Below are 267835 nucleotides of genomic sequence, written 5' to 3'. Positions count from 1 at the left end.
GTGGTTTCTCTCCAGTCTCGGCCCGCAAGGTGGTCACCAACCAGCCTGGAGCTGCAGCGCCACCCCCCACAATGGCCCCAATGGGGGCACTGAGGAATACAGCAGCAGTGTGGGCACCGGGAAGGGAGGGGGCTGTATTTGAATTCAAATTCTCATTGGATTTCTGACTTGACTTTTCAACCTGTGTCCCAGTTTCCCCGGCCCTGCAGCACCCGTCTCTGTCCTTGCCATTCATTCGAGGGAAATTGGGGAGGTCAGAATGATGATATCTAGAGAGTTCCTACTATTCGGGAGACAGTTGCTGGGCCCAAGGGCTATTATCAGAACCCCTAGCTTGCAAGCCTGGCCCGTGTTCCCCCAGGTGGGGGTCGGGGTGGGGGGTACTGCAGTTAATCTGCAGGCTGTGAAAATCCTTGTCCCAAGAACACCTGGAGTGTTCTGGAGAACACACGGGCTCAGGAAACCCCTCAAATGACTCCAGAGGGAAACATACACTCTCTCAAGGGTCCCTTCACTCACACACACCCTACAAACACGGAAGCATCCTATTTGTAAAGGGGAAACTCATAGGTACCCAGGCACAGAGAGGGACAGGAAATGTCCCTTCCAGACAGTCCAGGAAAACATTCCTCCTAGCACTTCCCTCCCCAGATGAAGGCCTCCAGGATGAGAAGTTCAGACACCTCCTAGAACATGCAGTGCACGTATGTCCAGGCTTCAATTAATGGAACAGAGCTGAGAGGGACAGGCTGCTTCTGCAACCCCAGGAGAGGACCTTGGCTCCCCCAGCCTTGGGAAACGCTCCATACAGAGACTATGATGGACGTATTTATCCCCACAACGGTTAGGGAAAGCTCTGCCCAGTGGCACGACTGAGATTCACTTATTCATCCGTCAGTGTTTCCTGAGCAGCTTCTGGGTGCCAGCTGCTGCGCCAGGCACGAGTCCTCACTCCTGAGTTCTCAGTCTAACTGACATTCTAGCGAGGACACAGGCAAGCGAGCGCTTACAACGAGGCACAATAAAGGCTACGACTGGGGACTGTCAGGGCTCATGGAGGGCACCTGTGGCGACCTGCAACCAGACTTGGGGGATGGGAGCAATCTGAGGAGGCTTCCTGGAGAAGCTGACAGGATGAGCAGGATTTTGCTAAGAGAAGAAGAGGGAGGGAGAGTGTTTCAGGTAGAGAGAACAGCATACATGGAGGCTTCGGGGACAGAAGAGGGAGAGGTGCCTCAGAGGAAATGACGTGACTCTGCTACATCTGAGCTGATTCCTTGAGGCACCCCCCCATCAGGACTTCCTGGAAGCTGTTGAGCATCGGGCCCCAGACAACCTGCTGAGGACTGGCTTTGGGCTTCTTCTTGGTGTATCTGCCTGGAGCTGCTGCAGCTCCAGCAGAGACGGTCAGGGTGGCAGTCTCTGACCAGGCTTGTGGGGCCCCCTCAGGGAGAGAGCTGTCTGCAGGTCGGAAGGACTGACCACCACGTCAGAAGATCTACTTACTCTTGAAACAGCACCCCAGGGCCCATTCTAGGCTGCTTCCTGGACAGCCATCCGGACCCTTGTTCAGAGCTCCCCAAAGGCTCTGTCCACTCGTGACCCCGGGTGGGTGGGTGCCATAGGTGCTGCCTGCTCCTGCAGGTCCAGGCTGCACCTTAGCCAGCCAGCAGTGTTACACAGAAGCAGCCTACTGCTTCCTGCCAGCGTGCCTCCACCCAGTTCCACATCCTAAACTGCCTTCTCTCAGAGGTCAGCAAACTATGGCCCGCAGGCAAATCTGGCCTGCAGCATATTTGTGTAAATAAAGTTTTATTGGAAAGGGCCATGCCCTGTCATTTGCATACCATCAACGGCTGCTTTTGTGTTGCAACAGCAGAACCAAGGAGTTGCAACAGAACTTGTATGGCTACATAAAATATTCACTATCTGGCCTTTTGCAGACCACTGGGCTAGAGGAACTGAATACTTTAAATCCTTGTCTGTCCCGGCAACAAACTCCTGGAAGTGTGCCTTCAGAAATTCCATCTCACAAAATGCCCGGCCTCATCACTGAGACATGTTGACAAGAAACATGAAGAACCTCCCCCTAAGGAGATTTTGTGTTTGTGTGTGAGCAAGATTAGCCCTGAGCTGACAACTGTTGCCAATCCTCCTCTTTTTGCTGAGGAAGACTGGCCCTGGGCTAACATCCGTGCCCATCTTCCTCTATTTTATATGTGGGACGCCACCACAGAGTGGCTTGATAAGCTGTGCGTAGGTCCACGCCCGGGATCCGAACCTGCGAACCCCAGGCCGCCAAAGTGGAGCACGCGAACTTAACCACTACACCACTGGGCCAGCCTCAGACCTAAGGAGATTTTTAAGAAGAGCTCTCAGTGGGAGCGGAGGAGGGAATGTCCTGCAGAGAAGCCGGCTGGGGACTTCTTAACCTTCTAGCCCTCTGAGCTGAGACCAACAACAGAGGCGTAACTTTGAGGGTCTGACAAAAATTCTGAAAACAGCAGCTGAGAGAGGACAGTCGGTGGGAAACAGGGCTGGGTCATGCAGAGGCCAGGGCGGCGGCTGCAGGAGCAGGAAGCGGGCGCCATACTCTACCCTCGTGACAGCTGAAATGGAGAGCCTGTCAAGTGATGCTGCTTCCTGATGGCTGCCTCGTCAGCACCCTGATCCTGCAGGGGTTTGCACACTCCTCTGCTGGTCCCACGACGACAGCTGAGCTCCATCAGGAGGCCCAGACCCGCCTGTTGGATGGTCCAGAAAGCAAAGCAAGTAAAGTCCGAGAAGAGGAAGTCCCCAGGGAGAGTTTGAGGATTGCTCGTTTGCAAGGACCTCCAGAGGTCATCTCTCTGTCCCCTTCTCCAGAGAAGGCTGCACACACCCGCCTGGAGGTGGGTGACGGAGTCTGACAACCACACTCCTGGAAGGTTCTTCCCCGGCCCCTCCTTTCTAGGTGGTCAGGAGCACACACTCTGGAGTCTGACGGCCTGGGTTTGAAATCTTGCGGAGTTCTGAGATAGTATTTGAATAAGAGGTGCAAGAGTGGCTGGCACAGGGTCAGTTCCGTACACATGGCAGCCTCTGGACTCAAGTGATTAAATCCTTTCCCAGAACTTATATTCATTTGCTCTCATTCTGGGCTCAAGCCTTAAAGTAAGCAGTTGGCAAAAGACGACAGGTACTCCCTCTGATTCAGACCTTAAGGGGCCCGACAGTATGTTGGGTCCTGATGGCTCAGTGTTGGACTCTAGGACACAATCTAACTGGGATAGAACTTTCTGGAACATGAGGGATGGCCTTCCTACCTCCTTAGCACTGAGCTCTCTAGGACTCTGTTGGGAGGCCCCGAGGCTAGCCCACCAGGTCCTGGTCTTGACCCTAAGTAGATCCAAGAGGGTCCAAGTCTCCAGTTAGAGACATTATGGATGTCCAAGACTCACAGCAGCGTGGACCCCGTCGGAGGCCACGGGAAAAAAAGTAAGCTCTGAGACATGAAGCTAACATCTCAAGCCCAATGCCCCCTCGCCAGGGAAAATCTGCCTCTGAGCTACCTGCCCAGTGGCAGCCTCTATTGTCTTGGGAACCAATCACAGCAGATTTCTGCCATCCAGCTGGCAGTTGAAACCACCAAGACCTCTCCCTCCCTCTCCCCTGATGTTTGGTGGCAAGGCTTCCCAAATCCCGTATTTTTTTTTTTAATTGATGTTTTAATAGTTTATAACGTGAAATTTTGGGTTGTACATTTTTGTTTGTCCATCACCATATATATGTCTCCCTTCACCCCTTGTGCCCACCCCCTACCCCCATTGCCCCTGGTAACCACAATACAATTTTCTCTGTCCGTGTGTTGGTTTATATTCCACATATGAGTGCGATCATACAGTATTTGTCTTTCTCTTTCTGGCTTATTTCGCTTAACATAATACCCTCCAGGCCCATCCACGTTGTTGCAAATGGGATGATTTTGTCTTTTTTTATGGCTGAGTAGTATTCCATTGTATATATATACCACATCTTCTTAATCCAATCATCAGTCGAGGGACACTTAGGTTGCTTCCACTTCTTGGCTATAGTGAATAATGCTGCAGTGAACATAGGTGTGCATAAGCCTCTTTGGATTGTTGATTTCAGGTTCATTAGATAGATTCCCAGTAATGGGATAACTGGATTATAAGGTATTTCTATTTTTAATTCTTTGAGGAATCTCCAAACCATTTTCCATAGAGGCTGAGCCAGTTTGCATTCCCACCAGCTGTGTATGAGGGTACTTGTTTCTCCACATCCCCTCCAACATTTGTTGTTTTTTGTCTTGGTGATTATAGCCATTCTAACGGGTGTGAGGTGATATCTTAGTGTTGTTTTGATTTGCATTTCCCTGATGATTAGTGATGTTGAACATCTTTTCATGTGCCTGTTGGCCATCTGTATATCTTCTTTGGAGAAGTGTCTGTTCATTTCCTCTGGCCATTTTTTGATCGGGTTGTTTGTTTTTTTGTTGTTCAGTTGTGTGAGTTCTTTATATATTATGGAGATTAACCCCTTGTCAGATATATGTTTTGCAAATATTTTCTCCCAGCTGGTGGGTTGCCAGACTCTTTTTTAAAGTATTCATTAACCACCTAACGTGTGCCAGGCACCATGTGAGGCGTTTTACTCAGGTTGGGACGTTTGTGGCACTCAGCTGGAAAGAGCAAAGCACCAATTCTACACGCCGGTGTCATCACGTCGAGAGCACAGCTCCGCCGCCTCCTTCCCGGGACTGATTTTCAGCCTCCGGTGGTAACCGAAGGAGGCTCTCCCCTGTGTACCCGGCCTGCCCCACCCGAAGGTGGCAGGCGTCCCTGTCCCAGACTGTGACGAATGGCCTCTATTAACAGCAAGTTGTAAACTGATCAAGTGCATGGTGCCCAGGAAGACCTCATCCCTGCTGAATCCACACCAGGGAATATCTTTAACCCCTGAAACCTCCTGCCTCCTGCAGTTAGAGAGATGTAGGATCAGAGAATGGCTCTACTGGAGGAGTTCAAAATGCTGTGGATGCAGGATGCAGCCCCATGAACTCTTTGGGAGGAAAGTCCAGTCCTACAACCCGACTTCACACGGGGTGGAGGCTGGGGCAGGTGCACAAGACTGAGGTCCTGGGCAGGGCAGCTGGTTTCAATACACCTCAAAGAATTCCCAGCCGACTCTGGCCAACACCTGTGTGCCCTCGGGCAAGTCACGTCCCCCTGTCTGGGCCTCAGTTTCCTCATCTGTTAATGAGAGGCTTGGCTTAAAACAATCCCCAGCCTCCTACCCTAATCAGCAAACTCACCAATGGCCTGATCACAGGAATCTTCACAGTTGCGCTCCAGGCCTTGCTCCCCTCACTCCACCCTGAGCGAAGCCCTGCAAACAAGAAGCCCCGCCCACACGTCACCCCATGCCCCTCCCGCCCTCATCAGACCAAGCAGTGAGGCTGGTTTCCTTCAAGTCAACTATAGACTTTTAAAAAAATGGAGTTAGCATTTCTTGGTGAGCAATAGTGCATGTCAGAGAGGGATGTGAGATTCACAGACAAAAGACACTCTTCTACTTCTGACGTGTTTTCACTTTCCAAACACTTTTTTGGAATCTCTCTTTTACCCTTAAAAGGCAGCAAGATGCCCCGCGCTTAGTCTAACCCATTGGGACAGGCGAGAACACCGAGGTCCAGAGACATGCTGTGACCCACAGTGAGTGGCAGCCCCGAGATGAAGCTGGGGCCTCTGGTCCCTCCCAGGAGGCTCAGCTCCCAAGGCCCCTGAGGACATGAGCCGAAAGCCTCTAAAACCACCTCCAGCTATGAGTGCGATTTGAGGTACAAGTGATTATGCGTAAAAATGTCGGACTAGTGTCTCTGTGCTGCTATGTCTCCCGGGATCAGCAGGACCGAGCCCCCGCACCTTACTGCTGGGCGGCCGCCACGACTGAGCAGTGACCTCAGGGCTCCATAAATCGGCTGGCGCCTGCAGCCCAGTGACCAGCGCACCCCCGCTGTGGTACCGGCTCACTTTCTGCGACCTTAGCCTTTTGCTTCTAGCCTGCCGCCCGCCAGGGCAGAAGAACCAGGGTCTGGAGCCTGGGGCGTCCCCTACCCGCACCCCGGGAGAGGGAGGAGACACCCCCCACCAGATTTCTTCCCGGAAACTCTTCCAGGCTCAGGCCCCATCTGGGAAAGGCCAGAATGAGTGGGTGGCTAGCTGGAAGGCGGATGCCCCAGGGATTTGTCACATTTCTCCCAGGTTAATTACTTCGGGGAGGGAATCCGAGCTGCGTCTGTTTCAGGGACAACAAGCCTGTCGCCTGGTAGGGGAATCTCAATCATTCTCAGGTGACAGCTGCTGGCCAGGGACAGAAATGTCCTCATTCTGGGGGCGCCACCTCCCCCAGGGGGCTGCAAACACCCGGGGCTGTCTAGATGCAGAGTGGGGTGACGGGGGATTGGATAGCTGGATTGTGAGGCCACTTTGGATAGGGCTCCGGTGGGCCACGTTGAGGTCTGAAAGGTCTCCCACCCTGTTTGGTCTCAAGGCTCTGCATATGCCCTTTGCGTCCCCACGGGGCGTATATTTAACCTTTCCATTTTTGCACCGGCTTAATGAATTGCGGTGTCTAGTGCAAAGCTTGACCCGTAGTGGGCATCCGATACCTGCTTGTTGATGCACCAGTCCGTCAGCTCGTCTGTCTCCCAGGGGAGTCGTGTTCTCGGGCTTGTTGGCATTTTCACCCCCCAGTTAAGCCACGTGTCACATGTGCTACTAGTGAAAACTTAAGCATCCAACTGGATGGGTTTTTCATTTTTAAAGATGTTAGAACAGATTGAAGATTGCTCCTATCATAATATATCCAATACCCATCCCCCTGTGCTATGATTTGTCATCCTGAGTGAAGAGTGAAGAGTAGATGTGTTGTTTCTTGTTTGTCTCTTCTTCTGGCGACAGCTTCTGATCCATCTTGGGGGATGACCTTGGGCTGAAGATGAATGTGTCCTGACCTTTCTTGCCAAGGGGCAGGTGTGAGACCTGGCTGGTCCATGAGGCTGACTCCCTCTTCTGGACTTTGAATACTGAATACGCAGGGATGAGGGGAACCCCCCACTGCCAGCTCACCCCTGTGGCATGCCAGGTGAGGATGCACTGCCTCTGCCCTCTTCATGTCTCGTCTTCAGCAATTTCTTAGATTATAGGGATTTTGCACTTCTTTCCAACAAACTCCCTTTTCCTAGGTTAGCAGTCGGTTTCTATCGCTTACGACCAAAGCACCCTAACCGCCCACGTCACAGCCAAGGATCGGGAATGCACGTAACTCCTCGCCTAGCTCACAGCGAATGGTGTTTGGTGTTGAAGAATCCTTCATCCATCTTCTGTTTTGAGAAGAAGACCTGAGGTTCCAAGAAGTCCAAGCCCAGACAGCCAGACTCACAGCATCTCAGAGTCAAAAGGGAACTTAGAGTCATTCATCAAACTTCTCATCTGATGCTTAAATTCCCTCTGAAATAGCTTTAGTAAGTGGCTGTCAGAAAGACGTGTGACGCCCTCAATGATGCAAACTAGTCCTCCAGGCAACTCGTTCCTTCTTTAGACAACCTCGTGAAACAGTCTTCCTGACACTGACCGGGAAACTTTCTCTGTGAGTGTCTAGCTTTCGGAGTCGTGCACTACGAATTCTATTCCTCTTCCGCACGCCCTCCCCTCGGATGGCAGAAGACAGCTGTCACACCTGAGATTTCTTTTTGCCAGGACGACGTCCGGTTTCCTACAGCTGTTCCTCACGAGGCAGTGTTCGAGGCCTTCAACGCTGTGCTCCGAGTGCACTCCTGTCCGTGCTCCTCACAGCGTGTCCCTAAGATGGAGCAGAGCACCCCAGCAGTGGCTTCTGGTACAGAGCAGAGCAGATCACCACGGCCCTCGTTCGAGATAAAATGACTTCTTAGGTCCTGACTTCTGCCAATTCAGCCTGGGGTCACACCAGTTTGTCAGTCACATAATGCCGCATTATCCACGAACATATGCTCAGTACGTTACTTATCTCTCCCATCCGATATCTGTGTCTGTGGAAAGCTTAGATCCAGCCTTCATTACAGTCTTACAAGGTCTTTCGGACACTGACTCTCTCCTCTAAAATATTCCCTTTTCCTGCACCTTGCTCTCCACCCCACCCCTGTCCATACACACAGCTTTGTGGTCTCTGCAATTTGCCGAGCATGTGCTCTCTCTTCATCTAAGTTCTTTACTCAGATGCATCCCCTCTAAAACACTCTTCTAGTGTTGTGTCTACTAGGACTCTAAAAAACCCTTTTTTAGTCAGAAAATCCCTACAAGAATCTGAAAAAGTTTTTGATCTTCTCTATTCCTCTCCCCTCAGATGCACCTCCACATTGTCCAAACAAGATTTTATGTGATAACACTGAGTGTTGGCAAGGATGTGGGTCACCTGGAATTCTCAACACTGATGGAGTGTACATTGGTACATCCAGTTTGGAAGACTGTAGTATTTACTGCAGTTGAATATGTGAGTTCTCTGTCACTTAGCAATTCTACTCCTAGTTGTGTACCCAAGAGAGATGAGTGCATACGTCCACCAAAGACACTCGTGGTAATAGCAGCTTCGTTCACCATAGCCCAAAACTGGGAACAACCCAATGTCCACCTGCAGTGGAACAGACGGGTGAATTGTGGTATATCCATACCATGAACACTATTTGTCAATGCGAATGGATGAACCACTGCTACAGGCAACAACATGAATAATTCTCCCAGACATAATGATGAGCAAAACAAGCCACACCCTGATGAAGAGCAGGTCCTCTATGGTTTAATTGCGTGATATTCGAGAACAGGCAAAAACCAACTGAGATAGACAGAACTCGGAATAATGGTCACCTTGGGAGCAAGAGGCTGCATGCTGGCTGGGAGAGGGCACAACGAGCTTTCTGGGGAACTAGAAATGGTTTACATCCATAGTTACACAAGTGTATACCTAGGTAAACATTCACTGGCTTTGTCAATTCAGATTTGTGCACTTTATCAGTGTAAATTATAACTCAACATGAAAGTTTAAAAAATAAAATAATACATACCTATCAAGAAAAAATGTTCTTCCATGTACACGTAGAATCATATACACACGACACGTTGTGAAATAACAATCTAGTTTCACGCTCTTGCCTTACAGTTGAGGAAACTGAGATTCAGAGGGAGAGCCACGCCCTGCTCAGTCACGCAGAGACTAAACGGCAGAGCTGGGGACAATCCTTAACCCATCCTGAGTCCTCTTGAGTCTTACACATGTGACATTCATCGAGCTGTACACTTGTGGCTTATACACTTTACTACAGATTTGTTATACCTCCATTAAAAAAAGTTAAAGGAAAAACAAATATGTGGCAGGACTGGGTTTTCTTTTCTCCCTTTTGAGTGCTGGTGGGAACAGAATCCTTAATAAGACAGTGAAGAGTCAGAGTCCTTATGAAAGCATAATAAATGTAGGAGTTATTATTCATCTGACAATACAAATTGTACTTTTAAAACTCGTGCTATTATCCTGCAGGTGTCTAAACAACCAAATAACTCCCTATATGCTGGGTGTAAGTAATAAATCATACATTGGGAGTAGAGCTCTGCTGGGCCTGTGCTGTAGGACTCCCCTATAGCACAGACCCATTAGAGGTCAAGGCAACCAGCACCCCACGGCTAAGTTCAAAAGAATCAAGTAAGCTGATTTAAATCCAGTCAGGATAAATATGGAGTATTAGATGGACACAGAACAAATTGTGACTTGGACCCCTGATTCGGGGAAGGCTGGCTGAGGGCAAGCTGTTGCAATCACTGAACCCGCCTTGGGCTGCATCTAACTAATCAAAGTCCTGCCCTTTGAAGTGAAAACATGGTTCCCTTTGGCAGAAACTCCAGACATAAAACATCACCTGAAGTCCTGCCCCCTCTTTTCCGGCCTGCCATGAGCATTACACGCTTTGCCCCAGGCAGCTGGCCTATCCCTTCTTCCATCTCTAAGTTATAAACATAACTTTATAAAAGAGCCCTTCTGAATATTCTTAGAATTTTTGGCAGGCTTCAGCTCATCCTGGACTTTAGTCTTTCATAAATATTACCCTGGTAGTAAATATTTTCTCTCAAAAAGTGATAAAATGTGACCCATGTTTATTAAAGAAAAAATTTTAAACAGAGAAATTTACTTTGGAAGTAAAATAAGTTACTTATAGTTCTTTCCTTACCTGCTTGTGAAGAAAAATAAGATAGCTATAAACAAAAACATTCGTGAATTTGTTATTTCTTTCCTATCCATCCATTCATCCATGCATCCATCTATCCATCCATCTATCCACACATCCATCCATCATCCATGCATCCATCCACGCATTCAGGTATCCATGCATCCATCCATCCATCCACACATCCATCCATGCATCCATCTATCCACACATCCATCTATCTATGGATTCATGTATCCATGCATCCATCCATCCATCCATCCACACATCCATCCATGCATCCATCTATCCACACATCCATCCATCATCCATGCATCCATCCATGGATTCATGTATCCATGCATCCATCCATCCATCCACACATCCATCCATGCATCCATCTATCCACACATCCATCCATCATCAATGCATCCATCCACGGATTCATGTATCCATACATCCATACATCCATCTACACATCCATCCATGCATCCATGCATCAATGCATCCATCTATCCATCCATCCATCCACACATCCATCCATCCATCCATCCATGCATGAACCCATCCATGCATCTACCCATCCACGAATCCATCCAGCCATCCATCCATCCATCCATCCATGCATGAACCCATCCACGCATCTACCCATCCATGAATCCATCCATCCATCCATCCATCCATCCATCCATCCATCCATGCATCCATCCATCCATCCATCCATCCATCCATCCATCCATCCATGCATGCATAAACCCATCCACGCATCTACCCATCCACGAATCCATGCATGCATGCATCCATCCATCCATCCATCCATGCATCCATCCATGCATGCATGCATGCATGCATGCATCCATCCATCCATGCATCCATGCATCCATCCATCCATCCATCCATCCATGCATGAACCCATCCACGCATCTACCCATCCACGAATCCATCCATCCATCCATGCATCCATGCATCCATGCATCCATCCATCCATCCATCCATCCATCCATGCATCCATCCATCCATCCATGCATGCATGAACCCATCCACGCATCTACCCATCCACGAATCCATCCATCCACGCATCCATGCATCCACTTCGGTGGAACAGCAGACACCTGTCATTTTGCTTACTTAGCATCCCATTGGTCCTGATAGGAGTTAATCACGAGGTCTCACCTTCCCCATGGAGGTGCACACATGAACTAGGCTGGCCAATCAGAGTTATTCACCACCCTGGCCACAGTGACTGGTTGATGGATCAACTTGTCACTTAAGCAAAGCCAATTAGAGTCTTCCTTGAGGTTTGCCGCATGCATGCTATGATAGAGAGGGTCACTTTTTCTTTGGTGTCCACGAGCTGTGATGATGTAGGCCTAAGGTCATTAGCAGCATCTTTCCAACTATGTGAAATGATCCTATCTGAGAATAGAGCCAGTTCACAGAGGAAAGCAGAGCAAGAGATGGAGAAAGTTACAGAGCCCTGAGGATGTCATTTGATCTATTGGATCCAACTGTGCCTGAAGCTGGTTCTACACATGAACTTCCCAGGTATGTGAACAAATATATTCATATTGTATTAGGTTGAACCCTATGAAATCATCATTTTTGTAAATCAAAACCGGTCAAATATTGGCAACTTTATATGGTTTAGCCTAATAATTTAAGCAAATTTGAGTTAGATTTCTAATGCAGTTAACATCTTGACTAATTCAGGTAGGCTTTTTTTTTTTTTTTTGGTGAGGAAGATCAGCCCTGAGCTAACATCCATGCTAATCCTCCTCTTTTTGCTGAGGAAGACAGGCTCTGAGCTAACATCTATTGCCAATCCTCCTCCTTTTTTTTTCCCCAAAGCCCCAGTAGATAGTTGTATGTCATAGTTGCACATCCTTCTAGTTGCTATATGTGGGACACGGCCTCAGCATGGCTGGAGAAGCAGTGCGTCGGTGCACGCCCGGGATCTGAACCCCGGGCCGCCAGCAGCAGAGCGCGCGCGCTTAACTGCTAAGCCACGGGGCCAGCCCCAGGTAGGCTTTTCTTAAACTAAACTTTTTATTTTAAGGTACGTGTAGATTCATGTGTAGTTATAAGAAATAATGCACAAAGATGACCTATACACATTACCGAGCTTCCCCCATTCGTAGCATCTTACAAAACAATAATACAATATCACAACCAGCTTATTAACATCGACACAATCAAGACACAGGACATTTTCATCACTACAAGGATCCCTCATGTTTCCCTTTTATAGTCATAGCTACCTGTCTCCCCCCAACACCCATTCCTTTATACCTGGAAACCACTAATTGCTCTCTACTTCTATAATTTTACCATTTCAAGAATGGTATATAAACGGAATTATACAGTATGCAACCTTTTGGAGACTGGCTTTTTAAACTCAACATAATTCCTTGGAGATTCATCCAGATTGTTGCATGTATCAATAGTTCATTCCTTTTGATTGTTGAGTAGTATTCCATGGTATGGATATACCACAGGCAGTTTAACCTTTCACCCATTGAAGGACATGTGAGTTGTTTCCAGTTATTGGTTATTTTTAATAAAGCTGCTATAAATATTTGTGTACAGGTTTTTGTAAATGTCTTCATTTCTCTAGGTTAAATGCCCAGGGGTGCAATAGCCTAGGGTCAAAGACCCTAGTTTCAAAGAAACTGCCACACTGTTTTTGAGAGTGCTGTACCATTTTACGGTCCCACCAACAATGTGTGAGTGATCCAGTTTCTTCACATCCTCGTTATTTTTTACAAAATTTTAGCCATTCTAATAGGTATGTAGTGGTATCTCATTGTGGTTTTAATTTACATTTGCTAATGGCTAGTGACGCTGCATCTCTCTCCATATGCTTATCTGCCATCTGTCCATCCTCTTTGGGGAAACGTCTCTCCAAGTCTTTTGCCCATCTTCTAATTGGATTTTGTTTTTACTACTGAATTTTGAAAGTTCTTTATATATTCTAGACACTAGTCCTTTGTCAGATATGTGGTTTGCAAATAGTTTCTTTTCATTCTTTTAACAGAGTCTTTAGCAGAGCAAAGTTTTTAAGTTTGATAAACTCCAATTTATCATTTTTTTTCTTTTATGGATTGTGCTTTTTGTGACAAGTATAAGAACTCTTTTCTAGCCCTAGAATCTAATAATTCTCTCTTACGACTTTTTCTAAAAATTTTATAGTTTTAGGTCTTACATTGAAGTCCATGATCCATTTTGAGTTAATTTTTTTATGAGGTGTGAGACCTCAGTCAGGGTTCACTGTTTTGCTGATGGGTGTTCCCTTGCTCCAGCATCATCTGCTGACAAGGCTGCCTTTCCCCCATGGAATGACTTTTGCACTTTTGTCAGATATCAGCTGGGCACATTTGTGTGGGGCCGTCCCTGGTTCTCTGTTCTGTCCCATTGAGCTCTGAGTCTATCCCTCCACCAGCACCACACAGCCTTGATGATGGCGTTTTTTGGAAAAGTTCCTAGCATGGAGTAGATGCTCAAGAAATGGTAATTATTATTCGTTCATTCAACCAATATACATAAATGCTACTATTAACATAATTGCTAATATTCTTTCTATGTAATTTTCAGCAAAATGCAACTCATCCAGAGGCCAAAATTTCAGCCACCTGAGGTTCTCTTAGCCCTAGAAATGACCGCCAAAATGTCTCTACATTAAAAGAACAAAAATGGATCCCAAAAGATAGACTCCAATCTGTTGACAGGAAAAGCATCCTGGAGTCACCGGAGCAGCGTCTCCCAAAGTATGCTCATTGGTACCCTAGACTTTAAAGACGCTTCTCAAAAGAGAGTTTATGGTCAAAACTATAGGAAACACTATACACAATAGTATTTTTTTAAGGGATTCACAATATATATTATCACATGCAAGCATCTAGAAAGTCCCGCAGTCAAATACATCCGTGTAATATATTTTAAACTAAAGCTTCCCAAACTACTTTATTCATAGAAACCCCATTTCCCCCACACAGTGTGCCTCCCACACAGTCACATCATGTGAAGCTATTCCCGGGACCATATTCCCTGAAGTGTATTTGGAAAAACACCACCATGGAGTCTTTTTAGAAAGACTGCAGAATGTCAGATCCGGGGGAAATGTTAGGGTCTTCTAAACCAGCAGTTTTCAAAATGTGGTCTGAGGGTGCTTGTGGATCCCAAGACTCTTCCAGGGAGAGCACGAGGGCAAACTGCTTTCCTAGCGATCCCATGATGTTATTCCCCTGTTCACTCTCCTTCTCCTACAGGCACACAGTGGAGTGTTCCAGAGGCTAGGTCATGTGTGATGTCACCACTGACCAAGTGCAGGAGCAGGCCTGAGAACCTAGCTGCCTTGTATTAAACCAGACATTTACCTATAAATGTGAAACCATACCACTCTTCTCACTAAATTTTTTTCTTTTGGAAAATATAGGGGTTTTTGCATCAAAAGATGTTTACGCATGCAATGGGTTTATTATTGTTATTTTAAAACAAATAAATGTTTTTAAAATTTCTCAGTTTTAATTTTAATACTGTAAATATTGATAGATATGACCATGCAAACAAGCTCTTTGGGGTTGTGGGAGATCAAAATTGGCCACCCTGAAATATATCTCTTTACCATGATTATTTTCTCTGATGGACATTTAACCTCCCCCACTAACTGCCTAAAGGAATTTAACTCTGGGTATGGACAGACTGGCAGGGTCCTCGCTAAGCCTATTCTTTTCAAAGTTCTGTTTACCAAATATGGACATTGGTAAAGGTATCTCCCTCTCTGTATTGGGGGTGGGGGGGGTGGGAATGGCCTTATCTGTGAAAACTCTTATCAGTACGGAAGGAGAGGACTTAAATCTACATACTTTTGATTACTGTGATTTCTGTCTCTCCTCCGGCCACCTTCTCTTTAGGTGGCCCTGTAAAGAACTGTCTGACAAACATTTACATTTCCCTCTCCATGTGAATTGTCTTCTTCCCCTCTGAAATCCCAAACCCCCACCCCCAACATCCTCCTTTGTCTTTAACTGATAGTATTTAAGATGAGAATCTCTGCCATTTTGTTGAGAAACTCAGTTTCCCTGGTTTCTCCCATGTATACATGTTATTAAACTTGGTATTATTTTCTCCTGCTAACCTGTCTTTTTAATTATTTGGCCAGCCATAAGAACCTTAAGGGAAAGGGCAGAGGGGGATTCTCCCTCTTCCCCAACAGGGTCCTGAATAATTTTTAAGGGTGTAAAGGGGACATGAAAATGGGGGAAAAACTCCTGTTTCCCCTGCTCTGCTCACACATTGACGCTTCTGACACCAGACATGTGGGTTTCCCACACACCAAGCAATTCTTCCATATCAGCTGGGCGTCCTACAATTCAATGCAGTTCTGACACTAACTGGAATGATGCAGACACCACAGGTTAAGGACTCAGTCCCACAAGACTGTCCCCTTCCCCTACTTGCAGGTCCTGGTTGTCACCTGTGCTGCTGACCCACCAGCTATAAATCAGCATTCCCACAACCCCCTCCTAAGGGTCAATAATTTGCTAGTATGGCTCTCAGAACTCAGGAAAGCACTTTACTTACTAGACTACCAGTTTCTTACAAAAGGGTACAACTCAGGAACAGCCAGATGGAAGAGACGCACAGGGCAAGACATGGGGGAGGGGCACAGAGGTCCCATGTCCTCTGCGGCTGTGCCACCCTCTCAGCACCTCCACGTGTTCAGGAACTCAGAAGTCTCCGAACCCCATACTTTGGGGATTTTTATGGAGGTTTCATCACGTAGCCATGATAGATTATTAACTCTCTGGAGGTAGGGCTGAAATCTCCAAGCTTCTAATCATGGCTTGGTCTTTCTAGTGACCAGCCCTCACCTAGGGCCCACCAAAAGTCGCCTCATTAGAACAAAAGAGGCTCCTGTCACCCAGGAAGTCCCAAGGGTGTAGGAGCTTCATGTCAGGAACCAAGGTGTTTTATAAGTGCTATTCTAAATACATCCCTTTGGGGGAAAATGAGGCTGCAGAGGGCGAGTGCTCTGACAGGAGTGAGTACCAACTAGAACCCAGATCTCGTGATTTCTGGTCCCAGTTCTAACCATAACCCCATCCTGCCTGACATTCCTCTGTGAGCTGAACAAACAAACAAATGAAACCCAGGATACTCCATGTGGTGAAGATGGAAACCCAGACGGGGCCTGCCACCCTACGCTGACGCAGCACTGAGCCCATACCCAGAAGAGCACATGCAGTGCTGGAGCTGAGCCAGGAAGGACACAGCAGAGGGACAGGGACACAGTGCAAAACACACCTGGAAAGGTGCCCAGTGAACGACTGCTGCTGGAAGGACCGCACAGAGCGGGTCTCGAACTTAAAGGTACATGTGTGTGCGTATATTGTCAGACTGGGCAGAGTTTATGTCACATGTTAAACTGTAGGTAGAATCATGCTTTCATGCAAAGTCTTCTTCAGTTAAATACAACCGTCCTTTGAGTAAGCGTTGCCGTAGGCAGTTGGCGTTGGGAGAGCAGCCTGTCTGTGAAAAGGCAAGTCTGGGGCCCCTGGCAGAAAGGAGTGCCCGTGCCCAGCGGACACCCAGCCAGGAGAGTGCTGTCCACCCACACCCTCTGCCTTCAGCTCCGTGCCGCCGTGTCCCTGACGCCTGGGGAGTCCTGCTGTGGTCAGAGAGAGGAGACGTCCTCAGGGTGTCTGCGGATGGTGCCCACCCCATCACGAGGATATCCCGCGGCCCCTGACCCGCCATCTGTGAGCAGAGTGGCAACTTCGTATAAGAAGTGGGTCCAGGGCTCCTCTGTACCCCAAATTCTTGCCACTTAGAGCGTGTTACAAGAGTCTGAATCCCATCACTGAGCTTTATTCTCTGCTGCAGACGGAGGATCCCTTCATGTAGCTACTTCCTGATGGGGCTAAGTCACGGCTGCCCATGCAAAAACTAGGTGGGTAATCATCTCATAGGACCTTGAGGCTCTGAGACCCTGGACAGACAAGCTTTGCTGGGGATTAGAGGAGAAACGGAAGCATGGAGTTGATGCCAGGGAGAGCAGGCACAGTTTGGGGGTGAAGACAGCAGCCCAGACTCTCTCCAGGAGGACAAAGAGTGGGGACGGAGTGAGGAGGAACCCAGACCCTCCACTCGGGTACAGACACCAAGACCTGGCTTCTCAGGCCAGACTGACATCAGGGTTGTTGGGGTAAAGCAGGTACCAGAGAGGAAACCAGGCATCTGGCTTTTGGCCTCGGTCTCAGAGCTCTAACATGGGAGCAGGCAGCAATGGGCAGGTGGAAGAGAGCAGGAAGCTCCCAGGGCTTCCCTGGGCCTCCTCTGCTAGAGAGAGGGCATCCCAAGGTGCCTGATCTCACCCTGTCGTGACCCCAAGCCAGGGCCCACTCACTCCCTGGCTCATGCCCACCCTGCTGTCACGAAGGCCTGGTCCTGGCTCGTCTCTCTGTCCTCTTCCGGTTCACTGGGAACTCTCTGCTCTTTCCCTCCATGCCTTTTCCCGGTCCATGTCTCTGCTCTTCCTACACCCCCTACATGGTGGGGACTGCCCTCCCCACCATCACCCTGTTCCTGAATTCTGTTCCAAATCTTCCCCACTCTTCCTGGCTGTATTAGTTTTCAACGGCTGCCATAACAAGTTACCAGGAACTTAGCAGCTTAAAACAACACAAATGTTGTATCCCACAGCTCTTAGGTCAGTCATCCCACACAGGCATCACTGAACTAAAACCAAGGTGTCAGCAGGGCTGTGTCCCCCTGGAGGCTCTAGAAGAGAATCTGTTTCTTTGCTTTACCAGCTTCTAGAGGGCCCCACATTCCTCGGCTCTTGACCCCTTCCTCCACCTTCAGTCTCTCCGACCCTGCTTCCGCCATCACATCTCCTTCTCTGACCACAACCAGAGAAGGTTCTCATCTTTGAAGGACTCGTCTGATTAGATTGGGCCCACTTGGATAATCCAGGATCCTCTGCCCAGCCCAAGGCCCTCCATTTAATCACATATGCAAAGTCCCTTTCGCAGTGTAATGTCACTTATTCACAGGTTCCAGGGAATAGGATATGGACATCTAGGGGGGCCGTTAGTCTGCCTACCACACTGGCTAGCTCCAGCAGCCCCCTACCCTCCAAGCCTCGTCTCTACCATTCAGGGCTGCCCCAGCCCTTGGCCTAGGTTTCCCTCAGGTTTGCGGGCCTTCCTCCTGCACAGCTCTTACCACCCTGAGTTGTCTGCTTGTTGATTTGTCATTTTCCTGCAATAAACTTCCAGTTCCGTGAGAGTGGGGACAGGTTTGCCCTGTTTCCTGATAAGCCCACAGCAATTAGCAAGGGTCCAGCACACAGTGCTCAAGAACTATTTTAGTGGGGAAAATCTTCTTCGACACATCACTTTCTACACTAAATTACATCCTGGCCGAATGATTTCTCCTCTACAACACCATCTGCTTCTTAAAAGCAGGGTTCACCTGTGGCTTGTCTGTTGTGTCCCCTGGGGCATCTGGGAACATGCTCGGCACATGTCGTGGAATTGAATTGAATGCATAGGTTCAGACTCATCTCGATAGCCTGGCTCTTACATGCAGGGCACACGGGGGACACGTGGGAGCAAGGTGCCCTGGGTCGGGCAGGGCTACTTGGGAAAAGTTTCTGTAAGGGAAGTGTGTGGGGCAGAGGTTTGAACGAGATGAAGGATAAGGATTGGCAGGGCAGTGGTGTGATGACATCCTCTGGAGGACTGGTGTGAGCAGAGTCAGATGTGGGAGACAGCTGGTGGGAAGTGAGCAGGGACCAGACGGGGTGCGGGAGGGCAGACGTGGCCAAAAGGCTTGGACGAGGGGTCTGGATTGGATGCGACAGGGTGCTATGAGGGATTACTGGGCAATGAGCCGGGTGCTGACAACAGGACTAGGGGAAGGTGGGAGGGAAGCAGGGGGCCAGAGGAAGGGAGTGCCTTTCAGGGAGTGGAGTGCTGGCGAGGCAGGATGCAAGCAGGGCGTGAAAGCGGTCCCTGAGGGACACTGAGACAGACTAGATGTGGAGACAGGAGAGAGCAAAGATAACTTGACACCACAGTCTGCGGCCTGAGAAACCCAGGATGCTGGCACAGTGAGGAAAGCAGGAGCCTCACTTCCATCTGACGGGAAGACGGTGAGCTCAGCATTGGGTACCTTTAGTGCTGGGGTCAGAGGGTCAGGCATTGGAGGGGACCAGACTCAGCCCCAGACTATTGTCCCCATGAAGGTCTCCACTGCCACATAGGAGGTGTTTTTCCAGTGCCTGAACTGTCCCTCGGCCCCCACGTGGCAGGCATCCTGTCTCTGCCCCAGCCTGCTCACCAAAGCCCTCATTCTAGAACCAACCCCCACCCCGCCGTGCCAGCCACTGTTCCAGGTGCTTTGTCCACACAGACTCACATAGACCCCCACGACAACGCTAAAGGTAGGTAATATTACCCCCATTGTATGGATGTGGAAACCGAGGCTCCAGAAGGATAAGCCGACCACCCAAATTCTCACCACCAGGAAGGATTCATGCCCCAGTCATTCCCGCCCCAAAGCCCAGGAGCTCTGTGTCACCCCTCCTGCCTGGCCTCCCACCAGGTTTGATTTAATTCCTCCCAACCCAGTTTAGCAAACACTTCCTGAGACCCACCAAGTGTAGGGCGCCCTGCCAGACGGTGAGGACGTGAAGAGGAGTAAGACAGAAGTAGGGGCGACAAGCACACACCTGACGACCTCCACACCCAGTGGCTGCCACAGTCCACAGATTCTGCCTGGACCCAGCCCATACGCTGGTTCCAGCACCAACCTCAAGGGTGGACCACATCAAGCCACCAACTTTCCAATCAACTCCTTTCACAGATAAAGACACTGAGGCCAGAGAGGGGCTGTGTCATCTCCAGGGTAACACAGCTGCTTATGCCTGAGCCAGGACAGAAACCCAGGTGTCCTCACCCTGGGTCTGCTCCCCTAGACTCGGATGGCTCCTCGTTCCTTCACAGCTGGCGAGAAGCCCTCGTCTGCCCCTCAGCAGCCTGGACCGACCTCCTTCCCTCCCCGGGGCTGGCCCTGCACACCTAGCCTCCGTCCATCTGCCAGGTCCAGAACCAGCACCTGCGCGGGGAGACGGCTGAGGGGCTGCTGTCCACGCTCCAGAGCCAGCAACCCCCAACATGCCGGCCCCCTCCCTCCTGCTCCTCAGGGTGGGGAGATGGCGAGTAGAGGTGGTGCCGCGGGGTAAGGCCCCCTGCAGCAAAGACGCTAAAATGACATTTCCAGATTGTGAATGAGGACAAAGCCTCTTAATCTCTTTTTACCGTTATTGTTGTTGTTCCCAGCGTATTGTTGATAAAGTGCTTTCTCTTTAAAACAGCAAGATGGAACAAGCGTTGCCCGGCTCAGAAACCGCTCAGGTTTTACGATAAGAGGAGGGGCTCAGCGCGCCAAAGGGAGTTTTACAAGCCACACGAAGGCGACGCTCCCTTTTCTGGTTTGGTCGGGTTTGAGAAATGCCTGCCTCTCCCTTGCGCGGAAGACTCAAGCCCAGGCGAAGGCGGGTCTTGTTGCCTTGGCGACAGCGAGTTGGGCTGAGCGGTTGCCCCGGCAGCCAATAGCAGCCGGGAGGGGCGCGGCCAGCTGTGTCCTGCGCAGCAGCGGCGGGGCTCGCAGGTTAGGGACGCGGCGTGGGGGAGGGGCGCGGGGGTCTCGTGGGCCCAGGGGGTCGCAGACCGGCCCGAGACGCCGGGGGCGGTGGGCACTGTCCCCGGCTGTCGAGTCGGGGCATCCGGACCCCGCACCCGGGGTTCCCGTCGGCCCTGCGGAGGGAGGAGCTGCGGGGCGGCACGGGCGGCGATGGCGGAGGACAGGGGGACGGGCCGGGGCCGGGGGCACCCGAGGTCCTCAGGAGGTCCCGTCTGCCGGGCGCACCAGGTGGGCGGCGGAGAGCCGAGACTGGGGGAGAAGGCAAGCAGCATTGGGCCCCCGGGTTTAGAAGGCCCTGGAGCCTGGAGCCCAGCCCCCAACCCCATTCCCACGTCCGGCTGGACGGCGAGGGTGCCCAGAGTGCTGGCCGAGGCCGCCCCGCCCTCTTCCGACTCCATGTTTCTTTTCCAGGTGTCGGGTCTGGCCGGCCCCCGCAGCCTGAGAAGCATGAAGCTGCTGTGTTTGGTGGTCGTGGTCGGCTGTTTGCTGGTGTCCCCGGCTCAAGGCAACAAGGTGAGAGGGGAGAGCCAGCAGCGCCTCGGGCACGACCACCCTGCCCACGGACAGGGCTGCCCCAGAGGTAGCTGCTGCCCAACTGTGCCCCTCACTCCCCTGGGGGCCATACGTCTGGGGGTGTTTTCCCAGGCGCAAGACTCCAAGGGGTGAGTGGTGGGGCACAGAGGTTCTGGATCAGATACCCTCGAGGTGGAATCCACAAGGGATTTTGTGTTTGGGGAAGTTGTGTAAGTTCTGCACACCTTCCTCTGCTGGGTAGAGGAGAAGTGTTGGTCTACATTGTCTTAGGGAGAATCCGGTGATGTGGTGAGTAGACATGCTCTGAGTGTGAAGTCCTGCACAGAGGAAGCTTCTGTGGTTGAGGGGCCCAGCCTGAGTGCTGGGGCTCCTGATGAACTGCCTGTCTTGCCGAGTAGATGACCGGAGGTTTATTGGGTAGGTCTGTGGAATTTGAGATTCGGAAGATCAGGAGACCGCGAAGTAAGATCGAGTCTGAGTCTGCGACTTGCTTCCACTCTCTCCGGGGAAATCCGACTTGGAATGAAGATGTGTGCGGCATCTCCTCCCCATTCGGAGAGGAGGGACGTGCAGAGGGGTGCTTGAGTATTCCCTGGAAACATCCCCTTTTTCTCTTCACCCTGCCCTTTCCTTCCTCAGTCCCAACCTGGGAAGTTGGAGATGGAACGGAAGGAAGAGGCTGGCCACCAAGACGGATGGGCAGAGGTGCACACGCAGCTGTGGGCCCAGGGTAGAGGACTGCCACTTCTCCTGCTGTGCCCCGCCCCCCCAGCACCCCACTGGGGACTGGCAGCCCTCGGCAGCTCTCTGTTAGTCTCATTTGCCACCTGGACAGTTTCTGTCTTGAGGACCCTGTGCTGTAGCATTCTTCCTACAGAAGTCATTCCTGCTGACCTTGGGGATGGGGCAAGGTCGAGAGCATTCATATGGTCACCTTATGGACCAGGGAACTGAATGTTGAGCGTCTTGTTAGACCCCGAACTCTGGGACCCTGCCTCCCTGATATGTACTTTCTCTTCTAGAGTTCTCAAGATATCCGGTGCAAATGCATCTGTCCGCCATACAGGAACATCAGTGGACATATTTACAACCAGAATGTGTCGCAGAAGGACTGGTAAGGCACTGCACAGGCTGGCCCTTGGCTGCTGCACCTAGTGGAAGTTATGGGTGTTTACGAGGGTTCTTGGACCCCTGGAGGACCCTGCTCTCCCATTCCTATGGAGAACCTTACAAAGGAATGTTTTGTCCGTGGTCCGACAACTAACTGGAAATGGGATCCAGATGTCTTGAATTCCAGCTGAGGGATTCCTGGTCAGAGGAGTGGATTTTGTTATTTTGCTTTGATTTGGGCATTTATTAACGTATGCCAAATGGTAGTGGAGAAGTTGGGAGAGGTAGGTACTATGGCCACATACTGTGGGATCTTTTGCATACTTGCACACTTTTGCAACACTCTGTTATGTGTGCTATTCAGTGCCAGTCTCATGGCAGCCTTGTAAGATGGGTAGGTTATGTTCCCATTTTATAATTGCAGAGGCTGAGGCCCAAAGAGAGAACTTAAATTATACTCCTGGAGTCTTGAATTCGTTTCTGCATGCCTCACTTCTAAAAGGAGAGAAATAACCACAAATTCATTCAGGGAAAGAAGACCAGCTTTTGAAGGGAAGTTCCAACATATTGTCCTAGAAGGGACGGTTTGAGGAACTGGAGAGAGTCTGAAGAGGAGAGATCTTGGGCCACATGGTGGCTCACAAGGAGAAGGGCTGGCATGCTCTGGGAGGTGGGCATGTGAAGTCAGGGGCTTGTGAGTCTCAGTTATGTTCATTGTGGTCTTTAGTGTAGAATTGGAGCCAATGGATGGAAGCTTCAGGGACCCAGATTGAACTGTGAGTGGAGGGAGCATTTCTAATCCGGGCTGTTTCAGGAGCTGGAAAGCCCTGTGCTAGGAGGGATCTGAGCACAGATGGGTGATTCCTTGATAAGGTCTCTGTAGATGGGATCAGCATCTCATGGGGGGCCAGGTCAGTGTTGCCTACACTTGGTTGTGCATTAGGATTGTCAGGTGGGCTTTGAGGAAGTACAGATTCCCAGCACTCCCTCTCCCTGAGATTTGGTTTAAGGTGTACCACATGATGACATGATACAGGTATATATTGTGAAACAGCTACCACAGTAAGGTTAGTTAACAGCTCCATCGCCTCACGTAATTACCTTGTGTATGTGTGTGCGTGTGTGTGTGTGGTGAGGACATTGAGATCCACTCTCTTAGCCCCTTTCACTATATAATCTAGTATTAACTACAGTCATCATGCTGTACGTTCCATGCATACTTGATTCAGTAAATATGGGGGGACAATAACCTTTTCTTAAAGGTCCTCGAGTGATTAGGATGCAGATGTTGGTCCAGAGCAGCATTTGGGAATTTTGAAGCCGTCCCACCCCGAGAGAGTCTGGTTTCCTGAGAGGCAGTCCAGGTAGGTGCACAGACTCTGGGTCTGGCCTGCCTGGCTTCAAATGTAGCTTGGCCACTTGTTCATTGTAGGATAAGTGACTTAACCTCCAGTGCACTTCCATTACCTCATCCGTAAAATGGTGGCGGTATTTTGAGTATTAAATAAGCGTGCGTGTGTGCATGTACGTAGAAGTCAGTACAGTCATGAGCCACATAACGACGTTCTGGTCAATGACGGATCACATATACGATGGTGGTCCCATAAGATGAGTACCATACAGCCCAGCTGTGTAATAGGCTACACCATCTAGGCGTGTGTAAGTACACTATATGACGTTCACACAACGAGATCGCTTAACGACGCATTTCTCAGAACACATCCCCGCCATTAAGCGACGCATGACTATATAGCACTTAGAAGAGTACCTGGCACGTAGTAAGTGCCGTATAAGTGTTAGCTGATATTATTACGAACATATATTACCAAGCCTTACCAGAGGCCCCGTAGATAATCGTCATAAGATGTACACCACGGCCCCAGACAGCCTGGGCTCCTTCCCACACTGGACTGTTCCCTCTGTTCTTGCCCATCCTGATGGGTACACAAGGCCCCTAAGACCTGAAGTCCTGGGAGGAGCCCCTGCGACCTCCTTGTGTCTGTGATTATAGTTCAGATGACATCAGTAAATAAACTGATAGACTGTCTCCGCCCCTCACCAGATCATAAGGCTGCATCCCACAGGCCCTGGCAGATTTTAGGAGCTGGGTCTCTGCCCTGGGATTGCAGCATGGCCTGAAAACCCAGGCTCGGCTGCCCACAGAGGCAGGAGTCCTGCGTGGACCTCTCAGCTGTTGTTTACGTCCTTCCACTTACAAGTCAGAATTAGGGGGCTGCTGATGAACAGTCTTAAATCTAGACCCTCAAGACTGTCCCATGAAGGGTGGTGGGTGGAAGTGAGGCTGGGAAAGAAGATCCAGGATTCTAGAACCCAGCGACATTGGCGTTGGCCTTGTCCCGGGCTGCCTGGAGCCCCTTAGGGGTGGGGCAGGACCTTGACCTGTGACCTCAGCTGCTCACTGCTAGGCCAGCGGAGACCAGTGTGTCTCCAGGTCTCTGCCACATTGACACCCTGGTGTCACATTGGTCCCCTGCTAGGAGGACAGCTATGCCCTCCCCTGGCTGTGCAGAGCGAGGCCAGGACAGCCTGAGCTGCAGGCCCCTGGGTGGCTGGTTTTCTGCTGTCTAGTGTTGGGCGTTGTTAAGCACACGCCTACAGAGGGGCAGAAAGCCAACAACTTTGCCCCCCTGGTGGGTCCCCCGAGGAGACATGGTCTAGAGACAGTCCCAGAGCAGGCAAGAAGCTGATACGTTGGCTCATTCAGTGTCTTCATATGTCTACAGATACAATTCCTCCAACAAACCTGTTTCAGAGCACAATGTGTAAAACAAAGTCAGAAGTGCTCTGGCCCAGAGGGAAGTGTCCCTCAGCCCTTTCTCACACCCTCCTGCACCGTGGGGCCTGGGGTACCCACAAGAGCGCAGTGTGAAAGCCTGCTCGAGTTCAGCCTTTGTTCATAAATGAGGAAACCCAGGGAGGTTAAATCAGTTACCTACAATCCCAGAGTGCATAGAAGAGCAGAGAGCTAAAGCCAGCTCGTCGTCCTCTGTCACCCTCTCCCCTAATGTGCTCGGACCAGTCCATGGAGTCTCGATAGCACGGACCCCCAAAAGGTAAACGAGATCCTTCAGAGAGCAAGAACGTGTTTAGGGTTTCACTGATTCTCTGAAGAGCCAGACACGGCAGAAATATGTCAACTCCTCCTTTACGTTCCCCTACCCCTTACAGCCTATTCCTGAGTAACAAGACCCAACCTGAAGAGCTCGCGTTGGGCCCTTCCAGCTGCCCTGACACCGCTCCTTGGCCTTGTGGGGAATCCACTCATCCCGCGGAAGTGCCAGGACCCCACGTGGCTTGGCAAGGGAGGAATCTGGTCCTCAGGAGAATTGTAGCAACTCCCTGGAGAAGGGAGGTCCCAGGAGTGATGACCAGGCCAGGTGTGACCCTGGCCTCGTCCATCACTGCTCCCCGCAGCGGCAGCGTGCAGGATCTGAGAGCGTGCGTTTAGTTATGGCAGAGAAGGACTGTTCACCCAGCAGGGATTGCTGTGTTGGAAGCTGCTACCCAGATACGGAACTGGGATCACTGGAGGTTTAAATAAAATTGTATACACCTTACACTGGGTGGGGGGGGGGGGGGGGCGTGTTTTTTTGTGTTTTTTTTTTTTTTTTTTTTGGTGAGGAAGATTAGCCATGAGCTAACATCTGTTGCCAATCCCCCTCTTTTTTGCTGAGGAAGATTGGCCCTGGGCTGACATCCGTGCCCATCTTCCTCTACTTTATATGTGGGACGCTGCCACAGCATGGGGTGACAAGCGGTATCACGCAGGGTTTTTAGGGGGAACAGAGGCTTTTAGAGGACATCCTGTTTGTATTTCAACACCTGATCTTCACATCACACACTCTCGATGCTTCTGCAGGAAACCCAGCCTGCATCTAGCAGGACCCTGGGATAGCTCAGAACAAGCCTGGTTGCTTTCAGGGGTCTGTGCTCGGCTCTTGCAGGATGCCCGTCAGAGCTGGAAGGGCCTTACAGGTCCTGTGGTAGGACCCCTGCCACTCACAGAGGAGAGGACAGGCCCCCGCGGCAGAGAGGACAGCCCAGGTCTGGCTGTCCACTGCAGCATGACGCCTGGTGTGCCTCTGCCAGCCTCTGAGGGTGTTTGCTTTTTCCTAGTGCTGAGTTCTTTAGGGTCCTGGGCTCGCTCAGTGTGGTCTGCGAGGCAGACAAGGTGGACACACCATGCTCTGAGGACCGCTGGCATTGAGACCAGCTCAGGCCCCTACAGCCGAGCGTCGGTGCAGCAACGGTGAGGCCAGGGGTCTGTTGTGGGTCCTGGCCTCACCATCGTGACGCAGTCGCTCGTTTACCGAGCCGTGCTCTGGCCAGCATGGTGCCAGGCGCTGGGGATGTGGAGCGGACCCCTGTCCTCAAGGCACGTAACATCCCCCCGGGGGAGACAGTCCACGTAAAGGTCTGATTCCAGTGCAGCGCGATCAGTGGTAGGAGAGAGACGAGCACGGGGAGCTGTTGTTGGGAGAGCTCAGAGCTTTGAGCCGAATCTTGGAGGCTGCGTAGGATTCAGAGAGGGGACAGGGAGGTGGCAAAGCCGGATATTCCTGGCACAGGTATGAGACGTGTCAGGGAGGGGAGCATAGTCATTCAGAGAACAGTCCAGAAGGTCAGCGTGGCTGGAGTATGGGGAGTGGGGTGAGGACCTGGATAGACGGGCAGCCCTGGAGTGAGGTGGATGGGTGCCCGGGGGAGCAGAGGCCCTGCTCGGGTGTCCGAGGAAGACATGAGGAGGGCCTTGGCTAAGGCACAGCGTGGGGAGAGTAAAGAAGCAGGGTCTAGGGTGCTGGAGGAGGGGAGTTCTTGGTGTGTGGCAGTTCATGGGTGCGAGTAAAGAGCGTCAGGGGTGACGCCAGGTTTCAGCTGGGTCAGTGGAGTGGGTGGTGGACATGCTCTCTGCCATCGGGAGCACAGCCACGGAGCCAGTTGGGGGACTGGGGAGTTGGGGCCGAGGCTGTGGGCTGTGTAGTCCCTGTGGGGCACTCACAAGCAGCGGGACGTGAGAGTCGAGGACGGTGGCCCAACTAGAGAGTCTAATTGGCGAGCCACCAGCCTCCAGGCTGAAATCTCTGGAACAGACGAGCCCGTCCAGGGAGGGCGCAGCTCAAGATAGGAGGGCAGCCGAGAGTGGAACTTTGGGGAGCACTGACTGTAGGTGCAGTTTGGGGAGCTGGTGCCGATGGGCAGGGGCAGCGCTGTCACTACCCCCTAGAGCCCCCCCATCCCTGGGAGCCCTCTTGGCCCCACCGCCTGCCCCCTCAGCCCGTCTCTTTCTGCTGCAGCACCTGCCTGCACGTGGTGGAGCCCATGCCCGTGCCCGGCCACGACGTGGAGGCCTACTGCCTGCTGTGCGAGTGCAGGTACGAGGAGCGCAGCACCACCACCATCAAGGTAACGGGAGGCCTGGGAGCCGCTTGGCCCTGCCCTCCTGCCCAGCCTTGCCCCGAACCGCAGCCTCTGCCCTGTTCTGCAGCGCCCGGGGTGGCCATGGGGCTGGCTTCTAGGCTGCTTAGTCGTGGGTACAGGGACTACGCCCCACCCCCTCTGACCGGCGTCGGGTGGCCCGTCACACCTGGAGCTGAGAGCCTGGAGAGGCGCTCGCCGCCCTCCTTCCTCCCTTCTCTCTGGGTTTTCCCTTCCTCTCTCTGCTCCGCTCATTCAGCAGACGTCTCTCAGCGCCTGCTGTCTGGGCACCATGCAGGGTGCTGGGACCAGAGGTCAGCCTGCCTGAGCGGACCTTACAGTCCAGTGAAGCTTCCGGAGTGACGTCAGACTGCTCGGAAAGGCTCTGAGAGCTGTGGGCCAGGCCTGGTGTCGGGGGCTGGGCCCTGGGCGGGAGGGCTTAGGCTGCTTCCCTGGCTTTTCCTGAACTTTGTTCTCGGGGGTCACTGGTGGGTTCAGGAGCGAAGTGGTGGACGTGGCCACCACAGGAAGTGAGGCCAGGAGGGGCCTGGTCCCTTCCTCTGCCTCCAGGTGGGACTTGACTGGACCACGGCTCGCTCTGGCAGAGCCTGGTCCCCCCAGACCCCCCCAGGTCTCCCGGTCCAGGTTCTCACGATCATGAGCCAGCTGTGCTCTCTGGGTTCAAGCGTAAGCCCTTTCTGCTCCAGTTTTTAAGCTCGTTTCTGCTTGTCCTGTGAAGAGTCTAGAAATAGCATCGGGAAAGAACTCAGGAACTTCACGACACCACTGAGTCCTCCGTCAGGTTCCCCTTTGGGGGCACATCAGAGAGGAGGTGGTCCTCACCGCTGTCCTCCCTGCCTGCCCAGGGAGCCGGCAGCTCCTTGCCCGCCCTGTGGTCCTGTGTCCTCCCCTTTCCGATGGAGGGCGGCTGCCTGTCCCCCACCCCTGTCACCACCCTGTTGAGCAGTGCAGACTCAGCTCCTTTCATCCTCCGCCCGGTCCTCCCCTCCTGGAGCCGGCTCTCTCCTTCTCTGAACTTGCTCCAGGGCCCCCACCCTCTGACACCTCAAATTCTGAGCCAGATGTCGCCTCTCCCTATTTGGTGGGGAAGGGACTTCCCGACATGGGGACCTCATCAGATGCACTTCCTAATCCCTCAGATTTCCCTCTAGCCCTTCTCCCCAGGGGACCCCCCACCTTCAGCCTCTCAGAGACTCAGACTCCATTCCCCTCCCCGCTCCCCGGGGCACAGGCGACAGGTCTGGTCATCTACCCTGTTTATAGAGGTCTGAACGCTGATACCCCCGCCGCAGAGGAAGTTGGTCCAGGTGGACTTGGCTGTTGACTGAGTGGGGCCCCAAACCAAAAACCCAAGGTTCCTTTTATCCCTCCTCACAGTCAGTTTAGGGCCAAGGCTGGGACTGAAGCCAGTGACGGCCCCACATTTGAAAGTAGAAAAAGCATTTGGGATGGAGTCAGTAGACTTGGGCTCACATTACATCTCTGCCATTTACTAGCCTTGGGACCTGGTGGTTCTCAAGCGGGGTTCCTGTCCCCCAGGACATTGAGAGTTGAGTGAAGGTGCTTCTGTGGCCCCAATACCTACACCGTTGCAGGGACCGTGGATGCTGAATGCCTTGGAGAGTCCTGTCTTAAATGCCTGGCGTACCCACGTGGGGAAGCATTGAATTGGCCTTGTTGAATATGTCTTTTCTGTAAAACAGAGATGATTCCGGCATGAGGGGCTCTCCGTGTATGTGAGAGATCCGTGGAGTTGTCCTCCTGCCCCGGCTGTCTCCTCCTTGCAGGGTGGCCGATGGGGGTGGACGTGGTCTGCAGCCATCAGTGCCCCCTTGTCAGCCTGTCCCGCTGGCGGGCCCTCGGCACTGAAGCGTCCCTCCATTCTTCCCGCAGGGCAGTGGGGTGGGCCCCCGCGCCCAGGCTCCTTCTCCTTGGCCTCTGCGCCCGCCGGTCCTCCCTACTCTCACTTAGTGGCCCATTGCTTTCCACTCTTTGTAATAGACTCCTCCGTAGCAGGAGGGCCCTGTTTCTCCACTCCCTGGCCCTGGGAGCATCTTGGGGTGTCTGGATGTAGACTCCTTTATTATCTGTCGTCTGTGCCTGCCAGGGAAGTGAGTGTTCTTGTGGGACCCCTCAGTTTGGGGCAGAGTTAGTAAATGTGCAGAGCAGGCACGCTGCCCCTTCCTGGCCTCTCTCCCTCCAGGCCCACGTGGACTCAGCCCTTCCCAGCGCAGCACTTGGGGCAGTCACAGCCGTGGAACGCAGATGCTAGTGTGCTGCTCATACGTCTGATCTCCTCCCCAGGTCATCATTGTCATCTACCTGTCAGTGGTGGGGGCCCTCCTGCTCTACATGGCCTTCCTGATGCTGGTGGATCCTCTGATTCGAAAGCCAGATGCATACACGGAACAGCTGCACAATGAGGAGGAGAACGAGGTAACGGGGCTCTGGGGCCAGGCCCAGGGCAGAAGCAGAACGGCACCGCCGGGGCCTGCTTGGGGATCCGTGTCCCCCACCATGCTCCAGTTTGCTCTTCTGCCCGGTGTCCCACACGTCCCCCAGACCCAGTTGTTTCTCCCGCAGGGACAGCTCTTTGCACTTACAGGTGGAACAGGCGGCAGCCCTGAATTTCTTCTGACGTCTGGCTCCGGGCGGCCTCGGTGCACAAGCCGGGGGAGCCGCACCTGCCTGTGCGACCACATTTCTAGCACAGGAGACGTGAACCCACCAGGCCGGTCACACGTAGAGACGCCTAGTATCCCGGTTGCTCACACGTTGTGTCGGGTTCTGGTGGACTTGATGGTGCCGGGCTTATCCTTCAGATTCTGCAGAACTCTGTTGAGCACCTGCTCAGTGCAGACGTGGCCCTGGGGCCCTGATGAGAGCCAGCGAGGATGCAGTGGTACGAGGTGGGAAACCGCGTACGCCCGAGGAACCCTGAGTGTTTCAGGGGTAAGGCAGGAGGGAGGACTAGAGGCACATGGAGCTGGCCGGGAGACTTCGGCCAGATTACTAAAGGCCTCAAAAGTCAAGCTGAGGAGTTTCAGCTTCACGAGATAAGGAAGATGGGAACCGCTGATACCAGGCAGCCCACAGGCCCATCGAGCACTCACACTGTGGTGGGCTGGCCAGGCTAGTGCAGGTCAGTCACAGCTAACAGTCACCCTCTCTTTCCCCCAGCCCCATCCTGAGGAGTTTGAGGTCTGGGGAACAGCTCTTGGTGGGAGCGGGAAGTGGTGTACACTGTGCAGCCTGCCGGGCAGAGTGGTGAGGGGCCGCGCTCCCCAGGGAGTCTGGGGGAGTCTCCTGACCCGCGTGCCCCCAGCTCTCCCTGCAGGCCCATACAGCCGCCAGTTGTGTGAACCAGACAGCGGTGAGTCAGGAGGGTCGCCGAGTAGAGCAGGCAGTCTCAGAGCGGTGGGATCTGCAGGCAGGCAGGGCTGTACTGCTGTCTGCCCTGTGGACGGCTCCGGGAAGCTGTGGAGGGCACGGGCGGCTGCCAGCTCTATGCCGAGGGCCTCCTGCTGCTGGGAGGGCCTCCGGTGGTTTATCCCCAGAGTGAGGGAGGGAGAGCGAGCCGGCGGGGGTATAGGGGCTGAAGCCCCGCCGTGTCCCGGGGGAGTTAGTTGAAGAAACTGGGAGATGTTTAGCTTGAAGAAAAAACAAGAACCAAACTCATAGAGGCAGCAGCCTTCAGAGGCATGCAGAGGAGAGCTTGACCTCTTTCTGGGCGAAGCCAGGGTCTGAGGACCCAGAACTGGGAGTGAGAAGGAGATTTAACACTGTGAGGAGGAGTCTTCCTGCAGACGATGCGCGGGGTGGGTGGGCTCCCTTATAAGGCAGTGAGTCCAAGGTCACTAGAGGTCACCAGATGTAGGCTGAACTGTCCTCAGCAGTCACAGGTTGGAGGATTTCAGGCACTGGACTGGAGGCGGGAAAGGGCAGTTCCCCCGAGAAGAGGGTCCAGGCCTCAGATCCCTCTATGAAGCTGCAAGCCGAGTGGGTCTGGGCCTGCATGAGGTGAGGGAGGGCGAGAGGCCTGGCCGCACCACGGCCCATACTTTTCCTGGGTACGTGCCTGGACCGTTCCCAGTCTGCCCCCAGCCTCCTGCTGACATGAGCTTGGCCAGAGGTGGAGCAGAGAGGATGGGCCTCGCCCCGCTGGAACTGGGGCCTGGGAGGCAGTGGCATTGGCAGTTGGGTGGTCTGTGTTCATGAGGAAACCTTGTGTGCCTACCTGGTTATTAATGTACAGTAATAGCAGCTCTGATGGGGGCGCATCGCTAATGAACACTCTGCGATCAGGGTAACATGGTAATTGCAGTCCTGGCTGCGGAGTAATTGAGAGATGCGGCCGCTGATTACACAGCTTGAGCTGCCACGTCCCTGGAATGTATGGCCCTGGGGCACGGCCTTGTTGTGTCTCCTGCCGTCCTGAATACGGAGCCAGAGGGCTGGGCAGTTTGCCGCCTTTGGGTCTGAGCCCAGGCCCCTCTCCCCTGAGAGACCTGAGGGCTCCCCACTTTGAGTCTTAAGTCATGGCTGCCTCTGTTTGTGGGAGGGAGGCCTTGGGGCGGGGGGAGTGGGTAGAGTTGGTCAGTGTAGTCCTGGGAGCGGAGCCTGCATCACAGGGTGGACATTTCCTGGGGGCAGATGCAGGCTGAGTAGGAAGCATTGTCCATCAAGGGGCACTGTCCGGCCATGTGTTGGGGGTCCCTGGGAGGACAGTGGGCCCCGCGGGCAGCTCTCAGGCTAAAGCTGGCAAGCCCGTGCTCCGTGCTGTGGAGGAGATTCCTGTTCTGGGAGGGTAGAGGGGGAATGGATGACACCTCCACCCGAGGTTCTAGAAGTAGTAGAAAGTGTGTTCAGTCTCTGACACCCCAGCCTGAGGTGCAGCCAGCTCTGCACAGATGTGCGGGCGGGCAGTGCCCTGGGGGTGGTTAAGGGACATCCTCAGGGCAGCCGCGAGTGTGGTCTGCGCTGCTCCCCTCGTGACTCTGGTATCCCCGTCTCAGGTGCCCCTGGCTCATCCCTTCCTGGAGTCCAGTGGTTCCATTCCTCTCCCGTGCACGTGGCTTCCCTTCCTCTCGCTGGTCTCAAAAGTTGTGCAGGTGGCACGTGTGCATTCACAGACCCCTGTCTGTCCTTGGGGGTTTAAGCCCCAGGACAGAGCCCAAACCAGGTGAATGAGCAGGGAACCTAGGGGCAGTCGGTGGACCAGGAGTTAGGAGATGGGCCACCATGGAGAGAGCTGGCCGCTTTGGGAGGCCATTTACCAGACAAGGGTTGGAGGACTTCTCCTTCTCTTTGTACTGTCTGGGAAGGAAGGCTTCCTGGCAGAGGGGGGTCTTCAGAGCCAGCTCAAAGGATGGATGAGACTCAGTCACCGCTATGGTGGCTGTGTCCTGCATGGTAAGGGGTCCTTGCTGACCCTCTGCTCTCGTTGCACGTGCGGGTGGGGTAGGGGGAGGTGCCACCTGGCTGAGCAGCGGCAGAGCTGGGGCTGAGGCTGTCTCTGGGTTTATTAGTGATCTGGAGAGTGTTTCCCTTAAGAAGGCCGGGGCCTCCCTGGGGTAGGGGGACTTGGCTTTCACCCCAAGAGGAAGAAAGCCTTGGGTTCTCTGAAGGTCACCTCAGCCCGTACAACTCAGTGACCTTGAGGGGGAAACTCGCTAGGCTCCAGGGCTCTCCCCAGTAGTCTGGGACCTGGTCCGAGGTGAGATCTGGAGGTGGGCTCTCTTCCTGGGACGGGCTGCATCCTCCCGATTCTCCTGCCCTGGTCTGGAGGCCGGGAGGAGGGAGAGAGGGCTCCCCCACAGCACCAGCCCCAGTCCCAGCCCCAGGAGGAGATGAAAGCCCGTGGTGGCCCTTTGAAAGCGCTGGCAGGCCTCAGGGGCCCTGATTGCCGGGCGGGCGCTGCCTCCCGGGATGCCAGCAGCATTAGGATAATCCCCGGCTCAGACGCCCTTTGAAAGGAGGAAGTGAGCGTGTTTGCTGGGACGAGCTGCCTTAGATGTGCAGGTTGGGCTCTTTGAAGAGAGAGAAGTGAGGGTTTCTAGGAGGCTCCGGGTGTCTCTGCTGCTCCCAGCACGGCCCCTCTGCGCTCTGAAGGGGTCCTCAAAGATCTCTCCTGTGGGGCGTGGCTGCCATCCTGGGCCCCTTGTGGGAGAGGGGTGCAGAGGGTCAAGCGAAGATGACAGCGATGGTGATGGAGGTGGCGCCTAGGCACAGGGGGGCTGTGGAGAAGAGAAGGCTTGGGGCACCGAGCGCCCCGCTTCCTTCCAGGGACGGTTGGGCAGCACCGTGTGCTCAGGGCCTGGCCCTGGGACTGACACAGACACTTCTCTCCTCTCCTCTGGGGACAGACGGGAGGGGTGCGAGTCGGTAGACATTTCTGGAGCAGCCATCAGGCCTCACAGCGCTGTCATCAGGAGCAGGGCTTCAGCTCGTAGTTCTAGGGGGGAGTCCAGCTCTGCCACTTGCTGTCCGCGGTGTCAACTGCCAGGTTCAGTTTTGTGAGTCTGGAATGGGCGCGATGGTCCCCGTCAGCATATTGTCGTGACCTTGTGTGTGCCAGAGTTACCGTGTGTGTTCCTCCTTCAGAAGGAGGTATCTCAGGCAGAGCTTAACACTTGGGTAGCATGATCTCATTGGAGGGAAAGCTGGGGGGCACAGCAGAGGCCTGGCAGCGAGGCGGCCACGGCGCAGAGAAAGGCCACGTGGAACAGTGTGACCAGAGGACAGGAGGCAGGGGAGGCGAGGCCAGGCTGCAGGGGAGACCAGCTCGGAAGGCGCAGATGCCGAGCTTGGGGCGTTTTATCCGTGAGCAGCTGGGGCACCAGGCCAGGCTTCTGAGCAAGGACGGCTGTGTGGTATGTGACAGCGTCAGAAGGTGACGGACAGCAGCGTGGGGGCGACAGGAGAGCCTCACGGCCTGAGGCCATGGGGCTGGCTGCCGCAGGAGGATTCAGGTTATACTTGAGGATTGAGCTAGGCTGTAGGGCTCTGCACTCGGCCCTTCTTAGCTGTGTGGGTCCTGCCTCCCCTAGGACTGGGGCTGAGGGCTGGCCGCCTGAAGTGGGGGTTCTCTTTCCTCATCTCCTTGTCGCCCCAGAGCCTCAGGTCCAGTCCAGAGCTGACTCAGAACCAGCACTTCCCAGCGGGCTGAGGAGGGTTCACCCGGGACGGTTTGAGGGGCTCATAGCTAGTTTATCAGCTCAGTCTCATCCATATGAATATTTGGGGTCTCCCAGGGCTGGGGACGGGGCCTAGCCGGCAGTGCCTGCTCCCTGGTGCCTTTCCTGCTCTCACCTTCGGGGAAGATATCAGTCTGCTTCTTGGGTTTTCCATGTTGGCCAAAGAGGGACGAGCCACGTCCTGGGGTAACAGATGCGCGGACATGGGTTCAGGTCCTGGTTCAGCCGCTGAACCGCTGTGAGACCTTGGGCAGTGAGATGATTCGTCTTCCGAAGCCGTAGTTTCCTCATCCCCAGCTGGGAATAACGTCACCCACGTGCCAGTCTTGTGGGCCTGGGCGTGATCCGTGTGGAGTTCCCCGCACGGCGCCTGGTACACAGTGGCGTCATCACTATCACACTCGTCTGGTTCCTCTGGGTGGCCCCTGGGAGCCCGTCGGCATCCAAGCGCCCCCTCCTGATTGGCCTCCCCCCCCTTCACTGCCCCTCCGCCTCCCCAAGTGGCCCGAAGACCTGGCCTTAGAGGTGGGAAATGGTGGCCTTTCTCCTGCCGCCAGCCGCCATCCTGCTGCAGAGCAGGCGAGGATGAGCCCGCTCTGGGTCTCTAGAGCAGATGTGGAGTCTTTAATACCTTTTAATCAGACTATTAGCTTTGGGAACACGGAGCTCTCAGCAGCAGCTTCCCTCAGTTAGGAGCTGTTTGTTAAGACTTTACATGAGAGGAGAACAAATGATGCCGTGGTACTGCGGTGAATTCCAGCGTGTTCCCTTAATGCTCTGCCTGGCGCCCCTGGCGTCCCTGCTCAAGACGCTCTCCCGAGATGCGAGCCGCGCAGGCAGAAGCAGGGCTGAAGCCTTCCCACCCGCCCCACCTGCCTCCCAGTGCCCGCTCCTCAGGGTCACACCCCTCCCTCCTCGCTGGTCTCAGAAGGGACAAGATGGGGACTGGGGGGAGAAGCCCCTCTGGCCCCGAAGCCAGGAGAGCTAGGTGCTGATGGGCCAGCAGCGTCCCGAGTGGGTCTTCATGCCCATCCCACCTAGATGGCCTTGCGGAGCTTGTTCCAGCCCCGGGGAGCGCTCGGTTGGCGCAGCTGAAGTGGGAAGGAATGGACTTGAAAGGAGGTGCGATACCACAGTCATTATTCCAAGGCCACAGGCTGCCAGCTTCCCCCTCCCCCCCAGGAGACCCCAGAGCTGGGGTGCGATATTAGTAATTGCTGCTGATCTTCGAGTGCTCACTATCTGCCAGGTGCTGCCAGAGGCTTCACGTTCGTTGTCTCACTGAAAAGAGAACTAGGAAGGGAAATAGGCTCAGAGGACGAGGTGACTGGCCCAAGGTCGTAACCAGTAGGTGCAGAGCCGGATGCACAGCCAGGCTTGTTTGATTCCAGAGAGTTCTCCAGCGCTGTGCTAAGCTGCAGAGCAAAAGGAAACGGGACACTCTGGAGCTCCTGTCTGTGACCACCAGCCTCCTTAGGATTTTGCGTTTACGATCTTGTGTAACCTGCTGTGCCCGTCTCCTCATCGTGAACCAGGGTTTTTCAAACTGTAGGTTACGACCCGTGAGGTCATGAAGTCGGTTTGGGAATCACGACCAGCATTTCAAAACATGAAATGGAGCAGAGCAGAGAGTGTCAGAATGCATCAGACTAAGTGTCTCATGGAACTTTTTGATTTGTGTGTGTATGTGTGTGTGTGCACACGCGCACGTGCACACGTGCTTGTTAGCTCATCAGGTAACGTAATTCCTGCTGACAGTATGGTCAAAGTCTGAACAGACTGGCGTTAAATCGAGGCTTGGAGAAATAAAGTTGCTTGTCAGGGACACACAGTTGCCTAGTGTGGGGGCTTCGCTCTGCCCCAGCTCCCACGGTAGACCTGTGGGATGGGCTGGGGAGCCTGGGGCTGGAGGAGAGGGTGGCCCCTCAGCCCAGGCATGGAGCCCGGGGTCCTGACTCCACGCGCGGGGTGCCCCTGCTGATGCTGCCGGCACCTGCCTCCCAGGTGTGATTCTCACCTGGCCTGGCAGAGGGAGGGTCCTCGGGTCCTGGACATGGGGCTCCTGGGGGCCGTGTCCATCTCTAACTCACTGTGGGCTCTGCTCACAAGATGAGTGACTGGGCTCTGCGGCGACAGTGAACCACCTCCCAGCCTCACCTCCAGCCACCTCGCGCCCCCACCCACGCTCGCCTAACCCCACCTCCCTCCCCGCCTGGCAGCTGCATGGCGACAGAAGCCGTGCCAGCTCTGGGTGTTAGAAGCAAAGTTGCATTCACTGGGCGGCCCCGGGCTTAGAGAGGTGCGCTAATCCCTTAAGAGACATGTGGCAGGAGATGAGAGGCAGGCAGAGCCAGGGAGGAAATCCCCGCGGGGGTGTGGGCCTGGCCCTGGGCTCTAATTCCCCCAAAGATCAGGCTCGGGTCCTGCAGGAAATGCGCGGGCTCCGGCGTCAGGGGCAGAGAAGTGCTAATTAGCGGAGGATGCGGCCTTTGACGACAGAAACAGTTCTGAAAGCAAAGGGGAGGGGGCTGTGCAGGCGGGTGGGGAAGGAGCCAGCTCTCTCAACTGTCACAGCAGAGAGTGGGCCAGAGCCGGCACTGGAATGGGATGCTGGGGTCCAGCTCCGAATTTCCATCCCTGCCAGACTCCCTGATGAAGGTCACATCCCTTCTTTCCCAGGAGAATGAGCTGGGTGTCCCAGCCCGTGAGCAGATCCTGTGGGTCACCCTCTGTGCAGGCCCTTCGTGGCCCTCCTCCCACCCAGAGTGGATGGGCAGACATCTCTGGGCAGCCAGGCCCTACCCCTGGGCCCTCCTGTGTCCCTGGGCGGTGGTGGCAGGGCAAGGGAGTTCTGCAGCCCAGTGCCAGCCTCGGGACACAAGGATGCACTTCCTCACATAAGTGTCACAAGTCCCCAGCACTGACAAGTGAGGTCCTGAGGCCAGCACTCAGTATTCTCTCAAGGGTTAGAAACAGCTTGGGGGGCGCAGCTGGGCACCTGACGAGGTGGCTGTGCCGCAGCTGGGGCCCCAGATCACAGTCCTCCTGGGGTCCCCCCTTCCCAGGCCCCATCCTCCAAATTCTACAAGCAAGGGGCCTCCGGCTGGCCAGGCGTGCTGTGCTGGGCCCTGCGTGCGACTAGGCAAGGCCCTCAAGAGCCCGCGGCCCTTGGGGAGCGCCCACCTCCCAGCTGGGGGTAGTTCAGACTTGGGGTTGTTCTCAGGGCGTGGGTACCGTATCAGCTTTCTAGACCCCTCTGGCTCACAGTGCCATATCTTCCCGTTTTTGTCCCACTGCAGGACGCTCGCTCTGCGGCCGTCGCCGCTGCCTCCTTCGGGGGCCCCCGAGCAAACACGGTCCTGGAGCGCGTGGAGGGCGCGCAGCAGCGGTGGAAGCTGCAGGTGCAGGAGCAGCGGAAGACGGTCTTCGATCGGCACAAGATGCTCAGCTAGAGGGGCCGGCGCAGTCGGGTCAAGGACCAGAGGCCACGGCTGCCACGTCCACGGCTCGCGGAGCCAGGGGCCACTCTTCTGTCCCTCACTGCCACCTTCCTGGGCCTTCCCTTTGAAAGCATTTTCCCCCCTTCTCTCTCTCTTTAGGAATGTCGTTCCCAGCTGATTTAATTCGGGAAGACATGGGGTCCCTGATCTCCAGTTTGCCTGCTCAGGTCCTCGGGCTTGAGGGGTGGGGAGGGCCGGCCAAGAGGGAATGGGCACGTCTTGGGTGGCCTCGGGGTGGAAGGAGCCTGTCCTTGTTCCACCCTTGCCGCCCTGCAGCTGCAGATCCCGGGAAGGTCACTACACTCTGGGAGGTCGAGCTGGGTCATCAGGACTCAGCGTGTGGGAGGAAAGCCTGGCCCCACATCAGCATGTGCTGCTTGCTGCTGTGTTCAGCGGCACCTTCCTCCCACCCCGATGCCTGCCTTCTACCCCACGTGGCCTGGCTCAGCTCTCAGGATGGCGCTGATGGGGGAGCTGGTGACACGGAGCCCCACTCTGGTCTCCAGGCGCCTGGCCGCTCGCCCCAGCTTCCTCCTGCCCTGTGCTCTCCCATCCACGCGTGGCGGTGTCCGTGCACCTCGCTTCCGCTGCTGCCCAGTCCCTCATGCCCACTCAGGAGGCTGGGCAGCCCCCCACCTCCCCGAGTCTGCAGTCGCTGAGCTAGACGGTTGGTGGGAGCACACAGCACGAGGCCGGGCGGTGGCTCTGGATACCGGAGGCCCCGTCCTCGGATGGCCACTCGTCCCTGAATGTCATTGCACCAGTGCATGGAGAGACGTGCTCGTTCTGCCGTTGTCTGTAGATCAAGGAAGCCATCATTAAATTGTCTTATTTCTCTCACGTTCTGGATTTCAGGAGATTAATTAGAGAACTGAGTGTTCCACGTGTGACTTGGTGAGCACTGCGTCCCAGAGAGAGGACAGAGCGTTGTTCTTGACAGGTCCAGGAGGGAGGCGGACCTGGCCGTCTGGTGGCTGTGGCAGAGTCCAGGTGGAGGTCCAGGGCTGGCCGGGAGGCCTGCTCACTGACTGGGAGGGGCTGGCAGGCGGGGTGCTGCCCCTCACGGCTGCTGTCACTGCAAGGAGCGGGCGTGGAGTGACCTGGGAGTGACCTGAGCTGTGGTTTGGGTTTCATCTTTGTGGGAGGTTCCCTGAAACTCTGAGTGGTGTCCACTGTCAGGCTCCTGCAGACACAGGAAGTGATGCTCACTGCGAAGCTCCTGAGGCTTCCCAGGTGACACCAGCAGGTGTTCAGAGGGGGCAGCCGGGGAAACAGCTGCCCAGCAGGAAGTGGGAGCAGCTTTGGGCCATGCGGAGGAGCCCAGCGCCGGGTCCGCTCCCTCCTACCAGGAAGCACGGTGCGGGCACCGGAGCCCAGGCAGAGACACGGGGCCTGGAGGGGCCAGTGGGATCTGATGGAAGTTTCTGTCCTCGGGGGTGATCTGACTAAGCGTGTGTTGAGGACCTCGTGTAGGCGCCCGGTTGGGTTCTTGGTGACGGGTGGGGGCCGAGAGGACAACGTGCGGGGGCACCTCGGATTGCAGAGATTTGCCCAAGTTCAGAGCCGAGTACAAGTACTAAAGGGGTGGGGCTGACCTGCAGATGGGCCCCAGAGGAGCGGAGCCTTTGGAGTTGGCGTTGGAAGCCCACAGGGGCACAGCCGAGAGAGGACCAAGTGATAGTGGGGTCCTGACTGTGCTCAGCCAGTGTGAAGTTTGTGGGGGCCAGACGGGAGGTCCACGAGCTGCAAATGCAGGGCCGGGGCAGAGGAGCCAGCACTGGTGACACTTCTGCCCTCTCCATCTGCCTGGCACACACCTGGCGCCTGCTTGAGCAATGCGCTACTTTGGAAGCTTCAGGCCATCGAATTCTTTCAAGAGGCAGGCGAAATCAGGGCTTTCCAAAGTTGAGCAGATGGGTGTGTGAACTTGCCAAGAATAACCAATCCAAAAATGGGCGTCTGACACATCCTCCCTCTAAAGCCTCACGGCCTGGGAACCTCAAGTGCTGCATTGCTCTGAATCTTTGTAAGTCCTGCAGATGATCCAACCAGTCTTAGGTAGATGTAAGGATTTAGTCTGAAGCAAGCAGCTGTTACTAACTATAAATAAGCTCAGTGTAGGAAAGTAAATTAATATAAAAGATTAGGAATAACTGTTCACTTTATGTAAAGAGTCAACTAGTAACCCAGTGTCTAAATACGCTTCACCTTACACGCAGACAGCTATACCGGGGTGTGCTCACCATCTTTCTATGAACAATGAAGGAGAGAGCCCCTCAGAGGGAGAGTTGACTGCTTTGCTGATCATCTGAACAGAGATTAGAGTCCCACACCAAATTACGGAAACGATCAGAAGTTCCACTCTTCATCCCGTCTCGTGTGGTGGGAAATGAACGTTGGTGTCACTGCGCTCAGAATCCTGCTTGTCTCTCGTTGAGCCCGCCCGCCGTGCTGGCCTGCAGTGGATTGTCTCACCTGGGAAACCTGGTGGGGTTTGGCCCTGGGGACCAGAGCCTCAGAGCTGGTCTCCACAGTTTGAGGCTGGCACTCGTCCTTCACGTGGCTCGGAGGGCAGTGACCCATGTAGGGAATGGAGAGGTGAGGCCGCTTCCTCGAGGCCTCTTCCTTCCTCACTCGCCAACTCCATCTCCCCTGCACTCTTGTTTCCTCGCATCCATCCTGCATCTGCCGGCAGAACCCCAACCGTGGGTATGTCACCCAGCCTGACTCCTGCTCCTCCCTGGGCAGCTCAGCTCTGCTTACAAGAGGCCGAGTAGGGCCCTGCGGGTTTGTGGTTTCCAGCTCCATCTCCCGCCCCCACCCCCCGCGGCGACCATTAATCCTTGCTTGAGGATCTCCCTCTCGAGGTCACTAGGCAACCTTCCTGTATTTCCCCTGTCCCTTCCCCTAGAAAATCTTGCCTTCCTACTTCAAGAAAACCAAGGCTATTAGATGTGATCTCTCATCTTCCTTACCCCCACCTGCACATTTTTCTTTGTGCCTATCTTACCTCCTCTGCTATGGTCTTGGACAGAGCTTGTCCCTCCTGCTCAAAGCCGACCCGCCCATCCCCTCTCCCTGCTGCCTCCATCATCTCTCCACCCTGTTTCCTGGTGCTTCTCAGCCCAGCAACATGCTCAACTCTCCTGCCCTACGAAGAACCTTCCACAGGCTCCAGGCCCCCCTCTGGCTGCGGTGGAGTCTCCTTGCTGTCTCCACGTCCTCCACCTTCCACTTGGTCCTTCACCCGAGCCCTCTGCAGGCAAGGTCCCTGATGACTGTAATTGCCAGACCCAGAGCGTGGCCTTGGTTCTGGTCTCTCTGGCCTTCACTGCGACATTGATGTCGTGGTCCTCCTCCTGTCATGAAATTCTTGGCTCCGGGACCTTGTGTCTGGTTCTCCTTGCCCTTTCTGACTATCTGTCACTTCTCCCTAAATCTTGCTATTTCCCAGGCTTCTGTTCTCAGCTTACTCAGCTCAATCTAGAACTTACCGTCTAAGTCCCCTCTCTGAAAGTCTTTTCTCTTCTCTGGTTTCCTGGTGTTAATTCTGGAATCTCTCTCTCCAGCCCAGACCTGACCCCAGTTCCAGCCTTGTCTCCCTGGCTCTCAGCTGGACTCCCCCCACCGGGGGCCACAGAGCCTGTCACAGTCGGATGTCCAAGAATAAGCTCATCTTTGCCCAGAAATTGGCTTATCTATTTTCTTTATCTATTTGCTTTATCTGAATTGGTGATACCACCACCCGCCAAGTCGTTCAAGCCAGAAACCCGGAGATCGTTCAATTCTTGACTCTCCCCTGCTCTGCGGCCCCCACGTCCGGTCAGTCACAAAGTCCCGCCGACTTCACCTCCAGATATTTGGGGAATCCTCCAGTCCCCTCCGCCCCTACACCCACTGCCCAGGTCGTGCCCTCATCGTTTCTCGTGGGACTACTGCGGTTCTCGTCAGGAGCTGCCCGAGTTCTTGCTTTTCATCTGATCTCGTCACTTTCCTCCTTCAAAACTATCAAGGGCTCCCTATTTCCTAAGGCTTGGGTTCTTTATTGAGGCCTGCAAGGCCTCGAGGCCATGATATGTGCTCCCCTCTGGCCTTTAGCCCCAGAACCAGTTGGCAGGAGTTACTGGGGGCCCTGCTGGCCCTTGGAAGGGGGGAGTTGGTGGGCCCTACGGGTACCTTCTCGCCAGGGTGGGTGCCGCTCTCGGGGGCCAGGGATGCAGCTGATTGCAAGCTGCCCGGAGGTCTGCGGCTTAGGTGGGGGGCACGGGCAGAAGCTGACTCAGGCTTGCCACCAGCTCCCACCATTCACCGCCCTGCCGGGGTCTGAGGAGTGAGCAGAGCTTGAAGAAGTGATGAGGGGAGGAAGAAGATGCCAGACCTGTGCTTCTCTGTTCCTGGGCATTTGCTCCCATGCACAGGCGACACCCACAGGCTGCAGGGAGCCCTTGGGGTGGGGTGGACAGAGGGCCGGCCTGAAAGCCAAACGGACCGGGCTTCTCGACCCCGCTGGCCCTCTGGCCATCCCTCAGCCCTCTGAGCTGGTCTCCTCATCTGTAATATATCCCGGCCCAGGGCCAGCCCGTAGCCGTGCTCATCAAGTGAGGCCTGCAATTCCAGGGGCTGCACGGAAACCTCCCCAGAAGTCCAGACCTCCTGTCAGTGGAGCAGGTTTCAGAGCACGAACCCTGAGCCAGCAGCCCGGGTGCAGATGCCCCCCTGCTCCTTACCAGCCGGGCAACCTCGAGTGCGTTTTAAAGCCTCGCATGCCTCCCTTTCCTTGCTGCGAGGTGGGATGCCTCCCACTGCACGGGGTTGCTGTGAGGAGTAGATTGTTAACGTGCGTGAAAGGCTCAGAGCGACCCAACACAGCGGTCAGCACTCACCGCAGCTGCTGTTGTTGACACGCTTATTACCCACATGGTACGGCCTCCCCCCACCCCCCACCCCAGCAGGCCGAGGTTCTGTAGAGTCAGCAGGGACGCCCTGCTCAGTGTGGTCAGTCAGGGGCCCTCAGGACTCCGGAAAACCCGACGGCTCAGCTCAGTCCCAGTCCTGGTGAAGTTCTGCTCCAAACTTCCAGGGGGCGAGTCTCCTGTGACCCCACCCCCAACACGATGCTGAGCGCCGGCCAAGGCGGAGGCAGGCTGACCCCGAGGCCTTGGGCTCCTCTGATGAGCCCATCTGGGCGGACGTGGAGGGGGCCAAGGGCTGGGGGTCAGGAGCCGGGTCCTGCCCGCCCTGCTGCTCCGCAGTGTGTGACGTTGAGCGACCTTGAGCAGCTGGCCTCCTCTCTGAGTCTCGGTTTCTCCAGCGGGAGAGGAGGGTGTTAAAACGGCCCACTGCTTCCCAAAGCACAGTCCCTGCCGGCCACGCGATTTCAGGTGGCATGGGAAGAGCGCTTTCTATTCTAGTCTGTCCTTGACTATCTTAATGTGTATCAGAAACAATGTAACTAGCACGTAAACATCATGATTTCATGGGTATTAACACGAAGCACAAGTAAAAGGGGGAGGTGAGTATATGTAAAGAGAAATATGAGGGAAACTCGAAGACAAGTGGGGCTCAGAAACGGCAGACATGTGGGAGGAGCCGTGCGCAGTGATGCAGGGCGGGACCCTGAGCCCGGTGACGTCCAGGGCACTTTCAGATCTCCCAAGACCTCATCTCCCCCGTGGCCCACGGTGCTGAGGTCTGAGAGAGGCTCCGCTGGGGCTGCTGTGCAGTTGCAGCTCAGACCAGGCGCCAGAGGGAGCACACCTGGAAACCCTGAACCGTTCCCCGGCTGGAGGGACGCTGGAGTGTAGTGGCCAGGTGTGGGGACACCAGGGCCAGACGATCTGGTCCAGATCCCAGCACTGACTCTTCCAAACTGTGTAACCTCGGGCAAATTGATCTTGAACTGAAAAATGGGAACAGTAACTAATCTCACAGGGTGTGGGAGGAGTCAGTGTACGTGTGTGCATGTATGTGTGTAACAGAGCCTGGCGCACGGCAAATGCTGTGGGTGTAGCTTGTGTCTATGTGACGGGAAGGAGGGTCTCCCCACAGCTGCTGAGAGGGGTCCCCACCTCTGTCTGCAAGGAAACAGTGTGAATTCAACATGGGCAGAGGGAGGTGAGGTGGAGGCCGGAACCCCGGCTTCGAGCTCGAGTCTCCTCCCCAGGTCAGCAGGCTTGGCCTGCAGAAGGCTAAGCTAGTGGCTGCGTGTCCTTGGGCAAACCCTTCCCTCTCTGAGCGCCTGACTCCTCAGCTGCCCATGAGGAGGGTGGCCTGGATGACCTCCTAGCTGTGACATTAGGCGGTTCTGCAGACGTGCCACTCTGCAGCCCACTAATCCCTGGTGGGCACATGGCCGCCCCCAGGCTGGCAGTGCTGGCTGTGCAAGCGCCCCCCAATCCTGGCCCTGGAACTGTGTCCCTGGAGAGCCACCGCCCTCCTGGCCCCCAGCTGAGCCCCCGGAGGGCCCAGTGATCCCCTAAGAGCCCCAACACCAGAGCTGGTACCATCCAAGTCGTTCCTAAGAGAGGGTCATCTTCCCCAGCCGTGAGGATCCCCGCAGATAGACTCCCGGGGTCTCCCGGGGCTGGCACCCTGCTCGCTCAGGAGGACTCTCCTGAGCCCTCACTCAGGTCCTCCCGCTGCGCACGCGGCAGCTTCACAGGCTCTCAGCCCCCCTGCCGGCCGGGCCAGGTGTGTGGCCCGCCCCCGACCCTCAGCCAGGCAGCCCCGGACGACAGCATCTCCACGGCCTTGGCTCCAGCCAGGCCGCATGTGTCCTGCCTGGACCCCAGGCAGCCAATCACAGGAGGCCAGGAATGGCCCTGTCTCCTCCTTGGGAGTGGATGCCAGAGCAGAGGAGCCCCTCCGCCCTCCCCTTCTGGGTGTGTCGCGTTTGAAGCTTAATCAGGTAAAGTGTACCTGGCTCCTGGTGCTGTGGCGGGAAGTTGGGCAGGAGGCTGCCGCAGGCGCCGCAGGGCGGGCAGGCAGCACTGGCGGTCCCGCCGTCCCCAGGGCCCACGAGCCGCCGGTTGCCGTGAGCAGGAGCAGTGGTGCTGGAGGAGCCGACCCCAGAGAGGTAACTGTGCGGAGGTGGGGGCTGAGGGACGTGACCTAGCTCCTCCTGAAACAGTGACGGCCCCGCCCGGCCCGGAGGAGTGCCGCCAGGGCACTGTCTCCTCAGGGCTTAGTCAACCCGCCGGCTTTCCTACCCAAAGACAGGGAAAGCAGAGCCGGGCCACCTGCCGGCTGGGGTGAGGGCAGCCACCTCGGAGGGCAGAAGGCAGATTAGCTGTGCTGCCAAGGGCATTGCCACCACCCAGGCATCTTTCCTGGACTTGCCCTCTGCAGAGCCCACTGCCACTGGGTTAGCCCGATGCCTGGTGCCTGCCAGGCTCCAGAGACTAAAGCATGGATTTCCTGGGTGGAAATCAGCTGCAGGAGGCTTTCCTGGAAAGGAGCTAAAATGTGAAGGGTGTGGTAGGGGAGAGCCTGCTCCTGGGTCTGAACGTGGGGGCAGGCTGGAGGTGGTGCAGGGCAGTGGTTAGGGGCATGGCCTCTGCAGCACATGACCCGGGTCAAACCCCAGCTCCATCACTTCGGAGCTGTGTGACCACAGGCCATTTGCTTATCTGGGTCTCTGTCCCGTCACCTGTTAAATGGGTCAATAATAGCATCTGCGTCACGACGCTGCTGTAAGAATCAAATGAGTAAGGCACGTAGACTGGTGCCCAGCTCAGATTAAGTGCTAGACAGATATTTTTGTTGTTTTTTTAATCCTACTATTTACTAGAGACATGATCTCACTTAAGCTCACTGAAGCTCTCCAAGCCTCAGTTTCCCCATCTGTAAAGCGGGGATGGAAAGTATCTTGAGAGGATTAAACAAGTTGCTAGCACATGGTAGGTTCCCGATAAACAGCAGTCTCCTTCCCTGTACAGTGAGCCGAGATTCTGTCCCTATGAAAACACCACATTACCCCCATTTCGAGTGTGTGCTTTTCATCCTGTGCCCAGAGGAAGCAGTTTGGACAGAAAAGCTTTGTGTGTCTGGCCCAGACCCGCGGTGTGGCTGCTCTACCACAGACAGACAAAGCAGACGCAGCCTATGAGAGCGCCCGCTTCACCATAACATCCTGTGGTCAGATTGGCGACACCCACACAGGACCACAGGCTAGGCCACTGCATCCCCTCCACCTGTGGGCCACTTCCTGGGCACCTCCTGTGTGCCAGGGCAGAACCGGCCCTGCGGGATGCTGAGATGCGTAAGGGGCCATCTGCCCTTCTCCTCAAGAGAGCAGGATGCAAGCCTGTGGCCAGGAGAGGGGACACCCCGAGAGAGCGTCCCCAAACCAACTAAGATTGATGAGCGACCAACACGCAGAGGTTCTAGATTCAGAGGAGAAAGAGAAAGAATAGATCTGCAGAGGGCAGGGCAGGCGTCGGGGACAGGGAGAGACCCAAACTGCTTTCCAAGGAGAAGGACACCCGTGGGTGGAGAGGAAGGCTGATGCCCCAGCAGGGGAGAGCCTGGCATGGAGGGCAGAGGGAGGGGGAGGAGAGGGGAGACGGGCCGTGGTGGAGCGGGGGCTGATGTCGGGGAGGAGAGGACAGCAGGCCGCTGAGGACATCCGGCGCCAGGCAGCAGAGTGTGGGCCTCAGGGAGCTACACATTGTCTATGGGGGGCAACATGGCCAAAGTCACGTTTGGGAAGATGAGTCTGGTTGTGTGCATCCAGAGAAGGTGTGTGGGGCAAGCTAGAGCCGGGAGGCCGGTCCCGTCCACAGCAGCCGCTGGTGCTCACCGGGCCAGTCATGCAGCGCGCAGAGACGTTTTCACAGTGATGTCCTTGACCGGGCAGCATCCCCGGGAAGCGAGTGCCGTGCTCTCCCAACCCACAGGAGAGAAAATAGGCTTGCTCATGGTCCTGTGTCTGGGACGCAGCAAAGCCAGGATCCTAAGCCACATTGGGCCAGCCCCCGCGTCCTTGGTCGTAAGCCAAGTTTCCCCAAGATGCAGAGAGCACCGATTCTCTCTAAAATGTGGGTAAAACGGCCTGATTGAGGGACAGATCAGAGAATCCTGGCGACAGCCTGTGTGCAGGGAGCCACGCAGACCTCAACCACACAGAGAGGGACTTGCAGCGTGGGGGAGGCCCTCCCAGCCCTGCTTCCTCCCTGTGGAGGGGGCTGAAGACGCCGTCCTTGCAGGGATGCCTGGAGATCGGATGAAATTCAGCGCCTGGAGCATCCCGAGGGCTAAGAAACAGTTCAGTCCCTTCCCTCCTTACGGACCAAGGAGGCGCCATCCTCCCGAGCACCTAAAATTCTCTGAATCTATCATCAGGACGGGCCTCGGGAAACCTCAGACTTCTTCTGTGGCCCCAAGGGTTTTTCCCACGAGATACCCGTCACCTACAAGGGTGCAGAGAGGGAGGGTCTCTTTCCTCCGTCCTGAGTCGGCAACGAGCTGGGCCCCAGGCATGGTTCTCTGTGAGGTGGAGGCCGGCGGGCAGGAGGCCCAGCGAGCTTGGGCTCTGGAGGGCGGAGGCAGGCGGCAGCCCCGAGGGGCAGCTTCGTGGTGGACCCCGGCTGTGAACCCAGCTCGAGCCGGCTGTTCCATAGGAAGGGAAGCGCGGGCACAGCTCAAATTTCCCCCTCGAAGCTGCTTTCTTCCGCTGGACTGCCTGCTTTCTGCTGGCCGTGCCTAAGATGACCTTCCCCTTCTTCTCTGAGATGAGCCCTGATTCATCACAAGAACTCAAGCACTCTCTGTCCGCACCGGCTCTGCGCCTCCCGCAGGGAGGCCGGCCAACACTGGCTCCTGTCGAAATTTCAGCCCAAGTCCCTGCCCACGGCCTTCCGCCCCCAGCCCTCCTGCGGCCCCAGCCCCCCGTCTGAGGGTGCTGGCTCCTTGGACTGCTTCTGCTCACAGCCTCCCTGACGCCGGTGAGGAGCAGCTTTATGTCACGGCAAGATCTGTCCACCGAGTCCCGTCAGCATCTACTGGCGGCTTTGGGGCAAGAGCCCAGATGTCCTGGCTCCTGAGCAGTAGAGTCTTTCCTCCTCCTTGTGGGTGTGACTGACAGCAGGGGGCAAGGGTCTGGTAGAAGGAGCAGGGTCTGGCCTGGCCTTTCTCTCTCAGAACCTGAGTTTTACTCGTTCTCGTGGGCTGTTAGGAAAGACTCGTCCCTGGACGGGAGGTGATGCCTGGCCAGTCCCAGGGTGCACCCCAGTTTCACCTGAATCCCAAGTTTAGAATGTATCAGCTGTGTGACCTTGGGAAAGGGACTGGACCTCTCTGTGCCTCCGTTTTCCTGTCTGCAACATAAGGGAATCACAGCACCCACCTTGCGGGGAGGCTTAGATGACTGTGCGTGTGTGCGAGTGTGCACACGCACACAGGTGCTTTAGCAGAGTGCCTGACATGGAGGGAGTCTTATACACACGCAGCCCTTGTCCCCTGGTCCAGGCAGCTGGCAGTGCCAAGCCCTCCATGGCTCTGAGCCAGCGGGTCGGTTTCTGACGGTAAATCCAGCGGCTCCCTTGGTGATAAAGGCAAGAATGAGTTTTCCCCAGAGTCTGCTGCAGGCTTGAAAGGGTGTTTGAGAAATCTTCCCGACCCGCCGGCCCCCACCCTTCAAACACCAGAGAGGACGGCACTGAGGGAGACGGCACCCGGTCTTCTAAAATGGCATCACAGGAGCTAGTAATTACGCCCCGTTATATTCGTCTGGAACCTCACAGTTCACAGGGAGATTTTACAGATTTTCTTGTTTGATCATCAAACTGACTCGAGTAGACTGGCGTCTGTATTTTCCACACGTCCAGCTCCGGGAAGTCAGAGGCAGAGCCGAGGGGGGAGCACGGACATTTTCCTTTATTGTACTGGGTGTCTTTACTTTTCATCTCAACTCCTTCTGCTTTCTGTCTCTGGTGGGATTGCTGCCTCCCTCTCGTATGTATAGTGAGTAGGGCCTACTCAGGAGCCTGAATGCCTGGCTACGAATCTCAACTCTGCCCTGGACCTGCTGTGCTACCTTGGGCAAGTTGCTTAACCTCTCTGCGCCTTCATCTCCTCGTCTGTAGTATGGGGACACTATCAGTGCTGGCATTCCAGGGCCATCGTGAGAGTTCTGTAGCACACGTAGAGCAGTGTCCAGCACGTGGGGAAGGGCTAGGAGTGTGGTGGACACTGTGACTAATGTGCAGCCCTTTTCTCCTCCACCACACTGGGAACGGCGCCGGGGTGGTTGTCTGCTGAGCCCCAGCCCCAGCAGGGCTCTGGAAAGAGTTCTGGAGACGTCAGGGGCTGACTGACAGGCAGTAGGATGCATGCTGAATACATTCCACTTATTTGGGGAATTGTGTGGATTCGGTTGCCCTGCTCTTTCAGAGACCTGAGGAAGAAATCAAGCCTGTATGCACGGAACTTTCCTCCTGGACTTTATCGGGACCATGTGACTATGGGAAGCTGCTAGTGTGGGCGGTGCTACTGTGTCCAGTTGCGATGTTGGAGGTGGCCCATGCCATCTTGGGCCTTCCATAGTCACATCCAAGGATCTGGGAGCTTCTAGGAGCTCTTCCGGGGTGCCCCTGCCTTACTGACAATACCGCTACCAGGAACTCTGTGCCTATTCGTGCCACGTGACTCATACCCAGAACCCTATAGCATCAGAAACTGCCATGGGGCCACTCAACCAGTGAGGGCAGAGCCAGGCTTCCGTCCAGGAGAGTGTGACCTGGAGCCCGGCTCTTCCGCTCATCAGGCTGCCTCTCGCACGGGGACTCCCGAGCAGGTGAGGCTCTGGGGGTTCCTCCCAGCCGGATGCTGGGGGGCCTGATGCTCTTCCTGGGGAGTCGGGGCAGCCGCTCCGTGAACATCCTCCTGTGACTCCCCAGCATCGCACGTGTGGGCTGCAGTCAAGGGAAGTAGGAAGGACCCAGCCCCTCCCCCGATGCTGGCGCCCAGGAGATCCTGTAATGATCGTGACTCCTACCGAGAAGCTGGGGACCCCTGCCCAGCCAAGAAGGTCCTCACGAATCCACCCCACCAGACCCCGCTAAATGGCACCCAAGCTATGTGACCCTGAGCAGCCCTCTGAGCCTCTCTGAGCCTCAGTTTCCTCTTCTGTAAACAGAAACGATGATCCCCACCTCCTCTCAGGTGTGAGGATTCCACAAGACAAGCACAGAGCACCAGACCTCAGGAGGCGCCTGATCCACGCTGGCCTCCCTGCTCCGCCCCTTTCCTCTTCTTGGAGACGCTCAGCAAAGTGAGGCCGTGTCTGAGGGCCTGGCTCAGTCACCATGGAGAGCTCTGCGATGCTCTTCTCCTGGGGAAGTGGTGGCAGACGTGCTGCTTTAGAGCACCTGGAGCCTTCCACACCCGGAGGCAGGCAGGATGGAGTGAAGGGTGGTGTGAGGGGCTGCGGGGCTCCGGCTGAGGCGCTGGGAGCACTCCTCGGTCAGTGCAGGCCCAGGGCCGCGAGGCTGGAGCCAGCCCACGCGGGCCTCGCCTCCACGCGAGGATGCGGCACCAGTGCTGACCCCCAAAGGCACCCTGAGGGCTCGCGGTCCCGGCTGGGCTGCCCTTCTCCTCAGTCATGTCTGGTGTGGCATCACTGAGATCCTGAAAGGATGGTTTATGTTGGACATGTGTTGGGGGTACTGAATGTGTATACGGCGGGAGCATGGGTGATCTTTCTAGAAATAGTTACAGGCTAGAAGACAGACTCTCCGGGGAGACTGTGACATTTCTTATTAAAAAAGAAAAAGTGCTTATTTATCCTGGAGATTTTAAGGTAGAATTCCCTGAAATGTGGTCTATTTGATGTTAGTAGGCTTGAGAAAAAAAAGAAAAGCGTTCCGGGGGCGGGCCCAGTGGCGTGGCAGTTAGTTCCCACGTTCTGCTTCTGCGGCCCGGGGTTTGCTGGGTCGGATCCTGGGTGCGGACCTACTTACCGCTCATCAAGCCATGCTAAGGTGGCGTTACACATAGAAGAACTAGAAGGACCTACAACTAGGATATACAACTGTGTACTGGGGCTTTGAGGAGAAAAGACAAAAAGAGGAAGATTGGCAACAGATGTTAGCTCAGGGCCAATCTTCCTCACCAAAAAAAAAAGTGTTTTAAGGTCCGTTTGGGAATTTCTGGGTTAAACCAATCAGCTCTCTTCACTGCAGGACTTTCCCTGAGATGCTGATGCGTCCTGTCCCATGGGCTCCAAGGAAGGGAAGAAAGGGGCCGCATCCTCAGAGTGTTGACCTTAGAGCCTTTGGGGAAAGTTCTAGACCACCTTGCCTGGAGGCGGGGGGATGGGTGAGGTGACCCCACAAGGCTGATCAGTTCCGTCATTTTGAGTCCTGGTATCCTGACAAACTCTCCCAGTTTTCGGTGGCAGGGGAGGGAGGCTCTGGCAGAAGTCTGATTCAGGAGCCGGAAGGCACCACCATGGATGGATCCACTGTGGCATCTCTCAGCGTGGGAGGAGAGGCAGCGGCCCAGGACTCACTTCCCCGAAGCTGCTCCTGGAGCCGTGGGCTCCGTGTTCAGCCCAATTCTGACCTCAGAACACCTCCTCCAGCCCCAGTCCCCGTGAAGACAGTGAGAGAAGCTGCAGAGGTAGAATTATGGTGTCTGCTCTTTACATGGTCCAGCCTGTTCGAAGTTCACATCTCCCTTTGCTTGACAGATGATGGTCCAGCCCTGCCCAGGGCTTCCCAACGTCAATCAACAGACACTTATTGAGCAGGCACTGTGTGTCTCAAAGATGTGGTATAGGAGAGGAGTTCTTGCGACTACAGTTTACCACCTGGGTCGGGAGGCCGTGTCAGGAAGAACTCTGAGGAGAGGGCTCTCTGGCCACCTGTCGGCCACCGTGAAGAGAGTAGGGCTGGTGAAGAGGGGATGGGGCTGGGTGACCACTGGCCTCCTGTTGGGCTGGGACAGGGGTTGACAGGCGATGCTCATGAAGCCACCCACAGGCAGTTATAATGACGTGCCCTGCTGGGGGACGTGGACAGCTAGAGCCTCTGGCAGGATGTGACAGCGAGCAGCTGACGCTGGTGGACTCACAGTCCGTGCCACCCGATTAGATGCGGCAGGGCTTTGGGAAGGAGGCCCAGGAGACCCCCGCTGGCAGCTCGCTTACCCTCCCTGTTGCAGGTTGGATTTGGGGATTATCAAGTTCTTTGTACAGTGTCTTGATGCTAGTGAGCACTCAGTAGACTCACTGTGCGGGGCGTGACTGTGAACCGATCATGCTCACAAAGGGAAGCTCAGTGTAGCCGCATCCTGAAGGAAGCTTCGCGGGAGAGCGTCAGGTCCCTCCCGCCGGGCACACTTGCTCGGCCACTCCTGGGGCAAAGTAAGTGGAGGGGGGCAGGCTGGTGAGGAATAGGGGTGCCGGGGGCAAGGAGTGCCCCAGCCCCAGAGAGGAACCAGGCTCCCTTAGAAAGGAGCACAGTGTCGGCCACAACTGATCCTCTGTGGCTCCTTAAAGCAATCCAGGTTGACCCAACTCCACTCATTCCACAGTGGCCATCAGGTCACCATCCCGTCCACTATTTCAGAAGCACACTTTCATCTGGTGAGTTGCCAAATACTGATACAATGTGCAATTTTTTGTTCAAAACGAATAACAAAACACGTTGAATTATACATATTTTATGGGTCTGTATATAATGAAAGTTTAAGTGATGTGAATTGATCCAGAAACTCAGGAAGAAAATTAGTAGCTGTTAACAGAAAACCGAATGGCTCTTCGTTAGGGGTCCTCCCTTGCCTGAATTTTCTAAAAGACCCGGGGACTCACAGAGTCCCCACGAGAGTTAGGGCGTCCACGCCCCGGAGGTCGGGACCTGGAATTTCATCAACCTACTGCTGCTGTTGCTCCTCACCGCCACACAGTGGCGCTGCTGACAGCAGATTCTGCCCTTTCCCGAGTTGAGTGGACGGGCGGTTCTCGGCGGCTAACGGGATTCTGCCCAGGCTTCCGAGCATCCTTGAGAGGAGAGGGTCCCAGTACTCAAGTTTTCTAAGCTCAGGCAAGGGGGCTCCTCATCAGGTTCCCAGGGGAACAGCTCCCGGTGCTCGACTCAGTCTGATTACACCCCAGTGTCGCTTTCCCAACAAGAGGACTCCACAGCCATCCTCCTAAGAACATTCTCAGGGGACGTGTCCCCCCCCCCCCAAGGCGACCACGGCGACCTGCGTACCTGTCTCACCAGCATGAGAATGTGACTCTGCACTGGGACTTCCCCTCCCACAGAGATCATAACTGAATAAGACACTTCTGTCAGGTCAGAGCAAGCCCCTCTGATCTTTTGATCCAAATGTGAAACCAGGGGGAGAAATACTGGGGGGAGCGGGGTGTGGTCAATTGGCATTTATCGGTTCATGGAATTACTGACTCTGGGGCCTTGGGCAGGTAATGCGACCTTCGTGAGCCTCTTTTCTCACCTGTAAAACTGGCAGATATCCGGTCCGACCTTGTGAGAACGGTGCAGGAATTGAGTGGGATGGTTCACAAAAAGTACATGGAACAGTGCCCTGTGCATCATGAACAATAAATGAAGCTACAGTTGTCATTATTGTTATTATTTCACTACAGTGCTCTGCTTACCGCTATGTCCCACTGCCTAGAGCAGTCCCGAGCATACAGAGACGCTCAGTGAGTGTCTACTGAATGACGCAGTCCCTTGGCTCCCGTAGGGGGCAGAAGGCTCACTGGGGAAGGAGCAGAACACAGTCCCTGTGGGGCGTCCCACCTATGCTCCCTGGCAAGTGGCTGGCTCTTTGCTAACAGTCAAGAGAGAACGAGCTCAAGAATTATGTGGTCAAGCTGTGAGGTGTCTTGTCTGAGTCACTTTTCTGAATAATTTAAGGAAAAATATAAATAGTATGTGAGGAAAATAAGTTGAATATTGACTCAACACAAATAGATATTAAGTAGTATCTATTAAAATTGTCATCAGATATAAATAAATTTCTGAACTCTATCAACTTATATTTAAATAATTAAGTCAAATATGAACAGACAGGGGCCACGTGGGAGAGAAAGCCCGGCTCCCACATTTTTGCAAACCAACTGCGCTGCTCACAGCTCATGCTGAGCGCCCAGTATGTGCCCTCAGGCGCTGGGCAGGCCTGAGGGCCGTCACCCAGGCGTGAAAGGCCGGCTCTGCCCTCTGCCGTCGCGCAGTCCGGCTGAATGTGCAGCCTGGAGAGCCCATGTGGGAGCTGCAGGGCTAGCTGCCTCTGGGGACGGCAGGGCTGGGGAGAGCAGGGAGGGGCAGAGAGGGCCCCCAACCAGTGAGTGTCAGCCAAGGTGCAGGAGGAGACTGGTCCCCACAGAGCTGACAGTCTATTTGGAAGAGGTTTTCTAGAACCTTCCCTGGAAAGCAGCAGGGAGCCCCCAAGGCTGTTGAGCAGGGGAGGGACTGGTGAATTTGTCCTGATGCAGGTCTCCGTGATGCTTACAATCACTGTTGAGTTGTCCTAGTTTCCTTCAGCATGGAGGGCAGAGCTCACTGGGAATGGACTAGGGACCTGAAAAGAGGACAAAGACGAGAAGGCGCAGAAGAGACTCTGGGGAATCTGAGTTTGTGACCGACGTCCCCCCATCGGAAGAGACCTAGTCCCCTTCTGTCCCATAGGAAGGCCCTGCCCAGTGTTCAAGGCCTCAGGCTGCCCCTCAGTCTCCCCGTGGACGCACCACAAGCTCACTCATTCAGGGCACCCTGAGATCTGCCATGACGAGGAGGACACTAGTAGACAGACGGCACTTACAGGACACGGTGGACACACACGAGAGAGGGGAGTGGGCTCTGGGAGAATTCCTGGAGAAAATGACACCTGAGTTGATTCCGATAACCGCATGTGATGAGGGTTGGTGGCACTTAAATTCACAGGCCAATTGTTTCTACAACAACAGCTTCCTAGAGTCTGGGAAAGGCTGTGTGTAATTCAGTCCTGCCCTGACAGCCCAGCTTCCTGCCTGACCCTCCCTCTCGGTTACTCAGCAAGTATTCGTGCAGCATCTGTGACACGCCGGAAGCCGGGCCGGGCTCTGGGCACACAGAGGTCAAAGAATAGGCTCTTCTGTTAAGTGCCACCAAGGAGAAACCCAGGATGGTGTGAGAGGGTGCATCCTGGACCCTCGTGGACTAGAGCGTGGCAGGCTTGGTGACTGCCTCTCCACCAGCAGAGGGCTTTGAAAGTCCCCAAAGCCTGAGTTTCTCAGAGTCAAAGATGCACTTCCTTCAACAAAAAGCTGGATGCCTCTGTGGATTCATGGTTGCCACCGGTATTTGTACGGCTCATTCAACACGCAGTCTTTGAGCCCCCCAGATGCTAGGCCCTGGCAGGTATCAGCCATGAGACTTGATTCCCACTCAGAGGAAATGGTATCACGCGGCACTTTTTATAAGCCAGGCCCCGGAGGTGTTTTATGGTATATTTTTGTCTCATTTGATTCTCACAGATTATTAATCTCCTGTGAGGGATGTTTTAATTATCTCCATATATGAAAACCATGACCCAAGCTTTAAGGGGTGAGCCCAGGATTTGAGCCCCACTCTGAGTATCCTCTTCAGCAGCCGCACCACCTCCCCTCACGGTGCTTACATCCCCTTTGCGGGGGGGGGGGGGGGGGGGGGGACGGGGGGGCACAAAGGAGCCCGCAACACAAGGCCTTTCCTAATCATATATTCACTCTCCTCTTCTTCAGAAACGTTTCCCGAGACCCCTCTGCGGAGCTGGCACACTCCTAACAGCGGCCGTCAGTTCCCGGCCCCCCGGCCGCCTGGGGATCCCCAAGGCCGCGAGGAACGAGAACCGGGCGGGGGGCCGGGCATGGAGCCCCAGGGTTAGCGCCCGTGGGAGGCGCCCGCGCTGGGCCGCCGGAGGAGGCAGGTGCGGAGGAGCGCGAGGGCCCCGGAGTTCTGGGCGCCACGGGCTGGTTTGGAGGGTCCCCGCTGAGCCTCACGAGATGGGAGCGATGGCTCGCGTTAGGGAGACCGCGGAAGCCACCCCAAAGGGCGAAAAGGAGCCCTAGCAAGTCCGGTCCCCCAGAGCTGCTGCTGGCCATGTGACTCGTGCCCGCGGGCAGGACCGCGCAGACCCCAAGCAGCGGCGATCGGGGAGGGCACGCGGCACCATGAGCAATAACTTCTGCCGGGCCCTGGTGGACCGGCGGCCCATGGCGCCCCCCGGCTGCATGCAGCTGGGCGTCGCGCCCCCTCGGCGGCAGGCGCCCCTGCCACCCGCCGATCCCCTGGGCGGCGTGCCCCTCCTGCTGTACCCGGGGGCGGCCGAGCCGCCCTTCTACGAGGCCTACGCGGGCGTGTTCCCCTACGCGCCGTTCCCCGGCGCCTTCGGGGTCTACGACTGCCCCTTCGAGCCCGCCTTCATCCAGAAGCGCAACGAGCGCGAGCGGCAGCGGGTCAAGTGTGTGAACGAGGGCTACGCGCGCCTCCGCGGCCACCTGCCGGGCGCGCTGGCTGAGAAGCGGCTCAGCAAGGTGGAGACGCTGCGCGCCGCCATCCGCTACATCAAGCACCTGCAGGAGCTGCTGAGCGCGGCCCCCGACGGCGCGCCCCCCGCCGGCGCCCGGCCCCACGGCCCCGACGGCGCGCCCCCCGCCCTGGCGCCTGAGACTCCCGACGCCTCCCGCTTCGCCTCCGCGCCGCTCTTTGAGTCGGAGGAATCGGGCCACTGACCGCGCCGTGGCCGCCCGGGGCTCGGGGGTCCCCCGCAGTGCGGCGGGACCCTGACATTTGGAGATCCGCGGCGACACCCTCCCTCCCCCACCGCCACCACCGGCCTCCTCCCTTCCCGCTTGGGGCAGGGGTGCAGGGCAGGAGTACGAGGGGCGCTATAGAGACCCGGGAGCCCGGGGCTGCGGTGAGCGCGCAAGACCGGGGAAGCTCCGGATGGGCGCCGCGCCCCCCCCCCCCCAGGCCGCAGGAGGACAACCCGGGACGGTTGTCCCTGGGTCTGGCTCCGGCTCTGCTTCAGCCCCGCGCTGGGAAAGTGGGAACCCAGCTCCTGGTTGTGCACACCCAACCATGGTGGCCCTGCTCCGTCCTCCGTGGCCCCAGGCCCGGTGTCTGCCATCGCCGGGAGGCGAGCCGCGCTTTGGTTCGGATGTGCTATGCCCCGCTCTCCACCAGATGGCCTCCAAGGCTAGTGTCCTCTCGGGAGCTTGCGTGCCCCACCCCCGGAGAGGAGCCCAGAGCTGGAGGTGGGAGGCGGGACTGCTGCTTGCGCTCCGCCCAGGTGGAACCGACTGAGGGAGGAAGAGGACATCCGTGTACACGGGTGGCGCTCTCTGGCTGCCTCGATGGAGGGCGATCACCACCACCACCACCCCCAGGGTGCCCGTTTCCTCCTTTTTCCCTTGGGCCTGTAGTCTCTGTGGGCTGGGGAGGCATATGGATACATTGGCGCTGTGTTTGCTCCAAGGGGCTGAATAAAAGATTGCTGACTTTTGTGATTCCTAGGTGGTTGTGGACCCTCGTCTACCCCGCACCCCTACTCCTTCCTGCTCCCATCTCAGAGCACTTGCTGTGCGTGTGGGGGGTGTTCCCTTAGCTCACACGTGTGTGCCAGGGACAGTGCCTGGAGGGCCAGCGTCCCCGAGACACACACCACCCTGCACAGTTAGGCACAAAGTACAGTCACTACCCAGTGTGGCCGGTGCTGCTGGAGGTGTGCAGGTTCCAGGGTCTTCCGGAGCCTCCACCCCAGTGGGGAGAGGTGAGCTTCCCCTGCCATGCGTGTGCATGGGGGTGGCGGTGGGCAGGAGGCTTGGCCTGGGAGCTGCAGGTCCTGAGATGCGGGGCCGTGGAGCTGTGCTGAGCTGGGCCACCAGCACCTCGCCTGGCTGGTGCCACGGGGCAGGGGGCAGAAAGCTCAGCTGGGCCCGAGGGAGCCAGCCTGAAGTTTGAGGCTCCATATCCTAAGCTCCCCCTTCCCAAACTCTCTATCTCCCCTGCCTTGAACCCCTCCATCCTGTCTCTAGCTGCCCCATCAGTGCCCCATCCCAGGCCCGTGTGGAAGTTCCCTCCCCCTCGGGGACATATTGGGATGTCACTGGCTGGGCTGGGCAGGAATGACAGCTGCCTGGCCTCGGGTGTTTGGGCTGGCCAGAGAGAGCCGAGCGGAGGGTAATTTTACTCGCTGGGAGCAGGGAAAGTAATCCTCCAGCCCCCGCCCCGCTGGCTCAGCAGGGCAGGCTTGGCTGGCAGGCTTAGCCCGCCAGTCCCCAAGGCGGGGGCGCTGGGGACACAGGGAGGAGAGGGCAGTGGGGTGGGGGAGCCAGGAGAGCAAGGCTGCCAGGAGAGCCATGGAGCCGTCCTCGCCCCAGGATGAGGGCCTGAGGAAGAAGCAGCCCAAGAAGCCTGTTCCTGAGATTCTGCCCAGGCCGCCCCGGGCCTTGTTCTGCTTGACACTCCAGAACCCCTTGAGGAAGGCCTGCATCAGCATTGTGGAATGGAAGTATCCTTTAGGGCCAGGGCAGCAGGGAGGACATGGGTCGCGTGGGAGAGGGAGGCAGGGGGTGGTCACAGACTGCAAACTTTGGGAGCCAGGGGGACTGGGGACTTAGAGACGGGGTGGACTGCCCCAGACGGTGTGAGGAGCCTTTGGGAAGGAAGCCCTAACCGAGGGGGACCAGAGGAGGAGGAGGAGGAACTGATGGGCTTCTGGGGCCTGCGTGTGCAGCCCAAGTCCTGGGGGCAGCCTGAGATGCCCACTGACCGCTACGAAAGGGGCTGGGATGTTCCTCAGGGCTGTTCCCAGCTGATCCCAAATCCACGTTATTGTGGGGCACTTCTCTGGTTTTTGAAGCAGCAGCGCCCTTTTGATATAGGATGCGGAAGAAGAAAGCAGTGGCCTCTGCAAAAAAATCCCCCATCTCGATGGGAGGGGATAAAAGTGAAGAGGGAGGTGAGGGCCGAGGAAGGCTTCCACTCTTCCCCCAGGGAAAATCCCAGCCAGGATGGAGGAGAAATGGGCTGGAACGAGGCCGGCTGTGGAGGGCGCCCAGGAGCAGGCCTGGCTATTTTAGCTCAGACGCACCAGCCTGGGGTTGGGGGTTTGAAATCACTCTGTTTGCGTTAGCTATGGGAGGAAGAATGATGAAAATATCTGGGCTATTTGGGGAAGGGAGGAAGGAGCTAGAGAGAGGTGGGGAGGCCCATGTCCAGTGGGTCCTAAGAGAGAGGCTCAGAAACATTTGAAATATGTGGGAAGCGTTCTGGAAGAACAGGCTCCCGGCAGCTGTTCCCTGGAAGAAAGCAGAGCATGAGATAAGCAAGGGAAGAGTATAGGAAGGGAAAGAAGCACATAGGACCAGATTGGAATAGTTTGGGTCAGAGTCCGCCCTGCTCCCCAAGCTGCGCTCAGCCCGTTGGACCTCCCGCTGCCTCCCCTCCTGCCTGTCTTCTGGGGCTCCGTTCACCCAGCGGGCTCTCTCTCTCCTCCATCTCTGCTCCTCTGTGCCTTCTCCTCTCGCAGGCCTCTGTCCAGTGGCCACCTCTCTTCTCAAACACTGGAGGTTGCTGGGAAGGGAATGGGGTTTCCAATCAAGCCCATCGACACAGTGTGCTTCTCCCCACCCATCCACACACACACATACACACACACACCCGCACACTCTCCTCCGTTCCTTCCCTCCCCTCCTTCCACACCAGCTTCCCAGTGGTCAGCCTCTCTGATTGGCCCCTGCTGCTCACCAGCAGATCAAGAAAGGACTGGGCCGGGGCACCCTCTGGACATCGCTGTGTGGGGTGGGAGCGTCTGGGAGGGGCTGCGTGAGTGGGTTCGAGGTGTGCACACCAGCGTGCGGCACTGATCGGGTGGGTCATCCAGTCCCTCCTCGGGCTCTGAGATGCAGGCTCCATCTCTCTCTCTTCCCTTTCCCAGGCCTGCTCTGTGGGTACCTAGCCCAAACCTGCACCAGCCCACAGCCTCTCCTGCCATTTCTCTGAGTGAGCCCGCAGGTTGTCTGGCCGGAGCCTCAGAAAGTCCTGGCTCCTCTGGAGGACGCAGGTGGGAGCAGGGTTAGGGGCAGGCCTTAGAACAGAGGGTTAAGACTTCCCTGGACCTTAAAGCTGAGTAGCCCCCAGCCGGGGACCAGAGCTTCCTGGTCCCAAAGCATCTAAGTGGAAGTTAGCTGTTTCTGAGGAGAGGGAGACAAGATCCCCCCGGTGGGAGCCTGGCACTTTCTATACCCTGCAAGACTGTAGGGACAGAGCCCGTCAGCCCGGCATCACAGTCACAGTCCAGACTGACCCCCAGCACTCTCTTCCTCTTAACCCTGCAAACCCCACACTCTCCTTAACCCTAGAACCAGGCCCTTCGAGACAATCATCTTACTCACCATCTTTGCCAACTGCGTGGCCCTGGCCGTGTACCTGCCCATGCCGGAGGATGACAACAACGCTCTGAACCTCGGCCTGGTAAGATGGGGCCCCCCGGCCCCCCCTGCAGGCCTGCAGCCCAGGCGCGGGGAGACCCCCTTGGGGGACCGTGTGCTGGTGGGTGATGCTGGAGCTCCCACCCCCAGGATACAGGCCCCGCCCTCCCGCCCACCTGCAGGGCTGGCCAAGCGGCTCGACAGCTTTGCAGAGTGAACTCACTTCTTCTGGATCCCATGGTATTACCAGCCGGCACTGGACGAGCCCTCGCTGTGCCTGGGCACCGCGCTGAGCACCTTACAAGAGCCAGCTCACGTACTCCTCGAAACAGCCCCTTGGAGTAGGCCCATTTGACAGATGCGGAGGCTGAGGCTTAGCAAGGCCGGCTAGCAAGCGGTGGCAGCTGAGGGCTGACTCCCTTCCCTGGATATAATCCAGAGGAGCGGTGCTTCCACTAAGCTTCCTTCCTGGGAGGGTCTGGTCTCCAAATCCCGGGAGGACGTGTTTAGAGTCCTATACCTCCTCCTAGGCTCCGTCACCATAACACAGCGCAGAACCACAACCGCCAGAGCTAGGAGGGCTTTCCCAGAGTCAGGCCGTCCTGCCTCCTCCCCACCTCTCTCTTTTATGGGTGAGAAACCGGTGACTTGGTGGTTGAAGGGCTTCCTTACCCAAGAGCTGGATAATAACAGAAATGCTTCACACTTAGGAAGAGGCGTTAGGTGCGGGGCTCTGTGATAAGTGTTTTACCGAGCTGCCTTTTCTAATCCCCGGAATTACCCCTGCGGAGTCAGTGACAGTGTTAGACCCATCATGAGACAAGGACACAGGGTCAGAGAGGTGGGGACCTTGCCCGGGGTCACCCACACAGGTCTTCTCTTGGTCTCACACTTGGCCTCCCTGACTGTCAGACCTGCCGTGTCCTCGCTGTGTTGGCAGTGTGGTGACAGCACAAGACTTCTGGGGGAGCCCTTGTGGACAGTGGTCTCAGGCATTTGCTGCACAGGCTCCCGAGGGGACAGGACGAGGGACCCGCCGTGCTAACAGGCTCTTTCCTGCGCTTTCACCGCAGGCGTGGGAGGGAGGAGCCGATGAGCTGGCGTCCGGGGCCTGAGAGGAAGGTGTTTATCTCTGTCTCTCCTTTATCCTGGTTTCCATGGTAATCTATCTCGGGTTGGTGAGAGGGTGGGATTCCAAGTGTGAGCTTGGCTGTAAATGTAATGTAAAAAAATCTCTGAGCTCCCGAGTGTGGAAGGGGAGGGATCAGACGCGGCAGGGCCTGTGTACCGAGGCTGGCGGGGGAGGCGTCTCCTTGAGCCCGGGCCCCCACCAGGCAGGCTTGGTCCTCTGTGCTCCCGAATCTCAGTGGGCTCGGGCCCAGCCCACCCTTCAGCATTTCATATTTTGGGGCCCCGGTTCCACTCCAACCCCAAGAAAAGGCCACTACTTTCAAAAGAATCTCTGCTCCTGGAGGGTATTGAATTCCACCTTGGTGGGCACGTCGTCTCCCTCTTGAAACAAAACAGCTGCCCTAAGGGTTTCAAATGGTCCTGTGGGTCTTCCTTCAGCCTGTGGGCTGGAGTCAGAGCCTCGGGCAAGATCTGGAGCTCACAGAGACAGGAGGATGAGTTCCCTGGAGGAGGAAGACTGCCAGACACCTTCCCAAAGCAGCAAAGATAACCCCGAATGTCAGAGCTGGGTGGGCCATTACTAGTCAGTGAGGGGCCCTTTACTGTGAAGGCCAGAGAGGGTAGGCGATACTCGAGGTCACACAGCCAGCTGAGGCCTCCTCACTCCCGCTAGTCAGCTACTGTTCATGTCCACAAAGCCAGCAGGAGACATGAGAGGAGTTAGAGCAAGAGGAGGGGGACCAAATATTTCTCTCTCGCTTGCCCGACTGGCTGCTTTGTAGGAATCCGAGAAAGGCTGGGGGCTTCCCAGTCGTCCAAAATAACCCGCAGTTTTTAAGAAGGGACCAAGGACCAATTCTTCACTAATTTTCTCATTCATTCAACAAATATTTGTTGAGTGCCTGTGACATCCCTGGCACATACTGGGGATATAATTGGGAACCATAGAGACATAGTTCCCGTCTTCACAGAGCTTAATTAATTAAACCAATTAAACAAGTAGTTACGATTAACTAGGTATTTGGAATGGAATGGGGAACGTGCAGAGCGGGGCACTAGGATGTTGTCCTGGAGGAGAACCTGGCTAGGCTTGAGGTCGGGGAGCTTCCCAGGGATGGGAGGGGTGCCCTGAGCCCCGAAGGATGAGGATGGGGTACCGTCCCACAGGGGCCCGCGGGCTCAGGGTCTAATGCGCTGTGGTCATAGCACCGACATTTTGAGTAATTTCATCTTGGAATCCATGTTTTGTGAGTGAAGTCTAATGGGACAATGGCGCAGGCCCCAGGAGCTCGGAGCCGTGGCCACAACCGGTCCCGCCTTCTGCCACCTCCCCGCCTCAGAGGACAGAGTCAGCTCATTCCCTTGCCCCCTAGTGCACTGGGCCTCCTGGAGGGGCCTGGGCCCGGGTGTGGGGAGGGTCAGGGTTGGGTACATGAGTTCTCTGGTGTCTGAGGACAGGGCATGGTGGTGGCTGTGCCCACACTGGGCTAACAGTGCCACAGCCCATTCAGTGGGTGACCGCAGGGCAGAGCCTCTGGCCCATCCCCATCCAGGTACCTGGTGTCTCCTGGCCCAGGGCTGCAGTACCCCTGGGTGTTGTCTGTCCTCCTTGGGTCGAGGCAGCAGGCCTGTGAGAAGGGAGATGTTGGCTCCACATCCCCTGCTCCAGCCAGGGCACAGGAGGTCTGGCTGCGGGATGGGACCTGGCAGCTGGTGGGTGGCGCGTGCCCTGGGGCACAGAGGGAGGTGCCTGTGAGGGTCTGCCCTTGCCCTATACAATACAACATAGGCAATAAAAAACACCATGGTAGGTTGGTGACCTACCTAAAAAAGAGACCATGGAGGGAGGGCAAACACTTTTATTTCACTTCCTTTAACTACATTTATCTCCTACTTCTAGAACAGGGCACCCCGCATTTTCATTTTGCGCTGGGCCTGCCAGTTATGCAGCGGTCCTGGGTGAGGCGTTCGGTATGAAAGAGAGGTCGTAGGAGCCAGGCAGGAGGAGGGGTCCAGGCTGAGGGAGCACGTGAGCGAAGGGCTGGTGCCAGAGACAGAGAGATGGGTTTGGGATTTAGAAGTCTCAGGCCACCGTGCAGAGCATGGATTGGGTGGGGTGGGGTGAGGCGGGAAGCAGGGCAAGGGGTGAGGAAGCCACTGAAGCTGTCCCAGCAGGACATGGGGGAGACGAGCCCAGCGCTGGTGATGGTGGACATGGATAGGAGGACGACGGATAGGAGGCGGGAGATATTTAGGATAAGGATCAATGGGACTCTGTGGCAGACAGATGCAGGGATGGAGGCATGGGGGAGGGGATAAGGAAGGATGGTGCTGGGGTTTCAGGGGAGTGACAGAGCAGATGGTGGTGTCACTTACCAAGACAGGCAGCACCAGGGGAGGAGCAGGCTGGGGGAGGAGGGACATCAGGCATGTCGGGATCCAGGTGCGGTGTGCACTGGGCAGGTGGATCTGCAGGTCTGAGCATTCGATGACAGCACTTTCCTCACATGGGGTGACAGCAGCTTAGCTGGGGTGGGGTGGTCGAGGGCCATCTCTTCTTCCCTGTGGAGTGGTACGGGAGGGAGGGAGGGAGCCCCGGAGAGCAGGTCCCCGGCCCCTCGCTGCCACCTCACTTTCTCCTGACTGTGGAGATGCTGCCTGCCCAGGCCAGGAGGGACACGCAGAGCGTCCAGCCCCAGTATCCAGGCAGGGCTCCACTTGTCCAAGAGAGAAGCCCGCCTAACAGCCCATCCCGGAATTCCACCCCCAGAGTGGAGGCTGGGGGACGCAGTTCACCAAGGGGCAGCATCTGTCAGAGAAGAAGGAGGATGGAATAGACACCGAGCTGCTACTGGGGCCAGCAGAAGGGCAGTGAGAGGTCCAGGGGCAGCTGGAAGCCGAGACTGGAAGCCAGAGCCCTGGCTCCCAGCCCAGACCAAGACCCCCCAAGCTGGCCCTGCCCCGGGAGTCCCAGTGCTCCCTGAGGTCTGGAGGAACCTGCTCCCAGTGGGTACCCCTGACTGAGCTAAAGGAGACCATTCCAGCCATGGCCAGCCTGAGGTGACCCAGGTGGATAAACAACAGCAACGATCAGAGTTACTAATTACTGGGCACAGGCTAGACATTGATGGCTTTTGCTACATTATCTCACTTCATCTTCAAAGCAATCTTGTGTCCGAGTATGATTTTCAAGAAGTGAAAACATGACTCTGATATAATATAGAAAGAACACGTGTCGAAGATTAATTCAACTCGCAGGAGGACAAGCAGGAGGATAAAGGTGATTCAAAGAGGTTGGAAGAACAGAGCAGAGACTGTTGGAGGAAGCCACGGGGGAACAGTGTGCGGGGTGGCCACCAGGCTAGTGACGTCCTACAGGCCGAAAAACCGTAACCGCCGGGGTCACCGTTCCTGTCTTGCATCTCTACAGAACAGCCAGAGGTAGACGAAGGCACATCCTCTAGGTCAGTGGATTTTAGGGGAGGGGGGCAAACTTGACAACGTCTAGAAATTGGCAAGGAGCTTGCACGTGCTACTGGCATCTTGGGGTGGAGGCGAGGGATGCTGCTACACATCCTACGTTGCATGGGACAGCCCCCTCCCCAACAAAGAATTGTCCTGAAACATGAATAGGGCTGTGGTTGAGAAACTCCGCCCCAGATAATGAAACAATCCTCAGCCAGGCCTGCTATAAAATGCTCCAACAAGACATTACAAGGACACCGCGTCTCCCTTTGCCTACTTCCAAGTTCTGGATGGTTTTTGGTAACCCCTCTCAAGTAGGCCCTGTGTGCAGCCCAGAGTGGGGCAGGTGGCCTTTCGGCCCCTCCTCGGCTGGAGCCGCACCGCCTCCCCCAGAGTCAGCAGACCCGGTCCGGCCCCCAGTACATTCCTGGGGTTCAGGTTGCTGTGCAGTCCTCCATGAGGCTGCAACCCAAGCCTCTGGCATCCAGGGCGGTTGTCTTTTTATAGGGTCTGGAATGTGCCCGCAGACCTCTGCAGCCAGCAGCTCGCTCCACCTCACTATCTGGAGAGGCGTGGGCCTACGAACCCCAGCTCTGGCCTTGCCCTCCGGAGATCCTGGACCTGCAGGCAAAATGAAAAGAAAGCCTGGCTTTTGGCCCCCTGGGAGCCTGACCTCTCCCACCCCGGGGACTCGGCTCCCCTTCGGGGGACTCAGCATTCCCCACCCTGGTCCACGCCCCTCACACCGGGGCCAGGGCCTGCGGACACTGATACAGTGAACGACCGAGGCTGCGAAGGAGCTGGGCCCCTCACTCACGCGGTGCAGTCTTGGGGGAGCCATGGGAAAACACCGGGCTTTCAAGTCAGACGACCCTGCCTCCTGGCTGGGACGTTGCTGGTAGCCTCCTGGAGTCTCTGAGCCTCTGTTACCCCATCTGCCCACAAGGGACCTCAATATCTACCCTTTCGGGTCTGTGACACCGATGACGGCAACCACCGCATGTCCTGCCTGGCACGCGGGCGTTGCTCAAAAAACATTCATTCCTCTCCTTCTCTGCCCTCCCAGCACTCACAGCCCACAGCTGACGGTGCACTGAGTCCAGGCCTGGGGTAGGGGAGTGTGGACAAGATCTGACAGACCCAACCAGATTCCCAGGTCTGCCCTTTCTCATGGCGTGGATGGTGGTTGAGACCACAGAGCCTGAAATCAAACTGTCTGGATTCGCATGACGGCTCTGCCGCTTAGCAACTGTGTGATCCTGGAGAAATTACTTAACCTCTCTGGGCTTCAGTTTCCTCCTCTGTAAAATGAGGGTGAGAGTAGCTTCTCAGAGTATTTCTTGAGGATTAAATGCACGGATGTGGCTAGAATAGGGCCTGGCACTTAAGTGGGTGCTTAAGAAAACTCAGTATTATTATCATGATCACTCAAGACAGTGCTGGCCCCCCACCCTCTCCCAGGCTGGGCACCTGCCTTCTCTCACCCATCCTAGCACCACCCCATGTGCACAGACCCCTCCTGTGCTCTCAGGAGGGGTCTGGAAAGCCCTGGCAGTTCTGGCCCACCTGGACCTAGGGGAGCCTGGTTCTCGGGGTGGGGAAGGAAGAGCACTGGGGGCCCCTGTGGGGCAGGAGAGCCCACTCAGCTCTCGTCTATTGGATGAGATCTCACCAGGCTGAATACAGCCCTTCCCTCACTCCTCACGGTCGTTCTCCAAACCTGGAGGCCGAGGGAGTCACGGAAGTGGGTGCCGGGCCCCAGACACTGGGGGTGGCACAGCCACAGGATGTCAGGCTGGCTTACAGAAGGCTGTCAACTCAGTCAGCTGGTGGGGCAGGCTGCAGAGCCTCTGGCACCTCGCTTCCCCTCTGAGCCCCACTTTCCTCCTCCGTGAAAAATAAGGTGCCAAGGTGAACCTCAGTCCACCACGGAGGTGCTCCAGGAGCATCATCTTTTTTCCTAGGAACCAACCTGATTTGGATCCTGAGCCCATACACCTCTGGGACAGAGAGAGTCTTGGTGCTCTCGGTCACCGTGCCTGCCCTGGCGTGTGCCCGGCCCTGGGGCTCAGACAGGCCAGGGATCAGGCCATAGGTCCTTTGTCCACCCTGGTCGAGGCCACATTGTTCCTGTCACGTGGGTCCTTTGGGCCCACCCTCCACTGTCTCCATTGAAGTTTAGGATGCAAGGATCCTGGGCAAGGCAGGACCCTGCTTTCTTGGGGGTCCCCGGGGCTTCCTCCCAGACCCCGCGCATCTTCAGGGCATTGTGAGGAAGCAGGCTCCAGGTCGGATTGACCGTGGGACCTCCCAACCCTGGGGTGAATGTCTAGGTCGCTGTGAGCCAGCCCTCTCGCTCCAGCCCCTTTTCCCACATGGTGGGTTGAGGCTTCCGCAAACAGAGGTCTGGGGCCCGAGCATAAGCCTCTCCTGAGGCAGGAGGCCCAGCACCGCCGTCTGCTCCAGGGAGGGGGAAGGGCTGAATCCAGGAGCAACACGACGTTCACACTGTGACATCTTGTGACAGCCGTCCCAGCCAGCTCGCCTGGAGCACCTGCTATGAGGCGCCGGAGGAGCAGGAAGGGGTGTGAGGAGGCCCACGCGGAACCCCGCCCCACCCGGCCGGGGTTCCCTCTCCCTCGGCTCCTTGAAGCAAACGTGCCTTAAAGAGCAAATGCCCCCTACCAGCAAGATTTGTGTCCGACAGGTCAAATGCCTTGACCCTCAGGAAGGAGATGGAGGCCCAGGGGATGTGCAGGGTGCTGTGAGCCCACCTCCCCAGGGAGCCCACCTTTCCAGGGAGCCCACCTCCTCAGGGAGCCCACCTTCCCAGGGAGCCCACCTTCCCCAGGGAGCCCACCTTCCCAGGGAGCCCACCTTCCCAGGGAGCTCACCTCCTCAGGGAGCCCACCTTCCCAGGAAGCCCTTCCACTGCAGCTGGGGGCTCCCCTGTCGGCGCCGCCCTGGACTGGCCTGTTGAGGTTCTTTCTGCGGCCTCTGTAGATCCCAGAGCCCTCCAAGGGGGCTGCTGGCACCGGAAGACTGGAGTCCAGCCCTCCTGCAGGCGGTGTTGGGGCAGCGCTGGAGAAAGAGGGTGTGATGACAGCCCCTCTGCGGTCCCAGACAGCGAGATGAGGCGGGGCACGTCTCTTTGGGGCGGCCCAGCGAGCTCCCACCACCTTCCCACAAAGCCCAGGGCGTCCCTGGCAGGAGGAGCAGCCCCGGGTCAGGACCCACTGACCCTTGGAGATAGAAGACTCGGTCTGAAAACAGCGGCAGAGGCAGGGTGAGGGGACTGCAGTCTGAGCCCCACTGTTTCAGCCCAGGACTGTGGGTGGGTCTGGCTCCAACGACCCCAGGAGCAAGCGCCAGGCCTGTGGCTCAGGGCCACACACCAAGCCCCTCAGCCAAGCGTGGCCCCGGGGAACCCATTGGAGGCCTGACTGTGGAGAGTGAGGACCCCCTTGAAGGGGACGTTGGTAACGAAGGCCTTTGTGGGGAGCTGGAAACCGAGCTCTCACCTCACAGAGTCGGACGGGCTCACAGTCCTCCCTGAGGTCAGAGGGTCGGGGAGTCAGAGCTGTCTCCCCCTCTGGTGTGGGAACCTGGGGTCCAGGGTCCCCTCTCAGGGAGAGAGATCCCGAGGCTGCACCCGGTTCCACCGTGTACATGGGGGGTTTCCCCACACTAGCAAGCAATGCTCTGACACCAGCCCAGGGTCCTACAGTTCAACTGAGTCCTGACACCATCTACCTGGAGTTGGCATCAGATCCCACAGGTCATGGAAAGATTTTAGGAGCTCTGTGCCAGGAATGGGGATGAAGACCAAATGTATATTTCTTACTATAAATCACGATATCACAGCTCCCTTTGAATTATGCTGCGTGCAGCAGAGATGACAGTTTCCCGCTGTTTAGTCATTCAACAAACACTTCTTGAGCACCGACTGTGTACCAGGCAGTGTGATGTGATCTAGAGCAGAGGTTCTCAGATGATCTCTGGGGAAAGACCAGTTTGTTGCTTTTAATTTCAACCCGCCGTGGACTGATGTGTGGCCCTGCTTCGTGGGACCACGCCACAGCTTGTGCCCCCTGGGACTTGCCATGCGACTTGGACACCCCAGACTGGTCTACAGTCCCCCCGCCTGGAGGCTGTGCACATCGCCACAACAGTCTCCAAATGCTTGTTCTCAGTGCCTACACTAATCCGGGGACCAGCGCGGGCCCCAGCCCGAACCTTGAGTGGTAGCGCGCTGAGGACACCGGTTCATCCATCCACTCGCGAACACTGATGTGGCGGGCACTGTAGATACGGGTGACACAGCAGGGGACAGGGCCAAGGCCTTGCACTCGGGGACCTTACCCTCAGGTCAGCAGAGAGAACTCAAAGAAAGAAAGAGACCTACAGCATGCCACGTGGTAGCAACCACTGAAAAGGAAAGTAAAGCCAGTGAGAAGAGAGATGGGGGGGCTCAGTGACGAGGGGACATTCGCCTTGAGATCCAAAAGAAAGAGGACAGCAAGCCACGTGGATGTCTGGGAAGAACATTCCAGCAGAGGGAACAGCAAGGGAAAAGCCTGGAGCTGAAATGCCCTCAGGAGCAGGAGGCCGCGTCGCCGGTGTGGGAGGGTTCCAACCACAAAACATGCCCCTCACCACCAGCAGACCCAGAGCCTTCCACGGAGGGCGACCCTGGCTCCACACCCCAATGCCATTGCTGCTGGGGTAATGTCTCCCCCGCCTGTCTTGTGGCAGAAAACCCCGGGGGACCCACCATCAGGGACACGCGGGGTCTCAGGAGGCCGTGGTTTGGCGGAAGGCAGTAAAGAGCTGCACAGTGTCGCAGGACAGCGAGGACAGAGGATTAACTCTCCCCGTGGGTCAGAAGGGTCCTCACAGATGAGGGTCTGCGAGGTGACAGCCTCGGGGACACTCCGGGCAGAGGGCCACCAGGAGCAGAGGCACGGAGGCTGGGGCAGGGGAGAGCCAGGGGAGCTGGGTCATTCCACATGACTGGCAGGGATGCCAGCGGGCCAGTGAGGAGGCCAGTGGGGTCAGCAGGAGTCATGTCACGGAGGGCCTCGCCTGCTGAGAGGAGGCGTTTGGATTTTGTGTGGTAAACAGTGCAGCCATTGAAGAGTTGCAGACAAAGAAGGGGTCAGATCTACACAGGGGAGCACCCGGGGCCGCCGAGGGCACAGACGATGCCAACACGGGGCAGCAAGCAAGGGCAGTGCGGCTCCCCAGATGGGGAGATGGACTCGGGGCGCGAGCCGGTAGAGAGGCCTGGACTTGGTGGGGGAGGACCCAAGGGACAGCAATGGAGGAGACCAGAGAGACCCTGGGTGGCTGGCTTGGGGACCTCGGTGCCACTGCTGAGGCAGGGACACGTGAGGAAGATTCAGATTTGGACATGTTGAGCTCAAGGCCCCGGTGAGTCTTCCACAGATGTGACCTCACACAGCAGCTCTGTGCAAACCAGTGGAACCCAACAGAAGCCAACAGAACGCAGTGCAGGCGGGAAACAGACCTTCACAGACGGCCCAGCTTTCTCATAAGAAGAGCTGGGATTTATCAGACATGTGGGCCGTGCTGGGCAGCGGTGGACACTTCCCCACAGGATGCCATCTAACCCTCGAGACACCTCTTCCAGGTGGCTGTCGTTATCTGTTTTACAGATGAGGAGACTGAGGGTCCCAGAGGCTCAGGAACTTGTCCTAAGAAACAGTGCTGGTGAGATCATCACACCATGTGCCTGCCGCCTCCACCTGCCGGCTCTAAGGGGGTGCTGAAGGAAACTGGGGTATTTAGGGAAGGTTGATAACCTTGGTCTTGGAGAGACAATGGGGCCTTGCCCAGCGCATCCAGTCCAGCACTTAGTAAATACCTAGGGAATGAATGTCCCTCATTCCTCTGTGACAGCCTGAGCCCAGGCTGGAGGGGCCATGGGGCAACCCAATGTGACACTGATGACACTGTTCCTATGACCGAGCAGGGACGTAGCTCTCCTCCATCCCCCCTGGGCAGGGGCCCGTGCCGTGTGCACACAGGGTTCCTATGGCAAGGTGCTGTTATTCCAGCGCTCAGAATGGGGCTGGGGGAGCATGGTGGGGAGAGCTGGGCCTTGGAGCTGATGGATTGTGGAGACTGAGCGACCCCATCCGAGGCCCACGGCCCTCGCCTAGCTGGCTCTGGGCCAAGTGGCAGGACAGACAGTGGCAGGTGCTGGCGCCTGTCCTGTGTCCGTGGCTGGCTGCCCGGCCTGTGAGCACTGCCACTATTTTGAGCCCTGTTGTCCCTCCCTCAACCCCACCTGTGCTGTCCGACCCCGGCACTGCAGCCCTCCGAGAGCTAAATGCTGCCTTGACTTCACTCTGCTCCCTACTCTTCCCCTGGCTGCTCTGCCCACTCCCAGGAAGCCTGCCCTACAGGGGGTGGGACCACTGCCCCCTTCCAAGAGCCCTGCTCCTCTCAGCAGGGAGGGCGCCCAGCCACCTTCTGTGGCTACTTTCCAGGTGCGGGCTTCCCGTGATCCCCACCCGGTGTCTAGCTGAGCACGGTCCCTGTCAACAGGCCCGGTGGTGGGATGTGTGGTTTTGCATCTTAATCACACGTCGTCTATTTTCTGGAGGAAAGAGAAAACTTTGGGGTTACAAATTGCAGCAGGAACCAGGGATGAGGTTAAGGAGAGCAGGCTTTGTTCACACGTGCCTCAGGAACCCCCTCTATACAGACGGGGAATTGTGCTTTCAGGAAAATTCTCTGAATAGCAAGTTGGGAGGCTTCGGGGGCCATATCCACATGAATGAGCCATTTGGAGACCCCTTCCCTTCCCCCCCACACCTACCCAGTTGGAAGTTAAAATAAATTCTCTTCCAAATCGCTAACGGGGTGACCAGTGCCCCGATCTGGCTCCACCCAGATTAAAGGGACCCTGAGTGCACAACATGAATTCTGTCTCCATGGCGTGTAGACGGAGAGGCCTAGGGCCAGGGAGGCCTTTCCTGGGGATGGGCGTACAGATGGTAACAGGGCAGGGGGTGGTTGGGGAGGGTGGGGGGGACTGGACTGTGGGGCACAGACCCCTCGTGGGTCACCTCTGGAGCGAGCCCATCGAGGTCCCTGTGTGTGCCTCCTGGGGCTGTGCCGCGCGGCAGCCTGGTCCGGGCGGCGGGCTGGGGTGACGCCCCTCTGGAGCCTGGGCCTGTCTGGGGAGGCTGGGGGAGGGGAGCAGAGCTCCTGGAAGCCGCAGGCCTGGGTTCAGATGGCTGCAGGGAGAGCAGTTTCAGCCAGGAGTCCTGACAGAAGGGACCTGCTTCAGTTAGAAATAGCTCTCCTCGGCCCAGAGGAGCGGGAGGGGACTGGCCAAGGATGGGGTAACGGAGAGGATCGGGCTCCAGGGGAAGGACCGGCAGGAGTCAGCACAGCTTCTGCGGGGGGCTGCAGCCCTCCGCTCTTCCCTTGGGGCCTGCTCCTCTCATGGTGCTCCGGATCCCTCCCCTGCAGCACAGGGACGCGTCCTGTCAGTGGCAGCTGGGTGGGGCCGTGGGATGGGCAGCGGGGCTACAGCAAAACCAATCAGAGGGGAGACCCTGAGCAGCCAGGGAGGGCGGTCGGACTTCTGAGAAATGCCCTCCTCCTGCCATCATTCCACGGGGGGTGGGAGAAGAAAGATGCCCAAACCAGACACCACCTGCCCAGGCCACTCATTTATTCACCCAGTTCCGGCCCTGGAAGGAGACAAACGAAAAAAATGAACAAAATCCCCAACACTTCATGGAGTTTATGTTCTAGTGGGTGAGACAGAAAGTGAACAAGATAAAAATATACGTGGTATTTTTAGCTAGGGATAAGTGCTAAGGAGACAAAATCCAGCAGGGAGGAGGAACAGAAAGTGCCAGAAGTGGCTACAATTGTATTTGTGTGGCCAAGGACGGCCTGGGAGAGGGTGACTTTGAGTAAAGACCTGTGGGAAGTGAGGGAGCTGGCCATGTGGGGGGTGGAGGAGTCCAGGCAGAGGAAATAGCAAGTGCAAATGTCCTGCAGCCTGCAGTCCTGGAGGGGAGGGCAGGTGTGGAGCCAGGGTGCACCGGGGATGCACAGGGGGGTGGCCTGACCACGCTTGCTCCCACAGGAGAAACTGGAGTATTTCTTCCTCATCATCTTCTCCATCGAAGCTGCCATGAAGATCATCGCCTACGGCTTCCTGTTCCACCAGGATGCCTACCTGCGCAGCGGCTGGAACGTGCTGGACTTCATCATCGTCTTCCTGGGGTGAGGCCAAGTGGGGGGTTGAGGGCAGAGGGGCTCTCTGAGCACCCAGGCGCACCACCACCAGAAGCAGCACCCCAGAGGCAGGATGGACCCATGTGTGTGCCGACCCTTGCCCTGGAGCGGCCTGTGTCAGGGGCCAGCCCGGCAGGGCCGCGGCCGGTGCTGTGGAGAGTGGAACATCGTCCCGGCAAGTTGACCCCCTTGCCCAGCTGGGCGCTATGGGTCCCTTTATTCCTTCCACGTCACACAAGTTGGAAATGACGTGGGTGGCTCCTGTGGCCAGTTTCTGGATGTTCATAACTGTCTCAACCTTTGTCATCTGTTCATCTACTCCACGCACCTGTGTGGAGCACCTGTTGCTCGGGTTCACACAAACGGACGTTTAGTAACCTGTGGAGTCTGTTAGGGCTGGCGTCACAAAACACCACACTCTGCGGCCTTACACAGCAGAAATTGCTTGTCTCCCAGTTCTGGAGCTGGAGTCCAAGATCAGGGCGTCACCAGGTCTGGTTTCTCCTGAGGCCTCCCTCCTTGGCGTGTAGACGGCCGTCTTCCCCCAGGTCCTCACACCTGCTGTCCTCCGGGCACACCCGCCCCAGTGTCTCTGTGTGTCCAAATTTCCTCTTCTCCTAAGGGCCCCGGTCCAGCTAGATGAGGGCCACCCGAATAGACTCATTCAACTTCATCACCTCTGTATGGCCCTGTCTCCAGATACAGGCACATTCTGATGTACTGAGGTTAGGGCTTCAACGTGTGAATTTGTGGGGCACACAATTCAGCCCACAACATAACTTCTAATAACCACCACCTAATTGTAACAGCAGCATTTGTCAAGTACTTTCTATGTGCTTTACATGTAACACCTCATTTAATTCTCCCAACAATCCTCTTGTTTTCTCCATGTAAGGAAGCTAAGGCTCAGAGAAGTCAAGCGACTTCCCCAAGGTCACACAGCTAGCCAGTGGCAGTGCCAGGATTCAAACCAAAGCAATCTTGGCTCCAGAGGCTGTCATGTAACTACAATGCAGTCCTCCAATTCAAGAAACATTATGTTGATTATTTACTAACTTGGGTTTACCAAATCGTCAGTCAGCGGTTGGTGAACCGTATTTCCATCTCTCCCAAGGCCTTTCCACAGGTCCCCTCAGTGTGGATGGGACACAGGGTCCTCCCACTGGAACAGTGGCTTATCTGCCCGCTGGCCTCTTCTCTCCCTCTGCTCTCCAGGGTCTTCACCGTGGTTCTGGAGCAGGTCAACATCATCCAAAGCAACACAGCCCCCATGAGCAGCAAAGGAGCCGGCCTGGACGTCAAGGCGCTGAGAGCCTTCCGCGTGCTCAGACCCCTCCGGCTGGTGTCGGGGGTGCCCAGTGGGTGGCAGACCCTCCTCCTCTCCTGACCTGTTCCCTTGCGGGTTCTGGGTCCCCTCCTGCCTTGTGTCCCAGAGGCTTCTCAGATGTGTAGAGAGGGAGGGCTGGAGACCAAGACGGGAGATGACGCCTCTGTTCTCCCCCCGCCCCTCCACTGCAGGCCTGCAGGTGGTCCTCAACTCCATCTTCAAGGCCATGCTCCCCCTCTTCCACATCGCTCTGCTCGTCCTCTTCATGGTCATCATCTACGCCATCATCGGGCTGGAGCTCTTCAAGGGCAAGATGCACAAGACCTGCTACTTCATCGGGACAGGTGAGCCCTGGGCACTGGGGAGGGGGACGTGTCCTAGGACGACTCAACAGGGGAGCCACCTGGCCATGACGAACCCCAGGGCTAGGGCAGTGCTTCTCACACCTGCCGACCTGGGGAATGGTTTCTCCTGGACAAGGGCTCTGCCAGGGTCAGGGGTCAAGGGCAGGGGCAGGAGGCTGGGCCACGGCTTGTTCTGAAGTGCCTGCCCCTGATAGCTGTGGTGCCCTGGGCTTCCGGGGCCGGGCGTGAGCAGAGACGCAGGCTCAGGACTAGCCTGAGTTTCTGCTGGTGCTTTCTCTGCCGCAGAGTCTTAGCTTCAGTCTAAGCAGCCCCTCGGGGCAGGGCCTGCAGAGTGGGATTTGAAGGGGACCTCAAGGAAGAACCCAAGAGCCAAAGGATCATCTGCAGGGTTGTCGGAGACTGCCCACCTCGAGGCTCTGTGGACTCAAGTGAGGCCTCCTACACCAGACTGTTCACCATCAGGACCCCTTTACACTTTTCTAGGTTGTCAAGGACCCCAGACAGCTTTGTTGATATGGATTTTATCCATTGAAATCTATGGTATTCGAAATGAAAACTGAGAAAAAGATCCTAATATTAATTAACCAATTTGTTTTAGAGGAAGAGTAATAAATTCACTACTTGTGAACATAAATATTTTTATGAAAAATAACTATATTTTCCCAAACCAAAAATATTTAATGAGGAGAATGGTACCATTTTACATTTTCTCTAAATCTCTTTAATGTCTGGCCTCACAGCAGTGTGCCGGGTGCTCACATCTCCTGCACTCGGTGCGTTGTGACATCACAAGTCACATAGGCTCTGGAAAACTCTACTCGGCATTCGGTACAAGATTGGGAGATGAAAGGGCAAATGGCGTCTTGGGCTTATTGTGAAAATAACTTGACCCGGCAGATACCCGGAAAGGTCTCGGGTCCCACACTCTCGGCTCGCTGCTCTAAACTGGCAGCAGCTCCCCGGTGCTCAGCCTGTCTCAGTCCGAGATTTCCTTACAGCGGGGTCTGCAGGGAACTGCACACGGCACAGGAAAGAGGTGACCTCTGTTAGGACAGGGCTCCTGCCGAAGCCCCCGCATCTAGCTCACCAGAATAACACCAGCTGGCCGAGACCACCTTGTCCTGCAGGGCCTCAGGAGATGGTGTCACCACTGACAGGGGCAGGCACACAAGGTGCAAACCCACTCACAACAGAAAACTGTGATAAAGCTTTCCGTGGTTCAGCCCCACTTCTGCCTCTTCCTGTCCCCATGACAATCTTCGTCCTATAACAAGCATGATCAAGACAGACAGAAGTGGGCTTTCCATCACAACCTTCAAACCAAATCTGGAGGTCTCACCCGGAGCTCCCCTGAGTCCTTGACCAGTGCTGACCAGCCGTGCTCAAAAGCCCCTCCGGGATGAGGGCTGCCCAACACCTTGGCCCGGGACCCACTCAGAGCCCAGGGCGGTCGACGTCCTCCCTCCCATCTCCAGGGTGCTGAGCCTACAACGGTAAATGTGGTAAGGAAGGGCGCTCTGGCTCTGAGCCAACCTACATTCTGAACACAGTGGAGGTTACTTGTCCTAAGATGAAGGGGGTCTGGGATGTCATCCAAATTGCGGGACTGTAGAGCCAGCAGGAGCCCCATCCAGGGGCACAAAGGGGCCGGCAGCTCAGGCCTGCCGGGAGCTCCCCCGAGAGCAGCCCCTCGCCTGGAGCTGGTGACTGGTATACCCCGTCTCCGTGCCGCTGGGGCCGCTCCATTTCAGTCTCAGACAGAGCTCTCAAGGCGGAACATGTGCCCCCACCCCACACCTCTGGCCAGCCGGCAGCTGCCTCCTTTACGAAGCTCTGGGGACAAAGGACACTCGCATTACATCTGCTTCATAGGCTGCACTTCCGAGGACCAGTAATCAGGCCTGGGCCCAGGAACTAATCCCTGCTGCCCGCAGCTGCCCATCACCATCACTGAGCCCTCGGCCCCAAGCATCCCTCCCCATCCCTCCCCACGTGCCCCGTGCTCCCCATCCTTTGTGTTTCAGCTGCGTGTCTTAGACCCGCTACTCAATGATTTGAGCCTTCTCTCCCATCCTGTCCACCTGCTCCTGCGTCTGACGCTCATGCCCCTTCTGCCTCCAGACATCGTGGCCACGGTGGAGAACGAGAAGCCCTCACCCTGCGCCAGGACGGGTTCGGGGCGCCCGTGCACCATCAACGGCAGCGAGTGCCGGGCCGGCTGGCCGGGGCCCAACCACGGCATCACCCACTTCGACAACTTCGGCTTCTCCATGCTCACCGTGTACCAGTGCATCACCATGGAGGGGTGGACCGACGTCCTCTACTGGGTGGGTGTGGGCCCGCGCCTGCCGGACCACCTCCCTGCATCCACGGGGGCCGGGGGGCGGGAGGGGCCGGCCAGTCACTGACTCCAGGGCCCCCGCTCCTTCTTGCCCCTCCCTGGGGAACCCACACAGGGCACATGGTCCCCTTCTCGTCCCCAGGAGTGTGTCCCAGCATCCTTTGGGCAGTCCCCAAGGCACAGCCTGTCTGTGCAGGACCCAAGCTGGGGGTGAGGAATGGGAACCAGGAGCTCCATGGGTGCTGGTCTCCGTTCCTAACTCTTCCCTGAGCCTGGCTATGAGCGACTCGTTCCCGATGGCCTCGAATCTCAGATTTCCTGAGGGACGAAGGGCCCTCTGAGTCTCTCTCTTTGCCACTGGGCAAGGCTGCTTTCCCATATAAATATTGTTAGATATCAGTTTCCTCGCCTGTAAAATAAAAGTACTGCCTGCATCATAGGTTAGGTATGACGGTTAGAGGGGGATTAACTGAGTTACAACAGTGCCGGCACAGAGTTAATGCTATATCAGAGTTTTCTTGTTGGAGTGTATTATTTATTAGGTTAGGTTGCATTTCTTATTTCATCCTCCAACAATGGAAACACAGTTCCCACTTTACAGATAAGGCACTGAGGCTCAGAGAGGTTCAGTAATGTGCCCAGGGTTGCAGAGCTCTGCATAGTGAGCAATAGAGCCAAGAATTGGATGCTGATCCATCCAGCTCCAATTCCGGGACTTAACCACGGTGTGACACCGCCCACGGGGGAAAAAGGGGTAAAACTGTCAAATGGTTTGCCAATATAAAGGATTAGCATGAACAGTTCTTGTAAGCTCGTATTATGGGAGCAGATTATTACACATTTCAGGACTGTCACATGTTATCCCACGTCTGTAACGAGACTGTGAGGAGCAAGCACACCATCACCCCCGCGGGACAGATGGGTGCTGTTCGGAGACGTTAGGGGCTCGGCTGGGGCCCCAGAGGTTGTCCGTGAAGGAGCTGGCCAAGCTCGGGCCACGGAAATAGCGTCCACGAGAGTCAGGCCAGGAGGTGGATGGTTGCAGGGAGAAATGGTTGGTCTCGCTGGGCCAGGCAGACAGTCACCAAGGCCCCTTGGGAGGCCTAGCTCCGGGTCCTAGGTCCTCAGGTGAGAAAAGGTCCCCTCTCTGGGCTCCGATGGCCTCCCTTCTTGTCCCCCAGGCTCAGGGAGAGTGTGAGTGGGCCAACTCGGGAAGGGGACCTAGGTCCTCAAGTCAGGGGCTGGGACTCACACCTCTATTGGGACCAGGTCAATGATGCCATCGGGAATGAGTGGCCCTGGATCTACTTTGTCACCCTCATTCTGCTGGGATCCTTCTTCATCCTCAACCTGGTGCTGGGTGTCCTGAGTGGGTAAGGCTGCCGGGAGGTGAGAGGAGAAGGGGAGGAGGGGGAGGAAGGGGAGGAGGAGGAGGAAGAGGAGGAGGGAGAAGAGAAGGAGGATAGAGGGTGCAAGGGAGGAGAATGGGCGGATGGGGGGAGGAGGAAAAGATAGAGAGGGTGAAGGAGAGATGGGGGGGAGGAGGAGGAAGGGGAGGACCAGGGCAGGGAGACGTGGGTTAGAACCTCCGCTCATCCCAGGGTCCCCTTTAGCTAAGAGCATGCTCCCTGGTTAGCAAGGAAGAGATAGAAGATGCAGGCAGGAGCCCCTCAATTTGTCGTCTCCCTTCTCCTCAAGCCTTCTCCCATACTCGCTTCCTTCTGTCCCTCTGCATCTACACTCCCTCTGAGTGAAGCCCCTGAGACCCCAGCCTCCTGGCCCCGGATGTGCATGAGATGCTCAGCACTAAGGGTCAGGATAGCCTTCAGGTTAAGCACACAGACTGGAGCTACACTGTCCAAGTTGAAATCCTTGTACGACTGCTTGGTGGCTGTGTGACCTTTGCCTAATTACCTAACGTCTCTGTCCCTCAGGCTTCACATCTGTCAAAGAGGAATAATTTTGGTACCCATTCTATAGGGTTGTTGGGAGGATTAGATGAGTTAATACATATAGGGTACTTAGAGCAGAGTCTAGCACATGATAAGTGCTTAGTACTTACGGTCATTCTTCATGAGATCTATCCTCTCTGTGACAGCCCCACCCTGGCCACAGTGGAGAGCCTGGAAGTGACCATCAGCCCCTTCCCCACGGCCGTCACCCCACCTAGAAGCTTCCCTCCAGGCAGTCTGTGTCAGAATTCAGGGGTCTGTGAACTTGGACAGGAAAAACTTATCTTTATTTTTTATTAAGTCTAAGGTTAAATTTAGTGTTTTCTTTCATTATGAACGTGGGCGACAAGCCACCGTGGTATTCGCTCCTCCTGTGACTTGTCCCAACAGCAATCACATGGCACATGTCACGTTACAGTTGTCACCGACATTACTTACACCCATTACTGCCTTGACATTATGGTGGTCATTCAACCTGCACCGAGATCTCGTAATGAGTTATAAAAGCATTTATATTACTTTATCACAATTTCTTTATATGTCAATAACTATTTTTTAATATATTTGGTTCCTTTGTGATGCTATGGTTTTACTTTGTGCATTTTACGTTATGCTGAGGAGAGATCCATAGGTTTCACGGGACGACCCAGGGTGCACGGCCGCAGTGCTCAAGAGGCCCTGCCTGGCCCTGCCCCCTGGGGCTGCGGCAGGGAAGGGGCAGGCCCCAACTCGCAGCCCATCTCCTTGGACCCACGACTGTGCTGGAGTCTCCCTCTGTCTCCACCTGCCTGGTGGCCGAGGGCTGCCCTGCTGGTCTGAGGACCCCTCGCTGACCTCGGGTCCTTCCTCCGGGGCTGCCACCTGGTTTGTTCTCAGCCCAGGAAAATTTCCTCCTGGCCTCAGGTCTTTTAGCAGAACCAGATTTCTGAGGTAGCTTAGAGGTCAGGGCAGCATGGAAATTGAGGCTCCGGGCTAATTCCACTGGGGCAAGCGACTGTCATGTCACTAACCCGAGACAAGGTAGGAGAAGATGATGAGGGGTGAGAAGAAAGAAGGGAGAAGGAGGCGAGTGCCCCCCGGTGCTCCTGGAGGGGGACTGGAGGGGCAGCAGAGGGGCTGGAAGGGCACCTGGACCCCAGGCGACACCAGCCAGAGGAGGGTCATGTACACCCAGAGACCGTGGTGCCTCGTCCTTGGGGAGCTCAGTCCTCTCCTCCTCCCGTCCCCTTGTTGCCCGTCAGGGAGTTCACCAAGGAGCGGGAGAAGGCCAAGTCCAGGGGGACCTTCCAGAAGCTCCGGGAGAAGCAGCAGTTGGAGGAGGACCTGCGGGGCTACATGAGCTGGATCACACAGGGCGAGGTCATGGACGTCGAGGACTTGCGAGAAGGTTCGGGCCCAAGGCGTGGTCAGCGCCCCTGCCACCCCCGAGCTGCCCCTCCCGGGCGGCTCTGGCAGAAAGCACTGCTTCTTGTCTCCTCCTGCCAGCTGGAGGCCCATCCGCGGGATAGCTTTGCATTTAGTAGATAAAACTCAGGCCCTTGGAGGGGGAGGAACTTACCTAAAACCTCATACCTCAAAACGGTGGCATCCAGCTGTGCCCAGGGCTCTTCCAGAGGCACAAAGCACGGGGCTGCCCCTTTGTGACCGCCCCTCCCCAGGGGATGTGCGCTCTTGGGCTCCTGAGGATCTGGGTCTCAGAAAGGCACAGAGGGATCCAGGCTGTCCCAGGTGTCTCCAGTCGATGGGCCCTTTCCAGGTGTACCCAGCCCAGCGGGGCCCAGAAGACTGGCCCACCGTGTCTCTCCCATCCCCAGGGAAGCTGTCTTTGGATGAAGGTGGCTCTGACACGGAAAGCCTGTATGAAATCGAGGGCTTGAACAAAATCATCCAGTTCGTGTGAGTATCTCCCGTCTCCCCAGGCCCTCCCAGCCCCGAGCAACCTGAGACATGGAGATGGAACCCAGTTTCCTTCCCCCTCAGTGGCTTTAGAGTCACTTTCCAATCCTTAGTGCAGTCAGAGGGCACTCGGCAGGTGACCTATTGACATGCCACGTAAGGAAGAAACTGGGATCCTGGAGGAGGGGAGCAGTTCAGATTAGACCAGAGTGGAGCTGGTCGGGTGGTCAGTCCTGGAAACCTCTGCCCAGGAGAGGGAAGGTGCGCGCCACCAGGAGGCAATACGCAGAGCTTTGCAGAAAGGAGGCTGAGAAAAGGGACGCGGCAAGCTCACTCCTTTTGTCTCAAGAGGGTGGTGTGTCTGCTTGGTTGGCTGCTCCCTTTTACAAATTCATACAGGATGGCGATTTTGAAAGATCAAACAATAGAGAAATACATCAAAGAAAAGATGAAGGTCCCCAGTGCCCTGCAAAGAGGTAACCATAGTAACAGATTTGCATCCCTCTCAGACCTTTTCTGGGCTTTCATCTCTCTGACACATACACATGTACACGCGCACACACACACACACCAGGTTTTTTGTTTTTGTCTTGGCTTTTTACATGATGGGGTTATGTTAACTCATGTCACTTCGGAGCCTAGAACAGCACCCAACACCAGGAGGTGCTGCCATGTATTTGATGAATACCTGAGTATGATCTACACGTTGTCTAGTAACTTACACGTTTAACTTAAAGTTATCAATTGAGGGCAACTTTATACACACACACACACATTTTTTTTTAAGACTGTTTTTTTAGAGCAGTTTCACAGCAAAATTGAGCAGAAGGTACAGAGACTCCCATGTACACCCCCATCCCCACACATGCACAGCCTCCCCCATATCAACAGCCCCCACCAGAGTGGTGCATTTGTTATGACTGATGAGCCTACATAGACACGTCATCACCACCCAGAGCCCATAGTTTACATTAGGGTTCACTCTTGGTGTTGTACATTCTATGGGTTTGGACATACGTGTAAGTGACGTGTAGCCATCGTTATAATATCATACAGAGTATTTTCACTGCCCTAAAAATCCTCTGTGCTCTGCCTACTCATCCCTCCTACTGCCCAATCCATGGCCACCACTGATCTTTTTACTGTCTCTGTGGTTTTGCCTTTTCCAGAATGTCATAGAGTTGGAATCACACAGCGTGTAGCCTTCTCAGACTGGCTTCTTCCACTTAGTGATATTCATTTAAGGTTCCTCTTTTCATGCCTTGATAGCACACACACCTTCTATGGCATATCTTTGGATATAAATATTCCACAATATGGATATGCCATCGTATATTTAAAGGATCTTTCCAGTTTGTGGATACAAAAAAAATTCCCAGTCTGCTGCAGGGACCAGCTGTGCGTCAGTGTGAATGTCTCTGCTGGGCAGATTCCCAGAAATGGAATTGCTGGTCAAAGGCTCTATCGGTTTCAAACTTTGCCCAACGCTGCCAAATTGCTCTCCAGAGAGGTTGCACTGACCGGGAAAGTGCCCTTTCCACACACGCTCCTCATCACCAGAGGTGATGAATTGTCAAAGAACTGCTCTTTAAGAGGCAAAATGCTGCATCTCCGTGTTGCTTTAACTAAAATTAACATGTCCGGAGCCCCCACTGTCTGCGGGGCCCTAGGCTAAGCATTTTGCTGGCATTCTCTCTAATGCCCTCTGAGGTTGGCGGCGTCATTATTCTTCTCTGAAAGATGGAGAACTTTGCTAGTTAGAGGCAAGATTTTAAACCAGTCTGCTCTACAGCCCATGTCCTTTGTCTCTCTTGTGTGGCTGGAGGGGCGAGTGGGTGATCAGACTGGGGATGGCGAGTCTGTGCGAAAGGAACCGCAGAAAGGTGGGGCCTAGAGTGAAGCTGCTCCTTGCCTCCATCCTCCTGTCTCCTCCCTCAGCCGACACTGGCGGCAATGGAACCGCATCTTTCGCTGGAAGTGCCACGACGTGGTCAAGTCCAGGGTCTTCTACTGGCTGGTCATCCTGATCGTGGCCCTCAACACCCTGTCCATCGCCTCAGAGCACCACCACCAGCCTCTCTGGTTGACCCACTTGCAAGGTGAGACAGTGCGGAGTGAGGCCAGGGAGAGTACGGATGTGGCTGATGCCCAAAGCCAGCCATTGGCACCTCAGGTTTTGCAGAAGAGGTCAATTCGTTATTGCCATTGTTTTCTAGAATTTAGGGGCTGGTGGTACTTTTCTCCTCAAGGCGTTACCAGGGACAATAACAGAACACATTGGGAAAACTCCAGGTGCTTGCCCAGGTGTCTGGGCAAATTATTACAATTCCAGATCCCGAACGTAAAGATTACCAGTAATTTAGAACTCCCAGGATCCAAGTTCAAATGCTACTACAAAAACAGCACTCCTTCACCATTTATTGAGTACACACTGCACGCAAGGCACAGAAGAAGAACTGAAGACACTGAGAGAACTAACACGCTGCTCTTGCCTTCAAGGAGCTTCCTTAGCTGAGGAGGAGACAGACGTTAATAAACAATGTCAAGTGAACACAGGGAGGGCGGTGATAGAGGCGAATGCAAGGTGGCCAGAGGAGATGCTGGAGCTCCGTGGGTCTGAAAGAAAAAGAGACAAGGCCCAGGCAGACAAAGGGAGGGGGGATTCCTGCAGAAGGAACAGCAGGTGCAAAGATGTGAAGAGATGCAACAGCCTGGTGAATTCGGGGGGCTATCGGAACTTCCGATGCGACTGAGAGTGGCAACAGGTGTCTTTGCTCATCGAGGGCCTTATACACTCTAATAAAGCATTGGGACTTTATATTGAGGCAATGGGAAGCTAATGAAATTAATACAAAACAATATAATATAATATAATGTAATATAATATAATATAATATAATATAATATAATATAATATAATGTAACATAATACAAATATAAGCAGGAATACAGCATGATGAGGCCTGAGTTCGTGGAGGATCAGTCTGGTGGAAAGTTACCCATCAGCCCACCCACGTGGTGGAGGATCCCCTGTGTGTGGCGCTCTGGACAGTGACAAGGACCAGAAAGAGGAAAGGGGGCCAATTCCAACTACATCGAGGACCAACTAAATGTCCTCCCCACCACATAGACATAGCGATGCTGCCTAAGTCATGATGACAATACTGCAAAGAAGGAAAAGGAAATCTCTGGGTACAGAAACAAAGAAGCAACTGAAAGCTCATGAGCTGACTTCTGGGAACATTTTAGACACAGACCTAAACCCTATGGGGTGGCAGCTGGGTTCTCAAAGCCTATCAGGGACAGGAGGCAGGGCCGGGGTCTTCATGAGGTAGAGACTGGGGCTGACCACTTGCCTAGAGCCAGGGCCCCAAGAGAGCTCCCCCATGTAAGGGAAGCAAAAACCTTAACCACCCATTGGGCCAAGGAAGGGGCTGGGGAGTTTATCCCTGCTAGAGGCTCACAGGGGAGGAAAAATCTCTCCAGTGACAAATCGAAATCCAATCTCTGCCCAGTATAGGTAGGGGGCCCAATGTGTACTATCCTTCATGGTGTAGGGATCCTAATCTAAGACAGTAACCTAAAAACTAGTCACAGACCAGAGCAACCCCGGGGGTACCCAGCAGAAGCAAACCCAAGCCACTCTGTAAGGGTGCTTCTCAACCCAAGGTAGACAGAATTTCTGCTGGGAAAGGTGTTTCCTGAAGATGAGCTCACAATCAAACAATTGCAAACCAAAAAGGAACAGGGCCACCCTGAGGAAGAGTTATCAGGCACACCACCAGGAGCCTGAGAGAATAGAGCAGCACCAAACAGACAATGTTTTAAATGATGAAAGAGATAAAAGAAGGAAAACAAATAGAAAAAAAGACTGTCTTTTTTTATGGGAAGGAGATAGGAAACAAAGCTACAGATAAAATGTATCCGTCCATCCATTCATTCATTGCAACCAATCTTCTTGAGAGCCCCTTGAATGTGCCAAGCATTGGCAAAGACCAAATGTGGTCAAGATGTCAACACTGCCCACCAAGAGGAGTCAGAGACGAATTTGAGGTTCCTGGCCTATGCAGATAAATGGATGGTAACATCACTTACTGAGATAGGGAAGACGGTCATTGACCAGGTATTTTTGGAGGGTGGGTGAGGATGGGCAGTACCCATCAGCTTAGTCTTGGCCATGTTGAGTTTGAGGTGCCTTGGAGACATCTCAATGGAGATGTCAAGGAGACAGATGGAAAAATAGGTCTGGAACTCATCAGACAGGTCTGAGTTGAAGAATTAAGATCCAGGAGTCCTCGGCAGGGATGGCAGCTGAAGCTGTGGTCTTAAATGGCATCACCAGATCACTGGGGCACAGTGTATACTCCAGGGTACAGCTCAAGTCCAGCATCAACGATTAGATAAGGAATGCATCTTCAGAGGAGGCTTAAGAGGAGCTGGAGACATAGAGAAATCCAGAAGGAGTGGAATCACAGAAGCCAAGGAAAGAGAATGTTTGAAAAAGCAAGAGGTTGGTCAACAGTACCTACTGCTTCCGGGAGGTCAGGAAAATGAGGGTTAAAATGCCCCCTGGATTTGGTGACAGGGAAGTGACTGACGACCCTGAGGGAGCTGTTGGTGGAGTGGTGAGGGGGCCCAGTTGAGTGTGAGGTGAAGAGTGGAGGGGGCAGGAAGTGAAGAAGTAAAGAGGTCAAAGTAGATAACTCTTCCTGGAAGTTTGGCTGTGACAGGGAGGAGAAGGCCAGGGCGAGAGCACGGGGAAGTGGGAGAGACCAGCCATTTTACAGTGACAGTGGGAGGATCCATTTGAAAGGAAGAATTAAATACATAGGAAGAAGAGGGTCATCGACAGTGGGTTTCCTGAGGTGGGGGTGGGGGAGGCCAAAGCACAGGTGGACAGACCGGCTTTTGAGGGTGGAGGGACCCCTCGCTAGCAGGAGCGGGGAGGGGTGCAGTCATGACAGAGTGGCAGAGCTTAATGAAGTTAAGTGGCATTAGTAGTGGAACTCTCTTCTTGTTAAATACAGCGTGGTTTAGCTTTGTAGAAATCTAGATTAGCGTTCCTTCAATGCGGAAAAATTCACCAGGTTTTACTGGATTTTGAGAGTAGAAAAAGGATGACGCCCTGGAAAGGTGGGGAGGGTGTCCTGGGTTGAGGGCTGAGTGCGGCAAAGGCTGGGCGCCAGGAACGGGGCAGGAGAGCGCGGCTGAGGTTGCAGTGCCGATCCTGCAGAGGTGGCCAACCGGGTGCTGCTGTGCCTCTTCACCGTCGAGATGCTGATGAAGATGTACGGGCTGGGCCTGCGCCAGTACTTCATGTCCATCTTCAACCGCTTCGACTGCTTCGTGGTGTGCAGCGGCCTCCTGGAGATCCTGCTGGTGGAGTCGGGCGCCATGACCCCGCTGGGCATCTCCGTGCTGCGCTGCATCCGCCTCCTCAGGATCTTCAAGATCACCAAGTGAGTGCCGGGTGGCTGGGCCCTGGGCCCCACGCGCACAGCACTGGTCTGGTCTACCCCTGTCTCAGTTCCCATGGTCGGGGTCTCTGCAAGTCCACCTGTGGCCCCTTGTCCAGGCCGTCCCTCCCTCCGTGAAATAACCTCCCTCTCTGCAGAGAAATGACCTCAGTCTTCTCTTCTTTTCTTCTCTTACGTTGCCTTAGGGCAGGGCAGGGATGGGGGAGTGTGGAAATGAGGGAGGAAGGAGAAAAAGAAAGGACTGGGAGAGGGAAGAAGGAGGGGAGGGTGAGAGGGAAGGAGAGCAGTGGAGAAAGGGAGCAGGAAGTAGGAAGGAGGCTACAGAACAGAGGGGTGACGGAGGGCAGTGAGGGGAAGGACTTGATTGGGCCCCGCCGCAGCTGGCACCGCGCTGGGCACGGGGGGGGGACTGGTGCGTGAGGGAGAAGCGGGTCCTTACTCTCGGGGCGGCTGTACTGGTGGTGGGGCCAGAGTTACACAGCAGTCCCACGAACGAGTATGAAACGGCAATCTGAGATCCCACCCTGAAGGAAGGAGCGAGGGGGTGGCCACCATGTGTCCAGGGCCTTCCTGCCCGGGCAGCCCTGTCCCCTGTGTTCCATCCCTCCTGAGCCTTTGCCCCGGGCCCGCCCAGACCCCACGGCCACAGGCGCGAGGGGGCGCCCCTCCCCACCCTGTGGCCTCTTCCTTCAGGTACTGGACGTCGCTGAGCAACCTGGTGGCGTCCCTGCTCAACTCCATCCGCTCCATCGCCTCCCTGCTGCTGCTGCTCTTCCTCTTCGTCGTCATCTTCGCCCTGCTGGGCATGCAGCTCTTCGGGGGCAGGTACGACTTCGAGGACACGGAGGTGCGGCGCAGCAACTTCGACAACTTCCCACAGGCCCTCATCAGCGTCTTCCAGGTGGGCTGGGCGCAGGTGCTGAGTCCTGCTTCCCGTCTTTCAAGGTCAGGGTGGGCCTCTCCCCCTCCAAGAAGCCCTCTCTGATCTGCTGGTGTGAGTTCCGCGTCCCTCTCCAGGCTGCCTCAGCCCCTGTGCTTCTCTCCCTTGTGAGGGCTGCTCCTCTGTCTCCTCCACACCCCTGTGGCTAGGAGCTGTGCCCAGCTTGTCCTATTGGCTTCGCCCCTGGTGCCAGCAGAGTGCTGGCCCACAGCAGGGTAGCACTTAGTGAGTGAATGGAGCTGGGCGGGCTGGCGGTCCAGGTGCCTGCTTTCACCGCACGGGCTCCCCATATCGCTGAGCACAGAGTCAGACAAGGTGGCCTCTCCCCCAAGGCGGCGGAAGCCCCCAAGAAACGCAGACCATCGCTCACTGTGGAGGCACGGCTCAGCCAGTGCTCTCTAAGGCCACCCAGGGAGCGCGGCTGTGGCTCCCCCACAGGCCGTCGGAGCCTCAGGCCTCCGGGAGGAGCTGCCTCATGTGGAGCAGAGGGACACTCCTCTCATGGGAGCCAGTGCTCATGAGGAATGCCACCGCCTTGGTGCCAGTGGGAAGGGCAGTGTGACAGTGGATTGGTCCTATAGACGGCTTCACCCTCTCTCTCCTCATTCACCCCACTGGCCGGCCAGGCACCGTGCCTGACACTTTACGCTGTTTCTGGAGGTTGCAATGACAGGAGGCCGGGTGGGTGCAGTGCGGTTGAGCCTGGGCAGTAGGAGCAGGGTGCGGGGAAGAGGTGACCCCACAGTCCAACTGCTTGGCCCTGGAGAGCCAGCAACAATATTTTCGATCAGTGGAAGAGGTGGAAGGAGGAGAGCGGGGGCCTCTCATCCTGGGCCGTGGATGAGGGGGGAAGGTCTGGGGGATTGGCAGAGTCGGAGGGAACTTTGGACAGTGCAGTTCCCGCAGAAGACTCTCAAGTCCCTCCATGTCCCCCCACCACTGCCTCCTCTCCCCCCAGGTCCTGACAGGTGAGGACTGGAACTCTGTGATGTACAACGGCATCATGGCCTACGGCGGGCCGTCCTACCCCGGCATGTTCGTGTGCATTTACTTCATCATCCTTTTTGTCTGTGGCAACTGTATCCTCTCGGGAGCACGGTACAGAAAAGAACTCAGGGAGCAGGGTTGGGTGAGGGGCTTAAAACGGGGGTCAGAGTGCCCACTTGCCAGGCCCCAGGCCCTATGGCTGGAGGGGAGCTCCCGGGCTCATGGCGGGGGGGGGGGGGGGGGGGGGGGGATAGGACACAGCAAATAGCAAGAGCAGGTATAGCCGTAGGGTAGTTCCTTCCACCAGGAGGTTAGAGAACCACAGAGTGACCAGTTACAGGTCGGAGGAGTAATCCCAGAAATGTCGGTGAGCCTGGAGCAGGCAGGAGGAAGGACAAGGCTTTGAGGAGCAGTGAAGATGGTGGGACCGACTGTCCAAAGGCACCAGGCAGTTGGAGCTTGGGCACTGAGAGGTGAGACAGGCAGATGGGAGGGTGAGGTGGACGGGGCAGAGAAAGCCGACAGTGCCCCCCTGCACCGTGGAATCTGATATTATAGTGGGGAGGGAGGGGACCCTTGTTCCTCGAGCTCCTGTGTGCAGAGCATGATTCTCACTGCAGTGCCTCCCCGGCTCCCCACACCATCCGGAGCGGGGGCTGCAACCAGTCCCGGGCAGGACGAGGATGGTATTCAAGGCCTCAGTGGATTCAGGCCCCATTGTGGGCGCCCTCTGCAGGCAGGCTCCTCTGAGGACGCTTGTCCACGTCCCTGGGCCCGTGCCCTCCCGTGGGGTAACCCTGGCAAGATGGACTCCAACGACCCCACTAAGAAAGCAGGTTAGGTCTTGCCAACACGCAGGCAGGACAGGACTCCAGCACCCCTTTCCCACAAGCCAAGGCTCCTTAGCTGCCGCCCCAGACATCCTGCTCAACGTCTTCCTGGCCATTGCTGTGGACAACCTGGCCGAGGCGGAGAGCCTGACTTCTGCCCAGAAGGCCAAGGCAGAGGAGAAAAAGCGCAGGAAGATGTCCAAGTGAGTGCCGCACCCCTCAGGGAGGGCCTGGAGGTCAGCCAGGTGTTGGCCTCCCAGCTCTGGACAGACGGCTCCTTGGAGCCTGAGGAGCAGGGGCCAGGCCACCCAGAGGCACGTCCAGGGGGGCTGAAGACCTGTGAGGCGTCCCTAGGGGCAGGGCTAGAGGCAAGTCGGCCTCCAGACAGGCCTCAGGACATATGAGGGCAGAGCCAGGCAGGGTGGGCAGGGGCTGGGTACCTGGTAAGGGGCCTAGGAGCTCTCCCAGCCCTGACGCTGAGTCACTGTGCTTCTTGGAGGGAGGCCTTTCCCTTTGCAGAGCCTCAGACGTCCTGTCTGTGAAGTGGCCTTTACAATTCTCACCATCCATGAGTTTGTTGTCTGGCTCTCTGTAGCCTGGGCCCCTCTTCCGGGAGGAGAAGCAGGGCTGGTCTTCAGATGGTGTTTTTCCAACTCTGACTATAAATGAATCCCCTGGGGACCTTGTTAAAATGCCGATTCTGATTCTGGAAGTCTGGGGTGGTGTGGAGGTCCTGCATTTCTAACCAGCTCCCAGGAGGCGCCAATGCCACTGGTTGGAGAACCACACTGAGTGGTTCTGGACAGAGGCCTGCTTCCTACAATGCTCCTGCCTACAGGAACAGTACGCCCATTCCTGGTGGAAGCAGGACGGGAAGAGAAAGGGGGAGAGGACGGCAACGGAGTCCAGACATTTCCAAAGAGTTGAGCCCCATCTTGGACCAAACCATGCTCCCACATGTGGAGTCTTCACGACCCAGGAGCAGAGCCCCTTTCCACCCACTCACCAGTTGAGAGACAGTGAGTGTGGCTGACCATGGAGCCACGGCCCCGAGCTGGGCCTCATGCCCTCTCATCACGGAGAAAGGTCTTGCCCAGGCCTACGGCCCTCCCCACTCGGTGGCCTACACTGCTCCCTCCCCCAGAGAGCCCCCTGAGCCCTTGGTGCAGGATCCCCCTGAGGGTTTCGTCAGGCTGAGCAGATCCCCGAGAACTTTCTAGCTGAGCCTCCACTTTGGGTTTTCTTGGTTTTTCAACCCAGGGGTCTCCCAGACAAGTCAGACGAAGAGAGGTCGGTGATGGCCAAGAAGCTGGAGCAGAAACCCAAGGGTGAGGGCATCCCCACCACCGCCAAGGTGAGCATTTCACGGAGGTATTTGCAGAGGCCTGATGGGGAGGGGACTCTGGTCCCCTGGTTCTCCCCTGTGCCTTAGGGTGCTGGTGGACTGGGCTGGGAGCCAGGAGAGTGGCCATCTGCCTGGCTATCAGCACGTGCAGGCGTCTCCTCCACTCTCCTGGGGGAGTCGGTGGCTGCAGCTCCTGCAGGGAATCCTTTGTACTGAGAATCTGGGAACCAGACTTGCTCAGAGTCCCAGCTTCCCGCCCCGTCAAGGTGTCCCCCTCCCCATGCGACACCCCCATTCCACTGAGAGGCCCAGACTGGCTTCCCACCATTTCTAGCCCGGCTTGTTCCAGCCTGCCTCTGCTCAGCCTTCCTGGAGGCTGAGGGAGTGGAGCTCTAAGGATCAGGGAATTGGGCCTGGGGCTCCTGGCCCGGGGGCCTCAGCTCTTCTGGAGAACTAAGAAGGGAGGGGTACAGGCCGAGGTCCTGGCTTTGCCCGTGGTAACCTGGGCAACTGGTCTGACCTTTCTGAGCCTGGCTTCCCATCTGTAAAATGGGAATGATCGTATTACCTTTCCCTCAGGCGTAGGGAGGAGTAAGTGAGCTGAAACTCACACTGGCCTCCAGTAAGCGTTCAGCAAGTGGAAACTACAGCTTTTCTTTTCATCCTCATCTTCTCTGTGTTCCTTCCTACAGCTGAAAATCGATGAGTTCGAATCTAACGTCAATGAGGTGAAGGATCCCTACCCCTCGGCTGACTTCCCAGGTGAGAGTCCTGGGACTGTGGGGGGCTGCTGGGGTGATTCCTCCCCGAGGACCATGTTCTGTGTGTCCCCTACCTGGACCCCTCCATGAGGAGATCCCCTCTGCACCTCGTCATGCAAGTAAGCCACCTGCTAGCCTGCTTCTCCCTACAACACACACAATAGAAACATCCACACATTTTATTTTCATTTAATTCAGCAAGCGTTTGTTGAGTGCCAGCTGTGTGCTTCAGTGCTGAGGATTGTTTACAAGGAGCACAGAGACTCGTAGGTCCACAAGACTTCCATTCCAGCTACACAGAGCAGATCATAGTTGAGGGCACCTCCATCCACATGGTGCAGAAGATGGGCAGGGTCCTCACCATCCAGTGTCCAGCAGGGCTGGGGGCCGGACTGAGACAGGGATAAATAGAACCCTGACTTGCATTGTGGGAAAATCTGGATGAAGGAGACAAGGGTAGGGTGGGAGGGCGGATGGATAAGACACAGCCGTGGATAAACTACAGACATCCCGTAAATGCAAATGACCAGTGGCTGCTGGAGAACTCCTGTTCGTTGGTACCCAGGAGACAACACATGGAGGGAGCAGAACTGGCTGGGCTCATGTTCAATGGCCCCCTGAAGGGCCCTGGTGCCCAGGAGCTCTTGGGTCTCTCTTAGCTCACCAGGAGTCCTTCGGAGCACTGGGTCCCTAGCGCAATGTCCTGTCTATCTGTGGAATCAGCCAATTAGCATCTGTTTGCCCCAGTGACTCTCAACCCCAGGACTTTCTGTGCTCCAAATGGCACAGTGTTTGCACAGAATAGGGACTCAGTAGATAGAAGGAATGAATGAACACATGAAAGGATTTTGACAATTGAGGTGTGGGGAGAATGGAGCAGGTATAGATAAGACTAATAATATTTCTTCAAATACCTGCAGAGATGGGTATTTGGGTTTTAGAATAATTCATCTTGAGCAGTTTCCTTTAACAACCACCACCTAGTAGATGGGGTGGCTGGTGCATGGGTGCGAGGGTGGCTGACCCAGGAAGTCCACGATGAGGGGAAGGGGAAGGGGCTGGAAGAAGTGGGGGGTAGAGGGTAGAGGGGATGTGGGATGGGCAATTGGAAGAGATTTCTTACCAAGGGGGTTGAGTACGTTTATCTGGCTTCTTTCCAAAAATAATGTGAAATGGCTTACAACACAAGATATGTACAATGAAATTAACAAAATGGACACAGACAAAGGAAATCAGAATTACAGGGTAAAAAGAAAGCAAATATGCTAAGTTTAAGAATTAACAGTCTCTACAATTAAGACTCAGATGTGTCTCTGGGGTCTTTGGCAGCGGGGCAAGATGAGAAGTGTCGTGTTAGGACACTCACCGTGAGGAAGAAGAAACAGGGTCTCTGGTGGAGCTGAGAACGTGGGCAGGCTGCCATCACGGAGAGAGCAGAATCCAGTGTCTCTAGGCTTCCCTGAGGGTCTCTGCCCGGGGCCGGCTGGGGTAGGGAGGATGCGGCTGAGGGGTGAGGGAACCAAGGGACTGGGCAAGAGCTGCAAGACAAAGGGCACCCCAGCTTTTGACAGTGCCCCCCAGTCTAATCACTGGATCCTCCCCCCTGGATCTGAGGACCTCAAGTAGTCCGCTCCCTCTATGAGGCCGTGAGACCCAGCAAATGACCCCGGAGTGTCCCTCTCTTGCTGCTAGGCCCGCTCCCACCCCAGGATCTGCCTCGGGACTGGGGGCTGGCTGGAGCTCAAGGAATATTGATTATTTTTTTCATGCTGGCAGTTCCTCCCTGCAATGATTATTTTCAGACTCCTAGCCTGGGAGAGGACCTCAGAGTCCATTTATTTCAACGAGCCCCCTGCCCCTCGTCAATTTCACAAATTGGGGAGCTGAAGCCCAGGAAGGACAGAGGCCTGCCTGGCGTACACAGCAAGTCAGGGGCAAAGCCTGGACCAGAGCTCATCCGAAGCGGGGTCTCCCCTCCAGCCTGTGAGCATTGGAGACGGAGACAGCCCAGCCCTGAGACAGAAGATGCAACAGCAAGGCTTCTTGGCCTTGCTCCTGGCCCCACTTCTGGAAGGTTCTAGCTCAACACTTATCCCTGACAGTTTAAATCTATCCACTGTGGGTAAAGGGAGATGCCTGGCTGGACTCTGCTGACATCCTCATGTCCTGCCCTGGCCTAGTACCACCTTTGTTTGTTGGCTGCCAGGGTTCATGGTTGGGTTCAGAGCACAGAAGCCAGGGGAGCAGTAAAGTATGGAAAGATGCCCCCAATTTCTCTCTCTCCCCTCCACACAGGGGATGATGAAGAAGAAGAGCCTGAGATCCCAGTGAGCCCCCGACCACGCCCCCTGGCTGAGCTGCAGCTGAAAGAGAAGGCAGTGCCCATTCCAGATGCCAGCTCCTTCTTCATCTTTAGCCCCACCAACAAGTGGGTGGTCCCTTGGCTGCTGTGCAGGGTGATTGATGGGGATCTCAGAGAGGGCCGCCTCCTTCTCCTGGTTCCCTGTGCCTACAATTACACTATGAGAAACTCCTTCCTTTAGCTTAAAATCTTGTGCCCTGGTAAAATGCTAGTACCTCTGGGAGAAGCAATGCTTTAAACCTTGTTAGTTACTTATACCTAAGAGGGATTATACATACTGGTTCCTTTCTGAAAGCAATTTTAGGCAGGACAGGGGGGTGAGAGTCGGGGGCAGCTATAGTTCTCACTGGCTTCACAATTTTACGCTTTTAAATATACACAGACTGCAGTCTTCCTGGAGTTTCATCTCTCTGCCTCACGGATGGAGATCAGCCTGTCCCATTCTCTTGGTGGGGAAACAGTAGGGTGGTGGTGGAGTACTGGGGGAGAGGGCAGGTGGTGGGAGGGGCCTTGTTGGGATATGGGACTAAGGCTGCCAGAACAGAATGAGAGGAAGGGCCCCTGCGTGTCCAGCCAGAGGACCATCCAGAAGCAGGCTGTCCTTCTCTACTGCCCTGGGAGGAAGGGATCCAGTGTCCCTCTGCCCGACAGAGGCTGGTGAGGCCTGAGCACCCAGTAGCTCACAGCTCCCTGACCCCCTCCTTCCCCACAGGATCCGTGTCCTGTGTCATCGCATCGTCAATGCCACCTGGTTCACCAACTTCATCCTGCTCTTCATTCTGCTCAGCAGTGCCGCACTGGCTGCCGAGGACCCCATTCGGGCTGAGTCTGTGAGGAATCAGGTGATGGCAGACCCGTGCCCTCTGCCAGCTCGGCACTCATCTCTACTCCGGGCCTCAGCCACCTACACACCTCACTCTGGTGCTGAGTTCAGCTATGTCCTCTATGTGGCTGTAGGCATCAGAGTTTCTCAGAGCTCAAATCCCTGGAGACTGCCCAATCCACTCCTCTGAACAGTGTCGTCACAACATGTGGCACAGACAGGCTCTCATTGCCTGGTTTTAATGATGATGGTGGTGGTGGTGGTGGTGATGGTGGTGATGGTGATAGTGGTGGTGGTGATGGTGACAGTGAGGATGCTGGTGATGGTGGTGATGACGGTGGTGATGTGATGGTGATAGTGATCATGATGGTGGTGGTGATGGTGATGATGATGGCGGTGGTGATGGCGATGGTGATGGTGATGGTGATGGTGGTGGTGGTGGTGGTGATGGTGGTGGTGGTGGTGGTGATGGTGGTGGTGGTGGTGGTGGTGGTGGTGGTGGTGGTGGTGATGCTGGTGGTGGTGGTGATGGTGATGGTGATGGTGATGGTGATGGTGGTGGTGGTGGTGATGATGGTGGTGGTGACGGTGATGGTGGTGGTGGCGATGGTGATAGTGGTGGTGGTGGTGGTGATAATGATGGTGGTGGTGATGGTGATGGTGATAGCAATGATGATTGTGATGATAGTGATGGTGGTGGTAGGGATGGTGATGAAGATGATGATGATGTCGTTGCTCCTCCGTTCCTCTCACTGACCTCTCTCTCCCCTGCCCTGTCACTAGATCCTTGGGTATTTTGACATCGCGTTCACCTCTGTCTTCACTGTGGAGATTGTCCTCAAGGTGAGTGAAGGCCGTGGGACAGCCTGTGCGAGGGGCATCTCCAGGCCGGGGAACCAGACCTGATGTGCCTCTAAATTACACATGCTGCACTCACTCAGGGACTGGGTTGCAGGGATGAGGAAAAAGCAAGAAGAGGCAGAGAGCAGCGGGGAAAGGCTCGCAGGACCCAGAAGACCAGACAGGGTGTCAGCTCGTAGCTGGGGCGAGGGGGTGAGCAGGTGGATGGGTGGAGACGTGAAGTACAACCAACCTGCCATCTGCATGCCTCTCGGCAGAGCACAGTCCATGTCTGTGAAGCCTTAGGCATTTTCTTCCACATCAAAGGCACAGTTAGACCAAGAGTAAACCCAGGGAGCTGTGATTTGCTCCTAGACCTTTGTTACCAATGGCTGAAAGGCCTCTCCCTCCAGGGCCCCCAGAGAAGTGACTGTTGTCCTGGTTGGGTTTCTGGCAGCTCTGCCCTGTCGCTAGCCTCCCACTCCCTGTCCATAGCACATCGCTGCTCTCCTATTCTTGAGGTGGACACACTGGGTTCACACCATCGCCGTGGAGGGTCTGGGGGACAGAGGGAGGGCCTATCTATGACTGAGACCCAGTAGCCCCAACCTTCACCTCCCCAAACGAGGAGCGGGAAGGGGAGCCATGCAGGAGGAGCAGGCTCAGAGCAAGCTGTAGTACAAAATCAAGATAGTCTCTTATTTCAGAGCCCAACTATTACTGGAGTTGCGCAGGAGGAGATGGTAGCTTCCCTGAGTCCAGGAGGACTTCCTGGAGGTGGTGGCAATTCAAGTTAGACCTTGAAATTGGACAGGACTTCATTAGGGAGAGATAGCGGGGGCAATGCAGGACGACAGAACAGTGGCGGCTGCATTGTAAGGAGATGTTTGGGACATGCTCCAAGAGGAGAAAGTGGCTCCCCTGGGTTGGGATACAGCACACATACAGGGGAGGCCTGGGTTCGGATGCTAGGAGGGTGGGTTGGGATGAAATCACTTTGAATACCAGACGAAATCACCTTGAAAGAATTCAACCCTATCAGACTTTAAGGGTATAATGTGTTTGTGCAAAGGGCCTGGGAGACTGTGAGAGACCATAGGAAAGAAGCTGAGAGGAGAGGGAAGGGGTAGCAGAGGGCAGAGAGGGGCGGGGCCTGCTGAAGTTCTTCAACTCCTTGAGGGGGTGCCCAGCCCTGGCTCAGCAATCCTTAGGGCAGAGGTGACTTCTGAAGAAGCTTTCCAGGGAGGACGAGGAGGGTGTTATCAGGTCCTGTGGGAGAGAGGAGGGCCGGGGCTTCCGCACCATGTGGCTCCGTGGGGAAGAGGCCCTGGGGCTCCCTATGGCCTCGGATAGAAGAGGAGGTCAGAGAGCAACGTCTGACATCACTGCCCAGGAGGGGCCTCCATGCTTCCAGAACTGGGGGCAGAGAGTGGGGTGCCCTAGGACACCGCCAGGAGGGGAGTGAAGGATAGAGACCCCCTGGCCGCTGTTGGCCTCAGCACGTGCTCTCCCGGGGCAGACTGAGGCCAATTTTGCCCCCAGAAGCCCTTCTCTGTGGGACAGGCTTGTCCCCCAGCCCTCCCCCAGGATGCATCTCTCTTCCCAGATGACCACCTATGGCGCCTTCCTGCACAAGGGCTCCTTCTGCCGAAACTACTTCAACATCCTGGACCTGGTGGTGGTGGCCGTGTCCCTCATCTCCATGGGACTTGAGTGAGCAGCAGCAGGGGCCGCCTGGGCGGGGACCCACCTCTGCTCCAAGCCAGGGCCTCAAAGCAGGAGGCCCACCTGCTGTTGGTTGGTGGGCACCAAGCCGGACAGGGAGGGCCTCTCAGGGCCACTGATGGGGGTTGGGGGTCCCTGGGGTCATCACCTACTGGAATGAAGTGACAGTGCTAAGTGGGCAGAGCCACGTGCTGGGGACAAGGAGGGGAGGCAGACAGAAAGCAGAGAGTCCGCCAACTTCCCCGCGGGCAGCACAGCCCTTGCCTTGGGATCGCTCCCCACCCCGCTGTGTGATGGGAGAGACAGAGCCTGTAGTTGCCGTCAAGGAGCCCTTATTGTGCTGATGGCGCACCAGGGAGAGAACTGGTCCCGTTGGCAGGGACAGCTTTATCCTGGGGTAGGACAACCGGATTCAGGAAGGGTGGGGGAAGATGGGCGTGTTCTCAGGCAGAAAGCCCGCGGGTGTGGAGCTGAGCAGCTGCCCTCAGCCCCCTGCCCCTCCCCAGGTCCAGCACCATCTCCGTGGTGAAGATCCTCAGGGTGCTGAGGGTGCTGCGACCCCTCCGAGCCATCAACCGAGCCAAAGGGCTGAAGGTGAGAGGGCCCTGGGCAGGACCCCGTCCTTGGGGCAAGGGCCCCAAGAAGGGCAGCAAGGGCCGGACCCCAGAAACCTGACCCCTCCATCGCTGGGGCTCCCGTCCGTCCCCTTTGCCAGATGGGGGTGAGGATGAGGCTGGGCATCGGTGCTTCCCCCAGAGCCTCTCTCCCTCGGGCGAGCTGGGAGGCAGCAAGGCTTGCACCCTCGGGGCCCCCTCAGTGGGGTAGCGAGAGGGGATGGTGCCAACCGGCCTCCCCCCCCAGCACGTGGTGCAGTGCGTGTTCGTGGCCATTCGCACCATTGGGAACATCGTCCTGGTCACCACCCTGCTGCAGTTCATGTTCGCCTGCATCGGCGTCCAGCTCTTCAAGGTGAGCCCTGCTGCCTGCAGCCTCCCCTCCATCCCCAGTGCTGCGGCCAGCGCTCAGGCCAGGGCAAGAGCCAGTCCTCTCCCCCTCTAAGCAAAGGGAGTCCCAAGCTGTGAAATCAGACGTTAGGGACCCCACAGGGTTTTGAGGCTAAGCTCTCTCGAGTCTGGATGCGGTCCCCCCAGGTTCCCTCCCTGGACCCCGTGGCACTGCTGGCCACCATCGCCATTATAGCTGCTGTCTTCCTGGCCCCGCCCGCCAGGTCCTGCAATCATCCTCCCGGCTTTCATCCTTTGTCACCCCTTCCATCCTGCTGGCCTGTCTAGACCATGCTCCCCACCCAGCCCCATCGTCAGCTGGGCCTCTGCACCCCCACTCCCGGCCGGTATGTCTGGCATCGTTCATATCCGCCAGGAGCTTCTGAGGGTGGGAGCCCATCATCTCACGTCTGGGAGCCCACCTCACTCTGCTCTCACTTTCCTGGGAGAACATGGCCATTCGCTCCCGCTCTGGGAACCGGCCCTCCAACGGGGCACCTCCCACTGAGCTGCTTCCTGGCTGCCTCTGGCTTTCAGATCATGTGCAGGACACAGAAATTGATACCTGAGTACACCCCGCCACCACTGATACTCCCTTTCAGGACCCAACCTGCTCCCGCCCCCAAAGCGTGATCTTTTAAAATCACGGTTATGTAACCTCAGTGGGACCTAGACATGCAATGACATCATCTTACAATCATTCATTCATTCTTTCGACAAACATTTATGGCCAGGGCCTCTGCTGGGGCTGAGGTGTCATGAAGCAAATGGAACAAATCCCTCCCTGCGGGCAGGGAGCAGGTTCTGGGGAGAGCAGTCAGCGTGGAGCTCCCAGAGGGCCTTCACGGGGTGGCTCCTGTTTGTCACCATCCTGGGGGGCGGGAGGGCCACGACTTAGAAAACGGTATCTAGACTCCAGATAGCTCAGCCTCAAAGCATAGTGCTCAGCGATCTGCAGGCGCCGCCTCCTCCTCCTCCAGCAGAGGGCTGCCCCCACCTCCGCCCCCAGCCTCCTCCTCTGCCCGCAGCCCTGCGACCCCTGAGGGCAGTCTGCGTCTAACTAACTCGTCCCTCACCCTGGCCCTGCCCAGGACCTAGCCCACCCGTAGGAGGCCTGCAAGACCGGCCCGGGAGGAGATGAGCAGCCTGCGGCTCCGTGTCCCTTCCTTGCAAGAGCAGTTGACCTTCAACCCCCAACTCCCCTGTGCTTTATCAAAAGATCCCCAGTTCCCGCCTCCCAGACCAGAGTCAAACATCAGCTGCAAGTGGCATCGTACGTCATATCTCACTCTGTGGACACTTGTCACCTGCATTCCATGTTACGTCGTGACTTTGACGTTGCTTTCCACCTGAAATCAGTCTCAAGGGCCCAGAAACCTGCCCAGTGGCAGCTGTGTCCTCTCTCTGTTTGTCTCCCCATGTCACCTGCCTCCTGTCTCCACTCTGCTCCAGCCACCACAAAGGGGGGTGTGGCAGGAATGGCAAAACCCCGCAGTGTGCCCTCAGCTCATCCTCTGTCCCTGGCTGAGGCAGTTTCCCCCCTGGGCCTTTGAGGGAACCTGACCCAAATCCATGGATTTCAAACTCAATTTAGCTACGTTAAGACCCAGCAATCAACTCCTTTTGTTCAGACAAAATCTGTGGGTGTCCAATATGGGATGAAGATACAAGAGAAAGTGCTCTGGCTGGAATCAGTAGACAGCAGACAGAGCCCACCTACTCAGGCCTTGGGGTGGGGTGTGCAGGGACCCCTGCTCAGTTACGAGACAAGTTGTATCATCAGGGCCCAGCTGGGCTCCGTCCCTGTGGCTCCTGTTCCCACGGCAGCCCCGTGGCCACCCCACTGGCAGAAGGAAGGTGAGAGTAGGGGCAACCCTTCTTCTTGCTCTGTAATGGGGAGACCCCAAGAGGGCTTCCTGCAGCAGTGGGAGCAGGGGGCTCCCTGAGGGAGGAGCGAGGGCCAAGCTGCATTCATATTTCCATCCCCCCAGGCCCAGCTGGGGGCCTCAACAAGTGCTCCATCTGAGGAACTAGCTTCTCAGCCTTGGCAGCATCTGGTGGGGAAGCCTGTGGGGCAGCTGAGGGAATGGATGATGGTGAAGGAGAAAGACCCGTCTGGGGCCTGCCCCCAGGGTTAGGCCACCCCTCTGAGAGGAGGAGACGGACTCCTGCTTCCTTCTCCCTTCCACCATTCACTTCCATAGCCCATTTTTCAATCCTGTTTCCATGACAACGCATCTCCCTCCCTCTCTCCTTCTCTGGGACACAGGGGAAGTTCTTCAGCTGCAATGACTTATCCAAGATGACAGAAGAGGAGTGCAGGTACGCTGTGCTCTGCTGGCCAAGGGTCACTGGCTGGGGGACCATGTGTGAGGGGCAGGGTGGCCCTTCAGCCTGGGGGATCAGAGGAGCCTGAGCCCCCAGGCCCAGAAGAGGTATTCATGGAAGCTCCTCTCCCTGGGTAACTGCAGGGAGGGACTGCCCAGCGGTGTCTCCTCTGGTCCCTGGCCTGGACCTTCATTTCTCCTGCCCACTCACTGCCCAGGGCCCAGAGGACGTGGGTGGGAGGTGGCAGCCCAGCCACGCACAGTGGAGTGACGGGGCCTCCCGCCGCAGGGGCTATTACTACGTGTACAAGGACGGGGACCCCACGCAGATGGAGCTGCGTCCCCGCGAGTGGATACACAACGACTTCCACTTCGACAACGTGCTCTCGGCCATGATGTCACTCTTCACGGTCTCCACCTTTGAGGGATGGCCTCAGTGAGTGAGAACTGGGGCCTGCGTCCAATGCGGGCACCATAGGGGCAGTGCCAAGGGGACAGCTTGTCCCTCCACAGCCCCCGCTGCACTCTGCAGGTGCTCTACAAACCCCATCAGCTCTGATGGTTTGTAGGACTGGTGAGCCTGACCAGGGGGCTCTGACAAAATGTACCCAGTCCCCCCATAGGCGTGGGCCTCTCTGCCCACAGGAGACCCCTACTGGTTGATTAGGGACAGATGGGGCATCCCGTGGGAAGGCAGGCCCATCCCAGGATCTGTTCCAGCTTTCCTGGCTCAATCCTAACTTCTCTCCCATCACTTGACTGTTCACAAAGCTCCCTTGGCTCCCCACGGCAGGGGGGATAAAACCCACCCTTCCTGGCCTGGCTCTCTGCCTCATCACCCCAGCCCAGCCCATTCTCCCTTCTCTGCCCACACCAAGGCTGCTGTACAAGGCCATAGACTCAGACAAGGAGGACATGGGCCCCATCTACAACAACAGAGTGGAGATGGCTATCTTCTTCATCATCTACATCATCCTCATTGCCTTCTTCATGATGAACATCTTTGTGGGTTTCGTCATCGTCACCTTTCAGGAGCAGGGGGAGACTGAGTACAAGAACTGCGAGCTGAACAAGAACCAGGTGCCTGGGCTGCCTGCCGCAGGTGGAGAGCAGAGCCCCAGCAGGCCTCCTGCCAGCCTGAGCCCTAGGCTCTGGCCAGGGAAGAGTCCTTGGGTTGGCGGTGGCCCCAGACCTCCATTTGATGCCCAGACTCAGCCTCCACGCACTCTACCCTGTCTCCAACCCATCTCTAATCTGAAGCAGTACAACTTGGTGGGGTGGCACTTCTCATGGACCCTCATGATGCCCAGAGAAACATGCCCTTCAGAGCCCTTGGGCTGGGCTACATCCCTGTTAGAGATGGGCTGTGATGACTCAAGGGGAACCCACAGGCCCAATGGGACTCTTCCCTAAATAGTCCAGGAGGGTCCCTCAGCCTCAAGTTCCAACCCACAGCTGCTCCTGGCTTGCCAGAATGAGGGTACCCCAAGTCCATGGATGTGGGAGGAGAGGGAGGGACGGGCCCCTCGGTGCTGACCTGCCCTGTCGTGTTGTGTCTCAGCGCCAGTGTGTGCAGTACGCCCTGAAGGCCCGCCCTCTGAGGTGCTACATCCCCAAAAACCCATGCCAGTACCAGGTGTGGTACGTGGTCACCTCCTCCTACTTTGAATACCTGATGTTTGCCCTCATCATGCTCAACACTATCTGCCTGGGCATGCAGGTAAGGGCCAGGGCACAAGGGCCTGGTGCACGAGGGCTGGGCATGCACCTAACAGACAGGGGACAAGGGTTTGATGCACGGGGGCTCAGCATGCAAGTAACAGACAGGGGACAAGGGCCTGATGGACTGGGGCTGGGCATGCATGTAAGGGCCAAGGGACAAGGGCCTGATGCGTGGGGGCTGGGCATGCAGGTAAGGCCCAGGGGACAAAGGCCTGCTGCACGGGGGCTGGGCATGCAAGTAACAGGCAGAGGAAAAAGACCTGATGGACTGGGGCTGGGCACGGAGGTAAGGGCCAGGAGATAAGGGCCTAATGCACTGGGGCTGGGCATGCAGGTAAGCCCTAGGGGACAGGGCCTGAGGGATCAGGGCTGGGCATGCAGGTAAGGCCCAGGAGACAAGGGCCTGAGGGATCAGGGCTGGGCATGCAGGTAAGGACCAGGGGACAGGGCCTGAGGGATCAGGGCTGGGCATGCAGGTAAGGGCCAGGGGACAAGGGCCTGATGCACTGGGGCCTTGGCAGTGCAGGTGGACAATACAGGGTTCCAGTCTGGTTTTCCCAAGGTGCTTTTCCCAGCGCCTGCTGTGTGCCAGGCCCTGTGTGGTGAGGTGCTATGTGGGATACAGCAGTGACCTGTCCCCAGGCCTTGTTGTTTACTAAGAAGGTAGTCCGAGCACGCACACAGCTGTGGTGATTCTGTCAACAGGAGGTGGCTGTGCAGGAGGACGAGGCAGTGTAGGAAGTAGCAAGTGCTTTCCCTGTTTTCCTTCTGCTGTTGCAAATCTGGCCAGTTGAGTTGGTTGGAATTTTGGCTTCAGTCCCAAGAAAGATGGCTTTACTATCCCCAGAACAGGTGTCTCTTAGGAGTCGAGCACGCTGTATAGACATGTCATAACCAGCAGCATCGTTATCAAGCCTTAATTAAGCATCTGATCCCTTAAGTCCTGTATAAATAGAATCATACTGCTAGGCTCCCCGAACCTAGGAGCCCAAGACACCCCCGACGACAGACCACACATTGCCAGGTGGTGAGGATGTGGGAAGGGAATCGCCGAGTCGACAGGTCCAGATCAGAGGGGATCATGAGCAGCAGCTGGAGCTTGGGTCCGAGCTGGGCAGCAGAACGGGGCAGTCCTGCCAAGACGGGGTAGAGTGGGAGCAGCCAGCAGGTCCTTCTGAACTACCTGGGAAGGGTTTGTGGAAGAAGTGGGATTTCATCAACTTTCTACAAAAAAAAGGGGGTAAGAGGTTCCTGGGAAATTCTAGAAGGAAACAGATGTAAGGAAGGTCACAGTGGTGGGTCATGGGGGCTAAGGTCACTGCTTTGAGCTGCCTCACTGTCATGGGGGCAGCATGCGGACACAGTAAGCTTGGTGAGCCCACGTCCCACCTGTGGTTGGTGGTAATACCAGCTCTGGAACCCAGGGGCTTCTCTTCTAGTCCTGTGCCCAGACGAGGGGACAGAACTCATCACAGAGCCCTGCTAGGGGCACCCCCCGGTCATCCCAGGACAGACGTGTAACTGAGCTCTGGCCTAGCAGCCCCGTGTATAGATGAACACGCACAGCAGGACCCGGCATCGGGGACCTCTCCTCCTCTTCTCGTCATCTCTTTGCAGGGAGGGGGGCACCCATTAGACTTGGTAGAATTCAGGGATTGCTAATGCAGGTGCCTAGTTTTCTGAGATTAGAAAAAAGGTGGGCAGGGGGCCAAGGAAGAGGGTTGGGGGCAGCTCAGGAAGAGCATGGGGCTCTGGGAATGCAGCCTGCAGGGTGGGAAGGCGAGCGCTCCCAGCGCCCCTGTGCCCCTCCACAGCACTACAACCAGTCAGAGGAGATGAACCACATATCAGACATCCTCAACGTGGCCTTCACCATCATCTTCACCCTAGAGATGATCCTCAAACTCATGGCATTCAAGGCCAGGGTGAGTGCGGGGGCCTCAGGGCAAGATGAGCCAGAGGGCCTTCCCGTGGAGCACCCCCTAGCCTCATTCTGCTCAAGGCCCTTCATACAGAACTTCTGCTCTCAACCTGCTCACCCCTTTGCCCATTTCTGCCTTCAGAGCCCGGGCAGGAAAGATAGTCAGGCTGCCGAAACTGGGCAATAACAGAATAGACGCTGGTTCCTCTTCCCGCCCTTCCTTGAGCCTGTCTTACATTTCCCGCCTTCCCTTTAGCTTCTGAAGAATGAGCCCGGGGCTGGGGGAGTATCTTGCTGGGTCTCTGGTTCACAAGTCCACTCCCACAGTGCCCAGCCCAGCCACACCAGCACCATCAAGCCCCAGACACGGCTCCAGCGGGGAGCAGGGGGATGAGAGAGTTCCCCATCCACCCAAGTCCTGAGTCCCAACCATTCTTGAGTCCCCGGCCCCTCCAACCACCTCATGCTCTGGAGGGAGGGAAAAAAAGAGCCAGAGGGAGAGGGGCATCAGCGGGTGGGCACCCTGGAGCAGCAGTGGAGAATGGAGCTATGTGCACTCCCCGGCCTGGCACAGTGGTTCTGCATCACCTCAGAGGGCGACCTCTGCCCTCTGCTGGTTGCCCGAGCTCCCTCCTCCCAAAGCTCAGCCCTTGCTTCTCCCATCTCTTTCCCTCCCAGGGCTATTTTGGAGACCCCTGGAATGTGTTTGACTTCTTGATCGTCATCGGCAGCATCATCGATGTCATCCTCAGCGAGATTGATGTGAGTACCAGGCGGGCGGAGCCATCACTGGGGTGGGGCTGAAGCGCTTGTTCAGTCCACTGATATTTGTAGGGTACCCACTGTGTGTGCGGCACGGCACCTCGGGGGTTACAAAGATGAGAGTGACAGGAGCCACACTCCTACAGGGCAGACAGAGAACTCAGATTCCAGGTGGACATGAGTCTGCCAGGCTGTCCAAGGCCAGAGCTGTGGTGGAAGGAGAGGTCATCTCTGGGTGGGGTGGTCTGGGAAGGCTTCATGGAGGTGGTACAATGGGAAGTGGGTCCTGAAGGAAAGGGAGTGGGGACTAGAGGTGGCGAGGAGAGCAAGCACCACATGCGGGGCTGCTGCAGGAGAGGCACAGAGCAGGAAGTGAATGAAAAGAAGGTTGTGGCCATGCTGAGAGGTCCGGTTAGCAGAAGGGCGTGAGCATGCAGAGGGGAGGAGGGGGAAGTAAGTGGTGGAAGGAGCTAGAACTTTATGACACAAGCAATGGGGAGTCACGAAGTTTTCTGACCAGGGCCCTGGAGGGATTGGAGCTCTACCTCTAAAACATTAATCTGGAGGTGAGGGGCAGGAGGTAAGAGGGGCTGCAAATAGGGGCCCCGTAGGGGAGTCAGCCATTCCTTTACTCCTCAGGTGCTGAGTGGGTCCCTCCCACATGTGCTAGACATACAGCAATGGGGGAAAAGACAGTAAAACAAAACCCTAACAGGGCAGGTGCACCCAGGAGGTAGCAGGAAGAAAAATAGAGCAGGTTAGAGGCTTCCCGTGGAGGGAATGAGAGTTTGTTATTGTGACGATATTGAGCAAAGACCTGAATAGAGCCAGGGAGGGAGCCATGCAGGTACTGGGGCCAGCACGCTGTTGTGGGGGACACAAAGGCCCTGTGGTAGGGGCCTGTGCTGAGCTTGAGGAAGAGCAGGAGCTGAGAGTGGAGATCAGCAGTGACCTTGACAAGGGCAATTTCATTGGAATCCTGGGGAAGAACGCCTGGGTGGAACGGGCTGACAGGAAGTGAGAACAGGAGTGTGGACGGTTCCTTCAAGGTGTTTTGCTACAAAGAGAAATAGGATAGAAGTTGAGGAGAATGTGGAGCCAAGGAGTTTTCTTGAAAACGGGAGAAATTCCAGCATATCCTCGGGCTGGCGCAGACATCTGGGAGGGAGGGTGACCACGGGGGCAGAGTCCTTGCTTAAGACCTGGTGTCCAAGGGGAGGGGCTGGGCTTAAGAAAACGGTGGTTCTCTTCTGGTAGCCAGAGGGGCTACAAAGCAAAGGAGCACAAAGCAATGAGAGTTGGGACTCATACGGTGAGGGAGGAGCCCACAGGACTTGGTGAGGGCTGGGCCCAGGGCCACCGGGCAGGAAGGAGTCCAGGGTGACGCGGTATTTGCAGAAGGGAAGAAGTGGGGCGCACGCTCACCGCCGTTCCGCTCTGGTCCTGCGGGTCTGGGTGCAGGGACAGGTGGGAAGCGGGAGCAAGGAGGTGGAGACGCAGGAGAGGAGCCAGCGTCACTCTGCATCCAGCACGCGGCAGCAGCTCCGTAAACACGCTGGTCTCTGAGATATGGAGGTGATGGTCGAGGCCTTGGGTGGGACGACATGACCTCGAAGGAGGTGAGATTCCCACAGAGTTCAAGCCAGCAAGGCCTGTGGGTTTGCGATTAGGAAGCTACCAGTGAGCAGGGTGACGTATTAGCAGACAATCACGAGGGACGGAGCAGCAACTGGAGGGTGAGAAAAACAAGGCAGCGAGTGCAGTGAACAGCTCTCACGAGGAGTTGGGTAGAAGGTAGTTATTGGAAAGTGGCAGACGCCAGTGAATCTCAGGAAAGGGAGACTACAGATGGAGCCAGAGCAGAGAGGAGTTCAAACGTGTGAGAAGAGACGGTTGAGGAGGCAGAAGGGGACACGATTCAGAAGAGCAGACGAAGGAAGAGTGCAAGTCAGAAGTGGCGAGAAACGGGAAGCGTGGAAGGGAGCAGCATGGGGTGGGGAGGACAGTGCGCCTGAGGGTCTGAACCGACTCTTGAGGAAGGGCTGATGCGATGAACCCACCTGCAGGGAGAAGGATGGTTACCATGCAGCCATGAGCAGGGGCCGGAGGCCGGGGTGGGCCGCCAGCTCAGTTTCACCCTGGAGTCATGCTCAGCAGCCCTGGAGCCTGGGACAAGGGGTTAGACACCAGGAACCATGTGGTCTTGAGGGCCAGCACGTTGGGTGGAGCGTCTCAGTACAAGCAGGAGCATTGTTGAAATGCCAGGCCCTGGGGCCCAGGCTGAGCGGGGAGGCAAATGGCCCCAGGAGCTGGACCAAGAGATATGGGATGAAGGGGATAAGGCCCTGGGGGTGGGATGAGAAACAGCAGCAGGGGCAAGGAGGAGGTTTCTGCCAGAGAGGTCCATGCTCAAGATCTTAGAAGTCAAGCCCTCGAGGAGTGGCCTCCCTGATGATCTGAAGCCGAGGGTCACTGCAGGGTGAAGGAGGGGAGCAGAGGACGGGGAGGAGCAGACCCAAGAGTCAGAAGCTGAAGTCAAAAGACAGCTTCCCTCTGGGCGAGTGCCTGCGAGCTGCATCCTGGGAGGAACGTGGAGAGGACCATTAACCCTCCCAGCCACCCAACCATGGCCATGGTGGGATTCTACTCAAGGGGTGACTGTATGGCCTTGAGGGGCCCAGCAGGGGACTAGCCCCAAAGGCAGGGGGCTCATCTGTGCGTGGGGCTTCTCACTGCCTAACGATGAGCCCTTTAGACACTGCGAGTCCCGGGGTGAGCCTCATGGTGGGTGGGGAGGTGGGGGAAGGATGGACACTAGAGACACCTGAGGGGGCGGAGTGAGGGAGCAGCTGAGGGAAAGTCTGGAGTCTGGGAGGAAGGAGACTTCAGCCTGAGACTCCTCGAGGCTGAGCCCCAGCAGGGCACAGCCCCTTCTGGGGACTCAGCTGCCACGCTGGCTGTCCATGGGAGGGCCTGGCCTGGGAATCCTATTCCCTCCACGTGCATGCGTGTTGTGTATTTCCATCCACGCTCGGTTTTTGCTGGGAAATAACATCCTGAAGGCCCCAGGGTTTGAGAGCAGCTCTTCTCACCAGCACAGGAGAGAGAACTCTAAACTGCCCAAACTGAGGATAGTTACTTCTCGAAGTTCACGGTCTGTGTAGGGGAGGCCTGGATAAATCAGAACAGTTTCCTTGGTGGTGGAGGACCGAAGGGGGTCCTTGGTCGTCATCTGATTCTTAGCAGCAACAGATGTCCCTTACCTGTAATGTTTGCTTGAAGTCGTGTTAAGACTTTAAGTATTGATTTATATCCCTGACATACAAACCAGGGAACAGACGAGGGCAGCACCATCTGTTAGAACCTTCTGCGATGATAGAAATGTCCTGCTCTGTCCAGTACAGTAGCCACTAGCCATACGTGTCTCGAATTATGACTTGTGCAACTGAGAAGATGAATTTCTAGTTTTATCTAGTTTTCACTGTGATTCAAATAGCCACGTGGGCCTGGTGGCTGCCGTATTGGCAGCACAGGTCTGGGACACTGGTTGTCATCCGTGTCTGTGGATTAGAATCACCCGGGTGCGTTGAAACCCCTGAAGCCAGGCCTGTTCCCTGGGAGCTGATTTAATTGGCCTGGTGGGGACCAAGCAAAGGTATATCTTTTTAAGTTCTCCATGTGATTCTGATGTGCAGCCAGGGTTGAGAGCCAGTGGTCCGGGGGAAAGCTGCCCGAGAGATTGTTACTTGGTGGGGAGGTCAGTGTACTGGGAACCAGTCCCCCTACAAATAATTGGAAGAGAACACAGTGGCTTCCCTGTCCCAGGACTCCAGAACAAGGGCTTCTCCTGAGGGCCTAGGGGAGAAGCTCCGAGTAAGCAGAAAAACATAGCTCCCACCCCCTGGCACCTGCTCTGTAAGAGCCTGGCCACTGAGACAGAAGCCTTCGTCCGGGTCCCAGGCTGGCGGCAGAGAGGCATCAGCTGTGGGGTCTTAGACCCACGAGAGGGCCTTTGCCCCTGGATGAAGGGCCTCAGTGGCACCCGAGAGCTGGCCAGCATCCCTGGACTCAGGCAGATAGGGGTGTGAATCCTCTCCTAATGACGAGCAGTTGCCTTCCACATGCCCCGTCAGGGATGTCCCCAGCGTCACACAGCCCAGACATAGAGAAGAGCCTGAGCCCCGGCCAGCTGGAGAGGCATCCTGGAGATGAGAAGGGACCTGTCTGTGTCCAGTCTTCCCTCCTCTTCTTGCTCCCTTGTCCCCAGCCTGTTGCCTCCCTGTTCCTACAGCTTCGTCCTCACACCCGCCCACCCCCTGCCCCTGACTGGCAGCCACTTGGGGTCTTCTGTCCCAGCCTCCTTGTCTTTTTCTCTCTTTAACTCTTCTGTGTGTCTGTCCTTTCTGACACCTCTCCTCACCTCCCTCCCACTGTGTCCCTCCTCCTCTCTCCCCTCCCTCCCCTCCCCTCGTCTCTTCTCTCCACAGACTTTCCTGGCCTCCAGCGGGGGACTGTATTGCCTGGGTGGAGGCTGCGGGAACGTTGTAATTCCAGGCTGCATGAGCCTGCCCAGCTGGCGCACGCCCGCCAGCTCTCTGCCCTGCAGCTTGCATGCTCAGGCCTGGCCGCACGGGTTGCATGGGGCAGATCCTGCACTCAAGGCTCCCTTCACCAGAGCAGGCCCCCCGAAGGATCCGGGTTAGAGTGGGAGCAGGGGCTGTGCGGTAGAATGTGCATGGACGTAGTGGCTTTCTCAGAGCCCTGGGCATGGGGTGAGGGGTCTCTCTGGCAGCCTCTATGCAGATGGGAACATCCAGAGAGAACTGACTGCTGGCTGGCATAGGACCTTAGTGACAGCTCACTGACACAAGGCCTTTGGGGACACAAGAAACCGGGCAGGGGGGCTCTGCCCTTCCAGAGTCATTGGAGTATCTAAGGCTAGTGCAAGGGCAGAGGCTTGCCCAGCATAGGACAGTCGTGTGCCGGATGGGGTGCTGGGGAGTGGCCATGTTGAATTGATGGCACAGAGCAGCCAAGCTTTAGAGAAGTTTTGCCCTGGGAGGACATAGGAGAGGGGCCCCAGGAGAGCTGCCAGGGTCCTCGGCTTGATGGCAGCTTGGGGAGAAGGTGAGACGAGGTAGGAGGCCCCAGAAGGGCGGGCAGTGGGCCTGGCCGCAGCCTCAGCCTCAGCCCAGGGCGGAACCCCTGTCACCTGTCCTGAGAATGGGCTCCGCACAGCTTGGCGCTCCACGCCCACCTCCCTCCTCCCAGCTGACCAAGCCCAGAGCTGAGCCTGACAGTGCAGCCTAGCGCACAGCAGGGGCCATGAGCTGGGGCTGGCACCCCTCCCCGCCACGGACACCTCCGCAGCACACACACACCGCCCCTCCCGCCCCGCCTGCCCCTTCCCCCACGAGGGGCCGCCCCCAGACTGACCACTGGGGCTGCTGCCCCGCAGGACCCAGACGAGAGCGCCCGCATCTCCAGCGCCTTCTTCCGCCTGTTCCGTGTCATGAGGCTGATCAAGCTGCTGAGCCGGGCAGAGGGAGTGCGCACACTGCTGTGGACCTTCATCAAGTCCTTCCAGGTGCGCGTGCCCAGCCCACTCGACCAGGGGCCCGGCCAGGTCTGCACGGGGACCCCGGTCACTGCACTTACCTGGAGATGCTGCTGGGGACATCTGCCCAGCCTAGGCTGGAGCCCGGGGGGACTTGGGGTCCCTGGTGAGCTAAGGGATGGCAGGGCTGCAGAGCACGTGGGGTAGCCCTGGGCGCCGACCCTTCCTCCTCGCCCGCAGGCCCTGCCCTATGTGGCTCTGCTGATCGTCATGCTCTTCTTCATCTACGCTGTCATTGGCATGCAGGTGAGAGGCAGGTGGGCCCAGACCAAAGGAGGGATCGTGGCCGGTAGGGGAGGCATCATGGACCCTGGAAAGGCCTAATCAGCATGCTGGCTGGGCCATTCCTCCTCCCTGCCCTGTTCATCCAGGCAGCCCAGGGGTCAGCCACATGAAAAAGGAGGCTGCGCCCCTCAAGCCCGGGGCGGGGGGGCGCTGCAGGCTGGTCAGGTGGAAGCAGTCCAGGAGGAACCTTGGCATGCAGGTGGACAGCAAGGCCAGGTGGCATCTCGAAGGCCCCACTAGAGGCCCAGGTGGTCTCAGTCCACCCTCCCCGAGAGCCCTCTCCCCTATCCCTACGCTGAGTCCCTAAGTTGGCTTGCCATTAGGAAGACCTGCCCACTCTACTACTTTTCTTTGCCCTGATGGGAAGAGCTTCACCGACCTCGAAAATAATCCAGTTTGTTTGGCTCCAGGTCTGGTGTGGCCTGAAGGGAAGAGGGTTTGGGGGAGGGAAGGGTGAAGCGGGGAGAGGTCAGGTGAGAGAGGTGGGGAGACGAGCTGAGGGGAGACTTCCATCTCGGTTCCCGGGTCAGAGTCCTTTGTGCTTTGCAGATGTTCGGCAAGATTGCCATGGTGGACGGCACCCAAATAAACCGGAACAACAACTTCCAGACCTTCCCGCAGGCCGTGCTGCTGCTCTTCAGGCACAAGCCCACCCCCCACCCCCCCGACCCTGCTCCAGTGGCCCCAGAGACAGGGCTGGCTTCATGGTGTGTCACCTGCACAGCCGGCCAGGCCCTGCGCTCAGAGGGCTAAGATGTCCCTCTGTCCTTGTCTTGAAGTGTCTAATCGATTCTGGAAGGCAACCATGCTCGCCACTCTCAACCAAAGCCACTTATTAAATCATTTTTGAACAAGTGGCCCCACACCCCACACGTGACGCAGCTGGTCCTGAGCAGAGCCTGCATATTCCCCTAGTCTCACCCCACTGAGTTAGGAGCCAGAGGTCAAATGTCCCTTGAAGGGTGCGGTGAGGCCTCCATGACCTCTGACCCTGCGTCACCCTGGTCAGCACGGTGCTCTCCCTTGCTGTCCGCCACCATGACCTGAATCATGGATTGATTTTGCCCCTCCATCCAAGAAGCCCCTTCTCTTTAGTGTACTCCTGCTGTAGCGCCCCAGGAGGGGCAGAGCAGTGGGCTGCAGCACAGAGGGTAAACTGAGGCCCAGCTCACACCGAGCCACCCGGGGAACCTGGGGGTCTGACCTCCCTGCTTCCACCAGGCTGCTGGCCTGAGGGGCCGCCAAGAGTGGACAAGCCAGCAGGAGCCTCTCTCCTGCAGGTGTGCGACGGGCGAGGCGTGGCAGGAGATCTTGCTGGCCTGCAGCTACGGCAAGCTGTGCGACCCCGAGTCAGACTACGCCCCGGGCGAGGAGTACACCTGCGGGACCAACTTCGCCTACTACTACTTCATCAGCTTCTACATGCTCTGCGCCTTCCTGGTGAGACGGCGGTGGGGGCGGAGGGGGCCTGGAGGAGCCGAGGCCTGAGGGAGTGGCCCCCTCCCTCCTTGTCGGCTCTGTCTCTCGTCTCAGGGACACAGGGGACAGGAGGCTCTGCTAGGCTGTCCCTTGTTCCAGTCATCCTGGCTGTGGCTTGGTTTTCTGAGCACTGGTTCATGCTCAGAGGGGCTGCTCAGAGGTTTTACCTTTTTTGGGTTATCGCTCAGTAGTCAAAAGAATGTAACGAGGCTCTGCTCAGGGAGAGGGAGGGCTCCCCATAAAGCCCTCTGCCCCTCCCTCTTCCTCGGAAGAGAAAGTTGGCCTGCTCCGAGGAGGCTGAGACTGGAAGCAAGTGCCCCGGGAGGCCCCGGTGGGGTTAGGAACGGCACCAGATTGTCCTGAGCGTCTGTTCGTGTGGATGGCAAAAAGCCAGCAGCGTCCACTAGGCCCTTGCTCCTTCCCTCTTTTCTTTCCTGTATTCACTCAAAACAGTTGTTCGAGAGTCTGATGTGTGCAGGCCTGGGCTCAGTGCAGGGCACGACTGAGACCCAGCCCCGGCCCCAAAGGCGCTCATGGGGTTCAGGGGAGTCCACGTGTAAGCAAACCCCGCAATTCAAAGGGACACCCAAGATAGACAGAAAAGGCAAGAGCCGTAGCAGAGGCGCGGTCCTGGGGCACAAAGAGGGGAGATCGTGTCTCAGGCGGGGCGAGGGGCAGAGATGGGAGCAGCTCAAGCTGGGTTTTAAAGACGGCACCCAGCAGCATGGCAGAGGACAGGGTCTGTGCAAGAGCATGGAGGCGTGGCACAGGTTGCTTGTGAGGGGTGTAGGTCATTCAGAAGGGCCCAGGTGGGGAGAAGCTGTGGACCCCATACCCAGGGGACACCTCCCAGCCCCCACCCGATCCTGTCACTTGCCTTTCCATGTTGGGAGCCCTCCATTCTCCTCTTGCAGATCATCAACCTCTTCGTGGCCGTCATCATGGACAACTTTGACTACCTCACGCGGGACTGGTCCATCCTGGGCCCTCACCACCTGGATGAGTTCAAGGCCATCTGGGCAGAATACGACCCGGAGGCGAAGTGAGTCCAGGCTGTGGGCTCTGTGCTGGGCCCTCCCTCACCTGTCCACCCTCCGTCCTAGACCCCATCCTCATGTCCTAGCAGGAGTCACTCTCCAGGTTAATAAGGAGTGGGCTGGCTCTCCCTTCATTGTCCAAGGCCCCAGATCAGAGAACTGGAGTTTCTTAAGGTTGGAAGGGATCCCCCAGCCTCTAAGGGCAGAGAGCCCCTCGACTTTATTGGGAAATGGTCATCCGGCTTCCGCTTAGACACTTCCAGGAGCAGGGAAGTCAATACCTCACAGGCTCTCTAGGACCTGGCTACTCAGAGTGTGATCCACAGACCAACAGCATCCGAGCTGGATAAAAAGCCAGAGCCTCCGGCCCACCCCAGACTGACTGCATCAGAATCTGCATTGCTATTAACCCGGTCCTTGGGGCATCCACATGCACAGTTAAGCCTGGGAAGCACCTCTGCCTTACATTCTTTCTCAGAAGGGAGTAAGCTCATGTTTGATGAATATTTCCCTGGTGGCAGGCACTGTGCTAGCCATACATGCATTATCTCATTTAATCCTGACAACAACCTATGACACAGGTGTCCAGCTCTCTACCATCTCTGGAAGTGGGCTTCCACCTCCCTTGATCCATACCCTCTACTTCTATTAATACAGCCCAAGAGCTCCCAATCAGCTTGACCCAATCTCATGGAAGGCTCTGCCATGGGGAAGATGAGGTCCAGATTCCAGGCCTAGAGATCCCATATCTGAAGGAATTCTGGCCTCTATCTGCCAAAAAAAAACAGGGCACATTTGTGGTGGTGGGTAACTGGGTCCCAACATGGTTTCTTTTTTAGAAAGGGAGCTCGGCTTCTGCTTCCTAAACACGGCTGGAAAATGAGGAAACATTCCCTGCCTCCCGGCTCCCTGCCCTTGGCCCATTCTCTGAGCAGGAGGGAGGTTCTGGATGGGGCTGCCGGGTGTGCAAGTCTGTGTCCTCCTGCAGGGGCAGAATCAAACACCTGGACGTGGTGACCCTGCTGAGGAGGATCCAGCCCCCTCTGGGCTTCGGGAAGTTCTGCCCGCACCGGGTGGCCTGTAAGGTAACAGAGCTGCGCGGAGGGGTGCCATCCAGGTGAGGAAGAGGCACCTTCCTTCCTCCCTTCCTGGGAGAGGAAGGGGCAGGGTGATGGCGAGGGCCTGACTGGAGGAGCCACTTCAGAGCACTGTCTCCTGGGTCCCCAAGTCCCTCCCTGAGGACCTAAAGCCTTGACAGTGGCCCACAGCTCATCTTTCCATCCCCTCACGAAGGGCTCCTGGCCGGCCTGCCCCCCGGCCTTCATGTCCCACCCCGTCCCGGCCCACAGACGGGGGGAGGATGACCTCCAGGCTTGGCCTGGTCCAGCTCAGCAGCAAGCCCCCGCCTCTCCCCGCACAGCGGCTGGTGGGCATGAACATGCCCCTGAACAGCGACGGCACTGTCACCTTCAATGCCACCCTCTTCGCGCTGGTCCGCACGGCACTCAAGATCAAGACGGAGGGTGAGGGCCTCCCCCCTCTCTCGGAAGATGAGTCCTCCTGGCCCAGATTCTGCCAGATTCTCAGAGCTAGACGCTGGAACCCAGAGCCATGGGGAAAAGCAGAGGGAGACCCCAGACCATGGTCCCCAAATCCTTACGCCCCTCAGGGCTCAGAGGCAGCCCAAAAATTCTCTACAGGGCAAAGGTCACACAGCTGTGTCTGAACAGGGCGGAGAAGTGGCAGTGTCAGTGCAGGGGTGGGGCACCCGCGGTTCGGCTCGGGGCAGGAGCGAGGGCAGGCTCCACTAAACCAGCAGGTCCCCCCTTGCGGGGACGACAGACGTGGTGGGAGCAGGGAGAGGGGGTCAGGGGCCTCAGTATTGTCCCTGAGCCCTCACTCAGGGCTCTGCTGTATCAGAGCCATCCCCACAGGCATCAGGACCACTGCAGGCTCTGAGACAGCTTCAGGGCAGGTTTCCTTGGGAGAACAAGGAGAAGAAGACCAAGAGTCAGGGGGGCGTCAAGTTAGAGCAGCAGAAGGCCGCCAGGGGGACCTTGAAACAGACCATAAGGCATGAGGATGTGAAGGCTTTTGGGGGGAAAGGAGCTGAGATCCTTCACTCTGGGCACTGGAAGCCAAGGCCTGTGGGGAGTGAGTCCATGACCCCAGGTTGGGCTGCCCCCGGGGACGAGGATGTCCTCCCCATTGCCAGTGTCCAGCACAGCCACTGCCACAAAAGAACACCCAGCCAACGTTTGTTGAGTGAGACCAGAGAGTACTAGATGGCTTTGCCAAGTGCAGTTGGCTTGGCCTGGATGACTTTAGGGCCGCCCTTGCCTGTCCCTTGCCCCCAGGCAACTTTGAGCAGGCCAACGAGGAGCTGAGGACCATCATCAAAAAGATCTGGAAGAGAACCAGCATGAAGCTCCTGGACCAGGTCATTCCTCCGATAGGAGGTGGGTGCTGCTTTGGGAGACCAGAGTCCAGAGGCAGCTGAGGAAAGGGGACGAGGGACTTCTCCAGGAAGCCCTGCGGGAATCTGAGAACGGCCCAGACCCTCTGTAAATACCTTGGATAGACCCCATGTTGGCCATTGGTGCAGGCATCAGCCTCAGGGTGGAAATCGCCCACCGGCCAAGTCAGCAAGAGGAGGGGTGGCCTGAAGCGCCCAGTCTTGGCTACCCCCAGCACCCACTCTGACCCAGTGTCAGTTTCCCACCAGCCTTCAGGACACCCCTTGTTGGCTTCTCCACAGATGACGAAGTGACCGTAGGGAAGTTCTACGCCACGTTCCTCATCCAGGAGCACTTCCGGAAGTTCATGAAGCGTCAGGAGGAGTATTACGGGTACCGGCCCAAGAAGGACATCGTACAGATCCAGGTAAGCCCAACCTGAGCTCCCAGGGACTCCATTCAGCTCCCTCTCCGCAGCCTTAAGGGCCAGTGATGGAGGCGCAGAGGGAAGGAGGGAGCCGGGAGAAGTGAGGGAATGAGATGACCGCTCTGGATGGTGCGTGATGGAGGACGTTTCACCCTCAGGAGAATAGCCAGCAGCTCTTCCATCTCTGGGTGATAGGACCAAAGGAAAGGGGACTTGTTCAAAGGAGAGATCTGAGTTAGACAAGAGCAGTGTCTCCAAAAGAGGCAGATCTCCCAGGGGGCGCGTCAAATGACCCATCGCAAAAGAAGTTTAGAACTTTGTTTTATCTCAACTGTTTTTTATTTCTATTTCTTGGTTTTATTTATAATATATATAATTTATAAATTCAAAAAATATACATGCATTTGGGCTGTGTGCTCAAAATTTATTTCAGTTGCAGTATTTACTTTGAAACAATCTCACACAATTTTAAAAGTTGCATGTATAATGCAAAAACCTGTTTTTCTGAATCATTTGAGAGGAATTCCCAAAATGATGATATTCCATCAACTCAGAACACTTTAATGTGTATTTCCTGCAAACGAAGGCATTCACCTACATAATTCTCCTAAGTAACCACAATGCAACCACCAAAATCAGGAAATTAACATTGATACATTACTACATCAAATCCGCAGGCTGCATGCAAGTTTCACCAATTGTCCTAATAATGTCCTTCATAGCAAAAGGATCCAATCCAGAATCACACATTGCATTTAGTTGTCACATCTCTTGAGTCTCTTCCATCTGGAACAGTTCCTCCGTCTTTCCTTGACATGACCTTGACGCTTTTGAAGATTACAGGCCAGGCTGTCCCTCAGTTTGTGTTTGCGTGATGTTTTCTCATGATAGATTTAGGATACGCGTCTGGGACAGGAATGCCAGAGAAGTGATGCTGCATTCTCATTGCAAACTGTCAGGTGACACCAATCTTGATTTGTCCCGTTGCTGGTGATATGAACTTTGACCAGCTCAAAAATTATATTAATGACATGTGCAATCAAAAGAGATGACTTGTCTAGAAGACTGTACTGAGTAAAAAGATTTCTCTGCCTGGAGGCCTGTGAGGGCATGGAATCACCCATGAGGAGCCATTAGGGTTTGGACTATCCCAGAGGCCAGAGCAGCACCAGGTGGCCTCATGGAGCCCTGGGACATCAAATGAGCCAGAAGAGAGGTTGGGCCCCCAGTCTCAGGGATTAGAAATGAGTGGGGCCATCAGAAGCAGTCTGGTCTTCCCCCCTGGACTGGAGGATCACCAAGACTCTTCTCTGTCCCCAGGCTGGACTGCGGACCATTGAGGAGGAGGTGGCCCCCGAGATCCACCGCACCATCTCAGGAGACCTGACGGCTGAAGAGGAGCTGGAGAGAGCTATGGTGGAGGCTGCGATGGAGGAAGGGATATTCCGGGTACGTGAAGGCCGTGACCACCTCGCGTGTTCCAGGCACAGGGAATAGCAGTGTCCCACAGAAGGGAACGCCAGGAGCACAGCCATACAGGAGGGAACATGGGAGCTGAAGACACCTACCACCCACATCCCTTGGGACTCAGAATCTACAACCCACCCTAGTTGAGATGTCAAATATAGCACATCCTTTCCCACCTTCCTCTGCCAAGCCTCACCATCTTCCTCCCCTCCCCACAAACCCTAGTCAACCTTCACCTCTCAGAAGCCCTGCCTTATCAAATGCCCCACCTGCTGCCAGTTATACCTGTTCTCAACCCTTAGCTCTGTCTAGTTGCTTATGACACTGTAGGGCTGGAAGGTCCTTGAACGGAATGGTCCTGGAATGACCACCTAGTTAAACCTTCCTAGGTTATTCACAAGGAAATGGTGGCCCAAAGAGATGACATGAGATGTCCAGTGTCACTTAGTTATTCAGAGGTGGCACTAGAAGTGTCCTCCAGACTCCGCTGCCCCATATTTCCCTCTCTGGGTATCCGTGTCTCCTACAGCTCCTCAGGTTCATCCTGTCTACCCCAGCACACCAAGAACTCTCTGAGGGGGACACGTTCTCTTCTCAAGTTCTCTGGCCTCACAGCCAGGGCCATTCTCCTCTGGCCTTATAGGATTTGTCTCCCAATAGCATCGCTTGTTCCCAGCACTGTCGTCCCCAGGCAGCAGCCCCTGGGCACTCCCAGCCCTCATTCCCCAGTCGCTGGTCTCATCCTTCCTCTCTCCTCCTTGCCGCTAGAGGACTGGAGGCCTGTTTGGCCAGGTGGACAACTTCCTGGAAAGGACCAACTCCCTGCCCCACATCATGGCCAACCAGAGACCCCTCCAGGTTACCGAGATAGAGATGGAGGAGCTGGAATCACCCGTCTTCTTAGAGGACTTTCCTCAGGATCCAAGCACCCACCCTCTGGCTCGTGCCAACACCAACAATGCCAACGCCAACATTGCCCCTGGCAACAGCAGCCATAGCAATGGCCAGGTGTTTTCCAGGTAGTGGCAGCCGCTGCCAGCCCTGGATGGAGGGGCCCTGCGGTAGGACTGGGAAGACATGGTTGGTGGGCTCCACGCTTTTTTAGAGGGGGGCACACCAAAATGGGTAGGGTGTGGTTTGCTTGCCTCTGTGCCCTTTGGGATCCATCCTCCTCAATGCAAGAGGCAGCGTGGGCTGCAGAGACCCCTCTGGCCAGCAGGGGACGGCCTCGTGTCAGCGTTGGCGCCAGTGCTGGTTGTTTTCTTCCATCATCTACAGAGCACCTGGGAGCTGAGACCTATTGAATGCATTAGGTTAGAAGGAGAGGGCCTTCAGGGCAGCACTACTACAAAAACCTGAACAATTCAGGTTCAGTCGTGTGATCTGGGCTCCGGGGAGACCCCACAGTGCTGGTGGTTCCCATCTCACCAACGCCCAGCTGTGGGCTAAATTTAATCTGTGACTAAGTGAGTGTCATGCAGAGTGGGATGAGTGGAGGTTTCTCAGTGATCATAACCCAGGGGCTGGGCTCCCAGCAGAGCTGTGTTCCCGACGGAAGGCAGGTGACTGCAGGTCTCTTTGGCCTGGAAAGGCTGCATCTCATGCCCTCAGGAATGGGCAGGATGGGGCAGGAGCCAGGAGAGCAGCTGCTACCCACGGCCAGGGCTGCCTGCACCCCCTGCCAGCCAGAGACCTTAGGAATCCAGCCCACAGCCCTGCAGGGTGCCTGTGCCTTCGGGTGCGGTGGAAACACAGAAGCACAGGCCTGGGCCTGCCCTGGAAGGATCGCAGTCTTGTTGGGGGATGCGTCACATGAGACGATTGTGACGAAATAATTGCAAAGAGTAGGTGTCCTGAGAATGCAGAGGCGTATTGATCACAATGGGCTGGAAGGGCCTAGAACTGAGCCAAGCAACGGTGTCCCAGGCTCCACTGCACGTGAGGCTTCCAAATCACAGACTCTGGGGGTAGGACACGGCTGCTACTAGTTTTCAAAGCTCCGCGGCTGATCTGACGTGCAGCCAGGGTTGAGAACAGCATCCTGAAGGCATGAGGCTGGAGCCCGGCCTCGACAGATGAAGCGCATGTGGACAGGTGGAGGGAAGGGCATGTCCGACAGGAGGACCCCCCGAGCAGAGGAGTGGAGGAGGCGGGAGAGTAGTCGGCTTGTCCTCTTAGGAGTGAGGCTGATGGGCAGAGAGTGGTGGGAGCGCCAGCCCTGGAGTCAAGGCCACTGCACAGTGATGGGTCCAGACGCGGAGGGAGAAGGATGTCAGGCGCCACAGAGGTGCGGGGATGGCAGGGGACCCAGCAGCGGCTCTGTTCACCGGCCTTGCTTGCATTTCAGCATCCACTATGAAAGGGAGTTCCCCGGAGAGACAGAGACGCCTGCTGCCAGAGGAGGAGCCTTCGGCCGACCACAAAGGACGCCGGGTCAGTCTCTCCTGTGCACCCGGGAAGCTGAGCCTTCTCCGAGAGGCCTGGGGCGCCCACTCTTTCCTTACCGTTGGGGAACCTGGCTGGCAAGGCTGGCTTGGGAGCCTGTTGCCATGGGAACCAGCTGGCTCAGGAATGGGAGAGCCGTCAGGGCCAGCTCCTCATTTCAGCAGAGGAGAAAGGTGCCAGCTAGGCGACCGACTAAGGAGGGAGAGGGAGAGTGTGTACCCCATAAAACGGCCCTCAGCAGGCATGCCAGGAAACTCCCACCCCCACCGAAGGGCAGCCGCTGGACACACCGACACCTTGGCTCCAGGGCCCTTCAGCACATGATCTGGTATCTCCCAGTAGGTCCTAGACCACTGCATGTGACAGTAGGAGCCCTGCGGGTGCCGAAGTTCAGTGGAAATGAGGGTACTTGCCCTGCTGCCCAACACACACACGGACACACACACAGACACACACACACAGACAGACACACTGAAGAACAGCATGGCCAGAGCTGGCCAGACTCTCGCCCTGACCCCACCCCTAAACCCGCAAGGACAGAGACCAGGGCAAGTGGAGTGGCGGGGTGGAGTGCGGCATGGAGTCCTGCCCAGCCCAGAGTTGGTGGGGCCCCAGCACACGCCCACCCTGCGGGATGCCCTCCACAACCCCGAGGCTCTCCGCGAGCCCTCAGAGTGCGGCTGGCTGGCCAGGCGGAGCTCCGCTGACCAGGGGCCCCTGGCGGGAGTCAGCAGCCCCTCTTGCCCCACCCCTTCTTGCCCACAGGACCCCACAGCAAACCCTGTGAGGAGGCGCTGAAAGGACAGCTGCCCCCGAGAGCAATGGCCGGAGCCCAGGCCCCTGCCGCCCAGGTAACAGGCCGAGCCCAGGAGGAAACTCCATAGGGGGGGAGGGCAGTTGCCCATCTCTAACAGAAGGGCCGGGACTCTGGGATCCGCCCCTCTCCATGGGTCTTGGCAGAGGGTCCCTCTGAAGAGCTGTGGTTTCCCTGGATCCCAGTGGGCTCCAGCACTCCTGTGGGGTCTCTTGTGCATTTGGAACAGTGCACCAGAGCGGAGCCTGCCCTGCCTGCAGAGAGGAGGCGCACCCCGGGGGCTCGGCCTGAGCAGATGCCCCGCGGCAGTGGGGCTGAGGAGAGTCCTCCCAGGTGCCCGGCTCCAGCCACGGCCCTGCTGATCCAAGAGGTGAGCAGGGCTGGGACAGAACAGTGGGCAGCACTCAGGGGGGCCCTGTGATGGCCTGGGGTGGAGAGAGGGTAGGGCTAGTAGAGGCAGGCCCCGAGGCCACTCCCCAGACAGACCCCACTCAGCCTCCTCTCCCCCCACAGGCTCTGGTTCGAGGGGGCCTGGACACCTTGGCGGCTGATGCTCACTTCATCATGGCGACAGGCCGGGCCCTGGCAGATGCCTGCCAGATGGAACCGGAGGAAGTGGAGGTGGCAGCTACAGAGCTACTGAAAGGACGAGAGTCCCCAGAGGGCATGGCCGGTGCCCTGGGACGCTGGAGCCGGAGGTCCTCCCAGGGCAGCCTTGACCAGTGTCAGGGCTCCCAGGAGACCCTTATTCCCCCCCAGCTGTGAAGGCTGGCACAGCTTCAGCATGGGCTTAGAGCTAGCATGACCAACGGGGGAGTGGTTGATGGAGCAGAGAAGGGTCCGCCCACCACGCCACCTCCCCTCTCAGCAGCGAATGGAGGGGCTGAGCGGGGGCAGTCAGGAACCCTGAAAAGTCAGGAAGAAGTCGATTGGCAGGCCCTTCTCCTCGCCAGCAAGAGGCTTGATTGGATGGAGCTTCTACTGTCATTCGAATGGCCTGGCCAGTGCCAGCGTCTGTCCGGTGTAAGGCCACTCCCACCAGCAGGACATTAAAGTCTCCAGGCCTATGACAATGACACGTGGTCTCTGCTTGTCTCCTTTCCGGGACGCTTCTCCTATACTCACTGCCCCTTCCTGTTCCCTTCCTCAGGAGCCTGCCTATGGGCTCGGGAGCCCGGGCCTGGGAGGACGGGGGGCCATCTGGATTGTCATTCTGCATGAGGCAGAAAGGGGCCTGCCGTGGAGAGTGTGGGTCCTCCTGGAAACCCGTGGCCAGTTCCACAGGAAGGACCGGTGGCCTCTGAAGCAGCCCCGCATCCCAGGTGACGCCACAGCCAACCTCCTGTGAAGCTGTGACCGTGTCTCATTGGCCAGAGTCCACACCAACACAGGCCCCAGAGCCCTCAGTGGTGCTCTCTGTGTGGCCTTGGTATCAAAGATGTGCAGTGTCCACGGCTCCTCTGATCGACACCAAGTTCTGAGTAACAGTGGCTACTAGGTACCAAGTACCTCCTGTGTGCCCGCCGCAGAGGTTATCCTATGCCAGGAGTCTGAGTACATTCTGTTTACAAGCACTTTCACACATGCTACCACTCCATTCTCCCCACAGCCTCGTGAGGTAGGCGTGGATTCCATTCTTTGACGTGGTAGTGGAGGTGCAGAGAGGGAGTGGGGCACACTGTGGTTGCACAGCCAGCACCAAGTAGTTAGGACTCTGCGGGGTCCCAGTCCCCAGTGGGGTGGATGGTCTTCCCTCCCTGCCCTTCCTTCACTAAGCCTTCACCCAGCACCTGCTTTCCGGCCGTTGCTATGGTAACTGCAGGCTTCCCAGCAGCTCCTGGCAGACCGCCCCCCCAGCAGCTCCTCAGGCCACCACAGCCTTGAGTGTGAGGGCAGGGAGACTCACTCGCTGCACACTGCTGATCCATGGTCCGGCCTTGACAGGGCCCCAAACCTCCCTGGTTCCAGTCAGTGCAGCTAGTCCAACTCCCCTCTCTCCTCAAACCTCAGCAGCAGTATCTTGTCCTACCCCACCCTCAGCAAGAACCTGCTTTCCTCCTCCACAGAGAAATAAAGGCTACCCTCAGCTCCCATCACCAAACTGATGAACTTACCTGCTCTACTCCTGCTCTCCTCCTCTCCTCGGTGGAAGCCAGGATCTCCTCCAGCCAGCCGCTCAGATTCTACCGCAGGCCTTATCCCCTCTCCCGCCCTCTCCCCCACCTCCATCTGTGTAACACATTCAAGGTGTTTCCATCTCTACAACGTGACTTTGCAGCAGTCCTAACTATCTTCCTGTCATCTATCCACCTATCTATCTATCTAATCTATCATCTATCATTTATCATCTATCTATCATCTATCTAATCTATCATTTATCATCTGTCATCCATCTAATCCATCATCTATCTATCCATCTATCATCTATCATTTATCATCTTTCTATCATCTCTATCTATCATCTATCATCGGTCTATCATCTATCATCTATCATCTATGTATCTAATTTATCATCTATCAATCTAATCTATTATATAATCTATCTGTCAGTCTATCTGTCGTCTATCTAATCTACCTATCATCTACCTAACTACCTATCATCTACCTAACATCTGTCTATCTATCATCTATGTATCGTCCATCATCTATCTAGTCCATCATTTTTTGTGTGTGTGTGAGGAATATCAGCCCTCAGCTAACATCTGCCAATTGGTTCTGGGCTAACATCCATGCCCATCTTCCTCTACTTTTATATGGGACGCTGCACAGCACGGCTTGACAAGCGGTGCGTCGGTGTGCGCCCGGGATCCAAACCCGGGCCACCAGCAGCAGAGCGCATGCCCTTAACCACTACACCACGGGGCTGGCCCCTCTAGTCCATTATTGAGGAGGAAACTTCTTGCCTGGGTTGCCTCCTTGTGGTACGTTTCTATTTCTACTTCCCATTTCTCATCCCCTACACTCGCCCACATCTCTAACAACCTTGTTGCTAATCCAGGGGACTCCTTTAAATCCTCATCTTACTTGATTTCCAGGCAGCATTAGATACGATTTACTCCTCCCTCCTTCCTGAAATGCCTGCCCCTTTGGCTCTCCTGAATTTCCCCCTACCTTTCAACTGCTCCAACTTGAAGCTTCCGCATGAGCTCTCCCCTGGCCCACCTACCTGTCAGGTGAGAGACTTCTCAGGCTCTGTGTGCTTGATCCTTTCTTCTCACTTGGAAAGTCTCCCTGGATGCTCTCGTCCACTGTCACATCTTAGTTGCATCTATGTGTTGATAATTCCCAAATCCATATTGCTGGTCCGTGTCTCTTCTAAACTCCAGATCTCTGCCTCCTACCCCCCTAAACAACTCCACATGATGACCCACTTGCGCCGGAAGCACACCGTGTCCAACTTTGACCTCCTTGTACTCTCCCCATAGCCTGCTACTCCTCTGGTGTTGCTGATCCCAGGGACACCAACTCCTTGTTCTAACCAGAAGTCTGGGCGTTGTCCTGGCTCCCACCCTCCCTCCACCTTGCCCCATAGATCGCCCTCCTAAGCATTTCTCAAAGCTGTCTTCCTCCCCCAGTTACTTTCCTGATATGTTCCATCATCATTTCACGCCTCATCTATTGCAACAGCCCCTGAACTGGCCTCGCAGCCTCCTCTCTTCTCTTCCTCCCAGCCTGTCTCTGATCTTTCTAAAGGAGACAACTATTGTCTTATTCTCCTGCTTAAAATCCCCAAAGCACTCAAAGCCTTCAGAATACTGTGCAAAGCCCCCCTCTGCTTACAAGCCTCTGCTAGGTCCACCCTTACCAGAGTCTCCTGCCCGCCCTCCCACTCCCCTGCGGCCCTAGCCAGAGGGAACGCTCTCACCTCTGAGCTGGAACGTGCTGTTCTCACTGGAAAACTGCCTGGACCCTCAACCCGACTGGTCCCTGGTCATCTTTCAGATCTCGGCTTAGCTATTGCTTCCTGCGGGAAGCTCTCCCTGAACACCCCAGCCCTCTGCAGCCGGCCCAGAGCGTGGCTCGCCTCTTCCCCCTTACAGCAGGGTCCTAACTGTGCTGTAACTGGTGGTTTATTTTTACCCCAGCCAGAGGCTGAGCGCCACAAAAGAGGAGCGAGTTCGCCCTGTTCACGGTCACCCCCAGAGCAGCACACTTTGCAACACAGACTCCGTTACTGTTAAATAAACGCACAAAAGTGCTAGTGGGGGCCCTGCCCTCAGCAGGCTCGCCCCCGACGGCGACTGATGTGGCAGGCTCAGCTCTGCAGCCTCAGCCCCTCCGCTGTCTGGGCCCGGGGAGGCAGGGCGGGGGGCCTCTGCCTCCGGAGGCCACCACCTGGACTCCAGGAGCTCTGTCCCCACTGTCTCTGGCTCAACTGACTCATCTCTAAGGGAAGATGAAATAATCCAGCCCGCAGGACAGTTGAAAAGCTAAATAATGTAATACATGAAAGTGCTTCATACGCCATAAAATTCTATTTTTATTTACAAGCAGGACCCGAGCATCTTACATTAATACCTAACACACACAGAATACTAACTGGACAGCAGGCCCTGTCCCAAGTGCTCAGCATACAGTCAGGGATGTCACCCTCTCAACAAGGAGGAGGTATCATCCTCACCTTGCACATATGACAGGAGAGGGCAGGTAACCTGCCAGTAGGAGGGCAGAGGAGGGATGGAACCCAGGCCACTCAGCATCCAGTCCCACGTCCTCCCCACTGCGCGATATGTCAGCTCTGCCGTCCCTCCAGCCCGACAAGTACACATGCACACACAGGCTCTGAGAAACTTTCCTATCTACCAGCTCTCACCCTTTTGAAAAGTTCAGGCTGTTTCCTTTGCAACATGCAAGATGCTCTGACGTATGAGAATGTATAAAATCTTGCCTCTACCCTAGCTTCGCTTGAAGTGATGGATGGGTTTCTCCATAGAGGGCAGCCTGACTGCTCAAATAAATCCTACAAGGAACAAGTTGTGGAAGGACGAGGGCAAGGGAGGAGCGAGGGGGGCAGACTGGGGGTGAAACAGATCCCTCCTCTCAGCAGGACCATCTGACAGCCACTGTACCCATAGGAGCTGGTGGGGCCACCTTCCGTCGCCTGGAGGCACTGGCCAGGGGCACTGTCTGCTGGACCCCAGACTGCTCTCTGCCAGTTCCCTGAAAACCTGGGGCCTAGCTGCCGAGTAGGGGATCTGCCAGAAGGGGCGGAGGTGCAGGTGGTGGGAGGGGATGGACACAAAGCTGCATGCTGGCCGTGGGGACTAGGAGAGTCCTCCTATCTGGAAGGTGTGGAGCTCAGATGGAGGATCTCTGGAAAACCAAGGAAGGCGAGCCCCTGTTCCCCCCGGTCTTCCGAGTGGGGAGGAGTTCCCTGGCTCTGGTGCTGGTGCATTTCCAGGCCCTGCTCTAGAAGGGGCAGAGAGGTTCTTAAAGGAGGATATGGCTCTCCTCTGCAATGTATTTAAGAGCGTAGCCTTGGCAGCCAGAGCCTTCTGGATCAGAATCCCATTCCCTTACCTCCATGCTGTGACGTGGGGCAGTTCACAAAGCCCCCTTAAGCTTCCGCTCCTCCTTCTGTAAAATGGGGGAATAATTCCCACTTCTAGGGTGTTGGAAGGTACGAATGTGACAGTATAAGGACCTGACCCTGGTTAAGAAGCTGTAGTTTTTATTTTGTCAGATGCTGCCTAGTATGAGAGCCAGATATTTAAGACAGGAGGAGGCCAACCTTAGGGGGGTACTGGGCCTCTTCTGGGAAGGTGCTCAGCCCAGAGTCTCAGCATCAGGCATGGTCCTCCCACTGACAGCCCATGGATGGACAGCCAGCTCCTGCCCCACCTCATAGCGAAGGCACTGCCAATTCAGAGCTGAACTTGACCCCCATTCTCCTGGAATCTGATCCAAGTAACATGTCCCTCCTACTTTGGGGCTGACAGCTTATGGTGCCAGGTGACTGTCCCACCCCATAGTCCCACTCTTATTTCACTGATGAGGCAGCTGAGGGGCAAGGTCTCATTGCCGGTAAGTGGCAGAGCTAGGACTTGTCCCTGGGCTTTGTAACTCCATCACTTCTTTCTCCTGACATACAACTGTGCCCCCAAATGGAACTTAAAATCCAGTTTAGGAAGCCAAGGCACAGAAGCATTTTAAAAAGAAATTTGCCATAAATACATGGGGTCAGACAACAATGCTGGCATTGAACACCAGTTAAGAATGCTAGACGTCAGAGCAGCAACTTGCGGGGACAGAGGCTGGGGTTCGCAGGGCTCAGAGGTGGGGCTCTGACTATGTTGCTTAAGTAAAATGGACAGAAGAGGAGATTCCGTGGTAGTGAGAAAGGAAACCAAGACCCCAAGAAGGAAAGAGCCGTGTACACCTGATGTCACCGAGTCAGTGAGCAGAGCCAGGAGGAGAGCCCGAGTCCCTCAGCCATGCTCCAGACAGGAGCCCACGAAGTGTGCAGGTCCGGGAGGGGCAGCCCTGGACTCAGAGAAAACACGTGCCCGCTTCCAGTTGTGTCTTCTATTTTAAATGTCTCTGCCTTCAGTCTCCTCATCTACAGAACAGTAAATGATAGCGAATGCTCGTCAGGCCCAGTTCACTCAGTGTCTTGACTGCGGTACCTCACTCAGCCTCTGCAACACCACCTGTACAGTAGGTATCACCATCAATCCCCTCCTGTGATCAGAACACTGGGGTTCAGAAAGGCTGTGTGAATCTCCAAGAAGTAGGGAAGCCAGGGGTCTACCAGGAGCCTGGACGCTATTTTTGGGCTGCTGGCTCTTGTATTATTGTGAGGATCGCACTCTAATCCCCCTGACCCTCAATACCCCCCTCATCCCGTACTAATCTGGCCCAAGACCCTTCCCACACCCTGCCAAGCACCAGCCAACCCCACTCCACCCAGCTCCCTCCTGCCTCCACTGAGCGCCTTTCTGCACAGCCGGGCAGCCCCCTGGGAGCCTCTTCTGATGCTGCCTCCTCCTCAGTGCTCCTTCCTCCTTAGAATACCTTCTGTGATGGCGTTTGTCACACTGTAGCATAATCCAGGGTTTACACTTCCTTTTTTCCAGGTGTATGTGAGTTTCTCAAGGGCCGTGATTTCTTCAACTTCATGTCCCCGCAAGGGAAAAGAGAAGAAAGGGAGGAGAGAGGGAAAGAGAGAGAGCCAACGCAGGAGATCGCACCAAGTAAACTGCTGGACAGCACGGTGCACTAGATTAGATCACTCGAGATCTCCGTTACTCTATCCCTTTTGTCAATTTTATAATATTTGACCTACGATAATGAGGGTAGCTTTCCCGTCTGTCCAGCACCTCCCAGTACCACCACAGCCCTTCTGGGGAGCAGGGCCCCTGACTTTCGTTTGGGGGCAGTCTATACACATCCTGATTGCAGGAATTGGTCTGGGTGGGGCTCACCAAGGTGGGCATCCTGTCCCGGGTGTCCTCAGGCAGTGAGCAGCCCCAGTGGACGTGGGTTCTCAGCACCTGTCATCACTGAGATGTCCCTCAGGGAGGAGAGGCGGTGGCCCACCCGTGTGACTGTGAGGAGTGGTCTGCAGATGAGTGCCAGCATCTGAGGCTGACTGTCTCTCTAGGGGACCCCTTCCTCTCTCCAGGGCACCCTATGTCTGGTCTTCTAGTCTCGGGGTTTGACATCCTCCGAGGCCTGGGCCCCCATCTCCTCTCTCTCTGCCATCGCAAGGGAGCGGGGAGGGGAGACCGATGACGGTCCTCTCCCTCAGGGTTCCCTCTAATTTGGGGTATGACTTAAATCTCTGCTCCACGAAGTCCTGGCCTTCCCTTTGGGTCCTCCAGCCTAGTTGGAGTTAAAAAGAAAAACAAGCTCCATTCAGGCTCCTCTGCATCCTCACTAGCCCCGTCCTAACGCTCCTCAAGGCAGTGTCTCTCTGTCGACTGGGACAAGTGTCACATATACGGGCCTTGGGGAGACGACACGCATTAATTTTTCAGGAGATTATATCACCTCAGCCAGTGCAGGCTGTCATGGTCAGCGGGCCTTTGAGATTCCCCTAAAATTGCCCCATGCCATTCAGCACACACGCTGCCCTGGCTGCTGGCATTCATTACTGGCCCATAAAATCCTCAATCCGGTTGCATTTTTGGATAGCTGGCACTTTAGAGGTTAATCTTGTGTGATCTCCCCCAACCCCCTCCTTCTCAGTTTCCAACACCCTCCCTCCCCATCTCCTCCTATTTTTAAAGTGTTAAATGCTCATTTGCTGGCACTTTGCTCTGCAGGGTCTGGCAGAGGAAAATATCTATTAAAATCCAAGGAAATGATGCATCCCTGGGGACTGTAAATCAATAGCTCCCAGGCAGGGCAGGGCTTCTTTGTTAAGTCAACCAGAGGGAAGGTCTTACCCAGGTGGCATCTGAAGCTAAAGGGGGCTGGCTTCTCTGGGGACCTGGCTAGGACTGCCCTCGGAGGCCCCCTCCTCCCTGGGTCTGGGGAGCGTCTCTGCCCCCTTCCCTGCTCTCTCCTTGTCCCCAGGCCTCTGGCTTCATCTCTTTTCCCCCTCTCTTCTCTGGTTTCCCAGCCTGCCCCCTGCTCACCCCTCTCGTGTCCTCCCTCTCCTTTGAATGCCCACTTTTCCCTCTGTCCCTCTTCAGCGGGAGGGGGGACCCTCAATGAGCCCACAGGCCACATGGGGCGGGGGAGAGGGCTCAGCTGCCCTTCGGCTGGCCAGGACTCCAGTCAATGGTCCCAGGGACCCAAGATAAGTCACCAGCTGCTCTGCACCTCTGTCTGAGCAGAGAAGTTAGAGCAAGTTACCTTTTTTAAAACCAGTTTATTGTCATAATTAACTTATAATAAACTGCACATATTCAAAGTGCACAATTTGATTATTTTCAAAAGATGTATACATCCATGGAACCACCACCACCATCAAGATAATAGATATGTCTACCACCCAAAAAATGTTCTTGGTGCCTGTTAGTAATCCCTCCTCTGTTCCTCCTAGGTCTGTTCCCTGCCCCTGCCCCCACCCCGCCCCAGCCTTCCCACCTCCCCTCGCCCCGTAACCACTGATCTGCTTTCTGACACCATAGGTCGGTTTGCATTTTCTAGACTTTTACATCAGTGGGATTCCACAGCACATGCTCTTATTGGTCTGGCTTCCATCACTCAGCATAACCATTCTGCGGTTCATCCACACTGTATCGTGTGTCGATAGATCATTCCTTTTTATCGCTGAGTAGTATTCTGTTGTGCGACACACCACAGTCTGTGCCTTCAGCTGTGGAGACATTCGGGTGGGGCTGTGGCGAAGCTGCCATGAACACTAGTGTGCACGGCTGTGTGTGGACCTTGAAGCAGCTGCCGCTCAGGGCGCTCTGCTCACGTTCTCAGCTCAGCAGCTGCCAAGGCCCAGGTCCATCCTCTCCTTCCAATACAGGATGAAACAGGAAACCAGCTTGCTTGGGTTTCAACCCTGCTCCACTGCCCATGGTGTGAGCTTGGGCAACTCCTGGTGTCCTTGGTTTTATGGGGATGATAATTGTTCCCGCCTCCTGGGGGGTGAGCGTCCCACGACAGTGTGGGCCTGAAGCATGAGCACAATGGTCAGAAATGGTGGCTGTTATTACTCTGCATGTGCCTCTGAGAAGATCTCTACAATCCAAAATCGGCTTCCCCTAGGATCACGGAGCAATTACCCCACCCATTTGTAGTGGCTCTGCTTCACAGAGGAGGAGCTAAGTCCCAAGGGAAAGGGTGACTTGAAGAGGGTCAATCTGAGTTGGGGGTTAACACTGGTGTGTCCTGATACACCGCTAGGCGATAGGCAGTGCCACCAGAAGGCCCATGGAATTTTCTAATGACTTCTCAGAGGGGCCCCTGAGGACCCCTGAGGGTCACAGCCGACCAGAAGACTCTGAGCCCCCAAAGGGTTCATACAAAACCATGCTAGTTTAGCCAATCCCTAGGACCCAGCAATCTGGAAACACAGCAAAATGGTAGTCAAATCACAGGGGTGGAGTTGGTAGAGGCAAAGAGGCTGCCCACCCCCTTCTACCCGCCCCACAGGGCTCTATGTAGCCCCCACAGGGGTCCAGTATAGGAGACAATGGATGGACAGGTAGAGTCCTGGAAGGCCCTTGGGCCCTTGGGCATCTTTATGGACCAAGGCTCCAAATTCTAGCTCTGCCCCTTACCAACTACAGCAGTTAGGGGAGGGCTGGCAATGCCAAGGTCACGTAAAGCCTGTAACGTCAGTGGCTTCACACAATAAAAGTTTATTTCTCACACTCTTTCGACAGCATGAAATTGTGTGAGGAGCTTCCACTAGCAGTGACACGTGTCAGTTTTGCCACATTTCAGTGGTCAGCTAAGTCAGGCAGCCACGGCTGCCATCAGAGCAAGGACACACGGTCCCACCGTGTCAGAAGGCAGAGAACCGGAAACGTCTGGTGAGCGGCACAAACGACTCCCGCACCAGCCAAGTGACCTCTGAGCCCATTTCCTCTTCTGCAAAATGGGGACAATGACAGTGCTTACCTCACAGATCACTGTGAGGATTAAATGAGAAAACTGCGTAACACCCTTGGCACAGCGTAGCACGTGGGGTGGGTAAAACAGAACCCAGATGCCCCTCCAGACAGCCCCCACAAGTCTAGGAGCAGGGGCACTACGTACAGCGGGGACCAGGCACGCCTCAGCTCCTTCCTGCTCTGCAAACACTGACCCTGCTCCCGAGGCCCCACCACTGAGGGGCCAGCAGAGGCTGGAAAACCGGCGTCCTCCCTCCCTGGATCAACAGTGACCACTCAGGCCGGCAAACGTCATTGCCATATCTCCTCCACCCTAGCCTCTGAGACTTCCCACCCCTCAAGGGACGTCCTGACGACAAATCCACCCTTCTGTCCAGCTGGAGGACAGGGGCCTGTTGAAGAAGGACAGGAGGTCCACAGGAACTGTGAAGGAAATTGTATCTATTTTGTGCAGAGCATGGCGCTGGGGGCCTAACCCCGGTGACCTCATTCCCACCTCATAACAAGCCCTGCCATGAGGTCAGGTGATTACCTCATTCTGAGGGGGAATTTGCCTTGGAGGGTGACACGACGTGCCCAGGGTGACGCGGCTACTAGGCGGCAGAGCTGGGATTTGAATCCAGAGCCCGTGACTCAGAACACCGCCCTGCGGCTTCCGGGTTGTGTTTGTTATTTTGCACAGACTTCACTTTTCTCCAGACCATAAGCTCACACGCAGCCCAGTCTCGGATGGTTAGCCTCCGGGTCCTGCCATGCCGCTGTGGAAACCCCCCTGCTCTGGGATGGCGGGAGCGTGCTCTAGGCCCTGCTCAGCCCTAGTTTACTGTGCTGCTGAGGACACACCTCCTTACCTCTCTGGGCCTCAGCTCCTTCAGCTGAAGATGACGCGGTTGACCTGGATGATCTTGGGCTGCTTCCAGCTCCAGGATTCTGCGACACCACCCAACCTGCTCCTGCCTTGGGCCCCAGGACTGTCAGAAGGCAGTGCAAAGCAGCAAGGTGGTGAAGAGGCCATGTCTGAGGTTATATGGAGTATTAGTTAAATCCTCAATAACACTGAAACCAAAAATAGCTTGTTTGTTTTTTTGAAGACTGATGGGGTGTTTGTAATCCATAGCAGTTCTCTCTCTTCCTGGCTATTTATAACAAATTCTGGTTTCCTCTATGGCTAAGTCTGTCTCTCTCTGGAACAGAGGAAGTCAGGCTGAGCCTGTGTTGGAGCTCATATCTCCAAGACTGCACCCCAATAGACCCTCTGTGGGGTCCGGAGCTCCTGCTGCCAGGTGGAGCTGGGCTCTGTCCAGGTGGGCACTGGAGCATGTGGCTGACCGTCTCCCGCAGGACGGGCGAATGCCTGTTCTCCCGGGGGACCAAGCATGGCTGCTGGGTGGGCCGGGGGCTAGGGCTGGCAGTCCAGAACTCTATGCTCTCCACCCCAGAGCTTCCAGCAAATGCAATGGCTGGTGCTAACCCTGAAGGAGATGAAAGGGAAGCGCACTCAAGTCCGGGCCCCTCTGGAGCCCCCTCTAGGCCTGAGGGTGTCTCCTGGGTGTTTGGATTTGTTACTATAGGGTTGCCGTTGAGAGCTAGGCCGTGCCTGAGAGATCTGGGCCAGATGGCTGCCCCAAGCCGCGGCTGGAGTATTTTAACTACAGTAGCGTGGGAGCTTCCTGCCTCGGAGAGACCCCTGCAACTCCTCCAGGTTCCCATCTGCCCAGACGCCCACAGCTCCTGTCCGAGACATGATGGAGGCCCCAAGATGCCGGGTGGAAGGGCCTCAGCTCAGGACAAGGGCTGGGGCTCAAACTCCAGTCCAGTCAGGGGGCTCAGGGCCAAACACGGGGTAGTGTGTGTGCCTGCGTGTGTCTCTGTGTGCATATGCATGTGTGCGTGCATGTGTGTGTGTGCTATGTGTGCATGCGTGTCTCTGTGTGCTGTGTGCGTGCACACGTGTGCGTGTATGTGTGCATGTGCGTGTGTGTCTCTGTGTGCATGTGCATGTGTGCATGCATGTGTCTCTGTGTGTGGATGTGTGTGCGCACAGGTGTGTGTCTCTGTCATGTGTGCATGTGCATGTGTGCGTGTGGATGTGTGTGCTGTGTGTGTGTGCATGTGTCTCTGTGTGCATGTGCATGTGTGCGTGCATGTGTCTGTGTGTGCTGTGTGTGCGCACGTGTGTGTCTCTGTGTGCATGTGCATGAGTGTGTGCCTGTGTGTATGTGTGCGTGCATGTGTCTGTGTGCGCACGTGCATCTGTGTGCTGTGAGTGCACATGTGTGTGTCTTTGTGCATGTGCATGTGTGTACTGTGCGTGTTCGCATGTGTGTGTGCATGTGTGTGTCTCTGTGTGCACGTGTGAGTGCATGTGTCTGTGTGTGTGGGTGTGTGTGTGCACATGCATGTCTGTGTGCATGTGTGCATGCATGTGTGTGCTGTGTGTGCACACGTGCATGTGTGTGTGCGAGTTCACGCGTGTGTGTGCATGTGTGTGGGTGTGTGTGCTGTGTGTGTGCATGCATGTGTGTGGATGTGTGTGCTGTGTGTGTGCAACGTGTGTGTGTGTGTGTGTGTTTGCCTGTTCCTGTCAGGCAGAGAGGAGAGCATCAGAGTCAGGGAGATGTGCACGTAGGCAGCTGATCTGGAGACACCGCAGGTTTGGGAAGGAGGGGAGGAAAGGAGAAGAGCAGCTGGGAGGAGAGGGGGGTGGCAGAGAGAACAAACCAGAGAAAGGAAGCAGTGGCCTGTTGGAGCTGGAACAGAAACTGAAGAGGCAGGGATTGTCCTGGGCTTCCTCTGACCAGCTAACCTAAATCTCCCAAGCTGCGGTTTAAGCCTCTTTCCTCCCACGTGGATCCCCATCTAACCTCCACGCCCATTACTGCCTCTCCTCTGGACAGCAGTGTCCAGGAGTCAGGGTCTGGACGCCCAGCGCCCTGCTGCTCCCTGCTGGCCCAGGAGGGAGCTGTCCTACGGCCCTGACCTCTAGGAGGCCTGAGCTGCCAGCCCAGGGGCCTCCCTGCTTCTCCTGGCTTGACCCCCTGTGGCCTGGAGGGGGACGGGCAGCAGCTCTGGCGCCATTTCCCAGCAGTGAAGCTGTGAGTCAGAAGGGTCACCTACTCTCGGAAGTCGGGGGGGACCTCCTGAAGGCAGGAAACCAGAGTCAGGCCCCAGAGAAGTCCAGAGTCCTGCGGGAGGGAGAGCAGCTTTGCAAAATGCAGCATTATCAGGCGGAAGGGCTGAACCTGGAGCAGAAGCCTGCACCAGCCCAGCTCCCTGCCCCTTGGGCAGCAGCTTGGACGTGATCTGGGGAGTCTGGAACCAGACACAGGAGTTCAAATCCTAGGTCTGTTGCTTATATGCTGGGTGAGACTCAGTTTCCCTATCTGCAAAACCATAAAAGAATACTAAAGCCTGGCTCACTAGGTTATGAGAATATGCATATAAAGTGCCTTGTTCATGCAGAGGGTCCATAAATGTTAGTCTCCTCCCCACCTCTTATTTTGCTTGGAAGACGGGGAGAGAATATCCAGCATCTGACTCCTCAACACTCTGCTGGCCTCCTGCTCTGGGAGGGGTGACCTACTGGCCCCAGAGAGAGCTTCCTCTAGGTTCCAACGCTAATAATCCGTGCAGGATCCCACCAGGACCTCCTTTCTCCCTTCCTTCACCCTGGGGGCACCTGTTTCCCATCAGGATGGCGGGAGGGTGTTCATTTGCCCCTGAAATTATCTTTATTTTTGGTTTGACCTTAATAGGTCAAACCAAACAGGGATCTGAGTTACCGGATGGAGCAGTTATCTGTGAGGCTGGGTTGGGGAGGGAAGGGGAGGAGGATGGCATGGACAGATGCATCCTCAGACCCTAACGCACGCCCTTGCCAAAATCTCTGACAGGGTTTCATCATCTGAGGGTGATGCAAGACACTTGGAGTCAGACTCCCCTTCCTCCCCTCCCCCAGAGAGCTCCCTCCACATCTGGAGCTGCAGCTGGGTCCTCCTCTTGGGCTGCTTCCAGGGGATGGAGCTGGTCCAAGCAAGGGAAGGGAGGGCAGCTGTTGAGGGGCCCTGTGAATGGCCCCAATGTTAAGAGTTGGGGGGCAGGGAGAAGACGTCTGGGCTCAGAGAGAGGAGATGGAGTGGAAGGAGAATTGACTTCCCCCGCTGGGGCCTACTCCATCACTGCCTGGGGTTCAAGTCTCCAGGGCTCCCATCTCCTTTATGTCCACATAAAGGCACTGTGCTCCTGCTCCCCTGCCCTGCCCACCTCGCCCCCAGCCTCTACCCAGGTGCCTGAGATGAGTGCCCCATTTGTCCCCTCATCTCCCTCGGCGCTCAGGCCCCCCACATTGACCCTCTGCTCCCGCGGCCACAACAAGCAGAGTGCGAGCCAGGCCCAGCGGGGTCACCCACGGGTCACAAAGGTCAAGGGAGCCCCCATGATGGAGCAGAAGGGAGGGGCCGTCTGGGCTGGGAGCCTGGCCGGAATCCACGAGAGGATGGACTTTAAACCGCCGCAGGGTGGAGGTGGGGGGAATGTCAGTTAGACACCAGCAAGAGTCTCCTTCCATTAGGGTTGTTGGTAAATTCGCCGGAATAAACGCAGAAGGCGAGCGTCCCCGGTGCTTTCAAAACATAAACCGCCAGTGGCTGTGGGATGCTCGGAGGCGAAGCACTGGGCGCGGGACCTGGGTTCTTCCCCACGCTGGCCGGCCGCGAACTCCCCGTGTGACCTTGGGTAGTTCCCCTTTCTGCGTCCCAGTTTCCGCATTGACGGGTCGGGGTCACATCGAGCCTGAGCCTTTGTACTCTGGGCCGAGACCCCGGCGTGGCCAGCCCGGCGGCCCGCACCCCCTTCCCCCCTCTGCGGTCCCGCCGGCCCCCCAGCCCGCGGGTGGACGCGAGCCAGGAGGTCCCTTTAAAGGCTCAGGTCCCGCCCCGCCGCCGGTTCGGGCCTGGGATTGGCGACCCGGGGGGCGGGTCCAGCGAGGAGCCGGCCCCCGCCCCTTTGTTGGCGCGGCGGCGGGAGGTGGCGGGAGGCTGGGCGCGTGCCGCGCCGTGGGGAGCGCCGGGGGCTCCGCGCGCGCTCTGCTGGCTCCGCGCCGCGCGATGGAGCGAGGAGGCGCGCGCGCCCGGCCCCGAGGACCCCGGCCCGGCCGCCGGTGAGCTCCTCCGCCTGCGCCCGAGCATGTCCCCTCCGGCCGCCGCCGCCGCCGCCGCCGCCGCCTCCGCCTGCAGCGCCCGCGCCTCCTGCAGCCGCAGCCGCAGCCGCTCCCCCGGGTACTGGCCCCGGGACCCCCGCCCCTGATCCGCGTCCGCACCCAGCCCAGAGGACCATGGCCGGCCAGGGGGACTGCTGCGTCAAGGTGGCCGTCAGGTAGGACCGCGGCGGCGTGCGCGCGGGGGCTCGGCTTTGTCTGGCGGGGCCGGGGCCCGGGCCGGGGCCGCCCCATCCCCAGCCCGCGCCCGAGAGGCGGGGAGCGGCGACCGGCTGCTGGAGCGGGGCTTGCTTTGGGTGGTAATTTCGGGCCCCTCTTGGGAGCCCTTAGTGATGAGAAAATCGAATAAACAAGGAAATCCGGTATTTCACACCCAGCCCTGGCCCAGGCCGGAGCGTCTGTGCGTTTCCTCTTCGCCTCCCCACGGGGCTGCTGTCTCGGACGGGGATCCTGGAGGGGGAAGAATTTCCCCTCATCCACCCTCTGGATGGTTCTGCGCTCTGGGTCCAGCTAGGAAGGCAGCGCACCCGCCCCCGGAGAGGGTTCCGCAGACAAAGATCCAGACGGGGACAGCGAGAGAACTGGGAGGGGGCCTTGGCCTTTGGGGGGGGGGGGTGGCCAACAGGCTTTTGGAGAGGACCCTGCTGGCCCCGTCCCAGGAGGAGATGGGGCTGGGGGAGGCAGGAGGAGGTGCGTCTGAGGTTCTGCCTCTCTGAGAGGGCCGGAGGGTGTGCCGCCGCCGCCCCAGCCTCAGGCGCTCAGATGCTGGCTGCATGGACTTAGCTGGACTTGAAGTGATGTCCTGACAGAACTGGGGTGGGGAGAGGACACGGCTGGGGTGTTGTCCTGGGAGGGGCAGAGAGGTGTTAGCAGGAAACACTGCAAAGTTGAGCGGTTGGTGTCCTTTGTGTTGGGTGGGGACGCTTCACCCCACACCACCTCTCCCTGTTGTTGTTTTGGGGTTTCTCTTTGAGAGGGGTCTGCTGGTGGGAGAACGCCACTCTGGGGCTGGTCACCAAGGCAGGGATGGTGGAGAGGAACAGCCATCTCTGCCCGCCCTGGGTGATGGGGGTGGGGTATGGGGTCCGGGTCTGGGGTGGGTCTCTGAGACAGGTCTTTAGATTCCCTGGGTCGTAGGGGCCCCAGATGCCAGGAGTCCAGGGAAGTCACTCTTGACAGGGTCAGAGATGACTATGGAACAGCTTCCCCCGTCCTGCCCCAGGGCAGATGCCCCCCACCCCCCACCCAGCCTCCTGGCCAGCCCTCTGCAGCCTGGAGAGGAGTGGGCTGCAGATTACAGCTCTGGTGTCAAGGAGGGAGACTGAGGTGCCTCCCACCCGTGCACCCCAGGCTGCACTGAGCATCACTCTAGCACAGCCTTGCTGGCCTGTGAGACCACAGCCTGAGAGACAAAGAGGAGCCGGCAGGTGCCTGGTGGGCTGGCTGGGGTGGGGCCAGGCTGCCGCTGGGCTGACAGTGCAGCGGGATGCTGTGGAGGTTGGGGGAGGCAGGTGCAGGGGTGGAGGGTGGGAGTGAGAAATGTAAATATGACATCTGCAGCGGTGGGGAGAGGGGAGAGTCTTGGTGCACCGTAAAGGGAACCAAAGCCCTGGCCCCCACCCACTGTGAGCCAGGCCCGGGAAGGAAGGGGCTCAGGGGGCCCCTCCCATGGGGGCTTTCCTGTAGACTCCATCTTGCAGGAAAGAGCCAAGCAAAACCAGCCACTTTCCTGCCAGGGTCCCCAGGCTGAACTGGGCCTGGTGAGGTGTGGGAACAGCCCATGGGAGTGGCACTCTGCAGAAGAGTGAGGAAAAGCTGGTGTAACCGTCCCACCACCACCACCACCAGAAGGTTCTGGGGACCCTTCCCACAGAGGGGGTACTGTGCCAGCCCAGTGCACCCAGTTCTTCGGGTGACAGGCATTGCTGCTTCCCACTCAGATTGCCCTGTGAGATCAGGAGTCCTCCCCACTTGCCTGGAGTTGCTGATCTGCATGGAGGGGTGGGGAGATTTGAGCATCAGAAAAGCCAGGTTTTCGGAGTGTCCTGGAAGGTGAGGGCCCCGCCCACTCCTCCCCTCCTAGCCCAGCGGAGCCCCAGCCCAGCACACGCCAGACCTCAATGGGCAGCCAGCCGTGGAAGGCAGACAATGCCTGGACAGAACCCAGCTTCTAATCAGAGAGCTGAGGATAGGACTGCGCTGGAGCTGGGATGGGAGCAGACGGTGCCACCGAAGGGCTGTAGGGGAGAGTTCGCACTTTTGGATCCCCTCCACTCCCACCCCCACCCTAGAAATCACTTGCGCCACTAAAGGGCTGGGTGGTGGGCCGGAGTGGAGCACTGATGGGAAGAGCCGAAGATTTGGGATTGCCGAGGGCCTGGCCTAGCGCCAGGTTCAGCTGTCTTTCTGACTTCCTGGAAGTCCTTTCTTGTGTCTAACTGAAGTGTTCCCTAGTGCCCTTGAGAATAGCTTGTGGCAAGCCCTGGGTCCAGCTCTTGGGACAGGGAGGCCAGGAGGGAGACGGACTTGGTCTGCGGGTGCGTATGTGTGTCAGTGTGTGTGTGAGGGAGGAGGTCCGGCCCCTGTGAGACTAGGGGAGAAGTGCTGGGCCTGGGGCTCTTGGCGCTGTGATTTCCTTGGGATGAGGATCAAAGCTGGCTGTCTGCAGATGCTGGGGGGAAGCCGGTGGCGGGGGGGGGACCGCTCAGGACCTGGGGCCTGGGATGAGGGAGAAGGTCTAGGTGTGACCAGACCCCAAAGGCCCACCCCCAGGCCTCCCTGGAGTCTGGCCTGGTGGCCCCTGAACCCTTTGCACCGTGAGCTCCTCAGGCCCCTCCTGCCTGCCCTGTGATCCCTTTATCCGTTAATCCCCTCCTCCGATGATAAAGACTCTGGGCTCCTGGGCCTGGAGCAGCCTCTACCTGGGGGCAGAGGTGGGGCTGAGCCGAGACCTGCCCCAGCTGCAGAAGCACAGGCCTGGCTGTGGGGGGAGAAGGGGAAGGGGGTGGCTGTTCAGAAATGCAAATTGGTGAAGTTGAAATTGAGGAAGGAAGCCAAGTCCCATGGTGCATTTATTTAAGACCCTTTCAAGCCCCCAGCTCTGAGCCCCCACCATGAGGGGAGCCCTCATTGTGGCCCGCCTCCCCCTTATCTCTGCCCGGCTTCTTCAGGCTTCCTTCCTTTAGTCTGATGGGGAGGGGAGGGGCCTGGGCCAGTCCCACATCCATCCTGGACACTGAGGGGTTGAGCAGGGGTGAAAGGGGTTGGGGTCACAGGCCAGGGCCCCGGGGACCGTGTTAGATGGCACCCTGCCCTCTCCCATCTGGTTCCTCGCTGCAATGGTTGCCCTAGTTCCAGGCTACTCTGAAATCTTGGCCAATGTTTGTCTGAATTTTGAATCAAGAGAATTGGTGGCTTGGGACAGAGACTGAAGAAATCAGAAAAGGCTGTGTGAGGGTGGGGCTGTGGGTGCCTTCAGAGCCCCACCCTCGGCCCTGCCGGAGCCCAAGGCCAGTCAGTGCCATTCAACGCCAGCAGTGTCCCGTGCTGTCCGGTTCACAGATCTGGGAAACCGAGGCCCAGACTGCACCTTCATGGGCTGTGTGCAGTCCTGTGGTGGTGGCCTCCTGCTCAGAAATAGGGCTTATGTCATCACACGGAAGTGGACTGTAGTAACCACAGGCCCCGGAAGCCAGCCCCTCCACCCCAGCCAGCCTGCCTGATTGGATCTCCGCTTTTGAAAACCTCGGATGGAGGTGGGGTGGGGCAGGGCTGGGGAAGCGGAGGCTGACACGTGCCCGGCACCCTGGCTCTCACAGCTCTGGGGGCACAGGCAGGGTGGGGCTGACGAGGTTCTTCCGCTGGCTGGGTCGTGGGCCCCTTTCCTGTTTGTCCTTCTGGGCCTCCATTTTACCCACTGCAGAGTGGGAACAGCTGGTGTGTTCCTTTTGCAGAGCAGCGGTTTGGGTGAAGCAGACGGCATGCAGTTCTAAAGATCGACTCCTAGGAGTGGAGTGTGAATAAAATGTTTTAAAAATAAGCCCTAACTTACAGTGTACCTGTGAGGTGTCTCTGGTTTAAGCTCTAGTGGCTGTGCGGTAACATCAAGAATTCACCTCCAGTCCATTGAGTAACTGATTGATTGATTGGAGAAAGCACGTTGTGATGGTAAGGAGACTGAACCAGGAGGTGGCTAAGCGTGATTGTTGATTGAATACATAATCTGTGCCGGGCATTGTGCCTGCATTATCTCACTGTACGCTGCTGGAGCCCCGAGAGATGACAGTGTCGTTCCCACTGTGTACACAGCCGGTGAATGGATGAGCTGAATTTGAACCCAGGGTGGGCTCACCTCCAAGCACCAGCTCCTCCTGCTGCTCTAAACGGCCTCCTAATTCAGCTGCTAAGTAGCCCTTTGCTGGGAGTCTCTGTGCCTCGGTTTCTCGGTTTCTCAAATGCTTTCCGGCAGCACCACTGCCGTGACCGTGCGCGTGGAAATGTGCTCAGGAGGGCATTCAGAGCTGTGCACACATGTGGCAAGGTGAGGCGTCCGGACTTTCCTTTATGGGGTTGCTTAGCAGGGGGCTGCCTGTCCCCGCCATGGTCCTAGCTCCTGCATCCGTGCTGCTCCCTCTTGTGTTTGGGGAGCTTCCCCGTCTAATCTCCGCTGGGTATGAGTCTCCATCCTCCTGTCCCTGGATCCCTGCAGCTGTCCTGGAATTTGGTTTCTGGCTGAGTCCCTACCCCTCTGCCTTCCTCGGTGGAAGTCCAGCATCAGAGCTGTGGTGGAGGCCGACTGTCCTTTCTCTAGGCTGGCTGGTCCTGCCTGAGGCTGCAGTTCAGGTGCACAGAGGAGAGCCTGGCCTCGGGGACTGGGGACCAGGGCCAGTGTGGTGGGAGAGGCTCGCTGCCCTCCACAGCCAGCTGCTCTCAGGCCAGGCGCCTGTTGCTCTGCATTCCTCAGCAGGGGAGGTCCCCAGGGCCCAGTCCCACTGAGCTGTCCCCCACCAGTTGCAGATGTGATCACAGCCCTGGGCTCTGGGCGCTCCCGGCTCAGCCCTGCTCTGCGACGTCTCCCGGGAGGTCATGGGAAACCCCTGCCAGATGCCCCGCGATGGGGGTGGGAGGCGAGAGTGATGCTGGAGCACAGCTGAGCAGTGCTTCCCTGAGCTGGGCTCGCCTCTCTGCCCAGGCCCCAGCGACAGTCAGACCCGTGGCTCGGGAAGCTCCTGTCTGCTGCCCGCAGCCAGGCCTGGGTCCTGGCCCCTGGTCTGCGACTGAGCTGGCCCTTCTCTCAGCTCCTACTCGCATCCCCACCCCCACTTCTGACGTGTCACCCTACTCTGCTTGCCGCTTCCTCCCCGAGCCTGGTTTCAGCCTTTGGGGGCTGCCCTGGGGTGCAACTGAGATCCTGATGCCGGGGGGCCTGCCCCTGCTGCAACGCCTGTCCCTGGGCATTACTCAGGGGTCAGTGGCCAGGACTGAGATGAACTGAAAGAGAAAGGTCGAGGCCATGCCCCGAGGGGGGAGTGGGCTCAGATTCCTGAACCCCAGACACCCTGAGTTGTCACCCCAAGGCTTCCTGTAGGTTTTTTTGGAGTGTCTGCACCCCTCCCTTTGCTCTTGGGGATGTGTTCCAGGACAGAAGTCAGGCAGAGACAGTTGACAGATCCTTTTCACCAGGCCCACTGGGGCCTCATAAACCCATGCCCTTTGACTCCATGGCACAAAGCCGTGTTTTGGGGTTCAGAGCTAGCCCAGGTCTTTTCCCTGAGGGCTGGCCTAGGGGAGGATCTGAGGGGCCAGGAGAAGGTCCAGTGGGAGGGCAGCAAGACCCTCTGGCTGTCCCAGGGCTCTGAGGGCTCTCGCCGTGCTGTACCCCTGCAGCTAAAGGGCCAGCACCCCAAATGGGGTCTCCCCACCCTGTTTCAGCGAGGACTGGCCTTTGTGGGAAGATGCCCTCTCTGGGCTAAGTCAGCTGAAAGCCCCCGGGTGTCTGGGAGCCAGCCTCCCCTGAGAGAGCGGGCGTCCTGCTTCCAGCCGTCTGCTCCAGCGCTGGCAGGCTGCCACCAGGGGAGGAGGAGACGATGCTCATTAAACTGGGGGTGTGGACGTCCTCTTTCTGCCGCCGGCAGGCAGCGAGGCAGCCTCCTGGGTTCCGCGCTCCGTGCTTCACGCTGCAGCCCTCAGCTTTCTTAACTACAAAATAGGAAGGATGCTCTTCCGGCAGGCGGCTCGTGGCTGTGCTGGCAGCTGTTCGTGGGATCAGTCGGGAGGTTCTCCGAGGGCTCGTTTTTCTCCAGTCCAGCCGGGTTGCTTAGCGGATGCAGTGGGACTGGGCACAGGCGGGTCGGGTCTGAATTTCATCTCCACCATTATGAATCATGGGATCTGGGCTTGTTGAATTTCACCTTTCTCAGGCTCAGGAAAATTGGGGAAATACCTTTCACAGGGTTGTCATAACACATTACAGGTGTTCATGTATATAATAGAGCCGGACACTCAGATTCTCAGAAAATATTAGGTATTGTCCTTATCAGATGAGGCGTGAGTATGGAGAACGCACAGAAGAGACGGGAGTGACATCGGAGGCTGTGATTTCTGAGGAAGAAGGTTCCCTAGACGCCCGGCTTTCCTTCCGGGGCTTAACAGTCTTTGCAGGCAGGAAGTTCTTTTTGCTGGCTTATCTACATCCCTTGTGCTGTAGCTGAGCTCCTGTTTGATCTGGCTCTGTCACTGATGAGGAAGAGCTGGTCCCTGGCAGGTCCTAGCATGGCTAAGTGACTCAGTGTGCCAGGCAGACCAGGGGTCATGCGGCTCCTCTCTGTGTCCCTGGCCACACACACACACACACACACACACACACACACACACACTTCCACGATGGAGGCTACACAGCTGAGCTCTGGTCTACCCCTGCTGCCTGTGGTTGAGGCCAGGTGTGGCGACGTGGGCTGGAGGCCAGGAGGGGAGGTCGTGGACTCTGCCTTTGCTTCATCCTTCAGGCTCGGGTGCTGGCGAGACAGGACCATGGGCTTCCTTACTTCTCCATCCCTCCCTGGGCTGTCCCACTAGCCTCTGGGGGCTCCTTTTCAGGATTTCACACAGGCATTCGGGGTCCCATGGGAGAAGAGAGCAGGGATGCTTTCAGCCCACCTGGGGCTTTTTCCAAAGGAACCAGTTCTGATGGTCGTTTTGACCATCTGAAGGGTGACTCTTGTACAGGTGTCTGGGTTTTCTCAAAGCCTATGAGGTCGGGCCTGGAGAGAGGGCGTCCCCCAGCCTGGAAGTCCCCACGTGCAAATTACTCGCAGGGGGGCAGCTGCGTGCATGCTGGTCCTCCCAGCTCTCCTGGGCTGATGGCTGTAAAGGTGGCCTTCCTAGAAGACCTTGTAACTTATTAGCTATGTGACCTTGAGCTGAGCTATTTAATTTCTCTCTGAGCCCTAATTTGTGAATTAGGGGCAAAAACACCCACCTTAGCACTGAATGATTTGTGTAATGACTAACGTGTGCCCAGCTTCCTGGACAGAGTCCAGTGAAGAGGTAGCCTTGCTCCTGGGTGCAGTGGTGTTACTAACTGGAAGTTGAGTGAACAGAGGTGTAGTAGGGTTCCAGGGTCCAGTAAAGACAGGATCAGGAATCACAGACCATACACCATTGTAAGAATTCTCTAGATTCTGGAACGGTTCTTGGTTAGTTATGTGAATATCACGGCCTGTTACCTCTCAGTGAGAAGGAAGACTCTTCAGATGGAGAGAGCCTGGGGCTGCATTTTACGAGCTCAGGGTAAAGATTTGGGGGGCAGGTCAGTTAGGAACCAAAGGAGGGGCCCTCGCCAGCTGATGGGGTGGGACTAATTTCACCTGAGAAGCTGAGCCAGGCCCCCGCAGGAGCCCGAGGTCACTGGGCGGAGCCCCTGGGGATTGATTGGCTGTCTTTGTGTGATGTCACTGAGGATGGGGTAGGGATGAGGCCGAGCTTGCTCTGTCCTCTCCTCCTGAGCCATGGGGTAGGGTGTGGGGCTCTGGGCATGTTACCCTTTGCAGAGGGAATTTTTCTCCTTGGCAGTCTCGCAGCGTCCCCGGGGCCTGCTTCCTCCCTGTCTCCCCTGCCCTCCCCTTCCGCTCTGTCCTCCTGGCTCCCCGAAGAGCCGAGGAACCGCTGAGCTCAGCTCTTCCCGCAGCCCCGGGCTCGGGTTCGCGGCCTTTGTCTCCTCCCTGGCCATGCGCGCACTTCTCTGGCGGTGGGGACGGATGTTAGAAGAACTAACCACATCACAGGAGCCCCCGCTCAGTGTGAACAGAGGAAGCTCAGCGCCGCGCTGTGCCAGATCCTGCCCTGAAAGGCTCTGGGCGCTTTCTCTGCACCCTCACGCCTGCTCCCACCGCCACTCAGTCCTGCCGTTGCCAAGTGGCAGATAGACCAGGCTCTGTTCTGGGAGATGCCGGGGCCTTTCTGAGTGGGGCTGACTGGCCCGCCCCCCTCCCTCCCTCCTGCAGGACCTGGAGAAGAGATGGAGGGGGGCTTTGGAGGAGTGGGGCTGGGGTGAGATGCCCGTGGATGAGATTCAGGAGGTTCCTGCACAGAAATGACACTGGGTGTTTGGACCACTAAGCTTTATTGACAAAAACAGGCAGCTGGCCTGCCGGCCGTAGTCTGCAACTTGAGTTTTTCAAATATTGCATTAAATTGTAATTTATCCAGATTACTGAGTTTTTTCATGCCCCCTTAAATTTTGTACTTGAGGTGAATGCCTCACACACGTCTGGTCCACAGCTCCTAGGGTCTACTTGGACTACTCCCTCCCCTGCCCTCAGGAGGAACGGGGCAAGGAGTGGCTCCGTCCTTGTCACCCTGGTGTAACGGCAGCTTCTTCCTTCCCCTAATATGGGGCGGGGCAGGGTGGCTGAGGGCGTGCACAGAAGTGACCTCACCCACGGTGGGGCCAGGAGAGGAGGCTGCTGGAGGGGAGGGCGATGGAGTTCTTAGAAAGTTAAAACAGAAGAGACCATCTAGATGACACAGGAGGAAGCAGTGGCTCATGAGACGCAGGAGGGTGGGGCAGAGGCTTGTCAGGGACCTAGTCTTTATCGCCTGACCCTCTTGTCTCCTGCCTGTGGGGCATGGGTTCAGATACTCCGCTGGGCAGGGTGTGGTGAGGAATGGGCCCCAGGACCACTGAGACACCATGTCTGCCCGGCTGGACTGTGAGCTCTGGGAGGCAGGGCCAGCCCGGTGCCCAGCCTGGCGCAGGCATGACCGGATGTGGCGGGTCTCCTCCTGGCTCTAATGGTGGTGCTGGAGGAAGTTTATTGATTTGGGGCTTGAGAGATTCCTGGGTGAGAGGCAGCTGGAGAAGTGGAAGAGCCTGCGAGCCATAGTCAGCCAGAGCAGGAACTGATGCCCAACCTCACTGTACTTACTGTGTGTGCAACTGAACCACTTTGAGCCTCGGCTTTCCCCTCTGGAAAATGAAAATTGACATCTCTTGCTCATCGTGGTGGGTGCCTGGCCCAGCGCTGGTGCATGGGAAGCATCCATGAAATCTTAATTCTCCTTTGCTTCCATCACCAGTTACTCACTCAAGCCCCATTCCTGGGACCAGTACTCACTCCCTCCTCCTCTGAGGTCAGTTGCTTTGGGAATTAGTGACCCATCCCGGGCCCACATCCCGTCTCCCAGCTGGTGACCCTTTTCTCTGGGCAACATTGCTCGCCATCTGCACCCTGCGAAGCACCCTGGTGCGTGGGGCTGGCTGGCTCTCTGACCACGGAGGACCCGACGTCAGAATGTGCTGGGCCAATGGAGGGCCCAGGGTGAAATGCCTGACTGACCCCACAACTCCTGGACCCCAAAACCCTGGAGTCCCCTCCTCTACCTCCTCTCCCCTAGACTGCTCCCTGCTCGCTCACTTGTTCCTGGCAAGTGGGCCCTGGTGGTCTGGGGCTGGTTGTTGAAGGACAAGCTGCCCCTCTTGCCAACGGGCTCTGACAGACAGGGTGCCGCTCCCCCACCCCTGCGCCCGCTGTCTCCAGGGATCCTGATTCGATTGCCTCCAATCACCGGCATTGCCATCTGCCTGGGGTAATTAAATGGTATTTGAATTGGATCCAGAAATCCCGTGGCAAGCAGCCCACGTGGGAGGGAGGGCGTCTTCCGGAGCTGGTCCTGCCAGCCAAGCTGGAGGGGCCTCAGAGGTTGCCCACCTGGGAGCACCTGGACGCCCTGGGCCACAGTGTTTGGTCCCAGGTCCTGCAGGCCCAGGGGCAGAGCCGCATCTGAGAGCTCAAGCTCTGGATTCCTGCCTAGTGCCTTGTGCACGGTGCCGTGCCCTCCTCTGAGGTTGCTGCCTGCTCTCTCCTGCGCATGTGAGCCATCCTGTCCCCTTGGCACGCTGAGCCCTGCCCCTAGCGACACGGTGGTACAGGATCATTGAAGAGAGAGTGCACACACGCAGGCTGGGTTCAAACCCTACTCTGCCCCTCACTGTCTGTGACTAGCTGGGCGCCATCTCATTCCTCCTCTACAAACAGCAGGTGGCGTCATGAGGATGGAAAGTTAGTCCACGCCAGTGCTCAGACACTGCCTGCATGTAGCGAACGTGAGTTTGTGTCAGCAGCCGCTGCTAGGGGCCGAGGCAGCAGCATTGCTGGCCCTGACGTCCTGCTGACTGGTCAAGTGTCTGGTCTGCAGGTCCAGTGAGGATGAGCAAGAGTCAGCTGCTCCATTCCCCATCAGAAACCAGTTCAGCAGGGAGACCGAGGAGCTGGCCCAGAACAGCTGGGTGGGATGGACAAGGGTGGTGACCTCCTCCGGCTTCCGTTGCTGTCAGCCTTCAGGAGGGGACAGTGACCTGTGAGGCCCCGTTCCTGCCCAAAGGAGACACTCTGAAGAAAACCCCGGCAACCGTCTGTGGGCGTGAAGGGGGCCTGGTGTAGCTGACCCCCCACCACTGGGACTCACCCCTCCCCCGTCCCTCTAACCCCTACAGCAAAGTGCGAGGAACAGGCCCGGGTGAGCAGCTTACTGACCTGAGCTCTGAGTGGGCCTTGGGGCCAGGGCAGCTGGGACAGGGAAGGGACGGCGACTTGGAGGCCCTGGCTCTGCGGCTGGGCGCCCCTCTCATCTTTTCTTCTCTTGGTAAATGTTGGCCGAGGGAGAGGGAGCTTGACAAGCAGCTCATTGTGAGTGCCCGGTGAGGGGCTAGCTGTGGGAGCCCTGAGCGTTCATGCCTCACCCCTCCTTTAGGCGTTAGGGGGGTGTTCTCTGCCAATCCCAACAACGCACATGCTCGCTGACTCACACTTGGTTGTCATGGGGACATCGTCATGGGGACATCGTCATGGCAATGGCTGCTTGGAAGAGGGAGAAGGGGTGGTTGGATGGAGACAGCCCCGTCCATGGCTAGATGGAGACCACCCTGTCCGTGGTGCCCTGATGCCACTTTTCTCCCTCTGTATAAGGGAGCCCACGAGGATCTGGGACGTGGGCCCCTCCTACGGCTGGCCTGTGTCCCTTCCACAGGTCCCTGCCTTTCTCAGCAAACGTTTGACTTGACCTGGTCCGAACCCCTCAGCTCCTGGGGAGGAACCAGAGCTTGTGCCTGAGAATGTTCCTCCAGGCTCTGGCATCTGGGAGGGGGCTCCTGAGCTGGAGGGCCCTTGCAGCCCCCACAGGCCTTCTGGTCTCCTCCACAACTTAGCCCTGGCGGGAGCAGCCAGGCCCATCCCTCCCTTCCCTACCCTGGTCCTGGGCTTCGCCTCCCCTGGTCCTAGAAGGGGGTAAGCTGTCTTCTCTCCCCTGCCCTGTGGGAGGCTGGTTTCTGGGGCTCCCCGTTCAATCTGGAATGTGTGCTCTGATGTCAGACAGACCTGGGATGGCTCTGTCATGTTTCATGTACAACCTTGGGCAAGTCATTTAAACTCTCAGCCTCCGTTTTCTCATCTGTAAACTCAGGCAAATAATTCGCACTGTACAGGTTTACAGTGAAGAATACATGAATTCATTTATGTAAATACTTGCTCAATAAATGTTAGCAACTGCTGTCTTGGATGGTGTTGGTATTATTATTACTGTTATTGTGTTATTACAGCAGCTGCCGTTGTCCTCTTGGGGCTCCTAAGCGTCCTTCTTTCTCCAGCTCGTGGGGGCTGGAAGGGCCCAGGAGAGGTGGAAGCTTGGCCGGCAGAGGGAGGGAGGGGCTGCGGCGGTCCCCCCAGCTGGGGCTGACCCGGGACTCTCCCATCTCGGACAGGATCCGGCCCCAGCTGTCAAAGGAGAAGATTGAGGGCTGTCACATCTGTACCTCGGTCACCCCAGGGGAGCCCCAGGTCCTTCTGGGGAAGGACAAGGCCTTCACCTATGACTTTGTCTTCGACTTGGACACCTGGCAGGAGCAGATCTACTCGACCTGTGTGAACAAGCTCATCGAGGGCTGCTTTGAGGGCTACAATGCCACGGTGCTGGCCTATGGACAGGTGAGCCACCTCCACCCCCCACAATGGCCCCTCCGACCCTGGGCTCCCCCATCTGATGGGAGAGATAATGCATGCTGGATAACACCCTCCTTCCACCTTTGCCAATGCAGACAGGGGCCGGGAAGACATACACCATGGGCACTGGCTTCGACATGGCAACATCGGAGGAGGAGCAGGGCATCATTCCGAGGGCCATCGCCCACCTCTTTGGGGGCATTGCTGAGCGCAAGCGGCGGGCACAGGAGCAGGGCATGGCTGGGCCTGAGTTCAAAGTCAGCGCTCAGTTCCTGGAGGTACTGTGGCCTCGTAGGGTGGGCAGCAGGGAGACTTGGGGGACAGCAAGACTATGGAAGCTGGGCTCTCCTCTAGGGTGGCGGAATGAGCCTAGGGAGCCATGGAGGCCTCTATAGGTGATGAGTTCCCTGCTGCTGGAAATATCCAAGCAAGAGCTGGAAGACCACTTGGTAGGACACTCTGAAGGGGTTTCCTGCATCAGGAGGGGCCTGAGTCAATGAGAACCTGTAGGCGCTCCTCAAACCCTAACTGATTCTCAGCTCTGACACTTATTCACTGTGTCACATTGGGCATGTCATTTCACCACTCTGCAGAACGGGGGAATAACGTCTCTTTCCTTAGGGGTTGTGAGGATGACACGGAAGCACATGCCTGGCACATAGTGAGAACTCTGGTTCTCGCCTGTCCTTCTGCCTCCCCTGGTCCCCCCCAGCCTCAGAGCAGCCTGCCCTGTCTCTTCCTGGCTGATGTCCTTCCTGACCCTCTGAGTCTTCTCTGACCCCAGGACAGGAAAGTCCTCCAGAAGGGGCCTTTCTTTGCGTCTGGCCCTGCCACTCTCTGGGAGCATGTCAGTGTGCCGAGGCTGCGGATTGTGGCAGCTAGGGGCTCTGGGGGTGGCAGAGGGGACCTGTAGCCTGTAAAGGGGCCTTTCAGAAGGGTCTCCAGGAAGGCGGTGGACCTGGATACGTCTCCTGAGCACCCTGACTCGACTGGCCTCCTCCTCTAGGACACTTGAACCAAGCGGCTCCAGTTCTCAGCATCTGAATCCCCAACCCAGAGACCCTCTAGACCTGGGACATGTGCTGGGCATGGAGCCACCCTGGGCTCTCACCCCACACGCCCTGTGCTCTGACTGTACCAGCTTATATTCTGAGGGAGGGAAGTGGGCCCAGCCCCCTTAGGGCTTCCAGGCCCCGTCCTGCCCACTGCCCCATAGGCGTTCCCTCCTGGGCACACAGGGCGGCTGACCTCCCCTTAGGGGACCCTGTATACACTGAGAGTTTTTCTTTGTCCTTCTGGACTTTTGTTTCTGATGAAGTGACCACCTCTGTGTGTGTGTCCCACTGCTGTGTACTTCTGTAAGCTTTCTCATCTCGTTGTTTTCCCTTCTCCATCCTGTTGCCATGGAGATCCCCAAAGCGCAGGCCAGTTCCTAGAAAACACATGCCAAAGGGTGGACCTCCAGGGTTAAATGATGCTATGTGTCTGTCCCAGCAGACAGACAGGTGGCACCCAGGTCTGCACCAGTCCCTTCCATCTCCTCTTCCCCTTCCTGTGGGGTATTTCTGTCTCTTTAAGGCCATCAAAGCCTCAGATGACCAGGGCTGCAGCCTCCCCTTCCCCCCCACAGGATTCCTTGGCCGCTGACCCACCTGCCCTATCCCTATTCCTGCTCCCAGCCCCAGCTCCCTGCCTGGGGAACCTCCTAGCCCTCCAGCAGGTGACACTTTCCCTGCCAGTGATTCCAACACAGGGATCTGCAAGGCCAAGACCATCTGAAATGGGGGCCACCTCCCCACGGTGGGACGTCCTCCGTGCCCTCATGCCCCCGCATGGGGGGTTGTTGTCACCTTGACCCCCAGGGACCATCGGGATCAGGACGTGGCTCCCATGGTCTCCACTGAGCCCTGCTCGTTCCCACCCTCATCTGGAACTGCGTCCACCTGCCTCTTTCCCAGCCCGGTAACATAATCGGAGCGGCCCAAATTATGGTCATATCTTCCTCATCTACATCTAGGACCCGAGCCCCTGTCACCCTTAGGTCCTTAGCCCCCTGCCAGCATGAGAGTTTCTGAATGCTGGTTCCGTGGCGAGCAGCACCTCAGAACAGTTCTGCCCAGGCCCAGCTGCCCCCACCTGTCCAGGAGAAAGATCATGGAATCCAGAACCCAGAGGGGACAGGGTTGGCAAGTCGACCCCCCGGAGCCTCAGTGTCACATCTGCAGATGGAGCAGGTTTATAAACAGGAGAAAGCCCTCTGGGGCCCTGCGCCATGTGCCGCGCAAACCCAGCACTGTCCCCTCCCGCACAGCTCTACAACGAGGAGATCCTGGACCTGTTCGACAGCACCCGCGACCCTGACGCCCGCCACCGTAGGTCCAACATCAAGATCCACGAGGACGCCAACGGGGGCATCTACACCACAGGTGTCACCTCCCGCCTCATCAGCTCCCAGGAGGAGGTGCGTGTCCATGGGACTCCAGGGCGGGCAGGGCCGGCCCACGCCACCCAGTCCTCACTCCTGCTTCCCCCCCAGCTGATCCAGTGCCTGAAGCAGGGGGCCCTGTCGCGCACCACGGCCAGCACCCAGATGAACGTGCAGAGCTCCCGTTCCCACGCCATCTTCACCATCCACGTGTGCCAGATGCGCCTGTGCACCCAGCCCGACCTGGTGAGGCACCACGGGCCAGGAGCCGGGTGTTATGGGGGCACCTCGGAGGGCAGGCAGAGAAAGGAGCCATGGGGCTGCCTCTGCCACTCGCTGATCCTTCTCTTTCTGTTCTCTTGAGCCTCAGTTACCTCCTCTGTGCGATAGGGTGACCATACCTCTGTCGTTGGGAGGATTAAATGAGGATCAGGCATGTGCAAGCACTGTGTGAGCTGGCAGATGCTCTGCGTGTGCAGGGGCACGGTGTCTGTAGACAGCGTTACTGCGGGGCAGGGCTGAGAGCAGAGGAGCAGCAAGGGGGGGGCGGGGGCTGGCGACTCAGGTACCAACTTCTGCTGCAGGTGAATGAGGCGGTGGCCGGGATGCCCGAGGGCACAGCTCCTACGAGTGAGTATGAGACGCTCACTGCCAAGTTTCACTTTGTGGACCTGGCCGGCTCCGAGCGGCTGAAGCGGACAGGGGCCACCGGCGAGCGGGCCAAGGAGGGCATCTCCATCAACTGTGGCCTGGTAGGCACATGGCAGGGCCCACCTCAGCAGCCAGCACAGCTCAGACCCTTCCAAGGCCCATGACCCACGGCTGCCCAGTCCTCCTTGGTCTCTTGCCAGCTGCCGGCCCAAGCACCTGTGTGTCACTACTGTTAGGCCATTGGTCCTTCACCCTCCCCCCATCCCTGACTTCCCCAATTTATCACATCTACCTATAAACCCTCCCTGGGAGCCCGAGGGCTGCTGAGGTCAGCAAGGCAGACTCGGACGGCTGGGGATCATCTTGTCCCCACCCTCCCTCCCTGAGTGCCTCTCAAGTGCCGGGGTCTGTCTCCCACAGCTGGCCTTGGGCAACGTGATCAGCGCCTTGGGAGACCAGAGCAAGAAGGTGGTGCACGTGCCGTACAGAGACTCCAAGCTCACCCGGCTCCTCCAGGACTCGCTGGGGGGCAACAGGTACCCGGCAGCCAGCGTCCAGCGAGGGCGGGAGGCAGGCTTCCCGGAGAATCTGACGTGAGGGTTTGGAGCATGAGGGCCAGGTGGACGAGGTAGGCCCCCCACCCCAGGCTGTGGGCTTGGGAGACAGGAACCTGGAGGTGACCTTTGGCCGATAACGGTCGGACTCAGTCTCCTTGTCTGCACAACAGAGAGAGAGAGTCCTGAAGGAAGGGATAGAGCCCAGTGGGGTGATAGGTGGGAAGAGCTAAGGTGATGCGGGGCGTGGCTCTGGCGATGACACGTCACGACCTCCTGACCCCGCAGCCGCCTTCACTGTGGGAAGGAACCCCGCAGCCAGGTGGTTGGGATCCCCATGTCCTGGTTCTTCCCTGGTGAATGCCAGGTCCTTGGGGCGTCAGGCAGTGGGGAAGGGGTGGGAGCCGGAGCTCTGCTCTGAGGCGATGCTTCTGGGGCTGGCGGTGGCCCGGGTCCCTCACTCACCCGGCCGCACCCCTAGCCAGACCATCATGATCGCCTGCGTGAGCCCCTCGGACCGCGACTTCATGGAGACGCTCAACACACTCAAATACGCCAATCGGGCCCGCAACATCAAGAACAAGGTGGTGGTGAACCAGGACAAGACCAGCCAGCAGATCAGCGCGCTGCGGGCCGAGATCGCGCGCCTGCAGATGGAGCTGATGGAGTACAAGGCGGTGAGCACGCCCCAAGCCCCACGGCCCCGTTCCTCAGCACTCTCCCCTTCTCCCATTTCCTGAGCGTCACTGTGTGCCAGCCGTGACGCTCAGTATCAGGGGCTCTCGCCGGTGAATCGGGCAGGTGGAGCCCTCGGGGTTGTGGAGTACTAGGAGAAAGAAGGGCACGTGGCTTGCGTTGCATAGATCTGACGTGCAGGACAGACTCTGCTGGGTGTTTTCATGTCTGCTGAACACGCTGTGTTGGACCAGATGAGCCTCCTAGACTGTAGTACAGACTAAGAACAGTTGATGGGGACTGCCCGAGTGGTCCAGTGTGCTGGGGGGAGGGCAGAGGAGAGAGTTGGCCCTACTCACTCAGGTGGTCAGGGATGGCCTCATGGAGGAGGGGCCTTTTGTATGCATCTTGACCAATGAATGAGATTTCAGCAAAAGGAAGGAGAACAGTGTTCCAGGATGCGAACAAGCCAAGCACAAAGGAACAGAGATAGGAAAAATGGGTGCTGTGGGGGAAGTGTCTGATTCCGTGTGACTCAGGTGTTGGCCCATGGCCTGAAATCTGGCACACAAGTGGGTTTTGGTTTGACTTACTCTATTTTAAAAGAGTGCAACTTAGTTGTCAACCTTTCTCAAAATTAGGAAGTTCCAGGTTTTTCTTTAAAAATTTGAAGATCTAACAACATATGGCACTAGGTTGGCTGGACTAGCACAGTGGCTGCCCCTTTTAGACGGAGTCTGGGACTCTGTTTGCTCCCATCCCCACCGCTCCCTGTTGTCTCACACTCAGGCTGACTTACTCGTTTGTTTCAATGGCCTGACCCCCACAGGGTTTTGGGTTAGCATTTACAGAGATATGAAGGTGAGCAGTGGAAAGATGGGTGGAGGTGAGGTTGTGGGAGGCCTGGAGTGGCTGGTTAAAAATTTTGGACTTTTATGTTGTCATGCGGAACCATGTAAGGTTTCTGAGCATTGGGAGACAGGAGCTGTGTTTTGAGACGCAAACACAGTGTTGTGTGTTGTGTGTGTGTGTGTCTGGGGCAGGGGGAGACCACATGCTGCCATGCCGAGGGAAAGGCCAGGGCAGTGGCGGTGGCGGCATTGTCCGTCACTCCCTCCCCTCCCCAGGAGCTCCATCTCCTGACTGCCCCCGCCCTCCCCTTCCAGGGCAAGCGGGTGATTGGGGAGGATGGTGCCGAGGGCTACAGTGACCTGTTCCGGGAGAACGCCATGCTGCAGAAGGAAAACGGGGCGCTGCGTCTGCGGGTGAAGGCCATGCAGGAGGCCATTGACGCCATCAATAACCGCGTCACCCATCTCATGAGCCAGGAGGCCAGCCTGCTCCTGGCCAAGGCTGGTGAGTGGGGTGCAGCAGGCCGGCTCGGAGCACCGCCCGGCTGGGGCCCCTCTCCGCACACCCACCCCAGGGTATGGGGCTGGCTGGGCCAGCCAGTCAATTCACAGATCAATTCATTTATGCATTTTTTAAATTAATTATAAAACTTCTTTTTTAATGACCCAAGTAATACAAGAATCCATCCTCCTTGATTAACAGGCGTATATAAAGTGAAAGGTCAAAATCCTATGTCCCTGACTGTCCACCCCATGTCCTCTCTTTCTTAGAAGTAGCCGCGGGCACGTTGTCCCGCTCCTTTCTCAGTACGTTTGCTCCACGTAGGGATGCAGATTCCCACATACGCGTCTATATGTGCGTGTGAATGTGAGCTACTTTTCTTTTTCTGTTACGAGGTCATATGAATTATCCTATGACGTCTCTTCTTCACTCAGATTATGCTTTAGAGATCTTTACGTATTAAAACATACAAACCTACTTAATTCTTTTAAACTGCACGATGTTCCACACGTGATAATGAAGGATAATTTATTATAATGACCCTCTATTGAAGGACATTTAGGTTATTTCCAATTTCCTGCTGTTACCAACAGCGCTTGTGTATCTCTGTGCACACATACAAGTCTTTCTCTGACATAGATTCCTTTCTGGAAAAGGCCCATGTGTGCCACCCTATTGGAGGCACAGATACAAGACCACCAGTTTAGAGCAGGAGGTCTTCACTGTTATTTATCTTCTCTGTTGCCCCCTTCTCCCTCCAGGTGATGGCAATGAGGCCATCGGCGCTCTGATCCAGAACTACATCCGGGAGATTGAGGAGCTCCGGTGAGTGAGCCCGGTGGCCTTGGGAACGCCCCAGTGTCTTTGGGAACACTGAGGCCTTGGCCAGGCCAGGCCAGGGCACTGCAGCTCACCCGGCCCCACCCTCGCTCCCCCATGCAGGACGAAGCTCTTGGAGAGCGAGGCCATGAACGAGTCCCTCCGCCGCAGCCTCTCTCGGGCCTCGGCTCGGAGCCCTTACTCCCTGGGTGCGTCTCCGGCTGCTCCAGCTTTTGGGGGCAGCCCTGCCAGCTGCATGGAGGACGCCTCCGAGGTGATCCGCAGGGCCAAGCAGGACCTGGAGCGGCTCAAGAAGAAGGAGGTCAGGCAGCGGAGAAAGAGGTGAGTGAGTGGAGTGCCAGCCACCTCCCCGGAGAGCCCTCCCCCCGGGCTCTCACGGGGCGGCCCCCAGGAGGGGGGCCTGCTGCCTGTGTTCTGGAGGGGCCGCCCCGGGTCACCTGGGAACTCACTGAGCAAACTTGCTCAGCCTTTGGGTCAGAAGCCCCCAGCTCTCCCTAATGCTGTGCTTTCCCCGAGGAGAGGGAGCGTGGAGGCTACCCAGGGTTAGTTCTGGGCTGGGGGCTCAAGCAGAGACCCATTCTCTGCAGAGCAGGAGCCCAGCCCCGTCCCCGTGCACTCTGGATGAGACATTCCCTCCCACCCCCACCCACAAGCTCAAGGCAGCTCAGCCCCCTAACCTGGCCCACCCTTCGCTCCTGGGCAGCCCAGAGAAAGAAGCCTTCAAAAAGAGGGCAAAACTCCAGCAGGAAAACAGTGAGGAGACCGACGAGGCCGAGGCCGAGGCCGAGGAGGTGGGCCTGCCCGCCGCTTATGCCTGTCCTATGTCCCTGCTGGGGCGGGGGCCCCTCAACGTCCCCGTGCAGGGAGGGGAGGGGCCCCGTCTGCCTCCAGGTGAGCCTGGGCCTCCTAGTGTCTCTGACTGGTTGCCATGGTGATCTCCATCCCAAGTGGGTGATGCAGAGAGGGAGCCGTCCCCGAGGGGCTCTGCCCAGGCTGTGTGGGAGGTGGGGGTGGGCACAAGGGGCCCCGATGGCAGCCCACCCCATTCCCCACCCTCCCGACACACACAAGGCCTCTGCTTCTGGGCTCCCCCCTCCTGAAGCCAGGCCCAGCCTGAGTGCGGAGGGGCCGCCGGCCCACCCCTAATGGTGCTCTGTGCCCAGGAGGAAGAAGAGCGAGACGAGAGTGGCTGTGAGGAGGAGGAGGGGCGTGAGGATGAAGATGAGGACTCGGGCAGCGAGGAGAGCCTAGTGGACTCGGACTCAGACCCCGAGGAGAAGGGTGGGTGCGCCAGGCTGGGGGCCGGGGCTGGGGCAGGTAAGACGCCAGGTGGCCGGTGCCCGGGTACGAGGCTGCCGGTCAGCGCTGGGCCCAGAGAAACTGCTCGGGGCAGATCTTCTGGATGCGAGACCCTGAGCCGGATGCTCCGGGGGTGGGGTTGGCCCCTGCTTGAGTTCACAGAGATAGAGGTTGTCCAGAGCCCAGAACTCCCAGATGTGAAGCCAGTAACAACAACAGCAGCAGTAATGATAATGATGGCAGCAAACCCAACTGAGTGCTCCTTGCATGCCGGGCCTGTGCTGAGCTTTCCCCTTTCCGTGGCCTGGTTCTGTCAGCCGTCGCAGCAGCCCTGTGCGCGGAGCCCTGTGTTAGGAGCTCGCCCTGGGTCACCGCTGCAGAAGCCCAGAGGGGTGTAGTGACTCCTCCTAGTGTGGTGGATCAGAGCTGGCCTTCAGTGGAGACCGGGCTGCTGCCGAAGCCCACTCCTCAAATAGGACCCCTGCCCCATCAGCTCCGCCCTGCGCCGTCTCTGACCCAGAGCCCTATGAGGTGCTCTCTATCCTTGCCCCCTCCCTCCTCCACCCAAGTAGTCCTGTGTCAACTACGACAGGTGCACGTTGGCCTCTGGGGCCCAGCAGGGGATGCCTTGACCCCACAGGCTCCCGGCCCAGCCTGATGTTTCTGGGCTGCTCTTTCAACGTGTCGCCCCATCTGACGGCACTTACCTGCTGTGGGATTTATCATTTCCCCTAACCTCTGGTCACTGGTCCTGGCTGACCAAAGGAAGGCCCCTGGCCCTGCGCCTCCCCCCTCGCCCCTAGTGCTGGGTCAAGCCTGTCTCTGCCCCCAGAGGTGAACTACCAGGCTGACCTGGCCGACCTGACGTGCGAGATCGAGATCAAGCAGAAGCTGATCGACGAGCTGGAGAACAGCCAGCGGCGGCTGCAGACCCTGAAGCACCAGTATGAGGAGAAGCTGATTCTGCTGCAGAACAAGATCCGGGACACGCAGCTGGAGCGCGACCGCGTGCTGCAGAACCTCAGTGAGCTGGCGCCCGCGCCCCAGCCCCCCGGACCCTCGCTTCCCTGGGGCCCCTCCCCTGCGGCTGGCACCTCTGGGACTTACCTGGTCTTCTGGGCAGGGCTTCTGACCCCTGAACTGTGGCCCTTTGACCTACAATCGGAAAGTTATGTCTCACCCTCGTTCCTATGCTACATTTTAAATTATTATTTTTTACCATCGTCTTAAGTATTAGAATCGTTTCTATCCCCAGTCATGTGCACATGACACTCCTCAGCCTTTTTCCGCATTCAGCTCCTTGAGTATTTTCCTTTGAACCTACTGACAAACCTCCTTCTCACATTCCATCTCCTTACACTGCTCTTCAGCCTGTTCATGCAATTACTCATTCGTTCATTCATCACTTACTCAGCAAACATCTGTGGGCTACGTCTTACAGCACAGACATTATTCGAGGTGCTGGAGATACTGGAGTGAGCAGACCCTGCCATCACGGCGTGTACATTCTGGTGGAGAGACAGACATTAATAAGATAAACAAGCAGGATCTGTAGCATGAGATGGTGATAAGTGTTATGGAAAAAATACAGCTGGGGAGGAGGCAGGGCATGCCGGGGTTGGGTTGGCGTTTTAAAAGACGGTCATGGAAGACTCCACTGAGAAGGTGGCATCTGAGCAGACTTGAAGGAGGTGACATAGTGCTCGAGCAGAATGAGCACCCAGAAGAACAGTCCAGGCAGAGGGAACAGAAGGTGCCAATCCCTGAGGCGGGTGTGTGCCTGGCCTGTGGGCAGAGTGACCAGGAGGCCAGACGGCTAGAGCACAGTAAGAGGGGACAGCGGCCAGAGATGAGATCAGGCCATGTCAGTTATTTTAAGCACATTGCTTATTTGCAGAGGGAGGTGGGAAGATGCGGAGTTTTGAGAGAGGGACATGGTGCAAATTTTAAAAGCATTTTCAAAAGGCCCCTTTGACTGCTGTGTGGGGGTGGAAGTGGAGGCTTCAGACCTGTTAGGAAGTTGTTAGGAAGAGCCAGGTGGAAGATGACGGAGGGGGGTGGTGGGAGGTGTCGCCAGGTGGATGGATGTATCTTGGAGGTAGAGACAAAAGGCCTGGCTGGTTGATTGGGTGGGAGCATCAGGAGAGGGGAGCCAAGGCTGTCTCCAGAGCTTCTGGAAGGATGGTAATGATACTCTCTGGGACGAGGAGGACTGTTGGGTGGGGAGATTGGGAGTTGGGTTCGTAGCTGTCCAGTCTGAGATGTCTGGGAAACTTCCATGTGGAGATCTCTGTTGGCAGTTCAGGTGGGAAAGGTCAAGGTGGAGAAGAATGCGTTCTTCTGCCTGGTCCTCATCGCTCTGTCTTCTGCTAACTCTCCCCCTTCCCACCGGCCCCAGCCCTTTCTTTCAATCGTGGGTCAGAACTGCGCCAGCATGAGTGGCCCTCAGGACCCTCACAGAAAGCTGGTGACCAGAGGTCAGAGACCTCAAGGGGAAACACCCCCTCAGGACCGAGAGAATGTCGGGGCGGGGAGGGGCCTTGAGCGTCTCCTAGTCTGATGCCCTCGTTGTTTAGAGGAAGAGACGGGCACACGGAGGGGTGTGACCCCCAAGGTCACGCAATGAGGCTGGAGCCCCGGCCTCCCCGTCCCAGCCCGCAGCTGACGGGGACATGCGAGGACGGCGCTGACAGCCCCTCCTGTGCTCTCAGGCACCATGGAGTGCTACACGGAGGAGAAGGCCAACAAGATCAGGGCGGACTACGAGAAGAGGCTGCGGGACATGAACCGGGACCTGCAGAAGCTGCAGGCCGCGCAGAAGGAGCACGCCCGGCTGCTCAAGAACCAGTCGCGCTACGAGAGGGAGCTGAAGAAGCTGCAGGCCGAGGTGGCCGAGATGAAGAGGGCCAAGGTAGGGCAGGGCGGCCTCGGGGGCCAAGGGCCGGCATCTTAGAACCCACTCACCGTGTTAGAAATGATCATTACTGTCTGTGTGGACAATCCTCTGGACACACAGTGTTGTCCTGGACACTGTCCTCTTAGCCAGGTGTGGGGAGGCAGGCGAGGGGCTCCAGGGACCCCGCTTCACGCTGTCCCTGTGGTGGGCGTCTCCACTGCCCTTGCCTCCAGGCTGCACGGAGTCTATGTGAGGCCTCTCACTGGGGCAGGCTGCCAGTGATGATAACAACAGTGACACTGTCGGAGTGCTCGCTGTGGCCAGGCTCCAGGCTGGTCGCCTAACATGTGCGACCACATTCAGCCCTGAGGAGAACCTCAAGGGAGAAGTCCTGTTGTTATTCCCGTTTGGGCCTGGGTGAGTGGGGCTCGGAGAAGTTAATTCCAGCACCGAGGGCTAGTGCTGGGACGCGGGCTCAGTTCTCTGCCTCCCACGCTGGTATGTGTTCCGTGTGGCACGTGCCTCCCTCTCCTACTTTGCCATCCTCAGGGTACTCTCGTCTCTGGGGCCTGGGGCCGGCCCCCGAGGTTCTGCCTTCTGGGCTGGGCTCTTCTGCCTCCGTGTCTGGGTGTGTTCTCGTTGCTGCCTGGGGCCGGGCAGATCCCTGCTCCCTTTATGTCCTCCCTCCCCCAGGCCTTCCTGGTCCTGCTCTCCTGCCCTGGCCCTCAGCCCCTGGGGAACCCCAGCTCGCCAGCCCTGGGCCAGGCCCAGCAAGCTGTGGAGGGCTGGTCTCGGAAACGGGCACCAGAGGGGAGCACCCGGTGCTTGAGGCAGGTGGGACAGGGGTGTGGACCTGGCAGCCATCAGTCACTGCATCCACGCCGGCTGGCTGACCAGTGTGCAGAGGAGAGAGGCAAGGCAGTGATGGTGGTGCAGTCTCTGAGAGGAAGGGACGCTCAGCCGTCAGTTAGGCTCAGTCTCCATTCCTGGGCTGGCTCTGTCTCCAGCCGAGCCCGGGCCACACGTCCAAGGGCCCTGTCGGCCTGACCAGGGTGCTGTACTCAGACCAGCCTATTCTGGGCTGGCCCCAGGGAGCCCCATTTTCTCCTACTTCAGTGCTTCCACCCTGTGGGGTGTTGAGACGGAGGCTCCAAGATGAAGTTGGAGGAGCTTGGATCCCAGTGCCCCCTGGTCAGGTGGGGGGAGGGCCCGGGGTCTTGGTTTCCTGGTGGAGCAGCACACTCATGGGGCTGCGATCCTGCAGCAGCTCCGGGAGCAGTTCTGGGGGGTCTTGTCTGCGTCCTCACTCCGTCTCCCTGAGGTTCCCTGCTGGTGCCTCTGCAGGCAGCCCCAGCCTGTCCTGGCTGGCTCCCGTCTCAGCGGGGCGGCCCTGCTGTAGAGCCTTGTGACGGAGGACCCCCTCCCACGGCTCTGAAGCCTGGAAAAATGACATAATGCCCCAGATATATTTGAAGGACAGAGGATCCGTGCATGTTCCTGGGTTTCCAGCTCAGGATGGCTGGGCCCTCAGCCAGGTGCCAGCTCTGCCCTCTAACAGCACTTTGTGAGCCCAGGCCAGAGGTTGGAAAGAGCAGCCCAGGCCATCCTGGGGGTACCCAGCAGGGGCCCCCGGCTTCTGTTGGGAGGACAGAGGGTGCAGCAGCGAGGGATTCTAACCAGACACCGTGAGAGCCATTGCCCGAGGACCCTCCCCTGCAGGTCAGCTGCCGGGCCCAACGATTACAGAATGAAACTGGGGTGGGGCCCTCCGTCACCAGGGTCTCCTCAGGAGATGGGCCACTGCCTACTACGTCACACCTGCAGAATAATGCTGGTCTTGGCTGCTGTGTCCATTTCAGCACTGTCCTGTGCCTGGAATGTGCCACCCATTCTGAGGCCCTCACCCCTGCAATGACCTCCACGGGGCTCGGCCACACATGCAGAGCTGGGCAGATGGGGCTTTGTCCAGGAAGGCACAGGAGGCCTCGACCCCTGACCCCAGAAGACACTGACCTCTGGGGTTTGCACACAGCTTCTGGTTCAGGGTCTTCAGGTCCACTTCAGTCAGGGCGTGGGGTGGCCAGTCCCAGGCCTTGGGGAGAAGGCTCACTCTGGCCCCCAGAGACCCGGCCGCAGCAGTGAGCCCTCCTCCTCCCTGTGGACCCACCCCGCAGAGCCTGCCTCCCGCCCTGCCGTTTCCTCTTCCAACTGTCTCAGGACAGGGCAGTCTGGTGACATTCCTCGTGCTGTCTGAGGCCTCAGTGGCAGAGGAAGGATGAACCCGCACCTCACTCTCAGGCCCCAGCCCCTCGGAAGGCACCTGAAGCCCCATGTGCATTGCCCTCGTGCTTTGGGCACCGGAGCTGTGGGGTGGCGGCAGATGCCTCAAGGCCTGAGGGCGTGGCTGTCCTTCATGCTGGGTCATCTCTGGCCACACTCACGATGCTCTGTGCCTTTGGCCAGGCCTCCGAGCACTCTGGGGTCCAGGCTCTCTCTCTGGTTGCTGGCTTTGCTCTGAGCTGCCATGGGGCCATCCTGGGGCTGTAGTGAGAGCTGGATTTTGGAGGCAAAATGACCCAGGCCAGAAGTCTGGCCATTCCTGACTGGTTTTGTGACTTTAGGTCACTTTTGTCTCTCTGAGGCTCGTTTCCTTGTTTATGAAATGGGAGTGATAACGCCTCTCACGTGACAGTCACAAGAACTGGGCCTGGCTTACAGCGTGGTTTCCGTAAATGACACTGGGCTTTATTGTTGTCACTGTGAGCCTGGCCCTGAAATCGGCCCCCAACCCTCTCAGCCCTGCGGGCAGCACAGCTGAGGGCGGGAGAGAGGAAAGTGCCCCATCCAGGTGGGACTACTTGCCTTCGGCAACCCAGGCTGCTCCTGGAATGGCCAGGCCCGGGACAGTGGCTCTGGCTGAGGGCCACCAGGGGCGGTGACGTTGGGAGCAGTGGGGGCCAGCTGGACCTTGCAGAGTGGTTACACTTGCACGGCTGGGCTGGCCATGCCTTTCAGCAGGTTGCCAGATGGTGGGGCAGTTGCAACTCCTACAGAGGAGTGCGGGATGGGCCCCTCGTTCCGAACCCCGTGCCCCGAGCCAGTGCTGCCTGGCAGGCGACCAGCCTGCCCAGTGTCCTGAGAGCTGGCCTCTCCCTGGAGGGCGTGGGCCGCCTCGTGTCCGGCCTGCCTCACGCCGCCTCTCCCCGTCCCAGGTGGCCCTGATGAAGCAGATGCGGGAGGAGCAGCAGCGACGCCGGCTGGTGGAGACCAAGAGGAACCGGGAGATCGCCCAGCTCAGGAAGGAGCAGCGGCGGCAGGAGGTGAGGGCAGCCTTTGGGGATCTCCCAGCCTCCCCGGGTGCCGGCCGCCCCTCCCACCACGTGGCCTCAGCTCTTGCCACCATGAGTGGGAAAGGTCATGCTTGGAGCAGAGCACCGCGTGTCACAGAGGGCTGGCCCTGCAGGCTTCTGGTCCAGCCCCTGTGTTGTCCAGGGGAGGGACTCAAGCCCCAGAGAGGGGCAGGAACTGGCCCAAGTTCACCCACAAGCCGGAGCCAGAAATGTGCAGCCTCCAGCCCAGCAGGAAAGCCCCAGCAGGGCCAAGCCAGCTAGTCCAGGATCCCTCGCCCACGGTGGGGAGGAGAGGCCGGGGACTTGCCTTTGCAGACCAGGGGCCTGCACGGTGACCTCCGGGAAAGGGAGATAAACTCCAGATCCCGTTTTATCAGCAAGTTTTGGCTGCACAAGAATCACCCCGAAACCCAGCTTCGCCTACAGAGCTGGGCAGACCTTCCCGGTCCCAGCCCAGGCAGACCAGACGTGGTGCCTAAGTGTGGTCCCTGCCCCGCTTCTCTCAGTTTCAGATCCGAGCTCTGGAGTCGCAGAAGCGACAGCAGGAGATGGTCCTGAGAAGGAAAACCCAGGAGGTGAGCGAGGCCCCTTCCCCTGCGTTTGCATTGCTGCGTTCTCCAGAGTTCTGCCAGGGCTAGAGGGCAGGAAGGGACAGGGGAGGGGGACGGTTCCCCCGTGGCTCCCCTTTCTTCCACTCACCAAACACGATCTTGCAGACCTTGTGTGAGGCCTGTTAGCAGGGCCTTTCTCAGCAAGCGAGCTGAGGCTAGAGGGCGGGTTACAGGTTCCGCTCCTAAATGCCTGAGATGTTAGTTTTAAAAAAAGTGGCAGTCTCTTTTGTGTTCATTTTGCATCAGACAGACGCCCTTGGCCCTTTCTCTGTCCTAAGCCCAGGCCAGGACAAAGCAGCCCCTGATTTCTCCCTGCGTGTACCCCCCAGTCTGGGCCTTTTCGTGGGCTTCAGGGTACCCTGCTCACCAGGTCCCTCTTTTCTCGGCCCCCAGGTTTCTGCCCTGAGGCGCCTGGCCAAGCCCATGTCCGAGCGGGTGGCGGGGCGTGTAGGACTGAAGCCACCCATGCTGGACTCGGGGGCTGAGGTGTCGGCCAGTACCACCTCGTCTGAGGCTGAATCAGGGGCCCGCTCCGTCTCCAGCATCGTGCGCCAGTGGAACCGCAAAATCAACCACTTCTTGGGGGACCACCCCGCACCTACTGTCAGTGGCACCCGCCCGGCCAGGTAAGGTGGATGGGTGGTACCCTGGCCTATGCAGGCAGAGGGGGTAGAAATGTAGGGGCAGGACCAGGAAGAGGCAAGCTCTGGGGAGGTGGCCCTGTGATAGGTCCCCATAGCTGTCAGCTCTGGGTAGGGGCTCCACAGGGGTGCAGAGGTTGAGAGCGGTCCTTTCCAATCCCCTTTGCCTGTGACTCCCAGAAAGAAGTTCCAGAAGAAGGGGGCCGGCCAGAGCTTCAGTCAGGCTGCGAGGCTCAAGTGGCAGTCCCTGGAGCGGCGGATCGTCGACATCGTCATGCAGAGGATGACCATTGTCAACCTGGAGGCCGACATGGAGCGGCTCATCAAGGTGGGGCCTGGTCCTGGAGGAGCTGGCCGCTGCCTTCCCTCCCGCCCATCTGCTCTCCTCCGCCTGCCCGCTGTCGCTGCTGACTTCTCTCGCTCTCGGGGCCTCTGCTCGTCCCCTGTCCCCCTGCTCCTTGTGCCTGCTCTGGGATCCAGAGGTGCTGGGGGAGCTGCGGGCAGGGCTGGCCAGCAGCCTGAGGCCTCACCTCCGTCTCCCCCCCCAGAAAAGGGAGGAGCTGTTCCTCCTGCAGGAGGCCCTTCGGAGGAAGCGGGAGCGGCTGCAGGCCGAGAGCCCGGAGGAGGAGAAGGGGCTGCAGGAGCTGGCGGAGGAGATGGAGGTGCTGGCGGCCAACATCGACTACATCAACGACAGCATCACCGACTGCCAGGCCACCATCGTGCAGCTGGAGGAGACCAAGGTGCCAGCCAGGTGGAGGCAGGGGGGATGCATGGGTCGTGGCAGCAGCAGTCCTGGGTGACGAGGGGTATCTGCCTCCCGGTCCTAGGAGGAGCTGGACTCCACGGACACGTCAGTGGTCATCAGCTCCTGCTCCCTGGCTGAGGCCCGCCTCCTGCTGGACAACTTCCTCAAGGCGTCCATTGACAAGGTGGGCCAGCAGCTCACCTCTTGGCCAGGCCCTGGGCTCCGGTGTCTCTCTGATCTGCCGTCGCGGTGATGCCCGCAGGCCTGGCTCCTCGTGACCTGCCTCCCTTCCCAGCCTCTGGTTCCAAGGCTGTAAAGCAAGGGTGGTGACCACACCAAGCTCATGGCTTTAACGAGATGACACATGCAAGGGGTGTGGCGTGGCCTCGTTAGAGGTGACCTCTGTGCTGGCGCAGGCCCGTCCACAGCAGGGCTGGGCTTGAGTCTGCTGGAGGTGGAGGGAGAAGTGTGCGTGTGTTTGGGGTGGGGCAGCAGGAGACAGACAAACAGACGGCCCGCATTCCACCCAGGAGGGTTTGCGCTAGAACATCAGGTGTCCCTTGGTGTGTCCTGTGCTCCTCTCCTCCCTCCCTGACAGAGAGCTGGCCAGAGGACCAGAGGAGGACATGCCTCCTTCGTCCTAGAGCCTGTGGCCTTGGGGACAGAAGCTGCATTGCGTGCATGCAGTGACTCTGGAGGAGGGCAGAGAGACAGCCCTCCTTGTCTCCTCGCCGGGTCCCCAGTGAGCTCTCAGCTCTGCTTTGTGTCTTCGGGGAAAGTGTCAGTCTGCCAGCGCTGCCATAGCAAAGTGCCACAGGCTGGTGGCCTAAACAACAGAGATTTATTCTCTCGCGGCTCTGGAGGCTGGGTCTGAGATCAAGGTGTCCGCAGGGTTGGTTTCTCCTGAGGCCTCTCTCCTTGGCTTGTCGACGGTGCCTTCTCCCTTCCTGTGGTCTTCCTGCTGTGTCTGTGTCCTAATCTCCTCTTCTTATAGGGACACCAGTCATACAGATTAGGGCCTGCCCTAAAGACCCCATTTTAGCTTAATTACCCCTCTAAAGGCCTTGTCTCCAAATACAGTCACATTCTGAGGTCCTGGGTGTTACAGTGTCAACATATAAATTTGGGGAGAACACAATTCAATCCATAACTGAGTGTGTCCTAAGGTGACTCCCCTGACATGTATATATGAGGCTGGGGTGCATCTCAAGTCGGGGACAGGCACAGGGGTGATGTCTGGAGTTAGCGGTTGCCCTCTCAGGTGGCTTGTTGGGAGCAGGTGTCAGAGCAGTGATGGGAGTGCCCGCAGCCCCAGGCTGGAGAGGGTAACCCAGGCTCACTCCCTGCCCCCAGGGGCTGCAGGTGGCACAGAAGGAGGCCCAGATCCGGCTGCTGGAGGGACGGCTGAGGCAGAGCGACATAGCGGGCTCCTCCCAGAACCACCTGCTCCTGGATGCCCTGCGCGAGAAGGCCGAGGCACACCCTGAGCTGCAGGCCCTCCTCTACAACGTGCAGCAGGGTACGGCGGGTGCGGGCAGAGGCCCCGCAGCACCTAGGAACTCCAGGCTCCCTGGTTCCAGCCCCCAGGGAGCCCCTCGCTTCCCCAGAACTGCCCCAGAAGCCCGGTCTGATCCCACTGGGTAAGATGCGGGAGGGAGGCCGTCCCCTCTCACCCTCGTGCCCTCCCTCCCTCCCTCCTACAGAGAATGGCTATGCCAGCACAGATGAGGAGATCTCAGAGTTCTCGGAGGGGAGGTGAGTTTCCAAGTTGGCAGTGGGAGCGGGTCCCTGGGGCTGGGGTTGAGGGGTGGCTGTAGGGCCCCAGGGCTGAGCCTGGACTTGGGGGCTGTTTGGGACCCATAGCTCTAAGTCCCAGAGAGCCAGAGCACAGGCTATCAGGATCCTGAACACCCTCTGCTTCTTCCTTAGCTTCTCCCAGTCATTCACCATGAAAGGCTCCACGAGCCACGATGATTTCAAGTTCAAGGTGAGCCCCCGTCAGAAGGCAGACCGCAGGCTGCGGCAGGACCAGCCTCCCCAGGCCTGGTCCCCGCCTTCCTGCGGCTCTGCCCTCACCCCCAGCCCCAACTCAGTGTTGCCTCCAGCTGGGATGGAGGTCCAGAAAGGATCTAGCCTGGAATTGGGAGGTGCCCGGTGTGTAACCGGTCGCAGCCCATTCCTTCTGAGGTGGGCGGAGGGTGGGAGAAACGGCTGGAGCCGTAGCCACAGGCCCTGCTTTCAACAGTGTCCCCTTCCCCGCCCAAGACTCTACCTCCTGCTCTGAGTCAAAGACGGAGTCTAGACCTCTAGTCACTCTGCGGACAGATGATTGGTTCCACAGGATGGGAGCAGCAAGGAGCGAGTTTTCCTGCCAGCCAGGGATCAGTTATTAGGCTGAACCAAGAAACAGGATTTATTCAAGAGAGAAGAAAGGAAACTGCAGACCAGGCCCAGCAAATTGTGCATAGTTTTGGGGTAAACTGGTGATTGGCTGGTGAGGCAAAGAGCTCAGTCTGCACATTCTGTTTGCATGGTTCCAACAGGGCAGAAAAAACATTTCTGTTTTTTCAGATTCTCCAGAAGCCTTGAGAGACGGTCTCTGGGTGATGTCTGGTTCCTCTATCTTAGGCCAAGGCAGCAGCCTTCCCCTGGTTAGAACTGCTGGCTCCCCCTTTCTGTGCCATGCCGTTTGGGCAACTGGTCCACCCCAGTCCTCCCTTCCCCAGGGTGAGCCCAAGCTGTCTGCCCAGATGAAGGCCGTGTCAGCTGAGTGCCTGGGTCCCCCACTGGACATCTCCACCAAGAACATCACCAAGTCCCTGGCCTCCCTCGTCGAGATCAAGGAGGACGGGGCGGGCCTCTCCATCCGAGACCACTTCTACCGGGACAAGGTCTCACGCACCATCAGCCTGCCCACCAGAGGGAGCACCTTGTAAGGAGGGAGCCAGGCGTGGGGGGCAGGGCGGGCGGGGAGCTGGGTCTGGGCCTCACTGGACCCTTCTCTCCCAGCCCCCGGCAGTCCCGAGGCACGGAGACATCCCCTCTGACCCGAAGGAAGTCGTATGACCGAGGACAGCCCGTTAGGTAAGAGCACATTCTGGAACCTGCCCCAGAATCGCCATGGTCTGGTCCTGGGGAGCCTGAATCGCTGTGATGTTCCACTCTCTAGATCATCATGGGCGCTGTTTGATCTGGGCCAGTCTGACTAGGTCGTTCAGCTTCCCCCGTGGTCCCTTCCCCACCCAGTCAGGTGTGGGCTCAGGAAACGCAGTCTCCACGGCACCTTGAACTGGGTGGCCACACCTACTGCTAAAAAACGTGATGTGTGCTCGATGTTGGTGGGCTCGTAGCCGCTTGGACTGGTCATTGTACTCACGTGCTTCACCCTTTCCACAACCATGGGGCCTTGGGAGGCTGCAGCCCTTTTGAAGGTCTTGTCATGTGAGAGGAATGGAGATGTTTAAAGAAAAACCGGAGAGCTGGTTGCAGAAGGGTGGGCAACTCCAGCTGGCCAGCCGGTCCCAGGGCCAGGCCCCACAGAGCTGCGGCCGATCGCCGGATGCCTCTTTGGTCATCTGGTCCGTGGACTTAATTTTCAAAGAGATTTGGTGGCCTCCCCCAGGTCACACAGCTAAATAGTGGAAGAACAGGGACTCAAGGGGACCTCTTGCCACCTGCCTGGTGGGAGGGAGGACTTGCTCGGGCTCCCAGCCCCTCCTCCTCCCTGAAGCCTGGGCAGATGCCGGGGCTTGCTGAGGGGTCTTCGTTGGGGGGAGGTTGCAAGGATACATATACACTTGGGGCCTCACAGGCGTCACCTCACCCCGGCACTGAGAGAACATGCCGAAAATGCAGTGAACTCGTGATGGCTCTCCAAAGTCATCATGACAACTACTGACAGCTTCCCAAAGAGGGGGACCTTGGGGTGTTGGAATGGGGCAGTACAGCGGGGATGTAGGCTCTTCCCTGCGGATGCTGTTGATCCTCATTATCCAAGGTAGTTACATTCTGTCGTCATCGTGATCTCTGACCTGCTGCTCTTAGAGGAATATAGTGCTCATTTCCCGCGAGCCTCTGGTCACAACATTGTCACCAACCCATCAGTATAGAACCTTGTCTCACGTGTGTTTCCGCTTAAAGACTCCTTATTTAATATATGTCATTGACTCATTCACGTTGAACTCATGGCCAGCAGCCCTATAACTCACTCCTGAACGAAGCTCACCTCACCCCCATATCTTCCCTATAAGGCACGTCACGGCCTTCCTACCCGCAGGAACACCACACAGCACCTCAGCTCTAGGCTTAGGGCCGTTTTAAACAGTGAGGTCACCAACAAAAAGTACAGATATGCAAAAAACGTGACACTAAATAGACCACGAAAGTCACCTGTTTACGCTGTGAGAGCTGAAGCAGGAAGGCAAGTGAAACCTCCTTTGACTCCAGCGGGGATCGTGTGCTTTTGGGGACTCAGCTTTTTTGCTGCTCTGTTTGTGTCTGCAAAGAATCACGGGAGCACTGCGAGCATTGATTTTGGGGTTACAAATGCACTTTGACGAGTAGGTGAATCCCCAAATATGGAATCCACAAATGAGGAGGATGAGCTGTTTAAGGGCCTTGTCTGGGAGCTGATGGGGGGTTTGGCTCTGGGATCCCTGCCCCGCGGGCCTTACAGCCGAGCCAGAAGTGGTGCTGCAAGCATGGCAAGTGTGAGCCTGTGGGCACTAACAGTGCTGCCCTCTGACCCTGCACACCAGGTCCGTGGACGTGGGATTCACGCCCCCCTCGTCCCCTCCCACGCGGCCCCGCAGTGACCGTAACGTCTTCTCTCGTCTCACCAGCAATCAGAGCCAGGGCTCAGCACTGGACAAGTAAGAGACAGGCCTGCCTGGGTGGGCACGATGAGGGGAAGGGGCCTGCGGGTGGTGCCACAGGCAGGGCTGGGACAGCGGGCAGACCGAGCCTTGCTGTTTGGGCCCCTCTGAGAGAGGAGGCCCCAACACCCCTCTCCTGGCCTCTCTGCCCTTTCTGTCCTGACCGTGGGCGCTTCCTGTCCCCCAAGTATGCTGGAACCTCAGGAGAGGGCAGGAGGGAAGCCACAGGGTAGGGGGCCGGGGCAGTCAGGCTCCCAGGGGGCCCCCCAGGACTGCCCCCTGAATCCTCCCTTGCTGATGTTGGATTCTTTGATTCTTCTCTGAAGCCCCTTCCTTCAGCTACAGCCATGCCCCCTCCCACCACAGTTGCTCAGACAGGTCCCCGGGGCCCTTGCACACTATCCTAGCAGAAAGAGACCCCCGCTTACCTCCGCCTGCAGGGTCAGCTCACCCTGTATTCACAGCTCCTCTTGGACTGCTGTAACTACCACTAGTATGATGGGTGTAGACAGCAAGGCCGTGCGTTCAGAAGGCACCCTCACGCTGCACCCTGCCTCCACATCTGTGATTCATTTGAACATTATCAGCCATGAGAGTTGTCTCCCCATTTTACAGATGAGAAAGTGAGGCTCCAAGAGGGGCCCAAGGACACTCACCTAGACAGTGGCGGAGCTGGGCCAGAACCCGGGGCTCTGACGCGTGCCGGCACGTGTTCCTAACGGGGGGATGCTGCCTCGAGAAAGGGGCGCCCGTCCTCCATGTGTTCCTCTCTTGGCTCCCGAAAGCTTCTCGACCCTGAGCGGGGACAGTGCTATCCTTCAGGGGAGCCCGGGCCAGAAGGTGCTAGTCCTCGTGCCTGGCGCCTGACGTCAGCGCCTCCCCACAGAAACGCCCGTCCTGGGCTCCCCAAACCTACCTTGGCTCAGCTCCCGTGGGGGGAATGTACCAAGCCCGGCCCATGCCAACCAGGGCACCCCCTCCATGTCTTTACAATCGGCAGGTCGCTTTTCTGGAAGGATTGGGGTGGGACTCCAGCCCTCCCAGCCTGCTGGTCTTCCAGGCCTTGTCCTGTCCAGTGGTCCAGGCCTTGGGGCCCATACATGGTGCAGAGCCAGCTCCTAGGCACGGTCCCAGTGGGCTCCCTGGGGACAGTGGGCTTTGTAAATAAGTCAGTCCCTGAGGAATTGCCGGAAGAAGCCAGCTCCCAGGGAGGGGCAGGAGTGGCCTGGCGTCCTCTGGCTGCAGGCAGGTGCGAGCATTGCTGGGGTAGGCAGGTGCCCCCAGCTTCTGCGATGGGGCAGCTGGAGAGCTTGGAACCTGCAAACGGCCCACGAACCGTCCCCCAGAGTGTGGGCTGGCCCTCCCACGCCTCCCCCGGCCCCCTCCTCGCTCCTACCGTGTTAGCTGAGGGACCCCGGTGGCCCGGTCCTGTGGGCGTCCGCAGCTCCCAGGCCAGCCTATCCCCCTCCTCTCCTTCTGTCCACTAGCGCCCTCATTGCTCTGCCTCGCTCCGCTCCCTTGAAGAGAATAACCCGCCCTCTGACCTCCCGCTGCTGCCGCCTCTGCATCCCTGTGTGTTTTCCTCTCTTCCCCTAATCCAGCTAATTTTCTGCCCCCCCCAGGTCTGATGACAGCGACTCCTCTTTGTCGGAGGTCCTGAGGTACACAAGGTCTCGTGTTTGCTTCCCAGCTCTCACTCTCTCCTCTCTCCTCCGCCTCCGCTGCACAGCCCGTCCCGCCTGCACACCCCTGTCCTCCGCATGCGACCCCCTCCCCTCGCCTGCCCCTCCTCCCCCATGGCTCTCCTGAGACCCCCTCCTGCCCCGTGGTTCCTCCTCTCAGGACGGCTGCGTAGCCTCTGACCGCTCCGGGCCGGCTGGAGCTGGGGGCTTGGGGAGGGGTGCGTGGTTGCTGGTGGCAGGCCCTGTTCTCTTCTCCTGGTCACCTGGGCGGGAGTGCGGAGCATGGGAGCCTGGGGTCGGCTGGGGCTGAGGTCTGCCGAGGGGGATGGAGAACCTGTGAAAGGCCTGGGAGCTGCAGGGACCAGCTGAGCAGCTGCTCCTTGGAGGGTGTCGGTGGCTATGCTCAGGGTCCTGGTGACTTGCTCAGCTCGTGCCAGTGGGTGTGTGCTTCAGACCTTGGCTCCAAGAGGGGAAGTGCCCCCTGCCCACATCTCCTGGCACATGGACCAGGAGCGCCAGGAGACCTCCCCTCCCCCCAGATATGACCAGAGGCCAGCCCCCCCAGCCAGCCCAGCCCAGCACCCCTCAGCAAGGAACACATCCTAGGGTTTGGTGGGGCTGAGCCCCCAACAGCTCTCGCCCTGGGTGTTGACGGTTCTGTGACCCCTCCCGCAGGTGGCAAAGCTTTGCCTCCACAAGATGCTGCCAGCCCACGGCCTCTTTCAAGAGGAGGGTTATCTTTCTGATGTTCTTCCCACAGCAGTCTTGGGCTTCTCCTCTGGCTACACAGCAGGGCCCAAATTAGTGTCAGAGCGGGGAGCTGGGGCAGCGGGGCGGGGGACTGTTCATGTGTGTGCCACACCTGGCTGGCAGCTGCACCTGTCTGATGGCCATCCTCGAGGGGGGCCTGGCTGAGTCCGTGGGGCTATGAGATGCACTGCAGGGGGCGGGGGGGGGCGTTGGTCATTTCGGCTCTCTCTCAGCTACGGTGTTGCTGTCAGGAGCAGCATTCTCTTTGGAAAAGAGCTAGGACGTATTTTCAGCCCTGCATGTAACTTGGCCAGGACCTTGTTCCAAAAGACCCTCACTGAGCAAAAGATCTTCACCCTCAGGCCTCCAGGAGGCTGGTGTGGCAGAATCCTCACTCTGCTCGCTCTGGATAAGCCTCCTTCCCTCTCCCAGAGTGTTTACTTGGAGCAGGAGGCGTTCCTCCAGGGCCACGCAGCCTCATCCCCAGAGGGGCCCAGACATCTCTACCCAGAGCTGAGCTGGGGCCCGGAAGTGATGTAGCCCTTTGGAAGTGACCACGCTGGTCCGAGGGCCCGTGGGTAGGGGCGTGCGCATGTGCACACGTGCATGTAGGAGTCTCTCTGCTGGGGAGGTGCCAGCCGCAAGAGGCAGCCACTGGCAGATGGATATAGTGGGACCAGGGTGCCTGGGGAGTGACAGCCTGATCGTCCTCCCTCTCTGCACCCCTGCCTCACCCTGGGCTAACCGAAGCAGCATGGGGGAGTCGTGGTTGCTGCAGGAGCCGTTCCAGCCCTGGGGCCTCTGCCCTGCCCAGCTGGGGCCTGGGTGCTCGTGTGTCTCAGGATCTGGTCAGGCAGGCATCAGATGGGACTCCCCATGGGCAGAGCCTGTGTTCCCCGCTCCTTCCAGCTGTGCCTAGCACGGGCTTGCTCCCCTGAATGTGTGCAGGATGGCGGCTGACAGGCTGCTGACAGATAGACCCTCCCTGCCCGCCCAGACTGTTCCCGGCTCTCAGACCTTGGTGGCGTTTGACTGGAGTCTCCTTCATCAGGCCCTGTCCCCTCTCCACCCTGTCCCCCTCTCACCGTGCGCCTCGTTCAGCCTGGCCGGGTCTCCCTGGCTGACGGGCACGCCCTCTCTCCCTCTCTCCCTCTCTCCCGGGAAGGGGCATCATCACCCCCGTTGGAGGAGCCAAGGGTGCACGGACAGCTCCGCTGCAGTGCGTCTCCATGGCCGAGGGCCACACCAAGCCCATCCTCTGCCTGGACGCCACGGACGAGCTGCTCTTCACAGGATCCAAAGGTGTGTGGAACCCAGACCGGCCAGGTAGGGTTAGGGTCTCCCACCCGTCCTGGCTTCCTTTGCAGAGTGGGCTATGAAGGAGATGTGAACCCAATGGCGCAGGAGTTGAGGATGTGGGGTCGGCTTGCTCACGACCTTGTCTTGTGTCTCTCTCCTTGTCTCGAGGCTCCCCATCCCAGGCACCCCGGCTGACCAAGCCTTCCCTCGTGCCTGATCTGGTGGCTCCAGGCACTTCCTTCCAAACCTCCCGCAGAAACTCCAGGAAGCTTCTGAGGGGCCCCACCTTGTCTGCTCCTCCCAGACCCCCAAAGCCACCCCCGACATCCACCCCAGCACTTGCTTCTCAGCAGCAGGACCCCACCAAGTCACAATTATTTAGTCACAACAACCAAGTCACAGAAACTCCACAGGCAGAGAGAACAGCTCTGCAGTAGACATGCTAATAGAAGAAAGAGAATGTATACATGCACCTGCCTGGGGGGAAGGGGTTGGTTGTCAATCTGAGTGTGGTTGATTGATTCCAAGTTTTCCCCATAAGATTTGCTCGCCTTCTGTTCATCAATTTTGTCAGCTATTAGCAGTTGTAGGAACAGGCACCAGAGGCTTAAGAATTTTATTTTGGCGCAGGACCCCTTGGCAGTGCTCACAGAACTCTGGTGTTTATGGGGAGTTTGCTGGAGAAACTCTGGTCTAAAGTGCGGACCAGCCTCTCTCCTGAGTTTTCACGTGCACACGCACGCCACGTGAGCACGCCTTTCTCTCCGTCAGACCTGAGCTCCTTCCTCTAGACGTCTCTGGACCACGTCCCCCAACCTTGGCAGCCCCTGTATAGGGAGCGTGCATTTCCTGGCCCCTGGTAACTGACCTCTCCCCCTCTCCACGGCTCTCCCCGTCCCTCCCAGACCGCAGCTGTAAGATGTGGAACTTGGTTACGGGGCAAGAGATCGCAGCCCTCAAGGGCCACCCCAACAACGTGGTCTCCGTCAAGTACTGTAGCCACTCGGGACTGGTGTTCTCTGTGTCCACCTCCTACATCAAGGTGTGGGACGTCCGGGACTCGGCCAAGTGCATCCGGACGCTCACGTGAGTACTCTGGTGTTGGCTCACAGTGGTGGGTTGGGTGCCAGTGCCCAGCCCAGGTGGGCCACTAAGTAGAGCCCAGCCCGGCCATGTGGGCACAGAGGCCCTTACAGGCCTGTGGATTTGGCCTGACTCGGAGGGACCAGGTGGGATCCCTGGGTTGGGGCACAGTGTCCATGGTAGCAGCGTGGTTGAGCCTCGGCCTGCCTGCCCCTGCCTTCATCCCCGTCCCCCAGCCCTGCCCCTGAGGTGTGCAGGTATCGCCCTGTGAGTCTGACAGAGGAGCTGGGCAGACAGGGTGAGACCGGCAGGCGGCCACAGCCTCCAGCGCCGTGCTGGCCATGTGCCTGCAGAAGTGAGCCCCCAGTGTGGTCTGAGCCCTGACCCTGAGAGTCTCAGACAGACAGACCCAGGAGACAGCCCAGCCGAGGGCTCCTGCAGAGGGAAACCGTTTCTGAGCAGAAGTATTGCTTCTTCCTTATGTTTACATTGTCAGCTACAATCTGCTAGTTAATTTGATCCTTAAAAAACAGTAAGCAGAGGATTTCTAGGGCAGTGAAACTAATAATTCTGTACGACACCAACCTCGTTACACGTTTGTCCAAACCCATAGAACGCACAACCCCAAGAGGAAGCCCCAGTGTCAGCTGTGGTGTCTGGGTGGTCAGGACGTGTCAGTATAGCTTCATCAGTTTTAACCAGTGTACCATCGGGGGGGAAGCGTATGGTGGGGGAGGCTGGGGGGACAGGAGGTATAGTCACATGTCACTTAACGACAGGGACACATTCTGAGAAACACATTGTTAGGCAATCTCGTTGTTGTGCGAATGTCACAGGGTGTGCTGACACACACCTAGACGGTATAGCCTACCGCACACCCGGGCCCCCGGTACCGGTCCTCTGGGACCACCGTCATACGTGTGGTCTGTCGTTGATGTGTCAAGCGTCTGATGCAGTGCATGACCGTGTGTGGGAACTCTGTGCCTTCCCCTCAATTTTGCCGTGAACCTAAAACGGCCCTAAAAAAATTGTCTTTAAAAAAACAAAATAGAGGGCCGGCCCAGTGGCTTAGCGGTTAAGTGCGCGCGCTCCGCTACTGGCAGCCCGGGTTCGGATCCCGGGCGCGCACCGACGCACCGCTTCTCCGGCCATGCTGAGGACGCGTCCCACACACAGCAACTAGAAGGATGTGCAACTATGACATACAACTGTCTACTGGGGCTTTGGGGAAGAAAAAAAGGAGGAGGATTGGCAATAGATGTTAGCTCAGAGCCACTCTTCCTCAGCAAAAAGAGGAGGATTAGCATGGATGTTAGCTCAGGGCTGATCTCCCTCACAAAAAAAAAAAAAAAAAAAATAGAGTAAACAGAACGGGTATTATCACCTCTATGTACAGAGGAGGAAACGGAGACTCAGAAAGGTTAAACAATTTCCACAAGACCCAGGCTCAAACTCAGTCTCATGACTGAGTCTTCCGGTCTTTCCCAGCCCCTGCTCAGGCGGGCCGCAGGGCAGGCACAGGGACCCGTCTTCTGCTGGGGGGTGGAGTGGAGCTCGCCCCTCATTCCCGCCCTTGTCAGACCGGAAACTTCCAGGAGAGGCAGTTGGTCCTGTCCAGCAGTCAGGGAAGGCTTCCTGGAAGAAGTGGGTTACTGGCCTGGCCTGAGTGCGATTTGACTGGTTTCCTGGCCTGTGCGGATGGACCACTTTGATCTCTGACCTTGCGTCTTCTCCTCGTGGGCAGGTCCTCAGGCCAGGTGACCTCAGGTGACGCCTGTGCCGCCACATCCACCCGCGCCATCACCAGCGCTCAGGGAGAGCACCAGATCAACCAGATCGCCCTCAGCCCTTCGGGCACCATGCTGTACGCAGCCTCAGGCAACGCCGTCCGCATCTGGGAGCTCAGCAGGTCAGGGGGTGCCTGGGCAGGGGCAGGGGGTTGGCATGGCTGAGGGCGCGCACGCGGGTCTCAGCTTGGGGCAACCTCCCCAGGGCTGCGGGACCTCCGCTGCTCCTCTGCCCAAGACCCCTGGGATGCGCAGCTTATGTCTAGGTTCTCGCTCTTGCTCCAGGGGAGGAAGGACCCCACCGGACATATTTATTCCAGGGCAGACCCCACCCCGACCAGGCTTCCCTCTGACCCACCTGCCCCGGCTGCGCCTCTCCCTCCGCAGGTTCCAGCCTGTTGGCAAGCTGACCGGCCACATCGGCCCCGTGATGTGCCTGACAGTCACCCAGACCGCCAGCCAGCACGACTTGGTGGTGACCGGCTCGAAGGACCACTACGTTAAGGTACCAGGGAAGCCGCAGCCCCGAAGCCTCAGGGGACCGTTCCCAGGGTGTCCCCCACTCCCCCACCTCCCTGCTCTGTGGCCTTGGAGGCACTCATGGAAATAATGAGACTTCTGGGCATTTATACTGAAGAAATCCCTCCACAGAGCGAGAATGTGTGTGCAGACTGTAGGATTGCAGAGTTATCTTGTAAATGGTGAAAATTAGAAAGAACCTGAATGTCTTGGGTAGAATAACGGTCTGTAAATGAGGGAAAAACCACTGAACGGGACGCAGTGTGACTGTTAACAGGCTGAATAAGAAAATAAAACATGAAGGTACAAACAGCACTGATCTTGTTTGCTCCTGATTACATGACTGAAAACCCTACTACACAACTGGAAACGCAGGGTATAAAAGGGGCAGAGAGGGCAATGGGTCATGATGAATGTTTTTCTTTAAAGTACAAGTGATGTTATATTTATTTATTAAGAAATAAAAGAATTTTGGGCCAGCCCCGTGGCCGAGTGGTTAAAGTTCTGCACCCTCCGCTTTGGTGGCCTGGGTCTGTGGGCTCAAATCCCAGGCGCAGACCCCCTCCACTCGCCAGCCACACTGCGGAAGCATCCCACATACAAAGTAGAGGAAGATGGGCACAGATGTTAGCTCAGCACGAATCTTCCTCACCAAAAAAAAAAAAAGAAAGAAAGAATTTTAAAGGGAGGGTCACACCCCACACCCACCTTTCTCTAAGCAGCCACATGCTGAGCTGTGGGGTCCCCCTGCGTTAACTGAAGGTGGTCTCCCTGTCCCCATGGGAAGGTAGAGACCTGAGCTTTCAGCGTCCTCAGTCCTCGGGAGAAGCGCACCCCTCCAGGCGGTGCTGTATCCAGGGCGGGTGGCTGGCCCTGGCCTCTCCATGCTCCCTCCAGCCCTTCCACCCGCAGATGTTCAAGCTGGGGGAGTGCGTGACGGGCACCATCGGCCCCACCCACAACTTCGAGCCCCCCCACTACGATGGCATCGAGTGTCTTGCCATCCAAGGAGACATCCTGTTCAGTGGCTCCCGGGATAACGGCATCAAGAAGTGGGACCTGGAGCAGCAGGAGCTCATCCAGGTGTGGTGGCAAGAGAGGGAGGGTGGGCCGGGGCGACATGGCTCCCCCAGCCCAGGCAGGGCCGTGGGGACCCTGGGTCTCGGGTCAGAGCTCCCCAGCCCGCCTGTTCTGCACCCCATATTCCCTCTGTGTCTACCCACCCTTGCCTGCAGCCTCTCCTGATTCCACCTCCCTCTCTAATGGGCCTGCTCTCAGCCCCTGGGTTTGGTGTGAAGCTGTCACTGTGTTCCCTTTCCCAGAGCACTTGCGTGTCCCTCTGACCCCTCAGAAGGCTGCAGAGTTCCCCACCAGTGCAGTATCTTAGGTTTGAGGCGGGGAGGGGGCCGAAGAACCTGTCTCTGAGCCCCTGCTGTCCCCAGCACAGGCCTGGCTCCTGGGACCTGTGATGCCTGCCTGCCCAGGGACTCTAGAGGCAGAGGGGAGCCTGGTCACGGTCCTCCGTGTGTGCGTGCAGGGTCCCCTCCCAGCTTCTCGCTCCTCAGCACCTCCCCCAGCCCTCACCAGCCCCGCTCCTCCCACAGCAAATCCCCAATGCACACAAGGACTGGGTGTGCGCCCTGGCCTTCGTCCCGGGCCGCCCCATGCTGCTGAGCGCCTGCCGGGCGGGCGTCATCAAGGTCTGGAACGTGGACAACTTCACGCCCATCGGGGAGATCAAGGGCCACGACAGCCCCATCAACGCCATCTGCACCAATGCCAAGCACATCTTCACTGCCTCCAGGTGGGTGCCGCGGCAGTCTGCTCATGTTCCCCACCCTCCCCTGGCATGGGCGGGGCAGGCCGGGGAGCCTCCAGGCCCCTGCCACTGTCCCCACGGTGCCCGCCAGCCCGTGCAGCCTTCATGGAGTGCCCACCAGGGGCAGGGGAGCAGGAAGGTGCTGGGCCCCAGGCCGGGACTCACCCCCTTATCTCCAAGCCTCTCCTGCCCCCCATACAGCAGTCCCCTGTCCAGGTGTCTCAGACCGCAGAGCAGCCCTGCCGCCCCTGGACCCCTCCCTCCAGCCCCAGCCCTGGCCCTGTCCAGGGGCTGCACAGGCCCTCTGTCCCCCGGGAGCTACTCAGAGGGCCGTCTTCTTTTTCCTTCCTGTTCCGACCGTGTCCCTTCTCTCCCCTCCCCGTCTCCTCCTGCCTCTCCTCTCTGCCTGTCCCTCTCTCCCGCACAGTGACTGCCGGGTAAAGTTGTGGAATTACGTCCCTGGACTCACCCCCTGCCTTCCTCGCCGGGTCCTGGCCATAAAGGGCCGCGCCACCACCCTGCCCTGACCCTCCCCCCGCCCCTCACTCTCCTCTCTCTTCTCCCTCTTTCTCCACTTCGGTCTGAGCTGCTTCTCGACGGTAGGAGACGATTTTACTCCTCCCTGCTCTCCCTTCCTGTCTGCCTGGCCCAGAGAGACTGCCCTGCCCGCCTCACCCTCCCCTTCCAAGCATGCGCAGTGGGACAGGCCCCCAGGAGAGGGGTGCCAGGTAGCAGAAAGCAGAAGGGACGAAACAAAACATCAACAACCAAGAAAACCCACAACAAGAATCCTTTGGGCCTTTGAGACGCGGGCCTCTCCCTCTGCCCCGGATGCCTGCCCCTGCGCTCCACCCTGGTCCTGAGCAAGGCCTGCCCCTGGTCCCCCGCTGCTTTTGGGCGGTTGGGGAATCTGGCCCATCCCTTACTCTCGGGGGGTAGCCAGCTGGGCCTGCTTCAGGAGCTGACCAGCCCCTCTCTGTCCTCCACCCCAGCGACCTGACAGTGAAGTTCTGGAGTATACGGCGGTTACCCAGTGGCCCACCCTGAGCGTGAGGTCAGAGGATGGCCCCTGGACCCTCGGCCCCTGGCAGCCTGGACAGCACGGAAGGGAAGCCGTGGCCGATGGGGCCAGCTGCCCTGGGGACAGAGGGTGTGGGCAATGGGTGTGGCCCCTCCTGCTCTCCTTCCTCCCCCTTGACCTTCCCACAGGGTACTGTCCCCAGTCCCTCCCCTGCCTCGTGGGAAGAGAGCGAGCTTGGGGAGGAAATTAAGCTGTGAAGCCAAAGGGCATTTCCCCCTCATTTCTCTCCCTGCGGCCCCTTGGTCTCCCCACGATGGCCACCTTTCTCCTGCTGAGTTGGCCATGCCCTTCCTTGAGCCTTTGGCCTCGGGGTAGGGGCCCTGTGGGGGCGGTGAAGCAGCCCCAGACCTGCCTCTGAGCCCAGATAGTCCTCAGGTAACCATGGAGACCAGGTGGAGGCAGCTGGGCCCTGCAGTGACCCTCAGCCCTGTGGCCACCAACAACCATTCCCAGGTGACCCCGGCAATCCCTCGGGGTCCCTTTCCTATGGAGCCCACGGCAGAGCTGCTGGAAAGATTCCCTCGGGGAGGTGTTCAGAAATCCTTCAGTTATTTATTTTATTTTTTATTTTTATTTTTTGCTGTTGCCTCCTGGAAACTGACTTGAAGTTTCTTCCCATGTGTTCTTTCCCTCAGCTCTTAGGGGGAGGGGAACCCCAAAGGGGACCCGCTCTGCCAGCCATCTAGGGCCGCTCCTCGCCTGCTCTGCAGGGGAGGGAAGCGCCCCTTCCCTCTGCAGCTCGGCCTGCCCGCTGTCACCCCGGGTACCATTCTAGCGCACCCCTGACTCCAGGCTGTGATGCTCAGTGCCTTCCTCCCCAGGGCCTGGTGCCCGTGCCGGGCAGCCTTACACCAGCCATGGCCGTGGCGCCACACGTGTCTTCACTCATAGGGTCTTGTGCCCGCTGCCCCCGGAAGGCGGGGGAGCTCCACCCCATGGTCTAGCCCAGGGGCCCCATTCCCAGGGTCCTGGCGGGCCGCGTAGGAAGCAGCTCGGAGGCCTGTGTCCACGAGGCCTCAGCTGGACGGTGAGGACGGCTGGTCCCCTCCCCAGCCCGCTGGATTTTCACCCTGAGTGGGCAGGGCATCCCTCCAGCTTCTCTCTCTCTGGCTATTCAGGAGACACGATTTTAAGCCTTAAAAGTGGCACGGGCCCCAGGCGCTCCCTCTTAGGAGGTCAGCGGTGAGGAGGGAGCTCACTGAGTGTGTCTTTTCGAGGGGCTGTGGACTCAATTGCAGGGGTGTTGTGGAATCCTTGTCCCAGCGCCCCCTCAATTTACAGGCCAGGGCCTTGCAGGTTGTTGTGCCCCTCCCTCTGCCCAATCCCACCCGTCCACACTGGTTTTCAGTTGCTGAACTAGTCTTGTGCTTCCTGACCTCAGTCTGGGGGCCAGGACCCCAGCTCCGTTCAGAAGATGCGGTGACCTCTGGACCTTCCAGAGGCAGCTCTGTGTCTGCCCTGGACACCTCTCCCTGTGGCCCGGGTTGGAGCCTGCTCCAGGTGGCCGTGGTGTGGGCCTGCGCGGCACACAGCACACAGGGCAGAGGAGCCGTCTTAGCTGTGAAAGGGAAGACCCCCGCTGGGGCCCGGGTGTGGCTCTCCCCCCTGCCCGGAGCTGCCCCCGAGGCTAAGTCCTGCTGTGGGGGGCCCCTACTGGACGTGGCTGTGAGGACTGGCCGAGCTGACGAACAGGAAGGGCACACCCTTGTAGGCTGGTCTCCTGGGGCCTGGACAGTCTGTCCAGTCTGAAAGTTCCCCCTCCTCCGACCATCCAGGGTGCCGGGCCGCTCCTTTCACCACTGAGAAGCGAGCACAGGTCTGTCCCCTCCCCGACCCTCTCCCCACCCAACAGAAAGTTTCAACCTTGCAACCTGTAAGAAAGACTCCGTCTGCATGACTGTTTACAATTGTAGAAACACACAGACTGCGCTCCCCCAGGGCCAGGGGCGCCCCAGCCCTGGCTGACTATCTCGTGCTGCCAGGCCTGTCCCTGCCCGAACTGTGACCTACGGCCTGCGAGAGGTGCTCAGTGTGTCAGCGCCCGTCTCCTGCTGTTCCTGGTGGGTCAGCTACCTCACGGCGGGCTGGCCCTGCTGTCCTGGCGATTGTGGTTGGCTCTAAACTTGAAGCCCCTCGGGAGCCCTGAGCCGTCCCGAGCTGTGCTCCGGGATCTTCGGAGTCTGCCCGCTCCTTCAGGGGTGTCCCAGGCACATAGGGGGCAAGCCCCCAGTCCACTTGTTGCACAAGCGTCATAAGTGTTGCAAGCACAAAATGGTTGTGATTTGAGCACAGGGGCAGGGCTCATGGCAGGCACCCTGGGCAAACCCGGGCCCAGAAGTCTCCTCCCAGGTCAGCTCTGTCCATGGTTAGACGAGGATGCCCACATCTGGGGAGCTTGCCCTCACTCAGACCAGGGCTTGGCCCAATTCTGGGACTCGTCATACTATTTATTTTTCTCTGCCCCTCTGAAGATGTGGGGCTAAGCCACTGCAGGCCAGGCCACGTTGGAATGCCGTGGGCCCAGGAGTAGTGCCCTCTCTCGACCCCACACCCCAGATCTTTGGATGCCTGAGCCCAGGTTGGGTCCCAGCCCTACTGAGCCTGACGAGCAGGGACCCACATTCCCTGTCTCCTCGGCTGAGCCCCGTGGATGCTTTGGAAGCTGTCTGGCGAGCTCCCTAGATGGAGGGTTCTTCCATCCCCACTGCCCGTGGGCCTCCTCAGTGCAGTCCTGTGCCAGGCTCTGTCCCCAGTATTAACCAGGGCAATGTTTGCTTTCATCTGAGTGACTGACTCCTCCACGGCAGCCCAAATTCCCCAAGGCAGCAGCTGGAGTTGTCTTTGGAGGCTGCCAAGATGGAAGGAAAGGCGACGAGTCAGAGACTGGCACACCTATGCCTTTGAGGTGGTTAAGTGCCACCGTCAGCCCCTCGGGAAGGAACATCTGTGGATCTGGGAGTGGTCTCCCTGCCCACCCACCCTCGCCGCAGCCTCAACCTAGAACCTTCCACCCTCGCTTATGTGGCCCTGCTGCCCGCCTGGGGCGGTGTGGCTTGGGCAGAGGGCAGTTTAAAGCACAAAACCACTGCAAGGAGACTGTGTTGCTGGGACCTTCTCACGCTACCCAACGTGGTGGAGACACAGGCAGGCGGGGCCGCTGTGAAGTCCAAGATGCTCCGCTCCTGCATCACGGAGACCGTCCCAACTCTCGGGCATCCTCTGACACAGCCTGGGCTGGGTGCAGGCACTCCCCCTGGCTTGTCTGCCCTGCCTGTGCCCGCCATGTTCACCGTCGTGTTTGTGAGAGCCGAGGGTTACCTCCCACACCTGTGGCGTCTGTCCCTTTGCCATCCCCAACAGGAAACTGCTCACCGCTCCCTTAGCTTGGCACAGCCTCCTGGTCCAGGCTCAGGAGCCAGGGCTTGGCCAGTGCCCCCCACAGGCCTTCCTGGGCCTGGCCCTCCTCTCCTGGCTCCCAGATCCTTCACTGCCCTCTTATGTGCAAGGACAGACTCTACAGGTAAAGTTCTGTTTCTTCTATGTCATCTTTGTTCTATCCCTCCTGCCATCCCCAGCACTCAGATGAGCCCCCAACCCCCCACCACACCCCAGCCCAGTCCTTTGAACCCATGTCCCGAGGGCCTTGCAGGGAAGCGAGAACTGCTCATGAAGAGCCAAGGGTCAGAGAAGACCCCTGAAGTGAATCAGGGCCCTGCCCTGCCCACCAGCTCTTTTCTAGTGATCACCTCCTGCCCAGGCTGCAGGGTTCATCTGGCCCGTACCCTCTGCTGTGTGGCTAGCACAAGGTGTATATATGTTTTGTACCTCTGTGGATGACTGTACATAGTGTATGAAAGTTATTTAAGCCTCATGCTGTAGATTTCTGTTCCTAGACTGGATGTGTGTGTGTGTTCTAAGAAATTGTCATAAATAAAACCCGAATGACCATTGTCTCTGGTGGTGTGGCCCCTGCAGGCAGCTGACTTGTGGCTAGTGGCCCTTTTTGGGGCGGGAGGTGGGTGGGTGGGGTGGCCTCCAGGGCTGATGAGAGTTTCCTGGGCTGAGAGTCTGGGGCTCGTTCAATTAGGAAGCAGTGTTGAGAGTGTTCCTCCTCTCCAGACTCCATACGCTGCTCCTGGGACAGGCACGCTAGCTGGAGGGCAGGGCCCCAGCATCTGTTGGGTACCTACTTATTCTGCTTAATCGAGGCCGGGTAAGGCACCCTTTGCTGGATCTTCACTGCCATGTGTGAGAGGTGGTGTTCTCATCTTCTGAAATGAGAAACGTCTCCGAGAGGAAGCGCCTTGTCCAGGACCACAGCTGGTAAGGATGGACAGAGCCAGGACTGACCCAGACCTGCCCGCGCCCAGCACCATCTCCTCCCGCTAACATATGAGCGCCTTCCTCGGGGCCTGGAAGACACCGGGCGTGGTGCAGACCAGGCCTGCTTCCTTCTCTGGCCCCTTATGAAGAGAAGACAGATACAAAACGTTCGCAGGAGAACACAGCTCCACAATGTGTTGATCTTGGTTTCTAGATCCACTGCCCTAAAACTCCTCTGCGCTCGGCCTATCCATCCCATTGTCTTCAACGTAAACAGTTGACATCTCTAAGTCTATGAGATGCCAAACAGACCTACAACGTGCTCTTCACCAGGAAGACAGGATCAGCACTCGAACACCGAGCTACCCTCATGCTTGTCACTCGGTAGATTTTGTTGCCACCATTTTTCGGAATTGACGACCCTCTTGTTGTCGATCGCGCTTCAGACTTCCCTGTGTTCCTGAAGTGTGCAGGGTGCCAGGGCCCTACAGCGCCCTGTGTGCAGCTGCCCCGTTTGTGGGTTTAGCTCTCAAGAACACGTTTTTCATAACAGTTTTATTGAGATATAATTCCCATACCATGAAATTCACCCTCTTTTTTTTAGGCTAATGATTTTATTTTGTTTATTTCTGTATCCCCTGTCATGCCTTGTGGCAGTAGATGCCGAGCGAATGTTGGATGGTGCCTGCGTGAGCGGGTGAAGGGAAGGGAGAACAGGCCATTGGGAGGCTTGGGTTATGAAGTGTCACTAAATACCTATACCTGGCTTTTCCTTCTGCATCAGCCCTAGACCCCTTTGATATCCACAAACCAGTCCCCCAACCCCGGAGATTCCGGCCCACCCCTGGGCGTAGAGGCCTCGGCTCGGGGGAGCAATCTGCATCGTCGTCAGCAGCCAAGACCATCGTGAAAACTTTACTTTCTGATTTCTGTGTCATGAAAACAAGAGCTTCTCCCTTTGCTTTGTTTTCCAAATGTGAAACCAATTGCCTTGTCCACCCCCACAGTCCCCGCTGCTTGTCTAGACCTGCGGCCGTTGACAGCAGGCCCAGCCAGCGGGCTCCCTGAGTCTGTGGTTGGAGGGGCAGGCTTCCTGAGGGCGGTTCCTCCCAAGAGGCTGCTGGTCCTCAAACAAGGGCCTTAGCAAGTGCCAGGGAACCCTGAGCCACCGAGGGAGACGCAGCCCTCGGGCGGGCACAGGAGCCTCCCTGCCCTGGGAAGCAGGGCTGGCTTCTGAGAACGGTTGTTGTTGGCTGGCTGACAAGCCCCACCCGTGTCACTCTCCCGCCCCACCCATGCTCCCCACAGGCCCACCTTATACAGGGTCCTGCCCTGCAGGACAGAGCTCACTGTTGGCTGCGGGAGGTGAGAGCTGGACGTGGTCGGCTGCAGGCCAGGTGGAGTGTGGGGGTGAGACTGGAAGACAGAGCCCGGGAGCTGCCGCATGTGTCAGGAGGGGGCCCTGGAGCTCCTCCAGCCACCTGGTTCCTCCTGCCACTGTGCCTCTCCCCTCCCCCCCAGAGGGTTTGCCACAAAAGGTGGATTTTCCAGACTCATCACCCTGTATCTTGCAGATGCCCAGGCACTGAGGGGTGGGAGGCAGAAACACGGGGTCAAGGAACATTGGTTTTTACTCTTTTAATGTGGCATGTTGGGGTTTTTTCCCCCAGATTATAAGGGTAATATATGCTTATTATAGAAAATTTGGAAGACAAAAGAGTGTGACAACAATAAATCTGTTCAGGACATGAGTTATGAGGTAGCTTCCCAGATGGAGGAAATGGAGTCTCAAATTTGATAGGCACCATTTGTTGTCAGGGCCGGGTGGCATCTTAAAAGATAGTTTTTTCCAATCCTCCCAATTCACAGATGAGAACTGAGGCTCAGAGTTGGCCAAGATTACAGGTGACAGAGATGGCCCTAGAATCCGTGACCTCCCCGTCTGGTCTCTTCCGTTGTGCCCGTTACCCTGGCTTGACCAAAGTGACTCTGAAGTGGGTCCCATGCCAGTGCACTTGACCTGCTGATAGCTTATTGATAAGATCTATCTTCTGTCATTGCCTGTAACACAGCCAGATTGCATTTTGGAGGACAAGGAAGGGCATGTGTGTGTACAGCCGAGTCCTGTGACATCCCCTTCACCTCCATCTACAACAGGGGCCACTGAAAAGGCCCCTGGTGACAGCTGGGACCGCTGATGTGGGACCCAGGGGCCAGGCCAAGGTGGGGGGGCGGTGAGAAGGGGCTTCTGGCCAGTGCAGACATCAGTGTGGCTTTAACGCTGGCTCTAGGGTTTGTTCACAAGCACCACCAAGTGACTCCAGCTCTGCGCCCAGGCCGAGAGAATGCTGCGAGCGGTGTGGCCACCGCTGAGAGGGATGAGTGGGTGGAGAGGGCGAGTACAGGGGCTCCGCATGTTCCCGGGGGCTTGGGTGCAGTGACAGAGGCCGGGCGCTGCAGGGCGAGAGCTGGAGCAAGCCCGGGCGTCAGTCTGCAGTAGCCAGAGCTCCATCTGAGTGAGAGCAGGTTTGGCCAGGGAGAGTGTACTTTTTAGGACCTCGGGTTATTGTCCCCAGGCCCAGGTTTTGCCAAGGGCCCAGCTGACTATAGGTCAGAGGTCACAGGTGACACCCTGGCTCAGAGGTGGGGGGTTGGTGGCAGTGGAAACAGCAAATGACCCTGCATAGACCCTGAGAGTCCTCCAGGGACTGTCAGACGGACCTGGGTAAGACTGATTCCAGCAGGAGGCACGGAGATCGTAGGTGCTCGCCCAGCTCTCCCCTCAGCATGCGGAGGAAAATTCTGGCTCTTCAGAGGAACAGCAGCCAAGCTTCTGGTTTCCAGACCCGAGTGTTGTCACTTGGGCTGTGGTTTGGGCTGTGCCAAGTGCTGGCCACAGCGGTGTTTTCATAGAGCAGCCCATTCCCAGCTGGTATATCCCAACTCTGTGATCTCCTGGGATGTTCTGAGTCACTAATGCCCTTTAGTAAATACTTTCCTGCTTAAACTAGCCAGAGTGGACTTTGTGCCCTCCACCAGGATCCCTCCCAGTACAAATGGACTGCTGAACACCTCGTGGGTCCCAACAGCACATTCCTCCCAGTTGTAGTTCAAGTCGATGTTCAAAAGAACCTCCACGCCCTGGCCTCAGAGCACTTGGCAGAGTGGGAGAAAGACGAGGGGCAGAGCTGGGAGGGGCCAGCCAGGAACCAGATGTTCTCTGCAGAGAAGGCAGCTCCCCACAGATGGCTCTACCCCAGATGGCCAAGAATTGACTCTGGAAAGACAAGGAAACACCCACTCCACAAGTCCGTGCTTTTTCCTTTTATTAGAAAGGTTTTGCAGGGACACATTCCACTTCCAGCGGGGGCCCAGGAGCCTGGGCCCGCTGTCACAGTTGTCACAGTCTCGTTTGCCCTGGCTGGGACCCAAGGATGCAGACTCAGAACCAGCTCTTTCGCGGCCTCCTGATGCAGAAGCAGGAGGTGGGGGTGTTCACCAGCCGCTTCTCCTTGGCTTCCAGGATGTAGAAGGTCTGCGTGGTGAGGCAGCTGACCGTGGGGTCAGGGTCTTCCTGCATGTGCTTTAGGGCTGTGACACAGAAACGGGTGGCTTTGAACAGAGTAACGCTGCTGGGCTGGGCAGGAGGGCCTGGGCCCTGCCAGGAGGGGACACAGCCATGGGAGGGGGACTGGCAGCTTTGAAAATATGAGCAAGAATTCCTCCTGGGAGTCCACACTGCTCGGTCACAAGCAAGATGCTGTACCTGCCACGGGCTCAGGGAAAGCCTGTCTCCTCTTTCGCCTCCCTGCTCTGCCCTCCTTTCCCAGAGAACAGCTATGAGTGAGGTCCTCTGACTCAGAGAGCTCCCAGCCAACCCGTGGGGACTCAGCAGGGCAGGGACGTGGAGCTGGAGAGGGCAGGACAGAGGACGAAGAAGGAGCGTGGGGGCCGAGTCCCGGGGGCGGGTGGAGAATGCGAGGCCTACAATACCAGCAGATCCCCAGGCTCCAGCAGGGAGGGCTGGGAAGCCCCGTGCCCCCTCAAGTGAGAAAACGTTGGATGTCCCTCCTCGAAAGAGTTCAAGGAACTGTCCTGGCTGATGACCAGACTGGAGCTCCCCGGGAGTGAGTGAACATAAGGGGCAGGAGGGCTCCAACCAACACCCCAAACCTGAATGCCTTGGAGATGAGCACACCTCTCCCCTCCTCCGGATGATGATTTTTGTGAGCCCCTCTGCCCATTTCTCATTTCTGAGCCTCCCCACCAACACCAGTACCTCTAAAAGATGCAGGGAGTGGGCGGCCAGGTTGCCACTCACCTGAACATGCCTCCTCAAGTTCATCGGCCTCTTCCACGCCTAGGGTCTGCATGATCTGGCCTACGGGGCACACAGAGCACCTCGGTGGCACCACGTGGGACCCCGGCTGCACTTGCTCTTGTGCCTCTTCCCAAAACGCCCGCCTTTCCCTCCTTTTGTCTGCCTGTCATTCCTCCCACACGTGGCCTTGGCCACCAGCCTCTGGGCTCGACCTTTCCCATGAAGTTGATACACTGCCCCTGCTCCTCTGAAGGGTCATAAGCAAATTTGGGCTGAGGGAGGGGGCGGGTACCCCTCTGGTCCAAAGCTGCTTTCTCTGGGGTGACACGAGGCAGTCCCCACCAGTCTTTGAGCTTCCCGCCCTCCAGGAGCTTTGCTGGCTGGCATCCCTGGATCCAGCCCATTCTGCTCTAGGAAGGCCGCCCAACCCAACCAGGAGCTTCCTGCAGGGGAGGGGGGCAGGTGGAAAGAGTTTTCCTCCCACCCTCCAACATGATCACCACGGGCCCTGTGTGCCCTCATGTCCCAGGTCCTCAGGCTGCTTGAAGGACCCTAGGACAGTGACACAGTGGCTCTGACAAGAGGGAAAGCCATACCTGCAAACCACACTGCTGCCTGGCGGATGGGGACCTGTGGGCTCTTGAAGAGGGTCTCGCACTGCTTCAGGAACCAGAGGGCCTTGTCTGCCTCCTGCTTCAGCTGTAAGAGGAGAAGCCGGATCAGGTAGGGCGCCCACTGCCCGTTCTTCTGCCCACAGACAGTCTGCAGACTAAACTGGAGGCATCCGCTCAGTGCAGAAAGCTATCCAAACACCCTACATCTCCATCCCCTCCCCCCCGGCTCCTGGAGTCCTGTTTCCTCCATGAAGCCTTCCTGGATTGTCCAAGCCATAGGGATCACTTTCCCTGTGGGAGGCATGGAACTGGATAGAGTCACCCCAGTCTTTGGCTCACACAATTTCCCCCTACTTCCCACAGCAGAGGAGTGAATCCCATTGTTTAAATATTGTTTGTTTACATCTTGGCTTAAAGTCTCCAATCTCATGGTCATCCACTTTAGGCTGCAAGAGAACCAATCACATCTACACCATTCTGTTTAAACAGAGCCTCACGGTGAGTGCCACGTGTAAGTCGTGTTACCCAGGAGTGATCCAGTCCTGCGTCCCTGCAGACCTCCCTGCTTGAAGCTTCAGAGGGTAATGCCTTCTGCAGAGAGCACCACCCTCCCCCGTCTCCTGCCTCTCCTCCTAGCTAATCTCCCACTCTCCTTTTTCACTCTGGATCTAAGTTCTTAAACCAAGAGGCTACATCCTTGGTTTGTTTTTTCAAACTTGTTGGCAGCAGAATCTTTTCTTCAAATAAAAATCCTAACTGGAAACCCAATATCCCCAATGAACAGCTGTGGGACCGCTCTGGTTGATGGTGGTGGTGAGGCCGAGCCCAGCCCCCTGCTCCTCTCCCCATCTTTTGAAGTTACCCTGTGAAGCCCTGGTTCTCGCGCCCAGGTCTCCTCTTTCCGCCAGCCCACTGACCCTGATCTGGCGAAGGTCCAGTGTCTCCCACGGTCCAAACCCAACAGGCACGTCCTGTCTTGATCGTCCCCGACTAGGCTACGGTCACTGTACGCTGTGGGCCACTCCCGGGGTGACCGCGAGCCACCTCTCTTCTTGTTCCTCTTCTACGTCTCTGCCCGACTTTCTTGCCAAGTCTCCTCCGTGGGAACTGGTGTTTCCTGGGATCCCAGTGTGGACTCACGTGCGGCTGCCTCCGCGCGGCTGCCTCAGGGAGCTCACCCCGGCTCACGACGGCAACTTCCAGCCACCACTCAGCTGTGTGCCTGGCGTTCCCAAATCCGAATCTCCAGCACAGCCCTGTTCTCCAGCTTCAGTGACGTCCCCCAGCGTCCAGTGGGATAGAGCCCACAAACTGTACAGACCCGACCTGGACCGCATCGCGCCCCTGTCTCGCCTCCACACCTGCTGCTCCCTCTCCACTCCCGACCTCAGTCCACGCCGTGACGCCAGTGTTCACCCACGTCAGATATGTGCGAGTCGACCTTAACTTCACACTCCAAATCAATCTCCAAGTCTGGCTAATCCCCCCATGTCTTCGTCTTCATGACCTCATCATCTCTCCCTGGCCCCTCTCAAGCAGAGGCCCCAGTCCTAACCCTTTCAACTTGTCCTCCGATCTGCAGCCAGGTGACCTGTCTAAAACGCACAGCTATCTAACCTTGTAACCCCCTGTGTAGAACTCTTCAATGGCTCCCCGTGGCCTACAGCATACGTCCTGCTTCTTACTGGGCCCAAACCTCCACCACACAGTGCGACTCCAGCCTCCTGCTTCCTGCTTTGTGCTCCTGTGCCAACACTAGCAGTCCATGAGCCAATACCAGCCTGCAGATGTTTTGTTTGCTCCACGTGATGTTTTAAACATTGTAAATTATTTGCCCATATCGATGTGGGAAATTTCACCTAAAATCAGGATTTCCTGCTTCTCTTAACAAAGTGAAAGATCTAGCAACACTGAGCCCAATTTCTCTCACAGAATCAATGGGTTGGTTCTCGACCTTCTCCACTGGGGACTATACTGTCCCCAGGGGGAATGATGGAACTACAGGGTGTTCTTGTCAAAATGACGAGAGTGGGTACACCAATTTCTAACGCCCCATCGCATACTGTGTCAATCAAAAACCCGTTTCTCATCCTCTGTGCCCAGAACTTGACCCTGTGCTTTACATAAACACAGAGTGCTTCCACAGTTTGGATACACACTGGGTTCCCTAAGGAGGCATCTGCAACATAAATCAAAGAAACACCGTACTTTATTTTGTTTAGAACTTCACCAAAAGTTGTCCATCACTCCTGCAGTCACATCACCAATGGTAACACTTCCTGGTCTTTGAGTGCCCAGCACGACAGTCCTGTGCTGTTCTGCACTTGTCGCAGGTCCATTCACAGACAGTCCACGTAGAGGGGCCCTTTATCATGTCCTCCAGCGGGGCTGGGCCCAGGCACTGACACCTTTATTTATGTTGTGTTATGTTATGTTACGTATGTCATGTTGTCACGTCATGATATAACATGTTACACACATATTTATACATATTATTAAAAATTACTTATTCCTCCTTTGGGGTTAGGGTGTTATATTTATTTTGGAAGTCTATATGGGTAGACAATATTGTCCACGCATTTCATTTGAGGATAGAGAGGGATGTTCATAAATACGAGCTCTAACAAGGGTGCACTGCGTCCAGCGGCGCTGAGAAGCACGGCCTTGACCGGCCCATGGGGTCTGCAGTTCTCCCCGGGCTGTGCAGTCTGCTCCTCTGGTGAATGTCCCCTGCGTGGCCTTGTAGGCACTGACTTTTCTGCCCCTGCCCTGATGATTCCAAGCCACCCGGAGCTCCCACACACCAGGGTCTTCCGCCCTTACTTCTCAGGATCAAATTATACGAGATGATGAGTGCAAAGTTCCTGGAATGGAGAGGGCTTTGCTCCACAGCCCTGGGTATGGCGGCACCTCAGCTGCAATCCCGATCCCTTCTCTTTGCCTAAGCGTTAGCCTGCCTTCCATTCCCCCCTCCCCCCAGATGACACCTCCTCCAGGAAGCCTTTCTTCAACTCCCAGACTGGGCTGAGCGTCCTCCTTTGTACTACAAAGTACATTCCTCTCTTTTAGCCCTTACCGAAGTATTCCGAAATTATCTACTTGTGTGCCTGGCTCCCACCCTAGACAGGAAGCAGTGGGAGGGCAGGAACCATGTCTGGGAGCTGGACACAAGTAGACACTTAGTGAGCATCTCATTATTGAACTGCTGCTGCTGCTGCAAACCCCAGAGGCCGCAGGAAAGTGACCCAGACCACTGGGTACGCAGCCCTCCCTGCACAGAGCAGAGCAGTGAGTAGGCTGCTGGCTTACCAGGGCTCTGAGGATGGTCCATACATCCTTCTCGGCAAATATGGCTTTGAGCTTTGACCAGCCGAGGATGGTGGCTGTGCGGCAGAGGGTGGGCCGGCAAATCTGGAGAGACAGGAAGGCTCGGCATGAGGAGGTATGGGAGCAGAGTAGGGAAGGGACACGAAGGGGCACAAAGCAGGGAAACAGATGGCAGCCAGCCCAGCCCGGCGGGATGGAAGACTCCAGTGAACCTAGAGGGACCCAGGGTTAGGAGCTGGGCAGGGCTGTCCTAAGCAGTGTGGCTGTACCTATGCCCCCTTTCTCCACTAACGAGCTTAAAACTCTGGTCGTAATGACTTTCCCAGTGGGTATGGTACTGCCCGAGACCCAGAGCACTGAAATTGCCCATCTCCTAGCCTCATCCACCCACCCCCATGGCTTCCCAACCCCAAAACAGTCTCTGAAAACAGATTTCCCTAAAGTCTTGATCCTCCAACTGGGATGGTCACTCCTCTAAGTCAGGGTTGGTTCTCCAGGAATATCAACACTGAGTTCCTGGGAAGGACGCCCCCCACAAAGATAATACTCCATTCAACCCGCTGTGCAGCAGCATCTTCACATGTGTCTCCCCGAGGCCTCATCAGGGCAAAGGATCTGATCTGTGGGTTCCCGGCGCCCTGTTACAAACCGAGTCAGCCCCCTTTTCAAGTGCAACTTTCCTCAGCCACAGCTCACGGCCCTGGGCTCCTGGGCTCCGAGCTGGCCCACCCATCCAAGAACGCAGGCCAGCTCCAGGCCCTCTCTCCTCTGCCCACCACGCTGCCTCCAGTGGGAGCCCCTCACCTGAGCCACACTGACGTTCACATCCTCCAGGTGGAGCACAAGGAGCACGACCAAGTTGAGGACCTGGTGCTTCAAGGAAAAGACAAGAACTCTCCTCCTGACCTTGGTCAAGAGGGCCCCATAGATCTCGAAGGCTGCCAAGCGTAGATGCTCTGACTCCTGGGTGAGAAGACACACACACACGTGGGGAAGACACTTCTACCTCTGTCCACTCAGTCCCCCAGGACAGGTGGCCCCGAGCTCCACCCCACCCCCCGCATGCTCCCCAGTGCACACTCCCTCCTGCCACGTGACCCGCTGGGAGTCCACTGCGTCTCCATTCCTCCTGCCGTGGCTGCTCCCGCTCCATTTCACCCCTGCCACATCCTGTAGGCAAGAGGCCAGGAGCAACCAGCTCCCGCAGAACGGTGTCACGGTCAAGCTGGAGGGGCCTTTCGAGATAGCTCTGTCCAGCTCCCTTCTTGTACAGACGTCTAGAGAAGGAAAATGCCCCTCAGAGGCCCTCACCTCCTCAAAGAAGGGTGCCAGCGTGAACGCGAGCTGCACCAGGAACGAGGAGGAGCTCTTCCAGGCGAGGTGCTCGACGAGACACCTCAGCACCAGGAAGGCCTCCATCACGACGTCGGCGTCCGAGGAGTAGCAGCAGTTCAGCACGTAGGGCTCGAGGATGCGGAGCTGTTGCACCTGTGGAGCCAGAGCTGCTCAGGACAGGAGGACTCCTGCTCGTCAGCGACTCTCCTTTCACCTCAATCTGATCCCACGGATGAGAGCGGTGGTCACACACTCTCCCACGTCCCCATCCCAGAACTGGGACTGGGCCACGAAACAGGAGGCAGGCAGAGTGAGCTGCCCAAGAGGGCGTTGAGGCAGGTGCCTTCTGTCCTCGTGGGAAAAAGGGAGGAGACTCCTCCTTCCACTGCCCCCATAAATTCCCGTCTCCATGGCCTTCATCATCCCTGGTGATGATCCCAATCTCCAGGAGACCTGGCTGGTCTGGGATCCTGGCATTGGCTTGGCCTGTTCTCTGAAATGGCCCTCCTCTTTCCTTCCCTGGGAGGGAAAAAGCACTAATGGCTCCAGCCCCTCATCCCTGGCTTCACGAGGATGTGCTGTCTAATCCTGAGAGTGTGTCCCACCCTGTCTTTAACTGGACACATGGGCATCCAGATCTCTCTATTCCTTCCCCGAGTGACGACATCTCTTGAGAGCACGCCCTCGGCCCCTGCCCCATTTCACCATGTTCCCGTGCTTTGCGAAGATCTCCACCACACGCAGCAACAGCTTCACCGTGGCTGGCTCCTCAAACTGGAACCAGTTTGCCAGGACGTGGACAGTGACTTCATCCACTGTGGCTGCCACATTGGGGCACCGGAGCAGCTGGTGAAAGGAGACCAAGAAAGACTGAAACGATGAGCAAGGAGAAAAACATCCTCAATGACTTCGAATCTAGGTTCCTACTCATGAGTAAAGAAATGTTCTTAAAGATTTGGAAGAACCAGCCAAGGAGCCAAAGCTTAGTTGAAGTGTAACTTCACCCCCTGTCATTCCAGAAGTCATTCATTCACTCTGCAAGTCTTCCTCAGGCATCTTTGATATGGGGAGTCGTGGGGGATAAAAGTAAGAAATGCACCCAGCTATACAGATACAGCGATAGACCTGTGTATGATTATTTGAGCATGGAGAAAATATGGAAGTGCACACATTTGGCTGCTTGCTTATGATAGCTGGGAGATGAAGAGGTAGGGTGTAAGCCTGATTTAATAGGAGGGAGAAGGCAAAACGGGAAAGGAAAAAAAAGGCTATAATAGAAAAAAATAGCATGCATAACTTCATTTGTATATTTATGTAAAATTATGTATATATATGTCATGTAAAAAGACAAAAGCTAATCAGACACATTTAAACTAGAGGAACTTGGTTTTGTGTGTATGCATGCATGCACGCACGATGGATGTGTATCTGCGTTTATTTGTGAGGCCCTAATGGCAAGGAAGTCTTCACGGACTGTCCAGCAGATTCCGCCTGCCTTTGATTGACAGCCAGGCAGACCTACCTAATTTACTGACTAGCTGAGCAAGTTTCTTAAATTTTCTGAGCTTCAATTTCCTCCTCTACAAAACAGAGGTAACACCACCTTTTTCTCAGAGTTACAATGAGAATTAAAATAACTGAGCTCCCCTGTTCCTTGAGGACCCTAAAGAAAAGCACACAGCCCTGTCTGTTTTAAATATTTGTTTCTACTTGTGATCGGGAAATGGATGAGGACAGCACAACAACACACAGAGATGCTGCACTGGGCTGGGAGATACCCGAGAGCTTTCCCGGTCGCGGTTTCTTGTTCACAGATCTTGATCCACTTTCTCAGCTGGCACCTAAAGCCCCATTGGTTTTCCACTTTATAACTGACTGGGTCTCCTTTTAGTTGCTGAGGGTGAGGTTCGCCCATCTCCCTACGAGGTGGGGGTCCCAGCCTTCTCCAAGCACGCCCACCTCTCCCTTTGCCGGAAAATCCAATCAGGGTGGCAGGTGAATGAACATCCATGCACATGTCCACATGTCTCCATTGGGTATTATGTATTTGGAGGGACTTCTAGAGTGGTTCCCAATATTCTCAGTATTTCTAGAATACTACAGCTCTAAACATGGGAACTTCTAAAACAAACCAATGCCTGGACTCCATCTGAGACCAACTCAACAGACTATCTAGGCAGGGAGAGGGGAGAGGGAGTGAGGCGGTGGGTTGGCATTAGCATTTGTAAAAGCTCCCCAGAGGGTCCTAACATGCAGCCAGAGTCCAGAACTGCTGCTCTAAGGAGAGTGACATCCACCTCACAGTGTCCTTGCCCACCCAGGCTTGTACCTCTACTGTTTCTCAAAGCTGGGTCCAGGGACTACCCTTACTACAACCACCACAGGAGTATTTATAGAAAATGAAGACTTTTGGGCCTGACCCCAGAGTCACTGAATCCAAGTCTCTGGATTCAGGGCCCAGGAATCTGCATTGAAGCCACTTCCCCAGTGATACGAGGTACACTAATGCCTGGGCACCCACTGAGCCAGGGCATCCCCTCCATTCAGGGCTCTGCATTCTACGTGTCCACGTCCCCACATCCTTAGCAGGGGATCTGCCGACACGACACACAGCCTTGAATGCATGTGCCAGCACCCACAGGCCAACATGCACGTATCAGCGCACGGCAGTGGGCCCCTTCCACCCGGACACCAATGCCCTGTCACCTACATAAGGGCACACTGTGACATGCTAGGATAACATCTGCTTATAGTCTAGCGCTAGCACCATATTCACTCCTATCTCTGTTATGTTCAAAAGTAATCCAGCTTTGGTAAAAAAAAAAAATCAGGAGGCTTGAATTTTGGAAGGAGCCCATGCAAAGCTGTGGCGAGCCCAGAACCCCAACCCTCCACACATGGCGGCAGACGCACAAATCGGTGCCACTGTACTGGAAGCAATTTGACCTTAGGATCAAAAGGCATAGAAGACATTCATATTTTTTGAACCAATACTTCCACGTATATTCAATATTTAAGAAAATAATCTGGAATATGGGCAAAGTCTTCTGCACAGAGATGTTCATTACCGTGTTATCTATCATAGTGTAAAATTAGAAACAAAATGTCCAATAAATGATAGAACATCTTTGCAATGAAATATTACATTGCCATTAAAACTTAAGTTTACAAAAAAACATGTAATGACATAAGAAGATGCTTGAAGAGAGCAGGATACAGAAAATTAGAGATTGATTTTAACTACGATAAACACACACGCACACACATGTCCAGTCAGGCCAAACCTAAAAGTGATTCCCTCTGGGTATCACAATGATTAATGGTTTTATAATTTTTAATTAATTTCATTAAATTTAAATATATACAATTTAATTTATTAAACTTCCATTTAAATTAATTTAATTTTTAATTTTTAGAATTTTTTAAATTCTTTTCCATATTTTCTAAGTTTTCTACACCTTTTTTCTGGCAGGTGGCTGAAATATGTTGAGTCAATCAGTGGTACTGAGCAAAGAGTAATTGTAAAAGGTAGCTGAAGGCTGAGGCTGAAGGAAAGAGCTGTGTGGTTCCATGAGGTCAGGGCAGAGTCGGACTGCCTGGAGATTCCCGGAGGAATCACATCAGGTAACATAACCAAGTGTCATTAGCAATGTCCCCCAGCTCTTCTGGGAGGCAGCAAGTGACGGTCGCTCAGGCCACCCCTCCCCAGCGGCCTTCCCTGGAGCTGTCCGTTGGGTACGGCTGCCTTCCTTCCAGAGGGACCACCGCACCCACCCTCCTCCCACCAAGAACCACTCACCTCGGTCAGGACCCCCAGGGCTGTCAAGTGATTCGTGTGGTCCAGCTCCTGGAGAATCCTGACAGTAAGGCTGAAGACGGGGCAGTTGTGCCAACAGTTCTTGACGACCATGGCCCTGCCGAGGAGAGCACAGCTCAGGGTCAGGCCTGGGCTGCAGGGGAGGACTACCAGGATGGGGGGGCTCCGGCCAGGGACAGGGCACAGGCTCACCTGGCCAGCAGAGTGACTCCTTCGTAGTATGTTTCAGGACTGGTGAGCAGCTCCCAGCCCCCAAGTTTCTGGACATAAGACACGTGATCCCCATACCCAGTACTTCTCATCAAGGTCTTCAGGGCCTCCACAGTGGAACTGGGAAAAGGCAGAGAGCAGACAGGAAGTCATCCCCTCTCCCTCACCTGAGACCTGACTATCCACCCAAACCTCTCTCAGAGTCATGAACTCCTGGTGGTGGGACAGCCCTTAGAGACCCAGGCTGACATTTGACAAATGAGGCCAAGAGAGATGTGGCGTCCCTGAGGTGACGCAGGAAGCCGCAGAAGGATGGGGGATGGAATCCAGGTGAGTGGACTCAGGTATTGTTTTATCTACTCTACTGATTTCTCTTTAGTACAGAATCTTGCATCAGCCTAGGAAGCGAGAATTACAGAAAGAGTCTTGTCTAAAATGTCCAGGAAGACTTGTTGAAATGACGGCGGGCAACACACTCACTGCTCCAGCAGGAGGTTGAGAAGGGTGTTCGGAACCCACAGGCTAGGACTCGGTCCAGCAGGTGGCAGGGAATAACTAGATATGGGTGCAGAGTGGGTGGGCCTGGAGCACAGTCACTACCAGAGGCCAAAGTACCTTACAGGGTCCACCGATTCCATCACGTGCTGCTGATCCGGGATCATCTCAGCATCCCCCTCAACCACGAGAAAGGAGACCTGGAACAGCAGGGCCATCAACAGGGAGGGGAAGAAGGTCTGTACCTCTATCCGCCGACTGGGTTCCAGCAGGAGCTGGTGGATGGCCCTGGTGGCCTGCGGGCGGGGAGGAGAAGGGGGCATCACCATCTTCATCTTCAACTCGCGGGTCCCGTCACCAGGAAATCTCTGCCCACAGCCAATCACCATGGCGGGCTGGCCCAGAAAAACCCATGCTGCTCGAGCAAGTGAAGACTAAATTAGGGTGAGCCAGGAGAAAAAAGGGCAATTTCTAGAACATTATTATTTGAAAATGCTCTTATCATCGTGGTGGTTGTTTTATTCTCTCACATCCTTGAGAGCTGAGGAGGAACTGGGGGTGTTTGTCTTACTTCTAAGCTCACCCAGGGAGAACCAGAAGCCCATTCTTCTGTCTCCCTCCAAGACAGAGTCAACTGGAAAACCCTCCTTGCAACCCCACCCCAAGACTCTGCCATCAGAATGTTCAACCCAACACTGATGTGTAAAAGGCAGAGGCCCCAAGAGCTCAGGACAGCCCAGGACAGGTGCCAGGGGGTCCCCCGCCCAGCCCCAGCCCCAGCCCCCTCCATACAATCAACGGAGAGATCTCTGTCCTGCGGCTGGGCTCCCGGCCCCTCGATTTCTGGTGTGGAGCCAGCCTGTGCAGCAGATAGTCCATGATCACCTCGTAGCCTTTGGGGAACGAGGCCAGGATTTCCCAGGGCTTGCGGATCCCTCTGCAGAGAAAGAACCCCACAGCAGGGTCACGCTCCACGGGCCCCCCCCCCCGTGCTGCCAGGGGGAGGGGCTCTGGGCTCCTCTGCCCAGTGCTCCGGCTCCCTCTCCTCTTTCTATTCCTTGTCTCTCTCTTTCTCGCTTTTGATCCCTCTCATGGTTTCATCACCTCCAGACGTCCCTGTCCTCTGTCATCTCACACATAGTGACCCTGAAAACCCTGGCCCATGGACCTGAGAGGAGAAAGTATCTGAGGCCAAAGGTTTTTGGCCAGACCTCAATGATTCAGTTCAGTCAGAAGAGCCTCCTTGTGGTTCCCCTCTGTGGTGCTGTCCAGGCTCCTGTTACCTCCCAGCCCCCGACCTCTGCTTGGTGCCCCCACCGGCCCCCGCCGGCCCAGAGACACAGGGTGAGCTCACAGCTCTCTAGCCCAGGTCTGACGACTCCCGAATGCCTCCCAGCTTTGCCCACACGCGGGGCCCTTTCTCCTCTGTCCGTTTACTAACGACTCTCCCTTTGCCTGGAACACCCCCTACTCATCTTTATCCGATAAAACCACACTCAGGAAAAAGTATACTTCTGAAAGTTATTTTCTACAAATAACATAATACGATTTTAGGAAAATCCACTTAGTGTCCTCAACAAATCATGGCCTTTTTGAAACAGGAAGCAAGAGAGTGGTAGGGGAATGAAGGAGAGATAAAAGGTGCGGAGGAAGACTTTCCCTGCTGGCAACACTGACCCGGGTGCTCCAGAGACAAACACAAAGAGAAGCATTTAAAAGAATCCAAAGAGGAAAAGAGCGGGTATTCAGCAAAACAACGGCAATTAGACTGCTGGCCAACTTCTCAACAGCAACAGTGGGAAGCAGAAGATAAGAGGATAAACTCTCCAAAGGTCGAACAAAGATAAAGGTCACCCTATGAGTTTCCCAACAAATCTATATTTTAACAGAGATTTGCTTTATTTACAGATAAATAAAAAGAGAGAGTTTAATCAACAGATTCTCACTAAAGGATAAACTCCTAAAGGACATACTTCAAGAAAAAAGAAAAATAATTTCAGAAGGAAAGTTTGAGATGTAAGAAGGGATGGTGAGCAAATAAGATGGTAAATATTCCTGTAAATCTAAACACAATGTTGGCGCAAGACTGCTCATAACATTCCTGATAATAGCAAAAACTGCAAACAAGTAGCCATTGACAAAAGAATGGAAGAGACAAACTATGGGATGATCACACAATGGAATATTATAAAATAATTAAAATGGTTGATTTCCAGCTAGAATTACAAGATGGATGAAACTTAGCAACATAATATGAAGAATTTGACAGATTAAATAAATACAACATAAATTCAGCTAGGGAGGACTTACTAACACAATTAACAAGCCTGATTTAACAGATAATTTTGCAAGTAACAAACAGAGAATACAAATGTATTTCAAATATCCATTTAACACATAGTAAAATTGATAACTGTAATCTTCCAAGGCCGTACACACTCACACACATACACGTAAATCTCCATGCATTCTAGAAAGGAGAAGACTTTTAGGTCATATTCTCCAATTACCACTGAATAAAACTAGAAAAAGATGACCAAACTATCTAACCACTTGGAAATTAAAAGGTTAAAGAAAGAAAACTGTATAAATCTATATAAATATATTGTTCGGAGCTGTAAAGGCATTTGGTAAAATTCAAAGTCTATTTCTAATTTTTTAAAAAAACTCAGCAAATATAGAAAGAAACTTCCTTACCAGGATAAAGTGTATTTATTAGAAATTAACAGCAGGCAATCTCAATTTCCCTATTAAGAAATGATGCACTGTCAGTGCTGTGCTGGCCAAGACAGAGCAAGCCCACTCCAGTCTGTGTCTTCCACTAATTAACACTAAAAACACTGGTCAAGTACAAAAAGCAACTATTTGAAGATTCTGAAAATTAATAATAGGAGGTGGAATGGGGGAGGGAAGCCAAAATTTGAACTCACCTTAACTAGGTGAGTTTCTCAGATTTCTTTCTCTTTTTATCTCCCAATTTTGACCTGAAGGCGGCCCAGTGCTGAATTAGGCAGCAAGCACAGGTAACAAAATCTGAGTAAAACCCTGTCATTTTGGCACCCTATTACCTGTGACCCTATGAGAGTTGGGGTGGAATCTTTGTTTCTTTTCTTTCCTTGTCTTTCTTCTCTCCCAACCCTGTCCTGAGGATAGCTCCAGTTGCAAAGCCGCATGGGGAATTCGAGGTGGCAGCAGCAATAACACAGGGGACTGATGACCCAAAGAGTGCATTTGGAGGAGGGGAAATCCCTCTTTTTTTTCTCTCTCTTTCTTTTTTCTCACTTCACTGCCCTAAAGGCAGACCCAGTTGTGCAGTTGTATTGGCACCAGCAGTAAAACTCTGAGAGAAAGCCCAGCTTTCCAGACAGAGGACCTGGAAAAGGGGTCCCTGGGAGCCAGAAAGTAGGGAAAATCTCAAAGAGAAGAGAGCTAGAGAAAGGAATCCCCCAATTCTGTATAGGAGCCAACACATAAGTCCTGGGATCACTCCAGCACTGCACGTACACAAGATAGACCCAAATAACCCCTGAGAAGCACAGGTGCAGGAGAGACTGAAAGCAGCATAGCAAAAACTTAAAAAACCAACAGACACTGAAATTACATCCAACAGAAGCTGAGACAGACTTGCAGTCTGAGCCATACACCAGGTTGATTTTCTGCTTAAAAAAAAATCAATATTGTCTGGAAGAATTTAACAGGATGAAGAGTCTCACAGTTTCATATTCAAAATGTCCAGACTACAATCCAAATTTACTCAACATACAAAGAACCAAGAAAATGTGATCAGTTCTCGAGGGAAAAGATAATCAACAGATGCCAATCCGGAGATGGCCCAGATGTTGGAATGAGCAGTCGTAGACCTGTTTTTCCAGATAAAGACTTTATGTAGACATTTTAAACACACTCCATGAGGTAAAGATGAACACTCTTGAGATGAAAGAGAAGATAGATGTTCTCAGCAAAGAAATAAAAGTTAAAAAAAAGAAAGCCAAATGGAAATTTTAGAATTAAAAAAAAACAATATCTGAAACAAAAATTCACTGGCTGGGATCAACAGAAAAATGGAGATGATAGAGGCAAGAGTTTGTGAACTTGTAGATATATCAATAAAAATTATACAATCTGAAAACAAAGAAATTAGAAAAAAATTAACACAGCTTCAGAGACTTGTGAGACACCATCAAAAAGTCTAACATTCATGTCATTGGAATCTCATAAGGTGAGGAGGATATTGGTGAAGAAAAAGTAAATGAAGAAGTAATGGCCTAAAACTATCCATATTTGGTGAGAGACATACATTAACAGATTCAAGAAGTTTGGTGAAGCTCAAACAGGATAAACTTGAAGAAACCATGACACATCATAATCAAACTTCTGAAAACCAAGATAAAGAAAATAATCTTGAAAGCAGCCAGGAAAAAACAACACATTGCATATAGGAAATAATGTCTGAATTACTGCAGATTCTCATCAGAAACCATACAGTCCAGAAGACAATGGAATAACATATTTAAAGTGATAAAAGAAAAGAACCACCAACCTAGAATTCTATACCCAGTGTAAAGATTCTTTAGAAATGAAGGTAACATAAAGACATTCTCAGATGAAAGAAAACTAAAAGAATTTGTCACCTGCAGACCTGCTATAAGTGAAACACTAAAGGATGTTTTCCAAACTGAAGAGAAATTTTATCAGAGAGAAACTTGGAACTTCAATAGTGAATAAAAAGCAACAGGAATGGTAAATAATTGAGTAAATGTAACAGACTTTTTCTCTCTTCTTAAGTTTAAAAATTATAACATTTTCTGGAGGCATTTCTTCTATGTGTGTAGATGTAATACATACAACTATAACCTAAAGTAGAGAAGGTAAAAGAAGCTATATGTTGAAAGCTTCTACATTTTCTTGAAGTTGTAAAATATCTCTAAAATAACTCTAAGAAGACTATGAAAATTTATATGTAAATCTCTAAGAATCCACTAAAAATTGATACAGTCAAAATCCAATGGCTAAATTAAAACTGGAACATACCTTTCAAACAATCCAAAAGAATGAAGGAAAGGGGGAACATTTGGGAAAAAAAGAAACAGAGAGGACAAACAGAAAACAAATCATAAAATGGTAGACAAATCCAACCACATTATTAATTACATTAAATGTAAATGGTCTAAACATACCAACTAAAAGGTAAAGATTGTCAAATTGGATAAAAATACAAGACCCAACTATATATATGCTGTGTACAAGAAATTCATTTTAAATCTATTGATATACACTAGTTAAAAATTGAAGAATGGGGCCGGCCCCGTGGCTTAGCGGTTAAGTGCACGTGCTCTGCTACTGGTGGCCCGGGTTCAGATGACGGGCGCGCACCAAAGCACCGCTTCTCTGGCCATGTTGAGGCCGCGTCCTACGTACAGCAACTAGAAGGATGTGCAACTAGGACATACAACTATCTACTGGGGCTTTGGGGAAAAAACAAAAAAAAGGAGGAAGATTGGCAATAGATGTTAGCTCAGAGCCAGTCTTCCTCAGCAAAAAAAGAGGAGGATTAGCATGGATGTTAGCTCAAGGCTGATCTTCCTCACACACACACAAAGAAAATTGAAGAATGGAAAAAGATATACCATGCAAACACAAATCAAACGAAAGAAAAAGTAGCCATATTAATATTAGACAAAGTAATTTTAGGACAGGGATATTACCAGGTATGAAGAGGGACATTAACTAATGATAAAAGAGTCAACTCACTGAGAAGATGTAGCAATCCTAAATGTGTACAGTATACATCTAACAAAATACATAAAGCAAGAAGTGGTAGAACTGAAGAAATAAATAGACAAATCCATAATTGTGCTTGGAGACATCAACACTCCTCTCTCAGTAATTGATAGACTAAGTAGACAGAAAATCAGTAAGGATATGGGAGTCTTGAACAATCCTATCAACCATCTTGACCTAATTTATAGAACACTCCATCCAAGAATAGCAGAATACATATTCTTTTCAGACACATATGGAACATTCACCAACATATACCACATTCTGGGCCATAAAACCAACCTTAACAAACTTTAAAGCATAGAAATTATACAGAGTATGTTATCTGGCCATAACAGACTGCAACTAGAAATCAGCAGCAGAAAGATATACGGAAAATCATCAAATATTTTGGAAATTAAACCACACTTCAAAATAATTCATGGGTTAGAGAGAAAGTCTTAAGAGAAATTAGAAAATATTTTTGAACTGAATGAGAATGAAAATACAACATATCAAAATTTGTTGGATGCAGCTAAAGCTAGAGTTAGAGGGAAATTCATAGCACTAAAATGCTTATTTTAAAAAAGAAGAAAGTTCTCAAATCAGTAATATACATTTATACCTTAAGAAACTACAACAAGATGAGCAAATTAAACTCAAAGCAAGCAGAAAAAAGGAAATAATCAAGGTAAAAACAGAAATAAATGAAATGGAAACAGAAAACCAATAGAGGAAAAAAATCAATAGAAGCTGATTCTTAGAAAAGATCGATAACATTAACAAACTGCTAGCCAGACTGACCAAGAAACAGAGAGAGAAGATACAAATTACCAATATCAGTAATGAAAGATGGGAAATCACTACAGACATTAAAAGATAATAAAGGAATACTATGACCTATTCCTTGACCATAAATATGATCATGTCAATGAAATGGACCAATTTCTTGAAACACACAAACTAACCACACTTGCTGAAGAGGAAATAGACACAAACACAGTCAACTGATTTTTGATAAAGGTGCAAAGGCAATTCAATGGAGAAAGTTTAGTCTGTTTAACAAATGGTGCTAGAACAATCAGACATCTATATACAACAAGCTGAATCATTCCTCATACCTCATAAAAATTAACTAAAAATGAATCATAAATCTAAATAGAAAACATAAAAGTATAAAATTCCTAGAAGAAAACATGAGAGAAAATCTGTGACCTTAAACACAATTCATGAGAGAAAAAAAGATAAATTGGACTTCATCAAATTAAAAACTTTTGCTCTACAAGACACTTTTAAGAGAATGAAAGATAATCCCATTACAAAATGGGAGAAATATTTGAAAATATTCTATCTGACAAAAGACTTGTATTCAGAATATATAAAGAACTCTCAAAATTTAGCAATAAGAAAACAAACAACCCAATTAAGAATTGGGTAAAAGATTTGGACATTTGACCAAAGAAGATATATGGATGGCAAATAAATACATGAAATAATGCTCAATATCATTAGTTGTGATTAAATTAGGAAAACGCAAACTAAAACCACAATGAGATGCCACTACACACTTGTTAGAATGGCTAATTTTTTTTAAAGACAGTACCAGGTGTGGACATGGATGTGAGCTACCGGAACTTTCATATGTTGTTGGTAGGAATAGAATGCTACAGCCACTGTGGAAAATTCTTTTAAAGTTAACATATACCCCACATACTGCCCAGCAATCCAATCCCTAGGAATTTATCCAGGAAAAATGAAAGCTAATGTTTACACAAAAACCTATACACAAATGTTTATAGCAGCATGATTCATAATTACCAAAAATTGGAAACAACCCAGAAGGTGAATGCATAAACAAACTGTGGTACATGTACACAATGGGATAGTCTTCAGCAAGGAAAGGAATGAACTGTTGATACACGCAACACCTGGATGAATCGCAAATGCATGACGCTAAGTGAAAGATGTCAGACTCCAAAGTCTTTGTACTGTGTGAGTCTATTCATATGACATTCTGGGAAAGTCCATACAAACTACAAGGGCAGAGAACAGATCAGTGGCTACCAGGGTTGGGGTCAGGGGAGGAGTTGACTGCAGAAGGCAGCACGAGGGAATTTGGGGTGATGGAAATGCTTTGTGTCTTGACTGTGGTGGTGATGATTACGACCACATGTTTGAGAAAACTTGTAGGACATGCAGCAAAAGGGTGAATTTTACTGCATATAATTAAAAAATAAAAAAGTTTCAAAAAGGAAATTATAGCATAGTACCTCCATGCAATACAACATTAGGCAGCCATTAAAATTATGTTTACAAAAGGGTTTGAACTTGGGAAAATGCTATCATAAAATGTTAAATGAAAAAATATGCAAATTGGTATATACAGCATGAGATTGTATATCCATTTCTAAAAACCATTCTTAAAAGGTAGACAAATTATAAATTATACCTATGCGAGAACAGAGGTTGCCTTTGGGTGGGATTTAATTTTTTTTTTTTCTTTTTCAAAATTTTACACACTTTCTAAATTTTCTATGATAAGCCCATGTTACTTTTACAATCACCTCGCCCCCAATAGGTAAGGGACTTACACGTATTAAAAAGCGGGTACATTTAAGAACAAGTAAATTAAAAGACTGCTGGGGGCTTGTCAGTCGGGAATTGACGGAGCCGCCTACCTTGCTGAGTGATCCTCCATCTTAAACAGCGTCAGGATGACTTCGTCAGTGTAGGTCTGGGCCAGCAGGTGAAGGATTTCCTTTATGGTGGCTTGGGCGGTGGCTTCAGTGACGCTGTTCATATTGTGGTAAATGTACTGGATGATCTCCGGCACCTGAAGTGGGGGAAGGAAGAGCAGGGTTCTTTCTGGACCCTCAACACCAGCACATCAGGAGTCGCATAACTAGGCACTGTGTAAAGTGTGGGGCCGCACACGGATGAGTACTGGGATGTGCAGACCAAAGTCTGTCCTTGCATCTTGCCCTGGTCAGGCCACACCTGCACTGCTGGGGGCAGTCCTGTCCCCATATTTTAAGAGGGACAAAATAGAGAGCAGCCAGGAAGGATGAGTAGAGCCAGGCCTGGAAACCAGGCTGTGGAGAAGGACGCAAGAGTCTGGGGCTGAGTGACTTGGAGACGGGAGGAGAGGAGCCACAAAGACGATCATGGTGGGGGGGAGTCTAATGTTCGGTGTTGGCCAGCCATGTGGACCAGAGGCAGTGTGGCCGCACTGCTGGCCTTGAATCTCACCTCGATCCTTACCAGCTGTGTGACCCTGCGCAAGTTTCTCATCCTCTGTGTGCTTTCTTTCCTCACATAGAACACGAGAACGAGTTCACCCACCTCAACGGCTCTGAGTTAATATGTCTAAATTGGTTGGAACCCTGTCTGGCACATAAAAGGTGCTCAACAAACTTCAGCTATTAAAGCTCATAAGCTTCTTGAGCCTTTTCCTCATTTCTAAAAAGAAAACAATTACTTCCTCGCAGACCTATTGTATGAATTAAATAAAATAACAGGTCACTAAAGCTAACACCACGTGTGGCACCTGGTATTAGTAAAGTCTGAATATTAATTGAATTCTGCATAACCCAGGAAGCAGCTTGGGTCAGGGACTGGAAACTGGGGATGCAGATCTCAGCTCACTATAAGGTAGAACTTTCTAGTAATGAAAGTGGTTCACGAATAAAGATGGGCCATGGTGTAAGGTGGTGAGCGGCCCAGTAGTGCTTTCAGCAGAGCCTGGCTGCCCAAGGGTCGGGATGCTCCAGAACGGGTGACAAGCATCGAGTATGAGGTTGGAGTGGTTGACCTCGGGGTAACCTTCAAGTCTCAGAGCTCACTCATAGTCTGCTCTGAGGTTCAGGCGGCTCTCCAGGGCAGAGAGTGGAAAGGGTAAGACCCAGGAACTGCTAATGGGGGCTTTTGTGGAGGTGCCATGAGCGAGGGAGAGGAAAGTATTAACCCATTAAATAAGAGTGAATCCATTGGTCCATGAGATCTTTACAAATAAAAAGGACAAAGATAAACTATGCTGTCTTAATTTTACCAGTCCCACCTCTGACGAAAGTCTCTGTATTTTGTCTCTTATTCATGTCAGTGTCTCATAAGTTCATATATATATATGATATATACAGATATAGATGATACATGGATAGACAGACAGACAGACAGATAGATAGATAGATAGACAGGTAGACAGGTAGGTAGGTAGATAGATAGACACACAGGTAGATGGATGGACACACCTCTGTCTTGACTGTGCACTCCCCCACCTAAATGAAGACTCAGGCACGCACAGAGTAACATAGTGTCTGGAAGCAGGAGAGATGCTGAGGTCTCTCCGGCTCCTAGGAGCCCATAGTGGTGTCCCGCCATAACTTTGACTCGATTCTTCTTCCCTTCCTGGCGGAGATGGAGGCCAGCTGCTCAGCTTTTCCCAAAGAAGGGCCTTTAGCACAATTGCAAACAACTCCTCATTTAACCGTTTCTCCTCTGGGTTAGCAAAAGGATTGCAATTCCTTAAACCCCAACCAGTATGAGATAAAACAAAACAAGATCCAAAACAGAACAGAAAGGAAGAATCCTTAAATTGACCTTGAACCATGAAGTCCCTCAGGGCTGCTACCTTCCCAATCTCTGGCATAGGGGGCTTCAAGACCATGGTTAACGCCGTGGAAGCTGCATGGGCGCCATGCCTGCTGGCGCTGGCCATGGCCTCCATGGACACAATCATCACATCCGCCCTCTCCTCAGGGGTCAGGTACTTCCTGAAGAACTGAAGAAAGGAGAACAGCAGCTGTCTCTGCATGCCAGCACCCCGCGCTGGGACTGCCCAAGGCCTCTGGACTCCCAAGAGACCAGTCAACCAGGGTCCATGGAGCCAGTCCCTGGCCAGCATCGGGCTAGTCCACGTTGTGAGGCCAAGCTCCAGAGCATCACCAGCTCTGAAGTCCCCAGGTAGGAGCAACACTCCAAACAACACAATACAGACAACAGTGCAAAAGGCATTTCTATTTTGAATTTGGAACACAATTAGGTGATTCTGTTGGAAGTGCGCTCTGATGCTTAGTGAGCTTCCGGCCTTCCAAAGCAAGTAGTGACGCCACGGTCTAAACAAATAGGTCTCATGTCTCTGAATCTACACATCCCAGTAGAGCACATCCACTCAAACAGTATTGAGTCCCAACTCTGTGCCCGGCTCTATTGCTGGGACCTGGGGAAGACCCCCAACATGACATCCAAAGCCTTTGCCCTCAAGGAACTTACCATCAGGTCAAGGCAAGTAAACAGGCAGCTATGGGGCAGTGTGAGAAACACTAGTAATGGACAGAGCAGGGCACTGAAGCTAGACTTGAAAGATTAGAGAAGGCTTCCTGGAAGAAGTACCTCCAAAGTCCACACTTGGAGAAAACGGGGGAAAGAGTTCCAGGCAGAGGGAACAGTGCAAAAGCGAGAAGTGGAGAGGAACTCAGTCTGCTACTGTGTCCGCAAGGGAGACCTGGGCCGGGTGGGAAAGGGGAATCGAGACAAGGTGAGGCGGGAGAGGTGAGGAGGCAGATCATGAAGGGCCTGGTGGGCTTGAGTATAAGAACAATGGGGAGTCGGTGCAACATCTGAAGAGGAATAACACGATGATATTTGTATTTTAGAAATAATTCTGTGACTGGAGGGCAGAAAATGGTGTGACGGGAACATAGCTGCAAGTGGGGCAATCAGCGGGAGGCAAGTGCCCAGGGCAAGGGATGCTGGTGCACTGCATCACGACAGCCATGGTGCGGCTGGAGCACAGTGGACGGATCCAAGAGTGATGTAGGAGGTAGAACGGACACACATGGGATTGAACCGGATGCGGAGAGTGAGGGAGAGGAAAGAGCAAAGGGAGATTCTCAGATTTCTGGCTGGAGTGACTGGAGTTGACTGAGCCTGGGGCCACCACACCTAAGGCAAGTAATACGCCTTTGCCGAATGAATAAAATTAAAGCGGGGCCACAAGTAGAGGTGCGCTGGAACAGCTCGTGGGTGGGGAACCGGGTTGACTATACCTCTATCTTAAAAACTCTCTCAATGACCTCAAACTTCAATCAACTCAAGTGCAGCTAGGAGAATGGGCCTTACCCCTCCAGCCCTCTGGTCCATAAGACCTTGAACTTCGGGGGCATTTCCCTGTGTAGGGATTACTCCTCTGTGGCCCCAGTCAGGCCCTCTATAATCTCTCCTCAGCCCTCTTTCTCCCCTGCCAACGTTCCCATCTGGGCATCCCATACATGCTGGAGAGCAAGGGTTATTACCATTGTGAGATCCTGTATGTTGGCAAACCATTCCCCACGGAAATGCTTCTGCAAATCCTTCAGGATGATCTCTGTCTCCTGTTTCATACCTCCAATCCAAAAACAACAATTAAAGGGCAGGGCCTTAACAGCGACAAGGACACACCCTCCCCCACGGCCCCTCCAAACCGCAGAGACCAACAGGGTTCGATGGGTGGAATAAAGTTTGCCCAACAGAATGGGGAGAGTTCCCTGGCGCCAGGCCAATGGGTGGAGGGAAACTGCGGCTAGGGAGGTGGCCTGGGCCACTAGCAGCCTCTGTTCCTGCACCATGGCAAGCAGACTGTTCCCACCCCACCCCCATGCTAAGCAAACGCCCTTATGGGAAGTATATCCTACTGAACCACAAAAGGCCAAGGTTTCTGAAACTCCCTTTGGGAGACATTTGCAAATTCCCCGGTCACCCCTGTATGTGTGTGTGGCTGTCTGTAGCTTTGGTTTTCCTGGGGGAGAGAAGGTCTAGATCAAGGATTCCGAGACCTGTTCCCTGAGAAAGGATGCTTATTTTCCCAGTCTAATACCTAGCAGTAGCCATGGGACAGCTGGGAAATATGGGATCCAAGTTGATCTTAGAGGTGGCTGTAAGCCTAGCTATCCTTTTTCCCCAAGAATCTCCTAGAATCTCTTAAAAGAGGGCATTGCACCAGCAGCAGTCTGGTGCCCCATCCAGATAAAGCATATTTACTCCAGTGCCCCCGCCAGAGAGAGCTGCCCTTGGGCACCCCTGACACCAGGTCGGCACTCAGTGACCAGTGCTCCTTTGCTCCTGTTATACAGCGGGCCCCCGCAGCTGCGGCCTCGTGGCCATCCAGGCTCATGTCACTTACTTCGATGAAGCACAAGAACTTTGAACAAGTAATGCAATGCCTCCGACGCCCCCATGCCGAGCTCATAGTTGGGGTTCATGCACAAGAGGCCTAGGATGCCCATTAGTTTCCCGCTCATCGAGAAGTCCATCACGTGCTGCCAGGAGGAGGAAACTGGTTCCCTCTCCACCACCCCACAAGGAGCTTCTCCCACCTGACCATCATCCCTTCCAACCTCCCTCCCTCCCCCATCACTCAGGCATTTGCCCGTATGTGGCCCCTCACCTCACCAGTCCCACTCTCTGCCCTGCAAGGAGAAACCTTCCAAATCACCACCTGGGGAAATGGGGCAGCCAGACTCCTGCAACATGTCAGCCAGCAGAAAGCTGACAACCCAACCCTGCCATCTAGGCCAAGGGCCCCACCAAGGCTGGGATGTGTCAGGCCAATTGGAGCTCACTAGGCCAAGGGCAATATCCCATAGGAGCAGAACAGGACCACCCTCCAGGGACCCCCTGCAGAGCCATAGGCTCAGTCAGTGTCCCATGTGCAGAGAGGCAAGCCCCCCACCCCCCTCAGCCTGTCCCCCACCCCAGGCTCTCACCGACAGTTTAGGGAAATTGCAGATAAACCTCAGCATCCGGGAAACGGTGCCCAAGGCCCGGGTCTGCTCGTGAACTTTGTCTGATGGTGTTAACCAAGGCAAGATGATCTGGAAAGGGAGCAGAGAGCCTCCACCAGCACCTTCTGGGGGAGCACTGCCCCTTCCTTCCTTCCTTGTCTTGAGTCCACATCCCCACTGATGAATGACACACAGGCAGGCGCCAGCGTGCACGACCCCGGGAACTCGGCAGAGCAAGGGTGTGTGCAAGAGTCTCTGGCCCTCTACATGGTGCCGTCTGAGTCCCTTCTTGCAGGAATGTTTAAGGTTACTGCTGCACCTTGGAGGTGGAAATGCAAAGCAGAGGGCGAGGAGGGGTAGGAGAAGGTGGGAAGAGGGTGTTCCCTCCACTGCCCAGCTCCTCAGGCTCCTCCTGCTAAGCCAGGGCTGCGCTGCAGTGGTCCCTGAAGGATGAGACGCAGAACCACCCATTTCTGGAGATTAATAATGATACTCCTAGCGACCACGGAGGGCAGTATTCTCTATGTAATAACTCACTCTGTCCTCCCACCAACCTGATGAATAAGTATTATTACTACACAGGCTGAGACGCCACCGGGCGTCCTGCTAGGTGCAAACCTTTAGAAAAGTGTGTCCCACTTCACGGCTGCTCAGCAGGTGCCCTTCGAGGCGGCCTTCCTGCCAGAGCATCAAACCCTGTCGTGGACATTCATGTGCAAAAAAGTTAAAGTAAAAAAAATTAACCTCCACCCATACGTGATACTTAATGTAAAAATTAATTGAGAATTGATCACAGACTTAAATTTAAAACCTACAACTATAGGCTTCTAGGAGAAAATATTTGAGACCTAAGGTTAGGCAAACATTTCTCAGATAAGACCACAAAAGTATAACCATAAAAGAAAAAAATAATAATTTGGACTTCATCAAAATGAATACCTGCTGCTCTTCAAAAGACATTGTTAAGAGAATTAAAAGAACAAGCCACAAAATGGGAGAAAACACCTGCAAATCACATATCCGACAGAAGACTTTTTCCAGAATATGTAAACAACTTTCAAAACTCAAAAATAAGATAATCCCATAAAACAAAGGCAAAAGATTTGAATAGACACTTCACCAAAGCAGACATATAGATGGCAAATAAACCCATAAAAAGATGCTCAACATCATTAGTCATTAGGACACACAAGTTAAAACCACAAACAGGGCCGGCCCCGTGGCTTGGTGGTTAAGTGCGCGCGCTCCGATGCTGGTGGCCCGGGTTCGGATCCCGGGCGCGCACCGGGGCACCACTTCTCCGTCCATCCTGGGGCCGAGTCCCACATACAGCAACTAAAAGGATGTGCAGCTATGACATACAACTATCTACTGGGGCTTTGGGGAGAAAAAAAAAAAAAATCTTTAAAAAAAAATAAAAATAAAAAAAAATAAAACCACAAACAGATACGACTATGCACCTCCACGAACATCTAAAATAAAACACGTCAACAGCATCACGTGCCCACAGGGCTGTGGAGTGACTGGAGCTCCCATCCACAGCAGGTGGAAACGCAAAATTACACAGCCGCGTTGGAAGCTTCCCATAAGGTTAAACCTATGGGTACCACACAACACAGCGATCCCACTCCTAGGTATTTACCCAAGGGAAATAAAGAGTCGATGTTCATACAACAGTCTGTACATATTTATAGCAGCTTTATTGCTAATCACCCCAAGCTGGAAACGGCCCCAATGGTCCTCAGTTGGAGAATGGACACACAAACTGGGACCCTCCCAGACAGTGATGAGCTAGAAAGGAACAAACTGCTGATACATCACAACACGGACGAATCACAGATACGCTAAAGGAGAGAAGACAGACCCAAGTGGCTATGAACCGGGTGATTCCACTCACACGACATTTTGAGAAAAGGCAAAACTGGAGGGACAGAAGATAGGTCAGCCACCACCAGGGTCTGGAGTGGGCGGCGGTTGACTGCAGAGTCGTGGGGGAATTGGGGGATGGCAGAACCACTCTGTAGCTCGATTGTGGTTGTGGTTACATGACTGAGGTGTTTGTCAAAACCCGCAGAACTCTACCCTTCTACAGAAAGGGTGAATTATCCTGTGTGTAAGTTGTACCTTAACAAAAATATCAAAAAAACAAAGACAAAAAAAGAAGAGAAGCCCTTAGGAAAATGACCAAGAACTTAAATATTTTTGCAAAAATTACCCTCTTTCTGATCCTGCTGTGCAAAATCGAGTGTGAAATGGATGATGCCGTATGCTACCAAGTAATTTTGTAGGAAAAAATTACATCTAAACTATTCACACTTGAGTTTTTGTTTTAAGAATTACTTCAAAGTAGCAAATGTAATCTAAATTTTGTTGCATGTAAAAATATCTATTTTTATCATTTTAATTTCATTTATCAAGATAAACCTATTTCCCCCACTATTTTCTATGAAATTTTGGAGACTATTTCAAGTGGTGCTTTTGGAGGGCACCCTTTATCTTTGGATAATGAGGACTCAGTAATGGACTTTTTGAGGACATCTCCCACCCCTGATGGAGGACCAGAGCCCAGCATCTCCCCATGAACCCCAACTACAACAGTGCCTCTGCTGGTCCACTAACAGAAGTTGCCTACCAAGTACAAAAATGCTTCTCAGCAAACATTCCAGAAAGGATACATTCCAAAAGAACTATGTCACTCATCCCAATATGGACACGTTTCCTCTCCAGACACGGCCCCGTCAGTCTTTTTATATCTGTGCAATCTCGTCTCCTTATTTGTAGTCACACCCAATGTTTTATCCAAAATTATATTATCTTAACTCTACCATCTTGTTCATGAAAGTTGGTTTCAAGTGACTCTTGGCTATGTCCCCAATCCAAACTCTGCCTCGAGGGATGACAATTTATCACAACTAAGAATACTCGAAAGGCTCTAAAGACAGTAAAAGGAGTACGTTGCAATGCTGGGCGTCTCCTGTGGGGATTACATTTGGATGGTAAAACTGGCCTTGATGGGGGAGCCTGGGGTCTTCTTTGTCATTGAGCAATGGCAGCCACTGCAACAGGAAACTGAATAAGATTAAAACCTTGACACAGATACTAATATCATTACTGTTAAAGCCCAAGTGTCCAGGTCCTGGAAGGAAACCTGAGCCTGATGGCCGTGGTTCTCAACATGGGATCCTCGGAACGGGGGGGCACAAGGGAATCGGTCTCCAGGAGATGGTTGTGCATGCTGAGGTGTGGGAATCAATGGCCCTTGCTCTGGAATGACACCCAGACTGTCCTAATAGTCCGTTCCTTTCCTCCCAACATACCATGATTCATACAGGGTTCCTGCAGCTGCTTACCTCCAGGAAGTTCTGCAGCATGAGCATGTTGGGGCCCATACCATCCATCAGAAGAGCTTGTAACATGTCATCCAAGGCCTGGATTGTCTGACAAGTGAGCAGACATGCAGTGTAGGAGGACGGACAGCCACGGTGCCAGCTCGGCTCCCTGGTGCCCCAGACCCCTCCTCAGGGGGCAGGAAAGTGGGGGCACCACACTCTGGTCTTCTCAAGCCCTGATCTTTCCTGACCTCCCTGAAAGCTGGACCAGGGCCAGCCCAAATTATAGGCCAAATAGTAAATCACAGGCATCGGGCAGCTCTCCCCAGCAAATATAGCCCCCGTGGGACGGTCACCATTCGAGATCCATTCTGTTAGACTTAGGAAACTTCTATTTTTAAAACTGAGCATTCTTGAGAAGATTTGGCAGTCTCTTGGTCAGTTATTTCACAGAATCTACGGGTTTTGTCATTAGACTGTCTCCTCCTGAGACTGAGGCTGCCATGGAGCTAGAGAAACGTGGGCCTTGGTGACAGAGAAGGACATTGGGTAGACGGGAGCATGAGCCACTCCCAGGGAGGCAGGTGGGGGGATGCAGCATGAGGGCCGTGGGGCCTTGGGATCCTGAAGGAGGGGGAGAGGGGGAGGGGGAGGAGGGCCTGGGAGCTAAGAGGACAGGAGGGGGCCTCCAAAGACAATCCTCCCCTGTGGAGATCACTGACACAGGGCCAGCGGCGACTACCTGGAGGTACAGACTCGCGCTCTCCTTCCTGTCTAGACTGGGCACGATGAGTGGCAGAGAGAACACGCTGGAAATGCTGACACTGACCAGGTCCAGTTTCTGGGGCATGTAGAAGGGTGGATGCACCTGGCTTCAAGGAGAGGGGGAATGACAAGGAGGCTCTGGAGGATATTTGTGAGAGGCTGGGTTATGTTTCTGGGACCCTATGGAAGGATCTGCTTAGCTGCTGTCTCTGAGGCCCAGGTAGCAGTGGGGACATGAGCCCCCAGACACTTTCCAACAGCCTCCTTTCCAGGGAGGGAGGGCCCTGATTCTTGGGGAGGCTTCCCCACACTGAATGTCCTAATAGGCTTCCAATAATGAAACTGGGGGATACCCCTCCACCCCACCCAGGATGCTGGTAGATGAGGCAGCAATCATGGGGCCCTGCCACCCACAGCCCAAAAATCAAGTCCCCAAACCTTGCCCTTCCTCCCAACCCAAATGTTCTCAGCCTCAGAGACCCAGGAGCTCAGAGGAGATAAGAGCAAGGAAGGAACCTCAGGGCCACGATGCAGAGCATGGCTTGCTGACGCACACTGCTGATCAAGACCTCCGTGGGCTCTTCGAGGATGAGTGTCTAGAAGGGCCAGGAAGAAACAAGAGTTCCCCTCAGAGAGAGGCGCCGGCCATCAGGGCTAGGACCTGTCATCCCCATCTCTGGGTGACCAGCTCCCAGAAGAGCTTGGGGCTTCCTCACCTCAATTTTCTTGGCCAGAATGGTTTTGGGGAAGTAATCATTCATATTGCCGTCTGCCTGGGCACGAACAGCGCCACTCAAGGTTTCCACAGCCCGCAGGAACCGCAGCTTGTCGAACTCGGACTAGGACACAGCGCAGAAGGCAGGAGGCTGGCCTCAGCCCTCAGCTCCTGCAGGCCGCGCCTGGGACCTGCCCCTCACCCTGCCCCTCACACCCAGCCCGGACCTCTGAGCAGCCACAAGGGATGGCTCACTTGATTTGCTCGGGACAGTGTCCCGATCCCCTAGACTGACACCCACCAGTGTCCCGGCCCCCTCTGTAGCCTTCTGGGGACAGTGGGGCTAGGGGACTGTGAGAAGATCCTTCCATACAGAGCCTGTCTGGTGGCCTGGCCACCTCAGACTGCTGGGGTCAGGAGGCAACAACGGGCGGAATTTCAGGTGGCTGCCAAGCCAGGGCTAGTGTTCAAAACCCAAGGAAGCAGGAGCCCTCATTTTTCTCTATTTTCCTCCTCAGCTCTCAAAAATTTCCAGGAAATTTCCTTACCGCTTGTCCTTGTTCTAGAAATTCCAGAATAAACTGATAGGCTTCTCTTTCTGATTGGCGCAATCCTGCAAAGGGATGTAGTTGGGGGGAGTTAGGCTGATTCTCTCAGGTGGAATAGGAAAGCAGAGTCACCCCACCCTGACCCTTTGCCAAGAAGGCTCAGGAACCATCAGGGTGTGGGTGTCCCAGCTCCCAGGACCAGCTGCTCCAGGCCTACGGCCTGGTGTGGACCTCAGAAGCCCACACGGAGACGCAATCATGTGGGCACTTAGCAAAGGATTTTCTGCACCAGGCACGGCCAGGGAGGGAAGAGCAATGGGAAACAGAGAGCTTTAAGTCACCCCCAGTGGCCACAAATTACTGGCGCTGTCCTAGAAGGCCTCTGAAACGCCTGAATGTGGATGGACTTGAAACCCCTAATCAGCCGGGGAAACTCCCCTGTCAACCGGGCTAGTATAGCCGTCCAGGCGAGCCTCCCTGAGCAGGAACCCAGGTGTAGACACAGAGGCTGGGGGTCGAGGCTAGGAATAGAACCTGTCCACCCCAAGGGGCCTCAGGAGGGGATGAGGCAAGAGGATGGAGATGGCGGCAGCAGTGGGACCTGAAGCAACACGGGCCACCAGGCCTGAGTTCAGGCCCTGTCCCGCTGTCCCAAGAAGGGAGCGCCCAGGGTGGGGCTTGAAGCCACGGCAGTTAAATGTCAAAATGCCTGAGTCCAAAGGTGAGCTTTTCCACTTTATCAGCCCTGTGACCTTCGGCAGATTAAACTCTCGCAACTCCCGCTTCCCCTCTGCACAATGGGGAAGACAATAGCATCTGTTACTGCTGTGAAGACTAAATGAATTAATGCACTTAAGGAGCAATCTTGAGCAAATTAAGTCGTCCCAAGCTTCGGTTCTGCCCTCTTAACAGGGGGATGGTAATCACAGCATCTGTTATTGTTACGAGGTTTAAATTCATTCATTCATGTGAAAAATTGGGACTAATCCTGGCACACGGTAGGGAATCAATAAAGTCCTCCTCTGGCACGCACTGGTGGAGCACCTGCTCCGTTAAGGCATCCTTCCAGGCAGAGCCTGCAGACACAGAGCCCCACACCAATGCTTCCTTCCCAGGAACGACTGCTCGGTACACCTCTAAAGGAACTCTTGTTGCATTTGTTCGTATAAGTTTGTATATCTACACACACAGGGGTCAGAGGAAATCTCCTTGACTGGAGGTGAGTGGTCTTGAAGGACGTGAGGAGCAACCCATACACACATCCCGGGAAAGCAGTCTGGGCCACAGGACAGCCGAGGCAAAGGCCCTGAGGAAGCCATGCCCAGCATGCTCACAGAACAGCAAGGAGCCCACATGCCTGGAGTGCAGGAGCGAGGAGAATGAGGCGAGAGGAAAGCAGAGCGGTCGTGGGACAGGTCACTAGGGCCTCGTGGAGCCTGTTGTAAGGCCTGTGGTAAGGACTATTCCAGGACTGTTGTAAGGATTACTGAAAGACCTGGGGTAAGGATTATCTTAAGGCCTGTTGTAGAGACTATTGTTTTTGTGTGTGTGTGTGAGGAAGATCAGCCCTGAGCTAACATCTGTTGTCAATCCTCCTCCTTTTGCTGAGGAAGACTGGCCCTGGGCTAACATCTCTGCCCATCACCGCCATTTTTGTATGTGGGACGTCGCCACAGCATGGCTGGATAAGCAGTGCATCCGGCCACACTGGGGATTCAAACCCGCGAACCCTGGGCCACTGAAGCGGAGCACGCAAACTCAACCACTACACCACCAGGCCAGCCCATGTAGGGACTATTCTAAGGACTGTTTTAAGGACTGTTGTAAGGCCTGTTGTAGGGACTATTGTAAGGACTTTGGCTATGCTCTGAATGAGGCGGGAGCCCTGGGTGGATTTGAGTAAAGCGTGGCCGGGTCTGACTTTTGTTGAACAAGATCACTCTGGCTGTTCAGTTGGGAGTAGACAGGGGTGTAAGTGGATCGTGGCAGGGGCCTGTGATCATAATCCACGGGGCTCATACCAGGGAAGGGAGGAGCGAGCGGTCAGATTCTGCGTCTATTTTGAAGGTAGAACCAACAGGAATAGCGAAGAATAGATGTAACTATGAGAGAAAGACAGAAGTCAAGATTTTTGGCCTGGGAAACTGAAGGATTGAGTTGCATTAATTGAGATGGGAGTCGAGTCAGGAGTTTGGTTTGGAACATGTTAAATTTGAGATGCCTACTAGGCGACAGAGTGGAGGTATCGATAGTCAGTTGGATTTAAGGTCTAGAATTCAGGGACAGAATCCGGACACAGAGACCAATTTGGGAGTTGCCGGTGTATAGATGGCTTCTAAAGACCTGTTCCGGCTCTCCTGAACAGTCGTCAGCTGGGCGAGGGTTAACTCACAGCCCCAGACAACGTCCTGTTCCCTGCCCAGCTCCAGGCTTCTCACGGAGGCAGGTCTGAAAAGGGACAGGTACGCAGAGACCAGAGCTGTGAAGGCAGCATCCAGAAATGGGCAGACTCATGCCCATTAAGTGACATCTCGGGCAAGGACTGAGCAATCACCATCACCTCTGCGCCTCTGTGCAGTGAGTCAGGACACAGCCCGGTCCAGGGCCAAATGCTCACCCGCCAAGTTAGGCTTCCAAGAGACACGCTCAGTTGATTGTGCAAAGGTTACTCTGCTTCGTTTTTGCTGGTCAGGAGGCAGATTCATCTGTACATTCAGGGCAGCAGCCAGCAGCTTGTGTGGAGAACAGGAGCCAGGCCAGGCGCGAGATGCTCCCCCCTAGGGATGCAGAAGCTGCAGGAGGCAGGCCCTGGCCATTTATGAGAAAAGGAATCAGCTGAGCAGTGCCATGCTGGGTCCCACTGTCAGCTTCCCTTTCCCTCGCCATGGGAAGATGGGACCCTCTGAAGGGCCCTGATTCATCCTCATTTGCCTAGGAGTCTCCCATTCCGGGCTCTCCCCTGAAATCTCAGACTCAGAGGCGGCCTCCCAGGTCACGGTGTCCACCCCTCTGCCTCTGGGCTGAATTGCCTCTGGGAGTCTCGCTGCTCAAGTCCTAAAGCCCCCTTGTACCAGAGGCCTCTGTCCCCATTCCTTCCGATGTCAGGGGAGCTAAGAGCCCCCAGGCGTCTGCCCCTCCCAGACACAGCCCCGGGAAGCTGCTTGTGGACCAGGAGGAAACCACTACCCGACCGGGTTCTCTCACTGCCCTGCACTTCAGGGCCCCAAACTCGTGCTCCCCCTTGCTCTTAGAAGAGCCCCCGCCGGGCCCCGCCCTGTCTTCTTTTGTGTCCCCCTCCTGTTAGCTGGTCTCGTCAGTCCTGTTGCTGGGGAGCTGGCTCCTTAGCAGGTGGTCCCCCAGGAACTCCCCAACACTCAGTCCAGGTTTCCCTGGGCCTGACTCAGCACAACCGTCAAAACTACATCATCCACAATTCAGCCAGACTGAAGGTGTTTAAGGCCTGAGATCAGGATGCCTACAACCTCCCCAGGGACCCCTGGAGTGGTCCCCCTTCCCAGCCCTCCTCCACCCAGAAGGGACCCCCACGGTCCCCAGGACAAGGCCGGAACTGCCCCCACCCGCAGCCGCCTGCCCAGCCCTCAGGTCCTGCCCCTCCTTTGCTGCAGAGATGGGCAGACAGGCGGGGACCCCCCTACCTGACACACCAGGCGCCTCAGATCCGGGGCACACACTTCTCCTGGGCATCGTGGCTCCAGGGGGCGCTGTGCCCTGGGTCCTGGAGCGGCCCCTGCAGGGCAGGAGGGAAGTGGCCCAGGCTGGAGCTCCCATCGCCACCCAGTGGTCCCTGGGGGAGAAGGGCTGCAGGCAATCTTGCCCAGAGATGGGGGACAGGCTTTGTGGGGAGTCCCTCCTCCTTGCCACCCCAAGGAAGGCCCCCAGTTGTCCAGCTTTGGAGAGGGGGCTGTTTCTCATGGGAGCCTCCACTCTAGGCAGCAGGAGCTCCTGGAACGGCTTTGAGGAGGTGGAGACTGAGCCACGCTCCTCACTGACCCCTGCCTAGCCTGGCCCACTGGAAGCCAGACCTCCTGAGGCTGCCAGAGCCCCCTATCCTTCTTGGGGAAGTGGCTCGCAGAGCCTGTCAAAGCTCTGGGAGTTGCAGCTGCTTCCATCCCGCAGAGGGAAGAGAGGACCCAAGAGCCTCCGTCTACCACCCCATCCACCCCGCCCCACTCCCCAAGGACCTGGTCAGACCAGCTGGAGGGGCCAGGCAACTCTGCCCCCTTGGGTGGGCAACCTGAGAGCTGGGCAGAGCTTCTGCTCAGAAAACTCGGCACAAAAGAACCTGCATCACCAGCTTGGCCACTTGCAAAGAGCAGACTTTATTGAAGTATTTGGCACTAAACCCACACAATTCCAGCCCCACAGCCGAGTACACGCCCACTTTGCAACTGCACCAGGCATCCATTAGGGCCAATAAGTTAATGTAGAGGGCGCTCAGGTGTGGGGGGCTCCACTGTCCCGGCTCAGCCCGAGGAGCTCTGGGCTCCCAGGAGAAACGGGAAGGGAGATGGCTGTGCACGGGGGAAGGGGCTTAGAGACAGACTGGATGGGAACAGCATCCAAATAAGACATTCGAACATAACGGGGGCAGGGTTGACCCCAAAAGTGGCGGAGCTGCAGGATGTGGTCAGAGGCAGTGACAGAAACACAGGTGCATCCCCTCAGCTCCCTCTCCTCCCCGATTCCTCTGACGGGTCCTTCCCTCAGCGCCTTGTGCAGCAGGCTACACAGCTTTCGGTCCAATTGGGAGAACTGTGCCTCTTTGGGGTCAGGCATCCAAGTTCTTGGAGCCTTAAGCTATAATCATAGCTGCTGTCCAAGTCCAGGGAACTCGGAACAGGGCGGGAAAGAGTTTTGCACGGACAAAATCAGAACTCAGCGCGCTAACCCTCCTCGCCTCAACTCAGCGGTTTCTCCTTGAAGCAGGAGCCCTACCTGCATGCCTGGCCTGGCCGCCACAAAGGCTCTTGGACGAGCACCCGAGGACTGCCGGATGGTCTTAGCACAGGCAAGTTCCAGGCCTGCTCAAGGCTCAGCAGCTGGGACAGTTAATCAGCGCCCTTAAGAGAGAGTATTCCCACGTTTGTGAAAATAAGGACTTGCCCTCTTTCAAGGAAATCCACAGTCTCAAAGCAGAAGCCCAGCTGGGTGCTTTTCCAAATATTTGTAAGGTATTGGTTTTTAGGACTATGATGAAAAGATGTTGGAGGGCGTGATGGGACCGCCAGCCCTCACGATGCCCAGAGGAGGTGGTCCAAGGGTGGCTGTTCACCAACCAACACTGCAGGCCAGCCCCCAGCCAGGCCTCCCGAGGCGACAACCTGTGAAGCCCCGAACTCAAGGCTCAGAGGTCTGAGTAGATGCTGGGAGCCCACGGGGCGCAGAGAGCGTGGAGTGATTGGGCCCCCACCGGGGATTTATGGGGTCAGGAAAACAGCTGAGTCCAGGAAGACAACGCTCCACCGGGACATACTGACCTTTAACCTGCCTCTTGGCGTGTGCATCACAGAGCACATTATAAAGGGGGAAGGAGGTTGTCCTCCAGCCAGCAACTCGCCACTACCCAGAGAGCTGGAGAGTGGGGGAGTGAGGGGCAGCCTCCAGCCGCAGTGGGCCGGGGGGCCAGGAGCTCTTCTCCAGAGGAGTCCTGAGAACCAGAGGGTGGAGCGTTTGAGGAATCCCCACATGGCCCTCTCTGCTTGGCATCCTCTGCCACTTGTTTTGCATAAGGAGACAAATGCCGTCAGCGAGACAGGCAAGGCCTCCAAGTCCAGCGGGCCAGTCTCTGGGGGATACAGCATCATCATATTACAGGGATCTTGAGGGCAAATCACAAATATAAATCGTCAGGCCAGGGCTTGTGGACAAAAACTGGTATTAAAAAAAAAAAAGTCTCAGCTCCAGGTCATCGGCCTGCGATGGGGACTAGGGAGCTGAAGAAGGCACTCGGGCAGGAGCTCTCGGCCGCAGGCCCGCTATGAAACAGTCTCCGGCAGCCGGGCCGAGGCATTTGCAGCGCAGGTACACCTGGCCTGGGTTACACCTGGCTGGCGATCTCGCCGTTCTCAGGGACAAAGACTTGCACAGGGCCCCCCTCAGGCGATCTCCGCAGTACATAGCCTGTGGGCACCTGTCAGGATCAGGAAGAAAGGAGATCTGTGAGCAAATGAGGTAGAAACATCCAGACAGCAAGTTACACCGTCCTTGTCCCTTCAGGACACTGACCGGCAGCAGCACTGGCCCAGCCACTCAGCCCCCACCTCCCCAGGAGTCACTTTGTCCCCCAGGGACCAACCTTCATCCATTTTCCACTCCAGGTTTCTTTGGAGTGTGACAGGCACCCTGACCTCCTCCCCCCTTTCCTGGGCTCCCTTCTCCTCACCCTCCCTGTCTGGCAGGTTGGGATGGGCTGGGCCTGGGCCAGCAACAGGTCCAAGCTCGCAGGAGGGAAAAGCGTGTCAGCTGGAGGGTAGGGCCGGGACCGGGGCCAGGCTGCTGTGGGCCCAGGATGCAGCTGTGGCCTGAGATCTGGTGGGTGTGGGAGGGACGTGCAGCGAGCCTGCCAGGGATCTTGGGTCTCAAAGCAGCAGCCTGTCGGTAACTTCTGGAGCATGCCTCCTGCAGAGCCCTCGGTTCCAGGGAGAACAAATAAAGACTTATGTGCGTTCTCCCCACGTCCAGAATGGAGGAATGGGGCCACGGAAACCAGGGCAGCCACGCCTCCCTCACGTCAGACTACTCTCTCCTACAAGCTGCCCCCAACCTGGTGCCAGGACAATAACAATACCACTTATCTAGGACTGATGTGCATTGCTCTAATCATTTAACACATAGTAACTCATTTAAGGTTCTTAATAGCCCTGTGAGATAGACACTACCTTACTGCCCCCATTTACAGAGGGAGTAACAGAGGCTCCGAGGAGTTCATTAACTTGCCCCATCATATTGCCTATAAGCAGCAGCGCTGGCATTTTAACCTGGGGAGTGTAATTTCAGGATCTGCACACCAACCATTATGCACCCTGCTGCTCAGCTGGGCAGGGCACGGGGAGTCAGAGAGGAAGATGACTGACAGGCAACCACAAGTTCTGGCTTCTGCAAACACATTTCAGACTCTCCCTCTGTCCTGGGCCCTCAAATCAGGAGATGTGGGGGGTTCGTTTGGGTTGGACTTAACTGATCATGAATAGAGGCTTATCGGCTTTGTGGATCATCCGCGGAGCCATTAGGAAAAAAGGGCCTGGGGTCTCTTGGAGGGCCATCTCCACCAGTGCGGGTGGGCATGTGCTCCTGAGCTGGACGCGCAGGCAAGATTAGGAGCGCCCCAGGGGAGTCGAGTGCCTTCCAAAGCCAAGAAGAAATGGTTTCTTCGCCCGTCCTTCCCAGCTGGGGGTTAGCCGGCCACCAGCCTGCTGGTGTGATGTCCCTCTACGCTTGGACCTGCTGGGACCGCAGCGGTTCCCAGCTGGCAGGCCTGGTGACCCTCTCGCGGCCGTACCTGCGTCCGGGCACCCGGAGCTGGCCCGAGGCCCTCTCTGCCAGGGGGCAGGCTGCGCACGCGGAAGGCCCCCTGGCGGTCCAGCGAGTGCGGGCGCGCGCTGCGGAGCCGTGCGCGCTCGTGCCAGCAGCGGAGCTCCTCGGTCACGGCGGCCCTGCTGAGCCCTCGGCCGGCTGGGCTGTCCTTGAGCGAGGGCGTCCGCACCAGGTGGCTGCGGGGGGGCACCAGCCACTGGCAGCGCAGGGGCGCCCCCTCCTCGTCGTCGCTGGGGCCCCGGCCCGCGCCGCACAGTTGCCACTCGCCCGGCGGCAGGTGGCTCTGGGCCACCAGCACGTAGCGTGCGGCCGGGACACAGCCGGGGGGTAGCAGCAGCCTGGGCGAGGGGGCAGCCAGCTCCCTGCCGCCCCCCGGGCCCCAGGCCATGCGCAGGCGAGGCAGCTCGGGTGGGGAGAGCGGCCGCAGGAAGGAGACGTCGGGGCTGCTGCTGCCCGGCGAGGTGGGGTGAGAGACGCTGGACACGTCCGAGCCGCTGTCTTCCGAGCAGGAGTGGCAGGCGGCCTGGGGCAGTGGGGGCTTGGTCCGGGGGAAGCAGGAGTCCGGCACTGTCACTGTGTAGTGGGTGGGGCGGCGGCGGGGGAAGGCGCTGCGCCCCCGGCCCTCGGGACCCGCCCGGAAGGACTCCATCCTGGGGTGGGGGGAGGAAGACGCAGTGAGTCTGGGGGCACAACTCTGCGCTTAGGGGATGGAGATAAAGAGGCGAAGTAGACCCAGGCACGCACAGGGCAGGGCTGTAGGTCACACCTCCCCAAAACGAAGACACCCACCCTCGTGGTCTGGGTGCCTCAACACATTCCCTCCCTGTCTGCCAGCATCCTCCTGCGCCACTCCCATTTTTGGTGGGTGTAAAGTCCGCCACGTCCATCTCATACCATTTCAGCCAGATTAGGTGCATGGTTCAGTGGCACATCACCCACAGAATCTGTGGGTGCAGACAGTGCAGGTGGACACTGTCAGGTATCTAATGTGAAGGCAGAAGAGCTGTCAGTGGTACAGAGGGAAGACCGCCATGTACCATCCAAGGAGGGAGGCCTCAGGAGACACCAACCCTTGATCTTGGGCTTCCAGCCTCAGATGATGGTGAGACAATAATTTCTGTAATGTAAGCCCCAGTCTGCTTTATTTTCCTGTGGCAGCCCCAGCAAACTCATACAGGGCACCAGCCCTGGGGTCGGCAGGGGCTGAAATCCAGCCCTCACTCTGCTGACACGCCAGGGCCGTGGCTGTGTCTGTCCAGAGGGGGCGCCTTTTACTGACCTGCAGAGGCGCTATTTGTAAAATGGTCCTGGCGGGACTTAATATAGAAAATTCGTTGCTTGACTTGAGACCAGTCATCCCAAACTGCCCTGACAAGCGACCCTAACCCGACAGAGACCCCGCAGTGCCCTGACGGTGCCGGGACTTCTGTGTGCTGTATTACCACAGCCCGTCATAACCCGGTCACTTTAACTCCCACCAAGGGGCAGGGGACTTGGAAAGGAACACGCGGCTGACTCTCATTATTCTTGGGTTCCGTATCTGCACATTCTCCCACAACTAACACGTACTGGCAACCTCAGCGTCAACACTCGTGGCCCTTTCGTGGGCACTGTGGACGTGCGCAGAATGGTGGAAAATCTGAGTTGCCCAAAGGGCTCGTTCTCTGCTGAGACTGGACAAGGCCACCCTCTGCCTTCCCACTTCAGCTCTCATTTTGTAAACAGGCGGCCTTCCGTGGTCTATTTGGTGTCACGTTTTTCATATTTTTGTGTTTTTTCTTGGTGACCCCACTGTTTAAAACGGCCCTAGCGTAGAGCTGAGGTGCTGTGTGGTGTTCCTGAGGGCAGGAAGGCTGTGACCTGCCTTACGGGGAAGATACGGGGGTGAGGTGAGCCTCATTTGGGTGTGAGTTATAGGGCTGATGGCCGTGACTTTGATGTGAATGAGTCAACGATCTATATTAAATAAGGAGTCTTTAAGCAGAAACTCACACAAAACAAGTGTGTGTACTGATCAGTTGACAAAATGTCATGACCAGAAGCTCTCAGGCACCTAACACTGTTTCCCCAGGAGCGACGGCTCGGTATTCGCTAATTCGGTGTTGGCGGTGACTTTATAGGACATAAAACTACAGCAAATAATGAGGATCGACTGCACATCAGTTGGAAAAGTAAACTGTCCACTGTCAGTGACCAATAATAAAACAATTCAAAAGTATCTACGAAGCCACACTCTCTCGCCATAAGAGAAATGGCAAGGGGAGAAAACCTGAATCAGCTGTGCAAAAAGGCAAAACTGCAGTCTTTGGGGAAAAACAACCTGCCTCTGGCTCTGAGGGTTGTGGGGCAGCCTCTATTGAGAGGTGCCGCAAGAAGGGAGGGATCCGAAGGAGAAGCCACGGCACTAGCCACGTGTCACCCACAGGAGTCCCACCTATATCCTAGAAGCCACCACCCTCCAACTGTCAGCTCCCTGCATCTTGGGGTGGCCTGTCTTACCTCAGAGACTGCGACTGGCCCCTCCTCCCCTGCATCTCGGGGGTGGCTGGGGCACTGGTGCGGCCCTGCCGCTGGCTGGGAATGCTGCGGACGGGAACCACATGGTAGGAGGCGGGCTCCAGTAGCCACGGGCTGGAGGCGCTGGGCCCCCCCTGCGGCGTGCTGGCTGGGCTGCTGCAAAAGGATTGGAGACAGGTCAGCAGCAGCAATGCTTCCCTTCAGGGGCTCAAGGTGTGCGGAGGAATAGGGCACAGTGGAAGGGGACCCTAAGGCTCATGCCTCCCACCATCACCCAGCGAAGGAGAGGGGTGGTCTCCTACACCTAGCCCAGCCCACAGCCACCCTCAGCACAGGTCCCGCAGGCTCCTGCCCCTCCCCTCCTCCCCCCACCGACCTGGACTCGCTGTTGGGTTCAGAAGACTTCCTGGGCTTCTCGTAGGGGTGATCCAGGCTGGTCTCCTTCCAGGGGCTGTTCTGGATCGGGGCCCGCTCCAGGCCCCCAGTCTCAGGTCCTGCTGGCTGCAGCCCCTCGAGGCTCTGGGGCGGGAGAGGCCGGGAGAGTGGAGCCAGGGACTCCGGGGAAGGTTTTGGCACTTGGGATTCCTCTGCAGGGTACAAGAAACCCAGTGAGGGCAGCGGGTGGGGAGCCGGCCCATCGAGAGCCTCCCCGGCCCGTGCGGCTCTCCCTCCCATGGCTGCTTGTCCAGCTGCTCCAGGCCAAGACGCTCAAAAATGTTTTCTTCTCCTTGGGTACTCCCTCCCTCCCAGCTCTAGTTTGTACCTGCCTCCTTCAAGAAGCCTCCCCAGATTGATTCTCCTTGGCTCACATTACGCACCTTCTAACCTTTGCTCTGGTGCCGTGTCTGCAGCTAATCTTCTGTTTACCCATCTTTCTTGTTCATGCCGTGCCTGTGTGCGCTATTTCCTTATTGCCTGGGCGCTGCCCTGGGCGGGACTGCACCCTTTCTTGGTCTACCTTGACCCCCAGCATCCTTAGGGTTTGTAAACAGGGTTCTTAATCTATGGACTTATGTTTCCTGCTACCCTCTTTTCAAAAAGGACAATGACTGTGGCCAGATGGCTTGGCTCTGACAGGTGCACACTGACATAGAGCCCAGGGCAAAGGCAGGGACGCCAGGGGCCCACAGGCAGTGCTGGAATTCACCTTTCCCTTCCCAGTTGATAGGATGGAGTGCCTGGAATGCCAAAGGGTCAGCACGTGGCCACCCTCAGCAGAGCGCGGGCAGGGGCACAGAGCTCTCAGCACCAAGTGGCCCCCCTAACTCCACTAGCTCACAAAAGCTCCCCTCTCGCTTTAAAGGCCTCACGAGTAAACTCTGCCAGAGCCCCGAGGTCTTGCAGTAGGAGCCCCATCCTGACAATAGGCCCTGAACGGCCCTCTCACCTTCCTCCAAGAGCAGCCCATCCGACAGGGAGCTGTCATCGGAGGCACTGAGCTCTGGGAAAGCAAAGGAGAGAGAAGAGACAGAGGTGAGAAAATGCACCATGGGTCTGGGGAACCAGCCCTGGGCCCCTCCCTTCCTGATAGCATCCCTTATCAGGAAATACCAGGTGTGTTAAATACTATCCTGGCATGAATTTACTTGGAAGTAGAAAAAAACAAACAGAAGTTAGGAGCGAGGAGACAGGAAATCCTGGCTCTGCCATTCGCTTTGCAACCTTGAATAAGCCAATGCTCTGGGCCTCAGTTTCCCCATTTGTCAAAAAAAGCCAGGGCCTCCTCTGGCAGTGAAAGGGAAAGGCAAAGAGCCATTTTGGAAGGCCCTTGGGGTGAAAAGAATTTTGCTAAGTTTTCTATGGTCTTCTGTTATCATAAATACCACTCAATTCCAGGATCCCAAATCTGAGCAGTCCCGCATCACCAAGACCAGTGCGAGTGCGAGTCTGAGCTGGGGGCTGTGGGTCAATTCAAGGGTCTGCCCGGCTGGGTGAGGAAGGTTCTCAACTGGCGAGATGGCCCGTCACCTGAGGACATGGAGTGTGGCATGTCTGCATGGTATAGCAGCGGCTGTGACTCAGGACATCAGAGGAAACTTATATTGCCATTACCCTCAGATGTTGAGAATATGCCTCACATGACCTGGGTGGAACCCACAGAGCATTGTCAACTATGTTTCAGATAAAGATGAAGAATATTAACGATAGCTAACATTTCTACTGTGCCCACACTTTTCTAAGCACTTTCTGTGTATTAATTCATGTGATCCTCATAACAACCCTGTAAGGTAAATACTGTTATCATCGCCAGGTAACAGCAAAAGCCAAGGCAGGAGAGGAGTTGAGCAACATGGCTTAGGTCAATCCGCCAAAAGGGGTTACGTCAGAATTCACACCCAGACAGTCTACCCGGAGTCGGGCTCTCCACCACCACCACTTAACAGCTCTCCCATTAGCTAGTGTCTAATGCATAGGTCATTACCCAGAAAATTCCAAGAAAAGTAAACAATTCCAGCCATCTTAAAATCCTCTGTAACAGGGATTGGCAAACTGCAGGCCCACGAGCCAAATCTGGTTAACTGCCTGTTTTTATAAATAAAGTTTTATTGGAACCCAGATTTGTTTACATAACAGCGGGCTGCTTTTGAGCTGCAAAGTTGAGCAGCTGAGTAGGTGTGACAGAGACCGCATGGCCCACAGGGCCTACGATAGTTACTATCTGGACCTTTACGGAAGTGTGTCAACATTTGCTCCACAACTTAAATGAAATACAAACTTGACCCAGAGCAGTTCTTGAGGCTTGTAGGGCACCCAGCCCAAGGAGCCGGGCCACCCCGAGGAGCCAGCCGGCCCACACTGTGCTGAGCTCCCCCAGCCTTTGCTTAGGGGTTCAGTTGAGGAGACACCCTCTTATTGGATTCTGGTGCCCTGCCTCTGATCTTTTACAAAAACCTGGAGAATAAGGAGTTTTACTCTTCATAAATGTCAAGTTGGAGAAGTTGTGGGACAGTTACTGTCATGGCCCAGGGGTGCACGTGGGGTGGGGCCACGTGTATGGGTTTGAATCTATGGTCTGAGAAGAAAGACATCACCCCCGTCACCCCTAATCTTCATACAAACAAGCAGGTCAGAGTTCCATAGGCCAGAAGGGTGCAGTGCAAGTAGGGAATCTGGAGACCCACTGCCTTTGCCTGGGCTGGGGGCGCAGAGCACAGCAATCTGCCAGCCAAACCCAAGTGGCTCCCTGGGGCTGCTCACCATGTTGGCGACACTGCCCCTCCCCAGCCCGGCTCAGCCTGGCCCTGCCCTCGGTCCAGCAGCGACGGCAGGACACCCCCGGCAGAGGGGTCACTACGGAGACCGTCCTCGCAAACTGAGCATTCTCAAAGGCTGCGCCGTCCACACAGTAGCCACTAGCTGCGTGTGGCCATGTTAATTACAATGAAATAAAATTTAAAATTCAGTTCCTTTGTCACACCACCAGGCCCATTTCAAATGCTCAACAGCCCCACATGGCTAGTGGCTGCCACATCACACAGTGTGAATATAGAACATTTCCATCATCGCAGAAATTCTACCAGACAGCGTTGCTCACCGCGGGCGCGGTCGGTCAGCAAACGCACACGGAGCACCTCTGACATCAGGGGCATGTGCTGGGGGCATTTCTCATCAGGCCCCCGTGGTAACTTAGTTCAACACCTGGCTGCTCCCCGCCACCTGCAGAGTCCTAGGTAATTACTCTCGCCTGGCAGAATGACATTCCCAAAATGAACAACTCTTGTGTGGGGACCTAGGGGGTGGAGTGGGGCGTCGTGTTTTTTTTGTTGTTTGTTTTGCTTTTTTTTCTTTTTAATTCAAAACATGTTTCAGCTACTAACTCAGTCTCTCTCTACTTCCTTCTTTCAGGGCAGGGGAGCCACAGAACAGGAATTACGTGTCTAGAATGGCCTCCTCCTGGGCTCCCAAAGCAGGACACCAGAGCCCGGGGCCTCAGGCCCACGTGCACAAGGCCGGCTGGTGGAGAGCCAGGGGTCTTCCCCCATCGGGAGGGCGAGTCAGTCACTACGCCATGTTTCCTCCCAACAGCTCTGTCTTCACCTGGGCTGAGAGCCCAGAGAAGTTTCAGAACCTGCTGCCTCCCACAGAGGGTTAACCAGAGCCCCGGGCGTGCCCCGGCCTGCTCCCCGCTCCCAACAAGAAGCATCACCGGTCACAATGGCGGCGCCAGAGTGACACCCCCCACACCCTCTGCCACTCCAGCAACTGTGGGCAGAGGAAGCTGCTGAGCAGCGGGAGGCTGGAACGGACACGGGAGGGGCTGAGCACACTGGGACAGGGGCACATCTCCCCCCCCGGTGGCCCCCCATCAGCACAGAGCAAGCGAGCCCTTAGGGACTTGCACGCCCAATCACGCAGCCTTTCCAGGGGAGGTCGAGTCCTGGGGGCCCCTTGGGAGTGAAGGAGGTGGACAACTTTTCCGTCAGAGCGTCGGAGACCAGGAGTGTCATCCTGCAGCCAGGCCAGGCCAGAGCCACTCGAAGCAGAGACGTCTGGCCACCTGAGCCTGGGTCAGCTCCATCCCCTGCGTTTACTGGGTCACCTGTCCCATGGAGGCGCCTCCTCCCTCGCCCTCTACTCCTGGCTGCTGCAGGTGACCTGGGAGGTGTCTGGTCACACCCTTTCTACCCTGAATTAGAGACAGCGTGTGGCCACAGGGACTCCTGAGACTGTGCTGAGATAATCCCCCGCCCAAGGCGTGGGCCACGGGGCACGGGGACTGGGACGGGCTCCAGGGCTTCTATACAAATGTTCCCATCAGGGGAGGAGAGCAACTCGGTGAAAAGCCAGCAGAGGTGCAGGGGTAGGAGCAGGAGCTGGGGGTGTAGGGGAAGTGGACAATTCTTCCGGCCCTGGCCTGTCCTGCCCCATCATCCGGTCCTGCCCCAGGGCCACTGCCCCCTTCCCTCCTCCACTTCCCTCCTGAGAAGTCTGGGGGAGGGGGAGCAGTGGGCAGGATGCCCTGGGATCAGGAAGAAGGGCAGCACGTTTGACCTGACCAGCTGAGTTTGGGTCAGGAAGGGAAAAAGTCACACCTAAGGGCTCAGACTACTTGTTGGAAGGTAACCGGGCTGGACGCACTGATGTCCCCTGGTGGCTGGTCCCCGGCACGGACAGCTCACTAGGGCACTCACAGCCACCGGTTTCTGGGCCCCTGGTCTCTGGGATTAGACTAGAGGCACTCCACTCTTGATGGGGGTGGTTCCAGAAACTTAAGAGGTTGGGGGATGTGGCACTGTGGTGCCAGATTTCAACCCAAACATCCCTGGGTGTCTCTGGGCCCCTGAAACAATCCGGTGAGCAGTTGTGCAGGGCCAATCAGCCCCCCGGCCAGCGGACGGCGCATAACTCGGAGCCCCAGGCTCACGGAAGCCTCACACTAGCTGATCGATAAGCCATCTCCCTGTGGGCCTGGAGGCAGGACAGTGGACCTAGGACACTGCTGTTGAATAACGCTTGAAATAGGCCCGAGGTCAGCCTGGGACATGCCTTCTGTCCCAGGAGTCTTCCGAGGGCTGGAGGTGTGGAGCAGGAGGCGGAAGGAAGGAGAGGGCTGCTTTCTAAGGAGATGGGGAAGAAGCCCCACACTAGGGCTTGTCGGGGCTGCAGAGGGTGCCGAGGGGGCAGTGGTGGACGAGCTGGAGCCAATGCGGGGCATTAAACACCGTGTTGGGCACCAGGCCGTGCTCACCAAAGGCCATGCAGCGTCGGGCGCCCTGCGCCCCCCAGCCCAGAGCTCCCAGGACGGGACCCGGGGCAGCTGCTTACCTCGGCCCAGGGGGAGCGGGGTGGCGGGAGGGGGCCCGCTGTGGCACCGCTGCTCGCCCAGGCAGCGCTCCAGCGCGCGCAGCTTCTCTTCCTCCTGCAGCAGGGCCAGCTTCCGCTGCCGGCGGGCCTGCCTGCCCACGTTCTCCTCCCGGCACAGCCGCCTCGCCGCCTCGGCGATCTGCAGCTGCAGGGCCAGCTCCCACTCCAGGCTGCTCAGGGGGTCCTGAGGGAGGGGGCGCAGTGAGGCGTGGGAGGGCGGGTGGCCCAGACCTCGCCCTTGGAACCCGGCCCGAGGCCCGGGAAACAGACAGCGGCCTCAGATGTGGGGCAGAGGGTGCAGCGGTGGGAGGTGCCCGGGAGCAAACCTGTCGGCCTGAAAGGCTAGCCAGGGACCCACCTACCAGCCTGGCCACAGAGCCAGAGGGTGGGAACCAGAGTGGGACTTTCCCTCCTGACCCCAAAGGGTTGGGCAGGTGAGCCCAGAGGAAACCGCCCCGTTCACAGCATGGGCGAGGGATGCTGGGGCCAAGCCGCCCACACCGCTTTCCTCCAGCACTGACACAGGAGGACAGCCCTAGGAGCCAGAGTGACCTCTCCGGGCTGGTGGGTGAGCTCTTAACTGATCCTCTGCCCACCAGGGAGCAAACCCAGTGTCCTCCCCGAGTCCCAGCTCTCCGGCCTGTGGAGGCACACCTTCCCCAGTGCCATTTGGGCTGCACATTTATGGGTGCCCCTGGCTGACGCGGAGCCAAGCGCCCCTCTGGGGTGGGATGGGTAGAGGAGACCGCCAAGTGCCGGGTGAAGGCACTGCCCCCAAGAGCTCTCCCCTGCCGACGGCGAGGTCCTGGGTCAGGAGCAGCCTCTGGGGATGGGGGCCGGTTTCCAGAACCCCTCACCTCTCTGTGCAGGGCCTGCTCGTCCAGTTTGTAGGCTGCTCCAATCCTGCGGCGGACCTTGGGGGCCTTCTCCCCTGGTCTGAGGGGGTACTCTGCTGGCAGGATCCCCGTCAGCTCCTGCAGGGGAAGCGAGGTCAAGCCAGGCCCCACTCCACTGGCCCCGCCCTTGGCCACCAAGAGCAGCCTGTTCACCAGGGCCTGTGATGTCTGTGCCCTTCCAGATGCCCCTGCCCCTTCCACCCCAGCTCGTCACCAGGGTTGTCCCACCGGCATCTCTAGGGCGCCCTCTGCACTCCCTCCCTTTTTCCTTCACACCTCCTTCTGCTCACCTCCTGCAGCATCTCTCATTCCCCCTTCCCCGTGCCTGGGCCCCTGCCCGTCCAGCTCTCCCCTGCCCGAGCCACCCAGTGCCCAGGTCAAACACTGCACACACACAGACTCCGGGCACCACACCCCCGTCTGATTTCCAGAATCCTCTCAGGAACGGAGTTCCCTTCCTGCAGCCGCAACATCCCAAAACGTAGCTCCAGGGCCCCTCAGATGACCCCGAGTTCACGTGTGCAGGTGGGGGCCGGCCAGTGCTCACCGCTTCCCTCAGGCACAGCCTCCTCAGCTCCTCCAGGCAGGCCTCCAGCCGCTCCTCCAGGGCCCGCTGCTGCTTGCGCACCGCATGGGTCAGCTCCTTCACTGGGGAGACCGGGCTGTCGGGGCCTGGGGGGATGGGGGCACATGCTCAGGGAAGCCTAGACCCAAGGGGGGAGCCTGTCTCAGACACATCTTGACCACCCTAGGGGAGCGCACACAGCCTCACGCCTGCCCAGATTACAACCCAGCTGCACAGCCTGTGTCATCACCACAAAACACGTCCCCTGGCTGCCAGAGTTGACTACGTTGCAGCTCAGAGGGACAGGCCAGCCCACCAGTGCAGGAGGGCCCCGTGGTCAGAACTCGGTCCTTTCCCTTCCCGCCCTCCACCCACTGCAATGAACCGCCTCCTCCTCCTCCTCTCTCTCTCTCTCTTTCACACACACACACACACACACACACACACACACACACACACACACCTCTTCTCTTGTCCTCTGTCAAGACTAGGCCAGATTAGGCCCACAAACTCAGGCCAACCAGAGAGACAGGTCCTCTACACCAGCCAGATAAGGGTTTTCAACTTCTCAGTAATCACTGGGGCCAGAGTTGAACATTGCAGATACCTGTTTCAGATAGGATCACCACTCCAGGCTAGACCCCTCCAGAAAGAGAACTCTCCAGCCCTTCCAGGATCTACCCCCCAGCAGAGGCCTCTCTCACTGCCCACCCTTCCCCCACTCCATCCTGGGGCATCTCAGCCATGGAGCCTGGAGATGTCAGGGCCCGGACAGCGGGATTCCCCAGCCACTCACCAGATTGCAGGATGATGCCACTGTCGGTGTCGCTGACCTCATCCTTACTCTCCATGGTGGACTTCTGGGAGGAGGGGGCACAGATCAGGGAGGGGTGACACCGTTCCCAACCTGGGCCAGGACGTGCAGGTGGCCTGGAGTTTCCCCAGCTTTAAAGAGAACAATACAAGAAACGAGCTTAGGAATGAGATATGCGAGGGCAGGGGCAGTAGAAGTGAGCACCGTGTTTCTGGGCGAGTCTGGGGATGCAGCCCAGAGAAGGCTCCGTGGGCCTCACCAGCAAACCCGTTCTTGGTGGGGTCTGGCGCCCCGCTTGGCCTCCTTCCAAGAGAGGCCTCTAGGGCTAAGGGGGTCGACAGGAACCCCTGAGACTGGAGAGAAGCACAACAAGGAAAAGAGCAAAGAGAGAGGCTGAAAAGGAAGAGGAGAGGAGAAGTGGGTGCAGGGACAGGCAGAGAGGGAAGGGAGCAGGACGGGAGATGGCTGTCCCCACGAGGTTGACTGTCCTCAGCCCAGAGCCCACATGGGTCAGGCACTGCAAGAAGGGGCTGGGCCCTGGGCACTCAGCCACAGCCCTGCTCTGCCCCCAGCCCCGGCTGCCCTGCTCCCTGCCCCAGGGATCCGTCCAGAGGTGGTGCAGCCCCTCCACGCCAGTGAGCTGCACAGAGCCCTGACACAACTCCCAGGCCACCAACAACGCCCAGGAGACGCCTCGGGGAGAGTCGGCCTGGATCCCCTGTACCCCATGTCCCGGGGAGACCCAGCGGAGTGTCAGGACTGCCAGGAGCAGAAGCTGCCGGAGGACAGGAGGGAGATAGCCCTGCCTTCCTGGGGCTGAGAGCACAGCCCCGTCTGTGTCGGCGCGGCGGGCACCCGGCCCTGGAACAGCACCTGCGGCCGGCCCCCGCTCCCGGGAGCACACGCCCGGTCAGGGCCCAGCTGGCCAGGGCCGGCAGCTGTTGGCGGGAGCTGAGCAGGGGGAGGGCGGGAGGAGCCAGTGGGCCGTCTGCAAGGACAGCGCAGCCACCTCCTCACTGAGTCAGCCCATTGAGCAACAGGCCAAAAGCCCTGAGTTTCTGTCTGGGGCTTATCCTGCTTCCTGGGGGCACCGGCGCGGGGGAGGCTCCAGCCTCGGGTCAGCGGCAGGGAAAAGAGGCGGCCTGGGGACAGCCGAGCACAGAGCAGGCAGAGAGGGAGCGGGGCTGCTGACAGCCGGGTCGCCGACGGACGGCACGGGCTGCCCATGGAGACCGGCAGAGCAGGAACAACCGGGAGCTGGGGTTGACCGACAGACACAGCCTCTCCGAGTCCCACGGGCACGACTGAAACATTGCCCTGAAAACAGTGTGTGCCTGCACTTCGGGATTTCAGGTTCCCAGGGAGGTCTAGAGAACGATGGTGGGATGAAAAAAAGAAAAGTTTCTGTGGGGCCTTTGCAAACACTCCAAAGAGGAGATGGGCCCTGTGTCCTGGAAGCCCAGAACCGGTACTTAGGGAGTTACCTCTGCCGGCGGTCCCTCCCAAACCCTCCTGCATCCTGGAGAGAAGAGCAGACAAGGACGGCAGCTCCCCTCCTCCCACCCGCAAAGCACTTTCCTTCCACCCACCTGGCAGCCCGACCCTCCCCAGAAGCCAGGGGCAGGCCCAGCAGAGCTGGGAAGCGAGGCAGGCGGCTCGGCTGGCACCGGGAGCTTCCGCTTTGACAGGGAGGAGGTAACATGGGAGGGGAAGCCATTAATTAGTCACACTTACTAATTAATTATTAACCACCAAGGAGTTGCCTTGGGAAGTTGTGACCACTGAGTCCCTGCCTCTCAGGGGCTCCTGGACTGTCAGGGGGAATGGCGAGTAACAGGAACGAGGTGTGGGGCCCGGCACACCTCGCCTCCCCCAGCTCCCCCAGGTCGAGGGCGAGGCCCGGGCATTCGCAGGGGCCTGGTCTGACGCTGGGCCCACTCAGAGCTTAACTGCTGCTCCAGGCAGGGCAAAGAACACAGGCCCAGAAGTGGGGAGCCCCAGCCCCTGGGTCCTGTCATCGAGGGTGTCACCCTGGGGAAGTCACTTCGCCTCGCTGCCTCCCGTCCTCACAGGCACAAGGAAGATGAGACAGTGTCGGGGCCCTGTCCAGCTCCCCAGTCTGACTCCGGACTCTTGGACCATGTCAGGCTGAGCAGGACACCCACGCGGCCATGGAGTGGACCCTGGTCTGCCCTGCCGAGGCTGCCCTCCGCTGCAGGGACCCGGGGCCCACAGGCTCTGCTCCTACCTCCACCCGGAGGCATGGGTCTTGCTTGGCCTTGGTGTTCAAGGTGCTGCTTTTAGATAAAGGCATTCCAGGGAACATCCCCAGCCCCTCCCAACACAGGAATCCCTCCCTGTCCTCTGGACCCCCGGCCCCAGGCCCCAGGACCGGGCCCTGAGAAGCAGTCCAGCCGACTGAACAACGTCCCACAAAAAGGCAGAGGAGGAAAGAAGGGGCACAGAGGGAGGGGGGATCACAGTCACGTTCCCTCAGGCCGGGCCACTGGGGACCGTCCCTGGCACAAATGTGCCCCAAGGCCAGGGCTGGGGCCTCTCATCCCCGCTTCCCCTTTCTCCTGTGGAAACAGCAACTACAGCGACAGGCTGCTCATCGGGCCCACCAGCACCCCCCATCATCCCTGGGCCGCAGACACGAGTGGGGGGTGATGACAGCCACTGCCTGGGCTCCTGGCACCCCCAGGCCAGCCTGCCCCGCCCTCACCTGCTTCTGGGTTCAGTCCAGGAGTCCTGGAAGCACCCTGTTCCCAGGTCAGGGGGCCGAGCGGCGTTGCATGTCGCTTCAGGGTCCTCCAGGCCCCGGGCCGGCCTCCCTGTGCTCTCTCTCTGACCTGGCTCGACTCTCTGCACGCTGATGGCTGTCGGTCCCTCCCTCTGGTCCCGCCTGCCCGCAGTCCCTCCCAAGGAAGCAGGTTACTTGTTGTGACTTGAGTCAGAGGGGAGGAGCAGGTGAGCTAGTCCTTCTCTGAACTACTCTTGCTGTGGCTGTTGCCTCTGGCAGCTCCAGGGCCTCCGAGCTTCCGGGGCAGCGGGGAGCAGGGAGAAGGGGGCTTCCCATGGAGGACCCCAGAAGGCAACAGGGTCACGTCTTCATGGCCTCGGGGGACCCTGGTGCCTCCTGCCCTGGCCCGGGCTCTCCTGCCTCAGATGGTCACTGCCCTCTTGTACCTCATTTTCCCTTCCCAGAAACTGAGGCATGCAAGGCCCCCAAAAGCAAAGTGAAGGCCCACCGTCCATGGGGAATACCAGCCAGAAATTCACCAACTGACAGGGACAGGTCATCGCTCTTCCCATACACTGAAATGGAGACCAAGGCCTGAGTTTTGTCTCTCCCAAATCAGGTTAAAAATCCTCAGGAAAGGCAGTGACCCTGGAACTCCATATGGGGAGACTCTAGGGCCCCAAAGAAGGCCATGCTGTTCTCTTTTTATCCTCGACATTTTCCCCCAGGTACATCAAGACCACCTCTTCCCTGTTTATTATTTACAACCATACTCAACAGGGTCCGCGGAGTACTGACCTGAACCCCAGTCCTGTGCCCTACTCCACAGGAGGGCCACTATAACCCCAAGGTCTAAGCTCACTCACCAAACACAAGTGAACAGAGACCAAAATGGAACTCGCTCCCTACAAAAAATAAGCCTCCAGGTCTCCCACCCCATTGACCCTCAAGCAAACTGAGAACCATCTGGAATTCAGCCTATTTCACTGGGGAAGGCAAGGGGTAAAGCCACCTGTTGGCTGTCCCCAGCAGACTGGAAAGCAGAGAGAAATGCTGCAGATGGGGGACTGAACCTCTCAAGGCTTCATCCCACCACCTCCCTTCCCCCCATCTCTGATCCTTCCACGGAACAGCGCCCCCTCTCCCTGGGGTCCCAGACCCTCAGCATATCTCAGGACTGCCTCCCTCCTCCAGCCAGAAAGACCATCCCATGCCCATCCCCATCCCCCATCCCCCAGGGCAGGGATGAAGGAGGAAGTCGCTCCACCAAGCATCTCCCGTGGAACAGAGCTGTGTCACCAACAGGGCTCCCGTCTGCCCCTCCCCCACGCACCCCCCCCTTCCCACCGCCCCTACACGTGCTCCCAGCTCACCTTCACATTCCTGTACACACCCTCTTTCCAAACAATGCTAGCCCAGAGTCCTCCGGGCTGACCACCCCCTTCTCTCTCCAGGCTGAGGCTGAGGGGCCTCAACAGGGGATGCCCCCTCCCGTGGTGAGGAGCCGGCCCCGGGTCTCCCAAGGAGCCTGCAGACCCCTCACCCAGTCCTCCACAGAACAGCCCTGTCCATCCTCCAGAGGTTTGTCACATTCTTCCAATGTTAAACAGAGGAGTTGACTCTGCGCATAATTGGCACCCTCCCTCCACCTTGCCCATCCCCCAGCTCCAGGTGGGGGGTGATGGAAGTTTCTAGAATCAGCTCACAGCATATTTTTTAATCATAAAGTAAAATTAAGAGAATCACAAAGAGAACCAGTTATACTGAAATACAGTTCTAAAAACAAAAACACAGTAATAGAGATGCTTCTTTATTGACATTAAACAGGATCTGGCTGTGGGTTCATAGAAGTGATGAGTGTAAGCAGTATTTCGGGACAGCCACAACAACTGCGTGTGACATGTAACTATCTGTGGATTCTGTTGATGGTAAAGACACAGGTACTGCCAGTCATTTCTGCCTTCATAACTGAGGACAATGCTAAATTTCTGTTCAAGGTTGGTGGAAAAGTCAAGATGTGGGATTTTTCCATCTAAGTTCACGAACCCTCTGATTCCATCCACAGATGCTCTGGTGCCCATGGACCCAGCTAAGAATCCACACCCTAGGGGAATCGCCCATCCCTGAGTTCAGGGACTCACTCATCGACCCTCTGGAATTCTCAGATGCCCCTTGCTCCCTCGCATTCACACACTGCCTTTCCCAGCCCAGCAGAATCTGAGGTTTGGAATGGGACCAGCAAACCAAGTCTCCCAAGAACCCCAGATCTGCTGGCTCTCACTGTCTGCCCTGTCATTCAACTCAGCATATCAAGGGGGAGGTGGGCATTCCAGAGGCCAGCTCAGTGTCCCTCTCCCAGCCAGTCCAGAAGGTCAGGGGACTGTGGCCCCAGCCCCAGCCCCCGGAGCATCATCACCAAGACCACCAGTTGGTGAGGAAGCGGGGTTTCCTTGCATAACATTAGAGTGCTTTGAATCCGATCTTTGAAAGAAGGAGAAAAATCGCCTCTCTTTGGGGTTTTCATGTCCTAAGGAAAAGTCCCAATCAGAAAACTTCCACCCCCTGTGGCTATCCACTCTCCCATCATTTAAGTTCCTTCTCTAAGTTTCTCCTGACACACGAGATTGGAAGTTCTTTAAGGCAAGCGCCTCGTCCTACCATCTCCACATCCCCACCAGCGCCCGGTGCAGACCCTAAATTCCACTGAATGAATTAAGGAATCAGTGGTCGGCCGCTGGGGCCAACAGTGGGAAAGAGAGAAGGGAACTACCCGGGACGCTCCAGGCGAAGGGGCAGTGGACATGGTTCCTTGGCTGTTTCCTTTCTCCACTCTGCTCCCTTACCACCGGGAAAGGTGCTCGCCTCCAGCAAGCGACGGTGGAGAGGGCCGGGACAGGGGACTCCACGCCGCCTGGAATGCGCCCTGAAACCAGACCTCTAGGCTTTCCCTGAAAAGCGCCTTTGTCCGGTCCAGCCCGCTCCCCTCCCCCCGCGCGCCCTCCGCATCCCAGCGGCCCGAGACTTTGCTCCTTTTGTTTGGCTGCCTTCTGGCTTCCCGGAACCTGGCCAGGGAGCCACAGGCGTGGGGAAGGTCGAAGGAGAGAGGTTGAGGAGTCGGAAATGGGCATTTTGGATAGCAACTCCCAATTCCCACCCCTTAGTAAATTACCCCATTCCGTTTAGGGCTCCCTCAGCTAAGACCGAGGCCCGTGGGGTCAGGGGCCCCATCCTCCCGCTCCCGCGCGCTGCGCCCCCCAAGGCTCCCTTACCTGTCCCATGGAGCTCCGGCGCCGCCCGCCTGCCCCCGCGCCCCCCGGTCCTGCCTCGCGGCTTCAGGCCCCGGGGGTCCAGGCCATCGTCCCTCTCCCCGAGCCACCCCCCGGCCTTCCCTCCCCGGAGGTATTTCATTTAACTTCGGCATTTGCAGCATCCCAAATGTTAAAGATCCCAGGACATCTGTCCCCTGGGGCATACCAAGGCCCGGAGGAGAGAGGGGAAACACGCAGGAGGGGATTGGAGAGTCCGGGGCAAGCGTCGGGGCGGGGCCGCAGGTTGGGGTGCCGAGAGGCCGGCGGGGGTGGGGGTGCCGTGGGGACCCCTGCTCGAGCACCCAAGCTGTCCCCCTTCTCCCGCTTTCGGATGCGCGTGCGGCGGGCCCCCCTGCGCCGCCAGGTTCCGCAGCCCGGGCGGGAGGAGGCTCCTCTCCCGGCCCCAGGCCGCCTCTCCTCCGCGCGCTCCGGCCTGGCCCGGGCAGCTCCATGCTCGGGGACCCGGCGCGAACGCGGGAACCGAGGCGCAGGGGGGCCTCGCCGTGCCCCCTCTCGCTGAGCAGCGCGGCTGGCCCTCCTCCGGCCCCGGCCCCCTGCCCTCCTGGGCCCGGCCACTGAGCTCGGCCGGGAGGGAAAGGAGCCGGCCGGCGGTGAGCGCCTCCTGCCGCCTCCTGCGAGCCAGTGCGCCCGTCCGTCCGCCCATCGCTCGCGCACGCTCCCCTGTCTCATCTGCTCGGAAAACACGTACTGAGCACCTGGGGCCCAGCGCGTGGACCGAAGTTCCAGTGCCTTCCCCGGAGGACTCCCCAGTCCAGACGAGTCATCAAGCAGCAGAGTCAGTGAAGTGAGGGCCAGGACCCGGGGCGGGAGAGGGGAGGCCGACCCAGCCCCGCAGAGCCCAGCCCGAGGAACTGGGGAGGTAGGAGGAGGAAGGTAAGGCAGCAGTGACCGGCTGTACAAAAGCCCAGTGGCAAAGGAGCTGCAGGGAACTTCGGGTGCGGGACGACGAGGAGAGGAGGAAGAGCCATGAGGCTGAAGTGGCAAGCAGGGGCCCCTCTGGAAGCAGGGCCGCTCTGTTTGGCTGTCCAGGCTGCATAGCGCGCTAAGAGGGAAGGCTCACCCGTGCTCCACGCCCTGAGCCCTGTGCCTTGGCCAGAGTGCATCTGCCTGGAGGCCGTGGCTTTGTCTTATTTGTACAAAGGCACGAAATGAGCTAAGTGGGCTAACTAAGGATTTAAGGTTTTGATCCTGAAATTGAAGAGAAGCTACTTGTGTTAGTCAGGGTTCTCCAGAGAAACAGAACTAATGGTAGGTAGGTAGGTAGGTAGATAGAATAATATCTATATCTATCTAATAATAATATTTATATCTATTGAGAGAGAGATTGATTTTAAGGAGTTGGTTCATGCTATTGGGAAGGCTGACAAGTCCAAAATCTTCAGGGTGGGCCGCATGCTGGAGACCCAGGAAAGAGTTGCAGTTCAAGTCCAAAGGTAGTCTGCTTGCACGTTTCCCTCTTCATAGGTGGAGGTCAGTCTTTTTTGTGTTAAAGCCTTCGACTGATTGGATGAGGCCCACCCACATTATGGAAGATAAATCTGCTTTACTCATAGTGTTCATTTAAGTGTTAATCTCATCTAAAAAATACCTTCACAGAAACATCTGGAATAATGTTTGGCCAAATATCTGGGTACCATGGGCCTAGCCAGGTTGACACATAAAATTAACCATCACACTATCAAAGACTATTGATACAAGGGATAATGTAGTAGACTCACTTCTGGATCAGTTTGGTGTCTGAGAGATTGGAGTGGGGAGAGTGGAGACCGGGGAAGCACTGGCAGACGTTCATCCAGGAAGGAGTGGCAGGACCTGAACCCGTTGCAGCATTGGGAGTGGCGGAGGTGTCACGAGCTGTGCAGGAGGTGGGCCTGGCCTGACTCTGGACTGACTGACAACGTGCAGTATGGGAGAGGGGGAAGTTGGGGTCCCCAGGTTTCCGGCTTGAGAGTCCAGTTTCAGATGCGTTCCCTTGAGGACATTGATGGTAATGTCCGGCGAGCAGTCTGGCTGGGGCTCTACAGCACAAGGAAGGTTGGAGAAGAGGGCTCGGGAGCCCCTCCTGAGCTGCAGCTCTGGGACTGGCTCAGAACCCCCGGAGGGGTGTGCAAAATGAGAAAAGGACCAAGAGGGGAAATTCTGGGAGTACTGATAGGGTGGGCAGAGGGTGAAGGGCCTTTGAAGGTAAGCATTATTAATATTACTCATGCCGTGGGATACTCGGTTGAAATACTGATTCGTATTTTCCCCCCTCTCCTTCACCCTCACCTTCTCTCTGGGTGGGGAGCAGAAGCTTCCTGAAGGCCTCAGCCCTGAGTCTACTGAGACAGTGCTGGGGGTCCTGGGGGGTAAGGGCAGGGATGAAGCTTTTGAAGACCAGGAAAAAGAGGTGGGATGGACTGGAAACAGGAGAGAAAACAGTGTGTGCCCTGAGCAGCAAGGACCCCAGCAGTGCCCCGGTAGGTGGCAAGACCTCAGCAGAGATGGGAGTTGGGATGTGGGCCCAGGTTTCTAGCCTGGACAGATTCTTGCACCACACATGTCCAGCAGCAGGAGCCCCAGGCGATGGGAGATGCCTGGGGGCTACAGCCACGAGGCTGTCAGCGTCTACCCTACTCTCCGGGCTCCCCTAAGCCTTCAGGATTCTGCACGAGAAAATGGGATTTTTTGCCATCCCAGCAAGCCTGGGAGAGAATCAAATTGATTTAGAAGAAACAGAGAAAGTGATACGCGTATCTTGCAAACCTCAGTTGGAAGGTGGAGATTTGTGGCAATACTGTTATCTTCATTTACAGATAAGGAAACTGAAGCCTGGAGAAGCTCGATAATTGGATTAGAACCACTCAACGGGTAAGTGACTGATGTGGGATGGAAGAGAGATCTTTCTGATTCCATAGCCGTGCTCCTGTGGTTGAAAAACTTCACATACCTAAAGGGCCAGACAGATAAAGTGAAGGAATGAAGTAGGTCAGGTGTAAGAATCCTGGTATTCCGACACACGCTGCGACTCCTGCCTGGCCTTAGTGTGTGCGGTGGGGGAGGGGGAGTATGAAAGGGCATGGTGGAGACTATGGCAAATTCGAAAACTCAAGGTCTGTCTCAAGGGGTCCATCACTGCAAATGTCACAGGAAAAAAGCTTCTGTTTTAAAAATAAAAGCTGGAAATCCAAAATTCCCTGTGAAATCTCGTTTTGTTTGCATACGTTTGATTATTGTATTACAAATTGAAAGGAGTCAAACCAAGTGCATCTACGCGCTTTAGGCTGTAGTTTGAGTTGCTGCTCCGTGTCTCTGGCACTGGTTTGAGCAGGGCCTGAGTATCTGAAGAAGCCGGGGGGCTTGGGAAGCAGGTGTCCTGGAAGCAGAAACCAGAGCCTTCGCTGGGAAGGGACTGGCTCAGACTATGGAGGGAGGGGAGAGGTGCAGTTAGGAGAGACCACTGGGGCCCCCACCGGTTTTCTCTCCCTCTCACTTTGGCGGAAGGGGGCAAGGGTTGTCCTCCATCAGATGGGTCTTCCTGGGGCGTGGTGGAGGGGTCTTGTGGAAAACGTCCTGAGTTCTTGCTGGCAAGGAGGAAGGGGAACCGGATAGGGTCCCCATAGCTGAGCTGCTGACAGCGGCGGTGGCAGCGCAGCCGCCCGCAGCACCCTGACTGCCCCATGCACAGTGAGGGGCACTCGCCCCAGACCTTGCCCCGCGGGAGCCGCCTGGTCCTGCTGACTCGCATCCTCAGGCCCTGGGGCCCCAGAAGATGGGGCGCGCCTTGCTCACCCTCCCCTCCCCCTCGCTCCGTGGGCTGATGAGGAGCCGGCGCTTCTCAGCAGCCCAGACAGTGCCCTGCCGATGCCCTCGGCAAGGAGCTCTTTGGAAACCCCAGAATGACTCGGAGCCGAGGCCCTGCTTCCTCTCCTGACCGCATCCTGCAGCTCGCAGCTGGGGGGCAGGTGCAGGAGGGCACTGCCCGCCAGCCTCCGCCTCTGGGGGCCAGAACCCGCTCGACGGAGCGCAGGCTGGGCTGCAGGCAGGTGAGTAGCCACGCGAAATGCCTACGACTGACTTGGGGGGTCAAGCCAGGGGGCTTCACTGCCTCAAGGGAAGGGAACCCCCAAATCTGGGGCCAGGATGCTGAGGGTAGAGAGCTGCTTGGAGTGCAGGTCAGACCCTCACAGACCTCGCTGTGACTCCCAGGTGCACGAGATGGGAATGGACCCCACTTCCCTAGGGCACACCAGCAGCCTCCAGGCCATGAGTTCTTGGCTGGTCTCCAGATGCGACCAGGGCCTCTCCAGAGGGTTTAGGGTCACCCTCCCCTCCTCTCTTTCTTCTCCTTCTCTTTTCCTTCACCTTCTCTCATTCCTCCTCCCCATCCTCTCCAGCCCCTCCGTCCTGGCTGGGGCTCCCATAGGATTCCAGGGGCCGCAGGACCGTGTCTGTGAGAGCCACTGGCCCCTGAGAGCCCTCCCTCCCCGCTGCCCCTGTCGTAGCTTGCTCTCCCTGGTGAGACCACCAGGAGGCGACAGTTGCCAGTGGACCAGTGGTCTTCCTGGTGCCCTGGAGGAAAAACAGCTAGGGTGAGAGTGATGGAGGGCAGTGTGGTGTGGCCTGGGGGCTCTGGTCTAGCCTGGGACTCTTCCTTGCTTCATGGCCCAGCTGGTGGAGGACTTGGACCCCTCTCTCAGGAGGGCAAAGCCCAGCCCCTCCCTCACTGCAAGCCCCCAACACCGGCCCGCCTTCCACCTCTCTGGGATCACTGGTCTGGCACCCCTGAGGCCCTGGTGTCTTTCGTTTCTGGACACCCAAAGAGAATTTGGAACTTTAAGAAAAGATAGTGAATTGTGTTTAAAATAATACAACTACAGAGATCAAAGCTAAAAACCAGAGCAGGGAGGCAGACATTTTTGTGGGGCTTCCAAGTAAGGCTGAGAGCAGCATGCAGACATCGGGACACTGGGTTCCTCAGGGCAGCCCTGCGCCCAGCCCTCCCCCAACCGCACCCCCATTCCCACGAGCAAGCCGGTATCTTCTGGAAGTCAGATGGTACACGGCGAAGACACTTTGTCAGCCTGGTCCCCACCCGAGTTGCTCCTGGTGGCAGTGTGTCGTAGAGAATTCCCCGGCTCCTGGGGCAGCCCCCTGGCCCGCAGGCTGCTGTCAGGGCAGCACCTCAGGGAGGCTGAAGACCGGGCAGCAGCGGGAGAGGCCGTGGGGGTCTGCTGCTCGGACCAGGGCTGGGTTATTATGAACGTCTAGTAACAGCTGCTCTTCTCGAGGGCCTGGGGGTGGGGGTGCGCTTGGAAATGGCACCTGACCTGGTGGGTGGGTGTTGAGTGGCGCAGGCACGTTGTTTAGGAGAGATGTTAAAGCTTTGCCAGTCGGACGGATAAAATTCGGATGTACGGCCCCTCGGGTGGCTGTGGGGAGGACGACGGAATGGTGCCGATAACGTGCTGTTAAGGGTTGTGCTTTGTACATAAGAAGCACCCAATAAAACGTGCTGATTTTTCAAAAGATGTGTTTTCCACATTCCTAGTCTTAAAAGAAAAAAAAAAAGTTTTTCTTCTTCCCCACACCCAACTCTCAAGAAAAAAATAATAAAATTTCTACGTGATGGTTACATAGTGCTTGGTCCCAACCTGTTAACGGGTGACCAAGTTTGGTTTCCCTTAGGTTAGCACCTCGAGGCTTCAACAGGCCAGCCTCCTCCCGTGATGGGGCCTCGTCCTCCGCTTCGGTGTGGGGAAACTAGAAACAGACCAGTACCTCGCCCCTCTGGCTGCTCTTAAAATACTCAAAGTGCTGAGAAAGGAGTGTGTTCTGAAGTTTAAATTGAGGTCAGAAATGGTCCGTAAAGTGGCTACATGTGACCCCTTGGAACCTCCCCCCTCAGAGCTCTCATCCCCACCCCCCCCATCCCCACCCCCTGCGATGGTTGATTTCCATCAATGCGTGTTCATCTGTTGGTTCATAAACACGTGCATTCAAGTGTTCTGGGGGCTTCGATGGCTCTGTGGCGGGAGCAGAGAGGGGGCTCCAGGGAGGAGTCAGGTCCCTGGAATGGCCCAGAGGCACGACGAAGGTCTGATAGATGAGGAGCATCTTAAATTAAAGTTGGCTGGTGCTCGTGACCTGCAAAAGCCCCTGCGGCTGAAGTCAGGGGGGAGGAGCCACTCAGTTTCTTCAAGAAACTTCAGATGCTGGACTATCGTCCTTGACGCTGGCAGGTGCGTGATTCCCATGTCGTCTCCCTCTGCCGGAGCTGGGGTTCCAACGGGAACAGTCGAGACGTTGACGAGCAATTCATACACACCCGAACGCCAACAGTGGTTATCTCTGGGGAGGGCACTGGGCCTGGGACGGGGACAGAGAGGACAAGCTTCATTATTCCCGTGTGAACTTCTTGCTGTGAAAATGTATTCCTTATTTACGAGTAATTTCTGTAATTAAAATAAATAGCATAAAACTTTTTATTATGAAAACTTCCCAACATAAATAAAAAGAGATAAGAGTAGTGTAATGAACGCCCATTTATCATCCCCTAGACTTAGTCATTATTAACGTTGCCTATATTTCCTTAGTTTATTTTTTTTTTAGTGAAATATTTTAAAGGAATGGTGACATATCCCTTCTAAATGTTTCAGAATGTGTCTCTGAAAAGAACTGGACCTTTCTCTCCTGTAGTCACAATAACACTTTGTGCCACCCCAGGCCCACGCCACATTCAGAGTTCTCCGGTGGTCCCAACCCGTCTCTTAAAGTTGGTCTGTTTGTGTCTTGATCCCTGTGAGGCCTACACCTTGCATCTGGCTCTTCTAATCTTGCAGACCCCCTCCCCCGCTCTGATTTTTTTTTTATCATGTTGACTTGTTGAAATTAGGTCGGTGTCTTGTGAAGTGTCCTCATTCTGTTTTATCTGCTTGCCTCCTCCCGCTCTCGTTGAACTTGCCCCTGACCCCTGTGTTTCCTGTAACCTGGAGGTGAGCAGCCGAGGCTTGAATAGATTCAGGGTTATCATTTTGGGCCAGAACACCTCACAGGTGGTGCTGGGCACGCCATCCCCCTCCTCATCAGGAAGCACATAACGTCTGGCGTCTGGTCGTTCCTGTTATAGCGATGCGAATTGGACCAGTGGGTTCGGGGGTAGCAGCCCGATCCTCTACTGTCCGATCGTGTTTCCCTGTTATTACTGGGAATGATCCGTGGGTGACATTGGCATCGGCAGGAGTTCAGCTGCCCATCGGCTCTCACCTAGTGGTTTTAGCACCCACCAAGGATTGTCGCCTGAATTGATTGCTTTATTAGAGGTTGCAAAGGTGATTTTCTATTTCTATTAAAAATAAGTTCTACTCTTAAAAAGCAATACATATATGATGTAAGCAGTCACCTTCTGATTGATATGTCTTCCAAATTCAGATTGTGAAAAAGAAAACCCCCAAAAGACTTCCATATGACTTATTATATTTTAAAATAACTTCCCTATTCAAACAGCATGGAGGGGCCCTTGGCAGGCTCTGCTTTCCGAGACCATAACTTCTGAGAGAGCACCGAGTGGGATCCATGAATCTCGCTCGTCCCAGGACCACAGAGAAACGGGCTCTTCAAGGTCAAAAGGCATTTGCTAAGCGGCTGACCCATGAATTTGACTTGCAGACCTGACATGAGTGGTTTCTCTTGTGGGTCTCCTGTTGACAGTTTGTTCATGGTCAGGGATGGGGGGATTGAGTTGTTGTGTGGGGATTGTTTTACTTGGATTATTTAATGTGTAGTTGATGGACATATGCTTCTAGCCATTTGATGGTTGCATTTTAAAAAATATTAAAAAAAAATTTTTTTTTTTTGATGAGGAAGATCAGCCCTGTGCTAACATCTGCCAATCCTCCTCTTTTTGCTGAGGAAGACTGGCCCTGGGCTAACATCCGTGCCCATCCTCCTCCACTTTATATGGGACACCGCCACAGCATGGCTTGAGAAGCAGTGCATCGGTGTGTGCCCAGGATCCAAACCGGCGAACCCCGGGCGCCACTGCAGAGCGCACACACTTAACCGCTTGTGCCACCAGGCCGGCCCCTAAAATATTTTTGAAAACAATAAACTAGATACATCTCTGGAGAACAGGCTGGGCCCACAGTCATGGGACTGTGGAATCTTTGGGCCGACAGGGACAGAGAGGTCCCCGCATCAGCGCTGGGGTCTTGTCGGCAGCACCCGACTGCCCGGCACTGGACACAGCAGCTCAGCAGAGCTGTCGCTGAGGGTGAGGCTCACAGTGCCATTCATTTCAGGGGTCGCGCTGGGCTCTGCAGGATGTTCCAGCCCGGAGAGACAAAATGTCCTAGCTCTACTCACAGCCTCTCAGCGAAGGGACACTAATTCTCTGGAAATCAGAGGTATACAAAAGTGACTTATTCACAGCACAGAATTCTTTCTGATTTTTAGTTTCAAGAAAAAACAAATAGGAAACGAAAAATAACATTTTGCCCAAAATTGAAGGTCCACGTGGCTTTAATTTCCTTCTTTTATGCCAGCAAGCCCACATTTTCCATCTTTTCTGTGGGTAGGATGGAGACTCACATTGTTGATGGCTGTTCTTCTGCAGGAGAACTGGGAGTCTTTCATTTCTGTAGCCTCCCCACCTCGCACACTAACAGACGCATCGTAAACGCACAATAAAAATGTGTTGAATCAATGAATTTAAGAAGAGGAATCCAAACCATGGTAGAATTCACTTCTGTTTAACTCATATTTTTTACTCTTTATTTTATGCCCAATAATTATTGCAAACATAGAATGCTTAATATACGTCAGATAGTTCTAAGCACTTCATGTATTAACACATTTAACTCTTTCACATTCCCTTTGAGCTAAGAAGCATTATCTCCATCTTACAGATGAGGATTTTGAGGGGGAAGGCGAATGACTTACCAGGTGACAGATGTGAGAGGCAGAGCTGAGACCTGGACCCGGGTCGTGGCCCCAGTCTGTGCCCTTAACTCCTAGGCTGGGCTGTTTCTGCAGTCGGCACACTGGGGTCTAGAATAATCATAAATGAGCACTGACAACACTTAACCACACTGGCGTGCTGTGAAAGTTTGCAAGGTGCTTTCAAAAGGCGTTGTTCACAAGTCCACGGCTACTGCTATGAGGGTTTCCACACTGAAGGAGCGAGGCCGTCAGCGGAGATGCAATTATACAGGCAGCGAAGGAGAGGTCTCAGGACGGGCAGGGCCAAGGGGTTGCTCGGTTTGGAACAGACGCTCAAAACCAGCCTGAACTAGATGGAGAAGATGTTCCCTGCTGCTTATTTATCAAAGCGAAAGCGCCTGAGCGGAGTGAGTGTCCTGTGACGGAGGCCCGGCGGCCAGCCTGCAGTTCCTCCCCGGGGGGAAGCCTGCAAAAATGGCCATTATGCAACCCAGAGAGCGGCGCAGAAAACCTTCATGATGTGTTCTGCAAAAAAAGCAGAACATCTCATGATGACGGCAACGTAAAACGTGACCACGATAGAGAAGGCCTGGAAAGGCCATGTGCACAATAACAGTTATGGCAACTAGGGGGAGGATCTTGGGTTATTTTACTCTTAATGTTACATTTTCTATCTTTATGGTAACAATAATTTTAGAAAACGAGACCTGAGAAGATTCGGGGCAACAGGTTCTATAAAAAACTAGACGTTGTTGAAAATGATGGAAAGAATTCGGTGAGCCTTGTGACCCCCCAAGGTCCCCAGATCCACAGGATCAAGCGCAGGGACAGCCCAGGGCACGCCCTGCTTCTTTCAGGTGTTTGGGGTGAGGTGAAGAGACACGCGGGATTAGAGAGGAGGTGGCGCGCATGCACAGCATGGAGACAGTCATTTTCAGAGCAGGATGAGCGAGATTAATCACCCCTGTCTAGCAAGTCTCCCTGGGGCAAACCACAGCCTCCACCCAGACGCTGGCAGCCGTTGTCGGGGGCTGCACCTCGGGCTCCGCTGCCCCGCAGACCCGGGCCTCTCTTCTTTCACTCGCCAGCTAGGACGGCCCAGGCAACCCTAAGGTTGGCGGGTTTTAGTGCTGTTTTTCCCCAGTCCTGACCCCTGACCTCAGTATATCTGGGAAGAGCCCAGTCACCGTCTCAATCTCATGCCCAACATCTCCTTAGTGAGGGGGGCCCTGACTGTATTAGAAGAGATAAATCTATATCTATTTCTACATCTATCTATATATCTGTATATGTTTATATAAAGAAATTTATTGCCAGAAATTGGCCCACGCAGTTCTGGAGGCTGGGAAGTCCCGAGATCTCCTGGACACCGCAGAGTCAGTGATGTAAGTTCCAGACCCAGTCTGAGTCCAAAGGGAGGAGAGGACTGATGTGCCAGCTCCGACGGTCCGACAGGCAGAAAGTGAGTTTTCCCTTCCTCCGCCTTTTTGTTTTATTCAGGCCATCTACGGACTGGATGAGGCCCACCCACGTTGGGGAGGGCAGCCCTCTTTACTCAGTCTACCATTCAAATGTTAATCTCATCCAGAAACGCCCTCAGAGACACACCCAGAATAATATTTGACTAAATGTCTGGCACCCGTGGCCCAGTCAAGTTGACACGTAGAATTAACCCTCACACTGGTCTTTTGAGAACAGAAGCAGGGTAATTGCAATGCAGAGCCAGTAACAGTGGCCTTGATCCCAAGGAACCCTTTGGTTTCGTACTAATCAGGGATAAGCAGGGCAAGCCAGGCGCTGGTGACCCAGTGGAAGATGGAAGATGAGCTGTGGACCAGGATGACCGGGTTGTAAGTCGCGCCCCATGTGTGTGACCCTAGCAAGCCAACCAAGCTCGTGACATTTTAGTTCCCCATCTGTGAAATGGGGTAATAGTGCAAGTTTTTTAGGTAAGATGCCTTGGGCAAGTTACATAAACTCTCCAAAACTGAATTTTTTAATCTGTAGAACAGGGAAAACAACATATCCTATAAAGTTGTTGTGAGGATTAATAAGATAATATATATAAAATCTTTGCCTCTCAGTATGTGCTCAATAAAAATTAGCTATTATTTTAACACCTACTTCAGAGGGATGTTGTAATGACATATTATATATAACAGGCCTTTGAAATAATATAATAAGATGGTAATATTGTATTCTTTTAAAGTTAGGCAGATACAAATTGACAAATATTTTTTTTAAATAACAATGCCTGGTGCTGTTTGTGAAGGGGGTCGAGAATGGACACTCTAGAGAGAATGTAAATTTTTCAGCAATTTGGCACAATGTACCAAAAGTCTTAAATTGTTCATAATCTTTGATGAATAATTTCACTTCTAGGAATTTGTCCTGAAGAAAGAATCAGAAATGGATATAAAGATTTTTTACAAGTATGTTCATCACGGAATTATTTATAAGAGTGAAAAATTGAAAAAAGATTAGGGGCTTGGTCAAATAAATGAGATTACATTTTATATAATGATGTAATGTAACCTTAAAAACCTGTTTTAGAATAGTATCTAATGGCATGATAAAACACCGCATGTTGCCGAGAGAAGAAAGCAGGCTACGAAATAATGTACATGAATACACATTCAACATAGAGCTCTTGAAGGCCCATTTTGTGCCAGGCACGGGGTATACACTTGGGGACAAAATAGACTCAGTCTTTGATCTCATATAGATTGACCCCAATTTAGCTGGAAAAACATTCATGTGTATTATCATTTACTTAGGAAAATACTCTGAGGTATCTCTTCATGGGGAATAATGGGTGTTTTTCATATTTTCCTTTATAAATTTCTATGTTTTTTTTAAACAAAAAACCTGCATTACTTTAATAATCAAGGGGAAACTCTTAAAATTTTTGAGAGAGAGCCTGGGTCAGGGAGTCCCTGGGTGTGAGCTGGGTTCAGAACGGTTGTCACACAGGAGGGGTGGCCGGGGCAAGAGAGGGTGGGAGGGAGAGACAAGGGTTTAAGCTGCACTGTTTGCCCGTCTGTGACCTTGACCAAGTCTCTTTACTCCTGAGCCTCAGTTTCACCATCAATAAAATGAATCGAATCATTCCTTCTTGCCACAGGGTCATGAGAAAGGATGAAATCACGTGTATGTGTGATGCACTACAGAGACGTGACTGGTTGTTCTTGTCACCTTAGCAAGTGACTTCCCACCTCTAGTCCTCAGTGTCCTCCTTCTCGGAATGGACAAAGGGCTCCCAGCTCCCAAGTCCTGTGACGTGTGTAAACAGCATCTCAGGCAGTGCCTGCTTTCATGAGAGATGCCGTCACACACTCCCATAAATACTTTCTGACTTTGAAGATGACGAAGAGGAGGAGCGAGTTCACATCTTGGCTTCCTCTTTCCCTCTCACGTACCAAGCATCCCTGGTCTTTGGGCTGTGGGTCTGTCCATCGTGTGCCCCATTCAGCTGAGGCTGGGGGCTTGATGGGGGGTGGTGAGAAGCTCCCTGCAGGCCACTCAGCCAAGGATTAGGGATGTAGACCCCGTGAGCTCTAACAAATGAGATGTCCTCACAAGTGTCCAGAGTCTCACTTTACCCCCAGGTGATCTGGGGGCTGAGTCATACCACCAAGAGCAGCTTCGCCAGCTCTGCCACTCTTCTGAACTCTCCGGATCACTCATCACCAGCGGTTCCCACACTGCCCTGAGAAGGACTCACGGGGTCGAAGGAGGTGAGAAGAAAGCCCAGAATTAGTCACAAGAATCAAGTCAGAATCAACATGGCCAATGTGCCCAGCTCTTGCCCACATGCTCCACAGGGACGGGGACAGGGATGGGGCGGGGACGGGGAGGGGGAGGGGGATGGGGACGGGGACGGGGACGGGGAGGGGTACAGGGACGGGGACGGGGAGGGGAGGGGGACGGGGACGGGGATGGGGATGGGGACTTGGAAGGGCAGCCGGGCCTGGAACAACATAATCCTGAGAGTGGGGCTCCCGTGGTATGTTTGTCTAAAACACCGCAGCTTACATAGTACCTTCAAGAACACGATTTCCTTTGATCTCTGAGGCAGCCAGCAGATACAGTCATCTCCATCCTTCAGATGAAGAAAGTGAGACTAAAGGGGCTGAGAGAGAGGCCCCAGGACGGGCAGCGGGCTGTGACTGAGCCGAGTCAGGGCCCAGGTCTGAGTTTAGCTCCAGAGCTTCGGCACTTGCACAGCCCTGTGTTAACTGCCCTTAAAAAAAGCGATCGAGGATTTCGAGAATAAAGAAATGGAGGGAAAGGACCTATAAGCCCTCACTCCAGCACAATCACCATCAGCATTTATGGTATTTCCTCCAGGTTTCCTTGTGTGCCCTTCTAAACATACAGAGAATGCAAGATCCTTCCTCTTCCTCTTCACAGTATGTGGTATTATTTCACATTATGACCTCGTCCCGGGGATCATTCATTCACCAGGTGGTGACGGGTGCCCACAGCCTGCCAGGCTCTGTTCCAAGCTCTGCGGCTACGGCTTGAGTAAAACAGACCAATTCCCTTCACGTACTGAGCTCCTACCCGATGGGGGAGACGGAGAAATAAAATAGATGGCATTCTATCAGTTGCACCAAGAGAAAAGAGACATGCCTGTGATGCTTAAAACCTGTGCTGAGAACGAAGAGAGCGAATGATCGTTTTTATCCAGAGGACTAGGAGGCATGTAATGCTTTGCTTCACCAGAACCAACGCTAACAGTTATCCTACACCCTACAGGCTTTGAAGTGTGTGGGTGTTTACAACACAAGGAATTTTGTTACTTTTTTCTTTTAACTTATCATCGACATTTTCCAATCTCTCTTTAAGCGACATCTTAAAATTTACCTAACAGTCCGTTATATTAACGAAGGCATTACACTGCCATCAGACAGTTAGGTTGCTTCCTTTCAGGTTTAGGTCTTAAAAGAACTTCTATAACTCATGCATCCAACTTTTCTTATTTATCATTATTGCCTCAGAAGAGAAATCACAGGGTCAAGGGGAATGAAGATTTTGGAGGGATGGCACATGACTGTCTCTAAAGCTCTGGATATAGATTTACAAACTGCTTTCTAAAAGAATTTGCCATTTACACTCCCACCAGCAACATATGTAGAGTGCTCAGCTCATCCTTGCTGAGTCCGTGCCGCATCTTCCCCAGGGAGGGATGGGAGCTCAGTGGTCCCCTGTCATTCCTGTCTGAGTACAAGAGGACACTTCCCAGGGACAGAAGGCAGACTTCAGCGACCTACCCAAACGAAGGGAGGGGCCCTTCTCTCCACATCGCCAGGTCTGCAGCGGGAGGGAAATGCTGACTCTCAATAACTCATGCCGGAGGGGAGATGAAAGCCCGCCTGGGTAGGGAGAGGCCTCTTCCTGTCTGTCTTTGGGGAGCCCGGTTGGTCAGTAAGTGGGAGAAGCAAACTGGCAGGTGGGGGCCCAGTCCCAACAGCCTGGAGAAGCACCTCTTTTGTTAGCTGAGGTTTCACTGCACACAAGCCCAGAGAGGCAGCTTCCCTCTGCTGAGGCCTCTCCCTACGAAACAGAACAATTTCTTGCCTCAGAGAGCAACGTGAAGAAGGAAGGGCCGTGATACGCCTGAGCCCTCCAACAGTCAGGTGTCTGAATTTTGTCCTGCCGGCACCGGCAGCCCCACAGGCTGCAAGGCTCACCTCTCTCGGGTGTGTGGGAGGAATGGGCACAGTGGGGTCCAGGGGGCGTGATGTCAGCTCCGAACACTGAAGAGAAACACGGTGATGCTAGGCAGGGCATTAAGCAGCCCAAGGACGAATGGCCGGCGCTGAAGTGCTGACCCGAAAGGCTGCAGCCTCTCGCCTGGCCCGGTGGGGCTCCGGCCGGGAGTGGTTCTCAAGTAGGACCACTGAGTTCCTTTCCCGGCACTGACTGGCATTTCTTAGGCCAAATTCTCTTAAACCAACAGTATAAACACTAAGTTTCCAAACCCTGCAGAATCCTCAGAGGATAAGTCACAGAGTCAGAAAATGGATAACGCCAAACATTTGTGCTGGATGGTCTCAAAAGGACAGGGGAAAAGGCCAGACACATTTGAAAATCGCAATGACACATTTCCTCTTTGAAGTGACACCTGGCTGGCAGATGCCCTTACACCTCTTTTTTTCTCTCTGTAACCTTTAAAATGTGAAACGTCCTTTAAAATAATAAGCATAGATGATTTGCTGCTTCCTGTGGGACAACTGTAACCCCACTGATGCCCCTAACGGTCACAGTCGCCAACATCACCCACCCTGGTCACCCTGAGGTCAACCTCAACTACAGGCTTGAGTTCTGTCTGCCCCGTGTGCAATTCACCTCCTGACACTCATTTCACTCCCAATGCTCCAGTAAAGACAGACACGGTGGTCAATCTTGGGCTAGCAAAAGTGTTTATTGAGGAAGGTGAACTCACAGAAGATTCTAGGGTCCCCAGCTGAGTGACAGAGAATCTGAAAGCCTGGTGAGAGATTTTCAGAAGCCTTTGTCCAGAGGGAAGGGCCAGGACAACTCCCAGGTGAGTCCTGCCGCTTCGTGGGAGTGGGGGGGGGAGATACAAAACCAGGGCAGGCCTAGAGCTCCTGGGGACACTGCTGGGGGGAGAACCTGGGCAGCTCGCACTGGGGCGGTTCCCACGGCTTTGGTGAGCTTTGAAAATGAAAATCTGAATTGATGGTGACTGATGACATAGCAAAACATAGCTACCAAGATGACTGAGTACAACGGGGCTGTGGATCCCCACATTCCACAGACGTTGTTGGAGAGTGACAAGGCCAGAAGGTCTAACTCAGAGTATTTCTCAGAAGGCAACGGCTGTTGCAGGGGACCAGAGAAAAGCACAGCCGGGACAAGAGTGGCTTTTGGGGTCTGGCTTTGTATGCTGGCCAGTGCTGTTCCGGATGGGGCAGAGAAGGAAACCCACTTCCCTTTCCTGTGCTTGGCGACGCTGTGCTTGTCCAGGTTGCTGTGGGCTCCATCTCACAGGACTTTACTGGACTGGAGAAGATTAGCCCAGACGCCCCCGGGGCCGAGAGCGTGGCCAGTCTCAGCAGCCTGGCTTGGGAGGAGTTCAAAAAGCTCTGAGCTTCTGGGAGAGCTGATGACGGACACTCAGAGTACAGCAGGACGGGCTGCAGCGGCCCGGAGAAAAGGCGTGTCCGGGGCGCGCGCCCACTGCCCGTGCCTCCTCCGTCTGCCTCCTCCACGCGCCAGGGCAGCTACAAGGCGGCCGCAGCCCGGCTCGCCGTGCGGGCTCGCCCCCCACCGCTGCTGGAGCTCCAGAACGGGGGGCCGTCGTCCCTGGACAGCGAGGACGCCGAGCTGACCGCGCGCGCCAGGCGGTCGGCGCGCCCGCAAGCCCAGAGCCGCGCGCGGGCGCGGAAGGCGCGGTCCAGCAGCAGGTAGATGAGCGGGTTGGCGCAGCTGTTGACGAAGGCCAGGCAGGTGGCGAGGGTGAGGCCCCAGCGCAGCGCCAGCAGCAGGCGGCAGCGCAGCGGCAGCGCCCCGAGACGCGCCAGGTGGAAGACGGCCCGCAGTGCGCCGAAGGGCAGCCAGGAGCCCACAAAGGCGCCTTCCACGGCGAAGATGATGCGCAGCGAGCGCCCGCGGGCCCGGCCCAGGGCGGGAGGGCGGCGCAGGCGGCACGACACGCGGCAGTAGCACAGGAGGCTGACGGCCAGGGGCAGCGCGCAGGTGAGCAGCAGCAGCAGCAGGCCCAGGCCCTGCACGGCGTCCGAGGGTTCCTCGCCGCACTGGCTGCCGCGGCCGCCGGGCAGGGGCTGCAGCCCCCGCGAGGCCAGCGAGGGCAGGCCGGCCAACAGCGCCAGCGCCCAGGCGCCGCAGCACACGGCGCGCACGCGGCGGGGTGAGCGCCGGGCCCGTGCGCCCACGGCCAGGGCGCGCGCCACGCTCAGCGCGGCCAGCAGCAGGGCGCCGGCGCAGCGCGTGCCGGCCAGCGCGAAGCTGCTGAGCTTGCAGAGACCCTCGCCAAAGGGCCAGCGGCCGCCGCGCGCCGCCGCCACGGCCCACAGAGGCAGCGTGAGCACCAGGCCTAGGTCGGCGGCCGCCAGGTGCCGCACGAAGGTGTCCACGAGCCGCCGCGGCCCGCGCCGCCCGGCCAGCAGCCAGAGCACGAAGGCGTTGCCCGGCAGGCCCACAGCGAAGGCCGCCAGGTAGAGCGCGGGCACATAGGCGTAGGCGTAGGGCAGGTCTCCCGACGGGCACAGCTCCAGCTCCTCGAGGGCGCCGGAGCCCGAGTAGTCCCAGGACGCAGTCCCCGGGCTGGGGCTCCAGGGCTCCGTGGGGCGCATGGCCAGGCTGCGAGGCCGGAGCGAATAAACCCTGGGTGCGGCGGCTGCAGCTCTGGGCAGGTGGGGGCTGCTCTTCACAGACGGTGCCCAGCACCTCCCTTCCTGCCACCCTGACCGAGGCGAATGGGTGGGCAGGAAGGTAGTGGAGAGGGAGGGTGCAGGGCAGGAGGGGCCGGCTCCTGGGTGGAGATGGCGGCCTACCCTTCCTCTGTTAGTTTCTTTGTTCATGAAATGGGGTCGTAAACCATGTCGGGGGTCTGATGTCAGGGTGGAAGAAGTGGTTGGTGCCCACGAGCCCTCGTCGGTTCTCGTCCCCACTGCGCTCCTTCCGCGCTGCGCGCTGCTGTTTCTCTAGTGCTGGCGGTGAGGAGACAGAAGCGGGATGAGGATCTTACAAGGGCGACGGTGCTTCAGCCTGTGCCCATTGCCCTGTCCTGCTTTCTGGTGCACACCGGGGTGGACGGGGGACCCTGCCCTCCGGGGCCGACCTCCTGATCAGGAGTTGGCCACCAGAGCTCTCCTGAGATGCGGGGCTAAATGTCATAACCCAAGAGTGGCTTTTCTGACCAAATCAGGTCCTCTTGGAGCCACATGGAAGGGTTTTAAGCTAGAGGAGGAGGGGTACAGTTGGATCATCCAGATGCAAGGAGCAGGGCCTGGGATTTAAATCTTAGCTGTTCCCCATCTTCCCCCATCCTGCAAAACCTATCCATTAAGTCAAACACAGATGTAAACTCAAATACAGAGGATGACACACAAGGGCACCTAATTTAGCACCAGATTAGTTCCTACATCAGGAGTCCGGAGTTTAGAGAAGGGAGAGATGCCCTGTGGACTGACAGTCAGGAGGGTATTCGTGGAGAGGGGTGGGAATGGAGTCTGACCTTGAAGGGGGTGGGGGACCCGAGGAGGAGTGGATGGGGGAGGGAGAGCTTGCCCTTTCTCCGGGAGGTGCGGTGCAGCAGGGATTCTGGGCGACTCTGGCTGGGTCTGAGTTCTTCTTAGCAGACATCCCTGCCATGAGATGCTGCGTTGGGACTAATGTCACAGTGTGTGTCCTCCCAGAGCCCACCCACCGTCAGCAAGAGTGGGTGACTGAGCTGTTGGGCATTCTGGTGTTAAAAACTTGAGGTGGATTGTCAAGTGTATTCGATTCAGTGCAGTTAGCAGTGAGCTCCTCCACGGGGCCTGCACTGCAAGAGCCGCCATTCTTGACCTCAGAGGTTCCGTGTTCAGGCGTGGGAGATGGACACCTACTCGGTACGCGCCGTGGCCAGGCCAGAGGCCAGCTGTGGTAACTGTTACAGACAGAGTCCTCTTGGAGCTTAGAGGAGGGAGCAGTTACTTCTGATGGAGGAGTAAATCAGAAAAGGCTTTCCAGGAGGTCAGTTCCAGGACCAAGTTGGAGGGCGAATTAGAGTGGCAATTCCTGGGCCCAATGTGACCAGAGCCCAGGTAGGAGGCGGGTGGCAGGCTCAGAAGCAGGCAGGGTGGTGGGGGCGAGATCATAGGGGACTAGGATTTCATTCTGTTGGTAGTGGGGAGCCACTGGATGTTCTTGAGTATGGGACATGTCGGTGTGGTTTGAAAACATCACTGGCAGAACTCTGCACGGCAGAGAGGGGAGGCTCAGGCCCAGGAGACCTCCCAGTGAGCTGTTTAATTATTTGTGTTGGGGATGGGGAGGGCCTGAAATTGATTGCTGGCAGTGGGGACAGAAAGGAGAGGATGGATTCAAGAGATCATTGTGACATCGTGGATCTCAGCAGAGAGGCGTTGAAGATGGGCCTGGGGTGGCTCAGTTTGGGGACTGTGGGGATGCTGTCCCATTCACTGAGGTTGGGAACACAGTGTGTGTGTATGTGTTCAGTTTGATGTTGATTTGATGTAGAGTGGTGAAATAGTTTATGATCCAAACCAGGGCACTTCTGAGAGTGACAGAGGCATTATGGTGATTAACCTAGGCCATTTGCCAGGCCTGCTCTGGGCAAACTGGGACACAAGGTCGCCCTAGCTTGAGGTCCTGCTGGTCCATGGAGATCCCCAGGGAGTTGGAAATGCTTAGGGAGAGTTGGGTATGCGTGTGTTCTGGCTGTTCCCGTCCAGAACTTTTCTCCCGGGCCAATTACAAGATGGGGAGGGCAAGCAAGAGCAGAGGCCAGGGAGTGAGTGGTCTCTGCCTGTCTCTCCATGGGCATCCCAGCCCCCAGGCTCCGGTTTCCAGAGGAGTCAGCCCAAGAGTGGAGCCTGAGGGGCTGCCGGAGACTCAGCAGTTTTTCTAATGTCTGATTACGTGGTTGCTGGGGAGTGATGCCCACAGCCTGGTGGCCCAGCGGCTGCAGCCTCCTTCCCTAGAAGGCCAGCAGGGCAGTGCTTGCTCAGCAGAACCCTCAGGGGCAGGCCCAGTGCTGCTGGCCTCCCCTTCCCCTTGGGTACACCTCCGTCTGGGGCACAGGGAGCGTGAGTGATTCTGAAAGCTGGAGATGAACAGCAAGGAAACCGCCAGGTGACAAAGAAGAATGGGAAAGAGGACGGCGAGAGGAATACAGGCGGGGTGGAGGGGAAGTAGAAGCAGGTTGTTGATTTAAAACACAGCGATTCTTGCTTCCTGGGGCCGCAGTCTCCTGCCCAAGGGAAGTGTGTGGCCCAGAGCACATGGTGGATTCTCTGCTGGGGCTTGGGTCCTGGGCCCTGGGCCCTGGGGCCTGTCTGAACATGTCCCGATGGGAAGAAGCAGCAGAGGCTGGGACACCGCCCTGGGCCTGGCCTCCCAGGTTTCAGTCTCCGTGATATTGCTCTCTCTTCTCCCCTCAGGGGGACTCCCCCCAGGATTAGAAACAAGTCACCTCATGGAAACCCTCATCCTGGTCAGCTGAGAATCCAGCCACTCTCAGACAGGTGTCAACCCACAAAGCGGGAGTGTTCTTCCTTCTGCCCCATCCTGCCCCTCAGAGCCTGCTGCCCGGTCCCTAAAAGGCCTCCCTCTCCCAGGGCTGGAGCCACGGGCGCCATGTATGTGGGTCAGCCTCGCCTTGCCCGTAGGTTGTAAACTGGGGTGAGAGGAGCTTCTTTCCATCCATCACCATGATGGGCACAAGCCCGAGACCAAGGAGATGCTTACCACACACGCATCCAGTGCTCTGAACCAGACTGCCTGCAGGAGGAGGTGTATTTTATTTCTGCCCCATTATGCCTAAGATATTTAAGCTCCTACAACTTTTCCCTCCAATTTTAATTTTTCTGTACAAACAATCTTAACCGTTTAGGAAAAATTTTGAAAATCATCTTTGCCTTTTTCATCTTAAAAGCCACATAGTCACATGAGCCAGGACTCAGACTAAGGAAAGTTCTCTGATACCTGGCTCTGCAGTGAATTTCTCTCCATCCACGGAAGGGCATTTCAAGAGCAGAGAATTCATTTGTGATCCTGTTATTCTTGGGTTGTCTATTGTTTCACATTCCATTTCAGATATTCTCCATATATTACACAACATATATTACACAATGGTTTCAGAGTCATAATCGTAATTAGAATCTACATGTCTTTATAGTTTGCTTTTCTCAGTGAATGCCATGTAGATCCACGTTTTTCTATGTTGCTTAATTTTCTGACCCCTTAATTGTGGACATTTAGGTTGTGTGCAGTACTTTTTGCTGTTATAGAAATTTGTAATAACTGCACTTACGACTTTTTTCTTTCACATTGTTTTCATAGTGTAAATGCCCTCGTGAAGGTCACAGCTATGAACATTTTCGTGGCTTGACCCAAATGCTCACAGTGACTAGTAATTGTATGGCACTGCACGAGTGTGTTGGGCTCAGCACAATCTTCTTAGAGATGTTCATCAGGAAAATATATTTTTTCCACTTTAAGAGGTAATGAGGTAAAATGGTTCATTTTAATTTACATTTCTTTGAAAACAAATAAGATTGACAATCTTTCCATATTTAATTCCTCTTCTGTGAATGGTCCAGTCATGTCCTTCACACATTTATCTATTATAATCTTATGTATTTCTTATTAATTTGTATGAACTGTTTATTTAGGATAAATCATTGTCCCATTTAATTCAAATATTTTTCCAGACTTTTTTCCTTAGCTATTTTTCATTGTTTTTAGTTTTACATTTTCATAGAGTCAAATTTGTTGCTCTTAGCAATTTCAGAGTTTAAAATGTCACTTTCTCTTGACAATCTAAGAACATTCAGTTCTATTCTTGTTAAAAATTAATTTCCTGTCGTCTTTCTTAATCCACTTGGAGTGTAATCTTCTTTTTTTCAGATTTCCTTTCAACTTTCCCAACACCATTAAATTAAAATTTTTTTTAAAAACCTTGCTGTGTTGTGATGTCAAATTTATTATACACATGTCTTATATGTTACTGTGTCTGCTTCTGGTCAGTGAACAGACAGAACAGGTCAGATTATTAGTAGCAGGAGGCTGGCTTCACTGTCAGCTTTATCACTTGGTGGCTATGTGATCTTGGGCGCTGTCTCCACATCTTAAAATGGGCACGATGGCATCCATCTGACCAGGTGTGCACAGATCCTGTTAGACAGCCCTGGAAAGTCCCCTCCTGGGCTGGGTCTGAGCAGGGGCCCAGCCAGTGCTCTCCCTCCTGGGGCTGTGCGCTGACACTCCTGGTGCGCTCCTCTCCTGGCCTTGGCCTCAGCCTCCCGGAGGATGCTCTTGTTTGCACCTAACTTGCCGCCAGACTTAGCTGCTGGCGCTGCTTCCCCTGCTCCAGGACATGGTACTCTCTTGGCACATGGTGGTCAGCAGTGTTTTCAGAATTGCATTGCGAATCCACGGATGTAATCCCCATCTGGGGGTCTTCAAGACTTGACCACCACGGTTCACCCGGTCTGGGGTCATCGAGGGCAAATTCTGCCGGGTGACAGATGCCGCAGAGAAACTGCTGACAGGTGCCGGCCCCATGGCGTAGTGGATAAGTTCGCATGATCCGCTTTGGTGGCCCGGGGTTCACAGGCCCGGATCCTGGGCGCAGACCTACACACTGCTTATGAAGCCATGCTGTGGCAGTGACCCACATACAAAACAGAGGGAGATAGGCACAGATGTTAGCACAGGGCCAATCTTCCTCAGCAAAAAGAGGAGGATTGGCAACAGATGTTAGCTCAGGGTTAATCTTCCTCACCAAAAAGAAAAACCTGCTGACAGAACTGAAGCACAGACAGATGGCATGCCAAGTCACTTGTGGTCACAGGGAGTTTAACAGGCATTGAGTCCCGAGCATGAGGAAAACCTTGCAAAGCCATGTCTCCTTGTGTGCCCACACCCTCTCTCCATGAGTGTTGAACTGGGAGTGGGGAGTCCAGTATTTGATTCACTACTACTGACTGGCTACCAAGATGGGATTTCCCATAGACCACATACCCCTGAGAACCTCCTTGTGAGTGTGTGTTGCGGGGGTGGGGAGGGGGTGATGGAGGATCGTGTGAGTGTGTATGGGGTGAGGAGGGGGTGATGGAGGACCATGTGAATGTGTTGGGGGGGTGGGGAGGGGGGGTGGAGGACCGTTGTGTGTGTTGGGGGTTGGGGAGGGGGTGATGGAGGACCATGTGAATGTGTTGGGGGGTGGGGAGGGGTGATGGAGGACCGTGTGAGTGTGTTGGGGGGGTAGGGAGGGGTGGTGGAGGACCGTGTGAGTGTGTGTTGGGGGGGTGGAGAGGGGTGGTGGAGGACCGTGTGTGTGTTGGGGGGGTGGGAAGGGGTGGTGGAGGACCGTGTGAGTGTGTGTTGGGGGGGTGGGGAGGGGTGGTGGAGGACGGAGGCGGCAGCCATTCCAGCCCCTCTCCGCAGCCTCCCTGCAGGGATGGCTGGCACACAGCGGGGAAGGGGCCCCACCCTGGATGCCAGCGGCCATGCAGAGTGTTTCAGATGCTCGATTGCTTCAGAAACTTTCACGTACTAAATGTGGGGTCACTGGGAAAGGACGGCATCTGATTTAGAGCTGAGCTTTCGGGGCACGGGCCAAGGGATGACTCAGTGTGAAAGCCTTGTGGTCCGCAGCTGGGTGACTGTCTCAGGGCCTGCTCTGCCCGCCTCTCTGTGGGCCCCTCGGGGGCATGGGGAGGGTCAGGATGGGAGGGAAGGGGTGGAGGGACTCTCAAGGAAAGTCAGGCTCCTGTCTCCCCTCCATGGCAGGTTTCTGCAGCTCAAGGGTTCTTTTACTGGGAAAAACAAACCCAGCAGAGACTTCACAGACAAGCAGTAGGGAAGTCCCTTGACATAAAAATGGCCCCAGAAGGTCTCTGGAAAGGAAGTAACTAACATTTTCTCTCTGTTATAATTATTCTGCCCACAGAAGCTTCTAAACCAGGGCCTGCCATTACTCTTCAGTGATTTCACAGAAAGTTGGCATGGGAAAGTTAGCTCGAATTTCTAGTATTCACGGGAGGAATTGGCATTGTCCCCTCTGCATCGGCAGGGGCTCCCCACACAGTGCTGTGACCCTGCCACCGATCAGTGAAATCAATGCCAAAGGCCACCTTCGATTCAGATGAACTCTGTCCACGGCCCCTTCCTACCTGTCTCAGTTAACGTCATAGACACAGAGAAGAGTATGACACAAAGAAGACATCGTCTCAAGCAGCTCACACATCATTGGAGTAAGTGAGCTATAATGTCCAACTCACTTTGACGTGAGGCCGACCATGATGTCCTGCCGTATATAAAGGTCAAAGCACGTCACCCCTTCTGAAGGTCTGTTTAGGAGCAACAGGATTAAGACCTTTAGTGGCCCCAAGCACTGAAAAAATTACAATTACCTCCACAGCCCAGTCCCATCCTCTATGCAATTCACAATGAACTGTAAAATAAGAATCCTTACAGTTTTTTTAATGACTACTTTGATGAGTTATCTTGAAATGTCAAATTTTTCTTAGTTTTGCTGTGTCTATTGGCTATTTCCCTCTCAGATGTTCTGACGTGGATGAAAAGCCAAGTTGGGGCGGCTGGGAGGGCCTTCAATGCTATCTCAGGAGTTTGAGTTTCGTGCTGTGATAATAGGGCACCACGGAGGTTTTGATGAATGGGGATGACGGGATGAAATCAGTGCTCTAGGAAAGTTGAGTGACAATCTGCAGGACGGTTTGGAGGGAGAAATAGAGTTAGGGGAAGACCCCTGGGGGGCCTCTTGCTGAGGTTAGGTGAGCTCTCAGTGCCTGGACACAGGCTGGTGGCAGTGAAGACGAGGAACAGATTGAAAGTGTGCATCTTGGATGGGATCTGGTGGTTTTCTGGGCATGAGGTCTCTTCCATCTTGGACAGAGGAAGCAGTAAGAGAAGACCTTGAAGGTTTCAGCCTTGGTGGAGGGATATATGCCAGGAAGGAGTTGGTTTTACTAGGAAGTTGACCTTTGGCTTTTAAACAGGTTGTGTGGAGGGTGGCAGTGGAACTTGCAGGTGAAAATCTGAGATGGCAGTTAGATGCATGGGTGGGGCCGGAGAGGCAGATTCTGTGCAGAGGTGTCAGTCACAGCTGATACTGGAGGCCTTCTTGGAAGAAGAGCAGGGCATGAAGGTGAACTGAACCTTGAGACAGGCCCATAATTTGTGTGTAGGGGGGGCCGTATAAGAAGCTGGAGAGAAGGGAAGGAGGGAATGGGAACGTCACTTTGTAATGGTGACTGACAGTTTGGAATCTCAGGCCACACCTGGGTCCCCTGGAGTGGTATGTGTGAACCAGAGAGAGTCAGACCAGGAAAGCCAAGTTGGGGTTTATATTTTGAGGGCAAAAATATCTATAGTAGGAAATTAGGGGTGGCCTAGCAGAAATCAGACTAAGCCTCGGGTCTGATTTTGCATTTTGGACCAGGAGTAGGCATCCCTCCACTCATTTATCCATCTGACAAACATGTACTGAACACCTCTCGTGTTTAGGCTCTGAGTGTAATGATGAAGAATCAAGCACAAACTTCCTGATGTATACAAATACATCTGTGGTACTCCCCCGTGTTCAAGTCAGCCCTCTGACCTGGTAGGAGGGGACATCAGAGGACAAACAGTACAACACAGCTGCCCCTGGCCCAGAAAGTAGAGGATGCAGGTCACAAACTGCTAGCTCTG

At 55.9% G+C, this 267835-nt stretch overlaps 8 protein-coding genes across 14 annotated transcripts; 4 read left to right on the top strand and 4 right to left on the bottom strand.

The window, feature by feature from the left end:
* Positions 1-20887: 20887 nt before the first annotated feature.
* TMEM9 (transmembrane protein 9) lies at positions 20888-39578 on the top strand. 2 transcript variants are annotated; one of them, XM_058533776.1, is made up of 6 exons: positions 20888-20908; positions 21353-21454; positions 22498-22589; positions 27901-28009; positions 30347-30478; positions 38538-39578. In XM_058533776.1, exons 2-6 carry the CDS (start codon positions 21389-21391, stop codon positions 38688-38690), a joined length of 552 nt encoding a protein of 183 aa, XP_058389759.1. In that variant the 5' UTR covers positions 20888-20908; positions 21353-21388; the 3' UTR covers positions 38691-39578. The 2 variants fall into 2 exon arrangements, with proteins under 2 accessions (XP_058389759.1, XP_058389757.1); XM_058533774.1 differs by lacking the exon at positions 20888-20908 and adding an exon at positions 20967-21169.
* Positions 39579-56895: 17317 nt separating this feature from the next.
* Positions 56896-57456, top strand: ASCL5 (achaete-scute family bHLH transcription factor 5). Its single transcript, XM_058533937.1, has one exon. The coding sequence runs from the start codon at positions 56896-56898 to the stop codon at positions 57454-57456; it is 561 nt and encodes a 186-aa protein (XP_058389920.1).
* Positions 57457-59085: 1629 nt separating this feature from the next.
* On the top strand, positions 59086-122844 carry CACNA1S (calcium voltage-gated channel subunit alpha1 S). The gene is made up of 44 exons (XM_058533936.1): positions 59086-59237; positions 61096-61201; positions 73889-74028; positions 75256-75398; positions 75559-75711; positions 77854-78059; positions 79343-79446; positions 81267-81412; positions 81840-81921; positions 83860-84020; positions 87155-87380; positions 88092-88299; positions 89297-89417; positions 90244-90358; positions 91416-91509; positions 92193-92262; positions 94557-94689; positions 95336-95465; positions 96230-96289; positions 97893-97999; positions 98518-98605; positions 98873-98980; positions 101285-101337; positions 101632-101778; positions 102221-102422; positions 102904-103062; positions 104879-104989; positions 105664-105747; positions 110235-110291; positions 111206-111334; positions 111545-111610; positions 112199-112290; positions 112930-113089; positions 114043-114170; positions 115154-115250; positions 115586-115688; positions 116523-116624; positions 116924-117048; positions 118369-118497; positions 119284-119534; positions 120863-120948; positions 121726-121811; positions 122004-122144; positions 122288-122844. The coding sequence occupies exons 1-44, from the start codon at positions 59086-59088 to the stop codon at positions 122537-122539; spliced, it is 5613 nt and encodes a 1870-aa protein (XP_058389919.1). The 3' UTR covers positions 122540-122844.
* A 14519-nt stretch (positions 122845-137363) lies between these two features.
* On the top strand, positions 137364-184893 carry KIF21B (kinesin family member 21B). 5 transcript variants are annotated; one of them, XM_058533773.1, is made up of 35 exons: positions 137364-137667; positions 149766-149988; positions 150099-150281; positions 152315-152464; positions 152540-152674; positions 153013-153180; positions 153500-153615; positions 154115-154310; positions 155475-155664; positions 156423-156486; positions 156604-156822; positions 157205-157292; positions 157665-157782; positions 158633-158824; positions 160512-160711; positions 163909-164016; positions 164553-164621; positions 165051-165283; positions 165479-165626; positions 165847-166041; positions 166129-166230; positions 167400-167565; positions 167750-167801; positions 167976-168033; positions 168773-168978; positions 169056-169130; positions 170804-170917; positions 172543-172581; positions 174518-174654; positions 175557-175737; positions 177479-177643; positions 177909-178026; positions 178953-179123; positions 179645-179844; positions 180287-180836. In XM_058533773.1, the coding sequence occupies exons 1-35, from the start codon at positions 137627-137629 to the stop codon at positions 180384-180386; spliced, it is 4920 nt and encodes a 1639-aa protein (XP_058389756.1). In that variant the 5' UTR covers positions 137364-137626; the 3' UTR covers positions 180387-180836. The 5 variants fall into 5 exon arrangements, with proteins under 5 accessions (XP_058389756.1, XP_058389753.1, XP_058389754.1 ...); XM_058533770.1 differs by lacking the exon at positions 180287-180836 and adding an exon at positions 180852-184893 and having other exon boundaries at positions 137516-137667; XM_058533771.1 differs by lacking the exons at positions 172543-172581; positions 180287-180836 and adding an exon at positions 180852-184893 and having other exon boundaries at positions 137516-137667.
* Positions 184894-195300: 10407 nt separating this feature from the next.
* Positions 195301-209805, bottom strand: LOC131399566 (maestro heat-like repeat-containing protein family member 7). The gene is made up of 7 exons (XM_058533907.1): positions 209739-209805; positions 207821-208007; positions 200175-200319; positions 199503-199777; positions 198870-199007; positions 198660-198774; positions 195301-195706 (listed from the first exon to the last, which is right to left on the bottom strand). Exons 1-7 carry the CDS (start codon positions 209803-209805, stop codon positions 195503-195505), a joined length of 1131 nt encoding a protein of 376 aa, XP_058389890.1. The 3' UTR covers positions 195301-195502.
* A 6357-nt stretch (positions 209806-216162) lies between these two features.
* LOC131399565 (maestro heat-like repeat-containing protein family member 7) lies at positions 216163-218516 on the bottom strand. The gene is made up of 6 exons (XM_058533906.1): positions 218474-218516; positions 218257-218321; positions 217710-217832; positions 217510-217589; positions 216971-217100; positions 216163-216336 (listed from the first exon to the last, which is right to left on the bottom strand). The coding sequence occupies exons 1-6, from the start codon at positions 218514-218516 to the stop codon at positions 216223-216225; spliced, it is 555 nt and encodes a 184-aa protein (XP_058389889.1). The 3' UTR covers positions 216163-216222.
* A 5729-nt stretch (positions 218517-224245) lies between these two features.
* Positions 224246-242893, bottom strand: INAVA (innate immunity activator). Of its 2 annotated transcripts, none has more exons than XM_058533767.1 (10): positions 242420-242893; positions 236390-236538; positions 235576-235700; positions 234990-235106; positions 234094-234316; positions 229715-229768; positions 228704-228914; positions 228310-228483; positions 225776-226460; positions 224246-224407 (listed from the first exon to the last, which is right to left on the bottom strand). In XM_058533767.1, exons 1-10 carry the CDS (start codon positions 242620-242622, stop codon positions 224315-224317), a joined length of 2034 nt encoding a protein of 677 aa, XP_058389750.1. In that variant the 5' UTR covers positions 242623-242893; the 3' UTR covers positions 224246-224314. The 2 variants fall into 2 exon arrangements, with proteins under 2 accessions (XP_058389750.1, XP_058389751.1); XM_058533768.1 differs by lacking the exon at positions 242420-242893 and adding an exon at positions 239133-240182.
* A 15758-nt stretch (positions 242894-258651) lies between these two features.
* Positions 258652-259966, bottom strand: GPR25 (G protein-coupled receptor 25). The gene has a single exon (XM_058533934.1). The coding sequence runs from the start codon at positions 259741-259743 to the stop codon at positions 258652-258654; it is 1092 nt and encodes a 363-aa protein (XP_058389917.1). The 5' UTR covers positions 259744-259966.
* Between the last annotated feature and the right edge of the window lie 7869 nt (positions 259967-267835).

This window comes from Diceros bicornis, chromosome 38 (assembly GCF_020826845.1).
Source record: "Diceros bicornis minor isolate mBicDic1 chromosome 38, mDicBic1.mat.cur, whole genome shotgun sequence".
NCBI lineage: Eukaryota > Metazoa > Chordata > Mammalia > Perissodactyla > Rhinocerotidae > Diceros > Diceros bicornis.
This window is presented reverse-complemented; position numbering and strand designations above follow the sequence as displayed.

Excerpts from the sequence above, each read along its gene's own strand:
- LOC131399565 (XM_058533906.1), bottom strand. The coding sequence starts at position 218,516 with ATGATTGCGTCTCCGTGTGGGCTTCTGAGGTCCACACCAGGCC. Across the intron at positions 217,590-217,709 it reads TTCTGGCCAAGAAAATTGAG|ACACTCATCCTCGAAGAGCC; the intron begins GTGAGGAAGCCC and ends TGGCCCTTCTAG. Across the intron at positions 216,337-216,970 it reads GCGCGAGTCTGTACCTCCAG|ACAATCCAGGCCTTGGATGA; the intron begins GTAGTCGCCGCT and ends CTCACTTGTCAG.
- KIF21B (XM_058533773.1), top strand. The coding sequence starts at position 137,627 with ATGGCCGGCCAGGGGGACTGCTGCGTCAAGGTGGCCGTCAG. Across the intron at positions 152,465-152,539 it reads TCATCAGCTCCCAGGAGGAG|CTGATCCAGTGCCTGAAGCA; the intron begins GTGCGTGTCCAT and ends CTTCCCCCCCAG. Across the intron at positions 153,616-154,114 it reads GACTCGCTGGGGGGCAACAG|CCAGACCATCATGATCGCCT; the intron begins GTACCCGGCAGC and ends CCGCACCCCTAG.
- CACNA1S (XM_058533936.1), top strand. The coding sequence starts at position 59,086 with ATGGAGCCGTCCTCGCCCCAGGATGAGGGCCTGAGGAAGAAGCAGCCC. Across the intron at positions 81,413-81,839 it reads CGTCGAGGACTTGCGAGAAG|GGAAGCTGTCTTTGGATGAA; the intron begins GTTCGGGCCCAA and ends TCCCATCCCCAG. Across the intron at positions 120,949-121,725 it reads CCGACCACAAAGGACGCCGG|GACCCCACAGCAAACCCTGT; the intron begins GTCAGTCTCTCC and ends TCTTGCCCACAG.
- LOC131399566 (XM_058533907.1), bottom strand. The coding sequence starts at position 209,805 with ATGGTCTTGAAGCCCCCTATGCCAGAGATTGGGAAGGTAGCAGCCCTG. Across the intron at positions 199,778-200,174 it reads CAGAGATCTCTCCGTTGATT|CCCGCCATGGTGATTGGCTG; the intron begins GTATGGAGGGGG and ends TTTCTGGGCCAG. Across the intron at positions 195,707-198,659 it reads CCCTGGGGGTCCTGACCGAG|CTGCTCCGGTGCCCCAATGT; the intron begins GTGAGTGGTTCT and ends TCCTTTCACCAG.
- GPR25 (XM_058533934.1), bottom strand. The coding sequence starts at position 259,743 with ATGCGCCCCACGGAGCCCTGGAGCCCCAGCCCGGGGACTGCGTCCTGG.
- INAVA (XM_058533767.1), bottom strand. The coding sequence starts at position 242,622 with ATGCCCCAGGGGACAGATGTCCTGGGATCTTTAACATTTGGGATGCTG. Across the intron at positions 235,107-235,575 it reads GGCTGTGCCTGAGGGAAGCG|GAGCTGACGGGGATCCTGCC; the intron begins GTGAGCACTGGC and ends CTTCCCCTGCAG. Across the intron at positions 226,461-228,309 it reads GGCCAGTCGCAGTCTCTGAG|GATGGAGTCCTTCCGGGCGG; the intron begins GTAAGACAGGCC and ends CCCCCACCCCAG.
- ASCL5 (XM_058533937.1), top strand. The coding sequence starts at position 56,896 with ATGAGCAATAACTTCTGCCGGGCCCTGGTGGACCGGCGGCCCATGGCG.
- TMEM9 (XM_058533774.1), top strand. The coding sequence starts at position 21,092 with ATGGCGGAGGACAGGGGGACGGGCCGGGGCCGGGGGCACCCGAGGTCC. Across the intron at positions 22,590-27,900 it reads AATGTGTCGCAGAAGGACTG|CACCTGCCTGCACGTGGTGG; the intron begins GTAAGGCACTGC and ends TTTCTGCTGCAG. Across the intron at positions 28,010-30,346 it reads GCAGCACCACCACCATCAAG|GTCATCATTGTCATCTACCT; the intron begins GTAACGGGAGGC and ends TCTCCTCCCCAG.